This window comes from Pezoporus flaviventris, unplaced genomic scaffold, assembly GCF_033815535.1.
Source record: "Pezoporus flaviventris isolate CSIRO_AGI_PZ_B2104156 unplaced genomic scaffold, CSIRO_AGI_Pfla_v1 ptg000037l, whole genome shotgun sequence".
Taxonomy (NCBI): Eukaryota; Metazoa; Chordata; class Aves; order Psittaciformes; family Psittacidae; genus Pezoporus; species Pezoporus flaviventris.
In genome coordinates, this window is record NW_026892585.1 from 20479044 (window position 1) to 20750931 (window position 271888).

At 39.2% G+C, this 271888-nt stretch overlaps 1 protein-coding gene across 1 annotated transcript; it reads left to right on the forward strand.

The window, feature by feature from the left end:
* Positions 1 to 10549: 10549 nt before the first annotated feature.
* LOC133275131 (ubiquitin-conjugating enzyme E2 E2) lies at positions 10550 to 221167 on the forward strand. Its single transcript, XM_061464928.1, has 6 exons — positions 10550 to 10832; positions 15190 to 15378; positions 24283 to 24333; positions 183052 to 183184; positions 196816 to 196963; positions 220381 to 221167. Exons 2-6 carry the CDS (start codon positions 15203 to 15205, stop codon positions 220476 to 220478), a joined length of 606 nt encoding a protein of 201 aa, XP_061320912.1. The 5' UTR covers positions 10550 to 10832; positions 15190 to 15202; the 3' UTR covers positions 220479 to 221167.
* The last annotated feature ends 50721 nt before the right edge of the window (positions 221168 to 271888 follow it).

Sequence of the window (271888 nt, forward strand, 5' to 3'; positions counted from 1 at the left end):
CAGCTACAAAAGCAATTCCTGTCTTCAAGCAACGAAGTGTGAAGCATTGCAAGAAAACACAGTGGAGTGAGATGGAGCTGTGGCTTTGCTACTGGGGTAATTTTGTGGAGAGTCCTCTGAAGCATACAGCAGGCTACCTGGGGCTTTGTGTACCTGGAAAATCTGAAAGACTGCAAGCAAAAGAAGAGCAAGGTTTTGCTGAGGCACGTGCCCTTCCCTGGATGCTCTTGGTACCATGAAGCTGTACACTAGCACGGGGCTTTAGAACATAAACTGTGATAGAAGTGGAGTCTGGACACAGATTTCAAAAACTATTGGGTTGAACCCATTGGATTGACACAGAAGACTGGCAATAAAAAGAAAACAGAAATAGGCTTCATCTGAAACACTGAGATATCCACTGTGGACAAAGGTAACAGACCTTTGCATGAGACCTGCCAGGCACTCATGAAGAAGGGCAATATCTAGCAAGCAATTTGTTTGTTTGTTGACTGGTTATTGTTTTGAAATACATCTTTTCCATAATAATTTTTCCCATCTTTACTGATGGAAAAGTTGGTTGTATGATAGTAAAGTTGGTTGGTTGGTTCTTGATTAATACTACCTTTGCCCCTGAGATTCAATGCTAGATGCTCATCTGAACTGAGGCCCCCTGGGATAACACATTAGAGCATGCAGCCATAAATCTCTGTTACGAGCAGTGGGAAACACAGGTCCTAATCTTGATTCCACCTAAATGAATGTGATAGCTAAAGATCTACAGCTTGTGGTAAATGGTGGCAAACTAAACTGAAGGGGTTGAAGTGCTGGCTACTCTTTGCTCAGGGATCCTTACAGAGGTTACCAGACTTCTCCCAGAGGTTGCCATCTCCTAACAGGGGGGAGCTGAACCGCTCATGAATCAGCTCTAAACCACCACAGTTACAGCTTGGCCTATTAAGGTAAACCAACATTGATTTTGGTTTGTGCTAAACTGTAGGTTTCAAGAGCTGATTCACGAGCCGTTCAGCCAGGCCTGCCACAGGGCAGATGCCTTGGGAAGACAGCAGGGTTGGGGGCATTAATTGCTTCAGCCACTGAATCTTAATCTGCCATTAGCTGCATGCCAATATATTTATGGGGATTTCCCTGTGGAGAAGAACACAAAAAAACCCCAATAACCAAACAGAAAGTAACAGCTTAATCTGAAACTGTGATAATAATCATTTGCAGCTTACTGAGGATCCCTGTCTTCCCATATAATTTTTAAAATCGTACATTATTGTTGCTACCAAGAATGCAGCTGCAATGTGAGATCTCAGATGTATGTTTCCTTCTATTCCTGGAGTGAAAAAATGGTATCACAATTCACCTTTACAGCAATGCTGTGGAAAATGAAAGCTCTTGTAGTATTCACTGAAGCTTTATAAAGTTACATTTTGCATCTCGACCTGAAGGACTCATAAATCTATAAAACTATCAGAGGGTCTGGGCTTTTTGATGTCTGTGTGACTATTCTGTATATTTTGTGAAAAGGCAACTGAGGAAAAGTTGCTCAGCTTGTGTAGTTACACAAGCCAACTTAGCTCTCTTTGCTTTATATTCTAAGTTTTACCAGAAAAGACCATTCTTGCTTCAAGACACTCATAACAAACTCTGAAATCACATGAAACTAGGCTGGTTTAGAGTTTCAATGTAAGTTTAAAGCTTAGCCCATTTTTAAAAAAAGCCTTACTATGACATTCTTGAACTCTTGAATTAATCTAGATACTGTTTTGAGCAAGCTTGCCTATAGATCTGGTTTGGTGACCAAACTATGTAATGTACATGAAACCAGATCACCCAAGATTTGATGCTTCTTAGTTTTGGTTTGCATTTTGAGTTTCAGACCATAGTTGAGGTAACAAACTGTTATGAATTAGAATAAAGAAAATGCTTATGTGAGGTTCGCCCAAAAGAAACCCACAGAGTTTTGCACAGTTTGCACAAAGTTCTCTATTTTCCCTACAAAATTGGATAGTGCTTTAAGCATTCCTTCAGATATAAAGTAAAAACATTTTTTCTTGTCACAGGGCTTACATTTGTTAGTGTTTTGAACAAGATATCCGTTTTAAGGAGCACATTCCCTATGGTACATTCAGGACCACTTTATTAAAATACATACATAGCAAATAATGCATGGCATCAATAAAAAGGTTTTATAGTGGCAATTAGGATTTGATCCAAAGTCCATTAATGTCACTGGGACCGTTTCCACTGATTTCAAAGGAGTTTGAAGTAGGTCCACATGAAAAAAAGAAAATGACTAAGCTTATCCTAGTCCACCCAGGTGAGAGGAAACCTGTGTATGTTTCACATGCCTCCCTTGCCTTCTGGGCTCTCACCAATGGGTTTTTAACTACCAGTAATGGACAGACCATTATATTTAAATTGCCAGCCGATTTCTGACCCACTGTTTCAGATCTGTGGGCTGTGAGAGCAGATGCTGAGGCGGCTGTGCCACTCACAGCTTTGTGGCATTTCACCTTGTGGGAGATGTAGCAAGCAACCGGGAACTCAGGTTCGGTGACACAGTGCAATCCAAGCTGCCAGCACGCAGGAGTGAAAAGATATTGTTGAAACTCTCCCAAAACACATCTTCCATTGTCTCAAAGGAATAATAAACTCTGTCTGGCTGATTGTGGAATACAATAATCATCTAGCTGAGTTAGTGGGCATTCCTGGGAGTGACTGATTTCTGCTTTTCCCAAACAGCCTTTTTTTTTTTCCCCCCAAGATAGTAGTTCTTATCTGAAAAACAGGATTTCTCTATACATAACTACATGAAAACTAAAGTTAAGAACTTTAGAAATGGTGATATTCAGAATTACAGTCCTTGTGTGTTAATAGTGAAAATAAAATGCTCTTTAGCAATGGTTCTTGAAAGCAGTTTCCACTGACACAGTGTCAGGGCCATGAAGACACTCACTAGCCCAACGTTCCTTGTTTGGCTTTTCCTGGAGATTCCCCCACCTTACCAAGGGCCCAGGGCCCCATGTCAGCCCCTGCTCCAGCCATACCACAGCAGAACCAGCCTCCAGCTCCCCATCCCCAGGGAGGTGCCTGATGCCCAGGGCAGCACAGTACTCAGTACTGCATGAATTTCTGAACAAAGATGTCTTCATTGAGACTGACCATTCACCTGTCAGGTCAGGTCTGTTAGGCCCACTCGGTCCAAACTGGATGCTTGAAAATCTCACTGCTGTATCAGCACACAGCCGCAAGGCGTGTTTGAATCAGTAGCATGCATTTTGTGACTTTAATGTACTTTTCCAGGTAATGGTGGATTGTGGTCTCTGTTTTTAAGTCATGTCTTTGGTCTCGCAAGAGGAAACGCAAAGTCTTTATGTCACTGAACAATTCAACACCTATTTGTGACCCTGAGAATGATGATGTGCAAGCTAAGGATCCTGCTATCTTTCCTGCAGATGTTGGCCTAGCAGAGCAAGTGCTCTCACCTTCACCAAAGCACTTAATCCGAATGAGAGGCAGTCAGACTTTTCACTGAGGATGTCAGAAACTCAGCCACAAACCACCTGTTTTCCTTAAGGGACACGTTATCTCAGGTTCCTGTCTTGAAAACAGGCAATGGCATGGGAAGGGGACAGGGGACTTCTTAATTTCTCTTGCTAATGCTGTTCCATTTTGAACGGGATTATTAAATATTAAAAGAGTGAAAGATCAAAAGATAGAGGATGACTTTTAGCCTGTTTGTTAGTCCTCTCACGTTTGCAGTTCCAATCCAGTGCAGACACGGGTATTTTTTTAGAGAGAAGAAGAGACGCAATGAGAGAGAACAAATAAGCCAAGTACCAAAATGCTGTAGTGGTTAGGACACACTCTGGGAGTTATAAACTGTGTGGTTTCATCCTTTCAGTCAGCAGACAATTAAATTTCCATTTCCCACATTATCAGTGATGCTTCCATCACCAGATTGAAGGGGCAAGGGTCTTCTGCTAGATCCAGCAGATGGATCTAGGAACCCTGTAGCTAGAAGCCCCAACCAGAGATAGGTACTTATATTTGTGGAAGACATTGTGCTGTGTCATCTCTCTCCTTGACACTTCTTAATGACTAGGTTAAGTGGCTTATTAGACAAATATTTGTGGACCTCCACTGTCTAAATATATAACTCTGCTAATGTACTTCACTTGAAATGCAAGGCCTTCCCCAAGAATTGTAAGGTTCACTAGCCAGTACAGCATCAATACTTAGAAACTGCAACAGAGATACCACCAGTCCTCAGCTATGCCTATGCTGTGGGCTCCTCCAGTTCAAAGAACTCTGCTGAACACAGGAAATTGCGACAAAGAAACATTTCAAACAGAAACTGTGTGCTGGATTCTCTAATTACTTTCCACTTTTCCAAATTAATGTGAAATGCAAGAAGTATCCATTTTACAGAGGTAGAAATGGCTATGTAAAATGCAAAGCTGGTCAGAATAAGGGTCTATGTGGATATAAACAGGAATAAATACACCTCCATAAGCTCTGAACTTAGTCATCAGGTTAAGCAAAATCCCTTAAAACACTCATTATGATAAGATTAAGAGCCAAGAGCCCACTTGTGCTGCTCAGGACTCTGAACTGTGGTTTAGATACTTGGAAAAAAGTCTGGTTACATAGGAAGCTGTGCCTTGCAGCTTTATTAAATGAAGTGTATGCTTCACCTGTGCTCTCCCCATGACTTTGCAGCCTCAGGAACAGTTCCAGTGGGATTAAGAGAGTGTGACCCTTCCCTGAAGTTGCTGCTTCCACTGCTTGCCTGCTTAATTTCTTTGAGGTGAGGAAGATGAGCACTAGTGGTTCTGCTTCCTGCTCCCTGAGGTTCTGCAGAAGGAGCTAGGGAAGAGCAGACAGGAATCTGTCAGGTTTTGCCTGGACCCATAAGCAAAAGATGCCATTTATTCCCTGCAAAAGTTACCATCAAGGACAAGACAAAAGATGTTTGGTTTTCTAATCCTCTGTCCTTGGATTTAGCCACTGCTGGCTGCCATATTGGCACTAGTTGGGTAAAAGGTTGCAGAAAGCAGAAGGGATTGTTTAGGTTTATCAAACTGCAGACATTCCCCTTTATCCCTTCCAAGAACAGTCTAGATCAGGCTCTTTGGCTAGGGTCTTCAGGAAAGGAGTGAAAAACATGACTAATCTGACATACCGCTGCAGAGGACTTCCATTTCACTGGGGTAAACCCCTGCAGAGAACATGTGGGTAGCTCCTACTCAGTACAAGGCAGACAACCCATTTCAGACTGACTGTGGTCCCTTGGGTTCCTGAAATTTATTTCATTATTCCCATTGAAAGGACTGAAGAAGCCTGATGTATGGGGTTTGGTTTGCTGTGGTGGATGCACAAGCCTGCTCCTTAAGTGTGCACAAATCATGCATTAATCATAGAGGACATGAGCCCACATTCTTCTGGAACTTATTAAAAGGGAACATGAGTGCCCACGGCTTCTCTTTCTGTATAAAGATGTAATTTTCCCCACAGAGCCACATGAGATACTCAGAATTTTACCCATCTTTAATCAGAAAACTCTGATTATGTGAATTAAGAAGTTATGAAACCAACAGAAAATAATAGGAATACGGAGGTGCTGAAGAGCATGTGAAGATAACACCTAAAAACCCCCACTTTCCTTTTCTAACCTATCTTTCCTTTTCAACATTCTCTCCCATATATAGTGATGAATTAAGACAGGCAATGCAGGGAATTCTTCCAATTACAGGTCATTGCATTACAATGGTTTTGGAAATAAATGTGTTTCCCTTCAGTACATACAAGATGAGATTTTGAAAGCAGTGGCTTAGTCTAGGATTCAGTTGTCAACGATTTCTGTCTAGAAACTATCAGAGAATTATCCTGTGCAATTATCTTAAGTTGGCCTCTAAACCAGCACATAGAAACAAACCTCTGCTCTGGACACCAAGCACTGACTTGCTCCCTATCTTAAATAAAAAGCCAAGCTTTCACTGAGGATGCGGAAGCAAGTTACTACCTCCCTCCCACCCATCCCTAATATGTTTTATGTTTATTCTTTACAAACCTGGATAGCAAAGAGGCTGAGACATCGGCATCTCTGATGCCAGGTGGTTATTGTCCCAGTTGTTTCTTCTGGTTCCAGATGAATGACAGTGGGAGCTGCTCTGCTCCTGAGCAAAGGGCAGGAGGAGGAGCTGCGAATTCTTAGGGTTTCAGGTTAAAGTAAAAGAGATCTTAAATGCTGTTTGCCTCACAACTTCCAACTCTTTTCATATTTAATGGCTTGAAAAAAATAGGGTGAATAAATTCTAATGATTTGGGGGTTTACGCTATTGTAGAGAAAATAAAGAAATCAGGCTAGTAATAGCTTGTCTCTGTGCCCACACATTAATTTTACTCCAGAATGCCATGAAAATACTTTAAACAGATTTCTGCCAAGACACTGTCTGAGTAATAGGCTTACCTGGCGCTCAGGATTCAATTGTGTCTTCTTTGATTTAGGAAGTAATTTCTAAAGGATGAGGACATATGCAACTAGCTGAAAATTCGAATGACATTTCTGCTGCAGACGCCTTCCTTGCTACTCCACTTCATTCTAAATGCTGATAGTGGCAACACAAAAATGGAGAATCCTGAACGCTGAATCATTCAAATGCTGTATTTTCAGACACAGCTGGTGCCTCAGTGATCAGGGTACCTGTGAATTTCGTTTACATTTGCCAATATCCAGAGTGGGATTCATCCAAGTGGCAACAAAAGCAAAACAAGATTGTAAGAAAAAAAAATTGGAGGCAGTGTGAGAATAAACTATCTACAAATAGGAAAAAGAGAACTAACAGAGAGGGCAAAAGAATAGAGAACAGCCCAGATCCACCGGACTATCCTGATGGCTTTGTGCCACCACAGGAATATAAGGAAAGCCATCAATGGGAGAAGAATCATATAACAGCACAAAGCTACAGCAGAGACTCATGCCATCTTGTGCCCCCACTTCAGCTCAGGATGGAAGACAAGACAGGGAAAGTGAGGGCCCGCCACTGAGAGTTGCCTGCTATTTGCTCTCTGAACAGCCCCATGGGGCCCAAGGCTCAGCAGGAAAGAAATGGGGGGAACAGCACAAGCTGGGACAGCTCCTGCAGAGCTGAGAAGTGGGATCAGGTAAAGAATGAATAAAGAAACCTTTGTCCCCATTCCTCCAATCCTCTGCTGGTGATAGTTTTGGTGGATGAAATGATCTGGTTCATTACGATTTGTTTGAAAGAGACTGATGGAACAACAGGGCACGTCATGGACAACTGAATAGTTCCATCTCGCTTTTTAATATATTAAAGTTTTGAAAGTGAGATACGCTACCACAAGAGAGATAGTGCTACATTTTCAGCTGTATCGCAGTTGAGGTAATTCCTCTTTTCCACCTCAGAAAACCAATCCCTTTTTATCAGTTATAACTTGACGACAATGTTCATTTAACAACTTAAATAGCAATATTATGATGACATGTCCTTTTAAATGGGAATGAAAAATAATTCATAAATAGAGGCAGAAGAAACCTCAAAGTTGCGTTTTCAGATTTCTTATTTTGACGTGTAACAGTAACTTGTAATTTAATTTCCCTCTTTTTTAACTGAACAGAAAAGGATGAAACTTGTCATAAATGAGATCTCAGTACAGCTAAGTAAGTCTAAAAATCTAAATTGATCCAATACTTCTTCAAATTAAACACTCCTAAATGGAAACTTGGCTCAGGCTTCTCCAACTTCATGGATTTTGATTGACATATCTGTCCTTGTAACACTCTAAATCAAGAGTCCTTATCAGAAGTGTCCCTAACTGTAACAGTCTTAAAGCATGACCGTCTTTGCCAGGTGAGCCAAACTCTGGTGAGGAAGCTTCTGTGAGACTGAAGAACTCACGGTTTTGTTGTATGTGTCCAGTGTTGTAAATAGCATCAGCTTTTAGACACCTTATGAAACTAAGCAAAAAAGGTGCAATATGTGTGCCCTAGCACTCCAGCATAGGTGAAATCCAACATTTTAGTATTGTCACTCACTTCAAAAGGGCCAGGATTTCACCCTGTATGATCCCAACTTACAAAAGTCTTCCAAAGGATTTTGAATAACAGAGTATTATGCAACCTTTAACATGAAGGACCAAACATGTTACATTGAAACGTCAAAAGGATGAAAGTGGGAGCAGGTGACTACCCTGCACTATTCCCTTTACACTGCACAGATCAGGCTCATTCAAAACCTCTGTTTTTAAAATCACAGGGCACACCTCAGTGTGCACATTCAATTCATAAGGTAGTACAGACCTTCTCGCTACTTTATTTGTCCTTAATTTAAGCCCTAGCATTTAGGGCTTTGGGCCAGAGGTTACACACCAGAAGAAAAATCAGGGCCTGACTCCTGATGACTCAAACCCTTCACTTGATGCTGGAACACTTCAGCACTCCCTTGATTTTTTTTGGCACCAGGAATTTATGACCTAGATTCTGGGACACTCTAAGGCCTAACTCCTGCCTGAATTAGGCTTTTCACTGAGCTTCTCTCTGTGTTTCCTGCAGATCCTAGCAGAAAAGATCTATAATGAAGCACATCCAATTGTCACTGAAGTCCTGACACAGGCTAAGGATTTTCAATAGGGTATTCAAAAAGGAAAATTTATGCCTGTGTTAAGGCACCTTTAAGTAATCAGAGCAACATTAAGGAAATATAGCAGAAGATTGATTTAGAAAGTGAATTTCCTTGCTTCCTAGATGGCTTTCATGAGGTGTGTTTTGGAATGACTGAAAGGAGAGGGCCATGATGTCAAGAGCTCACAGTGCAGCCAGCAGCCTTTCAGTGCAATGAGAAGCATTAATCATGGGAGATCTGCATTCTTTGAAGGATTTTTTATGCATCATATTCTGTTAATTACTTAGTCCTTGTGAGAAGTCAATGCATGCTAGCTGATAGAAACCCACCTAGGTGACATCAGGAGCTCTTCATGAGTTAATCTGAAGCAGGAAAACACCTTGCAAACACACATGAAATAGGACAAACTAGCTGACTGCAGTAGTTTTAAGTATATGTAAAAACCTCACTGAGATTATTTAACAAATAAATAGGAATAAATACATAAGTTATTTCAAAACAACTCAATTACTCAAAGATTAATTTTATGTACACGAAAATTGCAAAAATCACTTCTGTTGTCGGGGTATAACTTGAGAGCAGGTGCCAATAATATCTCTAATCCTTAAGTATCTCAGCAGAGCTTTAAGTTCCCAATTTCTGCATGTTTGGTAGCATGGACTCCACCTACACTATAACCCTGAGTCAGTAAAAGTACAATACCTCACAGCTCAAGCAGGGAGAAACTTTTCCTTGTACATGAGGAATGGCAAGAACACATTTTATTGTTTAACTCTTTCTAGTTGTTAAGAGGGGAAAAACGTTTTGACCTGCCATTACCCCCTTTACACTTGCCTAGTATATTTCCCTGTCAGATGAAGAAACGTTTGAGGTGATAACAGTTTACATAATGTAGCTAAGCATATTACATAAAGATTAAAGCAGCAGGGTCAGCACAGGGGCAGAAGTATTTCAGTTAGGCCAACACAGCCAGCTCTGTTAGAGGCTTGTTTTATGCCAGGTTAATGTTATTCATACTAAATACGTAACATTTAAGTGTGGTTCTGCCTTGGCCTCTCCCATTCCTTATTGTGCTGCTTGCCACGGGTGTAATGCCTACCTGTGTGGGAGGGGAAATTCATTTACCGACTACAATCACGCTAGGACACCCATCTCCAACCGGGATGGGGCACGTCACCCGGCCGTCGCTGGTGGCAGGGAGCTGTTTGTGCCATCACGACGCAGCAGCCCTGCGGTCGAAACTACCGCGATGAGCACCGAACTACGACCCCAAAGCACCGGCCTCCGTCAGGCAGCACCAGCGGCACCCCTCGCTGCTCCCGGGGCACCCGGCCCGTCCCCAGCCCCACCAGCCGAGGGACGCGGTGGCTTCGCTGAGACAAAGGCCGCGGGGAGGTGCGGGCCGAGGGAACAAAGAACCAGAAAAAGACCAGAACAGCAAAGAAAGTTGATACCGGGCCCCGCTGCTCTTCCCTCCCCCCAGCCCCCCCAACCCGGCCACCCCTGAACTTTCACATGCGGAGCGGCGGATGACAGGCCGCGGGGCGGGGGGGGGGGGGAGCGAATCGGGAACCCAGACCTGCCTTCCCCCCGCCCGGCTGGGGCTGCCCTATGCCCTCACGCCTCCTCAGCCCCGCTCCCCCCCCTCCCGCCCGCTGTGCTTCCCTTTAACGCGCGCTCCCGCTGCCGGCTCCCGCCCCTCCTCCGGCCCCCGCGGACGCGCGCCCGAGACCCATTTCCATCACACCCCCCCCCCCTCCTCCGCCCCCTCGCGAAAGAACGCGCGCGCGCGCGCTCCCATCCCGCCCCTCCCTCGGCGGGCCGCGGGAGCCCGGGCTAATTGGCTCGCTGGCGGGCGCGCGCACAGCGCTGGCCGGGCGGGGGCGCGCGCGCGCGCGCGGAGGCGGTGACGACGGGGACGGGGCCGCGCGCGTCAGCGGCTTCACTTCTGTCCGGGCAGCGGGGGCTGGAGGTAGTCAGTCAGCGGCTGCCGCTGCTGCTGCGAGGGAGGCACGGAGGGAGGAAGAAGAGGGCGAGGAGCGCGGGGGAGCGGGTTCATGACTCAGTGAGCGGCTGCGGCCCCTTTCCAGCCCCGCGCCCGGCCGGAGTCGGGGCGACCCCCGTCGGATCGTCCCGCAGCCTGTGTCCGGCACCAGCGAGAGAGACGGAGAGACAGAGACCTGCGCTTCCCTGCAGGTAGCAGCGGACCCCCCAACCCCGCCGCTTTCCCTCCCCGGTCTCTCCCGAGGCACACCTCTGCCCGGCTGAGGTCCCCTCCCCCCGCCCCGTCCCTCGCCATCGCTCCCGCACGGCGCTCTCCCCTCTTTCCCGTTTAGCTGCGACCCTCAGTTTCTACCTTCATCTTTCCTCTCCCCTCCCCCATCCGCACCCCCCCCCACCCCCCCCCCCTACGCTTCCTGGTCCCTCTCTCTCCCTTGTAACCCCTGGCCAAGCCCCTTCTCAGCAACAGTCCCGCCCGCCCCCAGCCACCCCTGCATCTCTGCCACCGCTTCCCTCGGCTCCATCCATCCATCCATCTCTCCCTCCATCCATCCATCCTCCGGTCACCGCTTCAGCCTCCATTGCTCCTCAGCACCCCTCCCACTCCTTCAACAACTCTTCCGTGTCCATTTGTCCTGCTTGCCCGCTGCGGGCGGGACCAGCGATCGCCGCCGCTACCCCCGGCCCCGCTCCGCGGGCACTCGCTGCGGCCCGGGGTCGCTCCATCGCTGGGTACTTTCTACACCCCCGCGCCCTCCATGACCGAGCATCCCGGCGTACTCCACATTCTACATCCCTTCCAGCCGCCGCGGTGGGCTACCCGGGCTACAGCCCCGAGGGGGGGATACTACCCCTCTCCTCACCCCCGAGAGCCCCGGGGAACCCCGCAGCCCAACCTCCTCCCTTCCCTCGTGTGCCCTCGACGTCTTCCTATCTCAGTCTCCTCCTCCTCTCCACGGCTGGCTCCTACTTCTTACCCTGGCCCGACCGCCGCAAACCCGGCGTTTGGGGTGCCCATGCCCTCGCACCCCACGATGCCACATGATGGGTCTCCCCGACTGGCGGGGGGGACATGGTGGGGCCGTGGCAGCCCGGGGATGCCAATCCCGTCTCTCCGGTTTCCCCTCTCAGAAACCGGGCTCCTGCTGCGTCCCCTCCCATGATGTTCTGGTCCTTTTACCCTTTACGGTTTCTAATGAAGATGAAGTAAGGCGGCTGCTGCTGTTGCTGCTCTTCGTGGACCCTCCAGAACCATTCCATTTATCTTGGCTTATAGGAAATTCAGTCTGCTTTAGAAAGACATCATCACTAGCTCTGCCACCCTTGGGACCCATCTGCACATTGCCAGGATCTCTCTGTCCCTGACTGCTGTTTTTTTTTTTTTTTTTTTTTGAGGAGGGGGAGTAGTTGCAGTTGGGTTTTCTTCTTATAGTTTGTTTCGGTTTTTGTCTTGAGGAGGGAGGGGAATGTGCCAATAGATATGTAGGGCCAAAGCAGGATCCTTTTGGACACTCTTCACTTCGAACTGATAGTTGTAGTTACACTTGTAATCTGTGTCTCTGCTGAATCATCTCACATTAAAGGAGAGATTTTTAAGTCCCCTTTCACTCCTTCCTCTGTCCCCTCTGCTCATTTTTATCGCTGCCACAGCAGGGAGGTTAGCAACCCCCGTCTGAATGTGGAATAGCCTGGCAGCTGGGGACATGGACATCGTGTGTCTTTCCTTGCGCTCCTTGTGACAGTTGCAAACACGTTCATGACTGTCCAGGTTCAAGGAGTATCTTGTATTTCTCTGTGTTCCTGGCAGTGAAATGTTTTCCTCACAGCGTCATCCCCTCGGGTAATTCCTCCTCCACCCCCCTCCATCCCCATCCTTTTATTTGTGTGTTTGTCCTTTAAGTTTGAAGTGTCTAACTCCAGGCCCTTTACAACACACTTTTACCATGACATTGAGCATCCCTTGAACTATGCAAAATTCCTAAAATCACAGATATTGTGAGGAGAGGGCACGACAAGAACTGTGTGGGTGTCAGAGAGGGGAACAGGGAGAGAGGGGAAAGAAAACCAAGAAACTATCTAGACATCAAATGACAGATTTAAGCATTTTCTTGTTGTAAATGCTGGCATTACATGTTAGAGTAATTATATGCTCTGGGCTACTGTTACAGTGTTTGTCTGATGGATAGTAATCTGAACTTACAAAGTGAACACAGTTGGTTTTGGGTGTTACTAATATTTATAAGCAAGATTATTCATGGTGGATGTCCTGTGCATGTAAGCTTTATTAAATATGTTTTAAACTTTCTGGTCTACAGTGTTAAAGCCTATGTACAATTGTGAAGAGAATTTTTCTCTTTAGAAATAGATGTATTGGGCAAAGATCAGAACTGAAATCTAGAGTAAATAAAGGCCATCAAAAGTGTTATTAAAAAAATATGAGATTGTATTTTAGCTGTATGTAGAAGCAAGGAACAGGTGCTTGATATCAAAATTGCATTATAGTTATTAAATGCATATTTTGACTTGTCAGAATAGGATACTTTTGTGTTTATTACCTCTAAATCTTCTATTACTCTTATCTTAAAATCTGATAACCAGGTTGTTAATATCTGAATATTAAGCTTTGTAAATATAAGAATTATGACAATGTTGTAGATGTACCATAGGAAAAATCATTCTTTAAGAATGAACAGTTTTTTACTTTAATATTAGCATGCAAACTATGCATTATTTCAGTTACTTCAATGAGCAGACTAAGTGTTGTGTTTATAGTTATTTATATAAATTTATATATAAAATAGATTTATAAAATATCATTTTTAATAATAAAATCCAAAATGTAGCTTAAGCTGATTAAGGGAAGCACCATTTGATATTATTTGCTGTTTCTCTTAAATCTGAACATTTTGAAGGGATGCCATATATCCAGATCTCCTTTTCAGTTCAGCCTCGTAAATTACACAAAAAAGATCTAATTCCTCCTGAATTTAGTTGGATGGTGTCAGTAATGCCTGAAAAGATTACTGCTTCCACTCCATGGTGTGTACTGTTTATAGAATTAGATCCTGGAAAGGCTTTTGCAGCATAGGGCTTAATTTATTTTTTTACATGCAGCTTTAACTAGAACACTTACAGCCTTTTTAAAAAGTGTCCTTTTCAACATAACCCTGCTGGCATTGATGTCACTTTACTTTTCCTTTGCTGTCTCTTCCTATAAGTATGTGCAGGGAGATGAACTTTGTTTAATCCGCTGAATGAGCATGTTTGAATCCGAGCCTGCAGTCTCATTATTCTCCCTTGAGAGAGTATTAAAACGTGTAATAGTCAGGGAGAATAGTTTCGTTGTTAATTGTGACGGTGTGTGTACATAGGTGAGAGGAAAAGCAAGTTGAAGTTCACAGTAGTTTAAAACTGTGTATGAAACAGCAAATTCTTGATTCAGACAGATTTGATCAGAAAACCACCCGGATATGTGGGGATTGTGTGGGTGTAAACAAGTAACGTTTGGGCCTCTCTGCTTTGAAAGTGATTCTTTTACTGAAATCTGTAGGGAGGATACGTAAAATGCAATATATAAACTATAGGTTTGGAGTTAAAGACCACCTGGTTTGGTTTGGGTTTCTTGTTTGTTTGTTGGGATTTTTGTTTTTGTAGTTTTCTAGCAGTCATTGCCACCACATATGCTAATTCAGTAAGAGTTTTTTCGGGGGCATCTGCCCTTTGTTAGAACGGTTTGAGAAGTCATGACAGCTGTAACAGTGGGCTTGTAATTCCTCATCTGTTGGCATACTGTTATACTATTTCAAATGAAGGAAGAAATGAAAGTAGTGAACTACTATCAGAAGAATGCAAATAAAGCCTTAACTTGACTTCTGAAATATACCAAGATATCTTGTCACTGTTCTCTGACAACTTTGTTGCTTCGTGTTACCTGAACAGAAGTTGTTAGGAAAAACTTGTTACATCCTCTCCAGCATGCTTGCTGCTCTAGAAGTGCACAATTTTAGTAAGTACAGTCCTGTGTTAGTGCCTTTTGGTTCTGTGAATGTTTCCATTGAGCATGCCAAGATGCGGATTTTGTAATGTGGAAACCCACATTATAGACTTGGAATGAGCCCACAGATTTATTTCATATGGGATAACAGAGAGTCTTAAGACAGTAATAGCTCTCAGTTTTTAACAAACTATGCTAGATTTGAACCAGCGGCACAGTGATGAGGTAGCTAACTCATGACATTGCTGAGCAGTTGAAAAATAGCATTCATATTGAATGGTGTTATGCTTGCAGAATTGTGTTTCCTGCTTAAATACAATAACTCATGATTTTAATATATATATAAGGGTTTAATATTAATTTGGTATAGAGTTTAAAATTGCCAGCTCCTGAATTATTGTTAAAATGCTGATGGCAAAACTATTCAGTATTAAAATTACTGAAGTGCTGTAACACAAGCGGTATGTATTAAGACAAAAACACGAATCTATGTAAAGAAATGCTATTGGACAGTTCCTTCTGAAAAATCTAACTTTTGTGGTTTGTTTTTTTGTACAGTGCAGCATCTGCCATGTCTACGGAGGGGCAGAGAGTTGACGATAGTCCAAGCACTAGTGGAGGCAGCTCTGATGGAGATCAGCGTGAAGGCGTTCAGCAGGAACAAGAAAGGGAGCAGGTTCAACCCAAGAAAAAAGAGGGGAAAATATCAAGCAAAACAGCTGCTAAACTGTCAACTAGTGCTAAAAGGTACAGTGTTCTTTTTGTGTCTTCTTTTCCCTTCTCTTTCTTCAGCTATCAGATGTATGTATTGATTCAGTATATTAATTTTGCTTCATTATAACACTACTGTGTCAGTGTAAAAGCCTAATAAGACTGGTCACAATAATGAGACCTGTATGCTTTTTTCCCTTCTTTGACAGATTGCCTCTTTCACATGGTTTTAATAGTAGCTTGCATGATAAAAGCTGACATTTTTTTTATTGCTAGTAAAACTCAGACAGTTTTGTAGCCTTATAAAATATATCTCTATATGTGTATGTATGACTGATGTTGAAACTTGTCAGTGTAACTTACAGTTAATTAACCATAAACATTTCAGACAGTTCAGCAACTCAGCATGTTAGGACTACCGTGATACCTATTGCTGTAAAGTACTGTGTTTCCTTTCCCCAGATGGTCAGGTCAGAAATATTTGAGTGAACAACAAATGCATGTTGGTTTCATTACTTAAAAACTCTGGTCTGTTTTAATACCCAGTTCTTTTCCTTCTCTTTTCTACTTGAAAGGTGGGTTAGTAGAATAGCTAATTAAATTACTCTGTGCTATCATGTCAATCTCCAGATAATGGCTGTCTTGCTTGGACTAGACAGAAGGAATTTACAGCTTAGTGTTGCTCCATTAGTACGTGTAAGGGTGTTAGTCTAGGCAACAGGATTCAAATGGGATTATAGTGACCGAAGTTAAACACTTCTAAAATAATCCAATGAGAGACCAGTTCTGCAGATGATCCTGATGCAGTATTCCCAGATCCTGTTTCTTTGCTAATTCAAGGTTGTGTAAACTAAAAGAGAAACTATTGGTGTTGTGCTGCTATGGTGCTGCAGTAAAGAAAAAGCATTGAGGCCCTATTGCCATAATTTATAACATATGCATATAGTAGAAGTTCATTAATATCAGTATACGAACATGTTTGTACATCTCTTCAGGATTCAAGTCTTTATCTTCAAGTCTTTAATCTGCCCTTACCATTTACATACTTTTCTGAAATCTCTTCTGTCTTTCCAGTGAGGCATTGTCATGCTTTTCTTCTGGCACAGACACCTTCCTTAGAGCTAGCCTTCTTTTTTTCCTCCCCAGTGAAATGCTCTCTGAAGACCCATTCCTACTATGACACAATTAGGAGATTATGTAGTCATATTACTTACAGGATAGCCAGCAAAGCTTGCCCCTATTTCCTTTTATGACTAAAGGAAAAAACCCAAAGCCAGACCATAACAACTTTCACTTCAAACCCTGATGTAGTTAATCCTCACAGCCGTTAAAGTTTCTGTCCACCTTCTCTTTCAGTCTGTGTCCTGCTGTTGTTGCTTTTTAGATATTAGGAATATTGGACTAGTCATGACTTTAGAGGTCATAAAAATGAGTTTTTAACATCTTTAGAAAAGAGTCTGTGTTCTGAATTTTGTACAAAGCCTAATGTAATGATGCCACAATTCTGACAAGGGCCTGTGGACACTATCCTATTAAAAAATTAATAATGATATGTCAGAAATTGGTCTATTAATCTTAGCTTTGTATCTTCAAAGCTTAGAGCTTTTTTCAACATGCTTTTCACAGTGATAAAATTATTTAAACCTTTTAAAGTTTAATCATATCTGCTTATGATTCTGCTGAAACTAATTATGCCACTTGCTGACATCAGTACGTCTGCCAGTTGGACTCTAAAGCCAGCTTCACATGTGTACTAATATTGAAGGAAAGCCTTTTATTATGCATTTTAAAATCTGAGATGATTTACAGGAGTTCTATAGATACATGCACAATAAATACAATTTTTGGGGAAAAAAAAATCCTTGGAAAGATCACAGCAACATAGTTTTTTGTAGTCATGTTTTTTTTTTTATAGTATCATAGGCTGTTTTTGGGGGGGGGGGGGTTTTGGTTTTTGGGGTGAGTTGTTTGGTTTTTTTGTTTTTTCAGTATTCGGTAGTTTGTGACCTTGTTAGAATTGGGATTATGTTTCTATAAACATTCTTAACCTGGCCAGGTTTCCATAGTGGAGGCTTTGTTTCTTTGCTTTTTAATTAAAACCAGTAATGTCTCAAGGAAAATCAGAAATTAAAATAGAAGATAAAAAGGAGAGGAGTAACATAAAGGAAGGAAAAATGGCACTGAGTGCTCGATTTGTGACAAGTATTACAGAAACTACATATAAAGTATCTTCATAATAATACTATTATTTTGTTCGTTAGAAGTGAAAAATAGTGCAGGAATAAGGCTATACCTCCTCAATGGGAATGTCGTTCTTGACCAGATTAAAAAAGTCATCTTTTAAAAATATGAATGAATTGAAGTGATTCTGCTGCCCTGATGGAAAAAAGACTGAATATATGCTTAGCAACCTTTTCTAGCTTTTGAATTCAGTGAGTTTGTATGGCATTACTGTAAAGTCACAATAATCTTCACTTAGGAGTTTCACTGTGCAATTCCCTTTAATAACTCCATTACAGTTGAAGGATTCAGCTCTGCTAAAATCAGTCAAAACAACAAACACCAGTGTACTGCAGTTATGGCTTTGGTCAAGATTCCTTAATTCCTGTTTAGAGCACAGAACACCAGCAAGTTATCACAGCACTGGAGCCACAGTCACAGGCTGCAGACTAACCTGAGTTTGGAAGTTATGTTTTCTCACTTGGAAAGGTTTTTCATGCATATGGAACTGTAGTCACAGTATTTTTGTATTACAGTATGATACCTCCTGTATATCTTGGATTAGAAGGAAGATTTATGCATCTGTATTTGGAATACCTCTGCTCTGTGTTTTGTTTGTACGTTTATGTAGTCAGATATAAAAAATTTTCAGTAGCATTAGGTTTTATATAAAACAAGATTTAGCAGCATGTTGGCTTTTGCTTTTTGTATATAAGTAAACTGCTACCATGTCTTATGTATGAATATAGAATCATAGAATCATAGAATAATTAGAGTTGGAAAGGACCTTAAGATCATCAAGTTCCAACCCCCCTGCCATGGGCAGGGACATCTTATGCTAAATCATATCACCCAAGGCCTCATCCAACCTGGCCTTGAACACTGCCAGGGATGGAGCATTCACAGCCTCCCTGGGCAACCCATTCCAGAGCCTCACCACCCTAACAGGAAAGAATTTCCTTCTTATATCCAATCTAAACTTCCCCTGTTTAAGTTTTAACCCGTTACCCCTTGTCCTATCACTACAGTCCCTAATGAAGAGTCCATCCCCAGCATCCCTATACGCCTCCTTCAGATACTGGAAGGCTGCTATGAGGTCTCCACGCAGCCTTCTCTTCTCCAGGCTGAACAGCCCCAACTTCCTCAGCCTGTCTTCATACGGGAGGTGCTCCAGTCCCCTGATCATCCTCGTGGCTCTCCTCTGGACTTGTTCCGACAGTTCCATGTCCTTTTTATGTTGAGGACACCAGAACGGTACACAATACTCCAGGTGAGGTCTCACAAGAGCAGATCACCTCCTTTGACCTGCTGGTCACGCTCCTTTTGATGCAGCCCAGGATATGGTTAGCTTTCTGGGCTGCGAGCGCACACTGAAGCCGGCCCGTGTTCATTTTCTCATCAACCAACACCCCCACGTCCTTCTCCACAGGGCTGCTCTGAATCTCTTCTTTACCCAACCTGTAGCTGTGCCTGGGATTGCTCCGACCTAGGTGCAGGACCTTTCACTTGTCATGGTTAAACTTCATGAGGTTGGCATCAGCCCACCTCACAAGTGTGTCAAGGTCCCTCTGGATGGCATTCCTTCCCTTCAGGGTATCAACTGAACCATTGCTTTCTAAAATGAGCTGATTATGGAGGCTACCTGAAATGATTTGAATCAGTATCTAAGATTTTTGATTTGAAGATACAGAGTCTCTTCTGTTAGCATTGTTAACAGGTATCAAGCATTGCTAACAGATGGTATCAAGAAGGCAGAATGCCATCACACACCATCAGTCTCTGTTAATACTTTTAGGACTAGCTGCTATACAGGTGTAATAGCTTACAGCATATGTCATACACTGTACCGGTCCTTCAATTTTCCTCACCCAGAGGGCATCACCTTAAATAGCAACCTTTCTTACCCAACATGTCAAGATTGAGAAACTTGCTGCATATCACAATTACAGTTCAGACATGGAATTGAATTGCTGTCCTTGAAAACAGCAGGCATCTTGTTACCTCTTAAGTAGCAAATCTTAGCATGACCTTTGGATTGAGAGAAGTATAACCATTCTTGGCTGCCATAGTAGCTCAACAAATAAATGTATTGTTTTCCTTGGCTTCTGAAGCTGATAGTTGAAAATCTGTATTGTTATGTGTCCAGTCGGTGAATTTTTTTTTATAACCATCTGTGCCTACAGTGAATTGTGAACTTTGAAACTTTGGTTGTAATCTTTTCTTCATTGAAAGAAGTTACAACCCAAAGGACTAGCAAATAGGCAATGGGTTAAATTTGTCCAAAATGCAACAAAATAGAAATAAGTACTTCCCCCCCCCCCCCCCTTTTTTTTTTCCTCGGAGAAGTTTATCACAGCACTGTTTTCAAGGAATCTGGGAATGAAATTTAGCATGTTGAACATGACAGCAAAATATGGAGTGCTTTTTCTTAAAAGAAATATCCTTGTCATTTATTGTGCATCTAGTATGGAGGCGAGAATATTTCTTTTCCTCCAGTATGAATCTAACCATCTTTAGCCGAATTTTCTGCTCGGTCACAGTTTATATAATACTGCAATACATACCCATAATTTAATTTCTTAGTATTTTCTTAATAGCATAGTCTTTGGCATGGACTATTAGTTCATGAGGCTTTAATGCATAGAGATGTGTATTTTGGAAAGGTAGACATGGTAAAAAGAGCTTATTGTCATGTAGTCCTTTATTTTGCTTCTTTTACTGTTAATTATGTGGGGAAATCCTTTGCCATGTTCAGTTTTTTCTTACCTTTAAGAAAGCTTTACTGTTTCCTTCATGAAACAGCACAGATTCCCCCTAGGCTTGGAACAGTAGTAAATATGTGTCTGTGAGAATTAATAATGTTTGAAATCCACAATGTACTTTGATGCTTCTGAATTTAGGGGTAGATTAACCTTTGCACTATTACTGGAAGGCAACTGTGTTTGTTCTTTTCTGCTAGTAAAATGGAGGGGGAAATATTTTTATATCTGTATATCTGTAAGAGAGATAGGGGTCAAATGGCTTCTTTAAGACAAAGCAAAGAGTATGAGATCTGACATTGCAAATTAAATGTCCTACGTGTACAGCCCAGGGCTTTGATTACTAGCAAGGGCTTCTCCCCTGCTCCCCAGTATACAGTAAACCAGTATGTCATCTGTCTAAATATAAACTGGATATGTATAATGATTTTAGTTTAGAGCCCTTTTTCCTCTCTCATATAGCTAAACACAGCAGTAGTGAGGCAGAAAATCCAAAGAAAATGATGCCAGAAAGAACTCGGCAAAAAATGTTTTGTTGCCAGAGGCCACATATTCTCGCGGTGAACCCTCTGTGGTCAGCGAAGGAAATGAGGCACATCCTCTCCTGTGCCAGATTTGGAGGGCAACTCAATGAAACACGTGCCAGAGCAGTGGAATAACTCGTGCAGATAAAGGCCACCTTGGACACTGGAAGTCTCTTATCAGTGCAAGACTCTCTGGGATGCTGCCTGACGATTTAATTGTAACTTTGAATGCTGTGACATGTGAACAAGCTATTGCATGTCAGCTGCTCTGCAGAAATTGTTTATGAATGTGCTCTCAGCATGAATGCAAGGTAAATTAAGGTCGCAACAAAAAAGGTGTAAGGTGTATGTATTAATTTTAGTTCAGGATGCCGCAGAGTAACACGGACAACTTGCTAAGGAGCAATTGATGGACAGTATCGTATTAATATCTTGTTTGTACAAAACCAATAATGAATGAAACACCTTTTTATATTAGATGCTTGCAAAAGCAATTAGGACTTTTGAACATAAATAGAAAGTATCATCTTATCAATTTTGATGGCTTGAAGCAGAAAGGTTTTGTTTTATTTAGATGGTCTTTAAGGTCCCTTCCAGCTCAAACCATTCTATGATTCTATGATTCTTGTTTGCTCAATCACAGGAAAAGCTTGATAAGGGGCCATTTTAGTGCTCTTAGCGTTAGAAGTTAGAACTTTTGGATTGAACTGAACAGAAGAAGAAAAGGAAAGTCTCTGTACCCTTTTTTTTTTTTTCAGAACAGAAGGAATGTGGGTTAGGATTTAGGAGGAAGAATGTAAGATTTTTGATCTAGGATCCAAGTTGCACTTGTCAATCTGTTCTTGATGTGTCTCAGACTCACTGTAGTGCAATGAAATATTAACTGTCCTTACTACTGTATGTAAAGCAAAGGAATAATCCCTGACTCAATAGGAGTTCAATGCCATCATTCTGTAACTTCCCAGAAGGCAGAAAAAGCAACCCATAAACCACAGAAATTGAAGATTCCATGCTACCTAGGCTTTCCATGATTTAAATTTGTGATAGTAAATTTCAAAATCACAGTAGAAATTTGTCATATAGAGAATAAATATTTTATGCATCTCCCACACTTGTAAAATCCCTTTTCTGAAAGGTGTGAACTGTTACGATTATTTAAATGGAGTAACTTTTTTAAAGCAACATGTTGATGTGCTTAGAAGTCACTAATCAGATTTTCCCTTTTAAAAAAGGTGGTGGATTGAGCAGCCTGTGCCTGTATTTTTGCAAGAAAGGAATTATGTTTTGGGGGGAAATTATATTTACCCTGTAGGTGTAAATATTTCAATCAGTAGAAAAAGCAAATAAACATTGAATTTCTCCCCGTTTACAGGGGTAACTAATGTGTGTGTATATAGGGTTGGGGTACACAGGTTAGAAGAAAAGCTAATCATCTGAAAGAATGTTTTTATCTTTTCAATGATATCATCTGGTCTGATAAATTATTATTACCTCTAGCTGCAAATCTTGCCCACATATGTCCTAATTATTTCAGAATGTGAATGATGCAGGATTAGAGTTTCTGGTTTAGGCCAGTTCTTCTACTGCCTTTGGTTCATTTATTCATTATAGCCATAAAATCAACTCGGAGTGGCACAGGGGGAATTTTGATAGTGGCTGTGAGACCCCTCAGCATGTAAGATTGTGTTTGGATTTTAACACTGTATAGAGGATTAAACTGCTCATTTTTATGTTATATGTCAATATATCTGGATGTTTATTTTGATAAAACATTTTCTTTGCCTGTATTTATAAGCAAAATGGGTGGTGGCAGCCATTTTTAACAGGCCTGAACTTTTTGTATTCTGGTTTGAGCACATATCTTGGGAATTTGAGTAGTGTTATTGTGCAGATTTTGTTTCTTAGTGTAAGGAATAGCAGAAATAGCCATGTGCTCCCGTATGTGAAATCCTGTGAAGAAGGCAAGAAGAAAATACTGAGGGTGCATTGAATTGCTTTTTGTCCTCCTTCTAAATGTTTGTGGTTTTGCACTGAAGCAGCCTATAAAAAAGCCTTGGGCATAGTGTATAGGGAAGGTGGCCATCACAGTCCTGCTTATGGCATCATACTCTGGCAAGTCCTTGGGAACTGTAAGCTACAAGTTCCTTTGGGAACTCTATAAACTCCTACTCTGCATGTTTAAATGTCTTCAGAGGGTGAGATACTGGCTCTTACGCAGATGCTGTTATAAGGGAAAAGAACCCGTATTGCTAGATGTGTCAGCAATAAGGATTTCAAGGACTTAGTGTGTCAGCATCAGCCTAGGAATGTTCAGAAATCCTTAAGAATGGAGTTGCTCTGCCTGGAGGAAGAGCTCCAGCGGGATGCCTCTAATGAGTGCAGTTCCTCAAGGATCTCTACTGGACCTGCTCAGCTTCATGTCTTCGTCAGTGACTTGGAGGATTTGGCAGAGCATTTTTTACAGATGATAGCAAGTTGGGGGGAGCAGTTGGCACAAGCAGGGCTACTGCTCAGAAAGACCTCAGCAGGCGCCAAGAGAGGGTTCATAAGCAACTCATGAAAATCAGCGAGAACAAATGTAATATCACACGCATCAGATTTAGGAAGGACTAACCGCTGGTAATGGTACAGGCTGGGGAGCAGCTCTGCTGAGAAGAATGTGGGAACCCTGGCAAGCTCACCGTGAGGCAGCAACAAAGGCTAACTGCCTCCTGGAATGTCTTAACAGGAGCACTGTCAATGAAGAGAGTAAAGTGATTTATCTCCCTTTACTCAGTTCTCATTAGACTGCATATGGAATAGCATCTACCCAGTTTTGGGCACCCCAATTCAAAGAAGGCACGCATGGGAGCAAGTCCAGCAGCATGTCTGCAGTCTGACCACGGAGCTGGAGCATTTCCCCTTGAGGATTGGCTTTGGGGACACCTGATAGCAGCACCCTGATACCTAGAAGGAGGTTAAGGAGGAGGCCCAGATGGGCTTTTCTGGGGAGGGTGAAAGATAACTGTCTGGTCTGTTTGGGCTTATTTTGCCCTGTCAATATGAGATGCATTAAGAAACTAAATATTGTGGAGAGTAAGAGCTATGAGACACGTAGGCAGAGGGGAAATACAGAAGAAGAGTAATGAGACATTAGTTATTGTGTGAGCAAAGGAGCTGAGATCCTTGACCTGTAGAAAAAGTGGGATTTTGTAGGTAGCTAGTCATGGCATAACTTGTCCCAGATTGGAGGATCATTTTTCAGAAAATATTTGATTTTTACTTCCATATTTACTTGAGCAGTTTCATGAAAACTTACAGCAACAGCTTTCCATCAGAAGTTGCAAAAATTATATTTTGTTATTATTGGTTACTATAGAAATGTTCATAAAGTTGAAAGAATTACAGCTTCATGAAAAATATAAAATAAATCCTGATTTTTATATTTTCCTTTTAAGGATTCAGAAAGAACTTGCAGAAATTACATTAGACCCTCCTCCAAACTGTAGGTAAGTTCACGTGGATTTAATTAATTTGGAATATGGAAATGGATTATATGGAATTATAGAAATTACATAATTTGCTGGAATAATTTTTAGCTATTCCTTCATGCTGTTTACTTAGTAATTTTGGAAGATGATAGATACGATATTGTGATAGATAACATGTTTGCCTACATACAGGGAATTGATATGCCATACTTCCTGGTAACAAGAAGTGATGGTAAAAACTGATTAATCCTATGATGCATTAATAGATATTGGTAAAAATCAAATCACCCTTCATTTAAGGTATTCAATCTATAGCCTTTTGTCTGATTCTGTAAAGTCTAATCTTGGTGACAGTTGCTGCTATGTTTGATTCCTTTCTATCGTGAATTGTTAACACACTGTGCACTGTGAATATAACGGAGAAGGGAATTTGTTACAGGCACAAACTATTATTTATCTTCTGGCTGTGCTTCTGGTGATCAACTATGATATTCAGTGGAAACTTCCTGAAGTAGAGCTTATCATGGCACAGCCTTTCTAATAATGACCGTGCACTCGTTTGCTTTCGGTTTGTTTTGTGGTTTGTTGTTTTGGTTTTTTTTGTCAGGTGTGTTTACTTTTGATGTGTTTAAAATTTGCCCTGAAATGAGTAATGAGGTAGGCCTAGAAACGCTCGCTGCCTGGTGGCTGGACAGCATACAGTTGTTTTTAGATGTCTGTCTTGTGCTTCTTATCTGTCAGCTTGACATATGGTCAGTGTTGGAGCTGGGCCAGGGCTGCACAGCGCTGCTTAAAGGAACCCCTGCCACTGCATATCTTGCAGTGAGAGGCCGGGCTTGGTGCAGAAGAGTAGCTTCCATCCAGACCTGCCAACCTATTTCAACTGATGTGGTTAGTAGGATTCATTCTATTAGTGCAGTAAAAAGAAAAACTGATAGAAATAGCTGATTGCATGCAGCTCTTATAATTAATCCCAGTAAGTTTCAGTATCGAATTAACTTAAGTGACTGGTAGTAAAAATGACAGCTTGATTGTTTTGGTCTCTTGGCAAAAGTATGTGTGAGAAGATAATCTAACAAGATTTGATGTGGTTATGCTGGATCTCACTTAAGTCAAGTGGCTACATGCTAAAGTGCTGCATAGTGAAGTAGCCTTGCAGTAATAGTGTTCAAAGAGTATTTCAGTCAATTGGGATGAACAGTTCTTTTCTAGATAAAACATTTTAATAGCTAAGCTGTTCTGTCATACTTATGACTGTGTGTGAGTCTTCAATCACATCAAAGCTGTTTCAAATGGCAGATTTTACTTCAGTGTTGATGACTGATGCCTATTAGTGGATTGATTTGCTGAGATGAATATAGAACTTCAGTCTACTGTAGAATAATGCATAAGTCTATGAACTGAGTCTAAAGGCTTATAGTTTTTAGGGCAGTGTCATTTGTTCTAGTTTTCTGAATCATTCCCTTTATAAAAGAGCAGTTGTTTCAGTATACCAGATACGTTAGTTTGAATTCCTGTTGCTAGCAAGTGTAAAGTGAGAGTTGGCTGTCTTAGCGGAAAGCCCTTTGGTGACTTGCAATTTCAAAAATAAAAAGTGAGCTGGAGACTTCCTCTGCTGTTTTTGTTTGGGTTTGTTGTTTGTTTTTTTATTAATCATTTACGCTAATGATAAAATGACTATAAAGTGCCCTGTGTGATGCTGTTCTGCAGAATCAAAAAATTACATTGAACTTTGTGTGTCTGCTGCTTTAACACGGGTCTTAAGATGCAGAACTGTTTCATGTTGTGATCTTGATAGATAACCATTGGTAACTTTACTATTAGCAAATGTTTTTATAGTAAATATGGAATCACTTCATTTAGCTTTATGCTCTGTTGGCATAGTCTAAACAGGATTTTCATTTGAACTTCATCTATTTTTCTATTCTAGTTAAATATTACAAAATAAATACATCAGCCAGACATGATTCTTCAGCATAATAAAGAAAGGCAAGCTTTTATAGTACAGTATCTCATATCCTAAAGTATTGATACGTCCTTTCCTGGGTTTAGTGAAATTTAGATCATTTTTATAAGTTGTTAGATTTTTCTAGTAACAACACCCCCATCATATTTCAAAGATTTCCTTACAGATGTAGCTGCTTGAAATGGTGGTGATTCCCGCTTACCTTCAGTATGTGTCATCTTTTACATATAAAATAAATCATGACTGGGCAATGGGAATATGATAAATCTCAAAACTAAATGTCACAGAAGATGTGAAGAAAAGTAGTCGTATTCAAGAATACCCTCTAAGTAGTTATTTAGAAAGTTCTGATAGTTGGGATTTTGAGCTGAATTGGAACTTGGGTGGAATTTTGCAAGATGTGTTGCAAGACTTTTTTTTAACTACAGCAAGCCAGAGCTTTAGGTTTGTCTCATTCAGGAAAAAACCCAAAATGGAACAGTAACTAGTACAGTAGCATCCTATAATGGCACGATAGGCTACACGGTCAGTACAATCTCCAAGGGAGTTGCAGCTTCCACTTCTGCAGCAGCTGCAATCTTAACACTTCCCTTGCCTCATCCCCACTAAGAGAATAGGCTGTATAATCTTGTTTGTCTGGAAGACAAAAAAAGTCTTGCTCACACATGCCTTGTAATTGGCAGATTATCACTGCTGTGACTTGCAGCATATTTCCAAAAATGTGGAAAGCTGTGGATTTCAGAGTTCCTAAAAAAAAAAAATAATAATAATCTGTCATGTTTGGCTTTAAAAGAAGATTTAATGTTATAAGACATTAGTTTTACCTGCCTCCATAGATATTCATGTTCTGTAGTTTGGGTTCTGGGCAATTGCAAGAGTCCTCTTGACTCCACAAACTTTGGATCATTCCTCAGGACTGAGGAAGTATAATGTTCTAAGTCACAAAAAGTCAAACTGGGAGGCATGTGGGAGTTGAGCAGCACTGCTGTTTTTGGAGGAGGGCATGTCATAAAAAAGCCTGTTATACTTCATATTTAACAGGAAGAACTGGATGTATTTGGTGTGTGTTGTGTCCCATCCCTCTGTCTCCCTCCCAGTTACTTTTTGATAGAGCTGAATTTACTGTCAAGGAGAGTCCTGAATGCTAAGTGGGTACATTTGTATTGTCACATATCACTTCAGCATTGTGAAATTTTGTCAGGAGACAGTGTACTTAAATTGTAGACATTTGCTACTCTTCTTTTTTTATCCTCATTGAAATACCTTGAAAGCTTGATTGCTAGAAACCTTGCACATACTTTAACTCCGAGTATTGCAGAGCATACCTTTTCTCACTGGTGATAAACCCCTCATAAATGTCATTTTCATATATTGACTTGCTGGAAGAGGGGAATAGTCAGGAGTTCTTGTAGCTAAAATAATGCCTTTTCAAATTTTCACATTTGGACTGTGTCTTGTCCAAGAGAATCGATTTCTTAGAATATTACTTCTGTTGTCAGCACTGTGTACTATTTCTCTTCTCACTGGCAAGAGAGCAACATCTCTGCGGCAACTTATACCAATTGCTTACATGGGAAACTAATATTTGGAAAGTATTTAACATATTTTTAGCTTCTTTAAATGTGAACTTAGCAGCTGGAAACAAGGAGAGCCAGCACAAAGTGAATAGCAGCTCTCTGTGGACACCGCTTGGAGTAACTGCTCAAAGTTTTCCGATTAAGCCACTGTTGTTACCTATCTTCTTCTTCATATTTTCTTTTAATATTTCAGCATATTTGTCATCATTCTTCTCTTTCCTGTGTATTTATTGCGATTCCTTTGTGTTGTACATTTTTTCCTCCCATAGGAATAGGGATGGTGCTTGAGGCTCAGAAATGTACTTTAAAGGACTGTGCAGCTTAGTGGGTAAATTGGCTCTTGTTCGAGAACAATCAGTTAAACCCCCTGCATGTAGTCTTATCTCTTCTATTAGTTTGGAATCATTACATTTAATTCCTTGCTTCTTATACTATCTACAGAACTGATAAACAACCAACATCTTGGTATTTTGCTTGTGAAAACTAATCACACTGAAAAGACTTAAAACACAGTTATTTTTGAGGTAATGTAGAGAAGAGCCAAGTGGAATGGCAAATTATTCAGCTTGGCTTAGGGAGAGAAGCCAGCATGCCTGATGAATGCTTCTTGTGCTATTGACTGTATGGAGTCCAACATTCCTGTTCAATATTGCTCTGTTTTTGCTGAAATGTTGAATCCAGGATCTTCACAACTCTAAGAGATTACATGAATTCCATCAATTTAAGTTACTGTTCTTGGGACCATTTGTTTAAACTCTTGCTTAGTGCTACTTTAAAGCTAAGGAGACAGCACAAGTGCCAGGAACAGAAAACAAATGTTAGGACAATTTCATGGGAAGATCAGCGGGGGGAAGATTGTCAGCTTTGCTCTACAAAACAGAGAGAGAGAAGTGTGGCTACATGGGGCAGCAGGTGCAGCAAGTATCTAACATGCTGGCCTGGCCTACTTGAGTCTTCTTCCTTCCCTTTCACCTGAGGAACTTGTTAAGGAGGTCTTCCCCTCCTCCCTGTGCATACACACACACACACACACACACACACACTAGCACATGGAAACTCACATAGCTTTCCAGCATGAGCAAAGAGATGCCTTACAGTTTTTCAGATCATATGCTTACAACATCAGTTTGACTTGGGGGGGGGGCTGAATAATTTTGGCTGTGTTTGCTTAAAATATTTAAGTAAATGTGAAAATATTTGGAGAAAGCAGTGAGCAATGCCTTTTCCAAATGCAAAACCAATTATTCTTGGGTGCTGGAAGGATTCTGTTTTTAAAGCAATTTGCTCAACCTAAATTTGCTTCTCTTTTAGTTACTCTCCTTTGGTTTGCACAGATTGTTTACGTAATGTTTTTTGGTAGCAATAAATGCTTCCTCAGTAGCACTGGGTCTGCTTAGGTAGTATCCACTACATATTTCACTACCTTTAGGTGGCTGTTGAGTTCTTTTTACTCTTGCACAGAGTGCACAGGCTCCTCTGGCTAAAGAAAGGCTTAGTTCCATTTCTTCTGATAGGAATTTCATCTTGGGAGGACATGGGTACAAAATTCAAATGGAGGAAACTCTCCAAGATCTAGCAGCTTATATTTTTATTTTAAAAAGAACTGTAATCGGTGTTTTTGATTGTTTCAGTTAGGGATGCATCAGTCTGTTGCCATAGGCACACAACTGTGATGCATATGATGCTAACGTGTGAGCGGGATGAAAACTGGAATAAGGAATGCTTTCTTTGAGTGTTTTTCCTCACAAACATTTCCAGCCTTCTTGGTATGAATCTGGGCTCTGTTCCCATTACATTATGTTACCCATGGAGTTTACCTTCTGCCTGTATAGGTTTACTTTGATCTGCTGTTTGTTTTTTATCACTTTCTAGAGAAAATGTGACACAGAAAAATGTATTTAGCTTTGCCCAGCTAGGCCTCTTAAGAATTTACAGCAAACAGCAAAACTTAATCCAAAAGACACACATAGAGGTGGTTGACATGAATGTGCAGAATCCTGTTGTTTTAAAATCTGTGATGTATCAACATTCGAGGATGAGAATGAATGTAAAATGTATGAGCACTTATTGCAACTGCTTCATTTTTTAATTTTGATTCCCTTTCTGCTTCAAAGGCAAGAAATGCATCCCCAAAACATGCACTTCAATGATCACACTGTGATTATATTCTGTAATAGCAACTATATCTTATCACTTAGGTTAGATTGCATGTTGTTTATATAACCGGTGGGGTTTTTAGATTTGTTACCGTGATACCTTGAGGTACCTCAGACAAAAAGTTCAGAATATCTACTTGATTCCATTTCTGCTTGCAGTGGTGGATGCTTTTAGGATTGATTACATCCAGCACTCCAAAGCTTCAGGTTGTATTGCGGGTGTTGGTGCCTAGAAACCTTAGCAACTTTCATGAAGACTAGAAGGGAAGGAAAAAAGGCACTAAAAGGAGCCTGCCACTGGCTGCTTGCCAGGACTGGCACCTTCTCTCACTGATGATGAAGTAAAGAACTGGCTGACAACACCCATTAATACTTCCCAGCATTACAGTACCTCCACATGATTTCTGCCAGTTACCTCAGTTTTCAAATGGTGACAACTTCTCTCCCAGGAGGAGAGTAAAAAGAGAAAATAATATTAGAACTAAGAGTACTTCTGCGAGCACTGTGTGAGCATAGATTTGGGAGGTCAGGGGGATGCCAGAGCACATCCCATGGGAGAGCTAAAGCAGGGAAGTGAGTGGAGAGTGGGGCATAAGAATGGATCGTAATAGTCACACATGCCTTGAAGCAGAAAAGGGCAGAAAAGTGCCTGAAAAGACATGGAAAGGATCCGTGGTATTTGCAATGTGCTTAGTGTAGAAGATTACTAAAGCTCTAGTTTAAATTGCAAGTGTGGGGAAGGTGGAGTGGCGGACTGTAACAAGGGTAAAAACAAACACTTTGATGCTTTTAGCATGGGGAATTATGAAATTTTCTTCCAGTGGTTTCATACTGAGCCGCAGCTGGTCTTTGTAAGTCAGTCTCCTAGCACAAGGAGAATCCTCAATGCTTTCAGCATCAGATTTTTTTTAGACTACTTTCCGTAGACATTTCTTTTGCCCTCTCCTACATAGCTAAACAAAGTGGGGGGTGGGGAGTTGTTTGTTGGCTTTTTTTTTACCCTGTGGGCCTGAATTTGGTTTATGACATCAAACTGACAAAATACATGCTTGTTTTTGTAATCTCTCTTTAATACAGCCCTCACAAAATGCCAGGAAAAAACTCTCCCTCCCCAAACCCTTAAAAGTGTGTTAAATAAACAGCCCTTGCTTGCCAGCAAGGAAAACGTAACCACGCTGACTGAGACTTTGCATCATTGTTGGGAGAATTTGCAAAGAAATATCTAAATGTGTAGCTCTTAAATTTAGTTCTCTGTTTCTGTGGGTTTTTTTTTCTTTCCTTTTTCTAAATGTAGACTAGTGTCTTGTATATAAAACTGCATACGGACCAGTTTCTTTACAGAAATTTGACAGAGCACAGTTATTTGAAAGTATGACTATAGTAGGTACTATTGCACTGAACAAGCAGTCACTGCCATTTTATGATAATCATCTAACAAACATGCTTTTATTAGCAACTCATTGCTGTTAGTAAGTTACTAATTATTGAATAACTGGAGAAAATAGTAGCTACTTTGTTAGTTGGGACTGACAGCATTACTGATAATGAAGTATTTGTTCCCTTAAATAAATGGCACAATCTCGGAAGTCTCTAATGCTGTTTGTCTTCAGTACACCCATATTTGATCAGAATTTGAACTCTGATCTTCTATGTAATACTTAAAATTTGTTTCCTTTTTAAGAAAACTTAAAAAAAAATCTGACAAATTCATGTTATTTCCAGAATGCTATTGTGTACCTCATGTTCCTTCCAAAATAAAAATAGTGTTTTTCTCTCTCTTTGGAAATGCATTAGAAACCCCCCAGTCTTTCTCAGTTCCAGTACCACAATTATGCATCTTTTTAACAGCTGTTAACTTTATTCTTTTAGATTTCTTTTTTCCATCCCTTCCTGTTGCTGCTTTCATTTTGTTTTTACATAGATACGACAGTCTAAGGCAATGCTGTAATTTTTTATTCTTCGTGTACGCAGAATGTGTACAGATTTACAGTTAATAGTCTGGATTTAATGAAACTGTTTTCCAAAATGTCCTGGCAGAAAAGCTGCAGTTCAAGACTAAAAAGTCATGAACTGGTAACAGAGCATGCCTTACCGCGTTTCAGAAACAAACTATGAAATTGATCTGGGGGCTGCTTTCTTGGTGTGCAATAAAACTTATTTATGCTGTAGTTACACATTTGCAGCTTTGTTACAAGCTTTTTGGGGTATCTAATTGGCTGCAGCTTTGAATTGTATCATAAACATGATTCTAATATGTTGCTAATTACAATTAAGATATCTACTTGAAATAAAATTGTTTTCGTTTTTCACTGACTATTTTTTTCACTTATTTACATGCTTTTAATTTTTTATTTTAACAGTTCTTGCAGCACTTTAATTTATTTTTGTTTCAAAGCTGTGGAATTGGATTAAACAGGGTTTTTTAAATACTTCCATGTTGCTTGGAAAGGAGCCAGTTACTGTGTATCAGCTTAATAGAAACCATGCCTAACAGTGCCTCACATATGGCAGCTCATGTTTGTGTGGTAAGACATTATGTATTTTAAATATTAACTTTTATATGATAGTCAAATTTATGCCAAAATCTGAAGTTTCCTCTGATTAATGTTAACAAAAATAGAGAGCCAACTGTTTCTGGGTATAAGGAGAAATATGTAATTAAATACATAATTTACTGTCCCACACAAAGGCCATATTTATGTGGCCTTTATTAACTTGAGATGCATACTGTGCCTAGAGAAGGCTATAGGTGAGTGATAATATGCTTTCTTGACACTTTTAGCCTTTTAATGCTGTAAAGATTGTTGAGGCCAAGATGGTCACTCTGTGGCTAAGACTGAAATGTAAAGGTTTGTGCTTAATTTAGGAGATTGAATTATATTTGAAGAGTAAATGGTACACAGTTACATCACTTATTCTTTGAGTAACACTTGACACAACTAACAACTTAAAGCTTAAATTTCTTAAGGCTTTTTGTTTTTTTTTATTATTTATTTTACGTTATTATAATTTTAGTTATTATTTAAAACTTAGTATAACTTTTATGAAATTCAGAGATTTTAAAGGCATTTCTTCTGGATTGTCTGGCTGTAGACAGTCTTTTGTATAAAATTCAGCAGTGACTTATGGTGGAATTTCTTTCTCAGAAAATAATGTTGTTCAGTGGGGGAATAAGGAATAATTTAATTCTTCCAAAAAGATTGCCTCATTTTAGGTTATTGGTGGAGGAGGGCTTTTTATTTCTGCATATTAGCTGATGTTTCATTTAACTTTTTTGTTTGGGAGGTGTTGACAGTAATCACCACTGAAAATATGCATCATAAATCTAATAGATATTATTATCATTCTTATAACTTCAGAACTGCTGAAGGAAATTCTTTTCTTTCTATGACTCTAGCGAAGTATCTTCTGCATCAATCATAATTATGTGGGTAATGCATATAAACCCATTATAACAAATTGGATTTATTTTACATTTTAAGGTGTGCTAATACTCAAATGGCAAATAAATGTTTTATTACCCTAGTTTATGATTAGTCTGTTTATACATAAGAAGGCAGTCTTTAGGACTTCATATGCCAGAGCTAAATAGGTTTATTTTATTTATGTTTCTGTAGATAATTGCAATAGACTCTAGTATGATGTCAACTGTATGGTCATTTAATGGACCACATAGGTGTGATCCAGAGAATTTAAAAATGCTGTACAGTCTCACTCCTTGGTGTCGTAGGTAGCCTAAAGAGGATAAATACATGTATTGCTTATAAATTTAAGTATGTCATAAGCCTACAAAAGAGAATGGATGGAATGTAATGTATTTTGTTTTCAGACAAGTTTATGACTGAAAAATTAGATGTCAGCCTCACATGCAATTTCAGATTTGTTGAGATAAATAATTGATTGCTAAGCTCATAGCCGTGGCATTTAGCTTTGCAAATCAGGGATAAAAGGGAAGTTTCAAATCTGGGGCTTCCAGCCAGTGTGCATTCGAAGGAAAACTAGCAGCAGAACCACCATGGTAAATGCAGTGCTACCTTTTGCAGTAACATAAAGTAAACGTGGATGGGATTTGTTAAATGTTCTGGGTTAAACTGTTGGAGTTAACTTGGGCTTGAAGGTTACATGTGAATTTTGACTGAGTATTTAGCATGAGAATGGACCATTCCCATTATTTCAGATTTTGTTGGATAGCTTGAAAAGAAGGGCATTCTTGTCTGGACTTTGTGTAGAAGAGTGTCTGGCTTTTGATTCCTGAGGAAGTGTTAGCCTTGATCCATGTTATATAGGGATAAGTTATTTTTTTTCTGCAGTAGACATCATAGTAGATACTTGAGGTTGCTCATTCAAAACGCTTTGTGAGAGTGTACCTTTTGGCATTGCATCCCTCCCTTCCCAGAGGACTGCTTTTGCTGTCTGGGTCAGAAACCCAAGCATGGCTTCTTCCATCTCCTGCATGCAATCAGCCATGTTGCCTGCCAGAAATAATCCTCTGGAGTTACTTTGTGCCTAGGGTACAAAGAGCAGGTTCTTTGTCTTGACTCTTTCCTGAGGTATTGTATAAGATCTGCCATAGTTTGGCTCAGAGAAAACAGCCAGCTCTACTGGGGGGAAAACCCAACACCCAACATGCCCCCCCCCGAATTAAACATTTGCTTATTTGTGTTCTGTTACAGATAAAATAAGACCTGTCAGTCTATAAAAATATTTATAAAAGATAGCTTGCTTCACTGCCATGTCTTATTCATGACAATGTCCTGTTGGGAGCAGGAAGAACAGTAAAACACTTTGACACACAGTGTGCACGTTACAAAAGTGAAGTGTCATATCAAAAATGGCTGTAACCATTTTCAGTCACTTGTCATTGCACATTTGAAGGCTGGAAATTCTTAGAGAAGATGACTCAAGTTTCTTCCTTCCCTGCATGTCTGGGCTGCCTAGAAGGGAAGAAACACTACTTAATATGACATTTCAGTGGGCCATTGTGGGCACAGCTACTATAATCCTGGTTGTTGGAGTACGTTCCTCAACAGCCTATCAACACAGTGATTAGGCATCAGTGCAAGAGGACTATTTGGAATTTTGGTCCAGCATTAACTGAATTCTAGTTTGAGCATTTTGTTGTTTGTTGTTTGTGGTTTTGCCGGGTTTTGTTTGGTTTTCAGTTTCTAAACTGTAGTTTTTGAAGAATAAGGTCAGGTGATCATTGGGATGGGAAGCTGCCTAGCTGATAGGCATTACATAATCAACTCAAATCTCCTCTGAGTCTGGAATTACTGTAGTGTAAAACAGTTTTAAATTCATGATTCAAGTATAACGACCTCCTGCACTGCAAGCCTCCCTGAGAGACATTTAGTTAATAACGTATGTTAACTGTGAGTGTTTTGGCATATATGTGTGGCAAACATTTTCAGGTAGCCACAAATACAGCTTCAAAAGCCCACAATGTGATGGCTATAGAATGACGCATTTTTAAGATGTTCTGCAACAACCTGCTTTGCTCCTTGCTGGATACAAATAGCTGGGGGATGACAGCTATCTCAATTTCAGTAGAATCTTTATGACTTATATGATAATGATAATTTTATTCTGCTGCCAGTACAGAGCACTTTGCAGACTGATATCAAGGTTAATTGTCACTTTGAGAAGTGAAGCACAGTCTGCCAACCTGATGCTCTGCTCAGCCAAGAAAAATAATTGTTATTCAAGTAGTATTTAAATGAGCTCAAATGCTGATAAATACATAACCAAAATATTTTTTTTTCTGTCATGTTCATTCACTGTGCTAGAGAATGAGGTCATCATTGTGTATAAATTTCACTAATGGACGCTGTAGTAAATACATGCTGAGTTATTTACAGAACTTACAAGGAGTGGGTTTCCCCCCATGTGGGCAGTGGGGAATCACTTAAAGCTTGAGTTCCTCTTGTCAACACATCCTAATTCTTTTATGTCTGTGGTTGCTTTTAGCAGTTGTACTGTTACCTTATATATGAATCCTTATGCACTATGACCTGACTTTTACTGGCACATTGAGAGGTTTATAATTTCGTAGAATAATAGACTCAACTAGGTCAGAAAGGACCTTTATGATCATAAAGTCCAAGCTTTACCCCAAAATTTGTACTAATTTTTACTATGCATTGCAAGTTCTTAGGGTTACTCAGTGCTCCACATATCTCACATTGATTCTGCAGCTTTCATTTTTTCCCTCTAGATTTGGGGAATTGTAAGCAGCCCAGATAAATAATATAGAAATATGGAAATATTATTTTAAATTAGCAGGTTGGGGTTTTTTTGTATCCTTAGTAGGTGCACAACTTTTTAAGGGAGCTGGTCAGCTCTATGGACCAGTGTAGTCCTATATCATAGAGAGCCACGAGACTGTCCCAGAATCTGGGATTGGCTTTGTTCAATTTGCAAAACCCCTTTCACCTTAGGGGCTTCGAAATTAAGATTTTACCCTATAGCTTTCCCTCTTTTTGAAATATTTTAATTGAAGAGAATGCATGAGCTTTATTCCATCTGATGCCACCTGCCAAAGGATTTCTTTCGGTTTTCCACACTGTGCTGTTTGAAAATTATTAGCTACAGTGGTCTCTTAGCCTTGAGAGCTCTTAATTTATTTTTGAGCAGCCGTAGCTGTATGTTGATGCTCACAGTGCTGTTCTTTTCTGCATTGCCAAATGGACTTCTTCCTTATTCACGTGAAAACTTCTGGTTTATATTTAGTGATTTATTTGTTGCTAATGTCAGTGAAGAGGTTTCTGTTTGTTTGGGGCTTTTTATTATTTAGAATGTTAATTTGATGCAATTTGGGGGCTAAATTAACAACTGGTGTAACTCTACCAAACAGACTGTATTGTAAATAGGCCAAAAATTTGCTCAAAGAACAGTAAAATGATAGAATAGTCACTTTGAAGCCTTCAAGAAGTAGAGATAAAATAAACTTACCTTAGTGGTTTATGTCAGGGGAATGATTTTTGCCCTTGACCATCCATAAATTCTTGGCTGAGGTGTTTGCATGTTATTACTTTGTAGGAGGACAGTTCATTACTTACTGGTAAGAGACCACTTACGTATTTATTCTGTTATTTAATATGCATTTTAGTCCCGTGGCTAACAAACATAAATTCTTAAGTGGATAGTTTTCACTCCTAAGCACTTCCATATGTTTTTGTAGCATTCTGTATGGCTTAGCAGCTTTCCACATGACTAATGAAGATTTTAACAAACAAAATGGAAAAGGGCCAATTTGTAATTGTTAGTGCAGAAGCGTAATCAGGCATACATGGTTTGTTTGTAATAGCTCAGCAACAGAAGAATGTTTCAAACAGAAGACACATGGAGATGATTAGTAAGTACCACAGTGATGTGAGACTGTCCAACTACAGAAGCAGTCTAGTTGGGTTATTCGTATGAAGACTTCAGTATATACTTTCATTTTTCTTATCATAAGGGGCACTGATATTGTCTAATTTTAGTAGCCGAGTTACAAAGAAAAAATAAAATAAAGGGTTTGAATGGTTGTTTTTTTTTTTGATAAATGGGTATGTTGTAGAAGCGTAGTGAATGCTGCATGTTGTAAAAACTACCAAACTGACTGCAGTTTATGCAAATACGAAAAGGTGAAAAGTATCTAGCAGGAAGACAGTTACTTTTAAACATTAAAATGTTAACTTGATGTATATCAAAGATATAAGTAACTTCAAGGTTTATTTTGTAGCAATTACAAAGGCTACAAAATGAGCATCATTTCTGACTGGGTATTGATTGAAATGAAGAAATGGAATTGGAAATAGCAATGCATTGTTATAAGTAATGGAGAGGAGACTCAATTGCATAATAGTTGTTGTTACTGCTTTTCAGTTTATTTTCCTGAATTTGTTGGAAGCAAGTTTTAAAACAACCAACAAAAAAAGACAAAAAAACCCCCAACTGAAGCAACAAAATAAAACCCACAACCAGGAAGGAAAAAATCCAACAAACCTATAATCCAGAACAAACCCTCAAACTGTTACTGAGTTTATGCATGATAATGAATATATTTGATTCATAAAACCATGCTGTTGCTTGGTCAGTTGAATAAATATAAAACTTCTTGCATTTCACTTCCAAAATTTTCATGATCCCTAGCTATTTCAAGTATCATTTTGTGTCTTTCTGTGGCAAGTTTGAAGATACCATGCCACTGTGAATTCTTCTTACCTTCATCTCGGTCCTAGAAAGTGGTCATTCTCATGAGAATTCAATATCAAATATAGAATAATTGTATAGCAAATAGAGGAAAGTAAACTTGCTGCCTGTCTGTGAAGAGACAATATATTAGTGTCTGTTTTTTAAGAGTAAATGACATTCAGTCTTAGAATTTCCATTGAGTTTATAGATTAATTTGCTCACCATCTCACTTGCCCTTTAGCAAAACAATTGGCTTGCAAGCCTCGTGCTATTTTCTCCAGCTTCTATGTGTTCTTTCATCCTCTTGATACAATGACTTGAATCATCAGATTTATCTAAATATGCAGGCCGCGAAAGCTGATGAATTGGTTGAATTAGTTTTAAACTGATTTTAATCATAAAGTGTCTAGATAGATTTTTGAATTCTTTCATTTCTGCCTTATTTAGTGTTATATTAGGTCTATTGATTTTAAACTGAATCAATATAAACCTTGTTTCTAAATGTTCCTTCAGCTTTTTGACTGATTTACTAAAAATACTTTTTAAATCATGTATTTTTCTTCAATGCTGCAAATTTATGCATAGGCAAGCCTTTAGCTAGGGGTCCATTTTGGTTCTTTATTCCTTAGCTCTTCCTGAAGGAAAAACAGAAAGCCCAGGACCTAAGTAGTGTGTTGGGGAAATGCCAGCTAAGTGTAGTTAACTTCCTCACCTTTACAAACTGTATTAGTTTCAGTGATTCTATTTGACAGGAGCTTTATTTTAACACAAAAGACATTTTTTGGTAGCAAGGTCAATATATGTTTTACAACATCTTTTTGATGGCATCTGCTGTACAGTTTCTGTTAAAATGAAATTCTGTAAAGAGGAGAAGGCTCAGGGGGATCTCAACAAAGTGTATGAAGACCTAGAGGGTGTAAAGGTGGAGCCAGTGGTGCCCACTGACAGGACCAGAAGCCATGGGCGCAAGCTGAAACACATCTGTACAGATGATCTTAAGGTCCTTTCCAACCGTAACTATTCTATGATTCTATTAGGAATGAGTTTTTTGCTGTGAGGGTGACCAAACACTGGCACAGGTTGCCCAGAGAGGTTGTAGAGTCTCCATCCCTGAGTTATTCAAAAGCCATCTGGACGTGATCCTTGGCAACTGGCTGTAGGCAGCCCTGTTTGAGCAGGGGGGTTTGACCAGATGATCTCCAGAGGTCCCTTCCAACCTCAGCCATTCTGGGATTCTGTCATAAATACAGTGTAATTTGTTTGTTTTTTCCCTTGTTGAAAAGCATGAATATTGCAGTATTTTTGAGTTGACAGGCCATTAAAAACCTTAAGAGTCAGTTTATCTACTTTGATTTTGACAAAGTATACAAACTGTATATCATCTGAAACAATGAGGGTGAGGCGCTGTTTAAAAATAGGCTGTTTAAAAAATAGTGTGGTGCTTGGCTGACATTCTGGGAGTTTAGCTTTATTTCATATGTAAGGATCTTCATTGAAAATTTTTCCTTCTTTTTTTTCCTTAAGTAGTCATGTGCAGTGTTTGTTGTTGAGTATAAGTTGTGTTTGCGGATAATTGATTGAAACTGAAGGATGAACTTGGAGAAGCCATGGAATGGATGTGCAAAATCTTTGCCCTTTTTGAATTAATTGGTAATTTTTGGTCTGACATTTGAATGCAGTAATTAAATCTTTCACTGAAAATTTTGCAGAGCTATTTTGAGCATCATGCAGCTACTTTACTCACCTGGATTGTACTGTTTTACATTTAGACTTCTAATGAATGAAATTGTCCATCTTGTCCTTTAATAGCAAAGTTTAATATTAAGAGCTTTCACTTATTTGTTTCAGTGAAGTATACATATGGTGTAACACTGTTCTTTATCCTGAAGAGCTGGAGTTTTTTCCACACTTGAAAGGTACTGGGCTTCTTTGCATTTATTGCATTTCCTTTTGAATCAAAACCAAGAACCAGCCAGTTCCTTAAGGTTTTCTAAAGGTGAAACCCCTCTTAAAAATGTAAACCATTTTATATAATCAGACACATTTAAACCCAGGTACAGGAAGAGATCGATCAATGACTAACCTCAGAGAGATCCAGCAGAATTGCCAACCCCGTTACCATCAGTGGTGTGGCTCCTGGTCTGCATGATGGAGGATCCCTGCATTCTCTCCCTGCTATGCCAGAATGGCAGTAAATGGTTTAAAAAACCCCAGACATATTACTCAAAATGTTCTTTTATATCAGAACAGTAAACATTCTAGTCCTTTTATTTGCTTCTAAAAGTAGTAACTAAATAGCTCAGCAAAAAGGAGTAAATGATATGCTTAAACTTTAATTGCCTTACAGCAGTATTCAATCAGCAAAAAAAGGCCTTGCTGTTGAGACATCAAGCATCTTGTGGGTTAGATGAATGGGCATTGAATATGTCTAGACCTGTACCAGCTCTGTACAGTCATGTCACGTGCCACTGTACTAAGTTTCTGAAGATGACTCTAAAGAGGCAGGAGTGGCATTCCTCAGATGGAAAATGTAAGCATTTTTCACTAAAGATGAGGAAAAAGAAATGGTATGAGGGATGTGCGGAAGGGTTCACCTTCTAAAAGGTTGGGAGACACTAATTTATCATATAGACATTAAAAAAATACAGTCATGCAATGATTTTTTTTTTTTGCTTGACAATGCCCATTCATTTGAAAGGCTGTTTCAGATTAATATATATGTAATTTTTGATAGATTATTCTTGCTACTGCAAAGCTCTGGTTCTCAAATTTCCAAGGCTTAACAGTTAATGCCTTGAGTTCCATTTGATTATCATGTTACAAATAGTAATTTTACCATTAAAGTTGAAATTTTATTATTTAATTACAGTTTAATTGAGAACAGACAGAGTAACTTCAACATTATTTTAGGCACTAGGAAAGGGACGTCTTGTTGCCAACAGTCCAAGTGCTGCTAAAGGAGAAATTTTCCTGAGTTAACCCTGTCTAAAAAACCTCATGATTCCTCATGTAAGGAGCAAAAGTTCTGAAAAAGCTTTTGAAAATAGTTTTTAAATTGCTAATCAATCTGAAGTAACCAATCCAGAGGGTACATTTAACAAGAATACCTTTACTGCCAATTTGTTCTTGTATAAACATTCATATTGTAAATAGTCATATGTTTAAGCAAGAACTCTATTTAGACCTTGTGGTTAGTGAACCTGTTTAGCATTAAAAATGCCAGTAATGGAGCAGGTGATATAGCAGTGGCCTTTTCATACCATGGGAACTAAAAGAAACTTTATTAACCAAGTAATCCAGATAAATGTTGAAATTAAGGGGGAAACTGCATGTATTCATTTGGACTTCACTGGGTTCTATGAAAATAGCAAGAATTTATATCTAGATTGACCACTGAATTGTAGTTGCATTTAGAATGTAGAATGCAGCAGAATACTCTTTGTAATGGCAATTCTCTGAAATACTAATGACATTAAGACAAATAAAAAAATCTCTTGGGTGCTTGAAACTGACAGCATATTTCTTGCTCTGATTGCTTCCATTGTTTCTTCCTAAGTACTTTGAAAACCAGCTATTTAAAAGTTTTTGGTAACAAGATGTCCATCCTTTGCAGTGTTTTGTGGTTTATCCTGGCCACTTCAGTTACCTTCCTTTGCTTATTTCTTTATGTTTTGCTGCTTCTTGCTTCAGAGGGGAGGTGACCCTTCAGGACTTCATACTTTAGATCTATATGGGTAAAATTAACAATACCAGAGTGTGTTCTTGGAGTATAAAATTCAGTTGTCAATATTACTTAGAACAATCTGGCAAGACTTTGGACAGCATCAACCAGTATTCTCCTGAACAAATTCTGAGCCTGGCAAGGGAGAAGGAAGGCTGAAAGACATTCCTATCTGGCATTTGCATACTTTGAAGGGTAAGGGAGTACGAACACAGGCTGTTCTGTGCCTGCTAGCCTTAGTGCCAACAGAGTCCTGGCCTATTTAATTTACTGTTATAGGCACAGTCTGATATGCCACCATGAACAGAAACTGCAGATCTGGGCACCTTTCCATGCTGAGGGCATACATATATATGAGGGAATATATATCATTTGTCTATTAGATTACTTCCAGGTTTCCCCCTTACTGCTGGGTGCTGTTGAAAGAGTTACTTTTACAGCTGTGATTGGGCTGTGTTTACTCAGAGTGAGGAATACCAGGTGATGCTGGGAAATACCTTGGTGTGCCATGGTTTTGCATAATTGTCTAGACAGGATGTTTTGGGAATGTAACCCACTCATCTGAATGCAGCGTTGTGTTAGTATTATGGTATTGCTACGCAGCAATAATATAGTTATTCATGTCTCTTAAAACATGAACTTAATAACACTGATGTTAAAAGGTGATAAAAGTTTCATTAAAATCACGTGTAAAGTAAAAAGGACCCCATGTGTTAGAAGGGAACAAGGCAGCTGAGTTCCTGGCTTGTACCAAGAGAGCAGAAGTTTGGCATGTGAGTCCAGCTGACTGCCAAGAAATCACCCATACCCCATTTCATTATTTGGGGCTGTTGGCATTGATGATGGTCACTGTTGCCTTGCAATGTGGAAAGACTATTCTAAGGCTGTCATTTTAGGCATGTCTGTGTGACTTTCCAGATCGTGTCAAAAGGTGATATGAGGGACAGGAAAAAATTGCACCTTCAGCTTTTGTTGGCCAGAAACACAAGACTTTGCTTTGCAGTGGCAGAAAATGGTGCTTTTGCAAGTTTAACTTCTCATATGTAAAATGCCTGAGAAGAGCTTCCATCCTTTCCAAAGCAGTATGATTGTTAACGTGGTCAAAATTTATCAAAATGTGCATTCCAGCTCTTTAAGTGACTGCTCAATGACTTTTTACATAGGAGCATAATTGATGGTGTCAGTTTTAATAAATAATTCAATAGTTCTTTCTTTTTGATTGTATAGCAGTATTTGTGGATAATAGGGGTCTGAGGACTAAGTATGACTGATGAGAATGGATGGTGTATTGCTATCAATCTTGTCACTTTTTACCACATGTAAAAATTAAATTTGAGTTATTGACCATCCCACAGCATATTTGTCCTCTCAATGTGTGTGGATGAAAACCGTGCTCAGAAAGTGATTATTAAACTTTGCGCACCTGAAATAACCAGTGCTACTTGTGTAGCTCCAGTGTTGGCTTTACTGATTCTATTAATGTTTTATTTATTTACTACATGAAGAGTGTGAAACTGCCTTGTTTAATTCTGAATTTCAGAGTTTAATTTTCTTGCTGTTTAGCTTTAAAGGAAATTCATACTTGTATTTGCTATTCCAAAGTCAAACTGTATTTAATCATTTCAGGTGGTGAAAAAGAGCTTATTTGAGAGCTTATTTGACTCTGATAGTTATGATGAATGATTTATAGTAAATAACATGGTCAATAAATTAAGATGTTATAAAAGCATTATTCTTTCGTGTGCCTTTGCTTGACATAAGGATAACTATCTGTGGCTGACTTTGGCTGATTTTGCCTAACTACCTTTCTTTTTTTTCCTCTCTTTTTTGCCTCAATTGTAGTTTGATTCATCATCTTGGAGTCTTTCCATTCTCTATTCATCTTCAGTCTTAATAGAAATTCTGATTGACAGTGCTTGATTCTTAGACATACCTTTGTGTACAGTGATGTCTAACAATCAGGATATTGTTGGATGTTTCTTTATTTGGGTATGTTCAGGAGAAAGCAAGAGACTATTTCTACCCTCTGTATTTCTTGCTTGTTTTTCCTTGGAGATTTTTTAATGGTATCACTTTCCTTTCAGGGTTCACTGAGCCCTGAATATGGTTGGAGCATAGTAAATGTTATCTCTGCCCTACCAGCCTTTCCCCTGTCACGGTTTAACTTAAAATAGATCAGTCAATGATAATATCATGTAATCACAAGTCGAACAAACCTTTTCTCCTTAGAGAGAGAATACATTATTACTACTTTTGGGAACCAATTTGATCAGGGAGTATAACAGAAGCTTAACATTCTTTTAGGTATTTTCCCATAAAAGAAAAGGGCAGCTCTGCCTGAAGGTGTGAAGTGGAAAGCCTGGCTTCTTCCACATTCCAAAAGACTCCTCTTCCTGTATCAACTCCATTGAATCCAAAAGTTCTCCCTCTCAAAATAAATCTGAACTCCTCCCTGTATCAGTTATTCCACTGTGATGTCTGCCTGTAGCCCAGGGGATAGTGCTAGGAAGACTCCAGAGCATACAGCTCTGCACTTGGAGCCCCAAGCTTCAGCCTAACTCCTAAATCTTGCTTTAAGATCTCTCCCAGCCCTTACTCCATTGTCAGTACTCTTAGGAGCCATGGGGACTAGTTCCCCCCAAACACTTTCTGGGATTCTACACAGATGCCAAGTGAGTTCTGCTGCTTTGGTTCTTAGGAGGCTGTTCATTATATGGTCTTTCCTGGCATCATTAAATTAGCTGTGTGTTTGATAATTAGAGCACTGTACCCTTTCCTTCCCACTGCTGGACCTTTTTTCCTCTGAGCATCAGAAATAGGGAATAATATCCTGGATGTTGATTGTTCTATACTGTCCCTGTAACCCTCTTGTTGATATATATCTCCTCTTTGTGTGTTTGGTTTTGGGGTGGTTTTGGTTTGGTTTTGTTTTTGGTAATTTTTTTTGGTTAGTGGTTTTTGTTTGGTTAGTTCATATTTGCTTTTTTGTTTGTTTAATTTTTCCATTTGGCCAAACTGTCTTCAAAGGAGAGTATTTTCATTTCTGGTATCTATAGCTGCTGCAGCGGTTGTGTACTTGCTATTACATATTATATTTCATATATTAACTGAGAAATCTTCAATCGCCTGGTTGATCTTAAATGATTATCTAATGCCACAGCATGCTCCAGAAAATATTCCTGTTCATAGCTTTAAATTTGTTGTGAATATGTGTTCCAGTAGAGGACAGGTTAGTGCATAGGTAGTAGATAATTTTTTGTCTGAATGGGTTGATGTCTTGATTACCTCCCTTCACTAGGAAGGATGCAAAGTACTAGGGCATATTGCAAAACTTACGTTAAAGCCAAAACAAGCTTGACTTTAGGGCTAGGTTTTGGATTTTATTAATGAGAAATCTGTGGCATTGAACCTCACCTTTTGGTGAGGGGCAGGATGGGAAGGCATTTTGGTGGACAATTGAAGGCCCATTAAAATAAATGAGAACACTGGTACAGATGAATAGACAATATTGCTGAATGCCACATGATGAAACTTTTTCAACTAAAATGAAATGCCAAGCATGTGCTGTTTTGATCAGTGGATAAGGAATTGTGTCCTGTTTAGAACAAACAACCTCCCCCTGCCTGTCTACACTTATTCAACTTTGTCGACAATCCCAATTTACAGTTTATATCCTCTCCAGACTAAGTATCACTAAAGCATAAATATCTTGAATAGATGTAGTCATAGTATATTTAAAATAAATTCATTTCTGACATGACTATCTGGTGGCTAGAAGCATTTCATCAGATATAGAGCTTGGTACTGTATTATTTTACTTGATATATTGTTTCATTCACAAAACAGCATTTGTATTATCTGCAGGCATCCTAGCATAATATTGCATTTCTAGAAATAGCTAAATAGCAAATGAGATTATGTTTTTGTATGTCAGTCATATATACTCTTTACTATTCTCTGGAAGGATAATGGAATACTACTCTGTGGCTTAAACTGGCTTAGCTTCTGAACTCTATTTTAAACCTTCATAGCAGTAAGCTTGTATGATGTAATATATGCTCATTTCTGTAATGCTAAGCTTACCTTTATTAAAGCTAGCTTCCATAAATATCCCTGTTTGTTAAAACATCTGCTATAACTTCTCCTTCTTGCCTTTCTGAAGAACAGAAATACAGTTTCTATGTTATTTTTGTTTACCTTTTAATCTGATTTTCAATAACAAAAGATTATACAGTCAGTGTTGTTTCCAAAGTTTCTAGAGAGGAAGCTCGATGGCTAATTTTAACCAATTTGACAGGAAAGTAGGAGTCTAAAAAATGCTAAATTCCTACAATAAGCCTACACACCATATGGCCCAGAGCCCACATGTAATCCTTGTAGCTCTTGCTTTCACGTGCCAGTGGCCAGGGGGCAACATGTTCCTTCTCATCATACATTCAACAGTTCATCCAGAAAACAAGAGAGCCTGTATCTTCCAACAACTTCTCTAATGAGATAGGTTCAGTAGCAACACAAAAGGTCAAAACACTCATCTTGACTTTCTTTGATAGGCAGAAGTTCCTCTTTAGGGACGTGTCTAACATTAGCAGGGAACTGGGTTTTGGAAGTACTTCCATCTGTGCTCACCACACATAATACAAACAGGGATCTGCTGTTCTGGAGAGACCTGGAGTAAACAATTAATTTCAGAATATGCTTTGTAGTTTGTTTATTATGAGGGGAGCAGTTTTACTGGTGTTAAACTAGGAAGTCCTCAATTCTAGTTTTGTTTTCATACCTTTGGACTGTATAGAGGTGTGAATTTTTAATGTCTTGCTCAGACTATGTGATTTTTGGGTAAGTGTTCTTGTGAAATACAATTTATGTGTTTAGGTTGTCTACATATCCTGATAATCCTGTCAGCTGCTCCTTTCTTCCTCATGACTGTCCCCTCTGACAATTGCTGGCCAAATTTCAACCCAAGCTGACAGAGGGAAAGAGATTTGAAATATATTAAATGCATAGAAGATTCCTGAAAATAAGATGACTGATAGAGATTTTTGCCCTGTGGGAATATTAATATTCAGACGCAACCCGTATTAGACATTAGAGAATCCACATGGGGAATCAGTCCTAAGTCACAAACGCATAATAAAGTGTTGCTTACAGGCACTATCTTGCTTGTTTCCTATTTTACCTGTTGCTCTACAGCTTGGGCATTTTTTTGTGTGAGGGCAGGAGAGGAAAACGAGGAAAAGGGGATTCTCTGTGAAATAGAAAACCTTTCACTTCTGTTTGTTTTAAAATTGTAGCAAATTTTGAAAGTCGTTGCTGTTCTTTAAAGAACTAACATTGGTTAAATCTGCCTTTTCTTCTAAAAGGCTGTATGATAAAGATCAGATCAGTCTGATTAAACATAGGTTGCAGTCTTTTCTTTGAAGAACCTTATGCGGTTGTAACTGGAAATACCTGTTGCATCCCAGTTCTTGAGCTAGGTTGATCCAGCAGTTAAGCAGCATTGAGATTTATTTCTCTTTAGTTCTTAAATGGGGAAAAAAAAAAAAAAAAGCAATTAAAGTGCAGCTGAATATCGGGAAACAAGCATGGTGCAGAAAGAGCTTCTAAAAGCAAACATGATGGGGAAAAATATTATGCTGCTAAATTCTGTGTTTGGGATTTGCAGCTATGGAAAGTGCCAATTATATTCATATAAACATATGGATATAATTCAGACTTGTCTGGAATAACTATCTTGCCCTGCACCACAGCTGAGAGCTTCTGCCTAGTCAAGATACTGACTTTTAACAGGCAGGGATCTTGAATCTACCAAAGGCACATACCACTGTATGTACACTACATAACACTATTTAAATCATTTCTGCTTCTAGAGGAGCATAGGAAGATGCTTTATAGAATTTTTACCCAACTATATATACTCAGTCTTCAAGTTTCTGATGTAATAGTCTGTTCCATTTCTACACACACACACACACACACCCCCAAAAACAAACAAACAAACAATTTAGGTGGTCTCTGTCTTAACTAGAAGATCTAGATCTGGCCTACATTTATGATTTTGAGGTGTAGGTGTCTTTCAAGCTACTAATTATTTAATTCAGGATTGAACATTAAATTGATAGGGATACTAATAAAATAGATAGCCATGTAGAGGGGATAATTGATGTTACTTACAGTGCTGAGCCAAGTCAGGAACAGTTGAGTAGAGTTCATTACAGGCACTTACCTGGGGCTCTTAACACTTCAGCTGGATACCCAGGTAACCATCTGTAGGTAGAATAGGGATCAGCCTCTTAACTTCTCTTGGATTGTAAGCCCCTACAGGAAATGCCTTTCCATCATGTCCAGGAGGGCAGTTTGCCTCAACCTCTCACTTATGCTGGATTTATTTACAGAATCCTTAGAGCTGCAACTTGTGTTTCATTGGCCACCTTTCTTTTGCCGTTACTTCCACCCCCATGTCCCTTTGCATGTGTTCTCTCTGTTCTGAAATAGCATAGTATGTCCTTCTCACATCTGCAGTTTTTCACATGTTTTGCAAAGGAACTGTAGGTATTACAAAGTCTTCATCTGTTGAGGAGATGGTTAGCATTAGAGCTAAGGATAGATATTTTTGCTGATAGTGCTGAAATCCAAAGACTAAATGCAGCTCAATGTAAATAGACAAGTTTGCTTTTTAGTGTAAACAGAAAAGAAGCAGCTCCCTTTGAAACGCGAATGATTTCAGCATTAAGAAGTATTAGTGAAATAGTAGCGTAAAAGCAATATCTGCTGACTTCTGAGTAGGTCAAGTAGTATATAAGTGTTTTGAAGATCTGTGGGGTTTTGTGCATTAGTATGGCTTAAACTGAGACATAGCTTCTCTAAACTGAATTTATGCTAAAGCAAAAAGACCTTTTTATTTAGAAACAAGCTTGCATGGATCAGAATGATGTAAAATACTCTTAAGCTGCATTCTGTTGCTCTAAAATTTTAAATTTCTTTTGTTATTCCCCAACCCCCTAAAATAAACGAACGTATCTTTTATTAAATAGCTGTATTTTAGCAGGAATTAGCATACAAATGTTTGAGGCTGAAAGTTTATAATGCCTTTTATCCTTTTTATGGTTATCTATTTTAAGTAGCTTCAGTGCTCTGTGAAGACAAAGGCACTGGTGTACATGCCACCGATAATAGACAGTGTGACCGTATCATGTATGCTTCCTTAATAATGTCTGACATTATCAGATTGATTAACTCGGCAGGGGGCTTTAATCAGATTTAACTACTGTTGGCAGCTGAACACTGGCAGAATAGTAATACATCAGGGAGTAATATTGAACTTCTTTTATAAGCTGTATTAAGCATGAAACTCAAAAATGTAACATAAAAATCATCATTATTTCTAGTATTCATGCCATAAGAAAAGGAATCTGCACATTTTTCATACAGTCTCAGATGTCATTTGTTTCATGTTTTCTCAAATTTTCTGTTTCATCAGTTCCAAATACTGATTTTCAGATTCTCTTTTGGTAGTTAATAGGATGGTATTTTAAATATAACTATTTCTTTTAAGATTCAAAGACACATAAATCTTTTGAGAATCAATGACTTAAGCAGAAAAATGATAAAAATGTGTTGTAGCTATAAGTTTGAGCATGTGTGTATGTGACAAAATAATGATAGCTGGGTTTTCTGCGTTGTCCTTTTCAAATCAAATGCCATATTATGACATGTTGTTTCAGTTTCATTTGATATAGAATACTCACAGTATTAATAAATAAAAAGCAGGCTTCAAAGATGTTAATGTAACATTCATTCATGGATCAATAGGTCAGGAGAGACAACTGTGATCATCAAGTGTGACCTTCTGCCTATCGCATGACATTAAGACTTCTGAGTTCATTCCTGTTTGAACAAAAGCATGGGTTCTTGAAAAGATTGACTTTTGGTTGAAACAAATTAATGAAGGGAACAACCACAGTCCTTGGCTATTTGTCTTGCCCCAATCAGTTATCTTTCTGGTAAATTGCATTTAACTGGATTTGTTTAACTTCCAGATACTACATTTCATTCTATCTTCCTACTATAGTTAAAATACAGTACAAATATGCTACTATTATTTCTTAGTTAATTAATTTTTTTTAAGTGTAGTTAAATGCTGATTCTGCTGTTGGTACTTTGTGTTTTTCATTAACTTCCCATGCTTTCTGTTTCACCATTAACTTTCTCTTTGAAAGCAAAATAATTAAGTTCCTGGAGCGTTCTTGTTCTAAAGGAAGCTTTTTAGGTTTTAATTATTATGTGGGGTGCTTGTGTTCAGCTGGTTGCTGTGGCACATTTAGGTCTTCCTTCCTTCCTTCCCAAATCAGGTTTTCTTGTTATTCTGAAAGCACAGCCTGCGTTTTTGTATCTTCCATGTGACAGTGTTTTTTCGTATTCCGTGTCCTGCTATGTGCTTTTACTTATTGAGAAGTTCAGGTTGCTTTACCTAGGCAGTGCAGGGTTTTCCATTTCCTGAAACTGTAATTGTTATCAGTGATGATTTAGTTTACTTTAGGTCATGAATATAAATGTGAAACCGCAGATCACCAAGACCTAATCATACCGGTTTCTTCTAGACTGTTTCAGTTCCTTCTTTTCCAACTGTGCAAAAAGCCCTGCTGTCTTATTTTCTGCATTTCTTATATCGCAAGGCGATTGGAAGAGTACAGCCTTCTGTCTCTTACTTCCTCTCTTCATAACATCTTCCAGATTGAGAGTCTTAGATGACTGACATCCCATAGCCGTTACACTGGACCGAGCTGCACTTAAAGAATAATCTCATCAGTAGAATCTGTTTTTCAATTTTTGTAGAAAATTATTCACAAATAGCCTTAATAATGCTAAATATATAATTGGAAGAGTGAGTTAGTTTCTAATTTGTGGAGGGTTTAAGTGTCGTGTCTTGTTTCTCGTTTGTCTGAGATGCCAGGTAATAGGTGCTACATGAGTGAGCCTTAAGGAAGAGGGAATGAGACAATTAACTCTTGCTTGGACAAATCCTTATTTATGTTTCATAAAGGTTCATGTCTACCTGAACTATTACTGCTGAAACAGAACAAAATCATTGGGTTTAAGTTAGGTGAGAAAATTATTAAATGTGCTCATAAATAATAAAATTGTAATGGAAGATGCAAATTACTTTACAGAAATGTAACTTATCTTTTTTTTCCCAGAATACCAAACTTCTCACTCCAAGGGGTAGTGCTGGTTACTAAAGTGATATTACAACTACTGAAATGATGATGCTGCTTTGCTGAGCTTGTAATCGAAGCATCTCAGGCAATGACAACCGTGTGTGCTTCATTATATACCACAGAGAAATTCCATTTATGTAGTGTAAGCAAAAAAAGAGAAATTGTTTTGAATGTATTTGTAATTACACAGGAAAGTGCTGTCAGAGACCTATAAAATAGATGACCATTGATCACTATAATAGAGGTGAAAGCAAATCAATATTAGCATACATTCAGACAAATCAAACTAGCATTTGAGCTGTTAAAAAATATTATTATTTCAGTAAGATGCAATAAGAACCTTCAGAATTGCTGATAGTTCTCCAGTATTTCTGTATACTTGAAGGAGAGGGAGGTGGGAGAGATAGTAAATTGATGAATACGTCAGGTACAGAGGAAATGCTTCTGAGAACAAGCAAATGTTTAAGCAGGGTGTTACTAACATTGCACTCAATGTTGGCATCTGGCAGTCATGTAATTTATGGCAATGTATCTTTAAGTAGCAATTGCAGATTATAAAAGTGTATTCAAAATTGTGTTTTTTTTTTTTTTTTTTAATTCCTGCTGTGGGTTTCTTTTTTTTTCTTGAGGTTTTGTGGGGTTTTTTGTTGTTTTTTTTTTCTTTTTTCATTTCCCATCCATCCTCGTTTGCCAGTTTAATACCTCTGGGGTTGCCTTGCAGATATGTGTATGTTTGGAAACAGCATTTGGATGACATCGTTTCACAGATTACTTTCCTTGCATGTGACAGAAAAATATAGTTGGATGTGACAGAAAAATACAGTTCCATGGCACTCTTATGATAGATAAAATTGCTACCAATCTGATCTGGGAGTCCTATAGAGAGTGCTTATATGGATTTACTGTGAACTAGAGAACATGTATTATTTACAATTCTCATTTGCTGTTTCGCGTCTCAATTCTCCTTTTTATGTAAGGCCTAATTCAGTTAGTTTGTGGATCAGATGGAGTCCCCAGATCAAAACAAAAATAATAGAAATAACAGTGGCAATTGAAACAAACCTTTTACAGACATATTTCACATAGTGTTATGTGATTTCTACACCTAAATTGGCATTATTGGAATTTCCAGATTTTGACTTGTTCAGTATAGACTTGAATAGCCCTGACTGTTTACAGTCTTCTCACTAGTATCTGCGTAGTATTTTTATCAGCTCAAACTTATTTAATTTAGCATAGGAAGCTACATTGAAGGTGTTCAGATAATCCAGTGTGGAGTAACATGGCTTTAGTTGTTGTCAGGAAGGCAGATGAAAGAACAGATTCCCTGAAAGGACAGAGAAGGTTCACTCTCTGCATCGTGACGTAACATAATGTATGGGATGCAAAGATTGATTAGTCACGTTCTCTACTTGCTGGTAGATGTTTTGCACCGTGTGCCGATGGATGTTACCTGCTCTGGAGGGAATAAAACAAATAGCATTATCAGGACAAATTAAAAAAACAAGTCAGTAATAAAACAGTGAATCAGATTATTGCGAAAAGGACTTCATGTATTGTCTCACACCAGCAAAACAACTGAACCTGATACTTGAAGTTACTGAAAGAAAATAAATAATCTCTACAATTAAGAGATTTTAGGAAAATGCCTGGCTAAAGACTTTCCTTTCTTGCCGCGCTAGATTTTTGTAAAGGATTTTTGCCCTTCATATCAGTCTCTGAATACAAAGTGCCTTATGCTTTTGAAGCTCCACTTGCCTCTAGCAGCTGGAAGGAATAGGCTGTCCAAAGTATTTTGGAGCCTGTGAGGCTGAATGCTAGGATTAGATCGCTCACTTCTTTTGCAGCCTGCCTGATGTCACTTTAAAAGGGGATTTTTAAAGTCTTTCCAACAGTTCCCCAGGGTTATCTGGGTTATCCTGAGTTATCTCTCTTTCCAGTGAGCTATTGCTACTACTCATGGTAAATTTTTTCTTTTCACTGGTAGAGTAGGATTCACATACTTATTGTTAGTTTGGTTTTGGCGTATGACTGCAGAAAAAAATCACCGGAAAAAGAAAAAGTTAATTTTCATTCTGCTCCTATGTGCAGCCAGAAAGAATTTTCTTTAGGCTTGGGAATACAGCCGTACTGGTTTATGGTTGGTTATTAAGTTCATAATTGGAAAATTACATTTTTACCCTAGAAAGAGAGGAAGCTATTTTTGCTGCAAAGTGTAATTATTTTTCATAAAAACAATTATTGAGTTAGAAGACAAAGTGATTATAAGCCATTTTCCACTTGTCACTACTATACAGAAGAGTGGATTTTTTTACAGCCCTATTGTCATGGACCATCAAATTTTGTTCTAGGCAGTTGAGCTGGGATTCAAAGACAGGGCAAATAAATCCTGGAAATGTAATCCTAAATAAAAGATCATACACTTTCTAGTAGGATGATGGGCTCAATTTATTTAGTGTCTTAAAAATAGCAGAACTTTATATCTGATGGCAAATTGTCAGAGAAAGCAACAGTAGTATCTTATATAAGATCCAGGGAAAAATAACTGAATAAGAAAGGACAAAGAATTGAGAGCAAACAGCTCTCATCAATAGATGTGTTATAGTGAACTCAGCATGCTGGTAGATGTGTAGAATGGATCATTTCTCTAAAAGTGACATTTTCAGTCCAATATTGAAACAAATATGATAAAAGATACTCCAATAAGAAGCAGATTGATAATGTAAGTCTTCCATCAAAAGGAAAGGATTTCCTTCTGCTATGAATAATAACTAGAAATAATTTCTAATAATTTGTGTCAGAATTATTAATTTTAATATTATTTTAGAAATACTTTAATCCACTTTACAGTACTGAAACAATGAAGAAATTGTTACTGTGTCAAACATTGTTCCTCACGTTTGGGCTTTAAACAATAGTGAAAAAGTTTCTGCTGTTTGGAGAGGGAAAAGATTACTTTTATTTTAATAGTGTGGCAACCTTGAAGCTAAAATGCTAATTTTTATTTGAAATAAAGCAGCTGTTAATTGTTTTTTAGTATACTATTGAAAATCCATTAATGAACGGGAGAGCGAAATCGATTATGCACCTGTTCACATGTTTACTAATCCTTGGGAAGAATGTCACCACAGATTAGAAGAGCTCTGTCATGGGATCTAAAAATCTGTATTCTTTAAGCTTTATTGAAAAAGGACAGAGAAAATGGCTTGCAATGTCAGTCAAAGCATGTTATATCCATTAACTTTGCAAGAAGGACATTGGAATTGTGTTGATTATCATAAAAAGTGCTAAATTGTTCCTCTCTTGGGAAAACGTATCAAGAATTTGGTGGCATTTTACCTCAACTAAATAATTGATTCCTCCCTGTGGTGGCTAGGAACCTTACTTGTATATCTGGCTCTAAGCGAGGGTAACCTGATCTGATCCCAGCATTGTACAGAATTTGTTTGAGAGATTGCAGCTGTGGCAAAATAAACAGCTAATGGGAGAACTGTGTGGGTGAGAAGATGATTGCAAATGTTTAGGGAGATGGTAGAATTGAGAGCTTCTGTTTACGTGTTTTTATTAACAGTCTTGAACTTTCTGGGACTTCTCACACAACCAAACTCTGGGACCTTCCAAGAAGCAATATTAGTGTGAAATGATGGATCTAGACAAGGATTCAGGAAGAGATAAGCAGGGGAGGCTGATTACCACATTGATACCAGCTGTTCCAAATTTGCACCAATAAAGAATGCTTGAAGAGAATGAAAACCACAGTAGCAAATGAAAATTCTAGTAGCTTGTCTAATGTATGCATCACTTCTGTTTTTTTTTTCTGTGTATCCCTTTTAGATTCAAATCTCAGCTGGCTTCTCTGCAGCTCTGTGAAGTTCCAGGTCAGAGTTCTAGAATTCTTGACTGGAAGATCACATTTTAATCAATAATTTATCTTAAATGAGCATATACAGTCATGGACAATTCTAAGTCACTTACTGTATGTAGCATAGTTATTATGTAATTTTATATTGCAGCTATTTATTTGACTTTCAAAACTATGCTGCTTGGCTTTTATGTGCTGTTATTTTGAACCCTGAGCAAAATCCTGAATAAACTAAACAAAAATTTAAATAATGACCTAAAAATGGTTTTGGTTGTGGTTTTTTTTTTTTTTTTTTTCCCCCACACACTGAAAGACACACAATACCAAAATTAACGTACATCTACAGATGCCTTTTGGGAAAAATTCATGTTTCTTTGACACAACTTTGTTTACAAATCTTGTTTCCTCAACAATGAGGAAAACATTTTCAATAATGATGAGTTTCTCTATTTAGTTATTTTCCACAAAACGGTTCTACTTTGCTTTTCTTAGGATGTGGCAATCCTAAGAATTGTTATTCTGTGCGGTACTGAGGATTGCCCAGGTCTCTCTGGGTCAGCATGCAAATTTCAGTAACAGATTCATTAAGAGTACAGGTTGCATCCCCTGTTGTATTTTGCCTCTCTGTTCAAATAAAGATTGTAAGACCCTGTCAGGATAAATTTTTGTGATAGATAACTGTCAGTAAGCTTTGGGAAAGGGTAGAGTTGCTTCAGTTTTTGAACTTTGATCCTGTTTCAGACAGAGTATCAGTGGACAAAAGGATGTCAATTATCTTGTATAAATCAACTTTTCAAGTTTCATCCTTAGGGAGAAGTAATAAAAGCAGGTATTGATTTCTCAGTTAGGCTAGTCAGGGGACTCAGCTACAAAAATAGGTCTTGAAAGAAACAGGAGTCAGAAAAAGCATGGACAAAAGAAAGGAACAGATAAGAATGTTTTCATTGCAGATGAGTGCTTGTAATTGCACAACAAATCACAAGGAAAACTGACAGCTGATAAGAGAGGGGAGAGAAAAAGCAATGTGTACAGACTGGAAACCTGTTTTCTGAACCTTAAAATCATTCAATTAGGAAACAGTGAAATCTGAAAGGGAAGTGGCAGAGTGGGTGTTTCACTGCTTTGTCTAGAGCTGTTACATGTCCTGTATTGCTTAAAATACAGGCAGAATTATTTCTAGAGGGCTCCATGTAGTGCCCATAATGTCCATTTTCTTAACTTTTATATGAGCTTGTCTCAAGCAATGAGCTATAAATGCAGTGTCTGCAAGGATGAAACTCTGGAAAGTGATTAGACTGATGAAGCGTCTGTGAGCCAGCACCTAAGCTTGTCTTTTCTTGAAGGATTTTCAGATGGAGACGGTGTCTCCAGGCAGCATGCCAGAGAGGATGAATCAATACTGTAGGTCAGAGCACACTGTCCCAGCTGCAAGCAGAAGTGTGTTATCAGGACTATGGGAAGCACACCGTTCATGCTTTTCTCAGAGTATCTTCAGCACTCTAACATTTTTCTCTGCTGATGACCGCAGTATCAGGTGAACGTCAAACCATGCCTGGATCCTTAAGGCGGCATTCGACCTCCAGTGAAACCCACACAGCTCCACCCCTAGTCATTTTTTTACCGGCTGTAGTTGAGGCAGTGGTTCGTACTGTTCTCGAACTGCTCATTTAGAGAACATTAATTATCTCTTGCGTTTATTCCAGATGAAGAAAGTATGCCTCGCCCACCAGCTCATGCAAGATTTTACTGAATTTTCATCATATCGGGATGTCTTGGGAGTATAATAATTAACATAGGCATTGTAGTTGAAGGTAACAAAGTAATCTATTTGTCTAGCGATGTAGCAAAAGTTCCTCCTTCTTGCATTGACTTCTTTTCTTACATACGCTAAGTATTCTAAAAGTAGTTGTTTCAAAAATGAAATGATAAGTTTGATCTTTGTGCAAGTTATACTGCTGATGCTTCAACTGGATTTCAAGGTAACAGTAATGGCATCCTAGTCAATGCATTAAACATGCCATTTTAAAAAGCTGTGTTCTTACAGTCAATAATAGGAGTTACTTTATTGAGTATATAATTTCTCTGGCTTCTTGTTAAGGTCAGACTCAGGCAGAGGTTTAAGCAACCTTGCTTGTAAAGTAGCATTCATTTTATGACTCCATCTTTAATTAAGTGTATCACAGAAATGAAACAATGTATAGGAGACAAATGTAAATACTAAAATTACAGTGCCAGTTTGCAAAGAATCGTTCAAAACCAATTATGTGGTGTCAAAGGTGTTTATGTAATTGGCATCAAAATGTGATGCAGCAATTGCATGTTTTGTGTTGCAATCTTTATGCCTGGACTCAACCTATACATGTTTGTATATTCTTTAAATGAATGGATTGAGAAATGACTGCCTGAAGAAATAGGGGTTACAGAATTAGTGCTTTTGAGAGAAGTGATCTTACCAAAGGACTAAAGCCTCTGCTCCCATACTTGGGTAATTGTAATTGGATTCAGTTATACTTTCTGAGGCAATATTAACAGCATATTTGTCTATTTATAATATTACTTAGGTTTCTTTGGTGAGAACTGATTCAAACCAGCTGGAATGTCATTTTTAAATACAAAGTAGTACTATGTGTTACTGCTCTGTAACAAAAATGGAAACGTGCATATAGGTACAGGCAGCACCAAGAGAGGTGCAGTCAGCAGGTCGGGCCAAGTGATTCTCCCCCTCTGCTATGTGCTCGTGAGACCCCATCTGCAGTAGTGCATTCAGTCCTGGGGCTCCCAACATGGGAAATACATGGACCTGTTGGAGAAGGTCCAGAGGAGGGCCATAAAAGTCATCAGAGGGATGGAGCACCTCTCCTATGAGGAAAGGCTGAGGGAGTGAGGTTGTTCAGCCCAGAAAACTTGGTTATTAAGTTCTCCAGGGAGAATATATTGCAACCTTTCAGTACTTAAAGGTGGATTATGAGAAAGATGGGGAAAGACTTTTTAGTAGGGCCTGTTGTGGTAAGACAAGGGGTAATGGTTTAAAATTAAAAGAGTGTAGATTTAAACTATATAAAGGAAGACATTTTTATGATGAGGGTGGTGAAGCACTGGAACAGGTTGCCCATAGATGTGCCATACCTGAAAATATTCAAAGACAGGTTGAACTGGGCTCTGAATAACATGATATAGTTGAAGATGTACTTGATTACTGCGGGGGGTTGGACAACATGACCTTTAAGGGTCTCTTCCAACCCAAACTAATATGTGAATCTATCCTGCTTAGTATCTCCAGGAAAGTAATGCAGAAAATTTATTTATTTATTTTTTTTTTTTTCCAAAATGACTTCTGCAAATTCTCTCTAAGGATGTTTTTGTAACAAAATTACTTTGCATTTTCCACGAGTTTAAAAAAGGCTTTGGTACTGTGCAAGTAAAGTAAACAGAGTAAATGAACTAGGGTAGCTGTGGTTAACTGGCCTAATGAAACAACTTTCATGAACTTTGAGCATTTACTGGGCCTTTTATTCTTTTGTAAACAAAACCTGAAAAATTAACACAGGTAGTGTGAATTAGTAATAAACTTTTAAACATTGGTTATTTTCAGTCTGCATGAACGTTGCTCTTAAAGCATTGTGTCCTGTGAGAGGAAATAGAAATCACATCTTTCACGCATGAATTTCACAAGTCATGGGCAAACACTTGAATCTGCAATATTACCCATTCGCCTGGAGGATGCTTTCCCTTTATAACTCTGATACTGTGGATTTGCCTAATACTTGGGATGAAACCCATTAGCAGCTTCAAGCATAGAAGGTGGGAAGCCTCTGCTTCCCATGGTGGGTTTTCCCTCCTTGTGGAGCAGGTACAGCAATGGCTGGTGCCAACCCAGGAGAGAGGCTGAGGTACGAAGTAGGAAATTACAAGGGTAAATATTTTTCCATGCACATGAGGTGTCCCAGCCAAACCGGGGCACCCCAAATGTGGGTTTACACATTCAAATATTCAGGTACAATACAATTTAAGTAATTACTACCACTCACTCTAGTGATTACTAATCATAGTAAAACTTTACAAAGCAACTTTATTTCTGCAGTATTCCTGCTTGTTGCCTACCGATTTGGGTGTCCCTGAGGTCAGTCTTGCTAGAGTTACTTATCTGTGATGCCAGATGACGATGGGGAGGTTTCAAAGGTGTGTTAGAGAGTCTAGGATAGTGGGATTATCTAAGTTGCCCAGCAGTATCCTTTATCCTTCATGGGCAGCTCTAAGCTTCCAAGAAACAAAGTCCTTATTTCCAGGGCCAGGCTGTTATTTAGTTTGTTTCACTTTAGCATGAACAGTCCCAAGGTCTCCAGTAAATTTGTATTACTTCATTACATGAGAGTGCATAATGTGAACTAATATACATACAGACAAAGTAATACACTTTCATTCTGTAGAGACTGGTTGATACAATACTTAGGGAAAGTAATTTTCATAACACTGGTGTGAAGTAGTTCTTGTGTGCTACCTGAAAGAAGATTGCATGCATAAGAGCATTCTGAGTGCAGTGGTAGTGGTACCTTTTGTCATCGCTTCTCGCAGATCCTACAGCTTTCACAATACCAGGCTGAAATGTGGAAGCAGTTGATCTAAATGAAGGCTAGCAAGCAGATGAGTAACACAGGTCCGGAGAGCCTCCAGCAGTGAATCTATCCTGCTGTAGTAGTTGTCTGTGCTTCCTTGTGAAAGTGTAGCTCTTTGGAGTGACTATTTGGATAGTTATTCCCCTTCTGAATTTGTTGCAATTTTTTGACTTGCTGTGCCTCTCAAGATGATTAAGCAGGCCTTTCCAACTTCACCTGCATTTCACAAGCAAAACTGGAGTTGGATTGGACTGTAAATGTAAAAGAGATGGTTCACTTGATAAACCATGTGTTACTTCAGTCTCTGTATGACACTGTTTGCTACTCCAGGCTGCTGGCTTTTTGCTTGACTAATTCATGAAGATTTTACTTTTTTTTAATAACAATCACAAATGTTAGATAACGCATTGAATCTTAGCTCTGATTTGAATCAACCCTCAGGTAACAAACAGAAAATGACTGCCCATGAAGTGCTGTATGCTTGTGAAAGTTCTCATTACAGGCAACAGGAGCATAACTATTTCTACTATAGTGATATATATGCATAGCTCTGCAGTAGTGTCTGTATAAATGTGGGTTTGTATCCATTTATCAATCCCAAAAGTAATGAATTTATTAAAAAAACAAAAAAAAAAAAACAAACAAAACCAAAACTGGATGTTTTGCTTTAAGCCTTCAAATACACTTTACAAATTATACACTGAAGATTCCTTGATTTTATAATTTTCCAGTTCAGACATTTCATATTTTTGATTAACTTTTCTACATATCTATGCATATCTGTCTGTCTATCTATCTATCTTTTACTTTAAGGCAAGATTATTGTCCCTGACACATAAGATCTGCCTTGTTTCAGTTTGCAAATTTTTCCTACCTGTTAGAGGAAGGAAACTTCATATTGACTATAAAGCTGCTCCCTCCCCATGTGTTCCCTGTGGTGGAAATGAATCTGCAGTGCTTTTTGATCTCTGATTTTAGCTGCATGTTACAAAAAGAAGGGGAGGAAGAAAAGGACAGGGACTCGTCATCTGCTATAGGTCAGAATAGTTTCCAGTCATGGGTTCTGGGGGCTGGAAAGTTGTAGAATAAAGAAGGTACTGTTCCAATCTGTGTGCTACCGCTCTGCTACTCTGAACAGGTGCATTAGAGAGCCTGTACACTGGTGAATGCCAAGAGTCCCTGGGTGTTATTAAAGGCGTTATTTGGATTAGGGGACCAAGAGTGCTAAGCTCCCTTTCAATGGTCCATTTTGTCGATAATTGCGTACATGTGTGTATATATGTATACACATATATACGTGTGTATCTCAGCAGCTCATTTGCTGATGTATTTATTGCAAAGATATAAAAAATGCATCAGCTATAGTAAATAGTTAAGTCTAGCTAGAGCTTGTTACAAGACCTGCTTTGCTAATTCACCTCCATATTAATTCGTTTTGTTGCAAGTTTTAGACTACTTTGTTTGAATTTGTATTACAAATTTGCAGTTGGCAGCTCTATTAAACAAAACAGCCTAATTTCTTATCAGCTGTTAAGTATTTGTTCAGTTACCTCCTCTGTACAATCATCTTTGAAGATGCTATTTGTGCAGTAGGTACCCTTTGTCAAATAAAAATACATCAAACAATGTGGTGTAATGGAAAGATGATCTTTTTTTTGCCAGACCTGCGACCAGTCTTTTCCTCCTGTTTGTCATGAATGTGTTAGGCTAACAAAACCAGGGAACCTCTTTGTATATGAATCTTGTAGTGCTAGTGAAACAGACTTTTAAACATCTAGTACTTCCTAAATCTCTAAGGTGCAAATTCAAGTGACTTAAGGATATGGATTTACAGAGTAAATAGTTTTAAAAAAAGCTACTGTGGAAGTACCATATCTTCTCTTCTTTTAATGTATGCTTACATAACTTCAGAATAGAGCTTGCAAATGGTCCATATAATTTAAAGTGTGCTTTACAAAATTCTCATTTTAAATGCCGTAGTATTAATTTACTGTTCTATTTATGATAAGAAAGCAAATCTATTTTACTTCCTGGTAGCATGATCGACAATTTTTCTGAATCTGGGCATTCTCTGATTTCTGGCAATAAATCTGCTGTAATTCCTCTGTTTTCTCAGAGAATTTTTACAGGTTTTGATTTAAAACAACCCAAACAAACAACAAACAAAAGAACCCAAACAAAACAACACATGCAATCCATCAAAAGAAGAGACCATTATGAAGATTTCTACTTTAGCTCCTCTGAAATATTCACACCTTTGCACTGCATTTTAATAATTCTGTGTTTGGGTACTTTAAGATGCTGGTTTTGACAGCTTGATGGGCTGTTACAAGGTGGTGGTAGGTGTTTTCCGGCTGTTCCCATTCACCCTCTGCTCCTTAGGCAGCTCTGTGGGAGGGACTGCCTGCCTGCTGCCTGCCTTGGGGCTTCAGAGCTTGGTTCCTTTTCCCGGCTGCTTCCGTTGCTGCTCCGGAGCACGGGATGGCCATGGGGAGGAGGTACCTGGCTGCACTCTGCTTCCAGCTGGTCCCCTAAAACCAGATCTCCTCATGAAAATTAATTAGAATATCTCTGAGGGAAAAGATGAGTGACCTCTTATGGACTGCATTAGATTTGCTTTTCTGTTTGAGCGGTGGAGGTGGGAATATGGCTGAGAGAAACCCTTTTACTGGGACTTTAACTTTGGCTTTTATTTAAAACTGACATTGAAAGTCAAAAGGTTGGGACACACACACACACACACACACACACACACACACAGCCTTGGAAAGGGCGCTCCATCCCTCAGGCCCATGGGATTGTACACATCTTGTCTGACCTGCATCTGCCAAGATGATGGCAGCTTCCCCATGCCTCTAGACTCTGACAAATGAGTTCTGGCAGATTGTAGAGCAAGAGCTTAAGGTGTGACCATCCCCAGATGCTTCTGATTGCTCTGCTGGCACTCACCTCTTGGGAGAGGGTTGCCTTTTAATAAAAATGATATTTTTAACCACGATGCTGTGCTGTAAAATGCAGGAGTCGGTATGTAGAAACATGCCCTGTTTTCCTGTGTCACTGACAGGTGGTCAGAGAGCCATGGATGAATTTGTATCGAACTCCTTCTACTAAATATACCTAAGCTCATTTGTTAACAGATATGCAGCTAGACCTTCATTAGGAATTTACCTCAGGTCTTTGTTAGAAGTAAGCACTTACTTACAAACTTTGTATTTGTAGAAAAATAAATCCAGGTTAAGAAGTATATGAGCCTTTGCTGTAATACCAACTTTTTTCCAGGAACAGAAAAGAGATTAAATCCATATCCCTTAAAGATGGTAGAAGTGTTCTGGTTCACGATGAACAGGGCTGCACTGTAGCACTGTTCCTTCATCTATAATGATAAGCAAACAAATTTAGTAAACTGCTAGCACAAGGATAGTGTGATTCAGACAGTCTAGTATTGTTTAATGGATAACTAGCTTTCTCATTTTGCCCCTGATGTGGAAGTACATAATTTCTCTACCATATTCAGTTCTTGTTCCATTACTACACTTGATAGAGTGCCTGCAGCCAAGCCAGCGTCAGGTCATCTGCTGTCATAAAGTGTTATTAGGTAGTTGGGGCTTTTTTTAATTAATTCACAATTTATTTTTTTAATACATGATACCCTTCCTAATATTTTTTCCATTATGCATTCTTTTCTGCATACAAAAGCGTGACATTATAGAAGAGAAAGGCTGTTATGCAGGGTGTACAGCAAGAAAATACATGCACATCTCGAAGCTAGTTTCAAGAAAGGCAGTTTTAAGTTGGAATAGGGGCCACTGCTTATCTTGTTAAGTTTTAAATGGTATTATTAAAAGAAGTTCAGAACATTATATTTGACTTCCTAGTGATTTACCTTCAACAGAGACAGGATGAAAAGATAAGATGAAGTTATTAATGTTTCATCTGCAACCTGTTCCTTTTTTCTGTCATATAATTGCCAATATGGTTGCTGTTCCTCACCTTTGCAGCAACGGCACATTAAGGTCTACTGATTCAGCTAATTAAGCAATTTAGATTTGTGTAAAGAATCCAACTGGATATATAAAATATAATCAACTGATGTTGTGTGCTGCTCGTCTCTTTGCTTTCTTAACAATTAGGCAATATCTATGCTTCCAGTGCAAAGCGTATAAATAATTGAAGGTAAATAGTGAAGGCATTATGCAATTACTCACAGTTTGGGTATGTTCTGATTTTTTTGCAAGACTATTCACCTACTAGCTGCTGTCTACAACAATATTAACCCTATATATGATCTTTCTATGTCAGTCTCCAAATTTAAAACTTTGCTTTATGGTTTTCATATTCATCAGAGAGAAAAATATATCTCTTTTACTGTGTGTTTTGAGATATTTTCTAGATTTCAATTTGGCTGGGGTTATAGCTTGCATGAAAAAATGTTCATGAAAGTGCTACTCATTTTTAACAGATTCACATCATAAATTGTGCCCCAAGAGAAGCGAAATAATATGTTTATATTAATACTTGGATTTGTAAGGCCATTTGAAATTGGTTTCATAATCAGAACTGTTGACAAAGCTGAAAAAAACTTCTTATCCTCTGTTCTCTAGAATTAAATGAATTTAAAGAGAGAGGCTGTCATACTGACTTGTGAAATAGCATTCATAACTATTTTATTTAATCTTATTATTGGTGTAAGAATAATAAAACTGAAAAAATAAGAAGAGGGTCATTCAGCTTCAGTTCTGTTTCATACACCAAGAAAATTTAACACCCCCTTGCTTATCACTTTATGTGGTAAGTACAGAATTCCATTTTAATCATGTTAAGAGATTTCTGTGATGCCACACCCAATGACTTACATTGCTATGAATAATCCTCACCCATTTTGGAGTTCAGTTTAATTTCTTTGGCACTAATATAAAATTGACTTGATTCTTTGGAGGATTTAAGAGATTCAAAACTTTTAATGTATCAACTGTTAGAACATAACTTTTAACTATTATTTTAAATGTCGCATTTCTAGCTGTGCAGACGCTCAAGTGAATATGTGCTGCGAGGTTTGTGATTTGTAAGTCCTCCTAATGTATTCTGGAAAAGTATGGAACAGTTTCCTCCAATTAAACAAAACTTGATTAAGGCTTTTCAGTGTGAAAAAAGGAGCTGATACAGCAGGTTTGTATACAAAGAGCTGATAATGACAGGGTTGTGTAAAATCATGTGTTTTATAAGGAGGTAGTAGTTCTTCACTTTTTCAGATACAGGAATTAAAAAGCATCAAATGAAATTAGCAGCTGACTCATTTATGGAGGGTTTCACAGAATACCTCTTGAAGCTAGGGAAGTCCTTTCTGACAGTTGCTGTGCATGCTGAAACTTCACATGGAATCAAGGAGACACTGGAGAAGTGCCCAGAAGAGACATTCTTGCTATATATATGATGCCTGTAGAAACCACTTTGCCTTAGCTGCAGAAGGTCCTTCAATTGCAGAACGGAAGCACTGGAAAATGTATTTTACATAGTGACCCTGCTGTGATCTCTTCTGTGTATGTCCCTCTTGGCCACTGTCAGAAATAAGATCCTGACCAAGGCTGACTGCCTTTATGCATGTAAGTAGAGATGAGGTTACGGTCAATATTGCGCGGCTGACATTAACACCAGTGGGAGTTCTGCAGATTAATTGGAAAAAAGGACACTACTGACCATAATAATCTCTACAACTTGAGAGCCGTGTTCCATTTTTGAATGGATTTGATAGATTGCTTTTTGCTAGAAAATACGAACTTTGGTGGATGAAATCAAACCCATAGTTCTGGTTTATTTGGGGTATTTTTAATTCACATTTTGGGAGCAGAAACTTTTATTTGTTTATCCTATGAGGTTTCTGATACAGCAAGCCTTTATTGTGTTGTCTTGCACAGTAGCATGTAATCTGTCATTTAACTTGGCACAAATTGTTAGCGTAGGAGATGCAGTTAAAATAGAAGTCATAGAAGGTATTTGCTTAATTGAGGCCCAAGTCTTGCCTTTTGTTGGCATGAGTGGGAGTAGAGCAAAATCCTGACAGTCCTCATGAAGTGTCCTATTTAGATCTAAGTGACACAACAAATGACACAATAAAATTGACCAGGAGGCACTATGTGTATGAATACAGGAGTATGTTTAGGCTGTCTCATACAGCACTGAACGTTTGAGGTTTCCTTCTCTTTGCCATATTTTTGGAGTCTTGCAAGCTCCCTTCTTAACCACCTGCAGACAGCCACAGCAGCTGAAGCGGGTTTGCATCATCCAAGTGGAATGACCTGGTGCTGTGCAGAGCTCTTCACAACTGCCTATGTAAATGGGGCTCCTGTGGTTACCAATAGTGCTTGCTTCCAGACATTTTTATGAAAGAGGGATATCTTTTTGGTTTTGCTTTTCATTATTTTTGAGAAGCAAGCTCAGTTTAATTGCCAAAAGAAAGAAAGATCTGTAAGGAAGTTGGCTTAGAAAAATTGGCAAAAGAGAGGCTAAGTAAAACACAGAAAATAGCTCATAGCTTAAGCTTGCTTTGACCATTAGAATTTCTTTTCTATTGTAATTTATTGCCATCAAAATTTGCAAGTCTGACTGTAACATCTTGGATTAGTGGCACAAGCATGGTTTGCAGAACCTTGAAAAGCCTGGTGGCAATGGTAATGTCAGGTTGATAGCAGTTGTAAAATTTAACTTCAAGCACGCTCACAAGGGTTAGTTTAAAATCTGCTGTCATGAAATAGCAGAATACATTGAGGTACTTGATAGCTTGCATGAGCTACTGATAGGATATGCAAACATTTTTCCTTAACCACAAAAAATAACCGTGGAGGATGTTCAATTCCACTGCTTCAGCACCAGCAACCACTATTATTTGATGCGTTCTAGGAAGCCCAAGTTTATTGTGGTGATAAATCATCCTGAGTTTTTCCACAGTGTTATCGTTCACAAAGCGTATCCCATTAATTTATATGAATTCATTGTTTGGCTTCACTTTTGTGGTGTCTTGCCTGGTTTGTAGTATCTATTTTTACTTGTTCTGTTTTTAGCTAAGCGCAGAATTTGGCTAGGCTTACAGAATCTGTTGCAGAAATGGAAAGTAGATGATTTTGCAGTTTTTGAAAGTTAAAGTCTTCTTTTGCTGTGTTGCTTTGCCTTCGTTTTCCTCCCTACACCCACCTCAAAATAAAAGGCAACAGTAATCAGAAGAGAGAAAAACTTGTAAGACTTTGGAATTTTCATCTTTCCCCCTGCTTTCTGCTTCTCAGTTACATTAGGTTACATTAGCACCAGAACATCACCTTCTACACATACAGTAGGTTTTTATCTCCTCCTCTGCTCTGTGAGACTACATTTCTTTTACACATAAGGTGTCTTTCCACTTGCCACTTTAGATTTACTTGAGGTGGAATTTTGTATTTAAAGAACACCAAGAATTTACAACCAAGTAGAGTTTTAACAGTTTGTCTTCATTACATGCATCTTCTGGTAGTATGATATTTTCAGTCAGAGGAAATATTTGCATGGATGGAGATGGTATGGTTTGGCAGAGAAAAGGCCACCAAACATAATGAGACATTTGCATGAAGAGAAGGGGTTGCTGTCTGAAGTGAGATATCCGGTGTCATTTTTGTATTTCAGAAGGAGCAAAAACGATAATTCAGCAAACGCACGGGAATAATTGTAGGCTCATGTCGTGGTTTAAGGCCAGCTGGCAACTCAGCATCATACAGCCATTCGCTCACCCCCACTCCAGGCAGGATGAGGAAGAAAATTGAAAGAATGTAAACCCCACAGCTTGAGATAAGAACGGTTTTATAACTGAAGTATAATATAAAGCTACTACTAGTAATAGTAATGATAATAAGTGAAATAACAAGGGGAGAGGATATAAAATTAAAAAGCGAAAGGGGAAAACCCCAATAAACAGCAGTGATGCACAGTATAATTTTTCACCAACCCAGCTCAACCCAAGCAGCGATCTGGCCTACCAGATGACTCCCCTCAGTTTATATACTGGGCATGACGTGCTGTGGTACAGAATACCCCTTTGGCTATGTCCTGGGTTCAGCAGTAGCAGTCATTTTTTCTCCTTCTTGGTAGCTGGTGCAGTGCAGTGTTTTGACTTTCAGCTCGGGAACAGAGCTGATAACAAGGATGTTTTGGTTTGGCCAAGGACTTTGTGAGCCTTATGCTCTGCCAGGGAGGAGGGGAAGACAGGAGGAAGCAGAGACAGGACACCTGACCCAAACTGACCAAAGAGGTATTCCATACCACAGCACGTCATGCCCAGGATGTAACTGGGAGTTAGCCGGAAGGGCTGGGAGACTGCAGGGTTGGAGGAGGTATCGGTCGGAGCTTGGTCGGGCTTGGGGGGCGAGTTATCGGTCAGCTGGTGGTGAGGTGTTGTATTCTGTTCCCTTGTTATTTCCTTTATCATTATTATCATTGGTGGTAGCAGTAGTGATCTGTGTTATACCTTAGTTACTAAACTGTTCTTATCTCAACCCGTGGGAGTTGCATTCTTTTGATTCTCCTCTCCGTCCCTCTGAGAGCAGGGGGAGGGCAAGGAAGGGGGGGAAGTGAGCGAACGAGTTATCTGACTGGGTTTAAACCACGACAGGCTAGTTTGGGTCTGGTGTCCTGTCTCTGCTTCCTCCTGGCTTCCCTTGCCCCTCCTCACTGGCAGAGGGTGAGAGACTGAGAAGTCCATGATCAGGGCAAGCACTACTGTGCAACAACTAAAACATCGGTGTTTTATCAGCATTGTTCTCAGACTAAAGTCAAAACCACAGCACTGCATGAGCTACTAAGGAGAAAAATAACTGTTACATCTGAACCCAGGACAGCTTGCCATAGTGACAGCATTGTAAGCCGTTTTGTATCGTTTAAAAAAAGCATCAGAACTGTCAGGAAATGCTCATCACCAGAGTTTCTCATTCCATCTTGTGAAATGAGTTGCTTGGCCCAGAACTTTCTTTTGAAGGCTTTATCTCTTCTTCCAGCAAAGCTGCATCTACTCATGCTTCCCATGGAATGCAGAGGGCCACCTTTGCGTTGCCATGTAACATACCAGACCAGAAAAATTGTGTTTTCTTCTCCCATATTTATTCTGTATTCTCTCTGTGGATAGCTTAATTACTTGATTTTCTCTTTACTGGTATTTATAACTATTGGATGCTTATTTCAAGGTGTATGTTGCCTTGTTAAGTAGAGCAGAACTGTCTTTTCCAAGGAAATTCCAAATCTTTCCTTCTTATGTCTGTCTCTCATCAATTTACTCCCTTCATTCTTTATTATTTGTGGGAGCATGTTTTCTTCCTTCACTGCCAAAAGAAGATGCATAGAGCTATGGTGAATTTTATTGCCATTCTACTTTGTTGCAGAACAAATGTCTATCATTAGTCTTCAGCAAATAATACTTTTATTTTAAAATTGAGTATCATGGTAGTGTAGTTAGCCAATATGATTATGTTATTTATGTTGTAAATGAGGGAAAGAGGGAATCAAAAAGGTCAAATTCATTCTATCAGACACAAAATTATTTGTTGAGGCTTCAGATTACTGACACATGGGAGTCTTTAGTGAATAATGTATAGAAACTATTTATGCAGTCTCTAGTGCAACTTCTATATTGTGAGTGCTGATAATGACAAAGACTAGTAATATTGCATTAAGTACAGATGAGTTTTCTTCACCTCATTGAAGAAAAGCATTATAGGTCCTGCTATTATTTCACATTTTTCATAGAAGAGGATAGAGATTAAGTACTATATTAAAAGGCACACATAGCTGAAAAGGACTATAATTATGTGTAATTTCATAAGAAAATATTTTTACTAATCCTGTATTTCACATTTTATGTTCATCCTAATTAGTTCAAATGGAGAAATATTAAATACTAATTTTGCCATGCCTGCCAAGATACCTGAAGGGTTATTTTAAAAGATATTATTAACGGGACTGAATACAATGTATGTGGTTCCTTAATGATAATTAGTTCACTCAGGAGAGAGTCCTAATAAGCAGAGGTGAAAACAGAATTTGAGACAAAAGCACTCCCTTTGGTTGGGAAGTTCATCTGTTTTCCAGTGTAAGCTCACTAGGTAGATAAACAATTCCAATCAAACTGTTTTGTGTACCTATCAAAAAGTGTTTTATTGGTATTCCTTAAACTGTAGGTGAAATTTTGTCGTGAAAAATTGCACATATGCTTCATAAATATTCCGAAGATTAAAGCTAATTTGCTAGGCCTGCTGGTATGATCACAGTTCATTTACTTTGATTGCACTTACTTTTTTTTGCTTTGCACCCAACTATTTCACTGTTATGGCAGGTAGGTAATATTGAATTCTCGCAGCAAGAGTACTTAAAAGCTTTTGTGAAAATTAAATGAGTTTTTATGCACAGCTGCCAATTTCATTTAGACTATTTTTAAGTGTCTACTCAAGTAATAGGAGATAACTTTTATTTCACTGAAAATACTAATTTGGTTTTATTAAAGTTTAGCAGTTCGACAAAAAAGAAGCCTGGCGAATATTGCATTGAATATTAATAGATTTTCATGTCAGGGTATGGGGGGGGGGGTGTTTTGTTTTAAGAAATATCACATCCCTTCAGACTGCTAAATCGTTCTTATGGACGCTGCTATTTTGTCCTGAAGTGAACTATAAAGTCACAGTATCTGTTCTCGTTGGTTTATTATGCTACACGATTTCAGTGATTTCTGTTGTGTTTCTGATTTAACTCTAAAGAAAAATGTAGGCAAACAAATAACTGTCTGAATACAGGCCTATTAAATAACAATAGCATTAGTTATCTGTTTATTGAAAAGTCTTAGTCTGAAATAAGGTCATACATGAGTTGTCTTTTAAAGCATCTCTTAGAGCATCTCAACTCTCATGTGTTCACTCTTTATGCCCAAATATGCTATTAACTCTCCTGTCCCAGACAAAAGCAGCAAAAGCATGTGAACAGAAATTATTAATCCTCATAATATTCAAGTTTCTGGATTACATTTTTTGCCCTCAATTTCTAATGCTTTAATTGAAAACAAACCCAGATTTCTGAGTCAGATAAAATCTGCCCTGGTGAAGAAGATAAAATCTCACAGTGATAATGTCAGAGCTGGCGGCTCTCCAGCCTATACCAGCTTCTGTTCCACCATGATAGCTGTTTGCCAGCAGGCAGCATCAAATCCCTTAAAGTGCCTTCTGAGTTGCTTTCATACTGCGGTTTAAATAGTTTTGGAATACCAGCAGGTTTTCTCATGGAATGGTGCTTTTCCCACTTCTAAATATCTTTTTGATGTATTTTTTGTAAGTAAAAGTTAAATAGGGTTCTCTTGTGTAATTTCGTCATGCTGAGGAGCAAACCTGAGGAGCAACTTTCTGTTATGTTTTAAAACTAATGAGGCACTTTTAATCTGATTTGATTTGCAAGTTTATTCCACACTCGTTCCACTGTGAACGTTTTCACTTGCTGTCCCATGTCTTGTCCCAGTTTTCTTACCTGTGTTTGCTGGAAAAAACCCACGTGGTTTGTCTGGTAGAAGTAAATACCTGTATAGCTACTGTCAGGTCCACTGAGGGTTTGAAAGTAAGGACACTTGGCCTAAGATTTAGCAAATGAAAATCAGCAGCATCTAATGGAAGATACGTAGTTCTGGATTATTATGTAGAAAGATGGTCTGTAAAAAAGTTCATATTTCACAGAATCACAGCCTGCCTGGTTTGGAAGGTACTTCTGAAGACCCTCTAGTTCAACTTCTCTATTCAAAGCAAGATTAGCCAGAGCAGGTTGCCCAGGACTATGTCCACTTAGATGAGCATCTCCCAAGATACACCCAAGATGGGGACTCTACAACATCTCTCTGCAACCTGTTGTAGTGTTCGACCACCCACATGCTACAAAAAGTGTTCTCTTGTGTTCAGACGGAATCAAGGTGGGGCTTAGCTCCTTCCTCCTGCCCTTCTTGAAGATGGAGTGTGGTTTGCATCCTACCAGATGTCAGGAACCTCTCCCTGTAGCCGTGGCTTTTTAAAGAGAGCTTTAAAAGTGGCCTTGCAACAACATCATCCAGCTCCCTTATTAACTCTTAATAACTCTTTATTGCATCCCATCTGGTCCCATGGACTTGTGGGTGTCCAATTCAAGTATTCCTTAACCCAGTCGTTCTCCACTTAGAGAAAATCTTCATTGCTCTGCATTTCCCCCTGGTTTCAGGGTTTTCAGATTCTTGAAGGCAGGTTTTAACCTTCTTTGCCAAGGCAGAAAAGATATTGAGTACCTCAGCCTTTTCCATATCCTTTGTGTCCAGGGCCCACATGCATTCAGCAGCTGGCCTACATTTTCCCTTGTCTTCCTTTTGCTGTTCACGTAAAAGACCTTTTCACCTTCCATATTCAATTCTGGGTTGCTTTGGCTTTTCTAACCCCATCCCTGCAAGCTTAGAGTGTCTCTGTATTTCTCCTGGGTCATCTTGACCCTGCTTCCACATCCTGTACACTTCCTTTCTGTGCTTGAGTTTTGGCAGGAGCCAGTTATTAATACATGCAGACCTCCCGCTGCCTTTGCTTGTGTGAATTGCAATAGTCCAGGCTGGGGGTAACAAATGAAAAGATCATTGCAAACGTTTCATTATGCAAAGATGTAAGTTTGAGTGGGGATTATAATGGAGGAAGAAAGTTAAGGTTAAAAGAAGGAATATTTTGAGATATTGCTGCAGGCAGTGCAGTAGAATATCTTATGAAAATCTTTTAAATATGTCAAAATAATTGAGTGTAGATACAGTAATGATTTATTGTAAACATAACCTTCTAGAAGGTTATAGGGTGTTATATACGAGATTTAAAATGGCTTTAAAATATTTGCTGTCATTTACAATGTGACTTTCAAAACCTTAAGTGCAAATAGCTTATTTCAGTTAAAAAGGCTTCATAATAAAACCAGCCGGTGTTGAGGTGGGTGAATGAGTAAGATTAATGAGCCCATCCTCAGGTAAGCACAAGCTGTCACCTAACCAAATATAGCATACCTGCCTATGATGGAAAAGAAAATGGGAAGATTTAAATGATCAATGGTGATTGCCAGCAGTGGTTGGAATGCCAGGTTCAAAAACACGGAATAGGACATATAGGCCAGGAAATGGGGAAGGAACAGTCATTTTGACTTTTTTGTTTTTATTATGTTGAGATATGTTCTGCTATATGCACATGGCAATCCTCAATGGATGCCATAGAAGTAACATTAATTTTACTGCAGTACTAAGCGTAAGCAAGGACCAGGACCCTAGCCAATAGCACTTAGAAATTTTACACACGAATGATGGAGGAACATCATATTGGAGATAAGACCTGATAAAAATGAGAAATGGTCAAGTAGAAGTAGGACATGAAGACAAACAGTTTGCATTTAATAAGATGGAGGAGCAGGGGAGTTGTGGGAGTAACTTATAAACAGGGTTACATGATGATTCAAAGAACTTATGAAACTGATTCTTGCAGATGCACTGAGCAGTTGTAAATGTAGTAAAATGTATTAGCTAAAGAAATGAGAAAGAGAAAGGACAGAGAAATAGAAGTTGTAATAAAGAAATTTGACATGATCAGATCTGAACCTGGCTTTTCGCCATAAATTAGTCTGATAGAGAAAATGGTGAGGTACCAAGAAGATGTAAGTGTATAATTGTCCATGTGTATAAAATGTATGAGAAGGCTGTAGAAGAATGAGATTATATTTGGGAGTATATTTTACATAAAAAGAACAGGACCGTGAAGTATTTCATTAGTAATTGTCAGGAAAATCAGCAGCTAAAAGGAATATGCAGTTTTTTTAAATGGGTTTCTTTAGCTTCCTCCCCTTCCCCAGCTACAATAAAAAGTGATGCATTGAGAGAATGTTATCTTATATCAGTGAAGCATATATTATAGCGTATATTACAGGATGCTCATGGTTTGCAGCCCAAGGGTTGAACATACTCCTCTTGCTGAAAGGTTAAGAAGCCACAAAGTGTATTTTGACATACTTTCTCTGCCATGTTTTGTCTTACTTTTTTTGCATAAAATATAAAAGGAATGCAAGTTACACCAAAGACTCCAACAAGGATAGCTAGCCCAGCAGTGCAGAACCAACACTGCTGAAACCCAGAAGCAGGCAGAACCCAAGGTGCTGTGGGAGATGGGCATCTCCGGTTTTATCCACAGTTCTCTGTGGATAAATTTCTTCTATGGCCTGCATGGGAAGAAAGAGGGGGTAATGCTTTCAGGTTCACACATTCTTCACTGGCCTTCTGTGCTGGCTGTGTGGGTGAAGAATGAACTCGTTGCAGGGAAGCACATGCCATAACCAGGCAGTGGTTTCCAATGGCAGTCGTGGTGCTCTGCAAGGCAGCTGAGCAGCTGGGCTCCCTCTTATCACTCCATTGTGGCCAGCAGAACCACTTGAGCAGCTGCACTCAGGACAAGGCAGCAGTTACTCACATGGGTCATCCCAGACCCACTGCATTTTGTATGACATGTCTTTCATGCAAGTAATTCTACTTTGGTTAGTGGATTTATATTGCCTCCAGTTGTAGGATTGATTTTAAATTATGGGAAATACTGCATTTGTGTTTGAAACTTGTAATTTCTTCCTAAATATTTAGGCATAGCAACTAATTTTGAAAAATAAAGTTTGTATTCTTTGGGCTTACTGTTGATAAACTACTCAGAAGTTGTGACATAGCATGCTAAGTTTAACAATGTCGGCAAACAAAACTGACACTGCCCTGAGTCATCAGATTCTCAACTGATGGTATCACTAGCTCAGCCGCTCGGAAAACATATCATTGTTTAGGGGTTTGTTGTTCTAACAAACCAAGTCATAGTTACTATTTTTGTACTGATTCAGAACTTTGTCATCTGTTGTAATCAACAAAAGCTTAAAACTGAAATATTTCTCTGATTTTTTTCTTCCCCTATATTGCCTGTGTAAGGATTTGTTGCATCTGGGTTGTGCGTGAAAGTTCAGCTCGTGATGTACTGGTATTTTTTTCAGAGAAAACAGTTGAAGTATCTTACTTTAAGAAAGAAGGGAAAATCCATCAATATGGTCTTTTTTGGATGAATGCACTCCAGGAAAGAAAAGCAACAACATGGTGGTGCATTTATCTTATTTTTCTTCAGTGTTACAAAACATAAATTGCCAGCATGCACAGCCCTTAAAACTTAAGGACAACTTCAATCTATTGAGTTGCTAAGGATCTAGAAATTTGGAAACTTTTAGAAAGAATTAAAATGATCTAAATCATCCAAGGTTTCTTTTGAACTTACAGTGGGGAAGATTGGTGACAGAGCTCTGTAAATGACAGAATTTTCAACAGCAAATGATTTAATGAGGAAATTCTGCAGGTTAATGCCTGCTACCCAACATTGCCATATCCTAAGAACCTCTCCAGAATGTAACAGGCTTCTAGTACTTTCTCTAAATTACTCCATTTTCGTTGGAACATGAAGACTGTGGATTGGACTTATTCTGTTAGGTGGAAGTTAAACATTTGATGTGGTCAAATAACCGTAAGTGTTTGAAGTTTTATATAAATTCTACTTCACTGAATTACAATGAGACACTCTTGCCCTGTTCAGAATCGAAGGCAGGAGAAATGAGATATAGGATTTTTAGGTCCTTCTTTTTTTTTTTTATTATTCCCTGGTAATAACTTGGACTGACAGTAGAGAAAAGCCATAGAAAACAAAATGGAAAGGGAGGACAGAGAGTGGATGAGTGTGATCCTGAAACTGAGTCCTCTCCCAGCTTTCATGATCAGGCCCTGGCCCACTTGCATCATTACATGGATTTGTTAGATGTATTTCCCTATGGAATGAGTGTATGCAGTTTAGATTCGAGGCTTATGGTCAGCTACTCTGCTGCTGCTGCTTCACAGCACAGGGAAGGATGTTCAATATCATCTTTTGGATAAAGGTTGTCCCATCACATTTTGTAAGAGTAATAAATGTACAACCAAAGATTTATTCTTTTCTTCAGAATTGTGGTGCTCTTAGCTAGTAAGATGATTACAGAGAGACATTTAAAAAAATCTTTTGAGGACAGTTAGATGTGAAATTCTCTTTTCATTTTTGGAGTATGTGAGTTATCCAGTGACATTCCTGGGCAGGACATTTTAGAGGTCTGCTTCCTTGGGTGTCTGAATTCTAAAGGACTTTGTGCCACTAGCTGCTGCATAGGAAACAGGGATTTGACTACTTTACTCCTGCTTGGGCATTAAATACTAATTTAAAATCACCATTAGTATAACACAGAATTCAAAATTTTTTTTTAACTAAACGAACCAAAGAGCAGCATAGGGAAAGCTTTGTTTTCTCTTCATTGTAGACAAAAAGATGAATAGACACAGCTATCTCCATGGTCTCTGTTGAGCTCCCTGAGATGGGTAGAAAAGGTTGATTATTTTTTTGTCATTCAGTCCTGATCAGCAGTTACACTAGCATCTGTTAGTGCACATCTTGTGACACCTCTGCTCATGGCCATTTTTTCCTTTTGAAGAAACATCATTGTTTCCCTAATGGAGCAACTTACAGGATCCTACCTTGTGCTGATGTTTTTGCTATGCCTGTTCTGTGGTATGTACATTTGCAACCCTTCAGTGACAGGAACACCCGTTTCTAATTTAGAATTAATAGCTGTTTCCAGTTTTTGAGAATAAAGCAGCAGCAGGTGACAACCTGTACTTCATTACTGCCACTCCATAATTTAACAGCATTGGATTTGCACCAGAGCTGGCCTTTTTGTCAGAGATCACTTTATTCAACACTTCTTGCCATTTACTATTTCAGGATGAGGAGGGAATAGCAGGGAGAGTTTTGAACCCGTATTTCATGGCAAACTGGCTAAAACTCATGCATACTGGAACTGTGATTATTTCTTTTCCTCAGTCTTCATTTGTGGATTTAGACAAATAAACAAATAGGGAACACAAGTGGATGTGTCCACATATGTGCTGTTAACCACTGGCAAAAATAAGGTCTTTCAAGATAATGAAATATGAGTAAACTGATTTGAATTATCTCACTTTTTCTGAAAGTATCTGATTGGAGAGAAAAAAAAAATGATTTGAAATTTTGGTTGGGATACAAGTTTGTTTGTTTGTTTTCAAAATTCGTTGTTCCCTTTAAAGCCTGTAATTATAAATATTGAGATTATTTTTTTACAAGGAGAACATATGGTTCCTTCTTAAATCATCCCAATTTATATTAGCTTCAGCTTCTAAGCTAAATGAATGTAATACTGCTGGTATAGAAATACAATCTCAGTCCATTAAAATAGTCATACTTTCTTGTAAATAGATAGTGGAAGTGCCGTGTGAATGATAAATACTTCACCTGGGACCATCTGGGTTCTTGCCAGGAATGCAAGACTGTTATCAAGAGCTTTCGTCCAATTATTTGGAATAAAAATTGATTTAGGATTAAATGTCTCTTTTAGCAGCACCTAACTGTGATATCAGGAGAATGGTTCAGCCATTCATACTGTTAGGTATTGTAATTTTGCCCACTTGACATTAAGCCTCTTTGTATGTTTCCTACTCTTTAGCAGCTGTTAAACTGAGTGTATTCAGAGTTTCAAAGGTCATCATTTTAATTTGTGTTTTCTTGAGAGCTCACTTACTGATAACTTATTTATGATTTAATGAGCAAATCCATCTTCCTTTTGCTTGATGGGATGTGCATGTAGGGAACATTTGTTGTCTATTCCATCCTCAGTGAACTTGATGAGACAGGTTTTCTCTGACTATGATTCAGGAGAGTTCTCAAGTTCTGTTTCCACAATGTGCCACAAATATATCTTTATGTATTTTTTCCTTAATCTCTTTAGCTTTGATCAATTTTATCTTACATTATTTTATTTTTACATTTTTCTATTTTTACATTTTGCTACTCATAGCTTATTTTCAGAACGTTAGGGATGGTGGGTACCACAAGTTGGGGCAGTTATACCTGAGCCTTGAGTCTTTACCAAGCAGGTGAAAAAGGAGCTCTGGGACTGTAGGAGTCAAGTAGGGATAGGTAGTAGAATGAGAAACTATTCAGATGTTAAAAAAAAACACTCTTATATTGTGCTAATGACCACGAAGGTGCAATAAATTTAACTCGGTTGCAGTGCAGTAAATTGAATTTGGTTACTGTTCTTGTGTGTTCACATATAAGACGGTGTAACTCAGACTAATGCCAGCGTGCCAGGAATAAAGATTTTCTGTTAATAGTTGTGGCAGAAGTTCCATGAAAGGGGTTTCAAATTGCAGTAAACATATCTGAGCCTGACTGCTTGCTGTTGACAAGAAGTATTCCCAGGCTACAGGGCAACTTTATTCAAAGGTCTGGTAGATGTTCCCATTTATGAATTTGAAATGCTTTCCCAACTATGAATAAATTAATTCTTACAGTATCTGGAAAAGTAAACAAATAGTAGCCCATTTAAATTGTGGGAAAAGCAATTTAGGCTGATGAAGTTATTTGTCACATAAAGAAAAGCTGTATCAGAGCCAGAAGTTGAAGCCAGATTTCCTTACAGCATGTCCTGCTTTATTAAACTTCCCTCCCATGGTTGACATATGTCATCACATTCTATTGTCCATCAGTATTTCCACTTGGGATATTATGAACATTGAAATAAGTTATTGGAATACAGCATCTCCCTGAAGGTGACCCTTCAATCCACCCACTATAATACTTGAGCTATAAGGGTGAAACCACAAAGTATGGAAGTGAATTATCAGCTACTAGATTAGCCACAGAAGTAGGACACAACACACTTTGCAAGTGTCTTATTTACTTTTCAAAACAGTTGTTTTCATAAACAGTCTGTGATGCTTGTGTATACAGAATGAAAGAGTTCTTTTCAAAGAGTGAGTTTGTTAGAAATTCATTTATTCAGCGTTTATACTTACTTTAATGTATTTGTGCAGCAGGGAGCCCTTTGTACCTTTTAATTGTTATTTTCTCTAGATGTTTAAGTCAGTTACAGCTCAGCAGTTACACTCTGGTAGCTTTTGCTAAGTTTGGAATAGGAAGAACTATGGAATGAAAAGTAAAGCAAGCAGCTTGAGCCCTCAGAATTAAACTCCCTTTTCTTATGATGACAGAAGAATGTTCTGATGTCAGGGCTGATCACTTTAAAAATAACTGTTTAAAAATAAACCCTTAAATGATTTTTCTTTTAAAAGCTTATTTTGGTGGTTGTTTCTGAATAGATGAGCTTTTATTTTTGGATGCTGATGCTTAACATTTAAAGCTTGTTTACGAAGCTCTCACTACTTCTCCATAAAAGCAAGAAGCTGTAAAAGTGGAGTTTTCAGCTGATGTAATGTAGGATTCTGTTCGACACCATCTTATCTCCTGATATAAGAATTCGGAGAGAGGTGCTTTCACCAGACAGGGTGGCAAAGATTATAGCATAGTTACAGTACTTCCAGCCAGGTGTATAAAAATAGAATTCAAGTATAAAAGTTAAGAATCTTACTTTATTCCCGGATTCATGGCTACTATTGCTGTTAAGTTTCCTTTGACACAATAATAATGGTCAGACTATTTATAGATTTATAGTCATTATAACATTGACTATGGTAGTTGTAGAATCAGCAATATCTACCCTTTAAAAGTGAATGGATAAATATAGATTTCTTTTTTTTTTCCTTCTCAATTTCTGACTGGGGTCAAGTCCAAGTTAAGTGCTGCTAAAAACTAAATAAATAATATTTCATAACAAAAAGAAAACACATGGTGTGAAAACATCTTTTCTGTTCAAATATATAAATTCCGTTCTGGCCATTGCAAATTGCATCACCAGCTTGACTCCTTTACTCAGTTTGGATTGGAATTACTCCACTTTGAATTGGCGTCTGACTGATTTTGTTATAGAAATTATAGTTCTTTTGCAGCATGATGCTGAAGGGCTCCTCCAACTTTAAATTTTCCTGCGTGGCTTCCAAACCCATGAGGGCCACCAGAGTAGTTGCAGATACCAATGATTCTGAGTTATTCTCTGGTCCTCAAATGAATCATACTATCATGTGCCCATGTGTGTTTGCCCCAAAACACTGTGTTGTTATTTGTTAGCTATAAAGCAACAAGAAGATATTAAGTTGTTACATCAAATACACTGACTAGTTGAAAAAAAAACAACCAAACACGTAAAACATTTGGAATGCAAAACCTAAAAAAGCACATTTCCTAAATACCAAACGACAACCACCTACAATATTTGCACATAGTGAATCTGTTTCTCTTCTGAAATCTGCATCTACTCAATTATAACTTGTTCTTGCTTTTTATCATCAGTTTCCCTGTGGGCGTTTTTAAAACTAAACTACACTAAATATTTCCTGAACAGATTATATTTTCACTTTCTTACATTCTTTTGAATGTAAAAAGGGCTGAATTGTCTGCTTCTGCTACCTCTTGATTCATACAACTACACTGAATTTCTAAAGCAGACTCTGCCTTCCTTTTATATAGATATTTTAGTTGCACGTTTTCAAAATACCACTGTATTGTAACAAATGCATCAACAGTATACCTGGGCCTCCCTGGTTTGGGGATTCAGTTTGCATGTTTGTAGCCATCTAAGCCAGGGCTATTTATTCTGAACTAACCCCCAGTGTGCAAAATGGGACTTGCTCCAGCATGTGTCAGCACGGTCTCAGCGGGGGCTAGATTTTACAGGTGCAAACTGCCTGCTCCTCTTTCCCAAACCTTATCATGTAATGTTTGCAGCTAGCGAATACTGAAGCAGACATGACTGAAGTTCAAATTATTAATTAGGCTCTGAGAGTAACTACCAATTACCTGGTCGTTGTCACCAATGCTTTTTAAGTATACTTCCCTAATTATAATTCATTACCTGTTCTGATCAAGCAGTAGGTTCCGCAAATTCTCACTTTTAATTATTGCTATCTGAGCATAGAATTACTAATTCAATCTGGGATTTCATATGCTCTTGTGACAGATATTCATAATTGGGTCTACTTTTGCTTCCATGTGAGAAAGGTAATCTATCAATAATCCCCTCCTATAGCTTCTGGTAACCTATGCAAAGGAAACTTGTATATAGCCTACTGTTAGACAGGAGCGTTCATACTAGAGAAAATATACCATGCCTAGAATTGTGGGAATATCTTTCAGTAATTGTTAGAATATCTATCATAGTCAAGAATACAATTAACATTTTAATTAATTTTTTGCATAAACATTCTTTTAGTATTTTTTATTACTTAAGCTGTTTCAAAAGCATTTGTTCATCTGCCTTTGTTAAGAATGTTTGTTGGAATTCAGTGCTGTCTTTAGTTTTTGAATATACAAGACTAAGTGCAGGTTTAGCCAGGTAAAGCAAAAAAATATTGCAGATTTTTATAAACTGTTAAAATATTTACCCAAATTTCCTAAATATTCCATATTATTTAGGTAGTATTTTTACTGTACTATACAGTATTTTTAGACAGTGCACTGAGAGGAAATTGCTTAAAAGCATTTCCAGTTATAGTTAAGTATATAGCAAAAATATTTGGCACAAAATATTTTTAAAAGGCTAACAAAAAACCTCCCTCTTGTGTGTTTCTATACAAATACATTTAACTATGCTCTAACTGTAAAAGACTGGTGTGAATTTGCAGAAAGAAACTGTTGGTAAGGTCTCTTTAATGAGATATAATAGTTGCATCCCTAAACATTATGCATATCTTTTATTAATTAATTTCCTTTAAATAGATTAATTATCCATTGGAACAGCATAATATTTAATGAGTATAGATTTCAGTTATTTAAAGACATTTGGTAGTCTATTCTGGAATTGTTTCATTTTCAGGCTTAATACACCCATCTAGGGATAACCCTAAATTTAGCAACTGTAAGTAGATTTAATGTCTCGTATATAGGCAGCAAAACAATAAATGTGTTTTACTGTAATAGTTAGGATAAACCAACAAATGGCTCTCCATAGAATTTGTGTTATTTTTCATAGCGCAACTAAAGTATGCTCTGCTTTACAAAGAAATACCTCAATCATTTTATTTTTGCAAATGAAAATTAAGGCAATGAATTCCAGCAATTGTGCTCCTTTCCAAACAGCTGAAGAAAAAAAGGTATTTAATATTAAACGTATCTTACTTTGCTGCTAAATAAATCCTGATCTTTTAAATTTGCATGTTTGCAAGTCATAGACATGCTGTGCAGGTTTCTCAACAAGTATGCCTGCTGCACATCCCAGTGACTAGGAGACGTGTTGTGTTTAACACTGGGGTATTTAGGACTGGTAGCTTTTATTGCTCTTTTGTTGATTTTAATCAAATAATACTCAGTGTTTCATCTTAATCACGAAGTGTCAACTGGCATTTTATGTCTGGGTAATAAAAAACACTGTTGAAATTCAGATTTCACACCAATTATTAATTGTAACACATCCTCAGGGCTTCTACAAACACGGTATCTGAGGGTTAATAAAAACGCTTTTCTAAGAATGCTGTGCAGAAGCTTGCCTCTATAAATAGCCTTTGTGAGTTACAGTACATACATTAGCGGCTCTGGAAAGTGTTAAGAAACTATGAACTCAATTCTCTTGTTTCTTTTTTGTTAAAGTATTTATAAAATAGGTTATAGGAACATTGATCTTGCACTCTTGCTTGTGATGGTGAATGCGTAGAATAATTGACTTTCTGTCCCATTTATAAAGTATTCAGTCATTATCCAAGTGAATAATGTAATACTGATGTTTAAAGGGCTTTCACGGGAAGAAAAAGTGGCGTGGCTCAGTTTTACTGCATTGCCTGTCAGCATTTTATTTGTCTACAGAAGCATATGCCACAGCATTTCAGTTTCACTAAAGAAGCACTGTGTGTTCTTCAGCTATGAGGAAAGCTATAATAGGAAGTAGGTCAGTGTTTTTGCATGCATGTCTCTCTCATTGTTCCTGTATCTTTCCTGATACTTTGACTCTGTGAATGGTTTTCCTCCTGAAAATGTTTTTTTATTTAAAAGAGAAGCCAGGCATGTTCTTCACCATGTCTGTTTTAGAGAGTAAAAGTGAAAACTCCAAAATTTTGCACCTAAAATTTGGTCAGCTATGGGATGTAAGTGAAATGTGGATCTTATCCTGTATCTTCACTGAATTGCAGCCTATTTTTTCCAACAGACCAGTCTATGAAGCTGAGTCTAAAATGTGTATATACGAAAAGAAATGTCTTGTATCATTGTTGGAGCAAGTCCAGAGGAGGCCATGATGATGACAACCCCATCCCTGGCAGTGTTCAAGGCAAGGTTGGACAGAGCCTTGGGTGACATGGTTTACTGTGAGGTGTCCCTGCCCATGGCAGGGGGGTTGGAACTAGATGATCTTAAGGTCCTTTCTAACCCTAACTATTCTATGATTCTATAAGGGGGCTGGAGCACCTCCCGTATGAAGACAGGCTTAGAAGGTTGGAGCTGTTCAGCCTGGAGAAGAGAAGGCTGCGTGGAGACCTCATAGCAGCCTTCCAGTATCTGAAGGGGGCCTGTAAGGATGCCAGAGAGAGACTCTTCATCAGGGACTGGAGTGATAGGACAGGGGGTTCAAATTTATAAAGGGAAGTTCAGGTTAGATGTAAGAAGGAAATTCTTTCCTGTTAGGGTGGTGAGGCACTGGAATGGGTTGCCCAGGGAGGTTGTGAATGCTCCATCCCTGGCACCATTCAAGGCCAGGGTGGACAGAGCCTTGGGTGACATGGTTTAGTGTGAGGTGTCCCTGCCCATGGCAGGGGGGTTGGAACTAGATGATCTTAAGATCCTTTCCAACTCAAACCATTTTATGATTCTATTGGAGGAGGGGAGCTCCTATGTCCATTGCTGCATTCACTTGCTGTGGTCTGAAGCTCCATTTCTCATATGTAACTTCAAACCTTTTTTTCCTAGTCTTCAATTGAGCATGTTTCCACTATGTTTCTACTTGACAAGTGGGGCTAAGATTTCATGGCTGCTGCCCCTGTTCCAGCAGGGATAAGCTGCACCTCTCTAAGGAACAAGTTACGGAATCCAAGAATTCCTTGATCCAGCTCTGCTGCAAAAGTACCTTTTGCAAAATTTTTAAGTTACACAGAAGGAGTTTCACAGAAGCACAACTGCCCTGCATTTGTTATGAAAATAAATATTCTTAGAAATAAGTGTGATGCTTATGTTTTTGTTTGGCTTGTGCACTGTTTTCCCTTCAATAGATCTGCTTTCTGTTGCACTTTACCATGATTCAAAGTAAGCCTTCAAATTTGTAATGCTTATAATCCTGCTCATGCAGAGCTTCTTAAAAAGTCTTCTTTATTCATTTGTTTTCAGCAAAATGCCAGCTTTGTTCTTTAGGCTTTTGTCTTTATGAAGCAATAGCTTCATACTCATAAACCACAAATAAATTATTTTCCCACTTTTGCTACATATTTACTTAAGGATTACTAAAAGTTATTCATATAAGACCTTCTATGGTATTGGAAATGCAAGGCACGATACTTGGTCTTGGAGGTAACTAATGGGAACAGATACCTTCTTGTGTGGCACATATCCATGGGGGAATAGAGGGGTAGTTACCACCATTGCTGATGTGCTTGGCCTTGGCCACTGGTGGGTCTGTCTTGAAGCTGGCTGTCACTGGCTCCATCAGACACAAGGGAAGCTTCTAGCAGCTTCTCACACAAGCCACCCCTGTCACTCCCCCCCCCCCTAGTTTCTTCATGGGTGGCAAGGGAAAATTATAGTCAACATTAATGAAGAATCTAGAAAGGCTTTGTCCATAGCTCCTCTTTTCCCTCAGTCTGCATGTGTCTTTGTTCAGGCAAATTGCAGAACTGGATTCTTGCTTTTATAATCTGTCAGTGAAAATTTTATTTCAAATAAGACATCAAATACAAAAAAAAAAAAGAAAGTATACAAATTATGTCTTGTGGAGTACCTGTGCCACACTGGTACAGCTCTTTATCATGCTTTTCATTTAAATTGCCAACACTCTTGGTCAGAAAATCAGATGATAACCCAGTAATTTTAGTCTCAAAGGGTGGTTCTGAAAAAGCTTTCATAATAACTCAGGACTCTTAGGATGAAGTATGAAGTGCTGTTTATTTTTGTTCCCTAACTTGCTGCATTCATACTTGATTTCTCTAATTGCAAAATCTTGTGGAAACTACATTTCAGACAGGGCCTCTTGCCCAACTCTTAAGAAAAACAGGCAAACTACAGTTTCCATGGTTTCAGACACTGCTGCTCATCATCTCAAGGCTGGTCTACTCTTGGTAGGAGAAATTTGAGCACTGAGAATGTCTGAAAGGCTAAAAGTGAGATTGTTTGTTTCAGGGTTATTTTTCCATTTTCAGCTTGTGCTTACTATGTGCTAGAGTTTTCCCAGACTGCTGAAGCTGAAGAAATACCTTTCCCAGACTAAGAAAGATATCTCAATGATGGTATCAGTGCTATTTCTCAAACAAGGCTTTCTTACAAAGTTTTTTTTATGCAAAAAGAATAAAAAATATATTTTAGTAATCATATTAGGAGTATTCTCTTTGTTTCAGGGATGGAACATCGGTAGCAGTTGTTTATTGATCTGTTAGATATGGCTATTTGAAACAAAATGGCTTGGGTTCATTAGCCACAGGCTTCTGTTTCCAAAGGAGCATTGGCTGGTTTTGATAGAGTATCTCATTTCTTTGAAGGAAATTTTGAGTCCTGGGAGAGAGGGGAGGGGAAAGGAGGGATTAGGAAGGAAGGAGTGAGGTGAGGAGGGGAAGTAAGAGTCTTGTCTCTCTTTTTTGCCTGCCATTCTTTGCCTTTTTGTAACACAAAACCAATTAAATGGTTTTCAGAATGTTTACTCACTTCTGAAATGACTGAATGTAATTCTTGATGAATGACCATTGCTGGCAAACTAACCTCATGCTCTTTTCCTTCCCCCTCCCCCTTTTTTTCTCTATTATTTTTATGGCTCCTTGGTAAGAATCTTGGGGAGAGAGGATTTCTGAGTTTCAAAACATTTGATGTAGTATGAAACCCACTTGTCCTTTGCTTTGGCTCCCACTTATGAAATGAGGTCATAGTGGGTCAAACAATTCCTCTTGGCCCCTGGGTCCTCCTGATGGCTGTGGGAGCAATGAACTTAAGGTATCAGCAGTCCTGGCCCTCCTTGGGAGCTAGTGCATATGTAGCTGAGCTGCAATGGTCTACACACAGCTGGAGGTGATAGATCAGCTAGAGAGGCCCTGGGCTGATTCTCATCATCCAGGGTGAGCTTTGCTCTTTCAGCTATCTACATCAGATTTGTTTAGTTAATATAACTGAAAAACTTTATGTTACTTAGGTTACATCCTTGATATTTTTTAAAAGTTATTAAGTAAAAATAATTGCAATAGTATAAAAGTTGTATTTTTTCCCCCAGTTCTTCTGGGGCTAGAGGGATGTGAGAGAAATTCAGAAGAGACTTCCATAAATGCTAGGCTGTAAGACAAGTCGTGGAAGTAGCCACTTCTAGTAAAAAGTCTTATTCTGAAACCATTGGGCCTGATTAATTAATACTGAAACTAATATAACACTTGTTGCATCATTTATTTTGGTGTGTTACTTGCCTTCCATAAGAGTAGAAGCTCTTTAGCTTTTCAAAGCAGGAAATGACAATAGCGCTCATCAGAAAAAGGGACTTCTCCCTGGTGACTCTTATGGGTTAGCTTTTTTAGCTACTTTTTTTAAGGTAATACAGCTGAGGAATACATACTGTGTTTTTTCTCCCAATTAGTTTGCATGCAATTCTATTACCTATAATCTAATAACTATGTAAAAAAACAAGTATTTCCCAAATCTCTCTCCTTTTTATTACATATTAGATTGGGCTTTGGATGAGAAAACTGCATTACCGGCACACAAATTATGTCAAAATGAACTGTCACTTACAAGAAAAATGTTTGGTGGCCCAAGTTTGAAAGCATTTCCTTTGCTCTAGCAGAACCTTAGTGTTATTGGAATGCTGCTTTGATCCAATTCCCTATTATTTATGCAAAGGGAAGTTAATTCCTTTAAGTATCTCATTGTACTACTTCCTTCTTGGCTTGTCACCAAATGTCATCTCCCCAGAATCTCTATTTAACTGCGACTTCCCAGCACCATCCCATGAGCTGTTAGAGGGAGCGAACAGCTGCTTTCCCCACTGCCAAGTGCCACTACTTGGATAGTTAGCAAAAGATGTTGATTTATGGAGTGATCGGTTTCCTCTGTCCCAGAGGCTGGGTGAGTCACTCTGGAAGGAGCCTTGTGCTCATTGTCTCTGCATCTGAGCTCATACTTCCCTTGCCTACATGTTTCCCACTGATAGTACAATGAACCATTCCCCAGGGAGCTCCTTTGCAGGGGGCAACCATGCCCTTTACAGCACAGCTTAACAGCCTAAAATAAGTATTTTCTCCTGTGCTGTTGAATCATCTATTTCAATTGCTTTTCTGCTTTCAGCACCGCTCACCTCCTCAGAGTTCCCCAACCGCCATTCATTCCCCATCCGCTGCTAACTCTTTGAAGAATCTTTTTGGTTTACAGATGCAAATAGTGTCTTCTGGGGCATATCAGCTCAATGGCAAGAAGGAAAGTAGAAAACCTCACTGTGGATACTCAGGAATGCTTGGACTAGAAGGGACTGAAAAGAAAGCAAATTGAGGAAGGATTGTGGCACAGGGGAGAGAGACAGAACTAACAAGCGGAAGGTTGGCAATTCTGGCTATTTTAATTAATTTCAAGAGGCAGTTGCAGCTTTGAATTGATAACTGAGCAGTTCTCTGGGTTTATTCTTTATTGTTGTCAGGGGGGTGGCAGTCTGCATAGGAAGCAATGGTGGGGGGAAGCATGCATGCATTAGAAAGTGTGTCAGTGCTCAGATTAAACCTGGCAAAGTGTTTTCATTTGCTTTGCTGAAAAGTAATACTCATCATCTTTGTTCCTATTTCACCTGTGTCCTGATGCAGGGATCGTCTCAACTTAGGGACTTTCCCCTTGTTAGTGCATCTCATGTGGCAGGCACTCCTGTGAAAAAAGATGTGAAGCTGAGCAGCAAAAGTGAAATGGGTGCAGGGTGAAGAAGTTTCCTCTCACACTTCCTCTACCGCAGCCACTTTCGCTAAGCTTTTCAACACTAATGTTCCTCTTCTGAACATTGCCATCTTCAACTAAGTAGTATTTTGTCTGTGTAAGAAGTATGTGTCACTGCTCTGCTTGTTTACCCTGTAGAGTCTGAATAGAATTCATAGATAATTTTTTTCCCAGCAATAGGATCAGCATTAACTGTTACTCATTCACCTTCCTCAAATTCACCAAAGGGTGTTGCTTAGTGCCATCATCCCTAGCAGTGCAGCTCTTCAGTGGTTGAATGTCACAGAAGGCAACAGTCCTTCTGCACTGTTTTTTTTAACTCTCGAGAGACTACTGCCTCATTTCCTGTACTATGATGTAAAAAGAAGTACGTAAGAATGGAAGTCTGAAAACTAGTATTATGGAATTACAAGGATACAATCAGGTTATTGCACCAATCTGCAGCCATGCAGTGAAACAAATGCTTACACAGGACAACTGGTAAAAATGAACCCCCTGGGTTATATGCAAATGTTGACTGAGCAGAAGTTTAGTCATAATTTGGTTTGAGAATTCCTTATTTGGGGAGATAGGAGACGCACAGTGCTGCTCTGAGAACAGCAGAGCTACCAGCTTTATCCTCAACCTGAACTTTGAGTGAATTTTCATTCTTCCCTGGGAAACTGCACTTGAGTTTGAGCTCAAAGTGCTTGGGAAGTGTTATCTACAGTGTCTTTTAGCCTTTAGTTACTAGATACCAGTACATATTTTAGGTCTGTCAGATAAATGCTGCTACCGTATGTTCTGAAAACATCCATTACTACCCTCCCCCCCCCCCCCCCCCCCCAGGAAAATACCCTTTTATTTTCTGTAGAGCTTTCCAAGACTAAACACTTTAAAACACTAGTAATTTGGGATTTTAGCAACTCTTTAGTAGTGAGAGCAGTGGTTTCTGCTCTCACTATATTTAGAGCTGTTTAGAATATGTTGAAAGCTGATTTAGTGGGCAACAAGAAATACAAGTAATTTATTACTGCTTTTTTGCTGCTAATTAGCTGAGATAAATTGTGATCTGATTTGTGATGAGATTATAATTTTCCAGTATTTTGACTGTCTCATTAGCTTAATGCTTAAGTAGTAACTTCCTTCAGATAATGTATTTAATGTTTTAGTGTTTTGTCAGTTCATATATATGAAGAAAATCTTTTTTGTGTGTGTTTGCTGTGATGATATATTGAAAATTATCACTACGCATAGCAACGTATAAACAGTCTGTAGTAGGTGGACCCTGACTTGAAGCCAGGTTCCCACTAAACCGCTTTATCATTCTCCTCCTCTACTGGACAGGGGAGAGAAAATATAACAAAAGCCTCATGGGTCCAGATAAGGACAGGGAGATCACTCACCAGTTACTATAACAGGCAAACCAGACTCAACCTGGGGAAAAAAATTAGTTTAATTTTTTAGCAATCAAATCAGAGAAGACTACTTAGTACAAAAAGAGGTTGAAAGATTTACAATATTGAATTAAAGCTGTAACATTTTTCTTTCAAATGAAAAAAAAAAGGAGTTGTTTGCTTTAAGTTGTAGTTAGTCACACTTCAGTTTCATATAAGAACTCCAGGACTACTTGGGCATCTCAGAGTTTTCCCAGGCAAACCAGAGGTACATAAAACCATATCTGGATTAGCCTTTCTTCCTATATTTGCCAGTAAAATACTGATTTCAGGTTTGTACTAATTTTGGTATGGCTCATTTTTTATGACTTTATTTTTATGAATAGGCAGAACAATTTATGCAAAAATTAATAATTTTCTTTAGAGTAGAAATAGGTGAGGTTTTAGCGGAAATGTATAAAGCAAAAGTTCAAAGTCACTTCATCGAATCATAGAATAGTTAGGGTTTGAAAGGACCTTAAGATCATCTAGTTCCAACCTGCCTGCCATGGGCAGGGACTTAATTCAGCCTTTTGGTTTTCTCCAGACTTTGAGAGTTTGGGGTTGGACAGGGGTGGGTGCATCTATGATACAGATGGGGAAATGTCCTAGAGCATACGGGCTGTACTATACTCCCCTCTGCCTCCCCATCAGATCTGTCCTTTTTGGAGGACAACTCTTGATATTTAATTCTGAAGCAAAGCATTAATTTGTGAACAGATAGGCTTTAACATCCTCCACACAATGGCGTTTTCTTAATAGAATTCTTCAAAATATTAAATGGTTGCTGTTGATTAGTTGTAAATTGAACAAAGGAGACTATTGCTGTTATCAAACAGGAACTTACAGTAGTATTATATGAATATAGAATGGTTGTCAGTTTTTCTCTATAAAGCAATCCACTTACAGTCTTACTGGTAAATAGCCTGGGAATTTCCGATTTGATTAGCTAATGGCAATAATTAGCTGAAATAATGCTAAATTCCTTCTAAAAAATAAAAAATCTCATGTTTATGGAATGATTAAGAGGAACATCATGGACATCACATTACAGCAGATCTAATCTGGAGAAAATCAAAACTGAACTTGTAGTAACCCTCTAGTTGTTAGAAATAGGCAAACCACATTAATGTCATAATAACGTTGTAATCCTACAAAAACTTTGTCAGCTGCTTAACTTTACCCATTCTACTTAGTTCTCTTCATTTTTCACAAAACCAAGGTCTGATACTAGCTTGTAGTACAAAGTGTCTTCTGTCAGTCCTCACACCATTTGCAGCAAAGTGTGTATTAAGCTCTACTGTGGAGGTAATCCAGCTTTTTATACCCGTTTTAACATCACTCTAAATAAATTATGAACCAATGGCAGAAGGATGTAGTGAAATTGAGTAGCAGGAACTCAAGATAGTACAGGATAGATGGCATAACGTGGGAGAGAGAATTTTGCTCAAATTTGACTTTTGTTTTTCCCTGTTTTGAGCTCTGCTCCCTCTAATTGATCTCTGATCCCTCAAATTTAAAAACAAGCAGTCTTTTTTAATTATATAGGGTTAAATTCAATGATGTTTTTATTTTTATTAGAACATAAAATTTTAAATAGTGTTTACAGAATTTTTGCTCTTTGGTTAATAATTAGGACTTGCTGTATGGAGGAAAAAGATGCTCACAAAATAAATAAATGACAACCAGGGTAGGAGGGAAGGAAGACGAGCAGTGAGAATTTATTTTTAATGTAAACCTTTCCTTCCCATTACTCTTGAGTAGTTTTTTCAGATACATGTAGTTGAAAACATCAGGCAGTGGTAAGCTGGTTCTTTTTATATCTAGTGTTATTAATGATCTTTTTGCACTCTTAAGTCTAAAAAAAAAATAGCCATCATTCTTTTTGTTCAGCAAGACATACAATTTAGTATAGTTGTAATGCTTTGAAGACATTTTTGAGTATAACTGTAATAACCAGAAGATCCTTTCAATATTAATAGGTAGCTGAAAGCAGCATTTTGACCTGCTTTTTAAATTAGACTGAAATGGTGCTTTAGATTCATTCATCCAGTCTAAATCTAGCCAAATATAGCTTTGCATCTAGTATACTCTGTTTTCCATGGTAAGACTCCATGGATGAAAAGACTCCAAATAAAAGAGAACAATCTGCTCACGTTCCCTTATAAGCATATCCTTGTATTCTCTTTATCTTGTGTTTAACATGACTAGGCCTAATTATTTTTCCTGTGTAGAGGAGTTTCTAGATAATATGTGTTTTGTATGCATGGTTGATTTGAAGGGAGACTGAAGTTTCTGCAAAGTGTTACTTTATTATTCTACAGAGTTGTTCAAGAGCCTTCATCTGTGTCCTCTCTTCCATGTCCTAGATGCAATCAAGGCAAAACTGGGAATTGTACATCTCAGAATGCGTAGAATTAAAATACAGTGTAGATATATTGTGCTTGCCTTGGGTTGCTTCCTACACAAGTCTTGGTTTAGAAACCATGTTCATAAAGGCAGGACAATAATATTGAGGAATGAGCATCAACAAGGTTGAAAAAGAAAATGCATTGTATTCACTTAAACTGAGTGACTGCACATATGAGTTTTGGTCATTTGAAGTTGTTTCATTAACTTTTAATGTTAATACCATGGGAGAGTTCTGCAAATTCATGGGTGGGGGGAACAGTCATACTACCGAAACTCCTGAGGCTTTGCCTTAGAGGTGTTTCTTCTTCCATGGGATGAGGGCACTTAAAAGTTGTTCTCCCACTTTCCCTTCTACTTGGCCTATTTCTTCTTTCTCCCTCTTCAGACAATTTCCTGCACCATTTTGGAAAATGCATGTGATAACAATGACCAAAGTCTTTCCCTGTCTTTCTTCTGTGAGGTGTGTCATAAGTTCCTGGAGAAATGTTGAAACTAGAATGAGAAGCTGACATTCAGAAGTCTGTAGTCCGACAAGCTGTTATTTAGGTCTTTTCCCCCTCTTTTTAATTAGCTGAAGTCCTATATATTACTTTTCTCTGTAAGCAGGTATTTAACATTAAGAAAAATTATTAATGCGATTCTACTCTGTCCTTGACATCATTCCTAGTTGAAGTAATGGAAAGGCTGATGCAGGTGTCTACTGATACAGAAGTAAAGGAGAGAGGCGTAACACATGCCAATCAATATTCATTTATCTGTACATCCATCTTTATTACATTAAAGCTTTGGCTGATGAAAGTTAATATTGTTACTGTAAGACATACAGAATTCTCTAAAGCTTGACATGGTACTGTCTATCATTTTTTATTTAAAAATAATGATACAAAATCAATCTGGCATTCTAACTGGATTAGAAATTGGCAAACGAAGGGATGTCAATGCCCCTGTAAACAAGGCACGTTTTCTATTGGGATCTTGTTGGAGTCAGTTCTTCACTGTGTATTGTGTAACATTTTAATCAATAAGCTGGTAGAAATAAAATTACTTGACCTGTTTGATTCACACAAGTGATTGGGGGAGTGGTAATCAACAACATGGGTTATTCTTACAGAAAAAAAGATGAGTGATAAACTGGATGTAAGCAAGTCAAATATTTACATACAGTGCATGACTTTTCAGGGAACAAGCAAAGGACATCTTCTGAAGTTGAACTTCCAATTCAATCATTTGGAAAAACTAACATCCTCATTCTGAGGTATTTGTGGTCAGTTTGTAACATCAATTCATAGTTGAGATAGTTTTGGTTGGCTTTGTTTGTAGGTTTGGGTAATTGCTGAGGATAGAATCATAGAATCATAGAATAATTAGGGTTGGAAAGGACCTTAAGATCATCTAGTTCTAACCCCCTGCCCTGAACAGGGACTCCTCACACTAAACCATATCACCCAAGGCCTCGCCCAACCTGGCCTTGAACGCTGCCAGGGATGGAGCATTCACAACCTCCCTGGGCAACCCATTCCAGTGCCTCACCACCCGCACAGGAAAGAATTTCCTTCTTATATCCAGTCTAAACTTCCCCTGTTTAAGTTTTAACCCATTACCCCTTGTCCTGTCACTACAGTCTCTAATGAGGAGTCCCTCTCCAGCATCCCTATAGGCCCCCTTCAGATCTGGAAGGCTGCTATGAGGTCTCCACGCAGCCTTCTCTTCTCCAGGCTGAACAGCCCCAACTTTCTCAGCCTGTCTTCAAATGGGAGGTGCTCCAGTCCCCTGATCATCCTTGTGGCCCTCCTCTGGACTTGTTCCAACAGTTCCATGTCCTTTTTATGTTGAGGACACGAGAACTGCACACAATACTGCAGGTGAGGTCTCACAAGAGCAGAGTAGAGGTGCAGGATCACCTCCTTCAACCTGCTGGTCGGTTGAGTTGATGGGGAAATATAGTTAAAGAATTGCAAAATCTCAAAAAACATTCTGTGTGAGAGATGATTTCTGCAGTTGAACCTTCTAATATATTCCTTTGGTTAGGCTGCTTGCTATTTATCTAGAAAACGAAGCAATCGGGCTTGTATGATGTGAGTGCTAATGTGTGATTTGGAAGACAGCATTTCAGTTCCACATTCTTCTATAACATGACATGTTGTTTAATCTTGGTATGTTTTAATTGTAAAATAGGAATAGTGAGTTTTCTTGTCTTGCAGATTGGTTGTAAAGATAAATGTCCTAAAGTGTTTCATATGCAGTGATGTTAGAACACTGTAAGCCATACTGTCTTCCAGTAATGTTTCCTATGAAAAACATTTTCAAATACTTCTCTGGTTGCTTTTTGAAGCCTAGATAATAATTATATCCTCACAGATTTGGTTGGGGTTTTTTTATTTGATGTCTTTAAGAAGAGAGTTGGCAAGCAAATAAACAGCAACTGAAATATTCTGCAAGAGTACTTAACAACAGATTTAATGGTCACTAGTACATGTAAATGTGTAGAAAAATTCCACTACAGTGTAAATATGCACTCAATATAATTAAATTTCAATTAAAATAACTTAATAGGCTGGTGTCATGCAAAATATAGAAAAAGGGGTTTGGAATCTTGAAGGTAGTGGGGCTGAAAAATCATAAACAATAGTAGAAACTTAAAATTACTGAGAAGGCTTTTTTCCTTCATTTCCTAGCTTTTGTCCCTGTGCATCTGTTTTGCTATGATCTTATGTGTAGGACACATCGGAAAAGGAACATGCATATTACGTAACTGAATCACAAAAGTGGTTTGAACATATGAGAGCCTAATTAGTACAAGCAACTCCTCACTATAAAAAGCTTTGTTCCCTATTCAAACCACATGTACTTAATAACCGTATCTGAGCTAGCGTAGACTGTGAAAAGAGCTGGGGTGCAATTGTATGCTGTATGCCCACATAAGTTACAGAGCTAAACACTCAACTGAAACAATGAAGTATGGTTAAGCCATACTTGTTACCTGGCCCATCTTGTGATCTTAGTGCACATAAAAATCTGTAAATATCTAGGTTTATTGTGAGGCTAAATTAAAGTAACTGTAGCCTTTTTATTAAGGGGGTTTTGGCTTGGTTATTTAACCCTTTTTGTAGCCCAGTGAGGAACTCACAAAACATTTTAACCGGGTTCCTGGCAAATACATTTGGTGGAATAGTGCAAGATAGAACAACTCTGGAGCACTGGAGCAGCTATTATTTCTGATAGCATTTAAAAACTTAAAGGAAAAGGTAAGAAACCAAAACTGGAATTAAGAACCATCAATTATCTAATGTTTGCTGAAGTAATATGGTTTAAATATATGCCTCAAGAAGGAATGTATACTAGCTGATGCAAAACATACTCATTACTAACACAGTGGTAAACGCTGTAGACTTGCGCTTCTAAGCACATGAGGCTTGACTCACTAAGGCCTGAAGCTACTCCAGGAAAGACATAAGCGAGCTGAGTGCTCTTTTCCCTCAAGATTCATCAAAGGATGAGTCATCTGTTACAAACAGAGTAATCATCAGGCTATTCTGCTTTTCTGCTGACTATTACTATTAGAACAAAGCCTTGGAGGAAAAGAAAAAAAAAAAAAGAAGGAGGAAAAAAAAAAGATGCGCCTTTGATCTCATTCATGGGACTCAGGGTGGTTTATGCTTTCAAGTTCTGCCACTGTGATTGTTTCAGTCATAAGGTGGAAAATACTGTGCCACCACCAGGCATAGCTCCAATGGCAAAACCCCTTGGTTGAGATGCAGTTAAGACTGTGTGAAAGCAGCTCCCTCTCAGATGAAGTGCTGTATCCCATCCAAAACATTGGTGTAAGCTCCAGGGCAAGGAAACACTTTCCTTTCCCTCCATATAGCTTTCTCTCTTTAAAGCTGTAGTCTCTCAAGCATGGATATACTTTATTTCAGATGGCAGCTTTAATAAAGTGATCAAGAGTGAAATGATTAGTTTTTACTCAGACAATACCAAAGCGTGTGAGAAGTGGGGATGAAGACCCTTCACTAACACAGTCTCCATGCAAAATAAACATCCCTGAGTGATTACATGAAGCCAGAGTGTAAACACCCCCAAGAAACGTCTGCAAAACATCTTCTTTTCAAGAAAGCTTCACACAGTATCACAGTATGCTACAGATTGGAAGGGACCTCAAAAGATCATCCAGTCCAATCCCCCTGCCGGAGCAGGAACACCTAGATAATGTTACACAGGAATGTGTCCAGGCGGGTTTTGAATGTCTCCAGGGAAGGAGACTCCACAACCTCCCTGGGCAGCCTGTTCCAGTGTTCCGTCACCCTCACTGAGAAGTTTCTTCTCAAGTTTAAGTGGAACCTCTTGTGTTCCAGTTTGTACCCATTACCCCTTGTCCTATCATTGTTTGCCACTGAGTAGAGCCTGGCTCCATCCTCGTGATACTCCCCCTTTATATATTTATAGACACTTATAGGGTCACCCCTCAGTCTCCTCTTCTTCATCTCACAGAAAAGCCACTGTTCATATCAGGAGTGTTCCCCCCATTCCCCAGACCCTTATCCACAAGGAATCCTCTTGCCTGTCTAATGGACAAAGCGGGGAATTCATAGGAACAGTCTTGGGATAGTATTTATTTTACAGAAGGAGAGAAATGCTACAAAACACGATTTTTAACATGATGTACTTCATAAGGTCAGATATTAAAACTAAGTAATACCATCAAGTTTTCAAATAAAAATTGCATCGTTATGAATGAAGGTATTTCAGGATACTGTCACAGAACAGGGCTTAGAAAATCTTCTACAATTGCAGATGAATTTTCAAATCCTATAAACAGATCGATAACCAAGATTAGTATTTCTTTTTAACATACATTTAGGAGGGCTTTGGCATTGTGCTTAAACCATTTGCATTTAATTTTGCAGTATAGATTTAAAAAAATAGAAGTAGGTGAAGGTAATGAGGTGTATGTACTTCTGAAAATGGTATTTTTTCAGCTTCTGTACTTTAACTGTTGTTTAATGCCTTATTCCTAGTATCTGTATCTGGTATTGTAGACATTGAGATAATCCTCAGTTTTACAAAAATAAACCCTACAGAAAATGATAATATACCAGAACATTTTCCAGTCTGGTTTCTGAGTGACAGTCGTGGGCTGTTTCTTTGTTAAGTTATCATTTCTTTCTTCCTCAACAAGATTGTGTCTTTTTCCTTTTGTATTATAATCTTTTTGGGTAGAACGACAGAGATCTAAAATCGTTGTGCTGATCCTTTGCTCTGCTGTTCTAGATAGGATAGCAAGAATACCATCACCACTGAGTGATGAATTTGAGTACCATCTCCCTAAGTTTGTGTGCTCCCTTCCACCAAATGAACTAATTCTCCCTTCCTTATGTTTTGCACCGTTGATTCTACTGCCTTCTTAATATGTTCTTAGCTATCGGAATGTAGAATTTGACATGTCATTGGGATTCAAAGCTGTTTGCTTGGGGGAAGGTATAAGATCTTTAAAGTGGCAAACATAATTTTCCCTTAATGACATCACATGCAAATTTCTAAAATAAATTATTGGTTACACTGGCAGTTAACAAAGGCCTTACTGTGATTTCTATCTTTTACGTACAGTACAGGTTATCATCAAACCCTATACCAATAATGTAAACTAAATATACAGTGATATGAAAGTTTGCATACATGTAAGGAAACATTGTAGTGGCCTGAAGCTTGGATTTCTCCCCAAACACTAACTTTCATTGAAATTTAATTATGAACTGAAAGTGAACTTCATGTCCAAAATACTTTCTTGTTGTTCAGTCTACACTGTTGTTATCTTGGCAGCATGATTTATTTCAGCCCTTGAAATGCTATAAGAAGAAGGATGCAACTCTGCAAGTTCCAAAGCGGTTCTCATTTTAATCTAACCTAGTGATCATGGAAAATAGCTGATTGAGTTGTATAGTTTAACCGGTTAGTCAGTCAGTGGATGTTCTTAGAGGCAGGAAGGATGCCGAAAAGTCCATGGAAGCATTGTAATGCCTCTTACTTTGTATTAAGAACAATCGAGAGACACCACCACTCTCCAACTTGGGTAGCATTTGTCTGTGAGCTGCCAGAGAGATTTGAAGACTCTCTCCTAAGAAAATGTGCTTGTTTGCACCGGCTTTATTTCTTTCTTGCACTTTGCTTCAGAAGCAAGATGCTTTCAGAATATAAGAATCTGACTTAAGAAGTATTTTGTTAGACATAGTGCAGATCTTAAAATAGCTTTCAGCAAGTTAATTTTTTCCTTTTATTCTATTCCTGACAAAAGTAAGGAAGAAAAAGAAAGCTCCCTTCTTACAGGACTGGCCTGTGCACTAAGGACAAGTTGTGAGAGGTAAATCTGGAAAGCTTTAAAGTACTCTCTGTTTTTTATAAAAAATCCACATCTGTGCAGAAAACCAAAATGAAACATAGTTGGCACTCCTGGCTGGCTATAGTAAGTGTATGCTTTGCTAATTAACACAACCGTACCTGTGAGGTGAAAACAAAATGTGGTTTTTAATTGATCCTTAGATAGACAGTTGCATTATTTTCTCTCTCCACCTCTCCAGCCTCAGCTGCACAAGGACTTTCCCTAATTGTTTTCCTTTATAAGACACAGGCAAACACTAAATGGCATTGAAATGTGAAGCTGTAGTATTGTAAGGGTGAACGTAAGTTAGGATAACTAAAGAAATGTGGGTTGGTTGCTATGTAATTTATCATTAAATACTGCAATTTTTCTTTTAGTATTTATCTGTCATTATGCACAAAAAGGTAGAGTGGAGTCTTTCACTACTGATTTCCTCTTTCTGTTTACGGGTGGCTCTTGGCAACTCATTTCATAACATTTGATACAATTCCTGTTGATTATAGGTACTCAAATATTTTGATGATGACAAGCAGCCAAATGTTGTAGTGGAAGAAGGGCAGTGGGATATTCTTTTAAATACATACATATGAAGGGCTTGAAAGCACGCCTCAAATGGTTGTACTTCTCAGTCCCATCCTGACCACAGAGAGAGCTCTGTCCAAGGCACAAGGGTAGGGTGAAGAGAATTTCAATGAAGACAATAAAGAAAACAGCTTTTATTGCCTTTCTAGTCAGGGGGGGTCATAAGGTAATTGTGCCTGGGACAGAGATGGGGTCTTAAGCATATCCTTTCTGCAGGGACTGTCATCCAAGGACACCTATGTTGGGCACTAGAGGTCTGTACAAACTGCTGGTGACTTACTCAAAAATGACAGGCAGTGTAGGTACCTAAACTGAGGAGTCCTGAAAGACACAGTCTATTATCTTCAGTGGCACCATGCTGACATTAGCTGTGCTGCCTCTTCATCAGAGTTGGGGTCTGTTGTATTTCGCAGAACCTGGCTAGGTCAGCATAGTATCTAAAAGTCCTGTGCAAACATTTCTTGTTGGCTTAGTACTATCTTGTGGATCTCTTCACCGCACCTCATTGTTTGAAGCAGACAGCCTTATCTCTCAGTTGAAGCCTCTGAACATAAATCAGTGTTGGCATTTCATTTCCCCTACCCCCTGCTATCAAAAAAACCCCAACACTTGCTTACATGGCTCCTTATATGGGAGGCATTAATTTAGCCCAGGGTAAGCAGTGGTGTTCCTGATATTTCCCACCCAACAATTTGAAAGCCTGTGGAAGCAGCCACTAAGATGATGAAGAAAGGGAGTATCACTGAATTGAGAAAACTGAGCTGACAAGTTATAGAAATAATGCTGCCTGAGGTTGAGCCATTAATGAGCAAAAGAAAACAAACCTTATCTAGAAGACGACCGCCTGTCACTTTGAATGTTATGCTATGAATATTTAAATAAAAACATGAAAAAAGACGTACCATTTTTCTCTTTTTGCAAACCAGAAACTCATAAATCATGCTGTCGATAAACTATGTTAAAAGATGACATGGTTTTAGAGAAGGTGTTGTGTTGCAACTTTGAAAGCGTAAACAGGTGCAGTTGGTACAGACCTTTGGGGACAGCAAAGGAACCCCAGGACAATGAGAAGAGCAGCAGTCTCACAAGCTTAACTTTGACTATTTTCCATAAAGTGGGAGAAGAAAGAAGGCATGCTTTTGCTGACTGCTCTAGGGAAGCTTTTCTTGCCTCAGTTCCTCCCTTCCCCTTTATATGTCTGGCTAGAAATTAACTAACATGACTAACATTAGGTGACCGTCTCTGCCTCTCATAAAATAAAAAACGAAAACGTAAAACAAAGACATCTTTGACACTATACTGAACAATTCTGGCAGCTGAAGCTGTGTTTAATCTATAAACAGGTTAGTAATATTTAATACTTCAATTTGTATGCCTGGAGATTTTCTTTTGTTCCTACAAATTCTATGTTTAAGATTACCAGGGCTTCAGGCAGAACTGTTTGGGTAGTAAAGTGATAAACTGACACCAGAATACTGAGCAGAAAAAAACCCATTATGCTAACAGCAGCCAACAGCAGTTAATGGTTTTCAGCTGTTGCAGATCTAATTGATCTTGTTGCTATAACAGAAAGCAGTTCTCTGTGATTCATAGGCTTTCTTACTGGAACATATTCCATTCCCTTAGTGTTTTTAAGCCTCACTAACTCTGGTTTTTCCCTTTTCTTAAATGCCATTGCTAACAACACATTCTATTTAAAGCTAATATTAGTCAAATAAAAATTCTGTTAGTTTGCTGAGCCTTAAATTTCCTCTCTTCATTAAAAAGAAAAGCCAAACTACTTAAATTCCATTGTGCATTTCTTATGCTTACTAATCCCTTCTTTAAAGTGTCACATCCAGCGCTCATTATTCTTAATTTATACGTAACTTGAAATCCATATCTGCCATGAATGTATCAGATATGACTAAAATGATGTCAACATTTGCCATCAACTGCAGTCTGATGCCAAAACCTCTTCTCAGTTCTGCATGTGGAGCTTCCATTGATGTCAACAGGATCCAGTGCATTTTCTGCAGGACATGGTTTGACTGGTACAACTGATATCATAGAATCATAGAATAGTTAGGGTTGGAAAGGTCCTTAAGATCATCAAGTTCCAAACCCCCTGCCATGGGCAGGGAGACCTCACACTAAACCATGTCACCCAAGGCCTCGTCCAACCTGGCCTTGAACGCTGCCAGGGATGGAGCGTTCACAACTTCCCTGGGCAACCCATTCCAGTGCCTCACCACCCTAACAGGAAAGAATTTCTTCCTTATATCTAACCTAAACTTCCCTGTTTAAGTTTTAACCTGTTACCCCTTGTCCTGTCACTACAGTCTCTAATGAAGGGTCTCTCCCCAGCATCCTTATAGCCCCCCTTCAGATACTGGAAGGCTGCTATGAGGTCTCCACGCAGCCTTCTCTTCTCCAGGCTGAACAGCCCCAACTTCCTCAGCCTGTCTTCATACGGGAGGTGCTCCAGTCCCCTGATCATCCTCGTGGCCCTCCTCTGGACTTGTTCCAACAGTTCCATGTCCTTTTTATGTTGAGGACACCAGAACTGTACACAGTACTCCAGGTGACGTCTCACGAGAGCAGAGAGGCAGGATCACCTCCTTCGACCTGCTGGTCGTGCTTCTTTTGATGCAGCCCAGGATACGGTTGGCACACTGCTGTCTCATGTTCATTTTCTCATTGACCAACATCCCCAAGTCCTTCTCTGCAGGGCTGCTCTGAATCTTTTCTTTGCCCAACCTGTAGCTGTGCCTGGGATTGCTCTGACCCAGGTGTAGGACCTTGCACTTGGCATGGTTAAACTTCATGAAGTTGGCATCAGCCCACCTCACAAGCGTGTCAAGGTCCCTCTGGATGGCATTCCTTCCCTCCAGTGTAACAACCGAGCCACACAGCTTGGTGTCATCGGCAAACTTGCTGAGGGTGCACTCAATCCCACTGTCCATGTCACCCACAAAGACGTTGAACAGTCCCTGAGGGACGCCACTCGTTACTGGTCTCCAGCTGGACATTGAGCCATTGACCCCAACTCTTTGTGTGCGGCCATCCAGCCAGTTCTTTATCCACCGAGTGGTCCACCTATCAAATTGATGTCTCTCCAATTTAGAAACCAGGATGTCATGTGGGACAGTGTTGAACACTTTACACAAGTCCAGGTAGATAATGTCAACTGCTCTACCCCTGTCCATCAGTTCTGTAGCCCCATCACAGAAGGCCACCAACTGGCTGTCTACAGAATGACTTTCCCTACCAATTATGTGTGAAAAGAATCTTGGCTCTCAGACTATGCTGTAGCTGCATTGCTCCCTATATTATTCAATTTAAATAATATTAAGTAATATTAAGAAACTTGGATCATCTTTCTCTATGGAAAAAAAAAAAAGGTTTGTAGCTGTTTAAGTGTTGGAAAGTGTAATTATACCTCCTGTTCATTCGCTTTTATTGTTGTCAATGGGAGGCAAGGTTACATTTACAGACAGGAAAGAAATGGGGAAATTTTCGTTTCTTCCTTTCTTGTTTCTATCACGGCACTGTTCTGATTTGGTTTTTTTTAAAGGTTGACACAGAATCCCCTGAGATTTTTTTAACATATGAGAGTAGATAACCTTGTTCTTTTGTTCACTCATCCCTGCCCTGTTCTGATTGCCTGAGGCTGTTTTCTGAATATTCCATTTCATATCCGTTTAACACTTTCTCCATGCTTCTTTCTGTCTTCATTCATCAGTTCAGAATAATGTTACATCCAATGTATCAGCAGAAAGCATAACAAAGACCTTCGGACATAATCTCATCAATGCCTCATTGAAGGAAGTCACTAAGAACAAACCAAGGTTGTATAAATGCAGAGGAAAACCTCATTACAGGAAAATTGGCAGGTTCAAATTTAGCATTTCCGTTAGTCCTTTTACTTATCAGTGACGTGACACTTAAAAGATTCTGCTGCTTTCAGCTATGATGAGAAGCCCTTCACACCACTTGCTGCCCTCTCTGGAGTCCGATACATTTCTCACCAAATCAGACGTCATCCTATAGGGAAGTATGGCACCATACTCCTCAGAGTAAATCTTGGTCTGTAAAAGGACTAAGAAACTCCAGTACAAACAGTTCAACATCACAAAAGGTTTTCCACTTACTTAAGGAGCCATCTCTCGTTTTAACTAAAAGAACAGCAGCATCTTGTCATCCTGGTTAAAGTAAAGGACTTTTAATGAAAAGTTTATAAAGGAGCATCTTGGCTTGTGTGAAGAATAAGCAAAGCCTCTGAAAATTAATTGACATGAAACACAAATGATTTCTGAAGTCAGTCCTAACTGTGGAATAAGTACAGGTTTAGAAATACTTTTTATCTGAACAGAGTATTTTTTTCCATTTGGATACTTTCACAGAGGTGTAAATTCAACAATTCCAGTGTGAGGCAAGGTAGAGGAGAAAAGTGACCTAGGAAAAACAATGCAAATGTGCAGATGAAAATGCCCCATTTTCACAAACAATACACATGAATAATTAGGAAAAGCATGCATGCTTTAAAAAATAAGGCTACTTTTAGAGTCACATTTTATAGATGAGCTTAGGAGAGTAGTGTGTTACATTACATTACATTACATTACATTACATTACATTACATTACATTACATTACATTACATGAGGGTAGTGAGGCACTAGAACAGGTTTCCTAGAGAAGCTGTGGCTGCCCCATACCTGGAAGTGTTCAAGGACAGGCTGGACGGGGCTTTGAGCAGCCTGGTCTGGCGGAAGGTGTCCCTGCCATGGCATGGAGGTTGGAACTAGGTCTCTTCCAATCCAAACCATTATATGATTCTATGATTTTAACTTTCAATATTAACTTTATTGATAGTGTAAAAGTCCTCTGTTTCTGAGAGGGAAAACTGAAGTACACACTAGAAATTAACAATAAAATAATCAAATACACAAAGTCATCTTCTTTGGGTTTTGGAAAAAGCTCAGAAGACAGTAACAAAATAACACTTTCAAGGGACATAAAACTTTAACGAAAAAAAGTAAACTTACCCTGAGAATGACACAACAACAAATAAAGTGTACACTAGAAACCAAAGCCATCTGGCAAATTAAGTGAAAATTAATGATTAAAGAAAATCTCACTGTGTTTGTAGTGCGTTTTCATCCATCTGTGCCCAATTATAAAAGAGTTGTCAAAGAAAGCAAGCCACTGGTGTCTAATTCCAAACTAATCCAGAAAGCCTGAAAACGTCCATCAGTGTTTCTCTTACAGTTTCTAATCTTTGCAGGTTTCTGATAAGAGCAGCATTAGACTATGGTGTCATGAATCTTGGCTCTCACATTGGAAGCTAACAAAGATGTACTACCTGTGATCATTTTAGATTAAGGAAATGCTATCTTTCAAAAGCACACTACAGGTAGAATTTATAAAAGGAAAAAACTACGTTCAGATCCATTTCTGTCATATGCAGCCAACACAGCAATTGCAGTTAACAATATCTGGACTCTAAAACTGTCGGCTGTGACCTGAGTAGATATTGCTGAAGTGCTGTATTGTGCTGCCTGAGCAGGCGGTGTTAGAAAGGCGATACGCCTTGCACTGATTCTGTGTCATGTTGGGTTCACAGGGCTTTGGGGCCCAGGCACAGTAGTTAGGTTGTGAATTTGCAAATTTCCTGACACTTCACGTTACACATGTGCTGCAATTTCACACCCTTAGCTCGCTGCTCAACCACCTGCATGGACTTACTCAGGGTCCTGCAATTCACAAAGCAGCCATACACTGTTCTCTGTTTCAAGGGGAAGGAGCCTGTGATTCCTTTCCTGTTTGGGCCCTAAGATTATTTTTAAGGGTTAACTGTGACTGCTGCTGTTGGGACTTCTTACACTTGCTCCACAGCAGAGCACATGGCGACATGGTGATGAGTAGAACTGGTGGATAGCATTCCTACAGGGTTGGTTATCCTTTGGTCTTTCTCTAGAGAAAGCAAAAAGAAGATACATCCAAAAAGCAATTTCAGAGAGCAGGTGTCTAAATTAATTGTTCTGTTGAGGTCCTTAACCACTAATTGAAAACTAGTCCCATGCACTAAAGTTAACTTTATGAAACTCTTCCATAATGCAATTTAGACCCAACAGTAGTTGCACACCAGAAGAATTAGTCAGGAATAAGCATGGAAAAGAGCAAGTAATTCCTTTTGTGTTCTTTATTTCCAGATGAGGATTTGGTGTCAGAGAAGTGAGTGACAGAAGAACAGTATGTAGCAACATTAACTAATTCTCTTCTTTGTGTGATTCTTAGTACATTGTACTAAGGCATGAGCTTGCTTTTGAAGGTTTTTTTTTTTAGTTAGTCTGGTAAAGGGTCACACTTCTACCCTGGCATCTTGCTCACAAAAGAATTAGGACAGAAGCTTGAAGTTATGATCAGGGAAAAAAAGGCAAAAAGTATTGGGACAGGCGTCATTTTTCTCCAACACTATACTGTTCACAGTCCGCCTCCTAGTATCGTCTCTGAAAGCTGGGCATTTTATTAATTCTCAAAGTCTTTGTACAAGTCCTTGCTGCTGGGATTCTTCTGGCATGGTGTATATTAGAACTCAGCCAGACTTGAAAAATTGACATATATGAAACATTTACAGTTGTAAAACTTAAAGCTCAGTGACATCTGCTTTCTCAAATGGGCCCATATGAAGCTGTTCTGCCCACCCCCTTTAAATAATGCACTTGAATTAACTCCTTACAGTATTCTGACAGCAGACAACATAAATCAATATTATCAGCTAGCTGTGTAATCATAACATTTACAGACCTCTCAATATCCTTTACATCAAGTACATTAAAATTGTCTGCTCAAACATAGACTATAGTTTGACATATAATTGGTTTTGGCTGCAGTTCAGTTTATACAGCCCTTGTAACTCCTTGGTTGTGTTGGTAGAAGTATTTGTGCAGCCTTGCATTGAACCAGATCAGGGACCTGAGCCAAGTTACAGGGAAAAAAAAACCCAGAAGTTATTTTTGAGCTAGATCAGTGCCCTGTACTGGCAAAATGGAAGCAGCAACAAAAAAACAAGGAAAATTAGTGCCAGCATAACACTGAAGTGGAGGAATGTCAAGCCATGTTTTCAATATAAACTTCCAGGGCAGCATTTAAATACCAGCATTAAATGGTAATTCAGCAAAGCTATTTATTATTGTCAAAGTAGAAATTACCATCTTGACAAATTGATCCAGAATACAAAACTCATTTTTTGAACTTGGACTCTCTAATTCTTTGGTAAACATTATTATTGGGTTGGGGGGTGGTAAATTGATTACTGTGTTTCATAAATGACTGATAATGCTATTTTAATATTGCAAATTAGATTCTGCTTCAAATGAAAAACCCAAACATAGCTATGAGGGCTTGATTATACCAGTGTATTCCCATTTACTTTAGTGATGCTAATTAGAGTGTAATTTAGGGCAAAATTTTGTCTGAAAAGTTTCACTTTACTCCTTATATATGAAGCATTCATTATTCAATATCTTTTAATATTATCTATGCTGTCTGTGACTCCATATAAGTATTTTATTTTCAAGCCCTATAGGGATTTGTGTTGAGCATCACATCTATCATTTCTGTGGATATATGCAATAGTAAAAGAGGAAGTCCCAGTGTGGTAGCTTAGAAGTTCCAATACCTGATTTCCTTTCCACTTTTTCCCTTCTGTAGAGAAACCCCATTTTGAATGTTGTAGCTACATGTCCTGCATGTGCACACAAAAATTACCTGGAACATGTCACATGTAACATCATCTACATTAATTGAGTTTTGATTTCTCATAACCACACTAAAAAAAAATTAGAAATTACTAATATTAAACTTACCTACTGTGCCATAAAATCTTGCTTGTGTCTTGTCTGAAGGTTCAACAAGCAGCATGTGACATGATGTCACATGTTGAGAAAATGAACATGAGCCGGTAGCGTGCGCTTTCGGCCCAGAAACCAACCGTATACTGGACTGCATCAAAAGTAGCATGACCAGGAGGTCAAAGGAGGAGATCCTGCTCTCGCCCTCACTTGGGAGTATTGCGTGCAGTCCTGGTGTCCTCAGTGTAGGAAGGTCATGGAGCTGTTGGAGTAAGTCTAGAGGAGGGCCACGAGGATGATCAGGGGACTGGAGCACCTCCCGTATGAAGATAGGCTGAGAAAGTTGGGGCTGTTCAGCCTGGAGAAGAGAAGGCTGCGTGGAGACCTCATAGCAGCCTTCCAGTATCTGAAGGGGACCTATAGGGATGCTGGGGAGGTACTCATCATTAGGGACTGTAACAACAGGACAAAAGGGAGTGGATTTCAACTTAAACAGGGAATTTTAGGTTAGATATAAGAAAGAAATTCTTTACTGTAAGGGTGGTGAGGCACTGGAATGGGTTGCCCAAGGAAGTTGTGAATGCTCCATCCCTGGCAGTGCTCAAGGCCAGGTTGGACCGAGCCTTGGATGACATGGTTTAGTGTGTGGTGTCCCTGCCCATGGAAGGAGGGTTGGAACTTGGTGATCTTAAGTTCCTTTCTAACCCTACCTGTTCTATGATTCTATTATTCTATATGCATAACATATCACAGCTGTTCTATTCCATTCCATTCATTCCATTCCCTGTGTTCACGATATGTTGTATAATGATGAGACCATTATTTACCTGAAATGCCAAAGGGTTTTCAGCACCAAAACCGCTTTCAAAGACACAAATCAGACACAAATCAGGTTACAGGTGGAAAGAGTATTTTATTTATTTATAAAGAAAGTTAGTTTAGCTTTGCTTAGTTTAGTTAATTTTGGTCTTGTTTAGATGATATTTTCTTTTCCTAAATGTTGCAGAGCTGATGCCCACAAGCATTAACCCGATGCACATGTGTAGCCAGCAGCAGTTTGATGCATCCTTCAGTTTAGCTTGGAAAAACCTCCCTTGCAGCCCAAAACAGGAAAGCCAGGGCAGGAGCGGTGCCGTGGTGGGGCGAGGGCAGTGCAAGAACCCAGCCAGAATGGGCCAGGGAAGACCTGACAAGCGGGGGTGCTCAACGCAACAGACAAGCAGCCAGTGCCGGGGCCACATTGGGGCCACCCTGGGAGTGCAGAAGGCTTCCTGCCCCCACATGTGGGGCACGAGGGCCACCTGCGTGGAGCACGAGCAGCTGCCTTTGGGCTATTGGCCCCATGAAGGGGCTGCGCTCGGCTGCGGAGGAGGCAAAAAAAACCCCGGGGACACTTGCTAGTCCAGGCTGGGGGCAAAAAAGCCTCCTCCTCCCCCCCCCCCCCCCCCCCTCAGCTGCAGGACACGAGGGGCCGCCTTCGTGGTGCATGGGCACCAGGCGATAAGGCAGAGCAGCAGGACCAGAGGAGCCCTGACAAGTGGTCACGCTCAGTGCTCAGAGGAAGGCAAAAAACCCCCGGGGACCGGTGCCACTCTGCCTCGGGGGAAAATTCCTTCCTGACCCCAGTGTTGGCGATCGGCTACTCCCTGAGCACGTGAGCGAGACCTGCTCCCGGTCCCCGGGCTGGTTATGCCTGAGGGGACAAGGGGACGCTGGCACTGCCTTTCCTGCCTGCACCTGGAGCCACCGCAGGGGCTTCCAAGAGCAGCAAAGTGCCGCTGGCCTGATCTAGCCTGGGAGCAAGAACCCTTCCGGTGCCTGGCACCGGAGCTCCAAAGCACTGGGGGAGAGCGCTGCTCTTACACTGTCCCAGAGCACTGTGATGCTGCGTTGCCGGGTGCTGGCACTGTGACACAGGGGTGTGGTGGCCCCCACAGCCCTGCCCATCGCAGCCCTGCTGCTGCTGCTGCTGCCCCCTCTCCCAGCATGCGTTGGAGAAAGACCTTTGGGCTGCTGGCCCTGAGGCTGTGCCTGCGCCCAGGAGGCCCAGGGGGATGTCCCTGCCCATGGCAGCCACATATTGGGCACCACTGCGGGGTGTCCCTGTAAATGCATCCATATGTTCACACTGTATCAATAAAGGCTTTTATACCATGTACAGTCATTTGACTGTGGCTATCCCAGATGTAAAAGAAAGGGGTGTTGGTTCCCTCCTCATGAACCTTGCTGAAATGTAGAGAGCACGCAGGACTTCTCACCATTCCCCACCAAGTGGCGTTTGTTACTATGCTGTTTCTGGTGAGGTCTTCTTCTTGGAAAGAAGAAGAATTGAAGAAATCTCTTCTGCATTTGTTACACAGGGTGTTTAGATATTTGCTTGTGTTTATTAACATTCATAGGTCTAGTTTGGGGGTTCTCCTCTTGTATTACTGCTTGAATGCAACACTTCACTGGCTGCTGCCTAATTGCATGTTCTTGATAGCTCAATACAGTGTTTTGATCCCAATTCGGTTTAAACCACATGGACTGAGCAGGTTTTCCCTGCAACACTCAGAAAAAACGAGTATCTGACTCAGTTGTGTAGAACAGTTTTAAATCACTCAACTAAGCATCACGTAAGGGTACTGTATAGAAGGCAGATATTTAGAGATTGGCAACAAATCCCCCTAGCACACGTGTTCAGATCCTCGAAATGCAGAATGACCGCAAGTCTGTCTCCCATAGGCTAATTTCTTGAGAGGTCTATCAGGGAGGCAAAGGGAAAGTCACCGAATTTGTCACTGGAGATGTTGGTGTAGGCTGCAGAAGACGGCTCCAGCTGGGTTCCTACCTGAAATGAGGAAATTTTTGTATCTGTTTGAGCAAACTGTTCTTTTTGGCAGACCATCATTTTTTACATGCAATAGTAGAAAATGCTACTGCCTCTGCCCAGGTCTGGTAGAAGGTGAGCATAATCACCTCTTGAAAACAACAAGTGAAAAATAATATACACACATTGAAACACTATCTATCTATAGCTATAGGTATATCATTTATATCTCTATATCTGTATCTGTACATCTATATCTACATCTCTATCTCTCCCTTCCTATCTCCTGGGTTAGTGCAAATAGCTTCTTACATCACAGCGGTACTGGTAGGTGCAATAGAGGGCGTGTACTGAGGACACCAGTTTGAAACAGCACACCTCCAGCCAATATCAAAGGAGACAAGCTGGAGTCAACTGCAGCAGCGATGCAGTTGCAAAAGGGAAGGCAGGAAACAGGAGAAGCTGTGAAGGGACAGCTTGATGCCCTGACTATTCTATGGTTCCAAAATAAAGTAATTCTGTCAGGTTTGGCGTGGCCTTTTCCCATTAGCCCAGAAATGGTTGTTGCATTTCCAAAATAACTCTAACCTACATGATGTTACCAAGAGTACTGCTTGCTGTAAAGTCATTCCTTCTCCAAGCTGTTTCCTTTACAAAGCTGTATGGTAGGAAGAACTACCAAACATTTAGTATTTCGTAATGAAATCCTCATCCATTTTAAAAAATGAGAAATTTGCAAAAAACCTTGTTTTTCCCTAAAATTATTACACATACGAAAAAGCTAATGTTCTCTGAGGAAAGTCAACACCTGGAAACAGTAGCAAGACTTGGCATGGAGTTATCTGATTATCTTATTCACATAGAAATATAAGTGTGTGTATATATTGATTCTAGGATTATATAGTTTATATACATATATATACGTGAAGAGTTTCGTCTTACATTTCTTTTTCTTTACAGAGGGAGGGAAGTTAGAATAGATTAGTGGTTACTGAAATATGAATGAGAAATTGCTGAAGCAGTCATGGTAAAATCAAGCCATAGGCAAACTTGTATCTTGTTCAGTAACATGATAGTCTGGTTGTATGCCTGTTTAATATCTTTTAAGTCACCCTTGGGCAGGACCCCACTGTAAACAAGCTGTCAAGTTTGACTTGGAATATCCTTTTAAAAATAATGCTAATAAATAAACGTTCTGTCTTCACACATTGTGCTGACAGGGATTCTTAATTTCTAAACTTAAGTGTGTAACAATTTGTAAAGGTTTTGTGTATTAACTGGAATCTTTTTAAATAAATATGAATTCTTCATTTTCCAATTGCTTAATATTTTAAAATTAAACCTTCAGTTTTATTTTATAATTATATACTGTCATTTTAATAAAAGCTTTCATTGAAATCAGCTCTGTCTGTTAGATTGTCTGGCAGTGCTATATAAATCAATAATAGTAATGTTAGGTAATAATAGAAGAGGAATATGAGTATCAGATTATTGAAAGCTGAAGTAAAAAGCTGCACAAAGGAAATAATTTGGTGTATACAGCAAAATCTATAGATTCAACAAAAGCCTTTGAGATGTGTAGCCTTGGATTGCTTCTATGATACTCTATCTACAAACTGTTTATCTAAATATATACTTTAGTTCTCTTTGCTACTGTGATCTTGTAGCTGCTCACTCTTCCCTGCTAGGTTTTATTTGTTGCCCTGTGGCTGTACAGGATGTTCGGGATCTCTCCAGATTTCTTGCAGTATTGTGTGGAAGATCCTCTGAAGAGGAATCTGTAGTAAGGAGATCAAAAATAAAGGGCTTTTGGAGCTAAGTAGTAGCGCTACATTGTTTCCCTGAAAAGACAAATGAAATATTTCATGTTCTGTTTTCATGAGTGGCCAAATCTTGCCTCCGCTCACAGGTACTTCCAAGCAAACAGAGGTCTATCTGGCCTCTTTCCATTTTTAGGAACTCCAGTCATAGGTAAAACAAGAATTCTGAATGCAGCAATTAACCAGAGCTGACTCTGAATTAAAAACATATTTTATGAACAGCAAGCCCAAAGAATGTATTCAATAAGATGAATTTGTGAACAACCTGAGACTGTTAGTGCAGCGTTTGAGAGGAAGCACATTTGCTAGACTGCAGAAGTGACATTATTTCACTCCACATTATTCGATGCTTGGTTTGTTATTGATTTGATCTTGTTACAACTTCTGACCTTTTTTCTTAAACTCTGCTACTCTTTAGCTTCATTATACGTTTCCCCTTTGGAGAACATGTATGCATGTATACACAATGTTAACAAATCAAGTGTCGTTGGAACTCTTATACTTCTTGAGTGTGTGCATGCACGTGCAGTGGTTTTGGAGATATGCACGCACATTAAAAAACTCAGCCTTTGTTTAAGAATAATTCCTATGGGTTTGTAGAAAACCAAAAGAACATGTTCCTAAAATTTAGCCATGAAGTTAAATAAATAGAATTTTGAATATATGTTTTTATTTTATCATTTTTATTTTGTCATTTAATTTGATAGTAGAAGTTGGCAATGCTGGGCTGAACATTGTGTGCTTAAGACTTGTACAAAGTGAGAATAAAAGTGCATTTTAAAAACCACAGAACAACTAGATATGTTTCTCTCAGTAGCATAGATGACACTGCTGTCAAAACCAATGAAAACTGTAGAAGAATTCAGTGAGTTCTGTGTTGCTGTCGCTTCACATAAGTATTACTGGCCCCATAATGCTGTTATTTGTTACTAGGTCACAAAAGACCACGGTAGCATGTAAGATACTCTACGTCTGAATGGTACAATGACTGCAGAGTAGTTTCATTGAAAGGCCTTTCAATCCTGCTGCTGGAAGTTCAAAATAATTTCTTCAGTAGTAGCTGGAGGTTCTTTAGTGAGCACTGTTTCCAAGCTTTCACTGGTTCATTTTGGGACATACATACAGAAAGTCTGGTTCAGAATTATTTTTCTCTGCTTTGTTTCTCTGCATGCGGTGTGCAAATGCCATATTGATGTTGAGTATTGCAGTGTTTCTGAAAGATGCTCAGCACATGGGCTGTGCTTTGTGCATGCATTGTATGTCTGACAGTGGGATCTTTGTGACAGACTGTAGAACCATGAGAAAAATTTCATTTACAATGCATGTTTAACTGCCTCACTTTCATTCTCATCTCTATTCATTTTTATTTGGACTCAGTGTTATGTGCAAGTATGTAGAATGGAAACAGTTATTTTTCCCTGTGCAGTTATTTTTCCCTGCACCAGGTGCATTTTGGAAAAAAAAACCCAACCCTAAAATGCTGTTGTCTTATTTTGTGTTACTCAGTGGTCTAAGAGCCAATATATTTTGAACCTTTAAAAGCTTAATCAACAGAGCTGAAAACTCTGTTTTTTTGGTATTGCAAGACATTCTTTTCAATTCATGTTAGGTTCTGAGTTATTGGATATTAAAACTGTAGTACCATGACGTAGGGAATATATTTTAATAATTTTCATAGGTTATTGAAATATATTCATTATAATTTTATTCTCCCTTTAAGGCCTACAAAGGTGAACTCATGATAATAAAATCAAGTGCCCTTACATGTAGATATATAAGAAATATAATCAATAAAAAAGTAAATCTCTGTAACAGATCTAAAATAGATTGTCTGCAAAATATGTGTTGTAAATATGATAAATGGTAAAGAGGTATTATGAGCACTCCCTTGGGATGATCTACATTAAAGACAGTATCGCTGAGCTCATATATAGTAAAACCTTGGCTGTGCAATTCGTTAGCATGAGTGTATCAATTTACAGCCACGAGGGTATGTCACAGTCACGTGTGTGTATCCAACTTCTGTTATATAATTGACAAACTTAATTTTCGTTCAAGGTCTGTTCTATCTTTAGCCTTCACCACAGCAGCATCAAGCTTATTAAGCATTTGTTTTACTTTGTTTTCAGTGAAAATCACAGGTGTTGCAACAACTCCATGTTTTGGATATAGAATTTGATTTCCAGTTGGAAATGAGTTCTTGTTTTTTGAGGAACATTTTCTTTAGTTTACTTGCTTAATCTTCAGTTAATCTTTGTTCAGCTGGTTAATGGCACCCCACTGGAATTTGACATTAACAACTGTAGGGTTGCAAATGACCACATTTGACTTCTAGGTAATTGCTTCAAGATTTTGATTTTTGCATTCTGAAGTGCTCTTTCCACAACCTTACCTCTGGCTTCAGCATTTGACATGAAGTCTGACTTCAGTGCTTACGATGTTAAGAGTATGTATTAATAAACCATACATCTTTGAAAAGAGTTATGGAATATATTCCCTGAGGGCCATTGATAACCTTGTGGTTCATAGTCCGCAGATAATTTCAATCCTTCAGGCTTTAACAGGTAATTTCATTCAAAGAGTTAGGTACTCAGGCTTCTGAATTCATGTATATATATATATATATATGCCTAAACAAGTAGTTATGCCTCAATATTTCTCCTCTATAGCTTAATTTATGTATGTTCCTGGATCCACTAGTGAGAATAGGTAGCTTTGTAGGACCTTTATGGCTGCTTCACTCTGTAGATTCATGGACCATTTTTATGGTGTACTTTATGGAGAGTAAGGGAATTCATGTATGTCCTGCCCAATGAAAGATGTTAGAAGAAGTTAAAAGGCAAGAGAAGAAAGTAACAGCAAATGAATGGCTAGGTTTTGAAGAAGCTAATTTCAGGTGGAGGCTGAATGCAAAAAATCCTCGGTAGTGTAGAAAGTACTAGTGCTGATCAGAACTAAGCTTGAGCAGGATGAGAGAAACTTCACAAATGAAGAGAAGTCTCAGAAAAACTAAGTTTCCTGAAGCACTTGATAGCTTACACTTTGTAAGTAGGAGTGGAAATAGGAGAAGCTGATGGCTGATCTCAAGCCGAAGAGGCAGACATAGAAGTGGAAAAAAGGAATCTTAGCACTCTGGTGTAAAGAGAAAGAACAAGTTGTCAGGATAGACTGCAGAAAAGACAAAAGTGTGTAGGTAGCAGCAGAAAAGCAAGCAGAATGAAAGCTTTAATTTGGAGACAGTAGTCACGGGAGACTCGGAATAAGTGATGATACAAAGTTTTGCAAGATTGAGGAGGCAGAGCTGCATTAGAAAAGGTAAATTTTGACAGGAGAAGGAGGTGGAGCTGGACAAAAAGACATAGTGGAGTGCCCTTCTGAAGGAGACAGGAAAATTCAAAGCCTGCCTCTTTCCTCAGGTATAAAGGCATGGGAAAGGAATTATGAAAAAAAGAGAAAACAGCACTTTCTTTTCTTTGTTCAAGTGATGCTGCAACATCATCAGAGTTTGGTTTTGTTGCTTTAAGGAGGTGCAGGGTTAGTCTGTACATGACATCATTTCTTACAGCGGTAAAAATGGTGCACGCAGGTAGTTCTACTTCACCAAGGGAGAATGGGAAAGTGTGGTTATGGACCTTGCTGACTTAACAATGAATACTTTTACTAAAGCTATATGATTCAAACCAGTTTCCTGCTGTACTCATTGTTCAATCTACCTATGCTTTAATATTCAGGGTTAGTAAATAACTTATTTGAGTAAAAACTAAAGTAGTGAAGTCATCACAATGAATTAATTAGCTGGTTTATTTGTGGGTTTTGCTCATTTGCGCAATGGTTTAAATGGGCATCCTTAGTTTAGTGTCCATGCTAGGTATACAGGTACAGAGTAGAATAAGTGAAAAAAAGCTTTAGCAATGAAACAAAATTTATTTTATGATTTAACACTAATCAACCATTGCTAATATGCTATAAAATACTACTTCAGGTAGATACTGATTTCCATTACTAAAGCTAATGGTCTTAGTTGCTTCATCTGCCTTATTCCAATATATTAAGCCTGCAGACCCCATAATTTAATTATCACCTGTTAATATTAGTTCTAAATTCATTTTTGTGCTTTTGGGTTGCAGCTGCAATGATGAGCCAATTAAAAACCATTATCTTTCTGCTTAAAGCATCACATTTGTAGTTATGCTCAATAGTACATGATTCTACAGGGACTTTCAAGATGGAACATGCTGCCCTAATGCCTTAGGGATTAGCTAAACAAAAGAAAAAAATGTAAAGGAAATTTTAAATATTTTCTCTCCTGAAGGATTTTAATTTTCAGATCTCTTCCTTTGCTGTACATCATGGTTTTCCTCGAAGCTAATTTGCATAGCTGTAAAAGTGTAGCATGTAGCTGAATTACAAGAGAGACTTAAGTGAGACAGACCCTGGGTTTTCTTTAAATCCCAGAGGAGGAATTTGGTTCAAGAATGTACATAAGGTACTAATTGCAAGGATCGTGTTAGATAGCTACTATTTGAATGGGACTACCAAACTAATAAAATGCAGCACATCATAACCTCAGAGATTTGATAATGAAAAAAAGGAGCATTTATGTAGAAGTTCTCAAAGCAACTTGAAAGGACTATAGCCACACATTGTATCGGTTCCATTACATTGTTTATTAATATGAAAGACTCCTTTTCTCTTATGTTATCAGCTTAATGCTGACAAGGAATTTCAAGTATGGGTGTTTCAAGTTGATCTAAATTCGTGCTTTTAAAATGCCTCACTGAAAAATGGCTGATGTAGACAACGCACCATAAAATTTGTTGCTGTAATAGGTGCTTTTCACATAGAAACATGTATTTGTGTTTTGTGCATCAGTCTGTAATACTGTAGTGTATGTATATAGTAATCTAGTGGCACAACATAGAAACTAGACTATTTGATCTACTGTAGCTATATTGTGTTGCATAAACCCAATGGCAGGACTCTATTTCTAGTTTCCTCTATAGAAACATCCTTTCTTCTGGAGCGCAAGTGATCTTTTAGGGGCCTTGTTTGCCTGTTGTAGAATGAGGGACTAATCTTTTCTCTCTCTTAATTTGTCTGGGGCACTGTCTTAGGGACTGGAACTTGACTCTTTCAGGACCAGTTCCTCAAGTGAATCAAACATCACGCCTTGGGCCACTGCAGAGTTTCCAGGCATCTGTATGGAAACATCCTGTTATTAGCTATTTAAAATTAACAGAAAGTGGAATTACTGTTGAACATACTCAGCCAGGTTTTAAATGAAGTTGGAGCTTTTTCAGTGAAACAGAAAGCTGCCAAAGAAGAAGCTAGCAGCAGCTGAAGTCAGCAAGAATTCCCCAGCTGATAACATGTGCGTGTTTGGGTGATAGTTTCCTTTGGTTTGGTTGCTTTCTGCTTATAATTTTTTCACTATTGTATTATGGGCATGTGTTCTTTTGTCAGTGAGAGCTATTAGGAACCAGAGCAGGAACCCTGCTGTGCCTTAAAATTAAAACCAGGCAAAAAAGCTCAGGCATGAGAAGAAAAAAAATGAGCACAGATAAGAAATAAATGTAAATTAAGTTATCAAGATTATCTAATTTTGACCACAAAAGGCAAATAAATACAGCTTGGTGTTCTTACAGATTTTTCTGCTTCTTTGAGTTGTTCTGGCCAATTGTAAACTGTGTAGTCTATTTTTCTCATTAAATGAGAGGTACACTATTTTGCTGCCTCTCCATGCATTCATTACTCTGTTTTACAGGTTTCATTGAAAGCTAGAGTTCAGCAGAGCTGCTGATGAGCTTTTCTCATCTCTTCTCCTCTACTCTTGTGCTTGTGGAGAAGGTCCACAGCATAAATTTGAGACATTGAAATTAATTTGGCCCACATTCAATAGCTGGCCAATCTGTGCACACACAGATACCCCTGTCCCAAATTATTTGGAAGAAAATAGATAAAAGCTGAAAGGTGTAAGCTAGGTGGGTTGAGGAGTAGTCGGGAGATGCTGACAGTATTGCATTGAAGCAGAGAGCAGTTGTGGAGGATGTCTGACAAGGCATTGTGTGGTGGACCTAAGACGTATCAGGAACGGGAATTTTTTCTTTATATCCACTGTTCACGCGGTAACTTGTTTTTTTCTGGTAGTCCTTAAGTGTAAAAGGATCATTTAATGTAAATTGTAAACTGTAAAATAACATTTTGATAACTTAGTTTCATGAAATTCAAATTGCCTGAAGAGACAGAGTAAATTTTTATATAAGCAAGCAGAATACCATTAGCATTTTCATCAATCACTGTGTCAAGTGAATGTGTTTGATGTCTTTATTAGTAAGTAGCCAAGACAGTTTGGCAAAACTGTAATGATTATAGGGATAGCACTCAACCCTTGCAAATGCAAAATAATTTGCAGTTTAGGGTAAGCCTCTGCTGCTGTCAGTTCACAGTTTAATTCTTTATAGACAGGCATGTATTTGACATGATCCTGTAATTTCCTTATTTGAGCAAAGTTGATCGTATTTTTTCCAACGTAAAAATTTGATCTCATTTTGCGTAATATTTACATTTGGATTAACATTACGAACTCTAGCTTTTGTGGCATTATTTACTGTATTTTTAATAATGGGATGACAGGCTTTTCCCATAAAGTTAAAATCTGAGTGTTTCCAGCAAACAATTTTAGAAGGAATTACATTGTTGTTGAATTAAATTATTGAGTGCTTATCTTCTCCTATTGTGTTTATATTAAAGCGTGTACAGACAGCACAACAGTTTGAACAACTCTTTCGTGGGGCCATGTGTCTTGGGAAATTACTTAGGCTGCCTTGAATCTTCTTCTACATGAAAGACAATTCTCTAATGGTCTTTGAATTTGAACATTGACCAACTGATGACTTTTAAACATTGTGAAATTAACTCCTCACAACTTTAAATACTTAGTAGTTTCAGTTGAAAATTATGGAAATGCTCATTTATTAAATCTTTATTTAACCTTAATACTACAGGAGGTTGCGAAGCTTCTTTCTCCCTTCCATATTTTAACTCATAACTGAGCAAAACAGTCAAATCATTTAACAATTGTGTGAAACTGTTTCTATCTTGAGATACTGTCTTTTCTCAGAAGAACTTTTATATAGCTGAAACAGAAAATCACAAAAAGCTACGTTAGTGAGACAAAAAGGAATAATACTGGAAATTGACATTCATCAAGTTTTAGCTGGCTGTAGATTGCTTAGCTTGAATTATGAAAGACAGTAAGCAGACATGCTGTAATTGTTTAGGCAAGAGGAGATTGAGGATAATGATTTAATATGAAATTACCATTTATCATGTATCATGCTGGGGTAGTTTCTTCTTTCTCTCACTTTTGGATTTTTTAGAGGCTTTATTTAGCAAGCAGTTAATTAATTAGAGAATAAATACCCAGAGGTCATTGTCCTAGCTATTAGCATCCTCCCTTTTACAGGTTAAGATGACTTCTCATTTGTGGTCATAATTTTCCCTGTGATAGGCTGGCTGTTTCAAAGAAGATAACAAATTTAAAAGCCAAATGTGCCCAGTAGATGCAGAGCACTTCCAACTTCTAATGTATGCATTAGATGTAGATAGCTTGTGACACCAAATGTGATCTTGAACTGCATGACTGTAATTCTGCTGTGGGTACTGAAAGTATGATTGAGCAATTGTGCCTCATTAAGGTTTTACAAATGGCTATTTTGAAGTACAAATATAGTTCAGAATGAAAAAGGGTGTTTAAAATAAATTTAGTCTCTGTATGTGCTGAGGTGCCTGTGGTGCTTTCATCTGCAAACAGCTGTTTAAAAACATGAGGGCTTTCAGCTAAGCCAATAGAAACATTAAATTTTAAGGAACTTAAGAGATTTTGGACTTGGCAGTGCTGGGGTAATGGTTGTACTTGATGATCTTTTCCAAGCTGGTTGATTCTGTGGTTCTATCACCAAATCCAGTCCTCTGCCGTGGCATGCAACATTATACAGTCTTTTTCACAGACTAGTTAGGTTTTACCTATTAGATTTTCCTTCCCCAGTCTCTGCTTTGGAAGGTTGTTGTAGGACAACACTCCTGTAATAATGATTACAAACCTTATTTAAGTTTCCATCCTTAATTTATTCAGGACCAGTTTCCGCCCATTTGTTCTAAAATCAATATTCTGTCACAGATTTGACAAATCTTTTGCCCCTGCTGTATTTGGTGCAAGCAGTCATCTTTCCTTCATGCTTCATTTCTCAGCATAAAAAAACGAAGTCACCTCTGTCTCCTCCCATAATGCTTTATCTCTGTGATAGTCCAAATTTGACTTTTTTCTTTTTTTTTTTTTATAGTACAAAATACTTCAGTTAATGTCTCAATACAGGCTATACTATCCGATGGTATGAATATGCCCTCTTCTTTATGACAGTGCCATGCCTTGCCCTTTTCATGGTCAGATTCAATTAAGTGGCTCATAGTCATCCTGTGACTGACTAAAATAGGCTGCTGTTTGCAACTAATGAGCTCCCAGTGTATATCGGGAGTTCTTGTTAATAGTCCCATGTGCCCTTTGGACTATTACTTTCAAACCAGTTGTGTTTCTGGGGTCTTCAAAATCATGCATTTCGCCCTACAAGACATTCAAATCCTCCTCCTCTAGGAAGACTCTACCTCCGGACTTTGTATCCTTAACAAACGGCATTAGTGCATCTTTATTTTCATCCCAGGGTCATAAATAGTAAACTAAAATATGAAATAAAATGGGTCCCAAACTATAAACCTGTTATATTTGGAAGATACCTTCATGAGGTAATGCTAGTAATGGCTCCTAGATGGCCAGTGAAATTATTTTTTAATATAATATGCATCAATTTTTCATGTTACCTCAGATCTCAGTACTTTATACCCAAATATTCAGTACTTGAAACTTAAACCTGGTATTTCGGAACTTGCAAGGTCATGTCTGATGCGAAAGTGGTCTTCTCTAAGGGCATAGCAATCTGTCCAGAATTTCACCGAACACCATGCAGGTTAGATAAATGGGCCTCTGTGGATGCAGCATTTGGCAGATTAGATGCCTGTTATCTGTTCTCTCCACCCGCTAACATATTGCTAATTAGGTTTGAGAGTGAGGTGAAATGATTCATCTTAGCAGAACAGTGAGTGTCTTTAGTAAATCCTTACTCTGCTTTGGTTCAAATCCACTTGAGAGAGAAAATAAAATGTAAAGTGATAAATGCTTCTGGGATTATGAACATATTTTTTACTTTTTTTTTCCCTCTCCTTATCTCTAAAAGTACTTAGATTATCACTAAATTGGTGAATATGAGACATTCATGTCAATTAGTAGTAAATGCAGAATAAATTCAGAAAACCATACACTGAAAATGTGAACAAAGAAGAAGTACTTGAGATAATTCTTCTGTGTGTGTAAATAAATTGGGGAGATGGGTAGTTTATCTTCATGTAGTATAGAAGATGACTGCACAATGAGTAAAAAATACAAGTGCACCCATAAATCTGACATTCCTCAACTTTCAAGCACTTGATTTTTAACTTAAATAGGATTCTTTGAACACTGGGTGGTCCTTTTTTGTTTACTTTTGTCTATATGTAGTACTGCTGTATTGATTTCTTTCTGTAGTATCTCCTATGACACTTCCTGTTGCTTCATTTTCTTCACAGTCATAATGGTGATGAGTATGTCATATCTAATGATCTGCAGTACTCCAGCTCCTTTCCCCCTGGAATAATCTGGCAGGTGATCTTCCCATGCATGTCCTGCAGTTTATGTTAAGAATGGTTCCCCAAACCATCCTATATGCACATATTCCAAGGCTGGTGTTTATAAATGCCTATACCATGCCATTTGTTGTAAGTGATACCATCCTGTGATAAGATATTGCAAAGCAACATAGACAAAGTCAGTAATTACAATATTTGTCTGAGATATAAATAGTTGGATTATATACATCCTACATTTATATTCAGCTAGGAGAACAGTGAGATTGATATATTGTTCCTCACTTGCATAATACAGTATGTGCTAGAACATTTAAAAGCACTCAGTAATTGCTGAAGTCCTTTGTTGATATATAAATGACATATTTGTATGCATCTGTGTAAGTGCCTCATAGAATTTAACAAGTTGAAGAAATGTGTGACTAAATGAGTAACATGAATCTTTTAATGGAAAAAATAATCTGTCTGTTTGGGGTTGTGTAACCTCTGATATTTATTGGTGCAGAGGATAAGCAGTTAGGTAAGTGCTCCTTGGTCTATAGCTTCACTGGTTAAGTACTGCCTGAATATTAATCTGCCAGGTTGTGGTTATCTCATGTTGAGAAAAACAGCAATATTCTTGCTGTCAGCAGTGGCTTTGAGCTGCATGGATCCAGCTGATGGTTTTTCTCCATTCAACTATATGTAAGGAGCAAAAAATGTATCCTGCACTCTGCTGCTTTGATAAAGATTAGGGGGAAGAGATCTGTGAGCTTTTTCCTCTTTGAACAACTATCACAGAGACTGGGGAGGGAGAAGGTGACTCTCTCCATCTTGTCTAGCTTTGTGTTCTTGTAGCAGAGAGAGGTGCTTCAGAGGTTGAGAGTGGTTCCTCCTAAAATTGCACTTTGCTGTGGAAATTTCAGTCCTGCAGTAATGAGACCATTGACATCACAACGCTGAGAAATGGATATTCCCGTGAAGCTACTTAGATTAATCTGAGGAGAGTGACACTACCAGCTGCCACCTTTTAAAGAGACTTCTGAAGGTGTGGAAGGAGATTGGAAGTGCTTTCTCAGATCTGTGTATCACTACGGTAAAAGAAGCAGTGAGGGGAATCAGGGTTAATTAAGGCAGTCTTAAAACCAGACACTGCTTCATGGTTTTGTTAATCATGCAAGAGCTGCTCTTTGATTCTTGACGTTGAAGGCAGGGGCAGTGGCACAGGATGTCTTTGCAACTAACTGCTAGAGCAATAGTCTGCTTTCCCTGGAGAAAGCAGATTTCCTTAAGCATGTATATCTGGAAAGGAAACCCTCTGAATTCTAACTTAGCAGTTGAAATGTACCTCCAGCTATAGGTAGTAGGAGGTTTTGTAGTTAATCTCCTGGCATATATATGGCCTTCTGCTTGGGCTCTAGTGGTATTCCTTGAATTAATATCTAGAAAGCTGTCATACTGGACTTTGTGTAGATTTCTAGAAATGTAAATGAATTGAATGCAGCTTACTTTTAAATGAGGGAGAAAAATGTGTTTGGAAATTTAAATGAAAAAATAAAGTCCTAAGCTTGAATTCTAGGGCTGTGACCCTTTGGATGAGGCTTACAGTGTGTGTGCTGTACTTTGACATGCAGGGAAAGGAACCACTCAAAAATGTTCGATGCAGAAGTTAATACAGTGGGAAATCTCATTGGAAATCTGTAATTTCACACCCAAACCAAAATGTGAGTGGGACAAAAGAGTTTGGGAAGGCAGAGACAGAGAAACTTTAAATGCAAGCTTTCAGATTCTTTCTGTTTTCTTCTGATTTCCTTTAATTTTGTCTTTAAAAAACCCCAACCATACAAACAAACAAATATTTTCAAAATTCCCCTCATCAAATTGTAAGGAAAAAAAAACACCAACAACAACAAAAAAAGAGTATATGTTTAAGTGGAAGAAGGAGAACTGGTGTTCTTTCCTTCCCTTAAAAGGGAGAAATGCATCCAGATGCAGGAAAGCCTCATGCAGTTTCCTTTCTGGCCTGAGCAGGTTTGAATCTGCACTTTCCTTTTCCTGTGAAGATGTCTGGGGAAATCCTGCACTGTGGCGTACTCCAGGGAGGTATACACTTGCTCTGTGTGTCCCTGGGGTGCTGCTTGGATTTGTAGAAATAATCACTCCTTGACTGGAGCAGAAAATGGAGCTTGGCCATTTCAGGGCTGCCTGTCTTTGAGTTTGTGTGTGTGTGTAAATTGACTTGGAGGAGGGAGAAGAACAGTTCTTTTTCTCTCCCTCTCTCCTCTATCAAACACAAAAAAATGTATAACCTCAGAAGAATTTCTATTTCTCCATTCTTATTTCCATACAGGGAGCTGAAGAAGATTCTGAGGAGTTAGATTATAACCGAATACAGATCTCGGTTAATGTTTCATCCAAACATGACAATTCATGGAATCCAGATCTTTTTCACAGTACTGGGTCAATAAAGAGAGAAAGTAAAGATTCTCAAATAATAAATGCAAAACATATAAAAGATTTTATTAGCCATTTAGCGCATTATGTTAATCTCCTGTTAGCTAATGTTATGAGCAAAGCTAGGTCTGATGAGAGTAATAGCAATGATCTTAGGGATAGAAATAATGCGTTTTAACATCCAAATAAGGATTCAGAGAGCTAGGTTATTGTTATGAAAACTACTACTCTTAGTGAGCATACTGAACTGGCAAAGCATTAATCTGATTAAACAGAAGATGTTGTCCCTTAAGAATGTAATTCCAATATAGAAAGCTCAATTAAAATTATAAAATAAAGCCAAGAAAATGGACAGCATTTTTACAAATTAATTTTCTTGGGTATTTGATAGTAAAACTTAATATCTATAGATACACCACAATATACACTGAATCAGTGAAGTATTAAATCAACACTGAAATTATAAAACTCAGCACATCTGTATTTATGAGCTTTAAGGTCTCAGATATTAAAAATTATTCTATATTATTTTTCAGATATTTTAAATAATGCCTTATCTCATTGTGTTTAAAAAAAAAAAAAAAAGTAAAATACAGGAAGCTTCCTTCCTGAAAAAAAATCTTATTTTCATCTGCCTTCTCCCATCTGCTTCTTGGTGTCCACAATGTTGGTTAATGGACTAGAAATTTTGAAAATCTCTCTGTTGTTAAAGGAATGACCAAGTCAGCCGTGGGAGGGTGGGAAAGGGAAGCACAAGTCTTAGGGGTTAATTGCTGCTTTGTTCTCTCCTACAGATTTTCTCCAAGGTCAGGCTTAGTTTTGTCTAATATTTGTATGGAGAGGGTAAGAGATTTTTCAAGACATCTGTGTTTAAATAGATAGAGATGCCTAAAAGAAGTTAGATAGAAGTGTAATCCTGGCGTAACAATACTGATTTCCCTTGCCTTAATCAGAGTCTTAGTTGGCCTTGTGGTTTTACAGAATGCTGTTTGTTAACCACATTGTGTATATTACATGCAATGCATCTTGTTGGCAGTTTGCTTCATCTGTTCATGTAGTAGGGAGTGCTTAAAACAGCACTTGAAGGGTGACATGCTTAAAAATGAGTATTCAGAAGTTTTGCAAAGAGACACTGGGTTTAGCAAGGTCAGGTGCATAAGCAAAGCAGGATTTGCCATTGCCATTTCATAAATTAAAACATCAAATTCACCTTTGGTTCTTTCACTTATATAATGTTGTGCAACTAAAACCATCAACACGTTCACATGAACATTAATTTTAAATACTGTTAATGACCTGTTTCATAGTGATAGATGCCCCCAAATTCAAAGTATAGCCTGGAACCATCTTTTCATTCCCTGAAATTCATGTAGTTTTAAGGGATTTTCTGATAGTTCCAAGCCTCAACCCCATAATTTTGTATTTTCTGTTATTTGAACCAAGAACTTATGGGTGTTTTGCAGTATTTTATGGATGCTTTGTGGTTGTTATTTAAGTTTTACTGAAATACTTAACCATATTTTATACTACATGTGTTTTAAGTAACTTATCAGTTGTAAAACATATCTGTCACACAACATATGTTTGTCCAACCCATGGAGATCTGAGTCCTAATTTAGCAAAAATCACCCATGTAACATTTCAGAGGTCAGAGATCCTGCTGATTTTGACCCAGAATCAATCAAATTACAACTCTCTAGCTTGGAATCAAATTAGAATTAAATAGTCATGTTGTGTCCTGCTTTGTGGGCATTTTTCAGTCTCCAGCTGTGCCCTCTGAAAGCATGCGCTAGGCAGATGTGGATAATAAATCAGTGTAGCAGGAGCTAGTAATGGGGTTATACTTGGAATCATCAAGTTTACAAGCCAGTACATTAGGTACCTTGTTTGCTGCTGTCTTGAAAATACTTCTGTACACCTGGAGTGTGTGATTTGTCTGTGTTGGCTGCTGCACAAGTAACTGTTGCAGCTGATCTCCTGCTACAACCACACTTCCAGACATCTTCAACAGCAGCTCCAGCCTTTATCTACTAAGTTTGCCTTTAATGTCGTTGTTATTGCTTATTGTCTTTATCTGTATCAGTTGATCATACAGCTCTATCAAGCGGTTACACCAGCATGGGTAAGGAGAGTACAGAAACAGGGGCCGCAGGGGACAAGGAATGCTCTCTATGAAGGTGTAACCAAGGCTTGATTTTTCCCAAATGCGCAGAGAAGGATGTATACGGTTTGGATAGTAACTTTCCAGATGAAATATTCTGGATGATCCCCATGGAGGGTGGAAAAGGGAGTGCAGAATGCGTTTAGTTGCTGTTAAGGAGCTTGGAGCAGTCATAGGATTGGTATTAGATTTGGGGATATTTTACTTTAAATGGCTTTGTATTTAATACTTAGCATATGTTTTACTCCTGCATTTTATCTGCATTTCATTATGGAAATGGTTTCTTTCCAAGTACATGCCAGGCTGAAAGAAGCGTGTGGGAAATTGTGTCCAAGTGCAGGAGGGAGGCAGATCCTGCGTGACAGGAGGGTTTGGCTGTGTTGGACCACACTGCCTTTTCAGAAAGCACCAACTCTCCTCTCAGCTAGTGTTTGCAATAGGCTGAGTGCCATAAAACACTGCCAATGACCTGTATATATCAGAGATTTTTACATCTGTGTAAAATAGAAATACACACACTTAATATGGTCATTTTTTAAAAAATGAGAACATTTTCATGAAAAAGTCGCACAATGGAAGAGGAGACTGAAAATCCCCGAAAGTACATAAAAATTTTAAGTACTTCAACTTTTCTCTGCATTTCTCAGACATTACTGCTCTTTTCTTACAGACTTCCCACAGCATATCATAATTTATTTTTTGAAATACTGATTTGAAGCAACCAGTAAGATATATCTTTAGATGATTCTGTAACTTAGGATTAGTAATTCTTGCCACATTTGCCAAGAATCAATGACTATGCAGCTGCCTGTTGAAGGACTATAGGTAGGTACTCAATGGGAAAAGTCAGAGGAAGTGGTGGACTGCCCGAAGGCGGACAAGGATTACATGAGGGTGTGCATCCTCCAGTCAGCCAGACAGTATTGAGCAAAGAAACAGTCAAGCAGAGCCTACAATAAACATGTAATTATATTAATTACCATGTGGAGGTTGCCCTGCTTTGTGGAAGCATATGAGAAATCTCAGTATGTAACTTCTGTTTGATGGTCAGTGTAAGGCAACATACACATGAGGAGATAGATTCAGAACTGTAGCTGTGATTATAATTGGAGTTTGTGGCTCCCAAGGGCATCCTGCTCAGAATTAACTAAAAATAACAAAAGCGTAAGAGTTCATATTATAAGATCAGTTACCAAGACGTATTTGCAGAGGCAGCATGAAGTGATGCAAATTTTCCCACAGAGCTACAATCATTTATTACAGAAGTTTAACCAAAGTTATTGATAGTTAGTGTTTACATACTCCAAAGGTATCCACCCACCTTTGCCTCTCTCTGATAGCATTTATGCGCATAAAAAGAACAAAGTAAAGAGGATCGTTCCCAGAGAGGTGTGTAATTTTTAAAGGAATTAACAGAGACAAGCTTGGTGTGTTTTGATGCAACGTGTACCAGGGGGCTTTCAGGCTCTGCTGTATATTACCTGCAGAAATCATTTAGTTGTGTGTAATGTTTTCTACGGACTTGTACAACATTCATTTCAAAGGAGTTGTAATTATAGATATGTCTTTTGAGAGAATCTCTTTTCCTCAAAGCCGAGCGTTTGCTCAGGTAGTAAATGTAATTATGACATTACTGCTCAGGTCATACTTTTTTGCATGGTTTAAGCAATTATTTTCTGTTATCTTTTTTCATATTTCATCTTGAAAGATTTTTCCTATGATTTGTTGCTACATAAATGAGTCTCCAAGGGTAAGGGAGGCCAAGTTGTTGTGTCATTTACAGTCCAAGGAATTTGAGTTCCAAATTTCCAGTTTCATCTGATGACAGTTTATTCTTGCTTGTGAAGCTTTCCATTTCTTGTATTCAGACTGTGCGCAAAGGACTGTAGGAGTCATTTGAAGGTTAGAGCAGAGGAGACAAATAAATTAAACCCAGAGTTCTTAGTTGCGTCTACAAAGTGGAAAGCCCTCTTGTCACAGTCATCTGCAATAAAAAATACTTTCATTAAGAAAACCTCTCTTTGAATGAAAGCTTCACTTTCTTAACAAAACCAAACCAAGTGAAAACAGACACACACAAAAACACCACTTCTTTCAGCCTCTGTGCCCTTCTCTGCATTTCGTCACATCTCAGATTAAATCATGCCTTTGATCCCCAGTTTGAACCTCTCTCCTTTCAGCCTGGGTAAGCCTGAGAAGCTCAAGGCCAATCAATCCTTGTGCATTTGATACACTATTTGAATGCTGCAGTCTTGAAAAGGATACAGTTTTCTTATCATTGTCTTTTCCCTGACTTTGGGAAGCGTGGAAAACTAATGCAGAGTTTGGTAGAGATCCATCTACTCTGAAACAGCCAGTGGGGAAAGGGTCCAACTAGGCACAAAATTCCAACAACAGAACCTAATCTAGCTCATTATTTACGATGTATTTTGTTGTTTTCACTTTTCTGTGTTACTTAAACACTGTCTTTAATGTGCTTGTGGCTATGAAGCTCACTTTCTATAGCAGTGTAGTCAAAAGAGTTCATTCTACCTGTCCTGACGTGAGTTTAAGCAAACTGAAATGTGTGTTGAAGGGTGGAGTGGAGCAGCACACAACCTGAGAGCACAGGAGTAGGCAAGAATAGTTATGGGATGGATTTTTCTTTGCTTAAACTGGTTGGTTATGTGAGCCTAGGGAAGTCAGAGGACCTTGTATTGCTCTGTCTGCCCTCTGCATAATGGTATGGCACCTCTCAAAAAGCATGGGATCTGTGGCTAAAAAAGCGTGGAAAGCATTACTTTATGAAGAATGGCAGACACCCAGATCTTTATTGTCCCTGCTGTACTCTTAGTGATTAGTCTAGCACTCAGATTTTATTTGTGTGCCAACTTGATTCTGTTCTTAAGTCTTAGGATATCTCTAAAGATTTTTAAATGCTTGAGTTTTCCTACCCCGTTTTAGCCGTCATCCACAGCATAGGGGATACTTTATTTCACGCAAATCGTTTGTTTTATTTGAAGGAAAATTATATATTATTTTAGTTTAGGCAGTGTCTGTTTTGACACCTCTGTCTTGCATTCATTACTCAAATCACACAGGTACAATTTCTGAGTATGCACACAAATATAAAGGAAAAGATGAAAGACTATGGTTACTTCATTGCTATTGTTTTTTTTCATTGTAGGCGTTTCTTGCTCACCCACTGTTAAATTTACTCACGGCAAAATTGATAAAAAGATGGTGTGAAATTTACCTAATGCACATTCAGTTTGAGTTTTCTCTATGCAATTTGCAAACACTAAACAAAACTATTTTAGCATGCAAAAATACTACATCCTATTCTTGAATGTTTTTGAAGCAAAATGTAGCTATTGAATTTGCCTCAGATGTTTAATTAGAAAAATGTACACAGTGAACTCCATAGGAATGTTCATTTTCAAATTGAACTTGGTTAAACACAAAAGATTTGTAAGCTTTCAGGATTCCAAACTTTAAATTATTCTTTATATATATGTATATATATATGGGAGTTAGCCTTGAAATCTGGAACACTTTGTTTTAATCAAGAGATCAATTACTGGGCTAAAAATGCAGCTTATTAGCCAGCTTGAAGAGAATGGAAACTTAAACTATCTTCTCTCCCACCACCAGCCAGATGTTCGGATCTTCACCTTTTGATCCCCTGAGCCTGGGTTCAGGAATTCTGAGCTCTCTGCCAAACTACAACTCAGTGTGCTGACTCTGTAGTAGTAATTTATATGTACTCTTAGTATGGCTATACTTTAGTGTCTTTAGACCCTTCTGTTGATAGCTTCATCTCTACTTTTTAAGTTTTTAATAGAAATTAATCTTTTCAGGATATGACCTTTTATTTAAAAGGAAATATACTTCTCCAAAACTCCATTATTTCAAAAAATAAAAATACTAAAATACTGGAAAGAAAATGTCATGTCTTTTCTTTACTGTGTAATACCTCTCCATCCCTTCATGTACATCAGTGCCCATCCTCAGACTCACTGCAAGTGGTTCTTGCTCCACAAATTTAAAGACAACAGAGCAGAGCAACCAGTTGCATTCCCCAGGCCAGTCCCTTTATTTCTCCATTGTTGAAGTGTAAAAGAGCAGTATGAGTATGTCCGATTCTGTAGAGGTACCTGAAATTTGGACCTCCCTGCCATCCCCAAGCAGGGGGAGCCTTGAGCCTGATGCATGGATTAAATCTATAGTTGTTCAGCACACGGCTGAGGACTTGATTATTTATCAACAAGTGTTTCTTCCTAGTACCTTGCTGAAGGGATATCTACCACAAGTAAAATGATCCATGCTCCCAGTGTCAGCGTGTTCCGTACCCTGTCTGCTCATTCTGAGATACACAGTTACCTAGTACAGCATTACTTCTATTAAATTTACAAAAATAGAACAGTGGAGCATTTTGTTGAATGAGATAACTTGGAACAGTGCTGCTTCACCTCTTCAGTGAAAAATGTAATATGTGAAGAAGAGATTCAGAGCAGCCCTGCAGAGAAGGACATGGGGGTGCTGGTCGATTAGAAAATGAACATGAGCCAGCTTCAGTGTGCGCCCGCAGCTCAGAAAGCCAACCGTATCCTGGGCTGCATCAAAAGGAGCGTGACCAGCAGGTCAAAGGAGGTGATCCTGCCCCTCTACTCTGCTCTCGTGAGACCTCACCTGGAGTATTGTGTGCAGTTCTGGTGTCCTCAACTTAAAAAGGACATGGAACTGTTGGAACAAGTCCAGAGGAGGGCCATGAGGGTGATCAGGGGACTGGAGCACCTCCCGTATGAAGACAGGCTGCGAAAGTTGGGGCTGTTCAGCCTGGAGAAGAGAAGGCTGTGTGGAGACCTCATAGCAGCCTTCCAGTATCTGAAGGGGGCCTATAGGGATGCTGGAGAGGGACTCTTCATTAGGGACTGTAGTGACAGGACATGGGGTAACGGGTTAAAACTTAAACAGGAGAAGTTTAGGTTAGATATAAGGAAGAAATTCTTTCCTGTTAGGGTGGTGAGGCACTGGAATGGGTTGCCCAGGGAGGTTGTGGATGCTCCATCCCTGGCATTCTTCAAGGCCAGGTTGGACAAAGCCTTGGGTGAGATGGTTTAGTGTGAGGTGTCCCTGCCCATGGCAGGGGGGTTGGAACTTGATGATCTTAAGGTCCTTTCCAACTCTAACTTATTCTATGATTCTAATTATTTTCTCTGTGGTTCTGGGGTAGCTTGTCTAGATCTTATGTCAAGCCTGACTTAATACTACCAGTGTTCTTAGTATGCCCAAGATAAATACATACATACATATATATATACATATCTATATATATACACACACATAGTGACAACCAAAAGAACCCATTTAAAAAAAGCTGTTCCACGTTTTATGGGTAAGAAACTGTAACTTTAACATGGTTGCAACATACATGTAAAATAGGAGACAGAAAGAGGAAATATGATGGAACTAGACCACACCGCCACCACCACTACCACTAAACATGCTACACCAGTTAGTGGCACTGGACCTTTTAATGTATGCTTAGCTCCCCTGTTATCCATGTCCACTGATATCTTTCATCCCATCCTAAAGAAAAACTTTTGAGTTTAACGTGTGCAGGGTGCATGGTTTGGAATAAAAGCCTTCTGCAGTCCTGCCTCCTCTACCAGGGTAGTTATCTGGAATACCTGGTCTCAGGTGCGCATGTAAGGCCAAGCTGAAGAGCATGTAGCTCAGGAGTTGTATAAATTAAGAGCTTGGGAATGATTAAAAGGCAGAGAGGAAGGGATGGTGTTGCAAGTTATACTAAACTCTTGCTCTTTTTCTTGCAAAAGGATTTGTGCATAGCAAAGAGGTATGATTTTGCCATATGTTAATGTTATTGCATTTTGCTTTGATACCTCTCAAAATTCTTTATTTTTACAGTTTTTGTCTGCTCTTTCCTTAAGAGACCTCATCTCTTTGGAAGTGTGAGAAATACTTTTATGTTAAGTGTGTCATGAAGGGACTAAAGGGAAATCCTAAAGCAGTTATGTTTCATGGAAAAGCTTTCACATATGATTTCTATAAAAGCTTTTGAATCAGTGCTGTTTCAAGTACTGAAATTGACTTCTAGAAATATAACTCTCATGGGTACAATATTTTTGTAAACATTAATACATAATAGAAGGAGAAATGGGATTAAATTTGTCTCTCTAAGTAGAAAAATGCAATATTGAAGAGGTTGGTGAAGCCACTGAAACCAACTATATTTTCTGGTATGTGATATAAAATATGAACATTCTGAATGAACATGTTTGTCACTTATAAAACAACATTATTTATATTTATAGATTTTTAATTTTACTGCTTGAATGTTTTGTCTTCTAAGTGGTCCATTGCATCAGTGTTATGCTATGGAAACTTTAAATTCTTTTCTCCCCTTTTTGTTAAAAAGTTAAGCAGTAATGAAATTTATTATTTTCAGAGTAAATATTTAGGTAGCATATTATAATATCCAGAAACACAGCATTCTTTTAGTTTATTAAATCTTCTTGGCTGGTATTTGAATTGAGAATCATACTCTTTATTACTACACAGTGGAACAATTTTAATTGCTCCCTTGAACATTACAATATTTCCAAGCATGAAAAAATACCATGACAGATACCAGAGAAAGTCTGCGCTATTTCAGTCACTTTTCCCATTTGACAGTGAAAATCATATGTTTAAAAAGACAGAAGCTGCAGTCATGTAAAAATAATTTTTAAAAGCTACTGCTGGCATATTATGGAATGAAAGTAAAGGAATTCTTGTGAGGATATGATCTACTTTGTTCTGCAGAGAGAGAAAAATACTAGGCAAAACATCTGAATTAGGAAATCCTCCAATAAACTTTTAAAAGCTATTCATTAAATATCATGGACCACGTACCAGAGTATATTCAATAGAAATGGTAGTGTTATCAAAATCATCTAAATGACAATTAAACAATGTTTTGTGTTCTGATTAAGAATGTTTTAGGACAAAAGTATGCAAGAAAGGTAATAAAAAGGAATAATCAAATCCTAATTCTAAACCTAATCTTTAGGATTAGAATTGGATAATTTAGGTCCATGATTTTCAGATTTAGTTTTCTTACATTGTCTATTACTCCTGCTGGGAGTAAGAATATTAAAGAAAGATCTGTCTTATTTTAATATTGATTCTTACTGAAGAAAAAAGGCACAGCATTCCTATTTTTCTATATTGTAGTGATATATTTCTCAATAGAATTAGTCTTCTTTTAATGCCTGGAGCTGAATTATGGACATCCTTTAAGGTACAAATACTAACTTCTAAGCCTGAAACATGCAGCATTTCTCCAGTAGCACTGTGTCCCAGAGAAGTTACCCAGGGAAGTGAGGCACAGTTTCTCAATGCCCAAAGAGTCTTACTGCATTCTTTTTTAAGACTGAAAGAAAAAGCTAAAATTAAATTAACTTTATGTTGCTTAGCAATATATGGAGCACTGCAGCTGTAGCAGATTCAAGTTCAGATTTGTTGCTTGTGTTCATTCTGTTGTGTGGCTCTCCGAGCTGTTATAAACTATTAATCCTTGAAGTCCTTTGTGCATGTATAGACATCAAGAAGCCATATGTTACTAAAAAGTAGTCCTAATATCTCTGAGTCAAGGTCTTGGCTTGTTTCGCTGAAATGGGAGCCTGAAAGTCCAGTTTAAGGCTGCTTTACCTAAAAATAATGCAAGTTCCTGTTGTGGCGGAAGGTGCGTGATTATACTTGTATCTGCCAAAGATATGTGCTGCGTTTTGGTCCTCAGTGATGAATACTGGACTTAGCATGAAACAAAGAATCAGCAATTCCAGTACACTTTCTGCATGTTTTCTTAGGAACTTTTTAGGAGTTGTTTGAGCAGCAGGGAGCGACAGGGTTTGAGGGTTCAGCTGCTCTTTGTAGTCTAATGGTTCTGCTTTTCATATGGACAAAGTTGACCCTTTCTGTAGTGGGAAAGTGAAACTTCAGTCTTTCCTCTCAGACATGCATGTGAGCATGTGGATTAATCCATTGGCTAGATTCAAACTTCATTATACTCAACGGGAAAGTATCTGGTGTTCCTGCCCATGGCAGGGGGGGTGGAACTAGATGATCTTAAGGTCCTTTCCAACCCTAACTATTCTATGATTCTATAATTCTATGATTCTATGATTGACTTTAGATAAGCCTGTTAGGAAAACCACTTGAAAATATGGGTGTACTGTGTGGCAAATGATTTGTTGAAGTCAGTATGTTTTTTGCCTTTAATGAAGTGCTTTAACGGGAGACCAGTGTTACGCTAGTAAGAAAACAGTGCACAGAAATTTCGTGAATGTATTGTGGGATTTTTTTTTTCCTTTAAAAAGTGAAATTTATTTTTAAGTCCTGAAATGAATATGGAAATCCATCCATCTTTGATAGAAAATGCTGCCCTATGGTGTCAGAATTGTAGCAGCTCCAACACCCTTCAATGGCTTGGTCAAAATGGCACTCTGCATGTGAAAAATACCGTGCTGGGATACCCCTCCTGCTAATCTGTATAGAAGAACAGTGGTAAAAGTAATGGTCAAAAAAACTCCCATGCGTGAAGTGATGAGTTTACAGAACTTATTAACGTGACCAGATTTCTAATGATCGTATACTCAGTACAGGCATATGGAACACTGGTCATTAAATACGAATCAGAATAATATTTTTCTAAAATAGATCTTTCTATAATATGATAACCTCAACAACTTTATCTGAGGTGGCAAACAGACAGGTCTTTAACACAGTGTGCCTAAATAGGACTCTTACTCATATTTCATTTCCTCTCACACCTCCTGTGCGACACTGCTTACAGATTTTCCGTGTAATTACTGACCTCTGGCTATCGATGGAAAAAATATCTCACTGCTATATCTGCCCATTCTTCCTCTCTCTCATTTTGAGTACTTGTTTACCAGTTCTTTGGCAACCTTCACACGCAGCACTGTTGCAGGTATTAGCAAAAATGATTTTAATTATGCTGTAAAAGCATGACTTAACAAAGCTCAATGGCAAAGTTCACTCTATTACTTACTACAGGGATGAAACATACAAAGGTAAATTGAGTTAGAATAGAGCTAGAATGATTTGCACAGAGACCAGAGATTCAGAAGTGTAAGGGAGATCCTCCCATTTAGTCACCAGGTTCAGAGTAGACCCCCTTGCTTTCTAAATTCCTGATGGAGCTTAGGTGCAGCTAGGTTCAGCCTTAGTCTCAGGCTTTGACAATGGCTTATTCTAATGGAATTAGCTGCATGGATTTCATTAGTATTAATCCAGCATGCTATCAGTCACTTACCAAGGATGTATTGTGAATAATGGGTCCCTCCATCTTGGGTAAGGACAGTCCCTTAGTAAGGAATCTAAAACCTCGAGAGGCCTCCCATTGCAAGGGGGGAGTCACCTGGCATGCAGTCAAGTTGCAATTTAGGGAGAACTCAAATTGGGTCATCCAAAGATCTGTCCTTGATGAAAGGTCTCTCTACCTCGAGGAGCAGGCTTGAGAGGCATCCCAGCTCAAGGGATCACTGCCATACAGCCACACTGCCTTGCTGGGAGAAATCAGAGAAGGCTCACTTAGGCTGTCATACTTACAGAATAAAGTGGTTGGCTCTGTCAAATTGCATGTAATGGGAAAAGTATGCAGGGCACTCCTTGTACCCACAAATTTCTTTGTTCCTTGATAAATGAGACTTGGAAAAGCCACTAGTATTTGTGTGCTGATCCCGATTGATGTTCCAAACTCATATGCACCAATGCTTAATTGCTCCTTCATGGGTTTCCTAGAGGAGTTCTTGGCCCAGCTACAGCTGAGGTCTACCTTCTTTGGAGCCTGTACTAAATTACTGCTGGTTTAGTTAAGGGGTTGAGTGCATCCATCACTTCCACTCTGAAATTATTCCCTGGCTCAATGACCAGTTTGAATTCTGTTCTTTTTCCTGATAATATCAGGCTTAAGTTTCATATCTCTTCCTGTTTTATCAAACTTTTAATTGTTTGTAGAACGTATTCTCAGTTAAAACACAGAAGCGAGCTTGTTACTTTTAGAAGATGTAGTTACCAATTTTAGAGCCAAACTTCATTTTCTTTTTGTGAGCCTGTTCTATTGATCTGTTTCTCTCCAGAGGAAAATAGATCAATAGCTTAAACTATAACTATTAAAAGAAAGGGTACAGGAGAATCTTACGCTGTTGTTACCTGGTTTTCACTTTTTCAGATTCATAGGTTTATGACAGAGGACACGAAGAGCAAAGGTGACCTCCTATTTATCACAGAGCCTCATTTCCACTGTTTACATTTACTGCAGCATTAATCACATGCTCAGTCCTCCAGAAAGAGAGGAAGACATCAAAAGAATCTGCCGCTTCCCTTGGAAGTTTATTCCAGTGAATTATCACTTTCACTACTAAAAGTTTATGGTTTATTTCCAATTTCAGTTAATCTGGCTTCAGCTTTCACATACACACTGCACTTTGTTTTGCTAAATAAGTTTCCTTTAGAGTCCAATATTCAGCAGTTTATATCTTTCACAGTAAGCCATTTATTTTCCAGACCTTGACTCCAGGTTTTCCAATATCTCTTGAAAATATGAGCACCAGAATGCTATGTAGTATTCCAACACTATCCATATAAGTAAAGTTACTTCTCTATTGACTGTATGTTCTTTTTGCCTCCACACAACACCAAATATTGGTGCAACATTGCTTATCCAGTGTAAATTTTTAGAACCGTGACTTTACTGTTTTGAAGACCTGCCCTGCATGATTTGTTCCTAAATGTTTTCAGTGTGTTAAAATACTTTGTCTGATTGGACTCAGTTTATGCGACAATCTAGATTGCCCTGCAGTCATCTCTACAGCTGAGATCCAGATACTTTCAAGCTGTGTGTGCATTACACCAGCCCAAGATGGAGCCCCATGATCCACCTCAATCTAAAAGTAGCATTGCTGAGTCAGCATCACTGTTGCTGCTCTGAGATCTGAGCTGTTCAGTCCTCACCACACTGCAATGTGCTGGGAATACTTAACTGATTCCCATTAGGTTTTCATGAGCCTTGGGCTCCTCTCTCATTGTTACTGCACCTTGTGGACAAGCCCTGTGTGCCTGCAATGTCCTCTTAACATTTCACTTTTTAGCAACCTGTGTGGCATTCTGTGGTTTTATCAGAAATTGCCTTTCAGATTGTTAATTAAAACGATTGTATAGTGTTGATTCTAGAACTGATTCCTGGAAAAAAGTATGAGAAACACCCATTTAATCGTGAGCTATTCCTCATTCATGGCCATTATGTTAATGCAAAACCTTTGGTGGATGTTTTGGATGTAGTCAAATTAGCAGCTGAACCTGAAGTTTACAGATGTAGGACTCTAATTTAGCTAATTTATTCAATGTTCTGTTTCAGTGCACTTTCTCTCATTTCCATCCCAAGCTTGTCTGCTGATGATCTAAAAACTGTCTAGTGCCTTTTGGGGGGGTAAATCTCCTTTCCTCATAAAGGTGTATGAATTCATTATTTATTGGTTTTGCAAGCTGCTGTCCTGGAATTTCTCCAAAGAATTTGCAGAAATTCTTAAAGCATGCCACTATATCCAATAGTGATTTGACCATACATGTTTTAAATTGGCTCTTACAGGTATTGACTACTTACACCAACAATAAGGTGTAGTATTTCAACAAGTTGTTAAAGTTTGGAACACTTTTCTACTACATGCAGAGTATTTTCATTATCAGTTCTATGATGCCATGCTTTGGGCATATAAATTGTATATAGGAGATCACAGAGGGGGAAGTAAACTGAAGATGTAAAAGCACTAATGGCATGTGGATGTTGTGCCCAGCAGATGATACGAAAATTCCAAAATAATCTTTATTGATAAGTAGAGCAAGTACTGGATTCTGGATTGCAGACAATTGTGTGGTGTATACTGCAACTTCTGTGATGGAAGAGGCAGCTTATAATGAAGTATCAATGCTTGTGGCATTTTGCCATGCTGAGGGGAAGAGGGTGTCCTTTGAAAGCAGCCTGTGTTGTCACAGATACCAGTATTTTCTTAAAATACCGACTTTGACATTCTTGCAATAAACTAAGATTCAGTGCCAGGATTCTGAGTTTATTCCTTCTTATGGTTTCTGCTGTATGACACCCATTTATCAAAGCTAAGTGGCCAAATCAGTAGTGCGTTTCCATAGCAGGTAGACTATTTAGAATTATTACCTATACTAACAGACTTTTGAGTTCTTACCATCATTCTTCACTGGGTATCCCAAGTTGGCTTTTTGCTAAAAGGCTGGGATACCACTATTTTTTCCTTAATACGTGTTAAGTGTGTAAGTCTCCAGTTGTTTATGTTCAGTCAATACCGTGAGCTCTCTTGCAGTTAATTTTACATTTTTATTCCTTAGAAGAAAAATTGTGCCAGATAGACTTTCATTGTCCTCCCCTGTAACAAGCACTGTGCACTTTCAGATTAACTGGAAGATTTATTGGTGATGGTATTAGAAAAAATTAGCTTTTATGGCCAGTAAAATGTGTCTTTTTCTCTCTGAAGACTTCTACACCTGGCACTTTTATGGCATCTAGTGGGTTTTCTTTTTAAATAGCTTTAATTAAGCTTCTGGTATCACATGGCACAAACAAGCAATGCGTGGGGTTTTTTTCCCTTATCTAACAAATCCAGATATTAAAATGGATTAATTAATAAATAACTATGACCTTGAGATCTTATCAGTAGACTAAATATTTCACAGGTTAGGAAGTGGATTATAGGATGCTGTAAACTGCAGTTAGTATAGCATCTTTGGGTACACTGAGTTGGCTGATGCTTTTATAGGTATTTGACTAACTTTTTTTTACAACTATATACATAAATTGCCCTTCTGATATATAGGCATATGCCTCATATACTTATTTTTGATTGGTGCTGCTGCAGAAAAGCAAAGAGAAAGATCCATCCTGCCAGGGTAAGCAGGTCTTCTAAAAAAACCCTAAAAGCTGGACATCTGCTTTACTGACATTTTCCTTATGCCAGTCATTTCCTTATTGCTATCATTTTCCAGAGGGAGAAATCCCAGGGTGACCTTGCCCGAATTGTACTACATAGCAACAGGAGCAAAAAACTGGCAAAACCACATGTGGATATTTGATATTCATATAGACTAGTGGAACATAATGCTTTATGCCCAAACTGCTGGGAGAAAATGTGTGTAGTTGTTAACCCTGAGGAGAAAAGGTAGAGTCTTACAAGTCCAATCAAGTAATAAACAAAATATTTAAATAATATAGCAATGACAGTAACTATTATATAGGAATGTTTTAATTTTCAGAGCTGTTGAAATTTTAATGCCCATTTCATTTGAGCTGCCCATTTAATGTCCATTTCATTTTTTCATAAGGACCAGAAAGACCATCCACTAATTTCAGAATGCAGCCATAAACTCCCTCGAAGAGTAAGGAATTCATCCTGTCTGTGTGCATAGCATCTGCCAAAGTGGGCTTCCAAGTCAATCTGCAGATATTATCACATAGTAAAAAACTGAGTGAAAATAATTCTGACTGGTAAACTTGGTGAGCTCCTCGCTATCACAGTAATATTTCAAATCCTTAAGGGCACTTATTCTGGATATCTAATCCTGCTGCATATTTAGAAAGCAGCCATATTGGGTAGCCAGTGCTTTGCATTGAAAGATGCTTGGAAAAAGGTACAAGAAGACTATGAGACAAATCACATTTCCCTTCATCTCAATGCAATCAACTTTTTTAAGCTTGTGAAGCATTTGACTTCCTTGATCTCTGAAAAACTGAGATCTGCAAGTTAATTCTTGTGTAAAAAATGTGTCATCTATCTACTATTTTTATGTTGTCATTTCTCATTAAATTGTATGTGCTTATGTTATTTATAGAACTTCAGCTTTAAAAGCTTACCCATGCAGCCTGAACATTTGCCAGGTTTATACTACCAGTCTGTCTCAGTGACGGCCAAAAGGGAGAGAAAAACATTTGAAGACAGCCTAAGAAAATGAAGCTGAAAAGGCGAGAAGGGGGAGATGTGTGTGTATTGTAGAGGATTTAAAAGCAAATCACTGACCTGTCAACAAATTAGACTGGGAATCCAAGGAGGAGAAAAACTGATAAAAAGTATTGCAAATTAAATTTAAGATACCTTTAGAAAATGAATGAGCATGAATGGAAGTAGTTTAGCATTTTTTATTCTCTTCTAAATTACTCATGGTCAATTTAATGGAAGTGGTGTGTTTTGGAAAGTACTACCAAAAAGCTGAGCAATCTCTTTCCACAAAACATATCATAGTGTGAAAATACCACCAAAAAGAGCTGTGACATTCTATGAGTACATCAGTTTTGCAGTGGTGGTTGCAAATGTGAAGAAAAAGCATTCTAAAAATTCAGAATGATCAACTTTTACTTTTTTAGGAAATAGCATAGTCAGTTGATGCACAAAAAGGTTATATTTACAACACCCTTCCCATGGAGAGATTCTCATTTTGTCTTAAGTGTTTCTGTGGGATGTAGCAGAAAAGATAGTAACACTTAAAAGCACTCTCCTCACCTTCATGTTTCCTAGTTCAAAGACATATTGGGGGATGGTTGCCACCTACTTATTAAAATGTGAGGTGGTAATAGCTACTGCTCAGTCTCTCACTCCTGTACTGATGCTGCAGTACCACTGAATAAAGCACAGTTAAAAAGATTGTAGTTTTGCTGCAAAAACTCAGTAGATTGCAACTCATTCAGACAGTAAAACTGAGAAAAAAATGAGGTTTTTTACCTAGTAATTTTTCCAACTACAGTTGTAACGTAAGAGTTGTCTTCTTTTGCTGGTTAACAGTTGTTTCGTTAAGCAGGTTGAGAAATACTTTCATAGCTTTGTAGACTCATAAAAATATGACTTGTGGTAAGTGTTTGCTTTTAATCAGATTCTACCAATAAGGTCAAGGAAGACAACAAAAAAGTCCAGTTTCTTTAACATTTGGGAAAGAAAAAGACCTGTGCCTGTGATCCTGAATTTCAGTTACATATATTGAGGAATCATAATTATATCAGATGTGATAGTTTCAATTCAAGTATCAAATGTCTGCCCTGTGGTAAGTGTGTGTGTGTGTGTAGGTAAAAGAATCATAAAATTATAGGATCATTTAGGTTGCTAAAGTCCTTTAAGATCACCGAGTCCAGCCATAAATCTAGCACTATTTAGTCCACTGCTGTCCCTAAGCACCGTATCTACATGTCTTTTAAATACCTCCAGGAATGGTGACTCAGCCACTTCCCCGGGAAGCCTGTTCCAAAGCTCGACAACCCTTTCAGTGAATAAATTTTTCCTAATATCCCATCTAAGCCTCCCGTGGCACAACTTGAGGCCAAGCATGTGTATCTAAAAGCATGCCTCTTCTCTCCACCTGCATCAGTTGATCTAATGAAGGAAATCTTTCTTCCTTGAAATTGTATTTGCCTATGTGTACACTAGCTTCTTTGAATTAGTTTACATTAAGATTTATTCAGATTAGTATGAGTCACTACTCCTTTGTTTAGAAAAATGCTGTATTATCTTTTTGGACTGGGACCATGTTTTCATTAAGGCAATGACTGTATTACCTAAAGGGATCTTGACCTTTGATTTGAACCTGTCATTGCTGTATGAAAAATAATAAGCAGCTCTTCTGGATTTGGTGAGATCAGTGTGTTTAGCCCTAGCTACTGGACAGATGAGGTGCTAAACCTATTTGACTACCCTGCAATAAGTCGTGTTAGCAAAGGGATAGATGTTGTATAAATATTTAGAGTTAGAATTGTAAAGATGTCAGTCAGATTTACTTAGCAGAGTGCATGAGAAAAAAAATCATTCTCGGCAGCACAGATTTTGGAAGCATGTCTGATAGAGGTGTAGTCAAGGACCTACCCAAGGATCATGCACACTTAAGTACTGAATGATGCACTAAGAAAGGCTTTTGAGTGTTGGATCACTTTGTCCCCACTAGAGTGAAAAACAAGCTTATGCTAATGTAGGGTTTCTATGAGTTTTTAAAGCACATGTGAGGTTGTACAATATTATAATGTCTGTGTTAATGTCTCCAAATGCCAAATTGGTGGTATTTAAATCAATACTCAGTATTCCTTTGCAAATGCTGCTTTAATTGTTAAAATATGCTTAGCAATATACAAATGACATTAAAAAGTTAACAACACCTGTCTAAACATAGATCTTTATTTTACAAGACATTTATTGTTCAGGCCTTGATACCGTGAGTTAACAAACCATATACTTGCAAAAATTTGGTTTCATTGAACCTAATGTTTTCTTAAAAAAATCTTTCTTCAATGGCATGTTTCATTTTCAGATTACAATATATTTTTATGATTTATGATCATGAAGGAATGCTCATGCTTATTGTATGTGTGGATGTGAAACTGAGTAGCATACCTAAGGAAGAAAGAACATTTATTAATGAAAACTACTGTATTTTCTGAAATAATGGTAAGATTCTGTTTCCCCAGATGATAAAGTTGCTGTACTTGAATATCACCATCAGTGTTTCTTAATGCCTTGGGAAAAATAACAAAATCGAAATATATGAATTTGCTTGAAAATCCAGTTCTATACCTACTGAAGATACCATGATCATGTTAATTACAGTTGTTACCTTTTCAATTATATAAATGAAGGAGAAAATGAGGAAAAAAATACAAAAATTTCATTAAAAATTCAAGTACAGACTCAACAGAAGTAAGCTGTGTCAATAGTTCTGACTCACCACAAACTACTTGGTAACTTGATGTTACAAGAAATGACAAAGAGTGCAATTGCAGTAATACAGAACTCAGCTGCTTTTTATTTTTATAATGCCACTGAAATAACCACAAAGGAAATGCATATAGCTACCTCTAAAGGAGTTATAAGTTTGCCCCACAAATGAAAAGGAGCACAAGATGTGCTCCTTTCTTAATCCTTTTTTAAGTGCCCATAAAGTATTTAGGAGCAAAAATGCAGGATACCATAGAAGGCACAAAAAAATAATTTAAACTTTTAAGCATAGATAATTATCAGGTAGCAGAATATTTTGTTTAGCCTGATATCCATGGTACTCCATGAAAAACATCTTCTTCATGCACCAAAAAACGTGTGTGGGAGGTTATGGTAAATTGAAGAAAGAAACTAAAGCTCATTCATTCAAGAAAGTGCCACTATGTAACTTAAATTTTTAGTACAATTTGTTTTATGCAGAAATTATTTCATTCCTGAAAAGCTTGTTTATTCAGACAAAAAATAATAAAAGGAAGAGATATAGATCAAGTGGTTGACAGCAAAGAGCAGTCTTCAGCCCAATTGTGAGTAATGGGCCTCTTGCTGCATACTCCTTACTGAGTGCTTGCAATTCCCCAGAACTTAACTGAAGATGAGTCAAAAATTGAAAAGATGTGTTTCTTTTTGGCCATGGAGTTTTCTTTTGTTTGTTTGTTTATTCCTGGACCATTTGAAAATATTCGGGGAGAAAGAAAGGATAGAAACTAGGAAAAAAAAAATGTTCTGAAAGATGTAGAGAAAAAATGAGATGTAAATAAGACACCTTTTAATCTCCTTGTTTCCTGTGCTGAATTATCATCCTATAATAATATAGCCATAAGAAACAGTAGATCAGTACATAAAATCTTATGTAAAAGTTATATAAAAACATATACAATTTGTTATAAATCAGTGGCTTGGGCTTAGGAATGTTAAATTAATTTTGCACACTTTTCAGTTGCGAGAGTCTAGATCCTTACTGTTGAAGTTCTATCTCACAAATAAATAAGCTAAAGCTTGTTCTTCAGCTCAGCAGTTTTGTTTGCTGGTTGCCGAATCCAGATATGACTCCGCATATGTCTAAGCCTTATATGATCCCAACAGAATAAAATTATTCACATTCATGACTGTAATGTCCTGCTGTAAAAAAATAGTAAGCAACTAATTCCACCCATTACTCCCAGTACGCTCATGGTACATCACTTTTAGGGGCTGACTTTGAGGTCTTATTTCCACTCTTTTACATTGATATATGTAATGTTACAGGACTCTGTTACAGATATTGTCATGGTGAATGGACACCAGGAAAAATTAAGGTGATAAAAAATATAGTCATTTTATTTCATTGAGATAAATACATATAAAAATGTGCAGTGGTGGAAATCTGGAGTCTGGCATTTAGATTAACAGTCTTAATCTGTTTTCTACTACCTGGACTAATATTTGTAACCTTGTGTTATCATTAACAGGAGTTCCTTAGCCCAAGGCAGTGTTTCATTTAAAACTACAGAGGCAAAGTAAGTGAACTAAAGCACTGTAGGTTTTTCTAAACTGAAAAAAAACAGAAACAAGCTATCAGAGTCCTCCATGTTGAAAAGACGCTGTACAACAGTCTCATGTAACTAGCTGGGAGGATTTGAGGAGATTTCTAAAGATAATCAGTTTAATTCTAAATATTATGATAAAATCTATGTTGCCTTTGGTAAATCCTAAGAAATGGGCTTTATGCAGGTGGCCTACTTGGAGCTGGTAGGAATATGCTTACATCTGATCAATCGCTGCACAGTTTGAGCTGTGAGTGAAGCCATGGCTCAGATGGGAGGAAATAAGTCATGTTTACCTGACTTCAGTGCAGTTAGGATGTCATATAAATTTAATTGCTATCAAATTAGCAGTTTGCATTGTAATTGCATTGGATCTAGTATAATTATTCTTAAATTCACAAATCATATAGATAAATAGAGTTATAGTGTATTGGATGCTAAAACTATATATGTATATGAACTACTAAAGCCATATAATATATGTATGTGAAATAATGAAATCAATTAAATGTTGTACAATAATCAAGATTCCAAACTGTGATAGCTGACAGCAAGTTCTTAGATAGTTGATGATCATTATAGTTTTGCAAGACATGTAAGAACAGATTGCTGATAGTTTTTAATAAGGACAAAAATGCATAATACCCCTTCAATATTTTTGTCATCATAAGGGATAAAAACATTTATGTACGAAACTGATCCACTCTGAGACAAATTGGTCTTCCTTTATAGAACTCTCTGGGCCATTTAAAAAAAGTATTGTATTTATGTTGAGGAGGGCTCAGTTTGTTTGTTAAATATTTTCACATAACACATGTAATCCATGGAGTTAATATTTTAAGTGGATTAGAAATCTGCCTGTGATTTGTCCAGGGTAAATCTTACTGAACTAATCTCATGCCTCCTAATGTGGGGACAGGGAAACGAAACTGAGTGCAGGGCATTACATTTGCTAGATCTAGGAATAAAAGCTTTTTTTTTCCATATATTTTTATAACAAAACAGGTTTGTCATTATTTATTCCTTCATTTAACTGGAGTGTGTTGTTTCATTTTAATGCTTAATTTGATATGAATCATTTTATTTTCCTGAATCACTTTAGATGGCAAGAATCCCTATTTCAGTTTTCAAAGCCTTGAATAAAACGTTTTAGTAGTTTTTTTATTTTTTATTTAACTGTACTGAACTACATCACTCTTCTCAAGTTTTAGCTTATTATTCTTTTGGAATTACAGAACTAAGTTCAGTAACATAACTTGTCTAACTGCTATTTCCCTTGTCTAGACTCAGGAATATCATTACCAGATGTGTGTAAATAAAGTAGTGTTTTGTTCTTTTGAAGATAGTTAACAATACTCTATCACCAAATAAACTGGTAGGCAGCATGCAAATTTCATTTGTTGGAAAGGGGAGGGTGAAGAAATCTAGGCAACATGAAATCATCTTCGGGAGTGTTGAAAATATTTCATGAATAGCCTGAAAATTGGCAGTGTTAAATAGAAATGAGGAACTTTTTATAGGGACAGTTCAAATAGCTTTGCTAGTTCATGTTGGTTTCTGTGTACCGGTTTTTAAATACTTTTTTCAGAGTAGTACACCCTTTCAAATTTGTATTAGCCTTATGTATGGTGTCAAAGTTTGATTTAAGTACAAATCCCTAAAAAAAACCCCCACAAAATGGGAATGCTTTTTTTTTTTTTAATTGGGATACTTCAGGCCAACTTTTTAAATTACATTTTTCAATGAGAATCATAGAATTGTAGAATAGTTAGGGTTGGAAAGGACCTTAGGATCATCTAGTTCCATCCAGAGCTATCTAAAATAAGAATCTGGTTTATCGGTTATAGAGGAAGAAGAATTAATAACATATTGGAATCAAAGAAACAACAAGATCTGTGTGTAGTTCAGATTGTCTGTATCCTTGAAGACACTTTGGCAAGACGTTCTGATTCACCATTTGAATTGTATGTTTAAGTCATTTAGAATATTTTATAAAAAGCCCACAACTGATTTAATGATGAGCAGAAGCTTCACTGAGTTGATTGCTGAATGTTACTAAAATCTTTGTAATTTTTTCCTTTGTGTATCTTACTGGCATTAGCTAACAGATATTTTGACCTGTACAATGAATATTCACAGACCCCATTCAGATAATCTTTTGAATGTGAACAGAGAGCTATTTTTTTATCCCTTTCTCTTTTTAGATTTTATTTTCCAGAGTTTATAAATGTGTATTTCATATTACTGGAACCTGTAACATCAGAAGTATTACATAGTTCTGATTGTCTTTATATTTGAACATGCAATTTTTTCTTAAGAACAATGTGATTGAATGATAAGCTAACATAACCAATGGTAAGACAGTCCTACAGCCTAGAGAAAACAGTAGGATGAAAGGGAGGGACACGATTATCATCTATAAATACTTTCAGAGTAACTGTGTAGATGAGGGAAGTCTAGGAAAATACCAAGATAAAGAATTATAATCTTTATCTGTTAAAGGCAGTTTTTAACAACAGGCTGTGATTGTCAACTGGTCCTTATAGTAAATCCCTGTTGAAGTCAAACTGAGGAGCTCTTGGTTGGTGCAGTCACAGGAACCAGTCATTCCCAGTTCGCTGATTCTGTTAGTTTTGCCAAATAGTTTTAGCTTGCTTATTTGAGAGTGAGGTTTTGCCTGGTTTAAACTGAATTGGCTGGGGGGATATCTGATGTCCTTCTCCCACACGTCTTATGGCCCCGCAGGTCCTGGTGGTCTCTATTTTTTTCTTAATCTTCCTATATTCACTCTTACATACCATGCTACTTTATTATGTGGGAATCATCCTCATTCAGGGAAAAGAGAAAATCATGTCAGAGTGAAGCAAATTAAACTTCACCTCAGATCTACAGGCCATTCACAGTTTTCTTATAGAGTATTGACAGTTTTAGAGATAAAAGGCCTACCCAAGGAGAACTCCACAGGGGACAGTGTGCCTAGCCCACGTGCCAGGACTGAGCTCGAAAGCAGCAGCCACAGGGATGTGCTGGACTACCTGCTGGCCACAGCAGAGTTATGCTAAATAAATGACTACATGTTAGAGTGCATTATTGACAGCTTTGACCCAAAGCAGTGGTACACATCCACTTCTCTCTTCACTCCCAAAAGCTATTGTCTTACTGTCATATGCTGTGATATTGCGTGTGTTTGGGGTGGGGATTGTTGAGCACTACAGTGCCTTGCAGTGGGGCTCGCAGCGCTGACCCCATCATGGGCAGATGGTGCTGCATTAGCCATGAGGTGAGAGATGGGAGGGGTGAAGGCTGATATTTGGAGGAGAAGGGGAAGAGGAATGAAAGTGTTGGGTATTTGGAGGAGAAAGCAGAAAGCTGTTGTGTTAGGATGTGTAGGGTGCATGGAGCCCGGATCTGCTTTTCACCTGGCTGGTCCCTGTGGTGATCAGATCAGTGAAAACAGAATAAACTCACTCTCAAATGAAAGAGGAAGTGGCATTCTTCCCTCACTGTCTGGTGGTATGGACTCTTGCCAAGAAAGAAAGTTACCACCTGTTGAATTACCAAGCCCTTCTGAAGTACCCCAATCCTTTCTACAGGTCTTTTCTAGAATCAGCTGTGTTTACTCAGCCAGATAGGAAGATCACAGCTTTAACAGTTTGTGTTATTTTGCAGGGGTGCAGAATCATAAAGTAAGTTCATTCGAGGAGGGGAAACCTGGGCAAAAGAACATGACATTTGCAGATAGAGCACCATAAAAAATTGGTGAGATGATATACACTGAAGAGCTATAGTGATGTGTGTTAGTTTATATTATTTTTTGCTACATAAATACAATTTAATTAGTCAAATGGCATATGGTGAATAAAGGTAAGAGACAGTGTTGCTCCTGCCATCTGCTGCTCCAGAGATCATTGCCAATGTATTACAACTTCCTTTCTGCAAGACTCTCATGCAATTTCAAATCTCAGCCTTTCAGTTTCTTAATGTTCTGATTTATAAGCCTGTATGTTGGCTTTTTATTTAAATGATGGATTTTAAAGTTTATGGAATGATTGGATGAAAAAGCTACAAGTTGTTTTATCTTTTTATCATTTTATTAAATCCTTCAATGCATTCAGCTCTTTCATCTCATACAAATTTCACCTCTAAAACATTATCCACAGTTTTGTATTCCAAAATGTGGACTTGCTAGGAGGAGCAGAGCCACTGTCATCTGTTCAACTACTCTTCTCAGAAACTAAATGAGTAAACCAAATTACTAATTTTGCCCAAAATTTCAGAGAAGTTGCTTTCATTATAGAAGTCAGATACTCGTTATAGTGTGTGCTTCTGGTAGAATTAATCAACTATATTGCTTGTAAATCCTTTTGATCCCTATGCAGTCCACTTTAAGGCTATTAGGTGAAGAAAGGGAAAAATAAGAATTTTAAAAATAAGATTTGAGGTTTACAAAGACCATTCACACTTTCACATTATGCTGGTCAGGGTATGTGATTTCAAACACTTAATGTGTACGTTTTAAAGAAAATGTCTTAAACTCACCATCCCAGACTTACTTGAATTTTCTACAATCCTGCAGCGTCCTGAACATCTCTTGAGCTCTAGCTCTTTTGTGGCTCTTCCTCAGCCTGTGTGCTGTTTAGAGGAGGAATATTTCATGTTGGTAAGACATGTGAGGGATGGGGTAGCTTTTTTCCCTTTGGTGAACAACCTATGTTATGGAAGCCTGTGTATTTCTACTAGGATGAACAGATATTTAGGTGGCAGTCAGAGATTTGAAGCAAATTGTTTTGCTGGCTCTAGTTAGCCTGTTCTTTTACTTATTGTAGGGGGATGAGACTTAAACAGCAGCTATTTTAGGACAGAAATAATTCTTCCCTCACTTTTGTAAGTCAGAAGAATGGTGCTAGCAGAGCAGAATGACCTGACTATGATGTTAAAGTGAGGAAAAAGGTAACCAGCCGTATTTTCTATATTCTCATCCCTTAAAGTGATGAGGGATTTTCTGAAAAAGAAGTAAGAGCACCATAAAAACAAGAGGTGTAAAAGAAGGCATTGCTTGTAATAGTCATTCCACACATCCTGGCTTTATACCAAAGTATGCTTCCCAAAAAGAGCAGAAAATCTTCGGTAGCTTCCCTAGAAGATGTATTTTTTAAGAGTTTTTCTGTTGTTGTTGAAAAGTTGCTGTCTGGGCTTGTGACGGTTTGACACCAGAAAGGGGATGTGGCAGGGTTTACATCTGCTATGCGACAGCACACCCAGTTGCGTGACAGCAGCTCAGTCCAAACCCAAAACCACAGCCACGTGTGAAACAGAGCCTGCTGGGTGCCAGATGACGATCCTCATCTGAGAACGTGTAACATTAAGACATAGCTTGAAGTTTTTAACATTTTGGTCATATCTTTACTTTTGTCACGTAGCAGTACCTCAGGACAAAACATAGTCACCTTCACTATTACTGCTAACAGAAAATGTTGTAAAAACACAGCAGTTTCCCTATGCCCGGTAGGTAGAGCCTAATACTGCGCCTAGTAAAATAAGAAGGGTTTGTTCTCTCTCTTTCCATTTCTCTCTCTCCCTCCCCCACTCTTCCTTTCTCTCCCTCCCTCTCTCCTGTGCCTTAATTTTATCCCCCGTCCACCCCCCTTAACTTCATACGGTTTTCAATGGCCACGTAAAGAGAAGAAATATGCTTTGAGGAGGGATTCACGTAGGTCTCCAGAGCACAATAGGAACATAAAATCTGTCTCAGAGGCTTAATTAGGTTTGCAATTAATTAATATTTGCAAACCACTTTGAGAATCTGGGTGAAAATTATTATTATTATTTTCATTATGTCACTGGTGGTGCAGACGAACAGGAAGTAGAAACAAAAGGATAATCAGTAAATTCATGAAGAGCTTCCCCTGCCACATTAGGATCATTAATAATTACTTCTTCTTGCGTGTCATTTTATCCAATATTAGTTTTCCTACTCCAGTGAAGGGAAAAGTACAAGTGCAAAAAGATGATGAGGTCTCACCAGCTAATGAGACACCAAATACAATAAAAAGTGAGAGGTGGAGAAAGATTTATTTTTTTCCCAATGAATTTATATATCAGGTCAGGAACAGGGAAGAGTCATTTGTACAACTGGTATATGATTTCATAATTCATTATTATTATTATTATTTGTTTACACCTAGTAAAAACTTAAGTGCTGTCTCCATGCAATTGCCTAATTTTGTGAAACAATTTTGTTTTAATACATATGGGCATAAAGGCTTTAGATAGTCCCCAACTGATTTTCACTGTCTAATAATAATATATTGGACAAAATGGCATTGCTATTTGTGTGGGAGTTAATGCTTCTGAAAACAGCTAATACACTTAACTACAGCGTATTAACAGTGGGCGTTCTGCTTATTTTTATTGCAAGCTTTAGCACTGTGCAATTTTCCTGCAACATGGTAACAATAATCCACTTCATGCTGGCACTTAAGTATTTACTAAGCATTATAGTAAAAAAGTTATGGGAAAAAAATGGATATATATAAAAAAACATAGCATCTTGGTATGGCATGGTGTCCATAAAAGAAAATGGGGATAATGGTGTTTGGTGCATTTGTTTTCAAGATTAGTAAAGACTATGCTAAAATGTATTACATACATATGGCATGTTTTTTGCACTACCTTTACAAAAGAAAGAATGCTTTGACTAAGAAATGAAGTCCACATTCGCACCAAATGTTTCACTGCAATCTCTGGTTAGTGCCAACTGAACATCACAGAGAAAGCCATTAAACATCTTAGGGAAGCAGAAGAGACCATAGAAAGAACTAATGCATGACCCCACACTAACTCTTTCATGCTGTACAGTGCCACCCCAGGGTCCTAAGGACTGGGTGCACCTGCTTGGCAATACAGAGGATGAAGAGTCATGGTGCATACACCCTTTCCTCATCCCAGGTGCTGTGAGGGTGATGGCTGCACTCAGTACCATGGCGAGGGAGAGATCTCCATGGACTACTGAGATTGGAGGTGTCTTTTTGTAGTAAAGTAATTGTGCCTGCATGTGCCAGTGGGTTGGTCCTGTTACACTATGGGATGAAGCTGGTTGCCAGCACCTTCATGCAAAGAGGTGATAATAGCCATAGCAATATCTAAAATGGCCTTCTTAAATAATTCCTTTGAAAAATGTATTTTTAGGAAGCTAATGCTCTTACAAGTTCCAGGAATCCTTACAATTGGAAAAGCTTTGCATGCAGCTTCTTTACACAAAATTACATGGCTTGACTGGAATTTTGGTGTGCACAGAAAGTAGTGGGGAACGGTATCACAAAGGGTGTCATCCATAAAGAGCCTCCCGATATGCATAGCAGCCGTTCATACTACCCTACAAAAGATGCTTTACAAGCAGGCTGCAATGCAAATGGGCGAGTCTGCATAAAACCACACGAGCATGATAAGACAACGGGGAAGCAATGCTGAGAAGGCAAATGTCATACAGAACAGCAAGACATGAGGAAGCTTAGGAACTGCTTGTTTCATTTTGAATAATACCAGATAAGTGGGGGCAGCACTTTGGTTAATAAGACCTGGTGTTACTACCTCTGGATGTTGAAGGGAAATACAGCACACACTCTTAAACCTAAATGAAGAGTGCAGAGTAAGTAGACTGTATTTCAACTGCACATTTGTTAGCACAGGTCTGTAAAAGAGAGCATCCTACAGCCAGCTGCCATAATTTGAGCTTTCAAAACAACTGAATATTCCCAGGAAAGCCATACTATAATTTATCTGTAAACTTTACTGATATCAGTGTGTTTGTGCAGTTATTCTAATCATCAGGCACTCTTTCTAGTGTCATTGTTGAGTTGTAAAACAGGACTGCAAAATATAGTCAGCTTCTTCCTTGTCTTCTGCAACTTTCGTATAGACGCTGATTTTTTTTCTCTTTTGGTAGGTTGGAATTGTCTATGCAGCATCCTTGGGCATTATTACTCAGCAGGGCTCTCTTTTCGCCCTAACGCTGTTAACATTTTTTACAGGGAGTTCCAAAAGTCTGAATGTTCACCTAGACTGTGATAAGTAACTGCAATTTTTGTTTTCATTTGAGTAAAGCAGGAAACCTGGCTGACACTTGTCACTCCTTTTTCTGTGATAGAAAATACTCACCTTTATAATAATAAAACATGTTTTTTATATCACAAATCTTTCATTTATGCTACACTTCATTTTAAATGGAGATGCCTTCACATGTAAGACCCTGATAAATCTCTATGCCTCCTACTTTCAAGGGTTCCTTGAAAGATTTATAGCAGGTATTTACAATTAAACAACTACACTATCCTTCATTAAGTGTTGTTTAATGTTTTATATGCATCAGTAGTCCTTTTGATACATGATAAAATGTATAAACATCAGAAAACAGAAAAACTAAAGGCCTTTTTACCAATCCAGACACTCCTCAAGAAAACCTCATAAAAGATCCTTTAGGTCCTTAGAGAGATAATTGCACAAACATGGAAAGAAATCATTATCAAACACAGTATTACACTGCTTCCTGCTGCATTTTGTGGGCTCTTTCGGTGTGTTAAATGACTTCTGGAAAAAAACAATACTTTCACTTGAAAACGTAGCAAAATGGTTGTGCTGCAGTCCCTGGTCTCCATATGCACATGTGTGGAGTGATTTATGCAACCTGGAGTCCAGCCTCTCAGTGTAACCCACTTTGAAATAAGGGCCCAAGTCTACAGTCCCATGAGCCTATCCCTTGATGTCTCAGTGTACAATAGCTGTTTAAAATATTCCTTGAATATGTTTGACATATTTAAACATACGTTTCATCTCCTCTGCCTTCAAAGACCACTTAGGTAACACAATACATATAATCAAACATTTTTTCTGGATGACTGATTATCATATGCTTGAAGTGCAAGTATCTTTTAATCTCATCTTTTTCCTGGTCCAAATTAAGGCTTACGTTTGAAAGGTATGGCGATGTATAGTTTTTATATGGTAATCGTCTTTTACTGTCACCTTCCAGACAAGAAATATTAGCTGCTGAATGATCTGCTGGCTCCATAATTAACATAGGATTGATCACTCTTCCCCCATCCCCTACACTAATAGGCTGCAATGCCCAGCCTGGTTATGTCTCACACACACCTAATACCACGATTTCTGTCATCCCACCAGATGCTATTCAGATTTCTGTGTAACTGGGTATATCCTGTAACACTGGCCAAAAGCAAGCCAGATTCTCTTTCTGCACCTACTGCAGCTTCTCAGGAGAGCAAACAAATCCAGTTCATGCAGCAGACCTGGTCCACAAATTCTGACTGTCTTGAAAGTGTAAGAAGGACTACCTTAAGAGACTGAAGGATTAAACTTTGTCCCAGTCCTGGATTCATCAAAACTCAGTGAAGGCCTTTTGCATGGGGGAGGATGGCTATGAAGTACAATCCAGGGCTCTTACTAGCTATAACAGTTAGGGATAGAGAGAGCATCTGTATCTTCTTATAATTGTCACAGATCATGCTCTCTGTTTTTTGTTTATGGCTTTTAAAAGAATTATAATTTATCTATCGTAAAAATGTTATATTGGTAAGTCAAAGTGTAAATTTATGCAGAAATGGTTAGTAATGATTCAATCACAATTCATATTATTCGTACTCATGCCATAATTGATGTGGGTAAGAAAGCAGAAGCCTTTTGTTCAGCCCCTCTGTGCTTAGAACAATGCAATCATGCATTTTATTTTAAACTTTGTAAATTATCTATTTTTGAAATTGCAAATGATCTATTTCTAAACACAAGCATTCTGTGTTGTAATCCCTTGATTTTATTTTAATGTGAACAGTGCTGTTCACTGGCTCCAAGCACATCACTAAAGATTTTAAATTTTAACAATGAACATATTCCATGTTTAATACTTACAAAGACATCCCATTATATACCATTATTTATCAAGTGCAGAACTAATTAGATGTCACTGCTAAGCAGTGTGTCCCTTGAATTTAAATAGAAGTGTGAAGAAGCTCAAGAGACTGTCACATACCAAGTGAATAAGAGTATCAGAGTAATGAGTAATACCATTTAAAAAGCAAAGGACTTTGGACATTTGTCCAGAAAGCAAAAGACTATTGTAAACTACCTTTTGTTTTAACTAATTGCCTCCTTTGCAGTACTAGCACAATTTAGGCAGAAAGGGACTGGTGAACCCTTCCTCTCTCTCCCATCCCTGTTTTTTCCCCAGCATGATGGGGTTGTAACATTCTGCTGGGAAGTGAGGAGTGTAGGTTTGAACCATGGCAGGGTAGAGAAGGAAATAAAGCAGGAGTTAGTCCCACGTCCTCTGTACTCTGATCCTTCAACAGCATTTAAAGAGTAGGTACCTATTGTGTTTGGTTGTGAAAGGAAGAAGCAAGGATGTGGGGCTTTGAAACCCTACCTGAGATAGACACTGCCTTGCAGGCCATAAAAAAGATACCTAGGCTGCAAAAGGAGAAGAATTTGAGGCACGCCCTTCCTTTGGTGTTTCTCTTGGCTAGTTTCAACAGCTCCCAGCTCTGCCTGTCTGCTCTGAATTCCTTTGCAAGGCATCTGATTCTCCCATAGGCAGGGATCTCACACACCTAACCCAGTCCTGAGCAGCTTAGTCTGGATGCCAAGCATTTAAGATGAGAAGAAATGACCCTCAGTATTGCTGAGGACACTGTGTAAGAAATAAAACAGACGAGAGATCATCCCATCCATTAAGAATGGGTATGGTGTTCGGTGATGATGTAGACTTTGTAGGTGTATAGTGCAGTGTTAAAGATCTAAAAGTCACAGTAGTCATGCCTTATAAGGGATGTGATACATAGAGTGCGAACCATGGGCTCTGATTGATGTGAAACAATTACAAAGAATACTGCTTTCACGAAGAGACTTCATGGGAGAGAAGAAAGAGGGAGGAATAAAATCAGATTACTGTATGGTCTTGATTCCCCTTGTAGACTTTAACACTAAGCACTGAAAGTACAATATTTGTATGAAGTGCTTCACCATCAGGAAAAACAGAAGCAGCTGTAACTGAAATAGCACATGGTTTTACTGCCTGTTCTTATTATTTTTTCTTACAGTGCAAATTATGGCTGGTTATCATTAATTGGTTTTGTGCTATTTACATTATGAATGTTACCACTTTAATTAAATCCATGCATGTATTTAAAGCAGTTGCTGTCACATAGTTCACTCATACTGATACAGAGGTTCCTTATGTTTGTGGGTTGTTGTTGGGTTTTTTTTTTTGCTTTAGCAAAGGAAATAACGACCGGTACAGGTATCAATAAAGCCCTATAGTTATATGCTCACCAAGATGTTGTTTTGGTACCAGGACATTTTACTGCGGTACAGAAGACGTAGCCAGGTATCCCAGAGCCACTCACCCCAGTATTTCACATGATACCATTCTTCCTTCAAGTTTGTGATCCACCAGGCAGAGTGCACTGGAGCGCAAGTGAGATCAGCCTTTGGGCTTCTGCCCCTTGTTTCAGTAGCTGCACTGAAATAACCCTCAGCCATTCCCTTAACGTGGGTGTTCCAGCTCAAAATGTTCTCCTGCACCTGGCTCTGTACCTGTGATGTTTCAGAAATACATTTTTTTTTGTCACTCAGTGTTTTAATTCTTGCATAAAACTTTTTATGTCCCTATTGCTGCTGAGAAAACCAAACGTGTTTGTCTCTTCCAGCTTTACAGTGTACGTGAGGACCAAATAAATATACAGGCTGGGTCTCCTTAGATTCCTATCTTTGAGTTATTGTTGTGTTCAGTGAGTTTGTGGTTTGATATACAGATAGTTAGATGAAAATATTACTGTCATTACAGGTAATTTACAGCTTCTGTGTTTGATCTGTCAAATGTTCTTTCAAAGATTAAATATGGTCTGTTAGTTGTACAATTACCTCAAATTTTTAGGCTAGAAATTCAAAATGAGGAGCTGATATTTTCCTTTGAACTCCTGTCTTTCCCTCCCAGCCTCTGATACTGTGAGATGTTACCTTCTACCTTTGTAAAGGTGTTACTTCAAATTTAGCTACCTGGAGGCCTTTCAGAAGGTAATCTTACAGCTATGCTTCCTTTCTTTTATGAAAAGTAATAATTATCATCTTTCTTGGATGTGTGTCTCCATCATCTCTCAGCCTGCATAATGTGAATGGGAGCTCCACAGGCAAAATTAAAAACAATTTCATTAGCAGTCCACAATCTTTAGGCATCTATTTTTGCAGACAGCTAAACTGACAGTGTGGTGTTTTGTTCGCATGGATTAGGACTTCCTTTGAAAATATTGTGTGCCTAATTCTTTGGGTTTAATGAAAAGGTTTTCATTGTACTCTGAATTTAATAGCAAATGGCATAGTAAGTAACAAATGGTGACCAAAGTCTTATTCTGGCTTTTTTTTCAGTAACCCATTTAAGTATTTACAGTGGTAATATTGCTGGGGGCAGGGGGGGGCAATATTTTAAAAATAATTTTTATTTTTACATTAGGAGAATGGATTAGGCTCTCAGACGGGGTTACAAACTCTACTAGCTGAAACAAAACTGTTTTTTTAATAGAGTTTATTGGTAGTTTAAATAGGTAATACTGGGGTTTGTGGCAAGGCATGTTTGGGCTTTTTTTACAGCTAAGAAAAGTTAACTGGGTGAATTCATATAAGAAATATGGGAAGAGTGTACATAGTATGTTAATTCAACCGTGTTCAGCTTAGCCCTATTCTGAGACTCATGATGCAGAGATGTTGCAGGGGGTCTTTTTTTTAATATCCTTTAGTTTTCTATGTTTTGGAGCATAGTCTAGTCTTCAGGTTACCCTTAATTCCAGGAAAGCTGCTTGTGGTCTGCCAGGTTGCCAGGCCGATTTATCAGAATGACTGCCTCATAGGAGCCAGTCAAAGGCTCCTAGAACCTGTCTGCTGCCTAGCGCAGCAGTTAGAGATACAGAGAGAGGAGGAGGCAAGCTGAGCCGGCTGCCTGGTCACCAGCCACCAGCCCTGGGGCTGCTGGGGTGGGAGGCCAACCTCCCTGCTACCATCTGACCCCATGTTGTGTCAGGGGAAAAGTCATAAGCACCAGATGAAAACTAACGTCCATCTGCAGTTGCCAGGCAGCCTAGCTGTCTGGCTGTCACAGAGCTATCGCCACTGGAAGACCATCGATTTAGAGGTCACAGGAGCTACAAGGGAAATGTGATGTATGGAGGATTTGCTGTTTGTCCATACCAGCTTCTATAACTTGCCCCGAGTCCTTGAGCCATAGGATGAGTTGTTGTGTGAGGTCTAAGAAAAGCACATGTGGAGGGAGTCAGCTGATTTCCTTCCAATTACTAAATGGCCCATGCGACTGTTCAGCAACAGCACAAAATGTTATCTATTTCATTTTATGGAAGTGGGCATTCATTAAAGTGTTAGAGCTATAAGCTGACCTTCATGCAAAGACTTCCTGCCTTTGTGCTTCACTTGAGCTAATATTTTGAAGAACTCTTAAAATAATAAAAATAAAATTAATATAGGGACAGTACTTATAACAAGACCCTCAGCTCACTCAAGAGCACTGATTTATAACGGAATAGGGAGGGATGGGGATGGAAAACATTGTTCAGATTCATGTTTAATCAGACCAAGTGCTTTTAATTAGCTGGAGAAGATTGTGAATATTTCTATTTAAGTAAGTGTTACTGCTCAGAGAAATACTTTCATCATAAGAAAATGATCGGCTCACTTGGCATAAATGAAGAACTCATTATTGGTGTCTTTTAACATAAGATGTCTTTTAACATTGCATATTCAAAGTAATAACAAGGAAGATGAGGCAACTGATAACTTTAAGCTTTTTTTTTCTCTTTCTGTATTTTTTTAAAGCTGGGTAATAATTGAAGTATAATTACAGAACTTTCCTAAGATCTGGATCTATTTAATTGATTTAAATGCAACTACACAGAAGAGTCATTTCAGGTTTTGGTGTTTTTAAATCACTTCAAGACATTGTTCTTACTCTGCTATTTTAAAAAGAGTATTAGAAGTGGAATAAACACAAGACTGAAGTATCAATGTGGTATTGACATCATTAAAAATTAAAGTTGATGATAATACTGAATTATGTTCTTTCAATGAAATTATGCTCTACCTTCTGCAACAGTTCTGTTGCAAAATATTTCATTATTCTGCAAAGAACATGCAGCTAATGTCACTAGAGACTCTTTTTGTTAGGTTCTCACAGGGTCTGAAAAAGAAAAGTTTTATCTAGGACAAACATCTATTATCAAAATTAGATTTTAGGCAAAATAAGTCTTTTCAAAATAAAGTATATGGTTATCCTAAAGATGTTAGTATTTGTGTGGAAATTAGTACTCTTTTAAAGATGCGCAGAAGGAAAAGATGTTAGGAGTGCTGGAACTGTAATATGGGGGATCCCTTGTAGGATTATTTTGAGTGTTACTTTTAGAATGTTACTGTGTTTTCCCGGACAAATTATTTTGTATGGGCCAAAACCATTTAATTTTTCTAATTAAATCAGTTTTACAATACCTTTTACTGCATTAATGTGAGTCAAATAAATATTTTCCTAACATTATTTGGGTACCTAAAATATTGAGTTGTCACATATTTTCTGCTAAGTAAAAATGCATATTGCCTAAAGGGACATAAGCCAAGCACATGCAGTGTTGTGGTGGTGACTGGCCATGGCCAGAGTCTGTCCCATGGTAAATTCACTGTTGCTTACCTCTGTTTTATTCCAGGCCAAATTATCTTGAATAGCTTTGCATTTCCTATGTATGCACAGGTAGCATCTCTGGGAAGTAGCTTTTTGACTGTGCAAAGATGCTCTCCCCACCAAAGATATGAAAGGATCCTCTGGCCAGTGGGGATAAGGCTGAGGTTTCCTGATGGATTTAAGCCTATTTAAATCCCTGGGGTCCGTCACTGAAAGACGTTGTCCCTCCCTCTGCTTTATCCTTCAGCCATTCATTGCAGCCCCTCTCTGTGTCAGCACAGAGCTTGTCAGTTCAGGGAGCTGCTTCAGCTATAAAAACCCCCTTTTTTTTTTCTGTGGCCAGATTAATTTTCAGTCCAGCTGCACAGCTGCCCAAGCACTGATGCCAGCACAAACAAGGGAGCTGGAGCACACAATCACAGACAACGGGGAGGGCAGGACTGCTGCTCTCAGTAGCAGTAAATAAGGTGAAGTTACTCTTGAAAGTGCAGCTTGTGTGTGTGAGACAAAGTCTAAATCAATATTACAGATTTATTTTTTCAAATCCTTGAACTTGTGGGTAATCCTGAAGGAGCAGAACCAGGTAAAATTTGCCATTCGCTCCCTTTTTTTTTTAACTAAAAATATATTTTCCATAGACCAGCTTGTTTTGCTGGAAACTAGATATATGCAGTTACTGATTTCTTTTGTTTCTCTTAACAAATTAACAGATTATGATGATTATTATTATTGTCTGAAAGTGTATTAACTTGATGTTAGGGAAGGATTTTAGTTACTTATTCTTAAATATTTTCATAAATGATTGCTCTCCTTCTCCTCTGCCCCTCACAAAGGATCTTTACATCTTCATGTAACAACTGGAAATGAACACAGTGAAATTAATTGACTCTTCTGCCTTCTTTTATGACTGAGGAGGCTGTGACAGTCAGGAACTGAACCCAGATCTCTCAGATTTCAATCCTGAATACAGCCAGGGACCCTAAAGCCAGAACACATCCTGTGAACAAATTACCCCCAGGTTTTTTCAGGAACCATCATGTAAACCTTTTGCGGCAAACTCACCACAGTTCTTCCTAGTGCTTTACTTACAGCAGAGATAGATGTTCCTCCATTCAGTGTTAACCCCAGGATTTTGGTAGGCAGCAGCACTCCTGGGCTCCAAACATGCTTCTCTCCGTTTTCCCTCATTTGGGAGAATTATGGCCTGTAGTAGAAAACTTAATTAACTATTTGAGAGGAAATTTCAAATGTAGATGTTACCCACAGTGAGGAGAACAAAATTAACTCATTTAATGTCAGACTTTCCATTAATTAAGTAATTAGCCTCCTGGCACTCAAAAAGTATTTAATATGCTTATAAATTTTAGGTCCAGAAAATTGTGTGACCTTTTGCAGGGCAAAGTGGGGCCTTCTGCCTTTGTTTTGAATCCTCTCCTTCTGGGTAGCAAGTGGGCTGCAAGGTGCAGTTTACTTAGAGGCAAGAGGGACTGTCTGAATATTGCAATTATGAAAGAGTAAAGGGAAAATGGAGCAACTGGAGAGACTGAGAGTCACGCAGGCAGGACTTGTGTCTGTTCAGCCTAGTATGAGGAAAAAAGTAATTCTGGTCTTTACGGCAGCATTGTCTCCAGTTCCTTCCTTCCTCCCTTCCCTTTCTTCCTTTTTTCTTTTCTTTCCTTCTTTCTTTTTCTTCCTTTCTTCCTTCCTCTCATTTCTCTGAGGTTAAGTAGACTTGAGTTTTATAAGGCCTTAGGTGGGTAATGGCTGTGCAGTGTACATTGGGTGAAAACTCCCTCCTATGGACAAAATTATTTCTAAGTACCTTTGGATTACTGTGGTTGACAATCTACCTGTGTGCCTCTGGTCTGTAAGAACCGCCTCGTGTGATTACCTTGAACATCATTAACAGAGATGATGTTCAAGATAAAACGTTTATCTTAAATTACTCTATAGTTGAGGTCTGAGAATGCGTGAGTATTTCTCTGAATTGTTACAAAGCTTCTGCAGATGCAACACTGAGCAGGCAGCCTTCTGGACATGCTCTACAAGGAGTGCTTCTCTTACTGGGCTGGAGTGAACTCAGAAAGGGTTTCCTGCATTAGGTGCTGCCATTTCCATAATCTGACTTTGAAGGTCAGAATAAGACATATGCATTTGGGTTAGTAATTAAGCAGTTATTACAGCTTTCTTAAATTGTGACCTAATAGGCTAATTTGGGAAGTGCTGGGCAACCACACCTTGGCCTTAAATGTATTTGTGAGGTCTTCACATGAAAATGTCTAATATAGTTATTCAAAACCCCAGGCCTCTTAAATGAGAGATTGGTTTGGTAGTTTGAGCCTGAACTTGCTTGCTAATGACAGCTCATATATTTGTTCCAAAAATATGCTTTCTTTAAGCATATTTTTGGAAATCTGAAAAATTTCCTTTTGATAGTGGCTGTTGGTTCTTTGGCAGCCAGGAAATCTGTAACATAAAAACGCATCTTCTTGTCTTTGAAGTGTAATCCATTTCTGGAGAGGGAATTTTCCCCACCAGAATTTGCTGTTACCAATGCGGACATCACAAAGTATCATAGGAGCTGTTCCAGTTCAACTACTTTGGACTCACATAATGGTATTCAGATTTTACCCATCATTTCTCAAGGAGAATAATTCAACATCTTATTTTGCTGTAATGAAGAAACTCATTGAAATACATGCTGCTTGGTTTAATTCCTGGCATTTTTAACATGCAAATTTCTCTATTCAGAATAAGTAGGATATGTATACTGTTGAGGTAATAGAAGAGGTTTCAGTCTGAAATCAATTGAAGGTCTTGTCATTTTTTTCTGTCCTTTCGTTGGCTTATATTAAACTGCTGGAAGCTTGAAGTTAATATTTATTTTCCCACTGCTTTTTTCTTTTGCATTCCAGAAATCCTTCTCCCCTTGTAGCTCCTCTTTCTAAAGGCATGTAAAATTGTACGGCTTTCCTGTGTTTACCTCTTCTTCCTATTGTCCTCAGTTGTGACAGCCCCTTCTAGAAAGATATGGTTGAGCTATATCCCCTCTAGTGGCAAGCACGCTTTTGCATTCAACTAAGCAAAATACAAAACTGTATTTGTGAAGAGCTTAATTTTTACTGAAATCAGTGCAAAGTTCTTTCCAGTTTTGTTAAAGCAGGATTGGGACAAATGGTGAACATTTTTGAACCTCTACAAGGAAAACCTGAATTCCAGAATATATTCCAAACATCAGTTTACCAGGGGCTTGTACTGCCAATTTACCTGTATTCAACAGGAATAACATTTGCCCTATCACTGGCATAGTAGGCTTTGTAAGAGAAGCTTTGCCACTATTTCAGCATAGCCCCGTATTTTATATTAGAGCCTGTAACACAAGAGGAAGAGTTGGAGAACTTGTGCATACCTGAACTCTTTACCATTTTCCTCACCTTTATTTTTACCCCAGATCCAGGCCAAAAGTCCTGGATAGAGCTAAGTGGTGCAATAATCACTGAGGCATAATGTCTGAATAAGTCTTCCTCCATATGGATAGAATTTGAGTCCACACACAGGATGAGGAAATCAGTTGAATCTAAGTGATCGAATGCTACATAACTAGAGGTTTCTCATATTCAGAGTTTCAGGGTTTGCACTTCTTATTGTTAGACACCAGATCGACAGTGTCTGAGCACACAAATCAGTTTGTATCAGCATGGGCAAAGAATTGCAGGCTCTTTCTAGAACTTTTATTTTTTGGGATGACTCTCCAAAACGTATGAAGGAAGTTCAGTCTGATGACTTTTGACACAGCAATTATCAAGAGCGTGAAACTGGTAAGATTTAGAGTGTATTTCAGTGTCAAGCTCTCAGATGTTTTCTTCGATACGCTTTGTCTGTTTGAAGGTAAATTCTGAGATCTTAGTTAAACATCATATAATTGGAATATATATAACATAATTTCACAAGAGGATAGTGGTTTAAAAGTAGAACATATTTGGGAAGTCAAGGACTTGGCAGTGTTCCTTTCACAGAGTTAGAACTATGACACATACATACAAAAATCATGAAAATGCAAAGTCAGCATTAATCACCTCTAACAACTGCATTTCCTGATTTGATACGGCTTTGTGGATATGTGACAAACTTACTACATTTCAGATGCAAGTTTTTTGTGTTTCAAAGGTCAAACATTTTAGTTATATTGCATTCCTAATCAACGTTACATTTCATTTGCCAGCTGGAAATTTACTTTGACTTTGTGTGTTAGAGAAGGGAAATGGCTGTGAGCTGTTTTTTGGCACACTACCATAGTTAGGAATAAGTAAAGTAAGGAAGAAGAATGAACTGAGTCATTTCTTGCTTCATGAAATTATTAAGTAAGGACAAGAAGATTGTATTTGTCAACTCCTCTGTGTATGTGACAAATGCTAAACACATTAAGTCAGCAAATACACGCTTTCAGCAAATAGGTAATTGTAGCTGCTGATGCCTAGGTCATGTGTTTACTTGTCAGCAAGCAGAAACTATTGAAGAGGTAATGTGAAAACTTAAATAAAAACAGGTGCATCTTCTCTTGCAGCCTTTTATTTTTGCTTAAAAGGGTAGTTATCACAGCATCTGTGCAGAGACAAGTCCCACTCACTCTAAAGGTTGCACTAATATAGTGGACCCAGTTGGCCATGTAGATATTTATAAAGTGAAAACCATCAGGATACGGAAAAACAAGTTAGCTTAAAAGGAGTCTGAAGTGTGTGCTGAAGGGGTAATGCATGTAGAAGCTACAAAAATAGTTGTACTGATTTTAGAAGCAGTACATGGAAGAAGCTCTTCCTCCATAGCCGCAGGCCTGACATGTTTGCCTGCTATCAGTGAAAGTGCATGATGGTCAGATGTAGAACAGGAGACAGTACAGTTGTATTTCTTAAACGCCCAGTTCAAATATGAGAGAGAGGCTCCTGAGTTTAAACTTTAGAATGAAAATTTTAGATGAGTTTTTGTCAAGATTATTATTTTTAAGAAACTTAACATAATTTTAAAAACAATAAATTCTTAATTGAAGCTTTTTCCTCTTGACTTTGAGAAGCACCATAGCTTTTCTACATCTAGGTGTATTTGGTTCTGTGAGAGCTGGGATAAATGGTGCCAAGTGTCTGCTAAGATGAATAGATTTGTACACAAGCCATTTTTTGCTGTTTATGAGGTCAGACAAATCTTTTCCTTTCTGCAGATTGACAGAGTACAAACCCAAGGTTTTTGCTGAGATATAAATAAGCGAGTTGACTGACTTTGACCAGCTACATCTTTTTTCCCCATCTTGTAATGAAACTTTTTCATTTTCTAAATTTGAAGAATATTTGGAAATGCAGAAGTTTTGCCTACTGCTTTTCACTCCCATTCTGTTGCCTTCTCTGAAGAAAGGAAGCCTTTTATACGGTTTTCTCTAAGGGGGAAATGTCTTTTGCATTGAACCTGTGAGATACTATTTTATTTTTGTTTTTCTGGTAATGTACATGTATTTCTCTACATCATATCACATTCTGACAATAATGGTCTTGGTACCCATATAGAATTTTGTGTAATTATGTTTATCCTGATATTACATTTTTACTCCATTGTGGTCTTACACAATCCACTTCCGTGATTTAAAAGAATTATATCTGTAGTCTTTTATTTTCCTAACGATCTTACTGAGACAATTTTAATCCTTAAGTAAGCAAGTACAACAGCACTGAAGTCAGTGAAATTGTACCATGACAACATTTGGCCCATTACTTTAATTAATGAGAGGCTTTTTACATATGCAAATATTAGAAGCAGGATTTTTTCATTCTGCTACAAGCAACTCTGGTTGGTAATGGTAAACTCTTGAAAGACTATATATTCTGTAAGAACACACTGGGGAACATAAGGAAAAGTAGGTGTTTATTGTAGTTAAAATTAATTCTTGGAAATGTGCCTATCCTCATAGATTATTATGAATTATGATTGGTGTTTTTTTTCATATAGAACAACATGATAGAATTCTAGCATCACGGTATGGTTTGGGTTGGAAGGGACCTTCAAAGATCATCTCATTCAACCACTGAACATGGGGACATGGGCAGCAACATCTTTTCACCAGACCAGGTTGCTCAAAACCCCATCCAGCCTGGGCTTGAGCACTGCCAGGGATGGGGGCATCCACAGCTTCTCTGGGCAACCTGTGCCAGTACCTCACCACCTTCACAAAAAAAATTCTTCCTTATATCCAGTGTGGATCAACCCTCATTCAGTTTAAAACCATTGCCCCTTGTCCTGACACTACAGGCCCTGGTAAAAAATCTCTCTCAATTTTTTTTTTTTTATAAGCTCCCTTTAAGCACAGAAATGCCACAGTAAGGTCTCCTTGGAGCCTTCTCCAATTTGAGCAACACCAACTCTCTCAGCCTTTCTTCATAGGAGAGCAGTTGCATCCCTCTGATCATTTTTGTGGCCCTTCTCTGGACCCACTTCAACAGGTCCCTGTGCCTCATCCTGTTGAGCTGAATGCAGTACTGCAGGGGGAGTCTCACGAGAGCAGAGCTGAGAGGAGGGGGAGAATCACCCCAGATCTGGTGACCACACTTCTTTTTATGCAGCCCAGGAGATGGTTGGCTTTCTGGGCTGCAAGTGCACACCGCTGGCTCATGTCCGGTTTTGTATCCACCATTATCCTCAACTTCTCTGCAGGACCGCTCTCAATCCATTCATACCTCAATCTGTATCTCTGTTAGGCATTGCCACAACCTAGGTTCAGGACCTTCTACTTGACCTTGTTGAACTTCATGAGGTTCGCACGGGCCCACCCTTCAAGCCTCTCAAGTTCCCTCTGGATGGCATCCCTTCCCTCAAGCATATCAACTGCACCACTAGCTCAATTCTATCCACAGACTTGCAGAGGGTGCACTCAATCCCACTGTCTATGTTATTGATGAAAATATTTGTTTAGCACAGACTGTTGAGGGATAGGGACTACCCAATTTGTGAGGGGGGGGAAAAAAAGAGTCTATAAAAACCATTTTTAAAGAATTAAAACATCATTTGAGACTTTCCAGTTACTTTAAACTATATAGTATAGCTACCAATAAGTCACCTGTTGCGGTTTAAGCCTGGGATTAAACCATGATGCTCACCTTATCAACACCCAGTGGTTTTGTGTGAGAGTATGTTCCAGCTCCCGGATGCACCCAGTCAACTGGGCTTCATCATTTCAAGTTACCTTTTCCGTGGAGCAGATTAACTTTGTGCAGAACTCCTTCAGCTGTTCCTTGGAAAGAAATACTTGGTGAGATTTTGGTGTTGTCAAATCTGCCTTGTTTGGAGACCACTGTGGCCTACAAAAATATATGTAATTTCTTCTTTGGTGACTGAACTACATGGCCATACCTTTATGCAGAAGAAACATTATAAGTGCAAACACAGTTCCTAAACAGTCAGGTATCTTCTACTATTCAAAAGAAGTTTTTTCCTTAATTTATGTGAAGTTTCTCTTAATTCATATTTTATATTGCCATCTGTTCTGAAGCAAAGATGTCGATTTTAAGTATGTGGGTGTTTTACATTACTTTGTTGCTCTGGTTGCATTCATGTAGTTATAGAAGACAAGTGTGATCCTTGTGATAATGGGTGTATTATTCCAAGCTCTGTTATTAAGAGAATTTATTCTGTGCATCAGTTTTCCTATCTCTTAATACAGGAACAAAAAAGATCACAGAGCAGCTGAATCCTTGTATGAAAGATGTTATATTATTCATTAAGAGAAAATTGCCAGTTAAAGCGCATTACAAATGGTTCTCCTCTAAATAGTGTTTATTCTACCCATCGACAGAGATTTTGCTCGCCCGGTTTAGAGTAAATAGATTCTTATAATCAGTGAATCTGACTGAATATGTGCTGAAGTATTCTACTCATTAGAGGTATCACAGTCTGTTTTCTCATTTTCTTCTCCCTGCAGGATATGCTGCAATGAGGCTGAACCTATTTCCATAGTTAAAAGAGTCAATTACGACAGACAGCCCCTAGCATACTCAGGTGTTCTGGTGAGGAGGTTAGGTCCCTTCACCTTAAGCTCTAAAAACTGTCTCCCACTGTTGTGAGGTGCAGCAGACACAGATGTTCAACACAGGACATCCTGGCTGAACAGATGAAAACCTGATTGTAATGTTCCCCTGATAACATTGCCTTGTATTCTGTGTCTGTTGTGGGTACTGATCTCATGCTTTGTACTCACAAAAAGCAACAGCACCCCCTGAAAATCCAACATGAAACTCTTAGGACTCGTTCTGAAATACTCCATCCTTGGGTAATAGACTACTCATTGCTGAACAGAACTCAATAGACCTTGCTTATTAGTGCCTTCTGGTAGTGCACTGGCTGAAAAATAGTGCTATAAAAGAAATGTATTTCAGTTCCCGGAATGCAACTTTTCACTTTGTGTCAAAACCTGGAGGCTGCAGCTTGAAGCATGGGTCTGAGAAGCTCGTGTCCTTAAGTAGCTTTATGTGCACAAAACGTTGTTCACATCTATATGCATTTTTGGTACTAGGTCCTAACATTTTGTAAGACCTGAAGATAACTAATGACTCCTCTTTACAGTACTGTGGATATTTTCATTGGCATCACCAGGCAGAATTATTTGCAGCAACATGTTATTAAGTTTTAAATATTGTAGAGCAATGACTGCAAGCTGTGCTATGTGTGACTGCAGAGAAGTAACTTTATTCCCTAACACCTAGAGTCCAGGGCTTCTCCTTGATGGCAGTGGGAAGCCCCACAGCAAAGTGCTGGGCATTGCTCTTAACCTTTATCTTTTTTTCTTCTGCGTGCCTGTATAAGTAATGTTATTGACTGAATGAAGAACATTACAAGCATGGGTTGTCGAAGGGTGTGAAAATCTATTCAGCAAGGGAACAGCTGCCTGTCCCCACTCCCCAGTCAGGGGTTGCTTGGTCAGTCTCTGGTGAAGAGGTCATGTGAAGTATTTTAACAAAGCAAAGTCTTTTGTTTAAAATGCTAAAAAATATATTTTGGATCCATATTTGAATATGCATTTTTGAGCTGTATATTTCTGGGCATCATTGGTGGCTAGCATAACAGAACCTCCCCTGAAAAAGTAATACCAGTAGGCATGTACATGTGTTTTCTGAAATTTGGAATTACAAACAGAGCAAGAATATTATGGTGAGTTTCACTGCAACCGCCTGAACATGGAGTAAGAGGTACAAGACCACTTCCGCTCATGATATGATTGCGGGGGTAATAAGTTAAAGTATCAGTTGAAGCCCCAAACTATTTGAGTTTTATTTGATTCATTAGTAGCATATTAAACTGAGAAATGTATTTTGGTATTGAAATGTACACTCAGTAGCTATAACAAGTATACCAATGCCATATATAATGAATAACTGTAATGTTTTATAGCCCACAAATGAAAAATACTTGTGGCTATTATAGGGAAACAGAGATGAAAAAGGATGAAAAATGTATCTTATTTTTTTGGACAAGAGATATGTCAGTACAAAACTTCTAATTCACAATGCTGGGAAATCCTTATTTGCCTATATTGGTAACCATAAATTGAAATTCTATTTGTGGCAGTGCCATCTAAATTGCACTAAATCTCTCCTGTCATTTTGTGGAAATGCATGAAAGTTCAGGCATCAATATTAAATACAATAAGATGTATGGGCTTCTGAGTGTTGCAGAAGCCCATACAGTTTTTAGATTAATTCTCCAAAGCTTGCAAAGCAAAAAAAAAAGTTGTTTTTTTGAAGGCTTTGCTCTATTTTTGAAGTAAAATAGATTTATTGGGTTTATGAAGTTAAAGTCAGAGGAATAAAATAAGACAGCAGCACCAGTCCAAGAGTAGTAGCTCTTGGTGTTGCTAATAATACTGCTTCATTTGCAAAAAAAAAAAAAGATTATTTTTAAACCATTTTTACTTCCCACTGTTTAGGGTGGTTTGTTTACCACAAAAACCTCTGGACAATGGCAAACATTTTAAAAGACACACTGTGTGTAACTTCTATTTGTAAATATTATGATTCTGTATTTAAACACAGTTATTTACCGTATATCCGAGGAGGCAGCTGGCCACTCACGTTTGCGAGCACCCCTTATTCACACAATCGTGTTTATGAGGAAGATAAATTTAATTTAGCTTTCAGTTGGCCAGAACCTCAGTTTCCTGATTTTCAACAAAAAGGGTATTTCTTTGCTCTGGATTTTTTCAGAGGGACTTGCTGCAGGTCAGGGTGGGTTTCTGAAAGAGGGCATGAATGTTAGACATTGGTTTTATTTAGGTAGTTTCTGCTAGGGTAGGACAGCAAGGAGCACTGGATGGGCACACTGTTAGAGGGCTAAAAAAAAAAACCCAAAAACCCTATAGTAACTAACAGAAAGTTAACCTTGAAGCCAGACTGATTATCTTTCCTTCAGTTTACTGATTCATTTTGTTGTGTCTAGTGCTACTCTGTTTGACCTTTTACCTCTACAGAGAAATATTCATGTATAAGTGTTCCAATTCTTTTCAGTTTGAGCCCTGAACCCAACAATCATCTCTGCTAGTGATAAAATTATTTGAAAATAAGTGTAAAAATGCAAATGAAAATACAAATATTCTTTAAATAGGGAACATTAACTCATGGAGGAATGTACGTGAAAAATGTAATAAATCTAGTTTTGTCAAACAAGTTAATAGACTTCCCAAATTACTGCGTTCTCTTATTTCACACAGGAACCGACATTTCAGTTCTGAATGTCAGAGAATTGTATTGAAATTGTTCTGCACAATCTCAGACCCCCGCAGAAGTGATAGGAATAGAAGTCAACTGACAAATTCTGTTCGTATTTTTGTGTGATTCTAAAATATTGCTGTAATGGAAAAACCCTGATCAAAGGGACCACACCACCATCCACCGCTTTTTGCTTTTGAATATTTGGGGCTTTTTTGATCATCTGAAGGTGCACTTTTAGAATATGTTTCCTAACACAATAAACAGAAAACAATTTAAAGTAGGTCAGCATAAATTTGAATGTACAATTGCACATGCAAGATTCGTTTTTTTAACAAGACTCGCTAAAAATGAGAGATTTTAAAACTGCAAGCACAACCGCCTGCACATTTTATGTGCTTAAAAGTGGCTTGTAAGTGCTCTCTTTTGTGCATTTTAATGTACTGAAGTCAGTGGTATTTTATCTCTGGCATCACTGAACACCAGATAAACTCTTGAGTACACAGGATTGAGCCTTTGCTTCCCAGGAAGACTAGCAAAGTTCCCAGTCACTCACAGCTTTTCTGCATTGGGGTTCAGTACACCTAGTTTGATAAAGAAACACGTAAATCCCTTCTGTATCTTTAAGAAAAGCAAAGTAATGTATCCCATAGGGGAAACAGTGCTCATGTATTAAACACTGCCGAGCTGACTACTTCCTCGTGTACATAGCGTCTTGAAGTAACTCAAGATCAGTTGTAGACCCTGTGGTGTGTCTCTGTTATACAAGAGTGTTTCTTGACTTGTGTTAAAATCTACAGGAAATTTCTGTATTCTGACATTTTACCTAACATACTTGCCACAATTTGTAGGGATGTTTGTTGGCATGCCCGAGTGCCTTCAGTGGGTGAGGAGGTGCTCTCCTGAGCACAGCTCCAGTCCTCCATATGATATACATTTAGCTTTAAATACAGCATTTATATATTTTGAGGGAACTGTACTAACTTGTTAGTGCTGCCTGCGGGAGAAAGCAATGCTTTCATGCAAAGACTGTCACGGGCAGTGGAGTGATAGCTGAAAGTAGTTGGCCTTATTAAGCAGAATTCCTGGAGGTGTTTACATGTCTATGTAGCTGTAAAATAGCCTTTCTTCAGTCCTAGGGTTTTTCTGCTTTCTCTCAGTTCTGTGTTTCAGTATATATTGTTATATGTGAGCCTCTGTATACAAAAAGGTTAGGAGCAAAGACTAAACCCCATTTGAGTTACTCATGGTTAGCTCAGTTGCTTTCAGTTGCTTGTGTCTACTTGAACAAGTAAAATAAAAGCAGATGTAATTCCAAATCCTTTTACTAACCATCAGGGAAGAGTACTCATTGACCATAATAATATCTTAGCAGAGTACAAGATGTCATCTATAAATGATACACATTTTTTAGTCATTAAGTCACATTAAGCAGTTCTAAGTTTTGCCCTCAGCATAAGTAGTCTCTAGCAATTGCATGTCTCTTCAGTATGCAGCGAATATGAAAGGAAAATTGTGTTTTACCCTATTACCTAAGAAATTGTGAAGCTATAAAAACAGATTACTATTAATAAACAACATTTTCTTCAAAAGGCTATGCATACAGTTGTGAGGAGACAGATGCTCTCACTTCCAGAATTATACAATTGGCAAGTGCATTAATTTTGAAAAAGATTATTTTGAAGGCATAAAAACCAGTAAAAGTACAGAAACTGTGACAAGAATACATATGCACGCTGTTGTGATTCAGTATGATTCAACAGAGGAACACTTTCTTCCTCTTAATACATAAATTGGTATATTTAAATCTTTCTCAGGTGAATAGATTTCTGCTAAATTATCGCAAGCACTACAGGTGAGCCATTTCTGAGCTTGCTCATACCCATGTTATTAAACAGTAATATGGCTTGAAATATCTCCACTATGCCTTTCCTCTGCATAAGAAAAAAAACAAGACTTTTTTTCTGTTAAAACACTGAATATAGTGTTTTTGAAGAGTACCTAACTGATCATTACAGCAATTAGCAGATATATTCCTAATTAACCTTCAAATAAGACAGGCAGCTGCCTGGCATGTGTTCCCGCAGCATTCTCAGGCCCTCAACCAAGAGCTAACACATGCAGCTGAAAAGTATTTCCTCCTCCATCCAGTCAGCGTTGCCAGCAAGGCTGCAATCAGCAGTGCTATTCTTATGACTTAGGACATTTGTCCGCTAAGAAATGGATTTGTAAAAAACCCTATTCATTAGATGCAGACCGCCGAAGAGCCTCCAAATATGAGCAATTTGGACAGAAGCCATCTATGCTAGTGCTGAACCCAGACACCACAAGATGAACATTTCTGTAGCTCATAGCCATTTGCTCCAGCTGTTTGCTTTGACTATACAAGACTTAAACATGCATTGATTAGGATAATAAAGATAAGCAGTAATGCATGATAAAGATAAGTAATATAACTCTAGTGTTCATGGGTTAAGCTACATGTTAGTGTTGTGTTGTGAATATCAGCATGACTGCTATAGTGTTCTGTGGGTTTCCTCGTGGTGATAGCTCTGACTCAAACACTGACCATTTGTCACTTAATGCACACAACCAGTAATATTACAAGTGAATAAACAATGAGAGAAGGTATCAACGGCAGCTGAACCAAGAACATGAGCTGGAACTGAAAATGGGAAAGAAAATAGCACAAATGTAATTTTTATAATGTAAAAAACATCTGTGTGAGTCAGGATTCCAAGTGTTGTTGCCAAGGAAATTGTAATGGCAATTTCAACTGTTGCTGGTATTATTTCTTGATATAGGGAACGTACACTGTGATTATAAAAAAACAACAAAAACCAAACAAAACAAGTCTTACACATATATGTGAAGTTTCATTCTTGTACGACAGAGACATTGATTACGACATAAAGGTTAGAATGATGGTTCTTGCTTGCTAATTAGAAATGTCAATTCTAATTAGACAAGGCATCATTTCTAGAGTAGGTCATGTGTGAGACTTACAGCAGTGGAAGTCTCACTTGAAACCTTGAGAGGGATTTTATGGAGCTCCAAGTTCTCTAACTCCAGCTCCAAACTGATGACTGCTTTCACAAGCAGGTACCTACACATTGGTTGTTTGCCTTCCCATCATGAGAAAGAGGTTGAGGACTTCTTCCAGCCGTACACTTTTCTTATGACTTTCACTTGACAAGTGAGGATCCTTCTTTTCTTGAACCAATTTTGCCATCATCTTTCCCAGGACTACTTTCCATCTTTTCATCCTAATGCTCTTGAATAAAGCAAGGGAGGAAACTAAGCCATTCATAGGGAAGGATTCTCTAATCAGAAGTCCAGATCCTGGGAGCACAGGGGAGGCCTGTGTATTAAGAAGAATGTAACCTCAGTTGTCACCTTTAGTGGAAAGCACATTAGAACAGCCCCATTCTCATAGTGAAGTTTGTGGCATAATCACATTCTGAGACTGTTTTAGCAAGGTGACTTGGTAACTTCAGGTCTGACTTTGAGTTGATTTCCAGCATCCTTGGAACAGAAAGCTTGGTTCTTCATAAGCCTCTTCCTAACCTCAGCCCCAGAAACTCTCCCAGAAGATCCTAGGAGAAGATCATGATGGTAGAAAAATGAGAAATTTATGTATGTTCTATTTTGTATTTACCCTTCCGTGGATCCAGAGAAGGAGTATGTTAAAAAATCTTAACAATATTCTATTCCAGTAGAAGAAGCCACATTACTTAGTGCCATTCTCACATAAACACTCAAGAATTTGCCAGATCTCCGTTTATTTCATCTAGTTAGTCAAGTGGTATGAATTGTTCAGTCCTCACAGACAGTGCAAAGAAAATTACCTAGAAATGGTGTTTTCTTTGGATAAGTCATAATGTAGCCTGCAATGAGGGCAATCAGTCTCAATCAAAAGTCGAAACATTTTAAGGTCTCTTTCACCTCAGACCTATGGCTAGTCTCCATATCTGAAGTAAGAGAATGAACTCAAATGAAGAAAAAAGGTTGTGAAAACGTGTCCATTTGCCAGTAATTTCCACTTGTGTTTTCTTCTGTTTACCAGAGACCTGGAAAAATAAGACCGCCTCTTAACTAAGCTGACTAAATAAAAGGAATCTGCTTTTGAAGTATATGGATTTCAGAATCAAATTTCCTTTCTCTGTGCCTGTTGGCTTTATAGGCTTGTTTACTCAGGAGGAAATGACTTGTTTTATAACGTGTTTAACATCATGTTAGTTAATCTGTGCCATAATACGGAGTTGTTTCCTCGTGTAAGCAGGCATTTCACATGTAAGCATGTGTGAATGTCACACTGAAAAGAGGAGAATCTGTATTCAAGCCTGTTCCTCTGTTTACAGGATGGAGAGAACAGACTTGCTGGTTACACAGCTTTCTTGTATGTTTGAAATACCTTTCTCTGTAAATACTAACTTCTTTAAATTTTCTTCTCATTAATTGCCTTCAATATTTTGGGACAGTTTTACAAGCAGCTTGTGTAGAAACTAAAGACTCTAAAACATCACAAAAGGAAATCTCAGAATTGAGCCCCTCCAATATCCAATTATTCTTTTCCCATAAGGTTTCAAAATTTCCAGGCTCCGGTTTTGACAAGTGCCTGGAGACAGGATTATTGAAGAGGACAGTCTTGAGCAAATCAAACCTTTTTATAGGCAGTTGGATAAATCATTTCCAAGTAGGCGAAAGATAAAATGACTACTGGTTATATGGAAAACCAGCTTCCTGAGGAGAATATGCAGTCATTGAAAAATATGACTGCCTTACTTACAGTATTCATAATCAGAAAATGTGTGTGTACGTGTATTAGAAATAATCCTGTATAAGTCATTCTCAATTACTGAAATAGCCAACTATTGCAGAATATCTTTACACTAATATTTCTTAAAGTAAGGTACTGTAGAGGTCTTTTTTTGTTAAGGCTTTAAAAAAAATCTTACATGAAATCATCAGTCCCTCAGAAAGTGAAGGAGACATGAGTCGGAGTTCAGCTGATCTGTTCATTGCTAATACATTGTGCATGGTTTGGGGGTTTTCTTTGTTTGGGTTTGGGTGGTTGGTTTGGGTTTTTTTTTTTTCATTTTTTCATCATTTCTGATGACCAGCAGGAGTTTGGAATCGGTTTTTAGATCAAATTAACATGTCAAATGGATTTCAAATCTGAAGCTTACAGTATATTGCACCCACTCATGACAAGCCTTTCTAGTCTGTTGGAGCTGGTCTGCTTTAGCCCTGTCTACCTCTTTGTACTGCATTGCCTCTTGAGGTTTCCACAGAAACTAGAAAGTCAGTGCTATTTGCAAGAATACTTTCTTTCCTACTACACTTCTTAAATCTTCCAGCTGCTATGGGGTTTCTGTACTATCTGTCTGCACTCAGTCATCTCAGCCTTTTAAATTAGATTTAGGATTTAAAAATGTAGTGCCTGATGGTGCCACCCCACCGTTGTGTGTCTGTTTCACTTAGCAATGATAGAAGAGTAAATTGCAGCTGTTCTGGGAAAGGGGAAATGTTGTGAAATTAAAAGGTAGTTACATTCTGACAAATAAATCGCAATCCTGGGAAAGAAAAAAAACCCAAGGAAAAGCAAATTAGGATTAACATGGAAATAATATCATTTGGCAAACTGCAGGGTTGGAGGTCATATTAGAAGGTCCCAGGACAGTCTTTTTTTTTTTGTAGTGTTCTTTGTGTTTTCCTCCTTTGCTGAAATATGGATCATGCTTGATATAATTTACCATAGAGGCAAATCAGACTGTTAAATATTTTATCTTATTTAAACTATACACTCCATTTATGGACTGTAAAAAAGATGGAACTAAAGTTGGTATTACTTTAAAAGAAAAAGAAACAAAAGATGTGTCGAAAGGGAACCGAGCCTATAGATGTGTAATAGGAGGCAAATGGTTGTTTCCGGTGCTGAAAAGGAAAGCCTTCTTGTGAAGGGTTTTATGTCATTTTCTTCAGCTGAACAAAGTGGAGAATACTTAACAAAATTGCCATTTTTAAAATCTCATTGTGAATACTCAGCATACTGTGATCATACACTGTGTAATGGTGTTTGCAATGAATAAATTGCTGTAGATACTATAATATAAATAACTATTTTGTGCATTAAGAAGCAGTTCTCTCCATGATGGCTTCTATCTCAGAAATGCTCTGAAGACAGGACCTTAAAGAATAAAAGCATCAAAGTACTCTTTAAATAATACCAGTCTGCTAAAGTGCTAGGATGCTTTTAATAATTTTTAGTGGTATTGTTTAGAAGTGAATAATAAAATCAACTGAGTGATATTGGCTTGGATCTATTTGTTATTTTTACTGTGGCCAAAACTTACTAATTTTTAACACAAGAGAGCTTCAGCAGCTTCAGCCAAAATTTTTTAATGGCTCCAGTGAGAGGAAGGCAGAGAAAATCAATCAGAAGGAAAAAAGGATGTTCCTCAAACAGACTTGGCACACTGGCTTGGTGTGCTGTGAGTTTGTTGCAAGAAATAAAGTGGCAGGAAGCCCCAAAGTTAAACTGCATATTGCTTTGGGTGATAAATGGACCTCTATAACACCTTGCTAAAACTAGAGAAGATTGACAGTAAAAAAATGCCGTACCACACTGAGTTCAAGTGCTCTCAATAAGCACAAAAAGCAGTATCTAGTGTTATCCTGTAATACATGACTGCTCCTTTGACAGTTCATTGGGATCGGTTTTCCTAAATATTCTCCCAGTCATGTTTACCACAAACACATTGGTTCCGTAGTGTAGATGAACATGGTAACTGGCTTCAGTAAAAAGCACTCGATATAAGCAGGATATAACTTTGAAGGAATTGTAGCATAAGTTTGAAAAATGTCTTAATATCCTTCTCCTCTTACTGCTTGCCTAAAAGTACTCTTTTTTTTTAAGTTTCTTATGAAAAGATGGTCTCAATCAAAAAAATCGGAAGAACTGTAAGGAAGTGTGACCCAAATTTTTCAGCTGAATTCTCTTGTTGTAATGGAAACTAAGTGGTATATAAGATTTGTCTGAAGTTTCTCTTTCTGTCAAGCCCTATCTGAGTGACAAGTAGTCCAGTCATTTCACCCTCAGTTTCCAGTATGAATAATTAAGCCTTATGAAAGACACCTACTCAAGAGCCTTTCTTACTTCCTCTAGTTATATTGATATTCCAACACACTTAAGACATAAATTCCTAGTAATATTGCAGGTTGACCAAAAATACTGGATCTAGCGTAGACCCAAATTTGAGTGTTAGATTGTTAGAGCATGGAGAGCCAAGATTTTCATGACATATAGCACCTATTTAAAGTAAAATTAACATCTCTTTTAAAAAGTATATATATTGTTAATTTTCTTGGAGTAATTTGGATCTCTTGGGCCTCAAATTAAATGCTGAAAAATTTCCAGCTTTGGTCTAGATTATAACTAGTAAGAACTATGAGCATGTTCCAGCATTTTAATAAAGGCACTTTTTGCACCATCAAGAAGAAGGAATTGAGATGGAGTGTTCAGCAGATTTTCAGGAAAAACAGAGATTAAGAAAAGGTTATGCCTTTCAAAGGTACAAATTTCGGGAGGGTTTATTCTTTGATGAGCGTTTAAGTCATCAGTATTATAGCGGAAGTAAGCACTTTTCTCTAATTCTAAAGAGGTTTATTTCTTTAATTGTTCTTTGATTTTACTGCTTGGAGACTAGCCTGCTAATGTTATTCATAGCAGAGGTGTTATTACCCATACAACTGTGCCCATTGCCACAGGCAGTCTCAGTGCTCACTGCTCTCTTTGTTTTTGTTTTGTAGAAATGTATTCCTTTGGCTGCTGTGGCAACTGTTTATTACATACATTTATAAAAGTAGCTACTGATATCACTGTAGCATCTGGGCAGGCAGCTGTGACTCCCTTTCCCTTCAATACACTACTGTTGCTCCAGCACCCCCTCTGCTTGCTCTTCATTTTCTACATCCCTGAAGAAGGGCAACAGAGAAGGAAAGAAACAAAATGAATAACTGCTGTACTGTAATAAAATTCCCCTGTACCATTTTCCACCCCCTCCTTTCTGGAGAAAGATGAAAAATAGGAGGGTGTGTTGGTGGCTGTTGATGAGAGAAAAAGAAAGGGCATGTTAGGGGGAGGAGGATCTGCATGTACCCGAAGGGAGGAAACCTCCACTATAATGAAAGAGCAATGAATTATCACCATACAGAGAAGGCGCTGGAGAAAACCCACCCTCAAGCAGAAAATAGAAAATACAGGTTCTGTGAAGAAGGATTGTCAGTAAAAAAGGAAGAGAAAGGGTAAAGTCTCAAGAGGTGGTGGATCAGGTGTGCTTCCAGAATGGAGAGAAGAGAGAACTGGGAGAAGAGCAGAAGAAATTCAACACATAACCAGTGCTGATGGCACTGTGTATCCATTCCAAAGCCAAAGACATAAAGCAAGGGCTGTGATGCCAATGCTTTCCAATGGCACTGTTTTTGCATTGTGTTAAATGGGGCTGGGCTGGGTGTGCAGGTTGGTCTGAGTCACTTGGTGATGTTAGCATCAGCATAGCACCTGGTGACTTCTTCTCAAATTGAGGTTATCCATCCACTTTGCCAGCATAGTCCTACTGCTGGTCTCATCAGCGTGTTCCCAAGCAAGGGGACAGCTGCGAGATGTGATACATTCCAAAGCAACACTTTTGCTTAGGACCAGTTTCAGTAATGGCACCAAGTTCAAAACAGAGAGCAGAGGTATACTGGGTTTATTTTAATGAGGCTTCATATGAGCTTCTCAGGAGATGTATCTCACTGAAAGCTGAATCTGCAATCTTTTGTGTTGTCACATCCATCCTCTTCCCTCAACAGCTGCGCTCTTAAATTATTTTACCAATCTTCCAATACTTTTGTATCCACTGTGACCTCTGGGCCAAGTGGCTTCCCAGAGGCATTCACAGAGGACAGCTAGAGGCAGGATCTGCTGCAGCATAACTGTTAGATGTGTGAGAAGTGGGATTGCAAGAAACTGACTTGTAATGCTTGTAAACAGAGATAATTCTGTGGTGAGCTGTTCTGCTCAGAGAAATCTCTTAAACAGTCAGGTAAAGGCTCCATGTAATAAAAGGAAAGAAAGAGGAAGAAACTTGAGTGTATCCCTCTTCTTTCGCTGTCACATGTTACCAAAGGTAGTTGAGAGAGACTGTATCCTCCATGGACTGCACTTAGGGCAGGGGAACCCCAGTTCTGTCTGCTGAGGCAATTCAGATTAAACAATGCAGTATTAAGAATGAAATGCCATAGACAATGCCATGGAATGTGTAGTATATTAGTATAATGTCCTGGTCCTGCTTTATCCTACCATGTTATAAAGGATGAGGGTAAAAATGAACTTAAACTCACCTAGTCCAGAAGAATCTTTCCATTTCTTTCTGAGTCCTGAGGAATAGGAAGGCCTCCCAACCATCTCGCTTTCCTTTTTTATTTGGCCTGATCACTCCCACCAACACATCATTCATGTGTTGGATCAAGAAGGAAATTTAAGTTACAATTCCTTATCTTACTTCTTTGCTTTCTGCTACAGCACTACCTTTCCCTTGTGTTAAAGGGTACAGTTACGCCTTTATGGGTGGAGACCAGTAAGATTGAGAGACCAAGAATGAGAGGGGAGGCATAGAACTAGTTTTCATTTTCCACATCACCAGAAACAAACTATGAGGTTATGCTCCCTCCAGTTATAGGCACTGGGGATGCATGTAACCCTTCATCAAGAAATATGTTAGATTAGAAAGTAATAACATTATTTTTACTAATTTATTCCATTTGTCTACTTGATAGACAAAGGGAATATTTTTTTACCTTCTGTGTTTACCTTTTTTTTTGAGCTATTCTCTGGAAATTAAGTAAATTTATGTACAAATCACAGCTCTGACAAAACTAAAGATCAGCTGTACTTTCATAACTTCTCCAGATAAGTTTTCATGTGGTATGTCACACAGATGCTGTGGTTTTCATACAACTCTCCTGATACATTATTTTAAATTTAATATTTTAGGATATTCTAACTGCAGGGAAAGCTTGATGTTTGTAACGTATTGTACTGGACAAGCACTTTTTGGCTGCACTACTTTCAAGTCTGCCTGCCTAAAATTTGTTGAGGCAATAGAAAATATTCAGTGCATTAAGCATTTAAAACAAAATGGATTCAGTTACAGCAGCATGTAAAGTATTTTGGTACTAACTGTAACTGATGTACAAACATTTCACCTCCAAGTAGGTTTGTGGGAAGCAGTGGCAGAAATAAAATATATCAGGAGACACAAAGGAGAGTGAAATAAAAAGGAGACAACTTTACATGTTTTGACTCCTTTGTCCTGAATTTCCTAAGCCCATATTGATGTCATTCTGGAAAAGGAAGAAGGATGGCTATGTTTCTTCCAGCAAGCAAAGCCTCCCCAGTGGCTAAAATAGGGTATACTGTGGAGTGTCTCGAGAGCTATGGGGGAATAAGGACAGCAGAAAGCTAGCTCTTGACAAGCCGTTATTAGGGCCGTCTGCAGGTCCTTTATGCTCAGCTGCACCTCCTTGGCCTTATGTTACAAATTCCACCTGGGAGATAACACAGGTAACACCTCTTGCTTCTCATTGGGCTCCTTGATTGTTTCATCCTGTAGTCACCAATTTTTAACATCAGGGCTCAAACTGGGAGGCTGTGGTGCTGCTCTGACAGCGGACCTGCCCTTCTCCTAACCACCTTATCCTTACAGTTCAGCCACTTCCACCTGGAGCTGCCACAGCCACCATCATTTCCCCCCTGAAGCTGATGGATTTAGCAGTAGGTTAGTAGCAAACAGCATGAGTATTCTCTGGCCCTGGGTCAGTTTTGCTCAAGACAGATTTAGTCTGCCCTTTGCCAAGTGGGTGCACATCTCAATCTGTCCTTCCAAAGATAACAGAACTTCAGGCATGTTTGGTTTGCTTTCTTTGAGAGCTGTCATTTGGTTGCCTGTAACATTAATAGAGCTGGAATATAAACCATACTGAATGTAAACCATTTGGGCTTCAGTGTGCTGAGCAGATATCCACATAGGAGAAGGGCAATTAAATCCTCTTGCATTACAACCCTATAGAATAAGGCTCTGGCTTAGGTCTTACACATGTGGGAATTTTCTCTGGTGAAGCCTGATGAATCGTTGTTCTGGTTGCCAATAATATGGATAAATAAAAGGCTTAACAGTAAGAAAGAAGGAAAACAAAGATATACACCTGTCAAACTGTTTGTATTATTAATGTGCAAGTGAAAAAGGATTACACTTGTGTCTGCTGTTGCCCTTAATACCAGCCGTTGCCTGTGCACATGAATTGGCATTTTACATTGGCTCAACAGCCTTGCTGCCAGCAAGCACGCTAACTGGCAACGTTGGTAACAGCAGTCTTCCCATACTCCATACAATTTGAGCTATTCTTCAAATTAATAATAATACTTAATAAAGCTTCATCTCTCATTTGCAAAGGAAACCTTCAATTAATGTTAATCAGCGTCCTCAGAATGTGATCAGACTGGGCTTGTAGCTGGACGTGCCGAAACAGCTCAACTGGCAGATGGAGCATTTTCCAACTATTCTAATTAATAACTGCTCATTTAAAATGTTAATGCAATTAAATAAATAGGCAAAACAAATAAAAATAATATACATTATGAAAATGACACTATCAGAGAATGTTCAAATCAAAAAAGTGAGCCTCGCTCAAACCTAAAAAGGGCCCAACCATTGCTTCTTTGCTAAATAAGGTCTAAAAAAGACAGGACTTGCTTTTGTTACTTGCAGTTTCCAACCGTTTCTCTGGGATCAACATTTATCTCACTTCTGTTTGAACCTGCTAGTATCAGCTGTGCCATTGCTTCTCCAAGTATTAGAATATTTTTCTGCAGAAAATGGGAAAGGATTTCTTTCATGTATTATGGGTGCTTTTTCTATGCAAGGTTTAGACTGCCTCTGCTTCTTGTCTTTTGTATTTGAACTAATTGCCTGATTTTTTTTGTAAGGGTTCTATTTTCTGTGAACCTTGTATACCATAGCACTGATGCAGAACCACATTTGTTTGGGCTTATAAAGAGTTCAATTAGACCCTTAATACCTAGTTCAGTCACAATTAAACCTTCCCTGTTGATTCGGGATTGGTCTTTCTAAAGGCAGTGAAGGTGTTTTTAATTATTCATTCTCTGGTTTATTTCTTACAGCAGTCTCAGCTGTGCTTTATCATTCAAAGGTTAATGCAAACTGAGAACTGGGTAAATTAAATTTGTTTGGCAGCTCACAACCTGATGTATTATAGACACTGTGGAATATGGATAGCAACACTTCTGCTATAGTGACACTTAAAAAGGCATTTTTTATCTTTAAAACAGTTGCTATTTTGTTACTATGGCTGATAGAAAATGAAAGTTCCATAATGTTACATTCTTTGTAACCTATTTTTGTTAAGAAGCCACATAGTTTAGTAAGCCAACCAGCATTAACAGCTACTATAGAAAATTGATGTAGGTGCTATGACTAATGAAGTACACTGCGCAGCACTGTCACACAGTTGTATGCAGAGAATCATGCAGTCAGAAGTTTTAATGAAGGGAGCCCAAGGAATTTCAGGTGAAAGAGGGTTTTATTAACTTTCAGTGAAAAAAATGAATAGTTAAGCAGTAAACATGACATGATGTCGTATAATAATTGGGTACATTGTGAGGCATGGAGCATAGCCAAGAGCTTTCATCTGTTCTGCACATAGGGTTATTTCACAAACCCCTGTCTGCTGTGGAAATCTTTATTGCAAACATAGTAAGAATTGTTTCACAAGAAATGCCTTAAGACAATACCACATCAGTTATTTGAAATACACACCAGAACCAACTTCCTCTCAAAAATATTAATCAGGTACCTAGAAGTTACCATCCTGATTGATCCTAAGTATAATTCAACTCATCTGTTGGTGACTGATATCAGCAGGCTATGTACTGAAAAAAAGCCTTCATATTTCTTAAGAGGCCATGCTGAGTAACATATGTACTTCTATAGACAGGCATTATGTTGTATGAAAGGAGGCTGTGTTGGCTTTTGGACGAGTCATGCCCAAGAACTTTTATTAGGTTTTAAGTATTTTTTTCCTCAGGAATGGACCATGTGGGTGAGAGATTTTTCTTGTTTCACATACAGGATTATGTCTTGTGATATCTTGTAATATTGTTTCAGTACTGTGTTTTTAAACAAGGACATTGAATTTAATGGTTGAAGTAGCTGGTCTCCAGAGTTCCCTTCCAACCCTAACAATTCTGTGAATCTGTAACATCTTAACCTGCTTCCTCTTTATAATATTTTTCAGATAGGGTAACATTTGCAGAGAAAAGTACTTAGAAAGTACATCTGCAAGGTTGTTTGGACCCTGCTCAGTCTTTAGTACAGTCTGTGCTGTATAATAATGTGTGTAATTACACTGCTACTGACTGATGAAGTAGGTGGATGAAGAGGTAGGTGAAAATAGGATGGCTTCTGAGGCAGGACGGTCACAAGACATCTCAGCAAAGTCTCTGTTATCCTTGCACTGTAAATACTTTACATCTGCCTACTAAAATATTTGAGATGATTCAGTTGGGAATTTTTCTGTGCTTATTTGAATAATTTATGATGTGATTTTAATACTTCTTCCTGGCTGAATATATCACTTCACTGATAGAGCTTAGGACACCAGTTACATGTTTTATCAAGGGCTAACTTAATAAATGTGATACACAATTTTAACTTGTAGTGATAAAAAATACACACTTCTAACTTGCAAAACCAGTGGTACTACCAGTAGAGTATAACTGATGGATGTATGTAGTTATTATGTTATATTGATTGTATGTAGTTATTATGTTATATTTTTGTTTTCTATTGTAGTGCTGGACCCAAAGGAGACAACATTTATGAATGGAGGTCAACTATACTGGGGCCTCCAGGGTCTGTATATGAAGGTGGAGTTTTCTTCCTTGACATTACCTTTTCACCGGACTATCCTTTTAAACCACCGAAGGTTAGTAGGAGGATATCAGAAGTCTGATAGGAGTCCTCTCTTCGTGATATTTCTGTGTGTGTGGATGTTGGTGTATCATTGTAGGATGAAACATAAAACTTTCAAGGCAATAATGAATATTTAAACTGAGCATTTTGATGGAAAGAATTTAAATAACTGCCTAAAATTTGTCTGTATGTTGCCAGTTTAGCTGGATGGGTATGCATTTATTTAGCAAATGGTTATATAATTTCCAGCAGTTATTTATTTGATTTGGATTTGTTGCTAATGTGAAAGCATTTATATTTGAGTTGCACCCTATGTAAGCAGCTGAAGATACTTAATCTTTCCTGTTGACCCATATCATTCACCAGGGGTCTGTGGCATTCTGACAAAAATATGCACCTTTTGCACTCCTTCATATAAATTACTTCTGCAGATGCAAGATACACTATTATTCATTCATGATCATTGCCTTACATCAGTTTACTGGAAGAATGTGGAAATATGGCAGCATGGGCAAGAAACCAGAGTGAAAGACATGAGATTTACAGAATTCCTTACAGATTGGTTTCTAACGCTGTTAATAATGACACTAATCACAGACATAGAACTGTATTAATATGATGATGGCATAGCCATGATTGAGTATGCTCAGAATATCAAACAGGAAAATCTGGAAGACTAGAAAAACAGAAATGGGATTAAATGTGGTAGTGCAGAGTGTTACTGATAACCAGTAGTAATAATTATGAGGGGGAAGGTGGGAGGGTGTCAAAACTGGGCTTTACTGGGGGGTCACAGGATTATTTCAAACCAACTATCTAATGCATCTGTAAAGAAGGCACATTCGTAAGATACATCCTCTGGCATTGCCTGTAGAGATAAGGAATTACCAATGTCTTATACGTGACACTTGTAAAACATTATCTGGAAGACAGAGTGCAATTCTTAACACACATATTCACTAACAGGAACAGAAACTGGGAAAATTTACCCTTGGCAGGGCTTTTAATAGAATCAAATAAATTGATGGGCCTGTCTTTCATGAAACAAAGTGAAAAGCAGTGAATTGTTAACCTTGCCAGCATGGAGGGTGAGGGCCTGGAACAGCTTCACTGGAGGAGCTATGGGTGCAAAAAATATTTACCTACTTTTTAACACATTTTTGAAAGGGTTGCTTTGCCAGACCGGTCCTAATAGAAGGGTATTGCATTAAAACAGAGAATAGTTTATTCTGATTTGATTACCAAGAGTACACTGTTGAAAGAGAAGTGTTTATAAACAGAACTATAATGCCACGGTAGTAATATTTGTAGTAGTTAGCATTGATATTATCAGGAAAAGTTTTAAAAAAGAGAGATGTGAATTCAAAGTAAGTACTTGTCATTCTGTAAATTGGACTTTCCCAGCCAGTGACCTAAACATTGGTTAGTATAGCAGTATTTGAGATGGTCTAACTTTGTTAACTTTTAGTGTTCCAGTTTAGGGAAGCTTAGAGTCTTACAGGGGTTGTAGACCGTGTTGACTGCACATTTTCTGATTTAGGTAACTGTGATTACACAGTGAAGAAAGACATCGAAACATTTTAACTTTTCCTTCAGTTAGTTAAAGCTTTGGGCATACTGAGCTGGGGCAATGCACTATTCTTCCTTCCTCCCTCCCAGCCCAAGCCAGTCCAGGCTTCTCACAAGGTCTGTCTTAACAGGTCCATTTTGTTTACCTCTTTGCTGGTCTTATTTTGTTTGTAGTAGCTGTAATGCAAGGGTTGCAAATTAAAATTATGTTATCTAGGGGATATTGGCATATGCACTATATTGATTATTGGGTATAAAATAGAGCATGGTCCAAATCTAATATGTAAAGAACTAGATCTGAAAGACAAGTTGGAGGGATACATTTTGTCGTTCTCTCTGTTGAATCTGTTGAGTGTTGAGGCAGTATACACAATAGGCATCCTTTGAAAATAGAAGGTGAAAGTCCACTGTTTCACTGTGAGGTGAGGATTTTGTCAGTCCACACTCAGTTGTGTTTGGCGACTGTGTTATTTTGAGACATGAGTAATGCAACTGTGCATTACTTATTAATGAAATATCAAGCAAAGAGGAGGTTCTTCTGCTTTGTAATAGATTTTGTTTGTCTGCCTTTATCTTGATGCCAATTGTCATTCTAAGAAATGTGTCCATATAAATCATATGAAAATGTACTGCTTGATAAAGGATGAGAGAGTTGATGATGGCATATTGTATTACTAAAACGCCAGTATTTGTGATGAGGGAAATTGTTATCTGCAAGAAAGTAATGAGTACATGAGCACAGGGGACTAATGTCAGATACAACTGAATGCTGCTAGCATATTTTGTACACATGGATTCTTATTCTATTCACTTCAGCCACTGCTGTAAGTGACCCCTATTTTCAGTCCTGCTGTAGGATCTCTCAAACTGTTGCTATTTCATTACACCTATTTTCCAGACCCTATGATACTGATTCATAGGTAAAATAGTTTGGGGAATCTGTTTAGTAAAGCATCATAGAAAGATGAGTGTCATAAGGTAGCTGCTGCCAGTCGGTATTGTTGAGATACGGTAGTTAAGTATGTTCTCCACATACTCATTTCCAGCAAAACAAAGGTAGTGAGTATGTGGACTGTAATATATGACCTCACTGTATAGCACTATATGTGTCACTGGATACGGACATTTCTTCTCCACAAAACTTGTGATAATCAGTGCTGTTCTCAAAATATGTTCATGGGTCCTAGGGTTATGGGAATAGATCATCTTAGATTTTTTTCTAAGAATAGTCCCACTCCTTATGGCTCTATCGTCTTAAAAAGTATAAAGTACAAGACTGTGCAATGTACTGAGAAAGACATAAAATGTATTCCTGAGTGTTGGCAAGATTACCTTCCTGTAAGTACATAGTAGAAAGGGTCCAATTCAGATTTCTGTCTATGATTGAATTTATAAATTACTCCTGAGACTTCTGTAGGCCATTTTCATCCCAGTTTTACTATGAAGTAAGGAAACATTTAAATGAGTACTGTCAAAATTGATCTTCCAAAAACATGACCACAGAAGACCTGGGAAGAAGCAGAAACCGTATTTCCCAGATGCAATTACTTGACCCAGCCTGAGGTTCCAAAAGCAAATGCCCCTGTCACATAACATAGTTACTCTTAAAGGGCCTAATCCAAAGTGTATTAAAATCTGCAGAAAGATTTCCACAATTCCTTTTCCTTATTCAGTGTCAGCTGTTGTGCACTCTGCTGTTGTGCATGCATATATTGCACATGGATGTTAGGAAAAGTAAAATAATTTTTAAAACAAGAAAAATATATTGAAAGTAGGTTCTGGATAAGTGTCTTTTATTTTTATTATTATTATTTAAATACATTTATGGTGTATCTATTGTTTGGTTTGTATTATACAAAGTTCTCAGTATTTTCTAAGCAATCCAGGTTCCTTCTATAAATACTATTCATGCCTATTCTGATCATTAGGAACCTGCTGCATATTGGAAAACATTAATTAAAATAAAGTTAAACATCTGAGAGCACATTTGCACATGGAGAAAGATGTTTGACTTACATTTTGGGGCATTTTTTAACAAATGTATGAAGTAATTTCAGTTTGTTCTTCTAGATAGTTAGCCTGCTTCCCACATTGTCTTTATGACATAAAAGACACTGAATCACACACTTGTTCAGGTTTTATTTAAACAGAGAAAAAGTATCCATCCAAAACTTTCATTTTTATGTGTTCAGTTTTTACACCTTTGTGGCCTTCAACATCCTCCTAAGATTTTCAAGTTTTATTTCTATTATTACATCCCCTAATTAAACTGTGTGGTCCAGTTCACATTCCTAGTTTTGTATAGTCAAGCATCACTGCCATCAGGTTGTACCAACTAGTCTTTCTCCTACAGGACCATCGTTATCTTTTTGTTTGTTTTTACCTGTCAGTGTCTCTTTGAAGTTAAGCATAATATCAAATTAAGCTATTCTTCACCAAAAGAGAGTATACCATGTGGTAAAGAATATAATTTGCTCTCATGATATTCATTGTTTTCCCCTTTGAAGTCAGTCTGTTTCAGCCTTTCAACTTTGTCTCATGCCTTGAAACTGGAATCCAGATTTTCCAAGCCAGAGGTCACTGACCCTTTCAGCTCTGCTTTCCTTTTAAATCAATGGCATTTGGCTTCACTCGCAACTGCTGCACTCTCATGCAGAGGAGGGAGTTGTTCTTCCCCGAGACCAGTTTATCTGTGTGTGACTGATGCAGTAGGAGTGATGGAGGGCCCATCCCGCACTAACGCCAATTTATCTCTACCACCAGAAAACACAATCTTTAGAAGAGCTCATCTGAGAACTGACAAATTACCTTTGGCTTTGTGGGAGGCTCTAATCAATTAAAAGTATTTCCTCAGCTCTACTGTGAGGAAGCTTCAAAGGCACTGCAGAAATTAGCTGAGCGCCCAGTTGGCTGAGTCAGCAAGAAAGTGGGCAGCCTGAAGAATTGCTGTTCTCTTTCCAGCTGTGTCCTAAGTATCACATTGTTTTTACGAGATGCCAGACGGGAGGAAGGTATGGAACAAAGTGAGGCATAGGTGTAGGCATAATCTCACCTTCTGCTAAAGGCCAGTTGCTGCTGAAGCTTCAGACTTGGTCACAAGTTGAGGTTTCACTTCAGCCCAAAAATACAGCATCTTCACCTTCCAAGTGAAGTGGGCTGAAGAAAAGAGAAAGCTGTGCCCTGTTCAGAACAGCCACTTAAAGAAATGAATAAAAATACTTAAATGGCCTGCCAAGGAAATAATCTTACATTTCTCCAGTGCCTTAATGACCCCTCAACCTTTTTCAGAAATCCCATTAAGGTCTTTTTTTCCTGCTGTCTTCCTTTCATCCTTAATGGACTCAGACAGTTCACCCCTTGGCTTTAACAAAGGAAAGTTCTCTCTTCTCCACTGTCTCTTTCTCTGGGATATTGAATGGGATATATAGCTACACGTAGATAGATGTCTCTTGTGGTGTGTGGGTGTGTATATGTATGGGTGTATTTGTGTATATGTATATATACAGATATGTATATGAATAGGGGATATCACATCTTTTAGTCAGCCTGATCTGACAGCAAGAATTTCAGCTCAGTTTCTGTCCTCAGTCTGCATAAGAAATCAGTGAATTCCCCAAGTATGCGAACTTTTGATCTGAGGTCCTTTAAAGTTTAGCTATCACAACAAATTTACACTGTATCTTTATGTGCACTATAGTGATTGAAGGGAGGACAATAATTTCATTGCCCTGCATATTGTCCCTCTGGAGCAGGAAGCCTTGACAAATCAGGAAGCTATACCACAGTCTTTCATACAAGTATTTGTAGAAAAATGAATGCTCTTCAAGAAGACTTTACCCCCAGGAATTGTCAGTGCAGTGGTGTCTGCGTTTTCATTAAGAATAATGTTTATTAATAACTTCTCATATTTGACCGCATTCAGTCTATTACAGTGTCAATTCAATTTAGCTGTAGCTGATACAATATGGATGTATCTATCATTATCCTAGTACTCTGCTAGCTTTTTTTTTTTGAATTTGAGTAATTTATAAAATCTCTTAATCCCAACACTACAATTAATCTTGCTAGGAACTTTAATCTCAGATGACTGAAAAATGGTTTGAAAGACTTGAAAGCTGCAATATGCTCTATCACCTTTAAATCAAAATTAAAATAACAGAAAACTCCATTTCCTCCTTATAAATCTCCTAGATCTATCAACTGACTGAAAAATTGTTCTCAGCATTTGAAAGCTTAGCTGGTTTAAATCAATGGCTGGGCTGCAAGGAGGTCTTTTTCCTTTGTAAATATAATGCGGTGTCTATAGAATATTAATCATGTCTTCATTTTTTACATGTAATTGTCAGATTGTACTGATCTCTAGGCACTAAATATCATTATGTGGAATCCTTCTCCTGTGGTAGAAACTTTCTACCTATTTCATAAGTTCAGCCTCATGTACAAGAGGCAGTTCTTTTTCTTTCTGGCTTCCACTCTACTTTTCCACATCTTTTATATGTGATTAGCTGCTAAGGACACTTTTATTTGCAGTGTAATAGGAAAACACTGCTTACAAGAATAGGTGAGGAGAAATAAGCATGCCGTTATTTCTAACCTAAATTGTTAAAATGAACCTTACAAGGCTGACCCACACTTTAACTTCCATATATCGCTATTAATACAATTTGCATTTGAAGCTTTCGACCTGAAGTACAGCCTATTTGATCATCGCTATTTGCAACCAGTTGCAACTCGGTTGCAATTAATACAAGCTTCTGTCTACCTTCTCTTCTCCAGCCCCGCCCCCGATACTGCCATCATTTGGCTAGGCTTCAAATGCAGTGGTCTCCTGGCACCGTTATCCCTTATGTTCATTTGCCTCATCATACTTCTCTCATAGCCTCTGTCACATCACATTAGCCCTCAGTGCTGTGCTGTGCTATGCTGCTCTCAGCTTTTCTCAGCTGCCTCCTGCCCTCCCCATCCTCCTCCTGATCGTCTGTTGGTCCCTCACCTGGCACATTCCCACAAGGCTGCCTTCCCCAGCCCCCTTGCTGTGCCTCCGCACTCCCTTGTCCTTCAGCCAGCCTTGCTATTTACATCTTCTTGCTGAGAGCAGCTTGTGTGGATCCTTCATCCATGACAATCAATGCAATTGGCAGGCTTTCCCAGCAAGCAGAGCCTTTGGGTGGCTGTGGGCAGAAATCAGATGAGCAGGAGTGTCTGAGAGGCAGAAATGGACAATCTACCACCAGCACACTGCTGTCAGAGCTAGCAGTATGAGCCTCAGTCCTGCTCTTCTCAGGGCGGCTCTTTCCAGTCAGAACTGTAGCATGCGGTTCCCACGCTTGTAGCACCTACAATGAAACTCAGTCTGTTCCATAGGTCCTGTATCTTCAGGTAATGTTGAACCTATAGGGCAGCATGCAGCAGTACAGAGCTCTGGACGGGTGGCTTCTGAAGAAACTTTAATGTCTATCAAAATAACAGAATCATAGAGGTGTAAAGTGGTTGACAGAGATGCCAGCAGAAATATGTTAAGCTGAAGAAAGAATCAGTAACTACTTTTTATTGTGAATAAATTGAAAAGTCACAGTTGATAGGGTGAGCCATGTAAATCTCTGAGATTTCCTTGGAATTCGGCTATCTGATAATTTTTCTAGTAATTGCCAAATTGAATTGCCATTTCTTCTAATGAGTAGCCTTCTTTTTTTGCTCTCCGTTTTTAATATACTAATTTATAGCAGTCATTTGTATTGATTTATTTAGTCTTGATGCAATTGGCCCTATCCAAGTAAACTCTTTCTGGTTTCTCTCTCCAAAACTTAGGTGGTTCATAATTTATTCCTATTTCCTATGAATACCCAGCACACAAAGCTCCTCAAAAGGGACTGTAGAGGCATCTTACGGAGAATATCTTCTGCCTTACAGCAGTGGTTTGCATACTGCTTGTCAAATACATTTTCAAAAGAGGACTTGTAATGTCTATTGGAAGTTTCAGAAACTACATAATTCTGCCATGTCACACATGTTTTACTACTGCATAAAATCCACATGATCCAAAAATACATCATAGATCAACATTCTTTCTTGTCCTCTTTTACAAACAGATGTATATGCAGACGTGAGAGAAAGAATTTTATGTACATTATTACTATAGAATAAGAGCAGATGAACTGATTAGGACAGAAAACTACAGGTTTGAGGTCAGTCTGCCTAGAACTTCTCATGTAGGGAGCACCTAAATACCCAAAGGCTATTAAAATTAGGTGAGGATAAAAAGACCCAGGTTACTTACAATAAAGCTTAGGACTTGAAGTACCTGACACAGCCTGCCTGCGTGGCCCACTGACCGGCAGCTCTGTGCCCAGAGCCCTGTGCCTGCCACATCTGCCTCTGCCTCCACTGCTTGAGAACACTAGTGCACCTCCTTACAGAAACATAGCAGAGTTAGGAAGAACAGTGAACACCAGATATTGCCTTTCACCTGTGATACGAGATCTTTTTCATTCAGAATAAAAGTGTTTCTATGTGCTAGGCTTCCTCATATTTAGGTTAGAAGAGCTGGATTGTGTTAAAGCAAAAGTGAAGGAGTACTCTAGCGACCTCAAAGAGACATGCATGTAGGGCAATACAGCCTGTGTGCCTTAAACTACGAAAGGGAGGATTTACTTTATTAAATGGCCAGTAAATCTTGAAGAAATAAATTTAATCTCTATAAAAGGACTTTGTTGCTAACTTTCCATATGGAATTACTAGTTGTAAGAAAGGTTATGCTGATTAGATCAAAATCATTTTACAAAAACTGATATTGACTGTCAGAGAAAGCTTTTGATGCCTTGAATCTTACAATATTGTTTCTATCCTGCATGTCCCTACCCAAACAGTAATCCATTTCCCTTGTTCTCTCTTGTTTTTCCTTTATTTGCAGAAAATTATACAGTTCAGGGTAATTTTTTATTTGCCCTCTCAGGTACATCAAAGATTATCAAGGTCCCTTTTAATATTGCTGTGCTTATTCAAACTGTTTTTCCCCTGCTACAATCTGTTCAATGAGACAGTGTGAGTAGTTATTCAACTTTGTAATTACCATGAATATGATGAATAATTATTCACACTGCATACTGTCTCACTTTCAGCAATACTAAAGGCTAACTCATGTCGTTGCTATTATATCCCATTTAAATTGCTGTCACTTATGGCTACCTATCTCTCTCATGGTGCATTTTGCCACAGAAACCTAAAGTAGTCTGCATATCAGACTTCTCTGTAGGTCAAGCAAAATTAATTACAATTTCATATTTCCTGGTAATGCAGGTGACATTTTCCTCGATAAAATAAACTATAGCTATTCCTTGCCAATTGAAATTAGGTGTGAGCAAGTTTAAGAACTGGCTGAAGTTCATTTCTTTGCATGTATTTAGATTGTGCTCTTTAGTAGTGAGCATCATGTAGTCAGTCATTTGTAATGCACTTTCTGTGGTAGTCTACTAAGTATCTCAACAATTGTTCATGTGCATACTACAAATCCGTGGTTCAAAACCAGGGACCACCTTGTCTGTGAAAGGCAGCCTCAGTGCTGGGTATAGATAAAATGTAGTGCACTCTGCAAGAAATTTGAGGATGCTAATTAATGTAATTGGTTACTGCATGAACATTGTGTCACTCAGAGCTATAGATATTTTTCATTTACATTGGCTTAGAGTATTTTTCCAATAGACTAAAGGCCTGATCTTGTTTTTATTATTCTCTCTATTGGACCACACAAATCTATTGCTCACAAAGTCTGACAAACTGAGACTGGAACTGCTTACCCCATCTTGAGCTCCATGAACATCATTATAAATAGCATCTTATTTTTTAATATGTTTATAACCTTTCCTGTATGCAGTATAGCTTCTTCCACTTCAAGTAGTGTCACTAAAGTTTTATTAAAACAAAGCTCCTGGGGAATATTTGAGGAAGACAGAAGTTTCATCTCAGGCATGCATGCAGGATTACATCCTTGTAAGAAGTTAAAGACTTTGAAAGGGACTTCCCAAAACTGCAGGGTTGAGAGCCCTGGGATTTCTGCCCTGCTTCCAGGGTTGGCCAAGCAAAAGGGGTTGGTTTTGTTTATTCCTCTGTTGACTCTGGGAATCTTTCATCTTTCCCTACACAGACACCTGTCTGAATCCCACAGCGAAGGTTAAGCAGGTCATTCACGTTAATGCCAATGCTCCATTGTCTGGGGTTAGACCTCATATAGGAACATTTGGTGCAAAAGAGAGATAGTGAGTGATTTTAGAACTACATCATGCTGGAAAACTGGTGTTTAAAATCACTCTGAGATCCAGGAGTGATTTATCTTGCCTACAACCGGTTGCCTCCACTTGCTCAACTGAAATCCATCTCAATTCACTCTACCCAGGTTTTATAAGCAGTGGGTTTTTGGTTCTAAAACTTATTCAGTGAGCAGTCAGCCATAGTTTTACATGTACTTCTTTTCTCTCTAATAGTTTTTTCAGATAACATCATTTTCTTCTTAGAGCCTGTTTAAAAGGGGTGGTTTATTTATTTAATTCTGATTTACAGTATTCAGAAGGGTTTAGCAATCAGCAGTAAACGAGTGAGTTTATTATTGTTTACTTCAAAAACTTAATATAAATTCCTTATTATTACCTTTCAAAAGCTTGTTTATAGAACTCTTACAGTTTTCAGAAGATAGTCCCATTTTTCACTATTTCCTGTAATTCACATTTTCCTGCCCTGCACTTTTATTCAGCAAAAATGAGATACTCTCTTAAAACAGCAGAATCAAAGAGAATAAAATCCATAGGGGACACTTACCTTTCAAAAAAGAAAATAAATTACTCCTCTACCATTCAGTTGTCTGAGGATAACTTCTATACACCCACAAAGTCCCTTGAGCCCCTGCATGTGGTTGTTTAGGAGTTTTCATTAGGGGATAAATAGAATTAGAGTGCATCATTTATAGGAACCATTTAAGTGTCATCAAAGGTAAAATTATGACCATAATAAAGAAAATGTAGCTCCCCTGGAATGATATTACCAACTGGTTTCTCTCCACACATATCATGAGAATGACCCTGCATAGCTTCAAAATGTGGGTATGGTAAACAATATCCAGGAAGTTACATGTCAGCATTTGCCACATTATCTGCAATTTGAGGCAATACCTGGATGAAGAAAGCAATATGTTATCCCAGTTGTACTCTGCGCTGCTTTGAGATAAAAACATCGTTACCTGCTACCATCAGTCCATGGTTCCCAGCGTATTAAGACTGTTGTTAATACAGCTTCTTTTGAAATTCTGAAAATTTTGATATGTTGCCATTAGAAGGTCTCTGTATTTAAGCAGGCATTTTAAAGTGCATTGGCATGTTTGGCGAGCCAGTAACATACTTGTCAGTGAAAAGCAGCAGCCCTCATCTCACGAGTGGGTGCCTTCCTCAGCATGACGGGTTTAAGATGTGCTCATCATGAAAAAATGCTGCATTTCAGGTCTAAGTATTTGCTAACAATAGCTACAACTACAAACAGGGTAGCCCACCTGTATTTATCCACCAGACAACCTAAGATGGCAGTGGAGTGTTGAACAGCTTCTAAAAGACATGAGCAACCTCCATTAATCCCAGTGGCTCTCTGAATTCCCAATATCCTTGCTTCAATGCTTTAAAAGCAACTGCAGCAGGGGAACATGTGACAACATATCTGTCATCTTAGTTGACAGCGAAACAGATTAAAATATAGGCTCAAATTGATGGCCTTCTTTTAAGCAGGTTACAAGCTCAGACTGACCTGTCTATAAGTAATTTAGAGGGTATAATTTAATCTGTGCAATGGATCCAGTGTGTTTCCCCTACATTTGGGGAAAATATATCTTACTACTCAGTGTATTCAGATACCACTGAATAAAGTCGTAAGATTTTTCATCATGGAAGCACCTTTTCATCAGGGAAAGCACCTTTGCTGAGGAAAAATAATTAAGCAAAAACTTTATTCCGAAAAGTGTTCTGTGAAGTAAGCATATGATACTGGAAATTAAATGGATGCTAAAGCGTTTGCCTAAGTCCTGGGACATGCTGCTAAGAGGCATTCCCTGATTTTCTTGTATCTCAAGTATAAAAGTGCCTGGAGTTAATCTGGGGACTTAATGAGCACTGATCTACAATTCACAGGATGCTTCTCTACACCAGCTCCCTTTGTGGACACTTTCAACATGTAGTTTATGTAAGCTAGTTTACCACTTTCCTGTATTTGTAACCCTCCTTATTCAAAATATATTCCCTTTGTAGATGAACATGTGATTTAATCCCAAAATGCTATCTTCTTGATCCTGCGGAAGACTTCCTTCACTCCAAATGCCGCATGTGCTTGGACTCCAAATGGGGGTTGGGAAGAGATCATCTGCCTATAGCATTTGGATGAATTTAGCTCATTGTGCCAAAAATATTTTAAATTCTCATAAAAAGCCTAGAAGTAAAGCACTTAGGCTGGAAAACAATAAATGAAACCACAACTGAGAGGGAAGAAAGGAAAGAACCTACAAATATGTAGGGTATGGAGTGGCAAAGTATTAAATTATCCTATTAATTGGCAATGCCTTTAGACATAGATGCATTTAAAAACTGGTTAACTTGCTTTGTTGGGATCTTTGTTACAGAACTCACTGGTGCATGACAGTGAGCTCCAGAAGTGCTTTCCCAGATTTATGTGGGAAAGTACTTATAAGAAAATGTGTTTCTTGTTGAATGTAGTGATTTAATACCTGAAATCTACTACCTTTTCTTTCTATTATTTTGTCAAAGCTGCCTGATTTAATCTAAAGGGGAAGATTTTTTTCAGTGTGTTAAAAATGGGTGTTTTCTAATAGAACTAAACCAGGTACTGTGTATTTCACTTGTATCCTCTCTTCTGCTTACTCATAAATGGCCTGATCTCAGTCACACTGAAATTGCTGAGATTTCTGATATTCAATAAAATCAGAACAGGGTCATGCCTGCCAACAGTTTCCATTACTCTCCAGACATGAGTTTGTCTGTATGGTAGATCAGGGAGATTCGTAAGTGTGCATAAGCACTCTCAGTTACTAGCACTGTCCAACTCTAGTGAAGAGCCCAGCTTTCTTAAATTGGAGGGTGCTTTGCCTATTGTTGTCTTCTGCCTAGTCAGCCTCCCTGTTGTCAGGGTTAGGTAGAACTCTGAAATTGTACATCTTCATTTTAGGTGTTATGAAGATGTCATTAAAACCATCTGGTCTGACTTGTCATTTGAGTAGAACTGGTGGAGAAATTAGTCCTTGTTGACTCCCAGGAGGTGTTTCTTTAATATTGTCCCTTCATATGCAGTAGCCCTAGTATTCATTCAAACTACAAAGTTCAGAGGACTAGGACTGGACCTTCATAGCTGAACTTCTTTTAAAATAAATGGCCTGTATCTTCAACTTGAAGCAGAAGCACATCATTCTAGACTAAAAGAAGTAATCTTCTCCTTGTTTTGTTACATATAGGATAACCTATGAAACAGTATAAAACAGAAAACCTCAAAATTAACTACCAAAATATGTTTGTAAGCAATCCTACTGATTCATCTGTAATTTAAAATTTGGAAATAAAAGCACTTTATTTGAGCAGCCTTTCTCAAAGACATTTCACTTTATTTTTTCCAAAGGTACTGATGTAATGCCTCCACTTTTTTTTCTAGCTTAATCTATTGGGTGAAAAAATGAACATATTAAGCCGTTGGCAGAATCTATCTTATTTCTGGCTCCCTTCAAAGTGTGAAGTAGCTGTGGCCTGAGTTGTGAACATTGTCCAGATCACGGGCTGGAATACAGAAATAATGAGATCGATGAGGCAAGAAGGAACTCAGGAAACATGTCCCATTTTCACCTTGCACAAACCAGTTCCATTGCTGGCCACAGGTGGAAGAGGCAGACTTTATTTTCTTATGAATATCCATATCTTGCCCAGTCTTTAACTGACACTAGCAAAGCACTGTCGTTTCAACCAGGAAGGCAGAATATAATTGCTTACTTAATTGTGTAATTATTGGCTTGAACACTATTGTACTTAGGCACACTGTCTTTTCTAGGTAACGTTTCGGACAAGAATCTACCACTGTAACATTAACAGCCAAGGCGTCATCTGCTTGGATATTTTAAAAGACAACTGGAGTCCGGCGTTAACCATTTCTAAAGTCCTCCTCTCCATCTGCTCCCTCCTCACAGACTGCAACCCAGGTAAGATGAATTAACGTTCACATGCACATTCATTCACAGTTCATATTCAGTCAACTACTAGGACATGATCAGTGCACTGTTTTACTATGACCTACTAAAAAAAAAGACAAAAATGTGAATTTTATATGCCTTTCCTTGAAATTAAGACATAGTATAGAAATAAAGCACAATTTCAGGAGCTCAAATGCATTTTTAGTACTTGGGAATAAAAATCGTTTAATTCAGAAAGTTTAATCAGTAGAAAATACCGTGTACTAGGCAGTAATTTGGACATTACAACCAGGATATTAGTACTAAGAAATATTAATGAGTTAATAAATATTGAAAAGGAAAGCTTTCATTTAAATATGCTGATAATATGGTCTCTGAAAAGAATATTAATAGTACTGACAATGATAGATGTCTAACACAGACTTTACAAATAATGAAAATTAATTTAAATTAGGTTTATTCAATATCCTGGACAGCCAGTGTGAGTATTCAAAGCAAGCTGTCATTCTTATTAACTAGCGTAGCACTTAACCTCTCCCCTCAGTTCTTTTACATTTGTTTTCTGCCGTTGACCACTAGATCTGTAATTTTCACTTTCTCATACCTGGTTTACCAGTGGGTGATTCTGACTGTAATGTTGGAAAATCTTAGTATATAGAAATTATTAAAGAATCATTAAAGAAAAATGAAGTGATCTGTTTACATGTTGTGAGGGTTGGTGCTGGTTTGCTTTTTGTTGTACATGTCAATATTTTTTTTAATTTGCCATGTAGTTTTTAAACCTTTAAGTAAGCTTCCTGGTTTTAAAGTTTTCTCCATACCCAAAGGGCTAAAAATTCCTTTGCAAAAAGCTACATGTGAGACTCTTGTGTAATCAGGGCAGAATCAAAAGCTATAACAGAAGATTGGAATATTTCAAAGCTCAAAGTAAGGTGAAAGTGGTAAAAAATGCAATTGTCTTTATTTTCATGTGGGTTTGTTAATCTATATAGCATTAAAACCCATAGTGTTCATTCCATCTAAGAGCTTGGAGCACTATTAAGCCCTGTGTTACCATTTCAGGCACATTTGTTTCAGGTGTATTAGATGCTCTTTGCATCTCTGAATCTGAAAGATTGATTTCTGGTAGTGTCTACCCCAAAATATGCAGAGGTGTCTGTAGGAAGTCAGGTGGATTGATAATAGAAGTATAAAGAAAAGAAAATTAATATCTGCTAATGCATCTTAGAGACCAGGTGAAGAGACAGAGACGCTACAAAGCTGTGTTGGGATTTAGAAACTGTCAATAACTCTGTGCTCTCTTATGGTCACCTCTCTTTAGAGGGATACAGTCAACTTGAAAGCCACCTTCCAGCAGTGATTTGAAATTTAGAAATCTACTACCTCCGCGTCTCAGTCTTTTTCTTTCCCTTAGGCTATTTTACAGAGGCTGTCAACAACAGTTGTAGCAGACCAAGTGTTTAAGGGGAACACTGAAAAGAGTTACCCATTCTATATCATCCTATGCACAAGTTAACATACTAAAAATGAGAAGTTACTCTTCTCTTTAGTTTTTTGGTTAGCAGCTATAATCATTGTCCTGATCATAGTAAACAAAAAAAAAATTATGATGTTTCATTTTCAAATGTTCTCTTTAATTGCAAACTAGGTTGGGATTTTGTTACTGATTCATGTTAAAATTTTACTATGATTTTGTGAGGAATTAATGCAATTTCTTAATTTATATTGTGAACTTCCCTCTCATGAGGCATTGCTGGCAGGTAGCTGTGAACTGCTGAGTAATTTTTGCCTTCCGTTGAAATTGCCTGTTTCATGTTAAATACTTTTTTTTTTATTAAAAAGTGAACTTTGAATGTTAGCTACGTCCAACAGACTTACAAAATCTTACAACTTCTTACTTTTCAGCATATTACCTAATATGCTACATCTTGTTCTGGTTGTGCTGACTCTTCCCTTAATTTTTAATGACATTTTATCGTTAACAAATGATTGGTTCCTTGCCATCCAGATTGGATGTGATGATGGATGGATGGATGGATGGATGGATGGATGGATGGATGGATGGATGGATGGACGGATAGATCACATACATATCACTGAGATGACTATCACTTAAATATATCGCATATATATGTACATATACAGATATAGGAACATGCATATATGTATTTTCCTCTCTGTCAGCTGGGAAAAATTTTCTAATCCCTCAGTCATCTCTTCATCTAACTAGTCTGCTCCTTTCTAAAGGCAAAAACCCAACAGGCGTCTTGATTTGATAAGCAACTTTGAACTCTTTGTTCGCCATTCATCAGCCAAAAGGAGATCAGGTCAAATGGAAAGGAAACACTGAATCTCCCACAAACATAAACACCTGGGATGGGCAAATTTTCCACCGCTGGCCACTCTGAAGGGAAAAATCAAGTATCAGTTACCCCCTAGTCTTACATTTATGCAAATCTTCAGTAGAACAACAAATAGCAGTAAGAATGGCAGCTAATTAACCCTCAGTCATACACAGTGATTAAACAGAGCTGGAGCACAGCTGCAGCTTCATTGGCAAGAGCTGCTATTCTTCTCCAACCGGCTGAGCAAATGAAAAGAGGTATTTGCTCCTGCCTCTCCTGTCATTCACACAGTAATCTACAAAAGCCATGGAGAAAGTCTCTTTCCTCCCTGGTTATACATCACCGCTCTTTGTTCCCTATCACTCCATGCAGGAGCGAGTTTTTACTTTTTAAACAAGCAATACAATCCTTTACTCATAAGCTGTCTCGGGCCCTTCAGTCCTGATTATTATTAATTGTCTTTATTTTGCTTGGCAATATCAGCCAGTAAACTGTGTTAATGAAATGTCTGAATTTTGTAACATCTGGCTTACTTTTTCATGGGGGGAAGGGGTGCCGTAGGGTTTGTGTTTGAGTGAACATGTGTGAATTATCTGGGAGTGCAAGGGAGCCAATTGGAATAGTATCAGAGAGATGGGAGAGATGATGGGATACACTGGCATTCAACCCGGGGATTTGTGTTTCTCTTTAAGGTGGCACTCGAGGGCACAGCATGCATCTCTTTCTACAAAGCAGGCCCCCAGTCCTGTAAATATTTTGGCACGTGCATTAGCAACCCTTCCAAGTGGGACAGGTACATTCATCTGTGTGAAACTGAGTGTGTGAGCGAGTCCGCATAGGTGCTGTGCTTGAGTGTTGAAAATACTTACTTTTAGTGCTAGCTGCTAGGACTTGCCTACGTGCCTGGTTAGTTATTTCAGAGTAGCTCTGTGTGGGGACACTCCCCTCTTTGAAAATGTGTTAAGTCAAGTAATGAAAAACTTGTACTTGGAGTAGAAGTCAACTGTACTTTAAATATTCTAGCAGAGCCCAGAGAGTGTGAATTCCCGCACTGCCTTAATCCAAACGAGCTTTCAAGTGTGGATAGCCCCTGAGGTTTTGTGGCTTTACTGAGCTTCAAGTATGAAAACAAATTAATTATTTTTATATTTAGAAAGCTGGTGATGCTGATGTGGTTTAAAATGCTTGCTGTTCTCAGTTGGTCATTGCCACCCATGCCCTCGCCAAAGGTTATCGAGTCCAAGGAAAATTCTCACTTGCAAATGCTCCAGAGAAAATAAATTGAAGCACCAACAAGGCTGCACTGCAACTTTTTTCGTCATGTGGCCTCCTTCTTCACACATTCGAAGTCTGAACTTGGCTGGCCTGATTATCCCTATCCCCAGTGTCTGAGCAATATAACATTGAGTCATGTCTGCTTACTAACACATAGCTAAGTCTTGACTGGGACATCAGAACAAAACCTGCTACATCTCCCTCACACCAACCTCTTCCTTTTGGTGTCATTCTCTGCCTCTAGCTCCTTACTGTTTTTCCCACACACAAGTTCCACAGTCAGTGAGGATTTTATCCCTTAAATTATTTTCCCAAACTGAATGCTTCAGTGCTGTTCCTGGCCCTCTCCCTGTGTGCCAGACCATGCCCGACTGCAAGCTCCTGTGATGGGGATGTGCACGGTGGTGCAGGCAGAGCATAAGAGCCACAGCCCAGGATGGGGAATAGCCGCAGCATTGCTTGCCCACAAATGTGCCCGGTTGGGCTGAACACTTCACTGCGTGAAACTGCTGAGAGCCTCTACAGAGCCTCGCTGCTCTGCTCTTTAGAAAACTCTGCCCGATTCCTAATCTGAGCTGACTCATGGGAAATTTATACCCCCTTGTTTTTAAGCAACTCTTACCCTATAGCGTGACTGTTTTCCTCTTTTTCATTCCTGATGTATTAATGAAGAACCATCCTCTTTCCCCCTGTTATTTGCTGCACACTAACCAGACCAATGTCCATTAGCCTCCTTCCATAAGAAAAGCTTTCTGTTCCCTGTCTCGTCCTTACAGCCCTCTCATGCCCCTGCATCACACTACACTTATCCTTCCTGAATATGCCCAACTCCTGCAGAGTTCATGGGAGCATGAATCTCAGACAGACAGACTAACCTGCTTATCATCACTATCATCCAGGTGGAAATATTTACTCCTTCCTGTTGGATGTCCCTATCTCACTGGCAGCCCCATCGAAGGTTATTTCTTTCTTAGCCCAGTTATTTTCACTGTTTGTCTGCTTTCTAACCCAACTGAGTGAAATGATGGAGAAAGGAAAAGGAAAAAAGGCAAAAAGAAAAAAAAAATGGAAGAGAGAGTAAAAGAAAGAAAAAGCTTTTGCTAGAAAAGGGCATTAACCTCTGGCAAATGAAATGCACAAACAGCTACCAGCAGTATCCACTTCACCTGGGTCCGCATTAGCCAGATTAGTTGGTCTGACTGCTCTCACATACTTCCTTGGTGTATTATATTAGCAATGTAAAGCTGCTTGTCTCTTGTTATCCTTTAAACCCACCAGAAAGTGCGAGACAGTTTGGTCGGTGTTACGTGTACAGCTTGCTGTGAACATAGTTTGAGATTGAAGTGTACAAGTCCTCGCAGTAAATGTACTTAGAAGAGTAAATGAGTTGGACAGACACTGCTACATTACTTTGGTGTGAGCCCCATCAATTTTTAGAGGAGTTGCAGTCGCTCAGCACATCTGAAAAGTCAACTGCTTATGTTAAAAAAAATTTGCACACATATTGTGGTTTTCAGATATAATGTGTCTCAGTTAGAAGTACATGTGCTGTTTTTTACAAGTGCTGCCATGAATCATGAGTTTACTGGATGGTTTCATACTTTGTTAACCCACATTAAGTAATGTGGCTGTGCATTGTAATTACTTACCTTTATCTAAGCACAGATAAACAAAGTCAAACAAGATCCTAAGATTATGGGGATCTTTACTTGCCTCACTAAGGGACATGAGAAATGCTTTCAAGCTTTCTTTATATGAGTCATCCTTATGTTTTGCCTCTATCTTCCCCAGAAACTTCTTTGTTTTCATTGCAAAGTAGATATAACTGGCAATTTTGGATAGCATGCTATTGTTGGTTTTCTGTTGCAATTACAAGTTATCCATGTGGTTTGGCATAATTTAGGTTTGCCTAAATTTTCTGCCCAACAAATATTAACACCCTTACCTGCACCTGCATGAGGGTGCTGATATTTAGGAAATTATATAAATGGGATTCAGTTGCTATGGTTGCTTTTTCTTTTTCCTTTTTTTTGGTTGTTATTATCCTAAAGGTTTACAAGGTTCTATACTCTTGCTGCTGATGGTATAAAATCCCAGTTCTGTCATGTTTGGAGAAAAGGATTCAATAGTATATTTTAATGTGTATCTTTGATCCTCAATTGGATCTGAAACAGCACTTTGGAGAGTGACTTTTCAAGATAAGCAGAAAAGCCATAAAACCTGAACAGTATTTGCCCTGCTATCTGTTTACAGGATCTTTGCAAAACAAGAGTAGGTGGGGAGACTTAAGTACAGGCAACCTAAGAAGGGAAGAATTGAATTAGCCTGCTGTCTGGATTTCTCAGTCCATTTCCCTTTCAGCGAGCAGTATACGTTCTCAGAGGGAAGTTGCTGTCCTGCAATGCTACTGCCCCATCCCTTGACAGGTTTGCCTTCGGTGGCATTCCCTAAAGCTCACTGTTGGAATCACTCCAGCCATGGTGCAGAAGGAGGCCCTAAGGTACAAACACAAGTGCACCATGGGTAGGTCTGGTGTTTAGACAGTTTTGGGCACATCCACAATTTTGAATTTGCGTTAGTATTTGGAAAATTTAAGCTTCATCCAAGTGCTTGTTTATAACAATTCTTTAGTCGCTATTGATTTGCGTAAGATGTTGACAGGTAAATTTAGATAGGCCAGTTAAGGAAGCCCCTTGCCACACTGCCAGGAGTTCCTACGCCTGCAACACCCATGGAATTGTCTTCTGCACAGGAAAAGACTAAGGGAAGTAGTTTTGCTTGAACCCTCTCAGGAAAACACCTCTCACACTAGGAGTCAGCAGGAAGCTGCCAGTCTTTGTTTTGACTTGATGCCCATTGACACACTCCATTCTCCTGACTCTGCTTTGGGCTGATCATCTCATGTACAGGGGCGTTAACATCCAGAATTGCCGTGGCCACTTACAGAGCAAGCATGTGTCAAAACATTAGGTCCCACTGGAATAGCTCTGTTTTTCTAGCTGATAAGCTCCGACCATGCTGGTGTGCATGTTACTACTCTAATAGATGTCCACTGTATCAATAAAAAAAGATCTATTTTCAGAATAATTGAGAGATTTGAAAGTGCCAGCCTGTCCAAATTTAAAAAAAAAAAAAAAAAGTTTAAAAATAAATCTGAGGCACCTTAATAAAGGAAAATGTAACATAGCTGTAAAAAGAAAATATGTTCCATGCTGGAGCATTTGGCTCTGAGTGAGGATTTGGCTGACTTGTGGTCAAAGCTCTGCTGTTTGGCTTCCATGTTCAGACTTTAAAAAGCTACCCAGCCTCAGGTAATGAAGAACAGGTCCATGGCCCTCCCCACTCAACAGACTGGATGTACCTTTTTTCTCTCTGTTCTTCTATATATCTCAATTTAACAAGAAGCCTGTATGTTGTTTCTCCTCATCTGGTGCTTCTTCATAGGAGAGGCTGCTTTCTGTCAGTGCCTGTTCCTGTCAGATGTTCCTTCTGCAGTTTTTTAGACTTCCCAATTAGCATTCCTTCTTTTCCCCTCACTCCCAGTTGTGAAGTAAATTTAGAAACTCTGGATGACAGTAAATTCAAGGGATAAGCCACTTTTCATTTTCCTCATTCTTGTAATTTTTATACTTAAAGCCATAATCTGTGCATTTTACTACTGTCAGAAACTGTACTGGAGAATCCAATCTGATTTTTTTCCTCTCTATTTAGCAGCTTTGTTAAGTTTATCAAAAAGGACTCCTACTCCTTCTTGTGTCCAAATATATTCTGTTCTGGTTGTAATGATATTTTGTCTCCTTTTAGAACGTTTTTGTCAAGACATATACAAGACAGGAAAATCATAAATATTCCTTCTGTAATAATCCAGAGCATTTTTGAGTAGATTTGTCAAATGTGTTGAATATTCTGGAAAATGACTGAAAGAAGTTGGCAAAACAGTATTTAATTTGTTGAATTTTATGAGGCTGGCTAAGCCGTGCTTCTTTGGTTCTTCCCTGGCACCCACAGGCTACCAGGTGCAACGTCACAGCACAGTACTCTCAGACATACAACAAAATAATCTCATTTTGCCATATATTCTTTTTGTAAGTATCGGAGGGTCATGTAGACAAAGAAATTGCTCTGTTGTCTGAGGTTATTTGTATTCCATAGCTCGGAGCTGGTTTTCCCTTTTCTTCAGAGTTTGTATACTGTGCTCTGTCAGGAAACAGGCAGGTTTCTGGGCTGTTGCAGCACAATGGAAAATGATCTCTTTGTATCTGGAGCAGGAAAATACTCCATGCCATGTCACTCAAGCATGGAAACAAGTAGGAGACAGTAAACAAAAGAGTGGTGAGGAGTCAATTCATGTAGTAATGTTTTTTGATTTGTTCTAAGTTGCAACATAACTTTACTGTCCCTTTTAAAATCTCTGCCTTTGGTTGTTCCCAAATGAAATGAGGTTGCTCTGGAGGCTTTTGCTTAGCAAATACAAAATGTAGTGCATGGTTGCTCTGCTGTCTTGGTGCTGTTGGACTGAGAGAAGAATGGATGGGAGATGGATAGGTCATAAAATGTTGTCCTAGAGGAGCACGAAAGGAAAATGCAGCATAAAACTGATGGAGTTTGTTCTGCTCTCAGTGAGTGCAGAGCAACATCAAATGTGGGATTATCATGGGAAAAAACCCGTCACCATAAACTTCGTTTGCATGAGCAAAGCAATCTCATCAATTGCAACAAAGTTTTATTTTGTAGAAATTACCTATTTATCTTTAAATAATGTATATTCCCCTGCCTGTTCTGCAGAACCTTCTATATATTTATTGAAGTAGTACGTACATATTTAGACTGATGGTATCATATATTTTAGAGCTGAGATTTACAAAATCTTGATAGTCTATCAGTGGCTTCTCTTTCCATTCCTTTTAAAGGATTCTGTACTATACTATCTATATTATAGTATGTATACAATACTAATTGCTGTTCTGTAGTTTGAAACACTTTTTCATATGCTGAGCTGGACACACAGTACCAATATGTTAAAGGCATTTAGGCACCTAAAGATGCCAGCAGACAGCTAGCAGGGTTTTCAGTACTTCCATGGGATTTAGGCATCTGATGTCCAACAAGGAGCCTTTCTGCACTTCCAGAAAGAGACCTTCTGTATATCTGGTCTTTAAATATTTACAGACATATACACCTATATGTCTTAAACTCTGCGGACGTGCTCTATAAACATGAAATTAAATATATGTAAATGCAAGCAATGCAGCAGCACATTGTGAAAATTACGCATAGGTAAGCATTGAAAGAGAATTAATTTGCTTTGCCATAAAGAGCTGATGAAACATTTACAAGATCTTGTTCTTATCAGTTGACTAAATCCCCTCAACATGAACTCATGACTGTGGGGATTATCATAACAGCAGGAAAAACATTTGTGAACTGTCATCCCTTTGGTAGTTCTCAGGAAAATACGTCTTGGAATATCTCCTAATTATGTGTGCAGGGGGAGGAGGCTTGGATCAGGATTACTGTTTATGTTGGCCTGAATCTTTGCTCTTTTTAGTTGCACATTGACAATACCTTATGGGTAGAAGAGCATCGTTTGTGAGAATAGAGGTTTTTCATGTGTTTAGATTTTGGCTATTCAGGGCTCACAAGACATCACTGAAAAGATTAACACAACTATAGAGGTAAGATTTTTTATAAATACTTAATTTCAAACCCTCCATTGTGGATTCAAAAGTCTACAGTCTGTTTAAATAATTTTTTCTCTGAAAAGTGTCTGGAGCTATCCACATAAGAAATTTGGTGGGTTTATGTCATTTAGAAAGTGAACGATAAAGACTGGTTTTTAGAAATAAAATGTGCAATCTGGGTTTTATGGTATCCAAGGCATGAAGCAGTCATTAGGTGTAGGTCCAGATACCAGTCACGCACTCTATCCTTTTTTCTGTTTGATGTATCTGTAATGCTACAAAGAATAATCACTAGAATAAAAACAGTATTACTAGAAGAAAAACAGTACTACTCAGTTCAGTCAGGTGTGTTGCCTGTAACTCCTGATTGCTCAGTGGTTCAGCGAAAAATGTAAAATTTCCTCAAATTACTCATACAGCTATATACTGGAGAGGAAATTCCCTCCTAACCACAGCTAACAATCAGATTATGTGTTGAAGCATGAGCAGTAATAACATTTGCAATGGTAATTTAGGTGGTGCCATGACTAGTGTGTTTTCTAATTCTTTTCCAATTTTCCTAAATTACCTTCTAATATTCCTACCCTATAATCTTGTATGCATTTAAATATTTGGTGTATGAAGCGTCTACTTCCTTTTAACTTTTGTTAAATGTGTTGGGGTTTCGTTTGTGTTCTTTTCTTACTACAAAAACAATAAACAAGACCACTTTTTTTATAATCTTCTCTACAAAATAACTTGTCACATCTTATTTTATCTTTTTTTCTTTTTCTAGAAGAAATAAGGTTAGATTTCAACTGTTCCTTAAATGAGAAAGGTTTGACCATGCTGCTAATGATTTCTTGTCCTTTTTAATAAGTTTTCTACTCCTATTTTGTTTTTATTTAAGATGAGGTGAGAAAAAATTAACTTCAGACATATAAATACCCAACCATCAGTTTATTAAATTGCATTTGGTTAAATCAGACTGACTAAAATCCAAATCAGTAAAGAGGCTTTATGTGTTTGTATCAAGAAATAAATGTAAATGGATGTAATTGGCACTCATGAGAGAAGAGTCTTGTTGCCAACTTTAGCTGTCCTAATCTTTATTATTCTTCAAAAGGGGCTTCTAGAACATACAAAATTCAGTCTTATCACAAAATGGAAGTAAAGCTGGAAAAAATACACATGGAATTTTGATATATATATATATTTTTTTTTAGCATGAAGCTTATAGAAGCTATATATGTGTAAATATACGTACAGGGGTTTTAAAATTTTGTGCATTTCTGCTCAAGAACCATAAGGTTTCTGAGTTTTACCTTAACCATCTTTACATTAAAAGTACTTGAGAAAACACATGAGTGATGTATGCTACAAATAGAAAACGATATAATTCATTTTCTTTTCAATAAACATGCCAGTGAAGGTTTCTTATGCCTATTATGCCTCAGAGAGAAGACAGGTGATTTAGTGCATGCACATAATAGATCTTTGTGTGAACTCAGACCAAAATAAGTCATCGACGTTAAATGCTTAACAATGTGAAGTACTGAAATACAGCTGTTAGTTACTTCTCATATATAAAATATAGACTCCTACCTCAGTTTGAATGAATTCCAAGATACAAGGTAAACTGCCTTCTACTTTCAAAATACACTTCAATCATTTACAATCATGACATGCATTTTCCTTGTTTCATGCAGATTTTGTCTAGCCAATATAGATATGAATCTTTTGTACAAAGTAGATACAGCACCTGTGAGCTTAACTGGTCATACCGATATATTTTCTCACTAATAGAGCTATATATATTTAAGGGAAAAATTATTGCAACTAGAAAAACAATAAATTTAGACATCACATTTTACCTGTATTTGTACGCTTCATTCTCTAATCTTATAATAATTTAATCTAAGATTCATTATTCCCAGTTAGTACTAATAGCTCAAATCTCAGCTAGAATGAACTGGCATCACCCCTGCCGAATTTTTGTACCTCAGATTCTTCCATTTTACTAAGGAGGTGTTTGGGTGTTTTGATTCTTTTCTGTGTACCTTTTTTTAACATGAAGGCAAGGACAGATTTTCATATTTCTTGCCATATGCTACTAACTGCCTACAGACCACCTCCAGGACCCCCATTAGTGCAACTGTTTTTAAGGCTGCTTCTTCCTGTTCTTAAAATGCAATTATTCTTATTTCACCGTAGAAATCACACTGCTCCACATTCTTTAAGCTCCTGAAAAGAAGCCTGCTACATTTGGCTTTCTAACAGATTCACAACAAGAATGTAGAGTCAGTCCTGAAAAGCAGAATTTATAATCCTGGATATAAGTATGTTACCTATTAAATCATTTAGTCTCTCCCTTTCATGAGTAAGATTTCAGATATTAATATTCCTGAGTCATTCAGATTCTACCTTTAGAGATGATTTACTCTACTGCGAGACATGTCTCTATTTTTTGCATGGGTGATTTTCTACATTATTCAGCAGGAGAGGAGGAATGGTTGTTTGTTTTTTACAGGTTTGCAAATCTATCAAAGGCAACAAATAAAACAAATTATATGCAGTGTGTGTTTCAGAATCTCTATTTTCACAGCAAATTAAGTTCAGGTGCATTAACTGGAGTAGCAGACAGTTACTTAAATAGCAAAATGTACGGTGTAATTGTAATTTAAGGATGGGCTGTACTGCAAGATTTCACATTCATACAGGATAAAGAAATAGAGCTCTGGTTAGTAAATTGTTTGTAGCTTTTTCCATCTGCACAAGGCTTAGAAAAAGGCCCTTCTGTGTAGCAGAGCATTTGCAACTTTAAGATTTCAGAAAATTCTCAAAGGCTGGAATCCTTGTTGCTTGGGTCTTTATAATACTCATCAGGTAAGGTGACATGCAAGTAGAACACTGTAAGACACAATATTATACTAGCAGAAGGAATGTCTTCATGACCTTCCATGTCTTTCCATCTCTACCTTGTGTAGTTTTTTCCTATGGCTCAGCCTTAGGTCTTTTTATGCCAGTGCCTGAAATCTTTTGTCAAAGTGATTATCATTTAGTCAGGCATGACAGTGGAGCCAATGTGACCCCTCACACAGGAAAGATAGGATTTCCCAATAAAGTTATTTTACCTGTTACTAAATATAAAATTATTGCTGTAAATACCATAAATCCAATCTTTATTCGGCATTACCATCTAACTCCATTGCAACTAATCCAAGGCCTAAACCTGCCTACATGATGAATGCTAATTATTTTGTTTAACCTGGTTTTCCTTCTAGTCCTATTAGAACCTGTTTGTAATTAAGCCTCATTATATTCATGTTCTGAAATTAATTTAGAAGTGGATAGTCCATTTGGTTACTAAATGAGGTCATTTTCCCAATCACCTTCTGATTCCTGTCACTGTCAGAGCTCACACCACCTTGCTCCTTTCATATGATATCACCTCAGTAACCAGCCTCCAGAAATATTGCCATAACTGCCCTGTACTGATCTTCAGGGCAGGATGACTTTCTTGAACCACTCTGTGCTGTTGGTACAAGCGTCCTCCTTGGATGCCTCTTTTGGTAGTGCAGTTATTGCTGCAAATTCTGCAGCACTTGAGGGATCATACTTCACCGCTCTGGACTGTCAGAAACCTTTCAAGTGTACACGTTAGACTGTTAGACTGACTCAAGAGGTCTCTGTCCCATCCTCTGCTAGATAGCACCCTATTTCTGGTGTTTATAATGCAGTAACATTTTGGGATGCCTCCTCCGAAAGTGTGGACAACAGATGCAGATGGCAACATGCAGCACAGTCCCAACATGCAGTCACACAACTGGGCTCAAATGACCCATGCCTCCAGTTCCAAAAAGCCTCGCAAAGCCCCATCAAAGATGGGTCATACCAACACAAATTCCAAACAAATTAGTTTCCAGGCATTTTCCTTCCACTGCCTCTTGATGCAGATACAAACTTAGACACGTATGAGCCAGATACAGCCTGCAACTTACTTCAATGTGTTCCCTGGGAGAAATGGAAGTGTAGAGGAAATGGAGAGGCCTGCCTATTTTTTTGAGTTATTATTGGGTAACAGTAAAAGGTGTATTAATGCAAGGCACAGCTAAGTTCCTATTCTTGTTCCAAGGGATGTTCAACTTGCCAAGGATTTCAGTCTCTGGCTAAGAAAGAGTTCTATTGGCCTTTAGCAGGGATAAAATCCTTTACCTTTTGTAAATAAAAGCCTCTCGTATTCTTGACATTTTGTATGGGATTCCTAATCATAGTTTTGGATTTAAATGTGTCAATACCAAAATTTGATAGAGTGATAAGGAATATATCAGATTAAACCAAAATTAGCAGCATTCATAACATAGGCTTTTCTAGTTACTCCAAGTATTAATTGCAATAAAAGAACAAAGGTATAGATTCAAGAGCAGGGTTCACATGACTCTTGCATCGGATCTAAAATGATTCTGATGTGTTTAAGCTGAAAATCTTGGTATTGCTCACATTCAATTCCGTCTCCTAAAAGTGAAGATGCCTTTAGGATTCATTTTCCTCTCAGTATATAAATGTCACCAATGACCAGGCCCTGCAGTAAAATTTCCTCCTTTCCCTGTCTCCTGGGAATTCACATGGTAAGTGGATCCTACTGGACCTCTTGGTTTTCTTGCTCAGAAATCTACCTTACTACATATGATTGTAGCCTATCTATAGGTGAGAAGAGACGAATTCAAAAGAAAGCTGGTTCTTTTTTCTGTAAATGAAAGAAATGCTAAACACAATGGAATTCCTATAAAATATCCCTCCTTTAGTAAATATTGAGACAAAAAAAAAGAATCCACAGGTTTTTTTTTCTGAAAATATAGTTAAAACCCTATGGATGCATGCCAGTTACATTATGGATCTTAGCATTTTGGTTGCTTAACAGCATTTTGAGATCCAAGTGCTGTGTTTTCCTTATTATCTACTCGGTCATCTTCCACAAGGAAAATGTATATTGCTGTAACTTTTTCTGCAAATTTTATCAAGCCATGTGCCATGTAATGTCTTTTATGTCAAGTTCTTACTTACTAACACCTTTTTATTATTTTTTTCTAATAGCCATGAGTGTTTCTCAATTGAGTTCATGATTACGAACAGATACATTGCTAATGCATCTGTGCTTTCAATTTTGAGACGCATCCAAGCATCAAAATTAAGTGTGTTATTTCAGAACTTTAATTGTTCCAGCATGCTAGCACTTCTAATAGATGCATGTTCTTCCTTAATTAAAGACAACTCTTCAAGATCAGTACTCTGTGCCTCGTTGATCCATGATTGCCTCAGCTAACTCCCAGCCAGCCATTGAAGTTTATAGAACTCCTGCTAAAAACTGGAGACTTAAAAAAAGCTTACTCTTTAAACAAGAATGATTTCCCTTGGCAAGATACAGAGATGAATCACTGCCAATGCTTTCCTTTAAAAGCCATGTTAATAATACTCCTTATTTCTGAAACATCTTTTTCTTAGGCAGTCTCATCTTTCACGCAGATCTGTGGTAGGTAGCCTGACAGCAATCAAATGCAGGTCTAGAGAAAGGAATTAATTTCTCCTTCCATCTATCCAAAATGTCTATTTTAATAAATGGATAATTTTTAAACTGGATTTGCAGAGCTCTTTTATTTTTGAAGATAGGTGACATTTTTCTCCAGACAGTAGTTTGGACACTGGAATCAAGTCACACATGCCTTAATATTTGTGTAACTTCAATCACTGTATGAGCAGAAGTCAAATGTGTTTCTGACAGTTCTACAGAGCTCAAAATGTAGAGTCAAGTCACAGATATCAGTCTCTTTATGATACACATCTTTGATACTTTGCAATTTTTAGCATATTTATCCTCAGAATATCCTGGGTGATGGAGAAGCATTAGTCCAGTTTTGCAGAGGGGAAACTAAATTACCACTGTAAGAACACTTAACTTGCTGGGAGTCGTCGTGACTACTTGCAGACCATGAAGACCAAGAAGCACTCCAGAGTTTCATCTCTTACAAACAGGATGATGTGACCACTTCCTTCTTACCTGCCCAGATGTGTGTCCTGGCTACACCTTGGCTGTACAACAGAACAAAACCTCAGGGTCTTCCATGCTTGATCTCACCTGCATCCTTTCCCCTCCTGCACCTGCTCTGATTTTTTCCAGGAAAAAGACACAACATAGAAAGACTGGTACAAAACTGTTAAGCCCTGCTTTAGCATAGTGACCACTAGATCGGCTTTCCTATATAGGGACAAAAACTTTTGGCAAACTTGGGCTTTAAAGTTACACAGTAAAAGCTAAGGCATGTAGCACAGTTTTCATCTAGTTCTCTAGATGCAGAGGTGATTAGGGTAAACATTCAGATTGGTTTCCAATGATTGTATCTCAAATTATTATGTATTTGCCTTGTATTTGCTTATTTCAAGTATTATACCTGGAAAGACAACCCTGGGTTTTATCTGAAACTGAGAAGTGTCATAACGAAGTCACCCTTTGTCTCTTCTAGCTTGAACACATTGGATCACCTCGTATGTAAGAATGCTGTGTCAAAGGATATTTTTACTGCCTCTCTTCTTATTTTCATTTGGTGGGAACAACATGGAAGGTCATATGGTTGTCCACTTTGTCAAAGCAGTGTCAACCATAGTAGCCAGCCTAATGAGGTACATGGGCTCTAAGGCAATTTCAGCAGGCATATTTTGAGGTTTTAGCACACTGATGTAGCCTGTATGTATTAGAATATTTCTAGAGTGTTGAGATGTGACCAGCCAAATCTGCAAAAATAGTCCCTGAAATGAGAAGCAGATTTCATTATACTCCATATGATATGATTTCTGCTGTAAACTGTAATTGCTAAAATTGATATTAGCTTCACCAACTTTTTTTCCTAGAAGATGTTAGACCTTTCTAGAATTTGTTCCTTTTTCCTCCAATGATTACCTTTTTTCTTTACTAAAACAATTAATTTTCTTTGTTCCCCTTTTTCTGTACAGTGTTTATTGATTACGTTATCATTCTTCCATAGAGTTCTCAAAGAGCCTCGTAGATGGTTAAATACATCCTGTGCGGATAGTTGGGACTGTGATTTTGTGAAAGTCATAAGTAAATTGTAGTTCAGCTTGTCGGGTGTGTAAAGCAATTCATAGCCTTGCTACCATCTTTTGTTCTGACTTGAATCACTCTGTTGTTCCGGTTCGTACACGTGTGTTGATGAGACTTCCAACTGTGAGGCTAGTTTTATTGCTGGACAAACAGGAGTTAGTGCTGCACTGCACTCGTTTTCACTTGTGCCCTGATTTCAAGTACTCTTTTCAAACGTGAAAGGTTAGTGGAGTAGTTCAGTGTGCCACTTCACCTGGCTCTGCCTCCAAACTATTACTTAGTCTGTGCATGTTACTAATGATAGCAAAAGAGAGCCACGCTGCTGCTGCAAGATCACTGAAGGATACTATGATACATTTCAAATACCTCATTTTCCACATCAAGACTAACAGTATCCTTGACACGGTCTTCTAGGAGTTCATTAAGTTTAAACTAGGTGACGTGGTTAACTATGGAAAGTTCCTGATGTAAAGTGTACTCACAAACAAGTCATCTTCTCTTAATCCCTTCCTCTCAGAGATTAAATTGTTCTGTGACATACTTGGTATCACTTGTCTGAAACTGCTTTCGTCTGCAGTTTTCTCTGGCTGGACTTCTTGTAACACTAGCCTGGATGGCACTGAAAACAACATAGTAAAATATAATTAGTTTTGGGAAGGGTTTTTAAATGAAGGTTAAGGATGTTTTCAGTGTGCATCGTGTTATCAGCATCTACAGTTAAGAAAATTGGTGGTTTAGTGAATTACTAGTTTCTACTTTTTTTCCCCAATCTTTTTTTTTTTTTCTTTAATTTTTTAGTTTGCCTTTTGGGACCAATTTCTTAAAGGTTGGTGCAATATTAAAATCCACAAAAATTGCCTCCAGAAAAATTAGCTTTCACTGCAAGCCAATATGGGAATAATTCTGTCCTGCACTGCTATTTGCACTAAAATCACCAAACAAGATGTAGTTACTGAAAATATGAACTTCTATTTGGGGAAGGTTTAATTTGGGGGTAACCAATTCTGCTTGAGCTGCTCCACAAAGATGACCCCAAGGCAGCAATCCTATAGGTGACATAGACAGCACCTGGACTTTTCCTAAAAAAATCTCTCAAAAACCCCAAGCACTCCCCATTTTTTAATTCAAAAAGAAATACAGCAGAATATTTGGAAACAGTCAGCCCTAAAAAAACACCAGTTAGTATTTGAAAAGACAAAATCTCTTCTATACGTGTAACTGAAGTCCAACTAATAAAAAATTACTTGTTTGTTCTCTTGTACATCTCACACAGCCTGTCCAAAAAAAAAGAAAAGGAAGCAGATTTAATTTTTGGTGACTGATTTAGTACAGATAGTTCCATGGAGCCTCTCAATGGGATGCCTCTCACAGTTATGAAAAAGGGGTCTTTTATAGCTCAGGAGACGGAATAAGACCTTTGAAGTTACATCTAACCTTTGGAAATTCTTCCAGTTTAATTCTTCTTCTTCATCTAGAGACCTGCTCTTCCAATTCCCCCTGATACAAAGCTGAATCTAAACCTGGACCAGAGAAAACAAAAAAGTATATTGTAAATATTTGGCTGAAGAAACTCTGAGATTTTCATAGGGTTGCGGGGTTTTAGTTTTTAAGGTGCTCCAGAAATCTTTCTGAGAACCCACTTGTTATGGATTAATAACTGGCTCCATCAGCTGTTCTCTGTTAAAACTGTAAAATACTGCAATAGAAATATAATTCTACTTTAGAAATGCTCATAAAATATATATATAATATATACAAACACCCGTAATGTACATTTTAAGTCTAAATCTACATCTCTAACCATGTTGGCACTACCAATTGGAATTTCATTGCATATCATGTGGCTGATGGAGAAGGCACATTGAAATCAAGCTGTTAAGCACACCATCTCCATTTTTTTATTTCACTAGAGTATGTTTGCTGTATGTTTAAAAGAGCATTGAAAAGCCCAGGAGATGAATTCTGCTCTGAAATTGTTATTTGCTGACATAGGAATAGCTGTAAAAATACAAGCAAAGAAAAATACAGTATAGCAATATATTTTCATTTATTTGGGGGAAAAGTAGTTTTAAAGAAGAATTACAGTCTGTCTTCTGAATGGTAAAGCAGTATAACCAGCACTAAACACAACTGAAATTTTGTAATGACCAAACCTCAGCTCATCCAAATCCCCAATAGCATTAAATCCCTAGAATTGGGCTGTAAATTTGATTAGCCTTACAACAGACATGAGACACAAATGTTCTCCTTTATACAGTCATATTAAGTGGCTGCAAAAGAAGATGACAAGGCATTGTAGAGCAGCCCATCCAATATTTTTAAACTAGGAAAAAGTTCCAGTTCGCCCAGCTTTCAAAACTACATTTAAATACAGGGTAATTTAATGAATTCTAATAGAACATGAGGATTACATATGGTAAGTGAGGGGGGATTTAGCAGCTGCAGCCTTCCTATAATCACCCAGTAGCTTTCTTCATACTTTACTTCTCTTGATTGACGTTTCTATGAAAGCTACATCACTGAACCTTAGTTTCCGTCCATTCTTGTTTGATTTCATGCTTTTTAAATATATTTTCATTAATCTTGTGCTTTCCTTTACCATGAAATTTGGTGCTGTAACTCCTGGTGTGTGTTCCAATTTTACATGGAACTAATCAGAGTATTGGATAAAAAAATAAGCTTTAAACAAGCTAGTTTATAGAAGCATCCTAGGGCAGATATCTAGAAGTGAGAGTCAGGGGCTAGAAGGAATTATGAGACCTTAAAGATTTTGAGGTCCCGAGTTGCAGCAGCTTGTCTGGTGAGGTGACACTGTGCATCACAGCATGACTCCAAGAGCTCCTCACATAAGATTGTTGCAGCCAGCACCACCCACAACGCTATTTCTGGGTTTCTGCTCTGTATAATCACAGAATGGCTTGGTTTGGAAAGGACCTTAAGATCATCTAGTTCCACTCCCCCTGCCATGGTCAGGGACACCTCACACTGGCTCTGTCCAACTGGCCTTGAACACTGCCAGGGATGGAGCATTCATAGCTTCCTTGGGCAACCCATTCCAGTGCCTCACCACCCTCACAGTAAAGAATTTCTTCCTTATATCTAACCTGAACTTCCCCTGTTTAAGTTTGAACCCATTACCCTTGTCCTGTTGCTACCGTCCCTAAAGAAGAATGCCACGCACAATTGCTCTGCCTCGTCCTGGTTCTCCATCCACCGGCACCCTGAGGGCTGGGATACCCATGCCTGCCCCTATGGCATGGAAGAGGCTGTGGCAGGTGATGCCACTCCAGCTCTCCAACCAGCACTATGCATCTGGTGATCCAAGAGGTTCCAAAGAACATTACGCCTTTGGGCTAGGAGTTGCATAGTTGTGCTGTTATTGGTATTAATGTAGTGTGGGTTTATTTTCATTTCTTTCACTAGGTTGTTCTAATAACACATTTCTGGCATAGCTTTATATTCCGATCCCTTGCTTTCGTTGTCATTTGGACATAGTCCTGTTTGGAGTCAATCCACAATGAGCCCTGATTCACTGATGAATCATGCTTCTTTTGAAAAAATAAATAAGTAAAAGAAAAAACCTAGAGTGGTTTCCTAGTTATGAAACAGATTTCTAGCATCAAGACTAAACCCACAGATATATACAAGTAGAAAATAAGAAACAGTTTCGTGGTAATGAGAAATGGAAAATGGAAAAAGTGCCATTATGAATTTTGAGAGCCAGTATTCCTTTTTATCTCTTAATTAGATAGTTAGCGCAGTGCTTGTTTTATAAATATGTATTTGGCTCTTCTGGTGGAGATTTCACAATACTCCTTAAACAGTGCAGCCCATCTGAGAACCAGGTGGTGTTCAGATATGTGCTACTTAGTTTAGGAAGTTAATGGGAACCATAGTTTCTTCCTCATACTTGGTATTTTGTAGGACTCAGACATGATAACCAAGGGTCATGCGGAATTAAATCTTTTAACTTAGGTGCTTCGATTTATATTGTAAGCTCCATTTCTCTCCTCACCAGCTGTGCTGACTTCCCAAACAAAGCAGTTGTGCCTCCTGAAGGTTTTATGTCTTCACAGGGTCTGTTAAAATAAGCCAGGTCTTCAGACACCTGTTGAAGAGTCCTTTTTGAAGTTATCGTAAATAACTACGTATAATGACAACACACCTTGAGACCCTCTGACAGGGATGTAAAATAGCTGGGCCTCTCTGGCAGTAGCTATTTTTTCATTCTCTCAGTTTGGTTTCTCAAAAGAGCAAGTGGCTTTGCCAAACTGTGGGTTTGTTCTTTTATTCTGTTATAACCGATAAAATGTATAACCAAATAGCAAAGAACAACTTATCGCTGTTGCTACCCAGAGCACCTTTTAGTAGCATCCGCTCATTAGCTGGCTGTGGATGCAGCTGATGCTGCTTATGCTCCAGCAGGCAAGGACCTCTCTTTGATTCAGCAGTCCTGCTTCACACAGGCAGACACTGATGGAGGGAGGCACTGACTCGAGGGAAGCACCCAAGATGATAGCCGATTCACAGGTCACTCTCTTGGTGGGAATTTAAACACCTACAACAAAAACTATGTAGACCTCTGTACAAGCTGCCACCTCCACTCTTTCCCCAACTGCCAAACAAAACACTGCAAAAACAAAAGCTTGAGAACATATGGATAAATAAACAGCCTAGTTCTCTATATTTACTGGGCTTCAACAGATTTCCACACATTCTTACAAAAACTCTTCTCACTGATTCTGCCACCCCAAAAATATGTAGAAACCCTCCCATGCTGGGATGAGGTGAGAGGAAGAGCCTGTACGTTCCAAATCCTTCCAAAGATATATGTTGTTAAAATACTTCCTTGCTCCCAAACGGAGATATAGATGGAAAACCAGACTAGAAAACAAAACATTGTCATCTATCATCATGGGGATGATCCTCAGTATATCAAGGAAATTGATTTACAGCTCTCAATGTGAAAGACGCTTTCACAGAAACATTCATCCCACACATAAAAGACTTTCAGATTTGAACTGGGTAAACCTTTACTACAGCATATCACATTTCACTGACTCATATAAGGTTTTAGAACGTTCTTCGTGGCAGCACTTTAAATACACACTAAACCTTATCAAGACATTGCTGCCTTCCAGATAATAAGGCCATCCTTGCAACCCATCACAGCCAGATGCCAAACCCCACATTCCCCAACAGCATGAAAATTGGCACCTTCATCAAATTTTGCTCCAAGGATTCCTTTCAAGTTCAACCCTTAATCTCTGTGTGACCATGGGTCTGTGAAAGTGCTTCTTCACACAGTGGTGTCACGTCCCAGGAGGGTGTGGGAATTCACAACAGTGCTGTCAGGATCATCCCCAAGCTACCCTTACATTATGAAAAGGTTTCCCTGTGGCTACTCCCTAAGTGTTTGCCAAGAGGAATGTCCTCTCCCATTGCCCAAGTTCCCCATTTACCCTGCAGTGCTTCTCAAATAAAATAAATACCCACAGACTGTTAGCCTCCTATTTGCACAGAACAAAATCCGTCTGGTAATCCCTTATATAGTTCTTCACCTATGAGAATGTCGATGAGGAGTTAAAAGGTGATGTGATATACTTCCTAGTCTAAAACTTTTTAAATATATCTTAGATCAGATATGCGTCTTTGATGCTCATGCATGTGAAATTAGCAAAGTCCAGGCCTTGGTGACCTCCTCTGAATACATTAAGATATTAAAGGGAAGCATAGGCAGAAAGTGTTTGCAGGACTGAGACTACCAGTGCTTAGTGCATTGCAGTCACAGTGATAACCTGACTTGCTAATTTAGAAGGTGCAAACTTAAGATTCAGATCATGGGCTCTTCCTGAAAGTGCAGGGTATATGTTCAAAGCAGAAGATTTTTTTTATTAGATATTATTCACTGATATTCACTAAAGTTGGCAGTAAGACAATCAACTGATTTTTGGCTAAGCCAGCATATTTCTCTTATCATCAACAAACAAACAAAAAAGCTCAGATTTACTCTGCTTTGTAGAAGGCCTGACATGTAGTCCCAGGAATTTCAGTAGTTAATAATGCAGAAGCCACACTCAGATTATGATTGTACTGGGGAAGCCAGATTCATATTGTTCAATGGCACCATCTTCAGTCAACTACAAAGCTGATTTTTAACTGGCTTTCAGAAGAAGCTATGTTCACCTGTCATAAGTCAGGGACAAACAAGGTATCAGTGCTTTTGAACTTGCATGGTACAGTCTCAGGAAATATGCTGTTTCAGAAGAAATATTAAGAGTATGGGTTCCCAAAAAAAGGAAAATCTCTATGCATTTTGCCTACTTTAAATTGAAAAGAGAAAAATTCTGTCTGAAAAATGTTGATTACATACAGTCACTTCTGGGAAAGCCTTGTCTGGGTTTGTTTTTCTTAGAGGACTGATTGCTTTTGATTAATTATTTCTAAAGTAATTTGTAGATCCAGACTAAACCATGCAGCCTTTCTGGCGATATGAATGTTCAGAAAGATTCCATAAATCAAATACCAATTCCCAAAGTCTGGAATTAACTTTTGTTGCTTTGAAAATAGTACTCACTGCCCTAATTCCTTATCTTTATTTATGCTGTAAAACTCAAAGTATTTTTAAAAATAAAGAAATAAATAAAAAACATTGAACCAGATAATAGAATTCAATCCTATCATCTTCTTAGGTGATAGTACAGATATTTGTGGGAGTCTAATTATCATAAATGACATCACCTGAAAACTACTTTTAGCTCAAAATAGAATTGCTGGACCATCTGTTTCCGAGGCAGAATTTTGTAAAATGGTTTTAGTTATGTTTACCAGAAATGTATAATTGCCAGACAAGTCCTCTCCATCTTCTTCGTTTCCTCTTGTATGCATGTGTGCTGTCAGAATGGGACTAGTACATGCAGGCATCTTGTTCTTACAGTTAAACCTAAGAGAGATGAATCAATGTGATCTAAGAATAGCTTTTTCATCCTTCCAAGGCTGACAAGTATTTCACAGTTTGTGTTTCCTTTTCAGCTGACCCCCTGGTTGGAAGTATTGCCACTCAGTATATGACTAACAGAGCAGAACACGACAGAATGGCCAGACAGTGGACCAAGCGATATGCCACATAGGAACCTACTCTAGGATTTGCTGGACCTGTGCAAGCACATTCACTAAGTGCATCAATAGCCCTTCCCTTCATTTTTATTTTTTATTAAATTTCGAACCATTTTGTGACAAAAGGTTGTCCTTACTTTCTTTTTTTGTTTTATTTTATTTGTTTGGTTTGGTTTTTTTTTTTGTTCTGTTAACTTGAAAGTTGTTTCCCTCAAATGTAGACAGGGAATTTTCGTTATCAGTGCAAAGAATGTTGGATCTGTAATAGTATAGAGCTTTGTCACAAAGCTTTGTATTAATGTGTGGGTTTTGGTTGTTTTTTGGTTTTTTCTTTCATGTGGTTTTGGGGAAAACAAATGAATTCAGAATTATATCTCATTTCTACTTAAATGTAGTGTTTAGGGTTATTTTTTTGTACTGAAGTCTAATGGTGGGTGCATGCTACTGGGAACAAGTTTTGTATAAAAGCTTAAAATCAAGAATCACTGTGCATTACTAAGACTGTGTTTATCACTAGCCTTCTGTTTCCCACGCAAAAGGCTACTGCATTGAACAAATTAATATGTATTTTGATTTACTTAAAAAAAAAAGAAAAAAAAGTGCTTGTAAATTTCTTAGGGACCTGCCACTTCTGACTGTGGATCAGTTGATGTACACTTGTATTATTAAAACACTCAATAAAACACTGTGGCTGATAAATGCACTTCTTGCAAGACGGTGCTTTTGCATTTGTGCAGTATAGGCTGCATTGTCCTCTCAAAACACAACTGCAGGTTAAGCAGTTTTAGACCTAAATTATTAATTTCTTCTCAAAAACGCATCTCTGAACTTGGAATTCTTCATTGTGTATGTATTTCATATACAAACATCTCTCAGATTTTAAGGCCTTTCTTTCACATGCTGCTGCTCAGCCTAGCTATTCAGAAGCCTCTTGCTGCATCTTTTATACTATGGTTTCACTATATCTTTCACTGTATCCATCTCATTACATTTAAAATAGTTGGCTATAAAAATAGCCTTGCATGGAAAGCAGAATATTGATGATGATTTTATACAGGAGCCCTCACTTTGCCTTTCTCCAAGCTCTTTAATTGTAAAACCAACTGTTATTTAAAAGAATAAATGGAGGGTTTCGGTGGGAAAATTGAGCCCATTGCACTAATCATTCCCAGCACGTTCAATGGTAAGGGTATTTCTGTTCAGAGTTGACCTTCAGGCTAATTTTAGATATGCAGCAGTAGAAGGAAAACTTACACTTGGCTAAGGAAATGCGTGGGTATTGTGATTTAGAAAATATATAGTGTGATGCTGATATCTATAATGTTCGTTCTTTGTGTTGCAAGTCATATTGGAAAATCCCTGTCTCTCATAATTAAACATTACAAATGCTATATACAGTGCTTGCCTGCCCTCTCCCCTCTCTCCTTGCCTCTTATGTTTAAAGAAGATCTTATCTTAAAGATAAGGGGACAGTATAAACATATGGGAGACCCAGTCCCATTACAATTCCACCCAATCCAACCGTCCTGAAAATTAAGCAGTCAAGGTGACACCGTAGAGCCTTTATACCAACCACTGCGCTGCTCAGCATTTCCAGGATGGTTTGGTTTTCTCTTAGCCATTTGCTAATAACTAAACGGACATAGCACTTGAATCTACTGTGTGAAGAGAAGCTGAATGCTGACTTTGTTGTAGGTGGTATATAACTACTGCCCCACAGACCACAGGGATCTCAAAGAAATAATCAGCCTCTTCCGATCAAAGCAAATGGACAGTCTGCTGGTGTCTGCACAAGCCAACTGTTTACAATCCCTGCCATACAATATTTTGAGGCCAACAGATCCTAAATACAGACATGAAAGAACAATTGCCGTTCAAAAATAAAACAAAACCCCAAAAGCAGACTTCTCTGAGCTAGAACACCTTCTCAGGACAGCTGTTATGCATGCTTCCTTTGAAAGCTGTTTCCACGCTACAAGTTGCCACGAAGTACCTCTGCATCTGAAGGGAAGCCTCTTCCTGTAAAAATACAGCAAAAGGGTAAAGGGATTAAAAAGAACAAGTGCATCTTGCCCAATACAGTAACTGCATTACTTCTCCTCTTATCCAATCCGCTGAAGAGATTCCTGCCATAAAAGACCTGTATCCCCTGAGACAGCAATTAACGGGCAGTTTCATATTTCGTATGAAGTACTTGAAGTGTCTGCCACTCTGCAGCCTTTATTTACACTCAGCTGAGCATAATGCAGTAATTTTCCAGGTACATTTTAAACCTGCTTGAAAAATAAGTCTTTAATTCCTACTGTCATCTTTTTCACCCTCTCCCAAATACAAAGAAGACATTATAAACAGAAGAGCTTATGGTATCTCTAATGAAGATGTAACTGAAAGACAGCTGAGATATCTGGAGTAGGAATCACAAAATTCTTAATAAATGTCTGTTTTCAGTTCATCAGCTCGCACTTGCCTTTCTTTACTGATGAAAAGCTGCACAGTTTGAATTTGCAGGTAAGTTGCCCTCTGTGTGAAGCTGAACAGTCGCTTTGTCCTAGATAATATAAAACTACTGCCTTAAGAACCACAGGGATCTCAAAGAAATAATCAGAAAGGATCAACCCACCTTGATTAAAGCAGATGCAGAGTCTTCTGGCATCTGCAGGAGCCAAATGTTTGCAAGTCTGGCCATAAAACACTCTCCTCTATTTGCAAATCTGCTCTATTTGCCTCCCAAGTAATTCTTTTTCTTCATCTGCTCAACCTGGGGAATATGAAGCAATATTTGAAACCTGCTGTTGCCGCTGAGGAGAAATGAGCCATTCCCAGCAGAATCCAGTCTGCCAGCACAGGCCCACTGAACAATAATGTATTGGCATAGTCTCTTTTTCTCCTTTTTCCTACATCTAGAAAATACTGCTCATTATTCTATCTCACCTTTGCTCTCCACATCCTTTGCAAATTTAGCTGATTCCTGCTTCAGTTTTTATGATAAATCATCTCTCTAACTTCTTCTAGATAGTGAAGTCCACATGCTGCCTTCCTGCAACTGGATGTGAAGATAATTCAAATGACTCGCACGTAGTATAGCATTCAGTATCGTGCAGTTGTCCTAAAACAGCAGATAAAGGCCATCGCTTCAGAAAATCTCAGTATTTTCTCAGGGACACACTGATTCGGAGAAACTCCAGGAACAAACTTGCCAGCAGAGTTTCAAGTTGACAAGCAGGTATTCTCTATTGCGGCGCCGGGAGGCACGGGGGATAGCTCCTCCTAACGTGTGTCCCCGAATTTCTCTACAGGTCATCCTTAGATGGTCACTGAGCATATTACATCATTTTCAAAAAAGTTTCAGCATGCTTATAAAATGTGGTGGTCTCTAAGGGTCGTTTACTTTTCCCCAACAAGCTGAATTAACATTACAGACATAGCAATCATCCTGGCCTTCTACTTACCTGTTAGTTCAACTGCTCTCATCCTGGGCATCTGCTAGTCCGGGATACTCCCTAGTAGATGCTTACACCAGCTTAATGGGTTTATTAACACCTCAAGCATAGCAATCATCCTGTCCTTTTACTTATAAGTTAGTTTATCTGTGCCACCCTGGGTATCTGCTAGTCCCAGATACTCCCCAGTCCCAGGTCCTGTCCTTCTATTCTGCTTTTCTCACACCTTCTGTACTGAGGCCCTGAGGGCCTGAAACTATGTCAACTACCTCCAAGCACCGCAGTTATTTTCCATTACAAAGCCATCAAACTTAACATTACTTAGAACTGATTACATTTTGTACTTTTGTGCTTCCTTGTTTCAACGCAAATGCTAAAACTGGGTTTAGTTCTTTAAAGACGTCTTACAGCTTTTCTGAATTCAATTGCAATATCAAGTAAATAATATTTAATTTCCAGTAACCTCAGCTACATGTCACTGTCCCATACCCTTTGAGTTTAATTCACATGAAGCAGAAATCAGGGAACTCTCCAAACTGCATTTACCCATGTGACCTTCATATCCCCTTGTCCGACTGACCAGCTGATTTCCCTCTCCAGAAAACTACAGAACAACATAGTTTAAATTAAGGTACCCAAAAGCATCCTGTGTTGCCCGAGACAGCATTTCCAGATTGCTCCAGGAATGAGCAGGGTCATAACCCTTTTGATCACACACATTGTGGGCAATTGCAGGCAAACAGTTAAAATTCATTAAAACCAGCTGCTGTGCCATGAAAAAGGCAAGAATTCCTCTTGAAAGATCCTTCTTCAGGTTTTCATCTTCAGAGCTACAGATGCCCAAACATTGGAAGGCAGCTCACAGCCCTTCTGCCCTGCTGTCCTGTGCAATGAGACCATGTAAGAATAAAACACCAAGGGTATTGGACCATATAAACCCCAAAACTGGGGCTCTCTTCACCGTCCTTTCAACCCAATGCCCACTCTGGGTGCAGTGCATGCTCTGAGCCGCTCTTTCAGCATGCCTTTAAGCATTCTCCCTCTCGATGGCTGTCTTATCTTTGGCATTAATCCTTCTGATTTACTCCTTATTCACCCTTCCCTTCTCTCTGGCTGCTCGACTGATTCATTACTCGAACCTGAGAGGCCACCCAAGACCCTGCTCCCAATTCAAATAGCTCTTCCAGAAGTTGCCTGAGCATAGTAATCTCTTTGTTCCCCAAGTACCTGCCCAGAATGTGCCTCCAGGCCCCTCTCTGCTCCCTCTTGCCAGAGGCAGTGCCTAATGCAGCAGGAAAAGCAGAGGCCGCTCTGCTGGAGTGCAAAGATGCAAGCGATGATTCAGACAGTGCAGCAACTCCCACTTACTCCAACCCCAGCATTATCCTGGGGTCCCTTTCCTCCTTTGCAGTTCTCAGAAACTTCTGCCTCTGAAGTTGGACACCTTGCCCCAGGCCCAAAGCGCCTGCCTGCATTTTGAGTTGGGCAGACTCAGCAAGGACTCGGAGTAAAAACTCTGGCACCTGCACAGTCCAATCATCCAGCCTTGGCAGCCACAGTTCCTGCAGAGCCAGCTCTACCTGCTGGTTTTCCATCTTCTGCCTTTCTTCTCCTCTTCTTTTCATTCCCTTTCATTTCTTGTCCTGTCCTTTCCCCCAAGACATCAATACTAAATCTTGACGCTTCCTTCTCCCTTATTCCCTCACCTCAGTTACAGCTCTATTCTTCCTGCAGTACTAATGAGACTATATCACTAAACACTGGGCCTCCTGGAGCTGCTTGAAATCCCCTGATTTTTAGGTCTTAGAAGCAAAGAAGAAGTCTGTATGAATTAAGTACTTCCTTATTGTGCCACGCCTGGCACTGGCTATAAAATATATCACTTCTCCCACACACATCATTAGCAGTAATGAAATCCGGACTGGCCTGCCTCCTTAGCATGACATCCATATGCAAATGCATTTCCTCAGCTCAAACGATTTGCAGATCCAATGCATTGCTGCTTGGGACTCCTCCAGCAGCCTCTTTCAGATCACAACTGGAATATATTTGGGGACTACTATTTACCAGGAAGACTTTTATGACACCTTTGAAACCATCATTCTACGCCCTTATTCCATCATGAACTTTAATCGGGACCTGCAGCACTTTGGGATAATGAAAAAGGCACAGCAAAACATGCCTTTCATGTGTACTTTGATGGTAGAAAGAAAGTAGTCACAGGCTGATGGAAAGTTGAAATAGAGACAAGGCTACTAAGCCATCCTAATCCCTTGCCAGTCCTAAATTAGAAAAATCCCACTTCACACAACAGCTGTATAAAAGCCGTATTTACTTCTGTAGATTCTGCAGAACTGAATCCAAGAAAACCGCTGCCCAGGCGTCTCAGTAGTAAACGTGGATGGTCAGATCATGCATTTCAGGAGAGGTTTTCTAGGGAATGATTCCACTAAGAAGAGGTTCCCAGCGCTCTCATCTCCTCCATCCCTTGTCTTGCTGCATGCAGGACTTCCCCCTTGGCAGTGCCTTGGGAAATAAGGGCTGGAAACTAGCACCTCAGGTCATTCCTTATCTTCACTGGTTCTCAAATACACTCACTCACAACAGGCATTTGTTGCTGCAGAATGAGTGCTGGGGTCCCCTTTTGTGTCACTGAGGACCTTGGGGTCAGGAAAAACAAAGGGTCACACTTCAGTTTCTGTGAAATGCCTCCTTTCTTTGCAGTTGACTCATACCCTTTGTAAGGCTCTGAATGGAGTCTCTTCACATGAATGGAGCTCCTACCACACAGATTTCAATACAGCCCTGCTCCTTTCTCCACTTGTCATAAACAGGGCAAAGAAAGTGCTTTTGCACTTTGGAAACACCTTGCTCACAGCAAAGCTTAACGGTGCTCTTGCCCATCTTCAGCATCTTTCCATTTAAATTTTCTGAAATCTCTCAATTATAAAAGCTTTTTTCTAACAATCACACCAAGACACTGCAAGAATCCTGCTTCCTTCTTCCTTTGGGCCACATGCGACCTTCATCCCTGCTCATTTTCTATGGCTCCCCAGTTCCTAAATCTGCTTCTTCATACCAGGGGCCTAAAACCCTTGCTAAGCCCACTGACACACCAAAATCACCTCTGATCCAGGCTCCTCACAGCTCATTGCTGTCTCACCATGGTGCACTGACATCTCAGTGAGGAAGAGAAAGTCCACCCAGTGCCTGAGATTTCTGCCATCTTTGCAAAAAGAGAGGTAAAGCCCTTCTTTATTCTCCTTTATGTGACAGAGCAAGTAATGCTCAGCACCTACACTGAGGCACAAATAGACTCTGCATATCTCCTTGGCTCAGCAGTATCCATAGGTCTTCTAGGAGGAGTATTGTAAGTAGCAGCACAGTGCTTTGTATTAAATGCCCTGAATGTTAACTATCTAAGAAATAGAATGAAACTTAAAAGAAAAATCCATGTGCAGTGGGAATTCATAATCTTTTACACAGGGAAATAATCGTGTGAATTAAAAAGTCTCTCCTGTTTCCTGTTCTGCTTCATTATGTGCTGTCCACCCGCTACCTCCTGCTGCAGGTTTGAAAGAAAATCTTCCTGGAATCTACTTAGAATTTAAAACCTCACTGCAAAGCATCAAAGGATAATTGAAATGTGCTCTGTCATGTCCACGTAATCTAATCAGAAATGCTCATGGAATTATTTATATACATACATTTTAATGATAATTTAATAATTGATAGGCTTAAAGAAATAATCTCATTGTCTTCTATTTCGTAATATACATCATGAAATAATGTATTTCATCACTGTGTACATTTGCTACTTTATCTATTTAAAACAAATACAGACTCAAATGATTTCAATCAGTAGTTTTCTAGGGGAAGAAGATAACTATTACTTGTGGAGTGTCATACTCTGCAGACTTGCTGGTCTTAAAAAACATAATCCTATTTGTAACTTTTTTCTTTCAATTTGTATACAAAATAGAGCAAAGTCTGCAAATGAAAAATGACAGCAGTCACTTGAGCTCTGCAGATGTGCCAGTTGGAGCTGTTAGGCATAATAACTCTGTCTGATTTTCAGGGAGCACTGAAGCTCTGGAGGCAGCAGCACAAGAGATGCAGTCAAACCCCAAGAAGAAATGGAAAGTAATTACAGAAATAAACACAGCACTCCTGTGCTACAGATTTTGTCCAGTGATATACACATGTTGCAGCATCCCCCCTAGGTCAAAACAAGCTCTGCTACCTGCAGGATGCTGAACCGTTTGAGGAAACCCACTGTTGCACCTCATCCAGATCTGACAGCTTTACGTGGGGCTCGCTGGGCTTCCCTCTCCTCCTCCTAATCCCACTCATCAGAGGCCCTTGGTGTCTGGTGAAATTTGGCAGAGGTTCTGCTAACGCTGCCACAATCCAAAACTAGCAGGAAGAGGATGTTGTGCCTGCCTGGGTGATGCCATTCTCCCTCCTCACCTGCTTCAAATCCAGCTTGCAGCTCGCTTGGTGCTGAGCCCCCAGCTTGTCCCCTCTGCAGAAACCCCTCTCCCAGGGGCTGACACGGAGAGCCTGCACCTGGATCTAGAAGTGATTTTATTTTTGAGAAGTGGGGAAAGGTGTAATTGGTAGCAAGAAAAATGCTGAGCAGCAGGAAGGTTTCTCCCTCTGGAGCCTGCTGAATGTGTGCAGAGGTGAGGCAACACATTGTTTACGCGGATGGCTGGACCTTGTTTGTGGAGGATGTACCCTGCTTTATCTTAGGTTGCATCAAGCCTGCAAATGTACTTTGAAGGGTAATGCTGAATGTGTTCTCATTCCTAAATCCTTTTCCTATATTATTTTAAGCCAGGCTTAGGGTGGTAGGAGAGGAGACAGCTGCTGGCCACAACCCTATGACCCTCAGACTAGCTCCTTCTTCATCCCACCACTGCCTCCCGGACATGCAGGACAGAAACCCAGGGCTGGAGGGTAGGCAATACAGAGGGACAGGACAGAGGTACCTGCTTAAAATCAGGCACCAGCCAGGTGCTTCCCCAGCCCACCTGAGAGTATAAATGTATGTATATATGTGATACGTGTATCGAAGCATGTTTCATATATATATATACACCTATGCCTCCTTGAGAAACACACTGGCACCTCCAGAACCAAAGATGATTTGATTCAACCTCCAAGTGCCCTCAACAATGTGGTGGTGGGTGGAAGTGCAACCACCCATGGTGCTGCTCATGAGAGTGGTTCCAGCACTGCAGAAGTTAAAAATATAACACTAACAGGAACTGATGGCAAGGCACTTACTTAGTAACTTAAAAAAGGGGGGGTAAATGTCAATGGAAACCTCCTGCAGGACTAACAGAAGTAAATGGGTGCATTAAGGATCGATACATCACCTTCCAGTCATAAATGAATATCCCAAAATACAAAGCAGCTTTTCCCTGTGGTACTGCACTACACCTTGGCAAAACAGGAGTGAGCCACTTCCACTAGACACATAGTACACAGCCGTGAAATTTACAGACTTGCCTCATTCTAGTGGCAAGGGGAAACCTATTAAAATGCTAACTGCCTATGGACAACTAATTTGTACATGTTCTTACATAAATATTATTAGAATTATTATATTATTAGAAATATTTCAAGCTGCTAAAATAAAATTACCCCCCAAGATGAACTCTTTAACACTACATACTTGTCTTTTAAAGACCTTTTCTTCGAAATCTGTTCTTCCCAGAAAGCAGCAAATCTGCTTTTCATCATGGGAGAAAAAGTAACTCAGATCTTTATGAAATCCTTTGTGAAAAGTAAAACATATGAAAGTCAATAATTCTCCAGGGAAGTGGTAAGGTGCTAGCTCACAGTGAACATCTTCCTTTACTCCCCATAGCAGCTCTCACACTGCTCCTCCCTGCCTGAGCAGTAGGGACAGTCCACAAGACCCATGCAGAGTCTCAGCCCACCTGTCCCATGGTTAAATTCATGCACTGTGAGCTATATGCAGTTTGCAGATCTGCATGACTGGGCTCGATCCACAGAGCTGAGCATGTGAAGACTATTTTCAGAATCAAAACCTTTTACATGGTAGGAAGTTTTGCCCAGGAGAAAGACTTCAACAGTTTTGGGTATCAATTCTTATGTAAAACTTAACAGAAAAAAAATATTCAATAACTATCTGTGTCACCAATCCTCCAAATATTTATACATGTAACTGTATTTCTTGCATGCATATAAGATCTCTCTGATGAATTTGCTTCAGTTGTCCAAATAACTTTTCTCCAGGATATTGTTTTTCCTCCACACTTAGGTGTTTTTAAAATACTTTGCTTGTTAAAGTGCCAACCCTGGGTATCAGTCTGCTTTAATTTCATAGAAGTACATGAAAAATAGTGCTCCATGGATTTGACACTGAAATGTTGCAGCATTGAAAATCTGAATGTAAAACACCATATAAACCTAAATGAAATTGCCCTACAGGAATTGATTTTTGTTGTCACAGCTGATAGAAAAACAAAACATAAAAAGCATAGTGAAAAGTAAATTCAGTTAAGTGCTAGTAATCTGAGGTGTCATTAGTAGCATAAGCAAACGGAGGTTTTGATTTACTATGTATTGTGCTCAGCCTGATTCTGGTGGTCTGAGCAGCTCTGCTTTGCCAGAAGGAAGGAACCTGGCAGCAGAGGAGTAAGCTGGAGCAACAGTTAGAGCCAGGGACTTTTACTTAAGAAGAGATGCATAATGGCATGATTCCCTTCATATTTAATAGCTTAAATATGTGTTTGGGTTTCTCCAATTAAAACTGTGTATTCTTGATATGTGTGTGTAGGCAACAGTGTCACCAGAGGTTGTGGACTTGCATGCTGAAGGAAAGGTGTCTTCTGCCACACAGAAGATGCTGCAGCTGCCCAGCTCCTGAGGAATGTTTTCCAGCTGTGAGATGGCTGCAGGAGAGGCACCAGGTTTACTCAACTCTTGGCTTCCTCCAGCACTTGTCTGCAAGGTGACTTACTGTGGGTACCAACACTTCCGACATCTTGTGTGATGGAAGGGAAAAAAGAGAAAAGGTTACAAATACTTCTGTGTATGAGGCTTTCTGCAAAATAAGAGCTGGCTGTTCCAGCAACTGAAACTGCAAGAGGTGCCTAGGTTCTTAGATGACAGTTGACAAAACCATAGGTGTGTTTTCTGTTTCAGGTGAAAGTTGATGTTAAATGGGAGGGATTCACTGTAGTTTAAAGGAAACCCCCATGAGGTGTGAGAGACCCATAAAGCACTATAGCTTTTAAAATCTGAATTAAAAGAGAGATTACCATTGGGAGATAATGGTAGCCTTGAATCAACTTCAGTTCTTGTTTAAATGATCCTCTGCCTGGACGCTTCTCACTCACTTCTGGTGAACTCATTAACAGAGGGGCTATGCTGCCAGTCCTGTAACAACTTTAGGTTCCTCATCTTTTTCATATAGATCATACTTGATTATTCTATTGCACTCCGAAAATAAAGTCTACCATCACAGCTGTGAGGGTATATACATTCTAATATACATGTTTACTGTTAAAGTTATTTTTCTGGTGCTTTGGGGGGGGGGGGGGGTTGGTTGGTTTGTTGGTTTTGGGTTGGTTATTTGGGTGTTTTTTTTCTGACAAAGCTAAAAAGATAAAAAAAATAACCATCTTGTATAAAAACAGAAAAAGCTTTCAGATCATGCAGTAAAAGCTGACAAAGGGAAGCAAGTGATGATATAGTATTAAAATGAAAGTGCTGCACAACTTTAATAGGGGGTGCTGCCTACCTAGCCTTGAAATGCCTACTTGCGGTATTTCTATCCTGGAGGAACTGATTCGTTACCGTTCTTTCTCTCTCCATATGCTGCTTCCACAATGAATGAGGCATTACTCAAACCTATACTACTTTCAAAGCTGATTAGAGTTAACTGAGGTTGATTAAAATAGAAAACTCAGAGGCTTTTCATTTTACTGTTGGTACAGTTTTGCTACTTGTTTGAGCCTTAATGGGGTGAGAGAGGGAACTGTGTTTTGTAAATCCTGTGGTTTTCAGTGTAAGCCTGGATAGCTCAGATCTGTCTTGGCCTTTTTTCATGACTGACCTCTGAGCTTTACTATTTAATGAAGTTGTGGGGAGAACAAGGAAACGGCCCTGATAGGAAGCAGTGAAGAGCCTCCTACAAGCTCTGCTCCACCCTCCCTAGTGAAAATAGCCAGGAAGCTCTCAGGAGGCTGAGACTGCACTGTCCATGTTTTCCAAAAGGCAAATCAAAACATGCTCTTGGCCCAAAGTAATGGGCTGTATTGGAAATCTGCTAGAGCCAAGAATTAAACCTCAATTTCCCATCCCTTAGACACCACGCTGATTTTTCCTATCAAAAGGGTTACTTTTTGTCAGTGTGGGCTCCTGGCTTACTCTATGATAAGCAGCAATTTTCTTTCAGTTTAATTAAAACTCTTTTGTCTGCTAGGATGTCATCGAATCTATCTTTAATTGTATTGCCAGTCACAGCTCATTAGCCCCGTAGGCACTGTGGCCAGGCTGAAATACTAAATAAGAGAAAAATGATGAGAATAAGTCATTGAGATATTTCATCAGTTCCTAAAATGTGTGAGAATGAAGAAGAATTTTCTTCTTTTCTAAAACAAAAAAAAAAGGAAAAAAAAAGACCCAATCATTCAAAGGTGATACATTCTCAAAAAGGAAAGTAATCAACAGTTCCAGCCCTGACCTCTCATCTTGTGCAGAGTCGGGGCTCGATTTTGGCTTCAGCCTCAGTATTGCAGGAATCCCCTGTCTATTATCTTCTTCCCAGCACTGCCTAGCAGATCTGCTTTGGGCTGTTTATTCTGCTTCTCCCTAATTTTCCATGTACTTTATGCAATACTCTGGTTTAAATCATGCAAGGATTTTTTTGGTATTTTAGCCTCTCCACAAGATTACTTGGTCTTTTGCTCTGTTATGCAACAAACCCATCAGATTGCTGTCTCTTTGATCATCATGTTGCTATTCTACATGTTTTGGGACTGTTTCACAGCAATGGTTTGCCCAAAGCTGGCTCACCAAGGCCCTGAGAAGTTTGTATGCTCTGGTAGAGCACACCACTTCCTTTGCTCATTTCCTCTCCTTTGCCACATCGTCAGAAGTTGTAATATATGATAATGCTCATCAGGCATCATTTCTATTTATAGGTACAGACAGCAATATATGAAATGTGGAAGAGACAGTACTACATAATGTATGCAGAAAACTTCATTACAGATGAGCACTTACACTCGCATTTAAGAGTCTGCCTATTCCACAGAACAGTGGTAAATTGACAGTGAGTGAAGGGTATCCTGTCAGAACTCTCAGCTGTCTTCCGGCTGCAGAGCTTTCCTTCTTTCCTTCTGTCCACTGTCTTTCCCCTCTCTTTCCTATTTATTTTTATTAGGTTTTGGTTACTTCAGTGTCTGAGTTTCCTTTAAATTGACTGACATCTCTTCCTGAAAGATCTGACTTAATCCTTGGTATCCTTATCTCAAACCAAGGCTATTAGAAACAGCAGGTAGAACAGCTGCTGCAAGGAGTAGCCAAGGTTGCTGAAGCCTCTGCAGGGAAGTGTGGTTATAGCTCAGCTCCTCACTGCAGCCAGTGCCTTGCTTTCTGCAGTGTGAAGCTTTGTCTCCAGTTCTGTAGCCCGGACCTGAGGGTAACAGGAACTCAAATGTATGCAGAAGCCTGAGGGTGTAGCTTAAGAACACGATTTAGCTGATCTAATGGCTCCCTGGTGTGGAAAAGAAGCAGGCCTTCTCACATCCAGTCATGCATTTCCATGATGGTAAGGACTCATGCTGAGCTGATTCAATTTACTAACCTTGTCAAACCCAAGTGTGTGTGTGTGTGTGTGTGTGTGAGAGGAGGGTCAGGTTAAACTTTGGATAACTCAGCAAGGGATGGGATTAAATGGCATGGACAGAGGTGGAGAGAGCAGGACCACAGCCATCATGAGCTGCCAGATTTCTGAACTCATGCCTGAATGTCATGGTCCCACCTTGCCTTAACTGCCTAAGCAGTTCTATCCCTTTTCATACACTGTGTGCATCTAACCTGGTGGTGAGTCATTCCAGCAGGTTAAATGGGTAGAAAAAGGCTGGGGTTTAGAGGGTCAAGGGTGCATGTCTGGCTTGCATTCCCAAATGACTGACAGTAGGGTTAGACATGCACTAATGCTGGTGTAAGGAAGGAGACAGAGAGTGTGCAAAAGGCAGGTGGGATCGAAGCAGACAGCAATTAAATCGCTTTAAACTGTTGTTTTCTGGCAGCCTGAGCCAATTTTAGAGGCAGTTTAAGCCCAAGTGTAAGGATACAGCTAAGTACTCAACCAAATGAAAGCATTTTCTTTGGCAAGTCTAAATACGAGCATTGTGTTGCTGTTTTTTCTTGATCTCACAAATACATACAAGAAACATTTTTTAATGTTGCATGCATTTACACAAAGAGGCAGCTCTTTAAGAACTGCATCCTATTTTCTGTTAGTCACTCCTGTGGCGGCGGGATGAGTGCCTTTTGCTAAGAGGTTTCTGCTAAAAGCCCTTTGATTGCCTCGCTGTTTGGAGCAGGGTAATGCCAGAAAGGAGACTGTGTCTTCTGGACAGCTGGCAATGGAAGCAGAGATTTCACTTAAAAATGTGTATTGCTGATGTTTTTTTTTGGTGCTAGCCTTGCTCTGTGTTGCTTTATGTGCTCCCAGTTGCAGTAGAAAGGTGGAGTCAGTCCCAAACTGCATCTGAGTCCTGGTGTCCACCAGCTCTCTGCTTGCCTGGCTCTTGTAATCTCTGAACCCCAGCTTCAGAGTCTGCTCTTATCTCCCATGCCAGTGTGGATTGATATCTGGGCAGATCTGCAAATGAATGGCTGCAGATGAGAAAACCATCTGGGGATAAGTGCTTCCTTTGTGCCTCTACCTACCACAAGTGCCATTAAGGAGCGTGCCAAGACCTTAATGAAATAGTGTGGGTACTTTCTCCCTGTTGCTGGGGCAAGCCAAAGAGGATGGGAGCATGATGCCTTGTCTTGTTTCGTCCAGGGTCTCCCTCCAAATAACAGTCATTCTTTCCCTACACAATGCTCCAAAACCAATGGAAATGGCCTCAGCAGCCTGCCAGGTCATTTTGCCTAGGAATCTGCTTGCCTGCAAAACCTGCTAAACATAATCATGAAGTCCCCAAACCAAACATTAATAAAGGAAGCAGCAGTATCTGAGGTACTTCATTTAGGGACTGATTAAAATACAAAATCCAAACATGTCAGTTGGAACATTTTGCTACTTGCAATATGCTTTACATCGGGCCATGGGCCCCGGTATTGCCATGTATTGTGGAAACGATGCACATGACTTCAGAGCTGCATGCAGCAGCATTGCACAGGGAAGCCTGGCGTATTTGAGGCTCTTGTTACGCAGTGTTGCAGGAATAAAGCAATCCTTTTTCTAACGACTCACAAATATACACCATACATTTCTCTATTTGGTACCCTGCAACTGATCACATCAAGCTGTAACAAGGAGCTGAATGGACAGTCAGGTAAGTAGTGCAATCACAGATCGCACCCTGCAGCTCATTATATCGAGCCTGTGCAGAATGTGATGTGTTGGCACCACAGGGATACTCGGGTCTGGATTCACTCTTCACCCTGTCTTTCCCATAGCAGCTGCAGATAGGCTATTGATCTTTCTCCTCATTAATCAAAATAATTCTGAAGGAAAAATAAGGGGCTCATTTCCTATCCATTCTTCCCCTTAGTTCTTTAATTTACAAACAGCTTTATTTTGAGCTTTTCCTGTTTCCTGCCTCCTTTATGAGGCACCATTCAATGACTGCTACTTATTTGGTGGTGATATGTGACTCACAAAGTGTCTGGAGTTTTGCTTTGTAACACGTTAGGATTGGAGTAAAGAGGGAGAGAAGGCCTTGTTTTTAAACAGGATTTGTTGTGCTGTAACTTGATCAAACTCCAGGTAAATGGATTCAGTTGTCTAGGGTGGAGGAGGGAAACATGTACTGTTACAGTAATGTTTGGGCTTCACATTTTTAAATGAAAATAAATACATTTATCTAGGGAACATACACATTTCTCTTTACTCCAACATCAGAATCTTTAATTACCCTCGCAGCCCTGCTGTGAAGCAATAAAATGCTATTATCCTTAGCATTTTATCCTTATCCTCAGATAAGGAAAGAAGACAAGGGGGGCAAAGGACTAGTAGAACCCAGACTCTGTGCAAAAGGTTTACAACTGACAGAGCAGATGGAGGCTTGGTGTCTAAGCAAACTACAGCAAATGTGCACGCTGAGTGGAGAATTTTCTACTTTGCCAGCAAAAATGTGAAACAGAGAGGCCTGCATTCTACTTAGGATTTCACTGCCTGAACGAAAGACACATGGAACAGCCCTCATCCTCACTGGATTCAGAGTTTGTATTTATTTTGTAAGGAGAGGAATCATATACAGTTATTCAATTAAATTATCTGGGTTCAGGACAGCAACTTTGCAGAGGATCTCCTGTCCTTCTTCCCCTCAGTTCAAGAAGGACAGGGAGCTGCTGGAGAGAGTCCAGCGCAGGGCAACGAAGATGGTTAAGGGAGTGGAGCATCTCTCTTATGAGGAAAGACTGAGGGAGCTGGGTCTCTATAGTTTGGAGGAGACTGAGGGGTGACCTTATTAGTGTATATAAATATAGAAAGGGGGAGTGTCACGAGGATGGAGCCAGGCTCTACTCAGTGGCAAACAATGATAGGACAAGGGGTAATGGGTACAAACTGGAACACAAGAGGTTCCACTTAAACTTGAGAAGAAACTTCTTCTCAGCGAGAGTGACGGAACACTGGAACAGGCTGCCCAGGGAGGTTGTGGAGTCTCTTTCCCTGGAGACATTCAAAACCCGCCTGGACACATTCCTGTGTAACATTATCTAGGTGTTCCTGCTCCAGCAGGGGGATTGGACTAGATGATCTTTTGAGGTCCCTTCCAATCTCTAGCATACTGTGATGTAGGTGGAAGAATGACTGAAGCACAGGAAGGGGTTTGGCTGTAAGGAAGACACTGAGCAGCCTGACATAGTGAGTGCTGAGTGGTCTGTGGAACTTTGGTATCCAAATAACTGTTCAAGCTAATTGAAATAACAGTTAAAAAGGAAAAGCTTAAAGCTTCTTTTCATTTTAAACTCCCCTAGAGTTGACAGCTGATCACATGTGCCATGGCTTAAGCCCAAAGACCCTGGCTCTGGATGTGGACTTGCGTTTCAAGTCTACCACCCAAGGCTGGCAACTTCTTTTCACACAAATTAAGCAAGAGATTTGAATGGATTGTTGCTTTTGATGGTAGGCTAGGTATGTACAAGGACAAGTTACTAACTTTATAATGTGATACGGTGGGGTGTATGTATATGCACATGCACTACAAAGGGAAGAGGAATTGTACCCATTTCACGTTCGTTTGGAGCCTTCTCTAAGTTGTTTCCTTATTAAGCAATGACTCAAAAGGTTCTAGGAGTTCTAGGAGTAACCAATATGCACTTTGACTCTTGATGGGCAAAACATTTATCGTATTGCTACTACTACCTGCTTTCTAGTTTTCAGACTATGTAGCTTATTTGTAAGGCACCATTGAGGTCACAGGCATTATTAGGAGGTAGTAGGGAGCTGTGTGTGCTTTTGATTCCCCCTATCAAAAGGGATTTGGGTTTATTGCAAAAGTTCTGACAGCTCAGCAGTGTTCACTGCCTTGTTGTGCCTACTGCAAAAGGTCAGTCGGTTCTGGCTCAGGCAAAGGCTTTTCAGCCAGAGTCCTCCTGACAATAAACTATGAATGTTTTGTCTATCAGAAGGTGATGATAGCTTGATATAGCAGAGTTTTCCTGTGCTACTGGAAATCTTTTCGTTTATTTAGACTCCTTTGTCTCCAGATTTATCAGCCTGGCAGCAATTGTAAACAAAACCCCTTGGGTTTGGGACTTTATCCTTATGTTCTCAAGGAAATGTTGAATGTGTCAGTTTTGCATCTGAAGAGTCAGAACTCGTTATTCTGAGCTCATGAGGAAAAAGTGGCCATGGAACTAAAACTGAGATTTCCCTCTACCATTAAAAGCAAAGTGTGCTCCCTGGGGGTGATCCTGTGGGATGGATGCCAGTCTCCGCAGGGCTGCTGTGTTGAACTCTCAAGCAGAGAACCCAGGGCACTGGAGAGATCATCACACCCAGCACTCCTACCTGACCAACTTCTTCACTGATTTTCCTTTGTCAGTGACAGGGAGGGGGGGAATCTTCTGTTCCCAGAGCTTTAGCCTATTTATATGTCCAAGACTGAAGGCTAACTGAGTCTGTTAACTGAACTAGCACTGACCATTTGTTAGACACTGTCACCAGCATATCCAGTAGCTCTAGTATCTAATAAAAAAGGATATTTACATTGTGTGGGAATAAGAAATTCCAGCTGTTAATATCCTGGTGCCTGTGCAAAATACTTACACTGAACTGTTCAAAAAGCGATCTCCAAGACATTTGAGTGGAAAATGTGCAGAGCTGCCACCTGAGGGGTTGCTGTCATGGAAGCAGAGTACCCTAATGATGATTTCCTTGTGCAACAAGCTTCAATTACTCCAACAAAGTCGTTACTAGGTAAAATCATGCCACTGTTAAGTGCTTTGCTAGCAGCAAAGTGCCCAATGCATGAAATCTGGGATACTTCAAAGAGGTGAGCAGACCCAGGTGTTGAGATTGTTTGTGGAGAAGAACTGAAGAGCAGAGTTACACTCATACTCACTGCCCTAACTAGTTACCTAGGAGAGGAGTGGGGGATTAATGCTTCCTTCTGCTTAGTTGCAATCCTGTGAGTATGCATCCATTGTCACACATTGCTAGACTATCAAGAGGAGGATTCCCTGTCATTTCTCCCACCTTAAATTTCTAAGAGGCATGGGTTAGAAGGGAGTTGAACCCATCTCCACATGTCTTGAATTGATGCCTTACATGGAAGACTACCATATTAAAGGCTGCAGGAGAGTTCCTGTGTCTTTCAGGAGTTGGCCTGGGGCTGTGACGCTCAAGCAAGCAGAGAAGCTCCCTGCAGCCCTTGTCCCCTGCTAAAGTTTGGGAGTGGGGAAGGATTGTGGAGACCACCTCTGTTGTTTGTATTTCCTGTGGGGTCATTCTGACAGCTTCATTGTGTACTAGCAGAAAGTCTGGATTTCTTGAGGGGTGTTTTGGATCACATTTTAGACATGTGGCCTCATGTTACACCTATGTAGGTTGCTGCTGGAAGAGGTGATCTAGCCCTTCATGCTGCCTCAGCCACAGATTCCAGTTCATCTCTTTTTGCTTCAAATCTCCCTCTTGTACAACCATAGGCAACCTTGCACAGCTTGCTAACCTGATGTCAAGAGGTTTCTGAGGCATGTTTGGAAAGAGCAGTTTTCTGAGAAGTTAACCTGGGCAGACTTGAAATGGAGCAGCACTGTTTGAAGGATCTCAAATACAAAATAAAGCTGTGGGGACACCTCACTGCAGACACACAGGGTTACAGAGGAATTCAGGACTGATCCTTCTGACAGTGGCCTACAGTGATGCTGGAAAGGAAAGGCAGCAAATCCCACCCTCAGTAGTGCCCTTTACCCACTAGTTTCAGTAAGCTGCAAAGATGGAGCATTGAGCATGTACCTGCAAACACAGTCTGATCACAACCCTGTAGTTCCTGACCCTATAAAGTGCAAATTATCCCATGTGTGATGGAAAGTGCCTCCAATTCATCTTGCAGGCTGTGAAATATTTTCAAGATCTGGTCCTGATATACTGGAGGGGTTTTGCTGCATCTTAAGTGCATGAGTTCAATAAACTGGATGTTGGTGAGTGTATTTTATGTATTTCTAACAATTCCTTCTGTGTGCTTGTGAAGAATGATTATTTTTCTCCATCTACTTAAATTCAATTTCTCTTTCCATCTGCTTCTAGTTTAGACAAAATAATACATTTTTTTTTCTTTAACACTTTTCTCAAAAGGTAGAAAATAAAATGCCCCAGTCCTTTATAAATGTTTTTCTTCTGACCTCCTTCCCCCAGCTCATTCAGTTGCCAGTGGAATCGCATATGTTGTCAGATATCCAGCAAAAGGAGAAGTACATAACCCAGAACCTAATAAAACAACAAATCTAGTGTGCCCTCCTGGTCTGCAATCCTTCAACAGCCTCCCTTCATTAAACATAAAGCCATGTGTTTCTTAAAACAGATCACATCCCTGGTGTGGTATGTGTTGCTCTCACTGTATTTCATGAAAGGTTTTCAATTTATATCAACACAGTTTATAGTCTTACAAGGATTCTTGGAAAAGTACAAAAAAAAACCCAAATAACAACAACAAAAGGGCAACACTGACATCTGCGAGTGCTGTAAATTTCTTACAGTTGATCTGAACAGCAGTACTTGCTTGTACTGACAAACCTTGACAGCTCAGCTTTATTCCTGGCAGTGCCTGCCACAGCCTCAGCCATGCCTTGTTTCCCCAGGCATTTTGGTTGCCCAGGTGAAAACCACAATTAAGTCTGGTGGCTCCAGTGGTGGTGTTCTGGTTTTACACTGGGGTACCCATAAGCAGAATTCAACTGTGGGCTTCCTGCGTACTCCCACCACTGGGATGGGTTTCCATGGCACAAGCAGTGATGAAGCACCCAGGAGGACTAAGTCACAGATATTTTCTCTTTACATTTGCCAGCTTGCCCCAGCTCTGCTGTTCCTATTTCACCACTGTTTTAAAGCAAAGCTTAACAAGGTTATGGCCATAAGCCTATAGCTGACATTCAGGCTAGTTTGGGTAACTAACAGTGCTGGCAAGTAAAAGATGCCAATGGAGTTTCTTGATATTTTATTAAAGAATGAGTTGTGGCAAGCAGGAGGAGAAAACTGAGCTCTCTTGTAGAACAGGTTTGTACCTTGTCATTTGGGTACTCTTCATGTAAACAGCTCTTTAGAAACAAGTGTGGTGGATTTTACCTACTAAAATAGATTTATTTATTTATTTTAAGGTAAAAACACCATATAAAGACACACATGCAATTTGGAGAGGGGTGGGAGGTAAAACACATTGCACTTTATTTGAAATGTTGCTTTTCATTTACAAGCACACGAGAACAGTTTTTCACTGGCTGAACTCTGTCTCCTAACAGTATCTCAGTAGGCCAAAATTTCTGCCAAATTAAATGATCTCAGTCAGATTGACTCAAATGGTGGCTTGGTCTTTTACACAAATGGAACATTTGCCCCACTGTTATAAAAATATCTGTGGTGTTTATTAATCTAATAAATACTTAAATAAAAAAGAGCCATAAACTGAAAGTGTTGCTTATTAACCACAGAGCTGAGAAGTAGTTACTACAGACCAAGTGTCAGATACGCTGACACGAGCGTGAAGTAATTTCACTGAAGTCCATGCTGTTACCTCAGACTTTCCTTTCTATCCACAACCAGAATTTGGTTCAGTCTGCCTAATTATCTTTTACCTGGGCTTAGTTTCAGCTCAGTGACACATCTGTACCTTGCAACCAATCCTTTGGCTTTCTGAAAGTCCTTTTTGCTGAGAACAGTGCCATTTGGTTTCCATTTAAAAAGAATTAAAGATCCAATTATGCAAATTAATTTTAAAAGCTTTATCACCAATCTTCTGGGAGAAAGATTATTGTACAAATCTTGTGACAGGCTTAAAACAAGGGTTCTTTGGCTTTGAAATGCATCCTGGCGTAACACCCGCCTCTGCCTCCTGTCATATGACTGGCAGCGGATGGGCAGATTTTGGGTAGTTCAGGGACCTGACCCAGAGGAGCTCTGCATGGCTGCCATCCCCAGGCAAGGGACACCTATTGTCCTGAAAAGAGTTGGGCTTGACTCATGATAGTGGAGAGGGACAGAAGAAGGATGAGCGATGGACTAGGGGGTGATACAGCAGCCCCCAGACATGTGGGGGAGACCGCCGGGCTTTGTGGTTTGGCTGCAAGATTCAAAGGCTGAACATGTGCCTTGTTCTCCTGGGCAAGGGGCACTGAAAGAAAGCAATTACTTTGGAACAAGGTGGAGTTTAGCTGAGTAAAATCATGTTCAATCATGAGTTTATGTTATTTAGGCTTTAGAAATTATCCACTGCAAATATTGCACCAAGAAAGGAAAATGCAGGGACATGTTAAAATAATATTTGCAAGTAGTGTGTGCAATCTGTGATGAGCAGGGCTAGCTACCCTTCCACTCACTTCTGTCTGATGGGAAACACTGTTCACAGGGTGATGCAAAGCTCAGAAACTGGCTGTAACAAAGCTCAGTGACTGTGAAAGGAGCTCACACCTTTCCTCCTCTCCTTGTGTCCCCCTTCCCCACATCCAACCTCTTCTTAGCAGTAGATTTGCTCCTCACTCTTTCTAACAAGGTGTGGAAAATCATAATACATGGAAGACAAACGGATACTGGCATTAAGCATCTTTATCATGGACACTACAAAAGTATCTCCATGTTGCTGCTTAAGCAAGGAAAGCAGAGATGGGCAGACCTAGCTGTGGGTTGTGAGAGCTGCCCTTCAGAAGAGGGAATGAAACTTCTGGGAGTTCAAGTGTCTTCCGTACTCAGCCCCTGAGAGAGAGGGGCAAGGGGAGAGATGCCTCTGTGGTGCCAGGAACAAGAGAGGCTTCAAGTAAAACCTGCTCTTGGTATCTGTGGAAAACCTTCACTGCACTCTGGCTCGCTGCAATCTCAGCAGTCATAAAAGGACTTGCTTTCTTACGTGGCATTTGGTGTCCCCACCACACACTCATCAGGAAACTATTCATCAGCTCTTAGACACGAGCATGAGCTGCTTAGGTCAATGGCTATCTGCAGCAGCTTGATAAAGGACCAGTTTGTTGAGCTACATGAGAGCTGAGAGGGCAATCCTAGCTGGTGTGGTGAGGACCACACTGATAGAACCTTCGCTGACTCTCTGTGCCTGCACATGAACCAGCCAATGGTCAGTGAGTCCTGAAGGAAGATAAATTTACAGAGAGGACTGGAAAAAAGACTTGCAGGTTTATTCTATTCATTGAAGTTGTCCCTTGTAGCTATATATATTAAAGGGTGAAAAAAGCACCAGGATTTGGCAAATGCAATCCCTCTGAGAATGGTGCATTGGAAATGCTTCTCAAAAATGGGCTGGCTCTTACCTTTCCCTCTCTTGGATATTGAGTGGGTTAAACCTATGGGGTTGCTCTGGTTATTTTTTATAGATGTGAGTGAGAAGATGCTGAGGTCACTACACCACCACGTTCATTTAAAGTAAGCTGAGGATTTTGGAATGGAAAGTTCCTTCCCTTGAGTTTTACCCTTTTAATTCTGTCATTTGCTATGAAGGGACTACAAAGAAAAGAAGGAAAAGATGTATTTTCATGCACTTGTAACACCCAAGCAGAAAAAATTTAGCAGCATTTTCAGAAAGAATTACTCTGAACATCTTTTCAGTATGTTGCTTTAGTAGCACACTCTGTAGGCCACTGTTGCAACAGCTACAACTGTTACCATAATAGCCCTCAAGACCCTACAGCATAAGACAAGGTCATAGTACTCGAACAAGAGGGCTCCCAGGATCACCTTCTGCTGGCATCATTGAATGTACTACTCCAAGGGAAAATCCATCCAGCCAAAGTGGTGCATTATAAATGATTTGGAATTGATTCCCCTCCCTTTTGGAAAGGAAAAAAGGAGTTTGCAGTTGTGGAGAGAATGGGAAGCTTTACATGGTAAATTTTACTTCATCAGTCTAGTAGCACTGCCACAGAGGCTGTTGCCTCAGTGAGCATCCCCACTGGATCCCTGACAAAGCTGCTTAATACATCCAGTATTAAGCTTAGTTGACTGAAGGCAGGGGGTAGGGTCGCTGATGGGCTACAGTGTCTGTGATGGGCAGCAGCTCTGCCTGGGTCTGGAGGTGAAATATTTGTGCCCTAAGGCCCACATGCAAAGGCAGCATTACTTGGACTCCTCTATGACTTGTGTTATTTACAACCCTGAAGATGTTGTTAATTGTCTCTCCTGTCTTTCATTCAGAGAACCCCAAAATTGCCCAGATTATAATTAAATATATTCCAGCAAGAATTAAGAATCAAGACTTCAGAATTAAAGGTTATAATGTACACGAGAAAGTCTCTTCTTTGCAAATCTCTGCTCCTATCAATCGGCTTCATGCAGAATCCCTTTTACAGCTGGCGGCAGACAGCTCCCAGTGCAACCATGAAAAAACCGAATTACCTAAAGAAGGAAGATGGACATTGACACTCTGTAAATACTGGCCTGAGCAAAACTGAAACTTGAGGCAATGGAGAAAAGAGAATATCCAAGACACCACATTGGCTTTCTTAGAGTTTCTCAGGAGAATTAAGAAGCCATGTGATTCACCGGAAAGACCTGGTGCTCCTTGCTCTTGTCCTTGTTCCAATGTTGATGCTACATTGTAATAGCCAGAGTACAAGTGTGAGTCAGGGTCCATTTTGCCCAACATGAAAACAGTGAGCAGAGAAGAGGGTGTCTGGGCAGGCCTCTATGTGGGACACCAGAAGCCCAGAAAATGAAGAGCGGATCTAGCAGACAGAGAGTCAGGTTTCTTCCTAACACTGTTGGCTCAGGACAGTAAGGGCTTCAAACAGCCAGAAACTTTTGTTGATTTTCTGGGTGTTGGGCTTTTTTTTTTTCATTTGTGCCCAAACAACCCAACCACTAAAACAAACTCCAGCACAGCATGTTCGGAAGTGGTTTGAATATGCTGAAGATCAAAGGGAGGTGATGCCCAGTGTTTGATGTACACTCGTTTTTAATTCAAGGTTAAAGAAACAGCAAAACCAAGGATGTACAGAATGGCCCTTATTGAGAATGTATCTGGGAGGTGAAGGGAGAGACATTCCTCCCTAGAACCCCATAAAACTATGCACATATGCTTCTCCCTATTCTTAATCCCTTTTGCTGATGTGATGTGGATGAGATTTTATACAGTGGTGCAAAATGGAAATCTATCACAGGAGGAGAGCGCTGCAGTCCCAGAGGGACTCTTATGTTCAAAACAAAATGCAACAATGGAGTTAATTAGCATTGCATGGTTCACAAAATCCCCTCGAGGGGATCTTTCTCTGTTCTAAATCATCACTTGTATGTGAGATGGAAAAGCTCCCACTGAGCAGGCCCCTTCCACAAACTTTTAATAGATATTACCACGGTTTTTCATCATTTGCCATTGGCTTTGAGAAAGGTAACAGCTGAGGCAGGGCTATTCAGCTGCATTAACCAGCTGCATGTTAATACAGAAATACTCTCCTGCTCCTCCCTTCTGCCTGCAAACCTCCTCCTGTCACCCCCTGAACAAATTAACCCTTTCCAGCCATGATTTTCTTTGCCACTGTGACCCAGATACACAGACAGTTTAGTTACGGTAGACAGTTGAGCAAGGGAGGATCTCACTATCATTATTTGAACTTCATTTGTGTGTAGATAAAGGTACCCAAACTAGACCTTCAACCCACTATACCTACACCCATTTGAAGAGACAGCCCCTGCTCCAAAGGACTCACCACTTACCAGTGCCACGGAAGAGGACAAAAGGCAGACCAAGAGGAAGGAACCTTCCTGCCCCAGGATCCCCACAGAAGTTAAACCCATGCCTCCCAACTCCTACACCTGCTATTACTCTCAGAGCCTGCTGGCATAAGACTGCCAGCAAGCCCAGCTATATTCTCACTGAAACACCCTGCACCCACACAACGCAATTTCCAGTGGGTATTAAAGCTGGAGACAATCTGAGCTCTGCTCACTAGAGCGAGGATTAACTCTTCTCGGCTGGTTTGACTGGCCTCCAATTGCTATCCCACTCTGTTTCCTGGCATGCCAAAACTCATCAGTACCTGCACATCCTCCACCCATTTGCAATCATGTTGGCCAGCTGGCCAGGTCTGTGTTTCAGTGCAGGTTTGCACTCAAATGCAGCTCGCTCACAACTGCAAACTGCTGGAATCAGCAGCAAGCTCTGCTGTGGACATGGCTGCACTGCCTGATACACACACACCCCACTGCTCCTGCATCAATTTGTCTCCTGGGGAGAGCCAGGAAGCCCTGAAGAAATACTGCAGTGCACAATCATTGCAAAAAGCCACAGCTAATGAATTGTTGGAGCAAGAACATGTTGGGGCACCTTGTAGCTTCTTTTCAAGAGCTTGGAGCTGAAGTGCTTTGTGAGGGAAGGAGTCAGACTATGGCAGGGGTTGTGCTACCTGCCAAATTACAGTGGGTAACAGAGGAGGGGTTGTTATGGGTCATTCATGGGTCATTCATACCAAACTATGTTTTATTACGATTGCCTCAGGCTAGTCAGTACTGCTGAATACTTTGGGACTGGTGGGGTATCTGCAAAGGAAGACCTAACTGTAGTACACTGGGATGCGAGGGGCAAGCTAGGAGGTAATAACCCATCTTCTTCCATTTCAGCATTGGATGTCTTTACTGCTTTCTTAGCTAAGTATATTGCCCTTTTCCCCTCACCTGGCCAGGGTCCCAGGGGTCTGCCACGTTGGCTGGGCCTTGAGAGCATCTCTGCTTGTAAGCAAGGATCTGTCCATAAAGCAGGAGGGAAAAATGCACGGAGAGGGCAGGCTGAGCTTGAGCACGGGCACGCAGACTGTGAGCCCAGGGCAAGGGACCTCAGTAGGAAGTGTCTGTCCTTCTTTATATTTTATTAGCATTTTAATTGAAACAGTGGTGAGACTGATGTGAAAGGGATGATGAAGGGTGGTAATCACTTCAAACAGGACATAGGCTAACACAAACCATCTTTCTGCAGCTGTGGTTAAACTAATCGCACACCACAGTCCCCTTTCCTTCCCCCTTCCTGACTGTCACCTTGCACACCACCATCTTCGCCTTTCACACACCAAAAGTGAGAGCAAGAGGACATGGTTCAGCACATCACTGTCTTGGGAGCCTTCATTGCCTTCCTACCACCCAGACACCACCATTTTCACCTGCTTTTCACCCTTTTCTTATTTTGTGTCCATTATGTTATTCCATTGCTCCTCCCGCTGCACTAACTTGCACATTTTGGCCAACCACCTCCTTACTGCCATTGGCATACCAGGTTGAAAAGTACCACCATCTAATTGATGACACAGCCCTTGCATGTGGGGTGCCATTTAGATTTGTTACTCTCCTACTTTGACTGCTCTGAGATCAACAACCTTGCAGCTCTTGTAATACTGATGACATAACGTTTTATGACTTTTCGGACACACTCATAGCTCTATATATTATGTCCCCAAGCATTTTATCATGGCACATGAAGAGATGTTTTACAGTATTGTATCTAGGCACCACTCCTGGCCCAGAGCCTAGGCATTTGAACACTAAACTCCATTTAGGACTCCTGTTAATATGCACATAGTTAGCAAGGCAAGAAACAGGATATAATTAACCACTAAAGTTCCTTACAATCATTGCAAAATGCCAACAGATTCTGTTCATCTCTACAGAGAATATAAAGTGGAATTTAAGCACAAACAGATCTCTATTCTTACTCTAGCAGCCTTACTCTCAGATGTTAGGGGCAGAGGTGGTTTCCTCATTTTTTCTGTGTGCCCTTTCTTCCTTCCATCTTCTTTGGGAATCTGTTGTGGAGCAGCTGCTAATGCACAGACTGCCCTAGTGCAAACCAGCAAAGCCATTTGAAGGTGTGACCTGTGTTACTGATACTCAGCCTTGTTGCTAGGAGCAATTTGTGGAAGTGACTCAAATCTCAGGGACCTGACTGCACAGAGGACATTCTGCTGTATGGAGGAGTGTAACTGCAACACCTCGCATATATACCACACCAATGCTTCATGCAAGCTTCCTTGTTTCATGATTTTCATGCATTTCCCCAGATCACTGTAACTCAAACCCAGATTGTCCACCCAGGGAGCTTTTCACAGCTACTCTTCCTTCCTGTTGACTCAGTTTTCCCTGGAAGGAGGTCTAGGAAAACCCACAGTGTGGGCAAGCCTGAAATGATTACTTCCACTTCTGGATTTGCTTCATTACAGAGGAAGCCTAGAATAAACAGCAAAAAGAAATCTGAATGTAATGAGCTGCCAAGGCCAGTCCCATGTAACTCACCAAGATGCTGAAAGGTTCACGTAGATGCCTAACCACCTTGAATGTCTTCCAGAGGAAAGTTAAATCCCTATTGTTTGAGATTTCTAAAACTGTCAACTGGGAAATTCCCTGTGGAAACCAGGCCTGCCATGACTAGTCCTCCAGTGGCCTTTCCCATCTTCAGTTCCTATGATTTATGTGTTCATAAATTCCTTTGTGTTCTCTGCTTACCTGGATGACTTGCTGTGGCTGGCATCCAAGAACACCATAGTGGAGCTGAGTTAGGCTGCTCTTTCTGGTTTCCCATTGTCTCTTCCCTGCCTGAATTTAGATCCAAGAGCAGATACGGACCAAATGCACCATGTCCTCTTAGGATGGGAAGGCCATCTTTTCCCATAAGATTGCATTCGGCCAGGTTGAGAAGTGAAATGCCCTGTCCATCAGCTGCCACCAGAGTGTCTTCCCTTGCTGCACCTTGCTCAGGCTCCTCAGGTTCTGTCCTGCCCTATTAAAGGTGCCTGTACTGGGAGAAACAGAACAAGCCTGGGGAATAATTGGTCTGAATTCAGAACCAGTTCCCAACCAGCACAGGCTTTTTGGAATTTTCAAATCATTTTTCAGAGTAAAGTTTTACTTCAAAATAGCATATAAGGGAATTGTTTGTTAACTCAAAGCTATTTCATGTAAGCGTGCCCAAAGCTCTTCTTTGCCATTCATACAGCAGGATATTTGCATATCAGAAGATTTCACATAGCTTCTCAAGTTACTGTACATGCCTAACTGCTTCCAATTGCCACAGTAACACTGGGGGAAAAAAGCTTTTACAAATGATTCGCCAGACAAATCGCATTTTTAGCAGAAGCAGAACAATTCCTTTCTCTTAGAAAGATGTTTTCAATGAGGGCAGAATCAGTAGAGTACTTACTTACAATACTGGAGTGTCAGATATTTATTGAGTCAGCAAAGCAGATATAAAAAGAACTGGCAGGGCTCTGCAAATCACTTTGATTTTTAGTACTGACTCTACTACGGTAAACAGTAAATAATGTAAATAGCAAAGGTGTTTTCATTCACAAAGAAATGAAATGGGAAATCAAAATCCTTTTTTTCCTTGTGATAAGAAATCTTTTCAAACCCTCTGATGCCATTTCTTATTCCATCAGTGTTACATTAATTTGATATGTTGCTGTTAAACAGCCGCACTTAAATACATCAAATGGATTAATGCTGGCACTTTATCAGGTATAGTTTCTGCTTCTGTAAGACAACTCTAGATGTATAGAGACTACTTAAAATGAGAAAGGAAGTTTCTTCTCTTCACTGATTCAGAGGATTGTGTGTAACTGGCTGATATTTCTTGAACATCCTGATTAGTGCCAGGCTGGTCACAGGTATGACAGGGAAGATAAGTTAAGTGGGCTTTGAAAATCACTCTAAGTGACATGAGTTAGCACAGCTTTGAAGTGCTCTCAGCTGTGCAGGAGAGCAAGTAGAGGAGCAGCGAAGAAGAGCCTACAGACACATTCAAGCTAGTTGCAGTTTTGCTAGGCGTAGCTTGACTGAAGCTGAGGTATGAACTCAGTGAGCCATCTTCACTGTCTTTACTTATCTGGTATTGCTGTATGTAAATCATCAGGCTGAAGGAAAAGAAAAGAAGCTGCTCACAAGAGCGTGACTTCCTCACCGATAAAGCACTAAAAGGAGTGAGTCACTGGGCACCCTTTACAGAGCAGTAAATAAATACAGTGCAGTCACCTGTTACTTCATTTTGGTATCAAAAGCAAGAATTAAAGCTCTTCTCTGTCCCAGTCTCATTGCTGGTTTCTCCCTTGAGCACGCAGCACCAGCTATGTCACAGGCAGGAAGGCAGGGGGGCAGGCTCCCCTTCCCTTCCTACCACTCTGGGACTTGCATGCTTGCTGCCTTACATATATGACTCTGCACAAACAACCTTCTGCTTGTGGGCCAGGGCCTGCCTCCCCCTGCTCTCTAGGAAAGTCACTAAATCAGTACCAGCCTTGGCACGAAGCCTGGCTCCGGCTGTGTCATCTCGGTCTGTGTCATGAGCCGCTGGGGCAGTGGTGAGGTCGGGGACTTTGGAAATGTTTTTCTAAAAGGAAAACCGACCCCAAGAAAAGCAGATCCTTCCTCCTCCAGCCAGATTTTCAGCGCTCTGCCTCCCCGCATGGGGCAGTTAGCAATTTCCTCCCCTTTCAGCTGCTGCTGTCACATGGCTGGGTGGTTTCCAGCCTCCTCTGTGCACATTGTTCTGCAAGTGTTTGTCTTAGCAAAGTGCAGAGCCAGCCGCACCTTGCAATTAATAAATATGTGTCAACACTCAGTGCAAGCCTGATTATTATCATTACCCCAAGAATTAGAGGGTTGGCATAGTCATGGAGCCGCCCGAGGGCCTGATCCTGCCAGGTGCTCGGCGCTTTTCTTTTCCACTGGCAGCAAGGAGAGTGGAGGCCAGGAGGGAATTACAGGATTTATCTATCCAAGGGGTGATTTTTTATTTAGTCTCAAATTCTAAAAGAGATTATTCCTGTCAAGAGAGAGGAGCAAAGCAAAATTAATAGCTAGGGGCCATCCCCTCAACTGCTATGAAGTAATGCCACTCACTTAACTGCAATGGATCACTGCTAACTTACATCAGCCGAGAATGTGCTGCTGTGTTGGTAAACATGAAACAGAGATTGTAAAAGGGAATTAATAATAGTGAAAGCTAACCTAAAAGCTGAACACGTACGCAGGGATTCCTCTGTTGGTTACAGTGCAGCTGTGTGTGGTTTGGGCTGAGTTTCTAATCCAGCTGGACCCTGGCAGATCAGAGAGCTCCCCATTTTATGCTTGGAGCTGTGCCCCTCTGGAGCCAAGGTCACACCCATGTATCCAGAGGGAGGATTTGAATCCTCGGGTTTGGCTATGATTTGCACTAATGCCTCTTTTCACTGGAAACACTGTGACATTTACCTAACAACCTGGGAACTGCTAGAACAATAAGGAAACCATGGAGGCAGATCGTGAAAGGCAGTTATCTTCCTGAATATGCAGACAGGAGATATTTTTAAGACATCTCCACTCCAAAAATATCTCTTCAGGCTAAGTCCTCAACTCTCCTTGATTTCATCAGCATTGCTGCTGCACCAGTACTTTGAAGAATGTGTACACTTGCTTATCTGGTCTTCAGGTACTTTTGTAACTTGATGCATTGGTTTTGACTGGGATAGAGTTAATTTTCTGCATAGTGGCTAGTATGGGTCTCTGCTTTGGATTTGTGCTGGAAACAGTGTTGATAACAGGAATGCTTTAGTTATTGAGCAGTGCTTGCACAGAGTCAAGGCCTTTTCTGCTTCTCACCCCACCCCACCAGTGAGTGAGCTGGGGGTGCACAAGAAGCTGGGAGGGGACACAACTGGGACAGCTGACCCCAAGGGATATTCCACGTCATATGGTGTGATGCTCAGCACATGAATCTGGGGGAAGAAGAAGGAAGGAGGGGATGAAGGAAGAAGGAGTGATGGCATTTGTCTTCCCAAGTAACCATTACACGTGATGGAGCCCCGCTTTTATGGAGGTGGCTGAATACCTACCTGCCCATGGGAAGTGGTGAATGAATTCCTTGTTTTGCTTGCTTGTATGTGCAGCTTTTGCTTCACGCGTTAAACTGTCCTTACCTCAGCCCACAAGTTTTCTCACCTTTACTCTTCTGAATCTTTCCCCCATCCCGCTGGGGAGGAGTGGCTGTGGGGGGCTCAGTTGCTGGCTGGGGTTAAATCACAACGCTTAAGAAAACCTACCTCCCCAGCAAGCAGGGGATTGAGCTGTCCAGCAGAATTTGGTTACATCCTAAGGAACAGGTGGTTCTTATCAAAGCTGCTGCATCAAGGGGTTGAGAATTGAGCTAGAAGGGTAGAAATGAGCATGTCCTTGACAGAGCAGTAGCCTGGAGTACTGTCAGATGTAGTGGTGCTTCCATAAGAGTGCAGAAAAATGTGGCCGCTGCCATTTTCCATCTCTGTTGGTCTGAGCACCTTTGCATTATTTAGAGCAAGAGAAATGCTGTAGTGGGTACTGGTGTGCTGACTTAAATGTAGAGCAATCTAAGAACTCTGCACAGCCCTAGGCCTGGGGACTGCTACTTGAATAAAACAGAAATGTCAGATCCTCCAAGAACTACCATTAGTAGAGCAGTCTTTACTCCAACTACCTCTGCTCCTTTCTAATCTATACTGCAGATACTGCTATAATATCAAGGCCAATTGCTATGAGATAAACACAAAAGCAGATGAACTGTGCCCCACACTGAGCTAAAGTGAAGCATGTTCAGGTACAGCAGGCAATGCTGAAAGGTCGTGTTATGGTTAGAAGATGGAATCTCTCTTGCATCATGTAATGCTGCAGTTCTTATCCAGTTTCTACAGTCCAGAGCTGTCTGAGGAGCATGGAGAAGCATGCCAGCTGTGGACCTGACTCTTTGCCTCTGTTCATATCTCCAGCTTTGCTTGACTCTCCTTGGCTAATTATTACTATGATCAAGATCCTCCATGTCCGCTGTCTTGATTATTGTAGCTCCTGCATTAGACATTGTTAATTCACCTCTTCATTTTCCAAGCTCACACACTTAGTATCAATGGCCCCTTCTATGTAATAATACCAAGAAATGGCTTTTCCCAGCTTACCTCACAGTGATAATTGTCATGATGGTCCAATACTATTAGGCATGGATCCACAGTTTCTCGTCCCTACAGCACTGTTAATAAAGGTTCCTGAGATCCATCAAACAATCCAAAGGTGATTAAATATTCTGAATGATATGAAATTTCTATTTCTCATATGATCAAAGCCCATGTTCTCTGTGAAAGGCATTGAGAACTACCTCATGTTTTTATAATACCTGTTTGCATTTCAGCACAGCAACCAAAGCACAAATCCTGTGTATGGTTGTGTCAGACATCCTGAACAAGGGAACAGCTAAGTGACTTCCTGGAGACGCTGGGTGCTGCCCTGCATGGCTGTGTCCTTGTGTTCAGCTGCCATTTTCTCAGGACAGCAGAACCCTCACAGAGCCCTGGGGCTGGCACTGCCACACTACATAGCATGGCACTGTTTAGCCTTCATCATCTATGTCTTCTTGCCCAAAAACTACTGAAAAAACAATCTTGTTATTTTCCTCATGAAATTTCTCCCTGACGTGTCTCTTCTTATGACGCTTCCCAAAAACCACAGCCCAAACTCATTTATGGTTGAGCTGTTACACCACCAATACTGCTCCTTGCTGCTTATGACACCTCATATTCTTCTTACAAACTTCTCCAGCCAAAATATGTCCTTTTCTCATTTTTTGTTTTGATCTCTGCTCATTAAGTAGGATTGGTGTGCAAGCTTTATGCTAATGAGAACAGCATTATCTTTAGAGGGAGCTTCCTTTTCATTCTGTGGTAAGGCAGCAAGAGCAGCTACAGCTAGGAGTTCCCTCTTTTCCCTATGTTAAGCAGCTTGTGATTGAAGTTAGTTGATTTGTTACTTGTGTTCTTTAATGGAAAGAGGTGTAATCTCCAAAAATGCATTGGCATAGCTGAATTTTTCTGTGGTGCCTTCTTGCTTTTGGATCACCTGGCCTTCCATGAGAAATCAGGTTCCTTCAGAAACTGGGGGAAGGAGGGACTGCCTTACAGGGAATGCAGAAAGCAGGTCTTCAGCAAATACTGCATGGCCCTTTCTTGATCACTGCTACATCACCTGCGTAGATACAGCATTACCCGGGGAGCATGACACCTTTCTCCATCTCAACACTGCTTTCTGGGACTTAGCCTGACCCTTTCCTTTGGTGCCTGCAGTTGGAGGGCCTGTTCTGCACTGGATCTCAGAGCCACTGGCTTTAAGACCTTGTTTGTTCATTTTAACTATAGGAGCTCATTAAATGAGCTGATTAAAGCCTAGATCCTCAAAGGTGTTTAGGCATCTAAATCTGGTAAGCCTATTGGGTCCAAGGAGCTGGGTGTAGTGTTCTGGTTTTGGGAAGAGGAGGAAGGGAGGGAAAGGAGCAAGAGGCAAAATGTGCATAAAAGGACTGAATACTGGAAATGAAGGATGTTAGCTCTGAATTACAGATCTGAAGGTTATAGAACTAATAAAGAACAGTGGAAAGAAAATGAATGTATCCCACATTTCTTCCAGCTTCTCAAAACATACTGGGGCAAACTACTCCCTTTCCAATGCTCACATGCCTTCGTTTTCTGTCCTGTTTGTTCCTTTTCCTCATTGCTAGTGTGCCTCTGACCATCAGCCCTTCAGGCAAGGACTGTGCTCTCCTTCATGTCCAGAAAGTGCTTGGCAGATCCTCAGTAAGTAAGAATGTGCCTTTCAAAACTGGCCAGGTAGTGCAAGGATTTACGCTGCCCTGAAGCACCACACAATAGGAAGAGCACAGTGTGCAGGCTTTGGTTATTGTTGGTCTTATGTGCTGGTAAATTGGTCTTGGCTCCTGTTCGTGATGCCAGCAGCAGAATAATGCAGCTTTAGGCATGGTAGTCCCTGATGAGCACTTGAATTTCAGGGGGACTGCTGTGGTTGTGCATGGGAATGATTTCTACTCCAGAGTTAATGACTTCATGTGTGAACTAGGCTACTTCCAGGCACAGTCACATGTCAGAAAACTGGTTCTCCTGTTCTGGAAGGAGTTGAACCTCTGACAGTGGTGGTTCATCTTCGGGGCCCTTCGCTGCAGCTCAGGAGGCTGCTGGTGGTGGCCCATGTTGAAGGATGCCGAGGAGTGTAGGATTGTGCTGCATGGCTGGGCACCTATATAGCCACACCATGCAATCTCTGACAAAGCTCAGCACTTAAGAGGGGGCATATTATATCTTTGGCAGGCATAAATATGTCCTGGTGCTTATCATTTATGAAAATAAATGAATGAACAGAGATATCTGTTGTTGCAGTCCCTGAGAGTGCATGAAGGTGAGGTCGGCAGGCAGAAACAACAGCTCCTAGCTCCCTGTTTTCTCCTTGTGCCAGGCCACGTCTGACCAAAACCAGCCTCTCCCCCTCCATGACAAGAAAGCAAGGCAGTGCCCATAGAGCCGGTTGAACTGGACCCAGGAGGAAAGACTGATTGAGATGTGAGAGAGGAAGCTCTGCGTGAGGCATTCCCAGCTGGGGTTCCAGCAGGACATCTGCCCATGAGCCCTGTGGCAGCAGCTGCCTTCCCCGGACCTCTGGAGACACTGGGAGAATTTCTTCCTCCGCTATTTTTGGGCAGCATCTGCGTCTCTCACCAGCCATGGATGCCATGGGGCATGGTGCCAAAGAATCAGCAGCTTGGCAGCTTCTTTACGTGGACTCAGGAAATATATTCTGGATTATCTGTACCATCTGCCTCTCACAGGTGTTCATCTGGGAGGAGGAGGGAGGAGAAGGGCACCTGAGGGCACCAGAATCGATCGGAATGTGTTTTATAGGGCTATATTCATTGTGGCAGCTGAAGGAGGAGGATGAAGGAAGAAGGATAGTAATTTCTACATTGGAAAGATTACTGTGTGGTTTCACTGAAACTGGGCAAATTTGAGTCCTTACCCCTTGATCTGCTGGGGGACAAAAATCCCCAGGGATAAGTACTGGGAGGGAGGATTCCTTCTGGGTAAGTTTGGTGAGGAACTATGTGATGTGTGCCTTGTTCATAGGTAAGTGGAAGTTTGGATTAAGCATCCACAAGCTGTGGGCTTGGGTTTTTGTCAGCTATGTCAGAATGCTGCTATTTCCCAGCAGATACCACAAAGGTCTCATCCTCCCTTACTTATTCATGGTTAATCATTAATATTGTCCTGAAAGTGGAACTCTACTGGTTCTCACAGGACTACAAAGACATATTCATAAACAAAGATCTCATTTCTGAGGAGATGGAACCCTGACGGCGGTGAATGGTTTGCTTTCCACTGTGCTACAGAAACACTGTTTCCTGCCCCTCCCATGAAAAGAATTTGCTGTGGCAGTGCTGGCACAGACTGCACACCTACAGAAACCATGGGCTGCCCACACCGGCAGCACTGGCACCCGCTGCCTGCCTCACATTTGGGGACCGCAGAATCTGGGGCTGCTATAGCTGCAAGGCTCCTGGTACTGCCTACTGAAAGAGGGCAACCGGCCTGTATTACAGCTTTGGTTTAACCTGTTGCAAGGAACTGATTTGTCTCCACACTGAAGCAGAGAAACTGAAGCAGGAAGGTATTTCTGTTTGGAGTAACCTAGGTAGGTCTGGCCCATCTCTTGCCTAGTAGGTGCTGCTGCTGTCATCCTTACTGTGGGTGTTGGAAAAATGAAAGAACTGGGGAAGGCCATCATCACTCCTTTCTCTGCCCCCTATGTAACTGTTGGTCCAGCATCTCCTTTAAAGCCTGCAGAACTTGTAGGGATGGCTGAGCTTCCCACAGTGGCACCTCCATTCCCATTGCCTCCAGAACTTTTCATGGGAATGGACCAACTTTACAGGCACTTTTTAAGTCATAGGGCTGTGCAAGTCATGAAAGATTTGCATGGAGGAGAAGAAAAATAAAACCACTCTCAGCTCCTCATCTGCAAGCTGTTGCTACACAAGAAGGCAATGCAGAGCTGGTGTGAGGAGAGAGATTGTTTCATGTGTTTCCAGATAACTGCCTATAATACATATGATTGCAGCTGACCTTGTGATAACATATTGCTACTTGTATTTTCTTTAAAGTGCAAAAAGCTGTGTTGCCTAATGCAAATGAGACTGGTAGTGGAGAAACAAGCTCACAGCACCTCCAGTAGCAAGGCTGATGACTAGAGTATCACCTTTCAGCTACATCTCTCCTGTTTTATCTATCATGTCTGGATCATAAACTATGTCCTTGAACAGTAAAATATGGCCCTTCATCATTAGCCACACAGTTTTCTAACCTCCAGGCCTGAAGCACTGGGCTTTCTTTTCATACATACAGCATTTTTCAATACTCCTGCTTCCACACAGGCTCTCAGGAGGTGTATGATGCCCACCTTTTTGGTTGTTCCCTACCACCGTGTTTCAGGTCTAATTGAAAGTTAGAGATTCTCCACTAGCAGCACCATGAACAAAACAGAGTCCTGACCCAAGCAGTTTTATTTGGATACTCATGGGAACAAAGATAAGTAATAAAGAAGAAAAGAAGCTTTGCTCTTTCCAACTAGACCAGGAAAACCAGGATAGAGCTCAGGGAGGCTCATAATGTATTCTTAGTACATCAGCTACCCATATTGTACAGGGTTCCAACAAGCCCTAGTTTTATTCAGTATATTAAATAACATCAGTGTTTATTTCCTAGTGTGGATTTTCTATTTTTAGCACTACATTTTTGTTCTGAAGCACAGAATAAAAATAATTCAGATCCTAATGGCTGTTTATAGGGAATGTAGAAAGCACAGAAACTGAGACTCAGAAATAAAATTACAACCACTTATAGATAGGACAAGTTAAAACAAATTGCCATATGAATACTGCTTATATGTCTTCTGATGTGAATAAAGTTTTATAAAGGCACTAATGTCTTTAGACACTTTGTCATTTTTAATGCTAACTTTTTGTGACACTTCTTTTGGGGATAAAGGAAAGAGAGAAAATATCATGCTACTCCTTGTGAAAAGTGCAGACTGACAGCATTGAAAATAAGTAATACACCTCTGTGTCAAGCAGTACAGGGGCAGAAAAGCCTACCCAGGGTGTATTGAGAGGAGCTGCACAACGGGAGGAGAGAGCTACCTGAATGCTCCCCTGGTCTTGTCTGCTTTTGATGCTAGAGGAGGTCCTAGTGTAACACGGGACAGCATCTGCCTCAGTTGCAGCATGGTTCTGTGCTAGCTACCACAAGCATCCCAAGACCATATAAGCCACATTAATGTCTGACTCCCCAGACGTTTGCATCCTTACCTTGTGTCCTCAAGCTGTGCCTGATCTTCAAGAGCACCTGGAAGCTCAGTTGCTACAGAGCTGAACTTTACGGAAGTTTAATGAACACATTTTATAAATGAGATTTGCCTGTATTACGTTTACCTATCATGACAATAAATTGCATAGCTGCAGTGCTCATCATTAACAGATGTCTCCCCAAGGTTCCAGGGTCACCAGATGATGTACAGGCTGATTGGGCTGATTTTAATCCCAGGGAAAAAAAGAAAAGCTAAAAGGAAAACGATGACACAAGGCTCAATTAATAATGAATTGGAGGACTAAAATATAATTATTGTCAGTCAACAGCTGTTGTGGAAAATGGATCAAACAAACTGAATATACACACAAATATATACACACATATATCTATGGAGCTATTTTTACCAGTTGATATGTTTGACATAATACTTCGTGCCATTCTGTTTAAATTTAACACTATACAATTTCCACAGACTATGCCTAAAGTGGACTGGGAAATACACTACTAAGCTTTCAAAAAGTAGTAGTAACTGTATGACACAGTATTGGGGAGCTCCTACCAGGTTTCTGTAAGCATCAACAGAGGATTGAGGGCATTTGTCATCTTAAATGCTCTGGTAATGAATATAAATTCATTGCTAATAATATTTGCAGATGAGATAAAGACAATGATGAGGACAGAGCACTCATACAAGCTGACCAGGAGATCAGCAATCCTGGATCATTCTATCAAAATATGGGTTTATGCAGTGAAATGTAAAGTAATTAATTTAACAGTTACAGACTTGGATCTGAATGGATCTGAAAAAGATTATGGCAGTAAAGCAATTCAACTTGTACTCCAAAGGTGATCCTGTGATAAAGCATGAGCAGTTTTACCATGGGACTTCTAAACTGATGATTAGTGAGTAGGACTAAAAAAGTGATTGTACTGAGTAGAACACTGGGACAAGCAATACTGGAATACAACATCTGGTTTTGGTGTCCACATATTTAAAGGATATTTGAAACAGGACAGAGCCTCCAAAAGGAAAGAAATCTTTGCAGCAAGAGATGCAAGAACCTAGCGCTTTAGCTTATTGAAAAGCATATTGAAGAGACTGAATTGCAGCACAGAAGTATCTTTGTTATAGGCAGAAAATCAAAGGGTTCCCTAGTGTAGTGGAAAAAACTGTAATAAGAAATAGAAAATTGGCTTGAAACTAAGGCCAGGCAAATTCAAATTAGAAAATTGGTTGGTTTTCTTTTTTTTTGTTGTGATCAACCACTGGAACACACGACCAAAGGAACAAGTCATTCTCAATCTCGTGGCATCTTCAAATCAGGCCAAATGCAAATTATTGGCTTCATATAGTACAAACACAACTGCAAGGAATTTAATGGCCTGTGATGCATAGGAGGCTATATCAGATACCTAATGATCCTTTTTCACCTTAACCTCTATGCATCAGTGAATAAAAGGAATGAATTCTGCTGATATAGAGAGACAATGCCAAACGGTAAAGGATAAATGTGGTACTTTGGGAACCAGAGAGTACTGGAGGGTGCTTCTAACAACCAGGAGCTTGTTACTTTAGTTATAACTTTACTCTTCAGTAATAATGTTAGAGGGCAAGAAATTAATTTATTTTTGTGGGGATTTCCATTGCTAAATTCTCCTACCAGCAAGCTTGGAAAACAAAATTTCTTTATTTCCTTCCTTCAAAATTTATTCTTTCAATACATTCATTTCAGCAAATGAATATCTTCATTTACTAAGCAAATGAAACAAATCATCTGGAGGTTTCTGTTATCTGTGATAAATAGTTAATACTAAGCCCAGTCCAAAGACCATTGAAATTAAAGGGAGTACCTACATAGCTTTTGCAGTGGAAGTTTCATCAGGTTCACTGACATTCAGATAGTCATTATGCAGTTTTCTGGCATCCACATCCAGTTACTAGCATAGGCTTCAGCTACATCAGCCTAGGTCTGGATGCACACCTTGGGAGCCAATCTGCATCACTGGTTCAAACTCTGCACACTGTAGGCTTTCTTTGGGGGGATGTTGCTTGTTTGTGTATTTTTCACAAACCACCAAGAAGTTTTTTAAAATGACACAAAAATTTCTGTTACCCATTTCTGGAGCAAATTGTATGTGACCAATAGCCAGGTTATTCTGGAGATACGGTATCTCTTCCACAATGACAATAGTGCTGACTTGCATTATAAGGTTCAGTTTCACGATGTCTGTATCAAATAGTTTGGGGGTTGATCGTCCCAGTTTTCACCAAAAGCAAGGGACAGTATGCTAGAAGACCTGAAGGGAATTCATCCTAATAGTCTTCATTTAGCTCCCACGATAAAAATGTCCTTTTCTGAAATGTTCATTTTTGTCTGTCATACTTACCTCTCTGCTTCATCAAACCTTGAAAGCTCAGCCTTTAGGTTTACTTGAAAAAAATGTCTTTAAATAAAGTAAAGACCTTGGATGTGGAATGTTAAAGCCATCTTTACTTCTGCTGATTTCACTGTTAAGTCAGATTTTCTCATTATTAGTATTGGTAAAGGTTTTCATATCTATGTTGCAGCAATACTGAATATTGTACATGAAATGCATTAGGAAACATATAATAAGGCCCCTATTCTTCAGCAGTTGTTTTCTATTACCTGGCACTTTATAAAACCAGCGAGAACATTATAATAATACAATGTTCTTGCCTCTAGCTGATATGTAAAAAGACGTATATACTGTTCTATGTACATTACCCCAGCACAAATCTCATAGCCAGCACAGAGTCAATAATAAGAACAATAATAATAATAACAACAATAATAATAGTATCACATTAATAATAATACTTTATATACTCCACAGGCAGAAGAATATGCACTAGTATTATGATGAAGAAGGGATTTATTTAATAGGAGATTAACTGGATGACAAGAGAATAAGATAGGAACATGTGAATCCAAGACACTTGGAGACTATATTATAATAAAGTCTCTAAATAAAAATGCTTTGTGTAGTTAACTGGTTTATGAAATTATACCTATATACCTATATATATACTTAATACACATGGAATCTTTGCCTATTCAGAAAGCTTGACAGTACTTATTTTATTCTGTGATTAAGTAAACCCTGTCATCTTGCTGTGTTCAGATCCATTCTAAGTAGACCAGCCATGCTTTTGTTCTGTCAAGGGAAAAAGCAAAAACAAAACCAAACCCCCAGACCTATAGAAATACATCACTGATGCATTAACTCCTACTGGGGATATTTTGTCTGCTGGGAATGACAAACTATCAGTAGAGAGTAGGCACTTTTTTGGGGGGGTGTAGGGAGTAAAGAGATGTTGCAGAAGGGAAGGAGAATTCACAAAGCATGAAGCTTGTCATAAATTAGAAAACCCATGCTGAGTTCTCTGTCCGGTACTGATACCTCTGTGCCTTGAGGCCACACAGAGAATGTATAGTGTTTCTGGTCCCTCTCCAGTAGTTCTTCACCACATAGCCACGTTGTGAGTCTCTCAGATCTGATTGTAATGAGGAACCATATTGAGAGCGAGCTGAGTGAGATGTGAAAGACAGCAGGATAATATCTGCCTTTATTAGGGGACAGATACCTCCTTGAAAAACCAGAACATGGATCCCTGCCGTTCGGATATGAACAGAAGGATTATTAAATGAATGGGTGTCGTAACAGAAATAATAACATTGACCTTTAGTTTTCATCATTCTTAATGTTGTTCCCTCATTATAATAAACTATTTACCCTTTGGCCTCATTTTATGCACATGGGAATCAGATTATTGCCTCATAAAACAAAGGAGCAGTGAGATTATTACTTAAGTAATGGCCCCAAACATATTGTTAGCACAGTGTCATGGACTGTTGCTATACAGCAGAGCAGTATCACTCCTTTCATTAGGGCACAGTCCCAGTAACGTGGGTAGCGGAGCAGGTAGACATGTCATGGTGCGAGTGAGCACAGCTTCCCATTCACCCTTGAAGCAGTCAATCCCCAGAATTTTATTCCCACAACTTGTTAAACCCCAGAAAGCCCATATCCATTTAGAAGTGATAGCTGCTGCCTCGTGCCAAATTGCCTTATCAGTTTTAGATAGCTGATCTTCCTCCCCCACCCCCTTGTATTTGCTGATAAAATGTTTGCACACTGTTACATGGTGAAATACAGAGCACTTGGGGAAAGAAAAGAGGAAAAGAAAAAAAGAGACCTGGATAATTTAAGACTTGGCATTTCAGAATGTCAACTAGTTTAGATCTTGTTGATGTTGAACCCTCGGGCTCTTCCACCCTTCTTTTTCTTCAGGTTTAAAGCAGGCAGAGTGATCTCACGCTAAGGGTGCGTAGTCAGATATCTCAGTTGGGGATTCTTCTGGCCAGCTTCAAGCACACAGCATTGACTGAAGTCCATGGAGACAAGGATCTGTGGATATAATTCTGGCATTGTCTATGCTTTCATTTCTGCCATACGCTGGCTCCTCTCCTCCTCTGCGTTCATTGTTGCTATTACATTTATCTTGGGAGAAAGGCCATTGCAGGCTGCATATTTATTAATCATTCTTACCCTGCTTCTCTTTTTGTTCTTTGCTCTCATTCTTTTCAGTATAGGGACACAGAAAGACAGTAGCATATCAGAGCAGAAGCTGTGTACTTACAGAGCACTTTTTTTACCCACAGATCTCAGTATGCTCTACAAAGGTAAGTGCTAATACAACAATTATCATCCCTGTTTGTCAAATCAGAGAGGTAAGGTTAAGAAAGAAACCGAAGGGCACAGAGCAGGCCAGTGATACAGAGTGGGAGAGGCCTTAACAGCTTCCATGCAGTGTGTTGTGTCTTACGCTATGTGCTTCTTAAGCCAAGTAGCCTGATGGAAAGGCCTCTCTTGCCCTTAATCAGAGACATTTGGACCAGCAGAACACAACCCTTTAAGTGGCAGTTCTGAGAGCTGCAACATTGCATGTTTTAGTGGTGCAGTGTAATATTATCTGCACTGTAGCAATAGGGTTACTTTCTTCTCAGGACTCTGCAAACCTCCTTCCCAACCATGGCTTCCCCAGAGATGACTAGGCTGGCTGGGTAAGCAGGCTCCAAAAGGGATCAGGAAACGAATAGATTTGCATCAAGAGATTTAGAAGAGGTGATTAACCCCTCCTCTAAACACCCCTGCCTTCCAAAGCTGAGGTCCAGCCACCCTGGGTAGGCAGAGATTTCCCCCTAATACACAGACACAGCAGCAAAATTCTGATTTCCCTGGAAGTGGTGGTGTCTGCATAGTATCCCACTGCTGATTTTTATATCTCCATTTCAGCTTTGTTAATCTTCTAAGAACTGTTATAAAAAGAAAATCCAGATTTTTTTTTTTTTTTTTTATATTAAGTGCTGATGAGGATGGGAGTCTGGATGTCTCAGGGATTAGGTAATGGGAGAGAGAGTCGTCGGCTTGAAGTCACTCATTCAGCTGTGGCCAGGTCAGCCACGTGTTAGCATTTATGTTGTCCGCTACCCCAAGCACTGAGGAGTTGGTGGTCCTATTCTGATGTGTAGCTTAAAAGGAACATTTTACTTGCAATGTCAAGAGGATTTACTAGCAACAAGGCTGAGGAGTACATGAGCATGGGAAATTAAGCAGACCTGAAACTTCTGGGCTGTGCCAGGATTTCAGTACACTGGAAGATGCTGTGGATAATGCTGACCATGCTCCACATCTCTTGCAGGTAATAGATCTAGGGAAAAGCCTTCAGTGCAACCAATTCAGCACCTTTTTAAAGGTGGTATCATCACTTTAAAAGAGGCTGAACATTAGTATTTTTTGCCTTTGACAATTGAAAGTTTCGGTCAAGATTTAACAGACCCCTTTTTGGTTCATCCTAGCATATGAACTCCATGAAATTCGGTATATTATTGTCTCTACTGAAAACATTCTGTGATTTCTTTTCCCTCCCAGTATAAGTACAATATCTATAATGCAGTATTCGCCGTCACTGTCAGGGCCTTGGACAGTTGTGAGAGGAAATGTGAATTAGAAGTGGATTTGAAAAAAAAAAACATCCTTTCCTTAATGGTACCTCTGTAACTGATTAGATTTGGTAATGGACTTGCAAATAAAGTTTAAACATTAATCTAAAAGCTCAATTAGGTAAGGTATTATGGCACAGCAGAGATTTCCTCCACTCCCCAAGCAAGTGAAAAAAACCTTGGAAATGAAGACAAAATCAACTTCTCTTCTTTCTTGTCTTTTGAGAGGTTTAGTAGAGATTGTTACTGAATTAATGAAATACTATTGATTCAGATATCCTTTCTAATAAGTAAAATGGAAGGGGAAATGCATTTCCCACAGTAGTTTCATACTGCAACCTGTGACACCATTGAACCCCCATAGGACTGACAATCCCCAAGCAAATCAGACCTCTCTGGAGGTCATCTGCTGACTGGAGATACATTAGCAAAACATCTGACTTTTTTGGAATTAATTCTTAAGATTTCACTTTGTACTAGGAGTCATAAAGTATACTTTTCAGTACGACCAAGTTACTGGTCTCCACAGTATTTGCTCACAAAGATGCAAACTCAAGGTTGCACTTAACCACATGTTTAAATGGGAATTAAGCATATTATTAAAGTTAAGTGTGTGCTTAAGTACTGCTCAAAATAGAAATGCTTTCCTGAATCTGGAATAGCATTGAAGAGTAATTCCTTCCACTGCAGGCCTTGCAGGGTGGAAGGCCGTAACCTACATTATGCAGGAGGTCAGACAGGATGGTTGACTGTAGTCATCCTGTTTGGACCTCCAGCCTGTGAACAGGACACATCGTTGACCAAACACTAACTTTCCAACTGGACTATGTCCAGCACATGTTTAGAATCATAAGAAGGAAATAAAGACAGGCTGGTGTAATTAAACACAGGGGAGATTTTTTTTTCCATTTCCAAGCTCCAGCCATCAGTGTTTTGGATAACTTGTTCTATTAAAAAGCTATCTTGCTGCAATGTATTTGAACAATCATTTATTCTGCTTGTTCTATTAAGGTTGCTCTAAAATTATTCCACTGAGTATTGCCAGCAGCTTTGAGACCTTTAGCACACAGCATTAAGTAGAAATGAATAAAGAGTTGGCTAAAATAACACATGGCGACTCATTTAAAAGGCACTGTCAGTACATTTAATACACCTTTCCTGTCACTCTGCTTTGTTTATAATATTCCTCTGAGAAGCCTGAAAATACTCAATTCTTCCCACTGGCATTTGGTCCCTTACACTGTGCAAATAGAGGTGGTCTTTCATGGCAGTGTGAGTAAGCCAGGCTCTTTCCTTTAAAGAGTCTCAGCTTGCATAGTCCATGGCTCTGTTAGACCATCTTCTGTGTGGACCAGCAGTACAGATGTCCCAGTAATTGCTCCTATGCTCCATCCCATGTGTTAGAGGGAGCATCTTACATGCAGAATTGGTAGTCCATATAAACTAATGATTGTGAGACTTTTAAATATAGGCTTTTGGGAAGTAATTCCTAATATTTGCTTTCAGGTATAAGAATGTCCTCATAGTACACAAACCCAGGAGACATTTGTTAAAGAACTCAACTATCCACGGCTGTTTCCTGCACAAGAGCCATGTTCAGTGAGAGACACTCACCCCACATGTGCCTAGTGATGCCTTACAACAAAAGACATCCTTCAGCTACTGCAGGTAGGTAGCTGAGCAGGAGGATCATTCTGCTGGCTGGGACTGTTCATCAGTGGAATGACAGCACTGACAATACCTCAGGTATACAAGTGACTAGCATCAGCTGGGCTCATGTGGTGGGGCGAGCACTGAAAAACTCAGTATTAGCCATCCAAACAATCTCCTTTATATGTGGGCTGTCAGCCTGAGCTGCACCACTTGGTGTGACCTGGAAGGCTTCTCTGGGTGGTGCTTTGAATTAGAGAGTTGCTTGCCTTTTTCCCCATCTTCTTGCACTCTGGTGCTTTTATCACATTCATCAGAGTTCCTCCTTCCCCCTCTCACTCTCATTTAGCTGCCTCCGGAACAGCAGGAATGTGGAGCCAAGGGATTATGTACCGATTCAGTTCTCTCTGAGGTAGCACCAGCACTCTGCCAGCTTTAATTACACACACACACACACACAAAAAAAAAAAAAAAAAAAAAGAAAAGAAGTTTAGAAATGTGGGGGCTTTTTGTAAGCCCTAAAGTCAGATTCTCTTCTCATTTATGCTGGCATCAATCAGGAGGATGTCAAAAAAAGCCAGTGAAATCTGGTTTAACATACAGTCTTAATTCCTTTCCAGGTCTCCTAACAGAGTGTAGATGCCACTACAGAACTGTTGCCTGTCAGCAGCCAAATAAGACCACGCTGGAAGTAGTTGGTAGGACCAGCTTCCATCAGTCTAAGGGCTATCTCCTTTCCCACTGTCCTCTTTCCTGTTTCTCCACTTCTGCCTCACCCAGACATGGAACCATCCAAAGTGACAATTGTTGGCAGCACTGATCTCTGCAAGACAAATGTTAAAACCTAGCCCGGGAACATCGCAGGAAACAAAGTTGGAATTTCTTGAATTCAGGAAGAAAAACCATCCAGGGCATCTAAGATTCCACAGTACTGTGAGGTGGAGGTTAGAGGGATTTCCATCACATTTCACAGATCTACTGAGAGCAAGGCTCTCTACCAGCATTACTTCAACCATCTTTAAGGAGAAAGGTAACAGCTGGTTAATAGCATTGTGTAACACTTCCTGACAGTGTCTGACAAAATGGGAAGTGGAAATTGGAAGTTTTCTCGAAGATCATTGCCGCTACTTCACCCACCAATTCTCTCTAATGAATTGTGTGATACAGCCCCAAGAGACCTTGCCTGAAGAACAGTTCTCCCAAAGAAAGCTTCTGTGAAAGCAGTTTTTGACAGGTTTTTTCTGGATTTGACAATTTCCTTGGCATGAGATACCCTCCTCCACCCTCTCACAAACCCATGCATGAGCGCTGTTCACTCTCTACTTTCACCATCTTTCTGTGAGAAGAATTAAAATCCCCCTGGAAGTTTTGTACCTCAAACACAGTCACAGTATCACAGTATCACAGTATGCTGGAGATTGGAAGGGACCTCAAAAGATCATCTAGTCCAATCCCCCTGCCAGAGCAGGAACACCTAGATAATGTTACACAGGAATGTGTCCAGGCGGGTTTTGAATGTCTCCAGGGAAGGAGACTCCACAACCTCCCTGGGCAGCCTGTTCCAGTGTTCTGTCACCCTCACTGAGAAGTTTCTTCTCAAGTTTAAGTGGAACCTCTTGTGTTCCAGTTTGTACCCATTACCCCTTGTCCTATCATTGTTTGCCACTGAGTAGAGCCTGGCTCCATCCTCGTGACACTCCCCCTTTATATATTTATATACACTAATAAGGTCACCCCTCAGTCTCCTCTTCTTTAAACTACAGAGACCCAGCTCCCTCAGTCTTTCCTCATAAGGGAGATGCTCCACTCCCTTAATCATCTTCGTTGCCCTGTGCTGGACTCTCTCCAGCAGCTCCCTGTCCTTCTTGAACTGAGGGGCCCAGAACTGGACACAATATTCCAGATGCGGTCTCACCAGGGCAGAGTAGAGGGGAAGGAGGACCTCTCTTGACCTACTAACCACCCCCCTTCTAATACACCCCAGGATGCCATTGGCCTTCTTGGCCACAAGGGCACAGTGTTGGCTCATGGTCATCCTGTCGTCCACTAGGACCCCCAGGTCCCTCTCCCCTACACTGCTCTCTAACAGGTCGTTTCCCAACCTATACTGGAACCTGGGGTTGTTCCTGCCCAGATGCAGGACTCTACACTTTCCCTTGTTATATTTCATCAAGTTACTCCCTGCCCAACTCTCCAGCCTGTCCAGGTCTCGCTGGATGGCAGCACAGCCTTCTGGCGTGTCAGCCACTCCTCCCAGCTTAGTGTCATCAGCAAACTTGCTGATAGTACACTCAATTCCCTCATCTAAATCATTTATGAATATATTAAATAATACTGGTCCCAGTACTGACCCTTGAGGCACTCCACTAGTTACAGGCCTCCAACTAGACTCAGCCCCATAGACTACAACTCTCTGACTTCTCTCCTTCAGCCTGTTCGCAGTCCACCTCACTACCTGATCATCCAGACCACACTTCCTCAATTTAGCTGTGAGGATGCTGTGGGAGACTGTGTCAAATGCTTTGCTGAAGTCAAGGTAGACCACATCCACCGCTCTGCCATCATCCATCCACCGTGTTATTTCCTCATAAAAGGCTAAGAGATTGGTCAAACATGATTTCCCCTTGGTGAAGCCATGTTGCCGGCCCCTCATAACCCTCTTATCCTTGATATGCCTTAAGATGGCACCAAGGATAAGGTGTTCCATAACTTTCACAAGGATGGAGGTGAGGCTGACCGGTCTCCTTCTTGCCCTTTCTGAAGACTGGAGTGACATTTGCTTTCTTCCAGTCCTCAGGCACCTCTTCCGTTTCCCAAGACTTGGTAAAGATGATGGAGAGTGGTCTAGCAATGACTTCCGCCTGTTCCCTCAGCATCTTAGTCCTACAAAGATGAATATTTGGGGAAAGCCTGAAGTACTTTTGCAGTCTTTGTCCCTCAGCTTCATGGTGAATCTGACCCGTATATTTGAAGAGACACCCTGTTTCACTAAGGCTCTGGGTTCTAAAGTACATCAGCCCTCACCTTGAGCTGATGCAGATTTCCACATTGTTATACTTACAGTGATTTGGCCCCACCACGGTCTTGTCCTTTATGTTTCCTTTGAATTAGCTTTGTGCCAGCTCTTTCCCTCAGAAACAGAGCTCAGACTCCTCCCTGCGTTATGAGGCCCAACAAATAGCCAATGATGAGAGATTGTGTCCATCCCTTAGCCCATTTTAAAAGGAAGGTAGTAAGACTGACAATTCAGATACTTCGGGTGAAGTATTACAGAGTAACATGCATGGTACCTTGCTATTGGGGTCCAATGTGTCTGAGCACTATTCTATTTATGGGGCACTTTAGAGACAATGTATTTGAGAATTATTTTAGCATACTTGTTGCAGGGCATACTTAAGGAGTTGAATTTTGTCTCCATACTGTACTATTTATGCGTGTGTGCCTGTGTCTATTTTTATACGTGTATATATACTGCAGGCACATTGCTTTGGTTGGCTGCTCTTCAGATTCAGGACACAAAAAATTAACAGTTTCATAATTCACTACCAGCATTCATAGACCTTTCCAGCCTCCTAAATGATAACTACTCTCTGTGTTTTGTAAGATCACACGACAAGGACCACTGCCTCGTAATGGTGCCTCATAACAGTGAGCACTGAAGTTGGACATTGCATTAAATGGAAAAATTGCAGCCAATCATCACGGCTCAAAGCATATCTCCGACATAAGCATAAATATTTCTCATTAAGTATTATGGGAGAGGAATATAAAAATCTTACTTGGTTTCCCATTGAAGCGGTAAACAGCACAGCCAAAGCACCTGCTACAAACAGCTCTGTAAATCTTTCTATAACATATGGCATCCAGCACGGAAGAATTAGTTTGTCATCATGTTCATCTATGTTTTGAGGAAAAGAATAGGTTCCTGAGGAACTAAGTCTAAACTTTTCAGGAGGTGCTCAGTCATGGGAATCTCAGCACCCTATCTAAGACCTCAATTATTCTGCATATGACTGGAAAGCACAGCTGCTGCCAGCAGCCAATGCAGTGATATAAAACATGACACCTCCATTCTTCCCAAGGCAGATCCCCTTCAATAAGAATTTGGAACCTGTATCAGCAGCCAGTTTGGCCCTTCAAAATAAGATACTAGCATGCAATTTTCAAGGCAGTGCCCATTAGGGATTTGATTCTGTGGGAGATTACAGATCATTAATCCACATGTCCCTGGATTGAAAAAAAAAAAAAATCATACTAGCACTTTTGTTAGTTACATCAGTACAAAATCTGTGTATAACCCAAGCCAAAGGTTTAGGATTCAAAGTATTCCTATTGGATGGTGTTAGTACACTGGAAATTAATGTATTCAAAACTCTATTCCAGGAAAGATAAACCATAGTTTAGCACTCACTAAGCCAGGCTTCAGTTCTGTGTTGGTCACCATGAAAGAGGGCAGAGAGTCATGTGTGGCTCTACCTGCACTCCAGGCCAGCCAGATGTGAGGCAGCCAAGAAGTCCAAGTGGAGCATGTGTATTGGATCCAGTGTGCTGTATGCATGCCTGATGAGTTTTTCATTTCCAGTCTTGCAAGACATCCTTACCCATATGTGGATTAATTATGCATCACATGCTCCTTTTGAGATCAAGAAGTAATATCAGCATTTTCCTGCAGCTACAGAAACATTGATAGTCTGGTAGGTTGACATCTTTTCCTACAGCTAAGTTGAAGATGTAAGGGGAAGGGAGAGGAGACATAACTTGCTAGAAATGTTTCTTAGATTTAATTTCCTTAATGTGAGCTATGGGCTTGCATTTAAAATAATTAAGCCAAAAATATCACGTAGGTAGCTCACATAGGGCTCCTACATTTATAATGACCACATAAAAATGACCAGTTGATTAGGGATGCTAACTATCTACTACAGCTTCAGTACTCAGCACTTTTGAAAATCAGGCCACTTGATTTAAGCAGCTAAACAGGCACATTGGAATGTTTTGCCTTAATTAGTTTCCCAAAGTTATATAGATTATTAGAAAAATAACTAAAGAAGCACTTTTATTCAGGAGGCGAAATACAATGCAGTGTTAAACTGTTAAGCGCAATTTGCGTGAAACGTGATATGTACACACAACTCCTGCCGTTTGAACTTTACAGCCTTGCTATAAAATACGGCTAGTAATAATTTTCCCCTTGTAATACTCTGTAGGTTTCTCTTGCTTTGGTGGATATTAGGTGAACTCTGTAGGTAAAATGAAAACTGCAAATGAAGGGTAAGGTTGTGTAGCTGAGTGGATAAAATACTTCAGATTATGGCGCTATGATAAAGACACAGCTGCAAAGGTTGCAAATCATTTTTCATTTTAAGGTCAGTGTTCATGATTCCACTTACATTTTTAGATATGTTTAAGAAAGAGGTTCATTCTGTTTGAATGTATCACAGGGCTGTATATGTAGAAAGCTTTCTTTGCCTGCAGAGAACTCTGCTCCTGTTCTATAGCAAGGGAAGATACAACCCACTATCTGGGAGAACTGCTCGGGAAACTTTTTAATTCGGCACTAAATATTTTTAATCCAATCTAGATTCTTTCTCCTCTAGCTGAAGTAGGAGATGCTTTTTTTCTAATCAAAGGCCCAGCCAGCACTTATAATGAAGGTCATGAGCTTACATAAGGGGAAAAATATTTTACCTTAGAAAGATCTCTTGTGAGAGAGTGCTGGATTTCAAATTTGGGAATTTTCATGGAATTTATACAGGAGACTTATGCCAGCACTTAGGGAACTGTAAAATAAATCTCTCTTAAATGTATCACTACAGTATTAGGAGATTAGCTTCCTACAGGGCTGTCTGCACTGGGAAAAATCCATTTTAAAGACTAGATCAGCTTCAGTACTGGTAGGTTGTGTGCAAGGGTAGACAGGACTTGGTCTTACCCTTCTGTCAGGAAAACCTGCTCGCACTACTGCTGTTAAACCAGTGCAAGGTTTCCTTGTGGCTAAGCGCCAAAATAGCTGGTGTTGCTTTGGTCTTGATGAATGCAACTTGAAAGCTGCAATTTCCTCTGCATCCTAGCAAGGACTGACTTCAGAAAGGTGTTTTGCAGGTTGGGAGTTTTTCCAGATTCTGCCCTCAGCTGACTTCTCAGAGAAAAGCGTAGAAAAAGAAAAGGGGGGGGGGGGGGCGGGGAAAGAAGTAGTGCCTCCAAGTCCAAGAGGAATTCTTTAGGAAAGCATCCCAACTCCATGAA

Excerpts from the sequence above, each read along its gene's own strand:
- LOC133275131 (XM_061464928.1), top strand. The coding sequence starts at position 15,203 with ATGTCTACGGAGGGGCAGAGAGTTGACGATAGTCCAAGCACTAGTGGA. Across the intron at positions 24,334-183,051 it reads GACCCTCCTCCAAACTGTAG|TGCTGGACCCAAAGGAGACA; the intron begins GTAAGTTCACGT and ends TTTCTATTGTAG. Across the intron at positions 196,964-220,380 it reads CCTCACAGACTGCAACCCAG|CTGACCCCCTGGTTGGAAGT; the intron begins GTAAGATGAATT and ends TTTCCTTTTCAG.